The 241,899-nt window shown below is 41.8% G+C and overlaps 2 protein-coding genes, 2 long non-coding RNA genes and 2 other non-coding genes across 16 annotated transcripts; 2 read left to right on the top strand and 4 right to left on the bottom strand.

Annotated features, from left to right (window-relative positions):
* Nucleotides 1-6,812: 6,812 nt before the first annotated feature.
* On the bottom strand, nt 6,813-6,919 carry LOC132653247 (U6 spliceosomal RNA). Its single transcript, XR_009591029.1, has one exon. It is a non-coding gene; the product is annotated as a U6 spliceosomal RNA (small nuclear RNA).
* Nucleotides 6,920-12,068: 5,149 nt separating this feature from the next.
* On the top strand, nt 12,069-35,481 carry Paqr3 (progestin and adipoQ receptor family member 3). 7 transcript variants are annotated; one of them, XM_021650056.2, is made up of 7 exons: nt 12,069-12,427; nt 15,313-15,475; nt 20,386-20,541; nt 21,681-21,878; nt 23,574-23,664; nt 27,408-27,556; nt 35,352-35,481. In XM_021650056.2, exons 1-6 carry the CDS (start codon nt 12,243-12,245, stop codon nt 27,548-27,550), a joined length of 936 nt encoding a protein of 311 aa, XP_021505731.1. In that variant the 5' UTR covers nt 12,069-12,242; the 3' UTR covers nt 27,551-27,556; nt 35,352-35,481. The 7 variants fall into 7 exon arrangements, with proteins under 7 accessions (XP_021505731.1, XP_060236966.1, XP_021505732.1 ...); XM_060380983.1 differs by lacking the exon at nt 35,352-35,481 and adding an exon at nt 30,100-31,702; XM_021650057.2 differs by lacking the exon at nt 35,352-35,481 and adding an exon at nt 30,085-31,702.
* On the bottom strand, nt 31,537-128,354 carry Bmp2k (BMP2 inducible kinase). 2 transcript variants are annotated; one of them, XM_021650053.2, is made up of 16 exons: nt 128,045-128,354; nt 95,610-95,728; nt 92,756-92,861; nt 86,290-86,432; nt 84,723-84,844; nt 82,528-82,609; nt 77,926-78,058; nt 70,841-70,944; nt 69,284-69,363; nt 67,085-67,245; nt 64,059-64,285; nt 62,360-62,458; nt 61,298-61,476; nt 57,877-58,034; nt 51,453-51,563; nt 31,537-36,767 (listed from the first exon to the last, which is right to left on the bottom strand). In XM_021650053.2, the coding sequence occupies exons 1-16, from the start codon at nt 128,214-128,216 to the stop codon at nt 35,377-35,379; spliced, it is 3,387 nt and encodes a 1,128-aa protein (XP_021505728.1). In that variant the 5' UTR covers nt 128,217-128,354; the 3' UTR covers nt 31,537-35,376. The 2 variants fall into 2 exon arrangements, with proteins under 2 accessions (XP_021505728.1, XP_021505730.1); XM_021650055.2 differs by lacking the exon at nt 51,453-51,563.
* Nucleotides 128,355-128,582: 228 nt separating this feature from the next.
* Nucleotides 128,583-224,189, top strand: LOC132653199 (uncharacterized). 4 transcript variants are annotated; one of them, XR_009590964.1, is made up of 6 exons: nt 128,583-128,775; nt 141,734-141,880; nt 152,269-152,527; nt 154,639-154,735; nt 217,116-217,222; nt 222,475-224,189. It is a non-coding gene; the product is annotated as an uncharacterized LOC132653199 (long non-coding RNA). The 4 variants fall into 4 exon arrangements; XR_009590966.1 differs by lacking the exon at nt 222,475-224,189 and adding an exon at nt 218,713-218,818; XR_009590967.1 differs by lacking the exons at nt 217,116-217,222; nt 222,475-224,189 and adding an exon at nt 181,919-183,950.
* On the bottom strand, nt 135,163-136,608 carry LOC132653200 (uncharacterized). The gene is made up of 3 exons (XR_009590968.1): nt 136,538-136,608; nt 135,816-135,834; nt 135,163-135,331 (listed from the first exon to the last, which is right to left on the bottom strand). It is a non-coding gene; the product is annotated as an uncharacterized LOC132653200 (long non-coding RNA).
* LOC132653370 (U2 spliceosomal RNA) lies at nt 213,254-213,442 on the bottom strand. The gene has a single exon (XR_009591131.1). It is a non-coding gene; the product is annotated as a U2 spliceosomal RNA (small nuclear RNA).
* Nucleotides 224,190-241,899: the final 17,710 nt, after the last annotated feature.

Raw genomic sequence — 241,899 nt, 5'->3', positions numbered from 1 at the left:
AGCAACTTGTTGAATATTTGACATCACTGACTTTATTTAACTTCATCTTTCCCGTCTCTTAGATCGGAGAGATCTCATCAGACTTGAACAAATTTATCAATGAGCCTTGGGAGTTTATACGTCAGGAAATCAAAGATGCCGCAGAAGAAGGAATTGAACACTCTCAATGCCCTTTCTACAGTGGATACTTGGTGTATGTTCTCATTTAAGACCCGTGACAAGTCACTAGGCTGCTTAGAATGATTGCTCATTTAGCAAATAATAAAAGCAAAGCCTCACTCATCACCAGTAAAAGTGGTAATTCTCACACTTATCTGGGCACAGAACACATGCTTCCTCCATGATACTAGAAAGCCCTGTTAAATACTGGCTATGAGTTTAAAATGAAGATAGATTTGGGGCTGGAATCTACCAAGTCCCACAATAGGGAAGAAGCATGTAGATTAAAAAGAAAACAAAGTCTCCCTCTTAAGCCCAGGCTGGCCTGGAACTCACAGGAATCCTCCCGTCCTTCCAAATTCTGGCATTACAGAATAAGTCAACACATCTGGTTTAGAGGGGAAAATGTTTTTAACACCCTGTGGTTACTCCGTGTAGACTCCTGATTATCAAACTGTGTTTATCATTTGTGAGGGAATTTAACATTGAAAGTTCAGCCATTTGGAGGTTAAATATCATTGGACAGGTACGATGAATCAGACCTCCCTGTTGCTCTGAAAGCATTTCAGAATAAAAGGCTCGACTCTCAGAAGGATGAAAGAGCTTAACATAGGCTTTACTGTTTCCTGCTCTGTAGTATGTGTCAGTGTAAAGTGTCCACAGATGATGGGCTGTGACCTGTAAGATGAAACAAAATATTAGGACACAGAGTAAGTCTCAACAAGTACAGGGGATCAAAATAATTCCTGTGTCCTGCCTGATCATGAAAACCTTAGAACACACACAAAGTCATGGAGATTAAGTAGCACACTACTGAATGACAAATGGTTCCCTGAAAAATTTAAGGGTTGTTTTCGGTTGGTGATTATCACAGTAACAGAAATCAAACTAAGACAAACAGGATGACTTCAAGAGTGAGGAAGAAGTGATGGCCCATGCCTGCAATCCCAGCCCTCAGGAGCCTGGGGCAAGGGCAGCAGTTTGAGGGCAGCCTGGGTTAACATAACACAGCACTCTAGTGGGAAATAAAATGTAACAAAAGAAGAACGAGCAGAGTAGCATCATTGTACAACACAGCTATAATACAGAACAGCTCAAAAGCTGATCAGTGGAGCGGTGAGGGGTGGGGATCCGCAATTCCAGCACTCGGTAGGCTGAAGGAGGAAGATCATGAGTTCTGAAAGACCCTCAGCTCTGTAGCAAAATTCCTTTCACAAGTAACAAGCAATAATAATAACTTTTAAAAATAGGTCAAAACAGTAACGAAGCCACGTAACACAGAATAGACTAATTTGGGAGCATCCTCAAGACTGGAAGGAAACCAACTGTCTTCCTTTCTTCTTTTATACTTGTACCTGTGCTTATATTGTGAATAATTTATGAATCTTTACAAATTGGTATGAGGAACAATTCCCTTGGTTAAAAATAATCTTGGTATCCTCTGTATTTAATAAAGATGACATGTGTATGGATGTGCTATTTGCCTATCTAACTTGACCCTCGAAACTACAACCTGTGATGTATCCCTCCCTGTCTTCACCCTCTTATTCAAACACTAGCCATACAGAATAAAGACAGCAGATTAAAAAATTAAGAATATATTATGAAAGATAAAAATGTAACTTTGTATAATAAAAATAGGTTAAAGGAATTTGTGACCACAAAATCAGCTCTACCGAAAACAAATGAATGAATATTTCAGATTGAAGGGAAATATGAACCCATGCACGAAAGGGTGAAAAGAAAATACTGAGCACCAACAACATGACGGGATCAATAAACACTTTTCCAATAACTTGTAATATTAATGATATCAAACCTCCAATCAGAAAACGCACACTAGTAAAATCAGGGACCATATATTACTGCCTTCAAAAAATGTATGTCACTGCAAAAGATAGATACAACCTTAGGATGACAGGATGGAAAAATGCATTCCTGGCAAATAGGCCTAAAATCAGGCAGGTGTCACTGTTCTAATATCTAACAAAATAGACTTCAAACCAAAACTAATGAGAAAAGATAAAAGTAGTCACTTCATACAGATTAAGGAAACAGTCCATCAAGAGGATGTTACAATTCTAAACATGCACGCCCTGAACACATCTGATAAAACAAATACTATTAGATGGAAAGACAAAGATTAGCCCTAGCACAGAAGCACTACATGACTTCAATACCAACTCTTACCCATTGACAGCTCTTCCCAAGGGGAAATTTTTAAAAAGAAAATGTGGCAACTAAGTGAGAACAAACGGATTTAACAGACACCTGCGGAACACTCCATTGAACTGCTGCGGAGTCCACGTTTCTCTCAACATCCCATGGAACTGTCTCCAGAGCAGATCAGAACGCAGAGTAAGTCTCAACAGGAAATTGAAACAATTCCTTGTCTCCTATCTGATCCCAATGACATAAGACTGAAAACCAAGAGTACAAAAATTTTAGAGCAAGCACAAAGACAGGGACATTAAGTAACACATATGGAATGACGAATGGGTCCTTAAACAATTCAAAAATAAAACAAAATAATCCGAGAAGAAAATGAAAACATAGCACATCAAAACATATGGGCTACAATCAAAGACCCAAAAGGAAAGCTCATACCACTAAGAGCCTACAGAATGATCTCAAAAAGATAACTTAAATTATGTACCTTAGGGTCCAGAAGTACAAGCCAAACTCCAAATCATCAGTACAAAGAAAGAAATCATTACAATCAAGGGGGAAAATAATGAACTGGAAAGATGAACAAGCCAAGTGTGGTAATGCACATCTTTAATTCCAGCACTTGGGAGGCAGAGGAAAGTGAATCTCTGTGAGTTCAAGGCCAGCCTGGTTTACACGGAGAGCTTCGGTACAGCCAGAGTTATGTAGAGAGACCCAGTCTGAAAAGAAAAAGACGTACAGAGAGAGACAGAAACAGACAGAAAATAGACAAATACTTACTCAAACTAACAAAAAGAGAGAGAGAGAAGGCCCAAATTATTAAGTTAGGGATGGAAAGGTAGCCATTAATACCATACCAGTGATATTAAAAAAATCATGTCTGACATAAAAAAACAGATATTCCATTGAACTGGAAAATTTTAGAGAATTGAACAGATGTTTAAGCACATATGACCTACCAAAATTAAACCAGACTTAGAAAATTAATTAAAACATATTTATAATGAACAGTGGGGTGGAAGATATAATGAAAAATTATCTCATCTATAAACAGGCTCAGATGTATTCACTGGAGAATTTTTACCAGACCTTTAAAGAAGAGGTAACACCAATACTCCTCAAACTCTCCATGAATATTAAGGGATGGAACTCCATCAACTCTTTTTACAAAGCTAGAATTACCTGATCCCAAAACCAGATAAAGACCCAATAAATAATAAAAATTACGGACCGGATTTCCCAATCAACTTAAATGCAAAGATTCTCAGCAAAATACTTACGTAGAAAATTCAAGAAAATATCAAGAATATTCACCATGATCAAGCTGGCATTATTCCAGAGATGTAGCATTATTCCAATATATGTACATTAATACATATTATAACATGTGTTATAATGACATGTGTTCTCCAGCATCAAAATCACATGGTCATCTCAATGGACAGAAATATTTTTTATAAAATCCAACATGACACATATTAAAAACCCTGAAATTTTTAAATAGAAAAAAAAACATATCTTAACATTAGAAAAGGCTATATATGACAAACTACTGTCAACAGTATGTAAAACGGAGAAAATGTCAAAGCATTTCCACTAAAATCAAGAGCAAGACAAGGTTACTCAACTTTCTCCATTTTTATCCAATACAGTACATGAAGTCTTAGCTAGCACAATAAGATAAGAGAAGGAAATAAAAGGGATATAAATAGGAAAGTAATAAGCCAAAGTATCTTTTTGTAGATGATGTGATTCTATACATAACCCATCACCAAACTCTTACAGCTGGTAAACACTCTCGGCAAAACACCAGGATACAAAACCAACACAAAAACCATTAGCCCTTCCGGACGCCAATGACAAATGAAAAAGAAATTGAAGGGGCAAGGGACTCCCACTTTCAACAGTCTAAAAAATACCTTGGAATAAACCTAACCAAGGATATAAAAGACTTCTATAGCGAACACTTTAAAAGCTGAAGAAATAAATTGTGGAAGATTCTAGAAGGTGGAAAGACCTCTCATGCTTATATACTGGGGGGGGGGAGAAAAACACAATATTGTGAAGATGATCATATACAGTAATATACAGATTCACTGCAGACCAAGTCAAATATACAGTGATGTTCCTCACAAAATTAAAAAAAAAAAATGACCTTAAATTTTACATGAAAGCACAAAAGGTCACAGACAGTCAGAGCAAAGCCGAACAAAAGCATACTTCTGGAAGCATCCCCATTCCTAATTTAAGTTATACTACAAAGACAAAAATAATGAAAACAGCATCATATTAGCACAAAATTAGACATACAGACCAATAGAATAGAACAGGGGACCCGAATATAAGGCCATACAATTACAAACACCAGATATTTGACAAAGACACCAAAAATACACGTTGGAGAATAACAATACCTTCAACAAATAGTGTTGGAAAAACTAGCTGTCTCTATGTAGAGAATGAAACTAAGCCTTTACGTCTCCTCCTGCACAAAACTCAACACCAACTGGATCTGAGAACCGTATCATGAGACCCGAAACTCAGAAATAAGAAAAAAACAACTGGAGAGTACACTTCAAAACAGAGAAATAGGTACGGACTTTTTGGCTAGGACCCTAATTACACAGGAAATAAGGTCAATAATCAATAAATGAAATGTCATAAATTGAAAAGGGTTTTTTAGACTCCATCCTTTTCTCTCAGGCACCAACATTCCCTGGAAATGCAATGACCACATCATCCAGGGAACCAGTTAGGGAACCATCACTCTCTGTCATGTCCTCCAATTATAATTACTCAGACTTAGAGCAGACCACCTGCTGGGGCCTCTCCTTCTTCCCTGCCCCCATTCTCAGGGACTCAGGTAAACCCAACTTCTCTCCCATCTGTGGATTCTCACACCCTTCACCCCCTCATCCCACCCCTCCACCAACTCCAACTCATCCCCCACCCCCTACTCCACCCCACCCCAACTCCAACTCACTCTTTACCCCTTTAACCCCCTACTCCTGGCAAAAAACCTCCATTGCTTCTTGTCAGCTCCCAATACCTAGAAATAAGTTCTACCATGGACCCCTAGTGGCCAAACAGCAGAATCTGTGCTATGCAAACCATAGCTACCCACATTTTTCTAAGATCCAGAGAAGGCAACAGAAACCACTAGATAAAAATAAACAGATAGATAGATAGATAGATAGATAGATAGATAGATAGATAGATAAAGATGTCAAGAACTAGAATTACTACCATCTCAAAACTAGATATCTAGATGCCAGTATAAAAACACAATACCTAATATCCAAGACAGTACATTTCTAAGAGACTAAACAACCCTACAACAGTAGGCCCTAAGAAAGGCAATGATAGCTGAAGCACAAGACAGGGACTTCAAAATGGTTATTTTGAATTCAACAAAGCACATTAAAGAAGACGTGACTAAACCAATCAATGAAATCTATGAAAACACAAAATGTGCCATGAAATAAGAAAAGTACAATAGATGAAAATGGAAATGGAATCAATAAAGAAAATCCAAACTGAGGTAAAACTGAAAGAGAAAAAATTAGGAACTTAGACAGGAACCTCAGAGGCAGGCCTCCCGGAATACAATAAATGGAAGGTAGATTCTCAGGCACTGAAGACGAGATAGAAGAAATAGATATCTTGGTCAAAGAAAATGATACATTCCAAACGCTCCAGGGACAAAACATCCAAGAAATCTGGGACACAGTGAAAACACACACACACACACACACACACACACACACACACACACCAAATCTATGAACAGGCATAGCGCAAGGAGAAGAAACCCAGGTCAGGAGCACAGAAAATATTTTCAACAAAATCATAGAAAAAAAATTTTCCTAACCTAAAGAAAGAGGTGCCTATCAAAGTGCAAAAAAGTGAGCAGAACCCCAAAAAGGTTGAACCAGAAGAGAATTCCCTAAAACATAATAATCGGAACAATAAACGTAGGGAACAAGGCGGTAAGACCCTATCGCTGAAAACGCCGCACACTCTGTTTGCGGAACATCGCGGGATGGATCTGGCCTAGCTTACAGAGTGCAACGCGGGCTGCTGGCAGTAAAGTCATCCATGGGATTCCCTACAGCCTACAACACTGACTTTTATGGCACCACCTGCCCCAGTATCCCCCAGGCAATGCTTCTCTTGCTTCTGTGGTCTCGTTGAATAGTTCTATTTCCATTTATTTACTTACTGTTTATTATTTCTTATTCATAGATCTTCACATTAAACTTTAGATAATGGTTGTTGCTTTATCTATCTTTTCATATGTATCGATGTACTTCATAGATGGCTTTGTGGTATGATGTGCGTGTGTGTGTGTGTGTGTGCAATAGATGTACATTTTCACATGGTTAGTGCATGCATTTGTATGTGTGTACATATGTGCATGCATATATATGGATGTGCACATGAAGGCCAGAGGTTGATGTTGGGTGCTTTCTAGCCACCTTTTAAAAAAGATGGAATACATCATGAATTTGTGTGTAAGCCTTGCTCAGGGGCCATGCTAATCTTCCCTGTATCATTCCAATTTCAGTATATGAACTGCTGAAACAAGGTCCACCTTAGTTTTTGAGGCAGGGTCTCTACTGAACTCTAAGAATATCAATTGAGGTAGACCTGGTAGCCAGTGAGCTCCAGGGATCCTCCTATCTCTTTCTCCACAGAGTAGGCAATGAGCTCCAGGGCTCAGCCTATCTCTGCACCCACCAGAGACAGGGTTATAAAAGCATATCACCCCAGTCAGTTTTATGTGCTTCGATCCAAACTCAGGTCCTCGTGCATTTCAGAGAATTCCCCAGATCCTTTGTAATGATGCTCATAGCCAACATCAGGCCTTTTAAAGTGTCTTGTACTAAAATCACTTGATTTATAAGTTAAATGGATTAACTAGAACTGAACGAGTGTGTTATTAAAATCAATCCAGAAGTCACCTGCAATAGACTCCACGGGTCCATTATTGGAAATCAAGCTTGATCTCATTTTTAGCTCTTCACTCTAGAGTCCTGCAAATGGCTCCTTCAACAGGATGATCTCACAGTCTCTCTCTACTGGTGATTCGAATATTAGCCCACATAGCCTCTTCCCAGGTCAAATTTTCAAGAAGGATTCTGATTGGTCAAGTCAGTAATCATTGTTCCTCTACAGGAATTTGTGTAAGGACATTAAATGGACACTAACTGATTTCCCTTGGGACAGCAATGAGAACAAGGTAGTGTCATGTGAAATCAGAAAGAAGCCAGACACAAGTTCCCTCCTTGAGGCATCTGTGCGAGTGGGTTCTCAGGCTCAGCATCCTACTGGGGAACGAGAATTCCTGCATTAGCTTTCAGCAGAGATCAAGTGTAAGCACACAATAAGTTCCCAAATGTTATTTTTAATTCCATCCCTTAAATGTTAAGTCTCTCTTTTTTTTTCCTTTATTTTTTTTAAATTATAATATAGTTACATCATTTCTCCATTTGCTTTCCTCCCTCCAAAGCTTCCCATATATCCCTCCTGGCTTCCTTTCAAATCTATGTCCCCCATTTTATTAATTGTTGTCAACTGCATGTATGTATACACACATGTTTCTAGAGGTGATTTGCTCAGTTTGGATAATGTTAGTCACACATATGTTTTCGAGGCTGACACTTTGATATTGGATAACCAATTGGTGTGCCTGGGAAGGCCTATTTCTCCTTCTTTCAGCATTCTTTAGTTGCCTGTAGTTCTTCCTGTAGGGTTGAGGCCTCTTGGCTTTCCCCTGTTCGGGTCTATTGCTGTTGCTCCTTTTCAGTTCATGTTTAGGCACTCATGTTGGTTACACTTCCAGCTATGACACGCAAGAACCACAGCAACAACTAGTATGGTAGGAACACGATAATGGTGCAGTAATGGCACACACACCGTGGTGAGAACAGCTCTCTACTTGGACATAAGACCCACTTAGCAGGAAGGAAATCATGTCTGGTACTAGAAACCTAGCCCGCTACTCGGGGCCAGTGGGGTCATGGATCTTGGAGGAGAATCCACAACCACTTTCTTTAAGTGGCATTTAAGTCCATTTAGAATATGTTTACATTCTTATGTTGCTACAAAGCAGGGCTCTCACCTCACAGGGCATATGAGACTCTTAATTCTTGAAAGAAATATGAGTGACCACAACCCAGGAACACAGAGTTGGGCTACCACAAAATGTGGAAATGGGTTTCATGAATTTTTGTAGTTACAGGACAAAATAAAGTCATAAACCCAGGCTTTTGTTCTTTTCAAACACATCAGTTGGAACATCAGGTAGGCAGATGACAGCAAAGTGGAGAGAGTCTGCTGTAGGGTCACAGGTGCTATCTGGTGACATCTGTAGCACTGGGCTTGTTGGAAACCAGTGGTCTGCTGTTAGCACATTCCAGAGGGTTTCAGATGGTCGTCACAAGGGCGTGAGATCAGACATGGATGTAAGAATGAAAAGCTAGAGATAACACTAAAGATAGTCAAGATAGTTTGGCTTTGTTGGCATTCCAACTCTCTTCCAGTCAATCTGCCTTATAGAATCTTTGTGGGGGAGAGGGGTGCAAATTCATGTGTGTGCTGGTACCCGGTACTCATATAGGCCAGAGGTCAACCTAGAATTTCATTCCTCAGGCACTGTTCATATCTATCTATCTATCTATCTATCTATCTATCTATCTATCTATCTATCTATCTATCTATCTACTTACTTACTTACTTACTTTGTTTAGAGACAGTTCTCTCATTGGGCTAGAACTCATGAAGAGGGCTACACTGTCTGGCAGGAAAGCCCCAGAAAATCTGTTTGCCTCCACCATCCCAGCATATCAGCACACCCAATTAAACAAACAAACAAACAAACAAAAACCCTGAGTTCTGGGGATCAAACTCAGGTGCTGTGAACTGAGCACCCCTGCTTCCCAATCTTGCAGAATCTCATAGGCATGCCTGTTTTCTGAGAACTTTGGTTCACTCTTCTCTGTTGATTCTTTCCTTGAATTCTGCATGTCACTAATGTCTGTTGCACGTTACGCCTGGCCCTTGTCCTGCAATGCCACTTGAGTTCATACATTCATTCTCGTGACATGAAGGTATCACTGTTAAGTTAGTAATCTGTACAGGATGCGCGTAAGTTGAGCAGGACTTCAAACTCAGGCAAGATGGCTTCCAAGCACCAGGTTTTAACAATATCCCATAATGCCTTTCAAACATGAGTTAACATCACTAACATTCTGATAATAATTAATAAATGTGAATGGCCATTAAATGCTGTTGGGGCTTCAAACACAACACCCCAAGGTATGGTGCCTTGACATGCGGTACTTTGAGAAGGTACTCTGAAACAAGGTCTGTCCTGCCCTTTTTTTCTCTCTCTGCAGTTCCCACTTGGGTCACAGAAATTAAAATGTCTACTCAACGAGATAGGTAATCCAAATGAGAATTTCTCTCTCTCATTGGCCATAAAACTACAAGGTCTTTTTTTTTTTTTTTTTTTTTTTTTTACCTTCCTCCGATTTTCTTTGGGAAGTCATAATAAATGAATTTTTTGACCTACATACTTGAGAGTAGGTAGGTCAAAAGGCCCTCATTCCCGAGCATTCCCTTCAAGTCCATGGATCTTGAAGTCAAGAAGAATTAGAGGATTTGCTACCTTCCTGCTTCAGTTTATTCCTCTAAGATCCTGCTCTTGTTTTCCAATGCCATTTCTATGTAATTCTTCCCTCCTCATATCAGACTTAACATAAAGGCACACATTTCCACAGCTCACCAAATCCAGATTTCTCTGACAGCTGTCACCTAACACTTCGTTTAAGATACACTTATGCTTTTGTCTTTAAAATCTTTCTTTCCTTAAATACAAGTTATCAGCAAGGAACTTTGGCAATGGCTGAGAAAACGGTGTCTTTTGTTTTTGTTTTTTTTTTTTTCTTTCACAATATGAAACAATGAGCTAAAAGTATATATTCATATTTTTTCCATAGTCTGTCCTAATTGTTACAAATTACGACTGTCTGAATCACGGCTTTTGCCAGGAATGAAGCTGTAATTTTTCCCTCACAGTGATGCTCTAGCTGTGCCCCACAGGGCTGTGATATATTCTGTCTCTACTATGCAGTTAAACAGGCTTTCCCATTTTCACTGTGATCCCGTGCTCCCACAGTTTTTTGTATGCTGCTTCAGAGCAGGCACTGGAATGTCCGATTACCTGTGAAGTCTGCTATGGCCAGTGAACAAATGGGCATCGTGAGTAGAACAGGATGAGCTCTTCGTTTCCTGAGTCAATCACATTCAAATTTAGTTTATATTTTTCCAGTTCATCAGGTTCTTCTGTCTTTCCAAACACTGCTAAGAACTGGCTGTGGTTTAGAACTCACTGAGTATACAAACCACACTGCAGGGCAGAAGCCATGCCCAACAGTAGACGGCAACACAAAATGAACCCTGTGGCATTTTTGGAGACTTTTTGGTCTCATATTGCTTTGTTTGGGCATTTTTAAAAAAATCCTACTGGTCTTTTGCTTGAAAATTATGATTTCCGGTTTTGTGTTTTTATGGGCTTTGTGTCTGTGTGTTTCTTGTGCTTTTACTTTGTTTTCTGTTTATTTTGTTTTATTGGGTTTTTTTTTCTTAGTTGCCTGTTTGTTTTCTATACAAAGAAAGAAAGTATGGAGTTCAAAGGGTGAGGAGGTAGGGAGAAGATGGAGGATGTGATTAGAGTACCTTGCATAAAAATGATTTTCAGTTTTAAAAAGTAGCATTATTATTCTACAAAAGAAATAAATCAGAGTTGGATAGTTTCGACTAAAATGAAATGATTGGTGATACCCAGAAGGAATTGCCCATTGATAAACTTCTCCATCAATAAAATATTTATAGTCCTTCAAATATATGTATTTAAATTTGCATGGTCTTACCTCAACCCAAAAATAATTACCAAAGGTGACTCGCACTCAGTAATGACTGACTAAATTTCTTACCTCTTTCAAACGTACGTGAAAAACAAGCTTCAAGTTTAACCTTGCCATTATAAAACAATGCCTCGGTTTATATGTCTGTATCAGTGTTTGTGATACGGGTAGATATTTATATGCATTGCTATGAGATAAGTCTTGTTCTAAATACGACCTTACATTTTTAATAAAGATAATATACAATAAAACAATGTACCTAGGGGAAAACAAAACAAAACAAAAAAAGAACACCCCAAGGGTCCCTTCCGTGTGCATCTCCCCAATAATACACCATCCGGCAGTAAGTTAGCTCGAGTTATTTTCTACACTGTCTTCTTCATATTCAAAATGTAGAAAATATTAATTCCAATGAAAAACAAGAAAGGAGATCTACTTGGATTCATCCTACTTCTAATTTTCACCTGCAGCTAAGGGACGCTGGGAGAGTCCGGTTGGCCTAGGGGCTGGCCGGCTAGGAGGGCGGGGCGAGGGGCGGGGCGGGGGCGGGGCGGATAGGAAGGCGGGGCTAGGAACGGCCGGCTAGAGGGTTGGAGCTGTGGGGAAGGACATCTAGAAGGGTGGAGCTAGAAGTTGACTGACTGGCGAAGGCGGAACTAGAGGCAGCTCAGCAGGGAAAAGGGCGGGGCCGAAGGCTGGTCCCTCCGGTTAAGGCAGAAGGAAGGGCGGGCCGGCGGGGCGAGGGGCGGGACGATGGTGCCTTGTAGGGGCAGGGCGGGGGCGGAGCCTCCCGGCGCGCTGACGTCAGAGCAGGCTGCGACGCCCGCGGCCGGCTGGAGCCGAGGCGGCGGAGGTGTGTAGCGGAGCCTGGCCTGGGCAGACGCGGGCCGCAGCACCAGGCTCAGCGGCGGCGGCTCCGGGGCGGGGGCGCCAGCGCGAGGCCCCCTCCCCGGGGAGGCGGGGCCGGGCCGGCGCCGGGGAATCATGCATCAGAAGCTGCTGAAGAGTGCCCACTACATCGAGCTGGGCAGCTACCAGTACTGGCCGGTCCTGGTGCCCCGCGGCATCCGCCTCTACACCTACGAACAGATCCCGGTGTCCCTCAAAGACAACCCGTACATCACCGACGGCTACCGGGCCTACCTGCCGTCCAGGCTGTGTATCAAAAGGTACAGTGGCTGCTCCTCGCGGCGCATCTCTCCTCCAAAGCTTTTTGTCTGGTCTCCCCGCCTTTCTCCGCCTTTTTTGTGTGTGTACATCACTCCGTCACCTCTGGGCCCTTGAATCTTTCTGCTGCCCTGTCTCCCCTCCGCGGGTCCTTAATCCACTAGATAACAATGATAGCAACAGTGGTTGACTTTTCCCGTGGCCCTTTGCTGTTTACAAAGCGCTTTTAAGTCCTTTATTCCATTTGGCATTCACTGGGAATATGGGTTGGAATCTCCCCCACTGACAATGGCCGAACCTTATTTGCCTTGTGTATACCTGAGCTTTATTTCTAGGGCACTACTGTGGGAATTCAGACACGTTGGCTAGCTGAATGCCCGTATAATAGCAGACAAGCACACATAGCTGTGCATATGTGTGTGGGAAGCCCTGATTCCTTCAATCGTCTCGCAGATACGCATGGAGCCTCTGCTAGGTGGTAGGCACCTTATGAGATCCTGCAGACGGCAGGCATGGCCCTTGTTCCCATGAAGCTACTAAGGTCTAGCCTGAGAGGCAGACACTAAAGGGATAATTACGCTATTACATAATAGTCACTGTGGAAAATGCTGTGTAGGAAAAACCCTGTAGCAAAGAAAGATGAAAGTGGGTAGCTGGTCTCCAACAGAACACCTTGGGAGCCTCTGTACAAAGTGGATTTCTCTGTTTTGATCTTTAAAATCAGAGTCCCAAAAGCCTCTGTTAAAAAAAAAAAAAAGAAAAGAAAAAGAAAAAATTTAAAAATGCCTTTAGTTTTCAGAGTAGTCTTCTGTCAGAACATACTGTATGTACTAAAGTCATCACTCTGGCAGAAGTAAGATTCAGCAGGCCAGGTCACTGGAGTGGTAGACTCTGCTTGCTGAATGTGGGCTGCTGAATTGTTCAAGCAGCAACCACCTGTCTGTGTATTGATCTTTCCAGCATGGTCTTTCCCCATCCTCTTTCTTTTTGTACTGCCTTGAAAGCATTTTTGCAACACTGAGTAGATGGCCAAGTAGATGTCACAATGGGAGTTTTAATTGCTGCTTCATTTCCCCAGGGCTTCCTGTACATAATTAAACAAGGAATCAGAGCTAGGCCCTGCTGTGGGACAGAAGTGGGCAGGCCAGAAGTGAAGTGCTATAAAGATTGTATGCCCACCTAGCAGTAGCCCTCTGCATTCTGATGTCTTGAGTCCAAATCTCAGGGAGCTGAAAGCAGGATATAAAACGTTAGATCTTGAGTTGTTAAGTCAGGCACAAGTTAACAAGCCAGCCTCTTGACAGCTTCAGAAATTTGAGAAAGAGTTGACCTGTTGATTTTGAAAATAAACAGAATATGTGACTGCCTAGCTTTTCTGACAATAAAGAGTTTATCCTTTATTGGGGATATTCTTCCTACAATGTTGATCTTAACCAGGCTTGGCCTTTGCCCTCTCTTCTTTTAACCTTAAAGCGTCTCCGGGACAGATTTTTCATGTGAAGAGAGGTTTTAGATGCCCCTTCTGTTCCTGGGAAGGAACATGGACAGAGTGTTTGGTTAATCAGGATGAACTGGGTTTCATACAGTGAAAACTTCTGAAGCAATAGGCGGAATGTAGTGGTGATTGCCAAAACAGTCCTATAATTAGATGCTTCTAGAGCATTCTTTTAGTTCCTCCTCCAGCTACAGATAGGCTTTGTATTTGATGATAAGTAAGGTAAAGTCTGTGTTTCCAGATACAGGATATACTTATTCTTAATCATCTAAACTTCACTGTGCTTTGCCCCCATAAAAATAAGGATGTTAGACCCATGGGGACTGGTGCAAACGGCTAGTTGTGTGCTATTCAGAACTTCTGATTCAGAGCCTGAGAAGATTGTTCAGTGCTTAAGAGTTTTGGCTACACTCCCGGAGGACTTGCCTTTGATTCCAGCACCCACATGGCAGCTCACAACCATCTATAACTCCAGTGCCAGGGGGCTCTGATGCCCTCAGGCTCCTGCAGGTACTGGGCACACATGTGGTACACATACATACAGACTAAACACCCACGGACATGAAATAAGAATGATTAAATCTTACCACTCCCCCAAAACAAAACTGATTCATTGACAGCCAAGGTCTTAGCTTAACAAAAGGTTCAATTTTGTTAGAGACATGCAAGAGTATTTAAATCTTCAGTCATGGTAAAAATAAAGAACCGTTTCCCAAAGTTTCGAAAGAGTTGGAAAGCAAGCAGCGGCATCTAATGCAACTCCTTTTCTTTATAGATGAAGAAGCTGATTCCTGCTCAGGACAATTAAGTCTCCACTAGCTTGTGCTGCCAAGGCATTTTAGGAGGACAAATAGTACACAGAGTAATCTCCTATTGCTCCTAAAAGGAGTAAACGCATGCCACCTGAAACTGAAACTGGTTTCAGAACTTGTGTAGCAGAATTGCTCTGTCATGCCTGCCTGTCTTCAGGACCTTTCCAGCAGCTTAATTTGTGTGTATTTCGCTTCTAGATGCAGTGACCTTTGTATGTACATTTTAACAAGTGTTAAAAAGTATTTTTCATGTGTGCCTCAGCTTGCGCTGAGCAGTGTCTCAGGAAACTGCTGCAGACAGTTTTCTAGTTGATACCCAGTGTTCGTACACTTCATTTCTTTCATTTCTGTAGAAAGTGAGGGATCCGAGCAAGGACTCCACTTTAACAAGTGATGCAATAAGAGGAAAGAAGTGGTTGAATACCAAAAGCTGCAACACCCAGGATTAGTGCAAATTGGAGGAAATCACGGAAATACCAAATCATACACCCAACCTTAGAATGGCAGACAGGACTGAAGCTAAGCACCCACAGCCCTAACCTTGGAATGCATCTGAACTGCATGTTTGTTTACTTTGTAGTTTGTTTATTTTATCCAATGAGACGGTGAACATCTGGAGTCATTTGCTGGGTTTCTTTCTCTTCTTCACCCTGGGAATATACGACATGACATCCGTGCTGCCCTCGGCCAGTGCATCCAGAGAAGATTTTGTAATTTGCTCCATTTGTCTTTTCTGCTTCCAGGTGAGTCGTTTCCCAAACAGCATTTGGGGTGAGGAGAACTTTTGTCTGGTGTGCTTGGCAGGTGATCTCACTTCAGACCCACCACTTTGGAAAACTCTCCAGAGGGTTCATGGGACAGCTTATTTGCTTTCATAGCATAAGCCCCACAAAAGCTGTTGCTCTTATATATTTGGAAGTTGTTCTTGCAGCATATTTGAAATCCACTATGTTTCAAAGATGGTGGGAACTATGTTCATGCTCTTGCTCTCTCTCTCTTGCCCCACCCCCATTTGGGGCAGAGCCTCATTGTGCAGCCTGACATTGAACTTGAACTTTCTCTGCCTCCCTCCTCACAACATGCCAAGATTATAGGCATGTACCACCATGCCTTGCTTTTTTATCTTATAGACATCTTGGCTGTAAGATTAACACTAGGCTATGAGTCTGATTGTACTCTTATTATCTGACTAAAGTGTCTACTTAAAACCTGTTTGGGGGAAAAAAAAGCCTATTTGAAAGACTACTTCTTTTTCCTATTTAAAGTCTATATGTGCCTTGTATTTGCTATTTTCACACTGCCTTTCTCTTGCTGTCCTATCTTGCTCGTGTTGATCTTTTTGTTCTGATGCTTCAATGCCACTTTCCTTAGATCACTTTGCAGTCACTTTGGTTTCAAAACTTATTGTGTTTCTATTTATCTTTAACTTTTGTATTTATTAGTTATACTACACTTGTGTTCTTTTCTAAGGATCTCTAGAGTTAACATTTAATAATTTTCAAACAGATCATTTATGCATTTTTATTGAAAATAACTTGTTTGTGCAATATATTCTAATCACCAGTTCCCATCCCTCATCTCCTCCCAGATCCTTCCTGCCTCTCCACTCAAACTCCATGCCTTCTCTCTCTTTCTTTCTCTCTTTAGAAAACAGGCAAATAAACAAAGAAACCAAAGGAGAACCAAACAAAAAGGGATAAAAAAAGAAGCACTTGAAGCACATACACACGGAGAGCCACACACTCACGGAAAACCCGTAACACACAAAATCAGAAACCATAATTTATAAGCAAAACTCAAGTCAGGTGAAAATTGCCCAAACAAATAATTAAGATGAAAAAATTTTTCCAAAGATACCATTGAGTTAATTTTGTGCTGGCTCTCTACTGCTGGGCACAGGGGCTGCCTTCAGGTGTGGTTCCTATACTCAGAGTGACTCCCCTAGAGAAAACTAATTTTTCCTTTGAGAATGGCTTTCAATTGGAAATGGCTTCTGGGAGGGGTGGGAACTCATGCCTATGCCTACTTCCCCTCCTCAGAGCTGGGACCCCATCTGGCTTAGGCGTGTGCAGGCCGTATGCATGCTGACACAGTATCTATGAGTTCATTTGTGCATCAGTCCTGTTGTGTCTGGAAGACACTCTCTCCTTGGTGTCCTCTATTCCTCCGGCTCCTATACTGTTTCTACCTCCTCTTCTGCAGAGTTCTCGGAATCGTGAGGGGAGGATTTAGTAGAGAAGTCCCATTTAGAACTGGGTATTCCAAGGTCTCTCACTCTCACAGTTGTCCTAGCTGTGAGTTTCTGTGTTTGTTCCCATCTACTACAGGAGGAAGCTTCTCTGATGATGGCCGAGCACAACACTGATCTATGACTATAGTAGACTGTCATTTGGAGTCATTGCATTGCTACATTCTTTGAACAGAACAGTGGTGTTTGGTTTTTAGCCCCTAGATTCATAGCCTTTCTAGTCCCAGGTTCTTGCCCTCCCAGGCAGTGTCAGGCATGGGTTCCATCTCATGGAGAGGGACTTAAATACAATCAGATAGTGGTTGTCTATTCCCATATCATTTGAGCACCATGGCACCAGCATATCACGAAGGCAGGTCACCACTGGAGATTGAAGTGTTCAAACGGATCGTTTTAAAGAAGGAAATAAATAGGCAATTAGTCCTTTGACATTTTGATAATTAAATATATATATATATATATGTATATATATATATATATATACTGAATACAGAACAATGTGAAAGTGAAAAGAAAAGGCTAGTGTCACATTTCCTCCTGACAGACACAGGCCAATGCTCTGCACTTGAACCTGTTCTGCCATTTGGAGAGGTGAAACTAAATTCACTGCATAGATGTTTTTATTGAATCTTGTATTTCAGAACCTTGTTGTCTTGCTCAAAACTTTGGTACTAAATGACTAAAAAACATATTAAAAACATCTCAGGTTTTCTTTTCAGTAATGTCAACTTTAATAACAGATACTTACTTATTGCCCCTATAAACTTCCAGGCCTTGTGCAGCAGTAATATGGAAGGCTGAATAGAAAAAGCATGCAATAAGATCCAGTCATGTTTGTATGAGGGCAGAAAATTAAATCAGGGCATTTAAACAGGAAAATCTGTGTAAAAGAACAGACAACTTAGTGCTTTCTGGACAAAGAGGTTTTCCTCTTTCCATTTGAATCCTGGGGTAATAGAGGAGTTAATAAAAGCAGGGCCCAGACCGTGGCATACTTTGCTGTCTTGCCAATGTGCTGACGTTCATAGGATGTACAGTGTAATTACCTTCCCACTTTGATAGTGAAACACGCCATACATTGCTTTGTACAGGATCTGAAACATTCAAATATGCCAGAATTTGTGATCTTGCAGGGAACTCTTAACAAGAGCACACAGCTCTTCAAACAGAACACACAAGCTACAGGTTTACCGTTTAAGACGTGGGATGCTTTATTGGCATAATTTTCTTTTCCTTTTGATAATGATAGTTTTTCTCCCTCATAGCCTCTTTTCCCAATGAGGTAAAGTTCATGTTGGAATTCAAGCAGATAAAAGTTTATGAAGGAAAGGAAAGTCAGTTGAAATCCCACCCCCATGGGTAGCCACATCTGACAGTGTTCGTATAGACACTGTATATACATGTGTATACACAGCCATGAGGCTGCCTCATGGCTCCCTCTCTGCCTGTCCTTTGGCTGCATCCAAGCCGAGATGGTCTCTGCTGCCCACTTGGCCACTGCGTCTTGCATTATTCTCTGTGACGGTAAGGTCCTTCCGCGGTGAGAAGTTATACCAGGTGCTCTCCGGGTTTATGGCATGTCAGCACAGGGGTAAGCAGCGAGTACAGCCAGGCTGGCACGTGTAATTGAGCCACCCTGTAAGGGCTTAATAGTCAAAAAGCCACAGGCCAATAAGGATTTGTGACAGCAGATAAACTAAAATCTGTGGTTAAGTGTGGTATTACTAAACCCAGACAGTGAGTCTCTGCAGGCTAGTCAGGCTGGTTTAATGAACAACCATTTGTCTACTTTTCTCTTGGCAACTAGCTGCTCAGAACACATCTGTCAGCCAGGCCGACTTCATCATACTTAGTGTCCCATTCTCTCCTCTCCCCTTGTCATTGACTTGATGAGCTCAGCAGTGCTCCCCAGGGCTTGGTTTGGATCCTCTCAGCTTGTCTGGTATACGCCTCTGTGAAGGTGTTCTTCACAGTGTCAGAAGTTTTGTACCTGGACTACAGTGCCAGAGCTCAAGCACCTTCTTGTGTCATTGCTTTAATTATGGCATGGATAAATCTGCACTCAATTCTTTAGCAGTTTCATATTTGTAATTATATGACTTGTCCTTATGGACCCCCTTTCCCCCCAAAAAAATCGACAGACATCTTTTATTCCCTGACGAATGCTTGCTGAACACTGAGGTACTGTTCAAGTGTCAGTCCCTCTCTGATGCTTTTCCCCCTGTCAGGTACCTCTGCAGATAAATCACACGCACCCACTCAGCCAATGCTTGCTTTCCTTTGTTTTGTATGGTCTACACTGACTTCCCCTGTAGAGCTTGTTATAGCAGTGTTTCTCAAAAAAAAAAAAAAAAACAAACAAAAACAACAACAACAAAAACGTGGAGTACAAGTTTCATCTTTATATCCCCTTCCATTGCATGACACGCAGCAGATAGTTGATGGTCAGAGAGACTTCTGTTCTGCTTTCCAATTCCTCAAAGCAACTGTCTTCATCATTAGCTTTGCTGTCCATTTGGGAAACATACACATTTTATTTTCTTGGCTAGAATGAAGCCATATTTCCTTAAAACTTAGAAGTAAACTGTAGTCTTTAAGTTAAAAAAAAAAATGGTAGCCAAGCGTTATGGCATATACCTTTAAAAGGCAGGCGATTTCTATGATCTGAAGAAAAACCAGAGTCTTGGCACACACCTTTCAACCCAGCACCTGGGACACAGAGGCAGAGGGATCTCTGAGTTCGAATCCAGGCTGGGTTATGCAGTGAGTCCCAGACCAATCAGGGCTGTATCTTGGGACCTTGTCTCACAACAATGACAAGAAAGTGCATTGTAGACCAGAATTACAATAAGTCAGTTTGGTTAATTTAAAGTATTTATGATGTGTTTGTAAATTTGTGGAACACAGGTCTTTGGAACACATATGCTACAGGGGCATGTATCATGTCACCTCTAAGGCACAGATTGAGGGACAGGGGCATGTATAGTTTTGCAGTTCTATAGCCTTTGATCCCTTGTAAGGCGTGGGTGTTAGCATAATGACCAGTATGAAAGTAAACTCATTCTTGAATGAGAGTAAACTTGGGAGGTATTATGAAAATATTTGAATGTTAAAATATTTGCATTGTATTATTTTTCACATTTTTTTTTTTGCTCTTTACTTACAGTTTTATATTTTAAAATAACTTGTAAGTTTTTGGTGACTGTGGTCCCCATTCTCCTGACGAACTCATGAAGCTTCTAGCAGTGACAGTCTGTCCTATGACAGAGATGCACAGCTAGATTTCAAAGTGAAGTGTCCCTGACTTCAGAGCCTGGCGTCTGGGCCATCCCTCTGAACAACAGTCATGTGCTCTGACTCCTGCTTGTCTCACTTTGTTCTTAAGGTCTGTTCTTCATTTTGTAGGTCTGCATGCTTTGCTCAGTGGGCTATCATCTTTTTTCCTGTCATCGGTCAGAAAAAACTTGCCGAAGATGGATGGCCTTGGATTATGCAGGCATTTCTATTGGAATACTGGGCTGCTATGTCTCGGGAGTATTTTATGCATTTTATTGTAATAATGTAAGCGCTTCGAAGTTTCACACGCTATCTTTTATACAGGATTTGGGGGTTCTTGCAGTGGTGTAAATCTGTGAATACACAGTTTGCTTACAAATCAACAGAAGAGTCTTATGTGGGCACAAACTTGATTTTCAAAAGATTCCTGTGAGCTCTAATATCTATTATGGGCCTGTAGTTATTTTGTTAATTTTCTGGTGGTGTTCATTTTCTGGTGTGTGGCGTTACAACGCACAGAATGCAGCAGCATGTGTCTGTAATCTTGTAACTCAGGACGGGAGGCCCAGTATCTCAATTTCCAGGCCAGGCCGAGATAGACAGTAAAACCTTATCTCCAAAAAAAAAAAAAAAATTAAAATTAAAAAAGGAGTTCCACCAACCTTGCCCTCCTGTTATACTGTGACTTTTATTTTCTTTTTCTCATCGTACCTCTTTTTCAGAGCGCAGACTATGCTTCTCTCCCAGGAGCAGCCTAACTGCTTGGACTTTTCTGTAACACTTTTCCCGGAGGACAGAGTGTGTCCTGCCCACGCCTCCCTCCCTGGGTCGTGGGTTGGCTCAAATGCAGTTCTGCCCTGGTCTAGGGGGAGCCTGACTGCAGCACAGGGGTCAATTAGGGTTCTTAAGCAGGGTCCTGGTTTCTACACAGTGAGAGAGAAAATGATTAGGCTGTCTGGTTTATAAAACTAGTTTGTACAAGTCTTCCAGAGGACCTGGCTGAGTTCCACCACCCCCGTGTCAGCTCATGGCACTTTGTAACACTAGTTCGAGGGAACCTCTATCCTTGTCTGGCACATGGGGCACATACATGCTGGCAAAACATGTGTTGTGACTTAGTCCCAGCATTATCATCACATTAGCATCGTGTTCACAGTCTGAACTCAGGCACCATAGGCAGCCTTATTGCTTCAACATTTTGCCTGTGCCTAGCTTAGAACAGGAACTCAGAAATGCCTGTGTGGGCCTTGACCAGCTCACTTTCAATTTTGGTTTGTCATCCCAAGAAACATTTCAAAAACTTAACATTTGTCTGGAACACTCTTTAAAAGGGGTGGGGGTCTTGTTTAAACATTAAGGCCAAGTAAGTAGAGCCTGTAATGTTCAATGCAGAAGCCCAGATCACTGCTTTCCTTTCCTTCTAGTATTGGCGTCAAGTGTATTTGATTACCGTGCTTGCAATGATCCTCGCAGTGTTCTTCGCGCAGATTCATCCCAGTTACCTCACTCAGCAGTGGCAGAGGCTCCGCCCTATCATATTCTGTTCTGTTTCGGGCTATGGAGTGATCCCTACCCTCCACTGGGTTTGGCTCAATGGAGGAATCAGCGCCCCTATTGTACAGGTGGGTTGGGCATGGTCAGTATTTTTCGGTATGTTTTCGTCCTTCATTTTTATTCCTTGGTTTAAGTGGTATAATCAGGCCACATGGGTAGCTCGAAATCGTTTGGGAGCATGCTTTTAGTTGCATATTGAAGCAGAGTTTCTGCAGCTATATAAATAAGCATAATAATAATAAAAATCACTAGTTAGTCTCTACTGACTACTGATGAATCACTATATGGAATAACACCATTCTCTTTCTGTCACACGTGTATGTATTATGTATACACATGTCATCTATGGGAAGGTCCTCTGAGGTTGCAGTTCCGTCTTCAGGACTAGTGATAATGCCATAGACAGCAGGTCGGAGAAGAGGGAGCAGCTGATTGCTTTTGAGGGTGAGGGATGAGGAAGTGAGGAGGACTTTATGGCTGGACATGTCGAGTTGGAGATATATAAGGAATGTAAATAAAGACACAGAGTTTGAATGGAGGCCAGTGTTGGAGGCGGGTATAAATATTTGACAGCAGTATCATATTGGTACCCGGAAGTGTATGTTCAGCCCACCAAGAGGAATACATGGAGAAGTAAAGGAAGGGCTATTGGCTCTGTTGGTTCAGATCTGTGGAGACAGGTGATGTGCAAGGGGAAGAATTCCAAAAGGGCTCCACCCTCCTACCGATCACAGAGGCACATTTCTGTGTTCATAGAAATTCTTATAAAAAGGCCCAACTGGGCACTAGAGAAAAAGATTGAAAATGTCGAATGTAAGTAAGTGTTCCAGGAAGGCTGGTGTAAGTCTCCATTGTCACAGTGTCTGGACTTCAGCGGAGATGGTTGTCGCTTTCAGGAGACTTAGTTGACTAGATGTGGAACGGCCTGCCAGTGGGCTTATGTCACTGAGTGAGGAAGACACTTGGTAAAGCAGTGGCAGATTGAAATGGGTGGCCTGCTAATTCAGAGGGGAGTAGTGCTCTCTTCAGAACACCAGGAGGTAACAAAACTGCAAGGCTGTCCTGCTGCATGTGAAGACACCATGTTTCTGGTAATTGTGGCGCCCAAGAATAATGCCATGAGAAGCTGCTCCCTATGATCTAATTCTAACTAGAAATGAACAACTTGCAGCCAGTAGAGAGTGATTAATTTTAGAGGTGGAAAATTATACTGAGCTTGTAATGATTAAAAAAAAAAAAAAGAACAAGAACTTTTGAGCTGATAGATTTTAGGAAAGTTTGAATACTCCTATATTCACAAGACTTAAAATAGAAAACTTGCATATAAAGACAGTGGTTCTTAAAAACAGAATTCTAATATAATCACCAGTCATTCTAGTGAGGAAGCAAAAGGGAGTCTTGGAAGAAATCTACTAGAAAGCTCTCTTTATTTTTTAAAGATTTATTTATTTATTATGTATACAGTGTTCTATCTGCATGTATGCCTGCAGGCCAGAAGAGTATATCAGATCTCATTATAGATGATTGTGAGCCACCATGTGGTTGCTGGGAATTGAACTCAGGACCTTTGGAAGAGCAGACAATGCTCTTAACCTCTGAGCTATCTCTCCAGCCCCCGAAAGCTCTCATTTTTAAAGATGGGAAGAGATGCCCCTCTGAAAGATAAGGTTTCTGAAAGGGTAAGCCTAACAGGCGTTTGAAGGTGTGTTGTAGAATGGTGAGTAGCACTGGGGACATCTAAGGAAACGCACTTTGTTTTCCAGGACTTTGCGCCCCGAGTCATTGTGATGTACGTGATTGCTCTTCTTGCTTTCCTGTTCTACATTTCCAAAGTTCCGGAACGCTACTTTCCAGGTAGGTCCTTGTTTGACACGGTTTTATAGCTCTCTTCTGAAAACACATTTGCAGGAACTGCCCTTAAGAATCAAAATTTAGATTGTTTCTCAGATTCTGGAATGACTCTCCCATTTCTAAGAAATATCTGTAAGTTTGCATTTCAGGGGCACTTCCTACCACCCTGACCTGGGTTGACACTTGTTCAGTTATGAGCTTGTGACAGTGCTTATCAGGCTCTAAGGACCGGTGACTCCTAGCCCCCGTTCTTTTAACATGAGGCACTGCCGTTAGCGACCATGTTCTTCTGTCCCTGTTTGTTCTTGTGGAGTAAATGTCGTTTGCAGAGATATATAAAGCAGGAAATGCGGAAAGCAGAGATACAAGGGCAGTTAAAAGAGAACAGGTTGAGAGTCACTTTTCTACATGTACATTGGGGTTTTATTTGTGATTTCAAGTTACCTGAAGGAAACCACTCTGGATTAAAAAAAAAAAAAAAAAACAAAAACAAAAAACAAAAAAAAACACAGTCAAAATGTTTGTTATAGTGTCTTGTTACATTTTCATCTCTTCTGTATCTGATTGGTAAATTATTTTCGGTAGTCACCTAGGGAAGGTAGTATGTAGAACTGAGTACCATCTCCAGTGTCAGGCATCCACTGAGGGCTCTAGCCTCACACCAATTCTATGCAGTAGCTCAAGGCAACCAGTCTGGCTTTGGGCTTCCCAGCACCACTGCTCTGGTGAAAATTCTGCATGGCCCTCAGCCCCACAGGAGGGTGGGTCTCCCTTCTTCAGTTCAGCACTGGGAGCTCTGGTGAAGACCACCTGGAAGACACTCGCGGTGGTGAACCAGCTTCTGCAAAGCATGCTCTTTTACCCAGCATTCTTGGAGTTAGACTACCTCCGTAAAGGCCACAGGAGCCATGTACTGGCCCCATATGCTCAGCAAGTTGTGCCTCTGCGTCTGGTCTGGAACAAAGCTGTTACACTGTCTCTCCTGTGGTTCCCAGGAGGATTCGTTGACATTGTTAACACAGAACAGCAGCAGGATCCAGGTGGGCAGTGAGCCCTCAGTGAATGACGTCCCTCAACCTCAGTTGTGGGAGTGAAGACTGAGGTTTAAAGAGAGGAAAGCATGCTGAGCTCCAGCGAAGCTTTAGCTAAGAGTAACATCCAAAGAACCTACAACAGTGAGACTGAAATTTGGAAGACTGGATCAAGGAGCAATTTCAACCAAAGCTACAAATCCACCCCTCTTTCCTGGGTTAAAAGTCACTTCCACAGTACTTACTCAGGGGAAAAGGCAGTTTTTCAAGGACAGGACATGTCCACTGCACTGTGGATATGCTGAGTTCTGACTTCCCAACACATGGGGAAATTGACATTTGTTGTGGGAAGGGAGGGGGCCTGTGCTCACGGTTTCCCCTATGAGAAAGAACCACCTGCATGATGGATTAGAAATGCCTTAGGACCAGTCTTCACATGCTCTGGAGAAGGAGAGCATCCAGGGACGAGCCTGGGCACTCCTCTGTGCACTTTTTCCTCATCACTGAGCCTTCAGTATAAATGGAATGCAGTGAGAGCCTGAGTGTGTACACATGAGGACATAACCAGGACATGGCCCCCTACTGAAAAGCCACCCTTTTGGTATACCTTTGTATCACTTTATTAGTAATTCTTTTTAAGGTTCTAGAGCAAGAGGTATGTATGGCTCTGTGGCAGAACCCTTACCTAGAATGCACAGGCTCAGTTTATTCCTGAGCACTGCGAAACAAATGAAAAATAATTACATGCGCATAGGATTCAATTTCTTTATTGCATACAAGTACAAATATTCTATACAATGTAAGAATGGCCATGTGGCTTTAGCCTTACCATTTTAAATCAGCTGGCAAGAACTGTCTCTTCTAACACTTGGAAAAGACCAAACATCACATAGCTTTTCTCCACAGTGAGCTCAACATGAAATATGGCCATGGAGCTCTGCGGCAGAGTGCGGGACCATCAGAGCAGCGGACATGGGCACCGGGAAAGCTGAGGTCTTAGAAAAGGTCGTATCTCATGTTTAGTGTGTATCTTCTCCCGTGAAGGAGAAACACAGGCAATGTAGACCATAATAGTGGGAAAGAAATTTAAAACTACAACGCTCCAGGTAAAGCAGGCACTCGCAACCTTCCTAACGCTGCAACCCTTTTACACAGTTTGCATTTCAGGGGCATTCCTACCACCCTGACCTGGGTTGACACTTGTTCAATTATGAGCTTATGACAGTGCTCATCAGGCTCCAAGGACCGGTGACTCCTAGCCCCCGTTCTTTTAACATGAGGCACTGCCGTTAGCGACCATGTTCTTCTGTCCCTGTTTGTTCTTGTAGAGTAAATGTCGTTTGCAGGGATACATAAAGCAGGAAATGCGGAAAGCAGAGATACAAGGGCAGTTAAAAGAGAACGGGTTCCTCATGCTCTGGTGACCCCCAACCATACAATTATTTTTGTTGCTACTTCATGACTGTAATTATGCTACTGATAAGAATCACAATGTAAAGATCCATGTTTTTCAATGGTCTTCAGCAACCTCCGTGAGAGGGTCATTTGATACCCAAAGCAGATGTGACCCATAGGTGGAGAACTGCTGGGCTAAAGCATACCCTTTTATCACAGTGTTTGGGAGGCAGATCTGTGAGTTCACACCTACCCCAATGTACACAGTTCCAGGCCAGCTAGGGCTACATAGTGAGACCAGGTCTTCAAAAACAAATGTGTATCACAGTGGATCCATGGATCAGCAGCCTGTCCATCAGGAGAACGGAGCAGATCCTGGACCATTTGTTATAAGATAGCAATTTTTATATCTTGTTTTAAAAAAATGAATCTTCAGGTTTCATTGGGAGTCAAGAGTTCATGGCACCAGAGGCAGGCTCAGAGCCACCAAGGAAGAATCCTGTTGACTCATACTTTGTTCTGAATTAAACTTCTCACTAAAACAAAGTGAGCTTAGAGGATATTTATACCATGCCACCATAGCACGACTATAGGGAAGGGCTGAGCGTTGTTCCAGTTCTGGGTTTTGTTGACTGAGAAACATGAGGAAGCCCCTTGTCCTGATGACTAAGCAGAGCCTCGCCCCTGTGTAGGAGCAGCTGCAGGTTCACCTCCAGCCAACCAGTCCACCGGCTCTGGCAGAGTCATCCCTAAACCATGCTCTGGGCTGGAACACTGGTGTCTCTTGTCTTTCATACAATATTTTCCCCCCATTCTGCCAAGTGTGTTGAGACATGGAAGACAAAAGATCAAATTCCACCGTGTGTGTGTGCTTGCAGGTGTGCACTCACGGTTAGGGGGGGCATGCCACAGGGCACAACGGCAGTCAGAGGACAAGTCTCAAGGATCAGTTTCCCCTCTGCAGTGTCCCTCTTTTTATGTACCCTGCGGATTGGAGGGGTAGTGGGTCCATCAGACTTGATGGCAGGTGCCTTTACCTGCTGAGGTATTTCATTGGCCCCTACAAGTTACCTTAAAAAGAAATAAAGTGGGGGTCTAAAGTCATACTACCCAAACACTCCCGATCTCATCTGTAAACAGTTGGTGACAGCATTTCTGAAATTAACTTGCATAGTTAAGGAATAAAACAGGAGTCTATCCTCTTAAGAAAAATCTTTGGATCTGAATTAATCTATAGTCAATCTGGCCAGCAGTGGAAGTGTATTTTTCTTTTACTACTGAAATCATACCATCAGCCTTTCTCTCAATTTTCTTGTCCAGGACAATTGAACTACCTCGGATCCAGCCACCAGATCTGGCATATCCTCGCAGTGGTGATGCTGTACTGGTGGCACCAGTCCACGGTGTACGTCATGCGGTACCGACACAGCAAGCCTTGCCCTGACTATGTTTCCCACCTGTGAATCCAGGTACGGCCCCTGGTGAATCCAGTCATTAAGCAATACACAGTGGGGGATCTTAGACCCCATTGTTTCTGAAGTTCCCAGTTTTCTTCCTTTTTCTCTTTGTTTAATGGACCATCATGCTTGATAAAATGGAAAGATGCACTTGAATCTGTAGTGAGAACTGTGTGACCCTTGCACCTCAGACACGCCTGTGCAGACAGTGAAAGTCAGATGTGAGAGGCAGGGAGTCTTGAGTAGCAGCGAACTCTATGTAAGACCAACTCTTTTTTCTTAGGAAAGACTCCTGTCCATTAAACATGGAGGCACCCTGGAGCTGACTGTAATAGGAGACATTCTCATTAAATGATCGAAATTAAGTGCATCTCCAAGGCAAGGGTTCTCCCCTGTGCTGCTCCAGGATAGCCAGTGCCACCTTCTGTGCAGTCTGTGAGAAACCTTCACCCCAGTTATCTCCCTAAGAACATTTGGATTTTTGTTTTAGTTTTTAGTTTCCTAACAACAACAACAAAAAATAATTCCTCAGTTGAGAAAGGTATTGAGAAGAGGAAATAAAGATGCACTGCTGTTTTTAAAAGCAATATTAGACTGGCAACGAGGGATACGACTGAGCCACACAAAGTCTGACAGCCAAATTATCAGCTACCTAATTTTACTCCAGATATTTACTTCCGTATTCTAATTGGATTCTTCACCCTGAATTTTGATCCCAGTTTTCCCAAAGAACTCTCATCTCTAACTCCATAGTCCTAAGTCTCATGATGATGAGTTCAAAACTATATGGGTGCTACTTTCAAGGCCATGCCATCTGGGTGACCGTGTCTTGACCATTAAGTGAACCTTAAGCCTTAGATTGCAGATGTCTTATCCACTGGAGAGATTATTCACCTCTGCGCCTGCTTATACTTGTACTGACATTTCATTGACAACTTCAGAGCATATATAAGTGCCATGTACAGTTTGGAGCTGAAGCGTCTAGTTTATACTTACTAGATCTCACTGCCCTGTGAGGGAGTGCACCTCTTATCTTTTGGTCTTTCTAAATGCATAAATTAAATCATTCGCAGCACTCATGAAAACTTCTGTTGTCCACCAAATATAAAGCGTCACCCAAGTTTCTTAATAAGTTGACAAGCTGTTTTAAATACCTGGCATATTTTCAGAAAAAAAAAAAAAGGATAATATATCATAAAAATTTTCTTGGCATTGATGTTTGTTCCCTAAATGTACTTTCTATATTCAGTATTAGGAAAGTTGATATGTATGCCTCAGCTTATACCTCTGCAGAGGTTTCTTTCTAGTGTAGTGGTTTTAAAAGTTAAATTTCCCATGCTGGTATGTTAGCAAGATTTTTCCCCCAGTGGGCTCTGGAAAGGCCACCATTTCATAACCGTTGTTATGATGGAACACTATTTGAAAGTGGCTGTTATAACTTAAGACACAAATTCTATTCATATGCTCAATTTTAGATGATCTGGACATAACAAAAGTACCATATATTTTTCAGAAAATGTCCTTTATAGGCCTATATTGTTCTTGAATGCACATTTTGTCATTTTGGACAGAAGAAATAGTAATAATGAAATTCCAATAATTTTAAGCTAAATGTGGAGCCATTTTTAATATGAACTCTTCTCAAAAAAATACCGAGTCTTTTATTTTTTTATTTTTATTTTTTCTTTTCAGACAGGGTCCCACTCTGTAGCACTGGAACTTGCTATGTAGACCAGTCTGGCCTTGTACTCAGAGAGATCTACCTGCCTCTTCCTTCTGAATGCTGGGATTAAAGGTGTGTGCCACCACACCCAGCCCTATGTCTTACTTTAATTCTTGAAATGTCTGGTTTCTTTTTGTACATGAATTCTGTAACAACTGCTGTATGTAAAACAAACATAAAAAGAACATACTTTGTTTTCAAACAACTATTCTTTGAGGTTAAGACCTAGGTCTGACCGTAGGCAAAGTTATTCCACGTTCTCTGAAATGTTCAATATTGTAAAACTACTGTTCTCATATTTTATCTTTATAATGTATTTATCATAAAGGAATGACTGTGGATTGCTGTCAACTATAAACACTTCTGTATGTCAGCGTTTATTGACCCATCTACTGTGTGCATAACACTACTGATAAAAATTTTAGTTATATTAAAGAATATTTGACAACTGCATAAAATCTGAGCTTTGTAATAATGTATATTTTATCAGTTTAGGTTGAAAATTGTATTTCCAGCTACAGTAGTTAAAAAGAACTAGTCTTTTACCTGTATACAAACTAAAACACTTTAAAAGTACATTTTTAAACTATCTGTGACTTTTAAATTATATCATCTTTCTCTATAAAGCCATTTTCAAACAGCAAGACATCACTCATCTCTGTGGATTATAGGAAGTGCAGTTCAGTAGCTGCATGGCAGAGTGTGCATATGTAAATAAATGGGGTTTGCTAAATGTGTGCTGCTTGTCATTCTTTGTGATACATTACAGCTTGAAACCATCTTAGAGTCAAAGACTGAGTCAGGGACTCTCTCACAGCGTATGATCCCACAGGACAGAGTATCCATTTGGAAGACTGTGCTTGAAGAGTACCCCCTGGAGCTGCACCCTGCCCTGTATGGCATGCCAAGGGACACGGCCTGCACTTCTGGATTCCTGCCAGTTTCTGAGAGGTCCACATCCACCCCAAGAGTATCATTTCTAACTCCACCATACCAGTGGGAAGCAGCTCGGCTGTTAGGGGAGGGGCAGACGGGTCTTACGCATTGTCACAGTAACTGTTTACAGTGAAAGTTAGCCCTGTGGCTGGTGAGAAAATGACCTAGAACTGAAACTTACCCTTTACATTCGTTTTCTGAAAGGAGAGAAATAACAGTAGGGCCCTCTTGAGGAGACTGTGCTTCTATACCCTTGCACGGCTTTTGTGAACAGCCACCAAGGCCCTCTTCCTGCTCTTCCAGTGTGTCATCAAGCTGCTGCCTGGCGTGCAGGTAATCTCAGTTGTGCCGGGCCTATGTGCTTTCACACCCAAGAGTTCTCAATGACTGGCTCTTTGACCACCCCACCCCACCCCCATGCCACCGGAGGGAGGAGCAGCCTTGCCAGGCCACAGAGGAAGACATTGTAGCCAGTACTGAAGAGACCTGATAAGCTAGGATCAGATGGAAGGGGAGGAGGACCTCCCTCATTAGTGGACTTAGAGAGGGGCAGGGGGATGAGGGAGGGAGGGTGGGACTGGAGGGAATGAAGGAGGGGGCTACAGCTGGAATACAAAGTAAATAAACTGTAATTAATATAAAAAATAATAAAAATTTAATTTAAAAAAAAGTTCTCCAAGGTCAGGCTTCAGTGTGTTGGCTGTGCTACATGCGATGCTTGAGCCAACCTTTCTTAGGAAGGAATTATTCAAAATAAATAGCTCACATATTATTACATGCTCCTCCTTGGAGAGATTACCTATAACCGCATCTGAACAGTGACTGCTTAGCACTGCTGACTGCTCCAAAGCACATCGACTAATACTAGACAAGATACTCTGGACTGCGGAATATTGCATTCCCATTAACACTGCAACTCCGTCACCAAAGTTAGCTCATCAGTCTAATACAAAGGCCATCTCTTTAATATGCAAATGCTTCTTTGGAAGTAAAATACTTCATCAAATATTTTTAATGCTAACAGTCTTTTAAAAGTGAAAAAAGTTACAAAATAAAAATTACTTGCCAATTCAAAAGGCATGCTAAGATCTTATGTTCTGACCTTACAATCACTGTATTGGTAAATTTATGACAATTGTGCTATGAAGTGTTCTTGCTGTACAGAAATTAGGCCAAGTGCATTTTCTTAAATCCTAAACCATGAACTCTTTGAGAACAAAATACATAACCGAGACGGAATCTATGTTGAGAATGAAAGAACTGAATAGAAATTTATAATGAAACTTTTAATGTTACAAAATAAACAAACAAACAAAAACTCCAGAAGCACTGATTATAAAGAATAAGCAATCCATTTGGGATTTATTGCATTTAAAGAAGGCAGATTATTAAAACAGTAGGTGTGATAAATACAGTAAGAAAATAACTTTAACTCTCAAACAAAACAGTGAACAGAATTCAAGACTAAGCAATGTAAAGGCAATAGGGTAATAAAATTAGTGCTTAACCGGGTACAGAGAAAGCAACTGAATTCTATTTAAGTTTCCCAGCTACATTTGAGGACTTAGGTTACTTTAGCAAGTATGATTTATAACAATTAGAAACATAACTAAAGATATAAATCCGGTTTATTTAAAGATTAAAGTTATTTGCTTAGTGGTACATAAAAGGCTTCAGAAAATTCAAGTTTAACAAAAACTGGAGTGTAATCAAAGAAAGTGCACTTAAAGCTGTTTGCCAGCAATTAAAAGAGAGCTTCCAGGCTGGAGGTGTAGCTCAGCGCTAAAGCGCCTGCCTAGCATGCACAAGCCTGGGTTCAGTTCCCAGCACTGCAAAAGAAAAGTCAAGTGGCTACTACATCTACTGGATGACTTTTCAGTCACAAAAACAAAAACAAAAAAACCCATAGTAATAAAGTCAGTTTTCCTGAAAGTAGCACTGTGAATTTTATAATTAAAAAAAAAAAAAAAAAAAAACTAAACCAGATCCAACCCTCCATATTTTCAGATACTTATTCCTTTTAGTGGCTTTTGTAAACCTTCACTAGGAGTGAATTCTCTCAAAAAAAAATTTTTTTTTCAAAAGATTGCCTTTTTAAATTCACATTAATTCCATAATAGAGAGCTGTGATGTGCATGTCTTTTTATCTTAGTAGAAAACATTACCGAGTATAAAGATTTCCAACAGTCATTTGTTACTCTCACAGCAGACACGTCATCTTCTCACAGTAGACTGTCAACTCAACAACTGGACCTAAATTAATGACTAGTTTTGCTAAAAATAAAAAAGGAAAAACTGACGAAGTTCACTAGACATCCTACATATAATAAACAAATGTACCCAAACTCCCCGTAACACATGCACCTTCTAGCAATGCCTAAGGGAAGTGCCCAAACCTAGAGAACCCATGGGGAGACTGCCTGGAACACCAGCACAGGAGAGTGGGCTCCACCATAGCACTTCCCACCAGCATGATGAGAACAATAGTCAGTCCCTGTTAAACAAGAAACAGGCTAGGACTGCAAGGTGCGCACATCTGAGAGCCAAGTGATTTCCTAACCACGCCCAAGGAAACACATCCCAGGGGGAGGAGCATCTTTGCTTAATATTCTAGTCAGTTACATTTCACCCAGCTTACAAAGGACCTTTTCTCCAACTACACACTAAGCAACTTGTGTGCCTCAGTAGATACATTCTTCAATACCATGAAAGATGATCTTAAAATCTAACATTTACTGAAGTGATGAAAGCAAATGGCCCACTTTTAAGAAAAGATTCAAAGTTAACAAGCAGTATTAAAGCTTCTAGGTAAGAACTTTGGCCTCAGACTCCTGCTATGTTCCTAACGTGACTTCCCTTTGATGTTCAAGTCTAACAGGTTTAGTTAGGACTACTTTGCATACTTAGAAGCACAGGGCACACCCAAATGACATTCTTTAAACCAGAACTGGGCCATCCTGTGACAGAGCCAGTCCTTCAGTCAGTGCTGGGTGTGCAGTAAGTGCATGGTAGCCTAATTCTCGTAGGGAATCAGGTACCTAAGGCTCAGCTTGATGGAGTGGAGTGACAGTGGCTGTGGAGACTGACATTTAAGTGGCGTCTCCTGTCTTGAGAAAGTGCCTCTAACATCAACAGGAAGGAGGTGCCCCAATTAAATGATCTGTCCAATGAGCTGGTCTCAAACAAGGAGCGGCACCTGGGTGGGCTATAGGAGACAATGTAAACATTTGATGCTGTGGCAGAGCCGCTTCCTAAATTTATGGAGCATAAGCCGAAGGGGCTGTCAGTGAATCACTTCAAATTATTCAGTGCAGTGAAAGGCAAGTGAAACTATGATTTCATAGTCGCATCTCAGGAGACCACATCAGTTCATAGTCCCTTTAAAAGGAGAGCATTACTGAATCTGTTCTGCGGTTTAAAGGATCTACTGCTGTTTGCATTAGCAATGTTAATCAACCTGAGAACCGGGAGAAAAGGTGCTAACATAGTCTCCGGCCTTGGGCGCAAGGACAGTAAGTGCAGCGCAGCTCTGGGTGGTGACGTGATGGGGCTGCTCCCTGTCCACTTCTCACCTGAATGAGATCACTGAGAGGAGAGAAGCAATAAAAAATAACAATAATAAAAAAAAAAAAAAAGAAAGACTGTGGCTTAGTTATATATTTTGCTTCTTTCCAAGTTCTGAACTGTGAAAGTAGGCAAATAATTTATCCTATCAGGACACTAAAATTAAGAGCTTTTAATGAGATTATTTATAAGATACACTAATTGGGGGCAAAGATAGTTAAAATATAGCAATCAAGGAAAGTAACGGTAAAAAAGTTTCCATCCCTTTTTGTAAATAGCTGTTAATCTAGAAACTTCTAATGCTTATCTGTAAAGACAGTTGATCATAACTTAGGACAGACATAGGAGGCACAGATAGTGCATTCACATTAACTGATGTAGAACTGCTATCATTAAACACAACCTCTACAAAATTTCAAGTTTCTCATTATGACTGGTGATATTTTTTTTTAAAGGCAATTTGGTAGCTTGGTATGATGCAATCAGCTAGCAGAATTAAACCTAGTCCCATGATCTAATTCTTGTAGCCACTGAAGGTCTGGCTGTCAGTGCAGAGGGGCTGACAGCGTGCGTCCCTAAGACTCAGTGTCACTGCTGGAGCACTGGAGTCCCACTGTCCCCACCTCTGAAGCTGAAGGAAGGAACTGCTCATTGTGACCTGGGAGTGCTGGATGAGGGCGGGTGTGTAACAGAGTACATTAGTAAATGCAACATGATTTTACACTGTAAACATCTGAACATTTTAAACTTTCAGCTACTGTTTTTTTTTTAAATTAAATTTCTATATAACGTGTCCTCCCACTTTTTACCAATATGCTTCATTAGGGATATAGAGATAAAGGTTTTGGCAAAAACCATTCAAAAACAAAGTAATTCGAAAGTACCAAATGCTGTTTTTCTTTCTGAAATATCATTCTTTTACATTTTTCAAATGCCAGATATTTCTCTTTATATTTTTGTTCTAGGCTTCTATTAAGCATTCCACGTTTTAAAATTTTAATTTTTGATAGATTAAAAACTGCATATATATTATCATATACATGTTTTGATCTATATACCATAGAAGGGCTAAACTGAGTTAGTATATACATTATTTCGTATACTTATCATTACAAAGTCCATATTAATGGCACTTGTTTTTAAAAACGCAACAGTTTTAGGCACCATAGTCACTCTGGCTCTACCTTACAGAGAAAAGTATGTAATGAAGAGCACACCCAGACTGTCTCCTAGGTGGAAAAATTCAGTCAGCCTGGCTTCAAATGCTGGATCTGGGGGTACACACATAGGTGACCTTTTGATATGTGAAGTGATAAGCTTTCTGCCCCTCAGCAGCTACATACAAACTTTCCCAGGAAGCCCCGCATTTGCACCTCTGAGCTGTCAGTAGCAAAAGCCCTTGGAGCTTTCGATTTAGGCCCCCTCTTGCTTGAAGAAGGCATCAACTTACTACCCTGTACAGATGCTCGCATTTGGTTTAAAAATCACCTATCCTGATTAGCCGTGAGAATGAATGATATAAACAACTATACAAATAATGTTTTCTTCCAGATTCATAAAACTATTCATCCTTTTTTAAAACAGGAGTTATTGCTGAGTCTGCCTGAAGCTATGGTTTAGAAGGAAATGGAGCAGCACCGAAAGGGTCTAATTCGACCGGCTGGGATTGTTGTGGAGAGATGCTTTGCACCACGAGTTCTGTAAAGGGCACGGCACCAAAGTCGTCCATTCTCAAGGCATCTGCACTGTGGAATGACCCGTGTACTGAATTCTGTCTTGGCCTCCCAGGCAAAATGGTATTGTGATCAACACAGATGTCGCCTAGGCTCTGGTGGGACTGGTGCCACAAGTCCGGAGGGTGGAAAGGTTTGGCGCCGAAGGGGTCCAGCAGACTCTCCTCAGCTTGCAGGACACCGGTCCTGTCTTTGCCATCCGTCAGTGCAACGCTGATGTTCTCCTTGGAGTCTGAAATGGTTAGAAACTCGTTGCTGCTTTGCGAGTCCCTGCGGCCCACCTTTTTGTGTCTGCGGGCCCTCTCAGGGGTGCGGTAGGGAGGCTTCAGAGGCTTCTTAGTGCTGGTGGGTGTGCCGTGATGGCGCTTCCCGTTGCTTTTGGACATGTCTTGCTTTGTGCGTCTCTGGCGAGAGGAAAGTTTCTGCAAGCTGCGCTGCTTGACTTTTTGCTGCTGACTCCCTGTTATTTCCTCAAAGGGCACAAGCCCAAAAACATCCTCCTTGCTCTCACTTTTACTCGCTGATGGAGAAAATGGCTGGAAGGGAGTGGAGCCAAATATATCTACACTTCTAGGCCGTGCGGGCAGAGAGCAGGCGTCCGACCCGGCGGCGGGCCAGTCCTGTACACTCACCTTCCTGTTGAAGGGTGCCTTTGTGAATACATCAAAGTCCTCCTGCTCTGAAAATGTCTGCTGGGGCAGGTTCTTGCCATTCCCTCTGTGCTGCAGCTGTGGCGCGCGCACTGCAAAGAAGGGCACAGCCCCGAACACATCAAACTCCTGAGTCAGGGCATCGCCTGGTGAATGGGCGGGGGTGAGGAGCGCTGGGTCTCGGGCTGGGCTCTGCCCACCACCAGGTTTGTCTCTGGGCAGGGAGCTCACGTCTCTGCCCTTGGCCTTGGCCTGCTCATACTCTGAGTCGGAGCTGTGCTTGTCCTCCTCGTCCTCGTCTTCGGAGTCCATGAGCAGAGGCCTGTGACCCAGGTTCTCTGGCTCGGTGTCATCATCATTAAAGTCCCCATGTTCTCCCTGAACGTCGTCATCCTCTTGTTCTTCTTCACTGCTCTTCGGAGAAGGCGGATCTGATTCAAAATCGCTTTCCGAATCATCACGTGCCTTCTGCGCTTGACCCCTAACTACTGGAGTCTCAGAGGTTTGCTTTCCCGCTCGTTGATCTTTACATGCCGGACTGGCACTTCCATTTTTAATAGGGTTTTCAGTGATATTTTTTTTATTTGGAGAATGTTCAGTTTTCTTTTCAGGAGAACCTAGAAATTCAAGGAAAAGTCATTACAGTATTCTAGTATTTCAGCATCTAATTCTACTGAATGCATAACATTCCGTATTCTTTACACTAGGTCCCTTCCAGGATGGAGTGGTTACTTCTCTGACCTTGTCCTCAGCAGGGGGTCAGGTCCTGTGATGCAAACAGACTTTCTTATCTCTGCACACGTGGCACAAACCCTCAAGACAAAGAAACTGTATTCATAGCACTGTAGCAGGACCCTTGATAGGACAAGGCCATTCATGGTCCTCCAAGCAAGTTTCTCTACTCAGCAAGCTTCAACTCTCAGTTTTCGCTTTCCTCGGTATCTGACTGCCCAACTCACATGTTTTGTTGTGGTTTACATTCGCACTTTGCTTTTTGAGAATTGGCATTTTAAGTTAGTATGGATGTGTCTCACAGACTGCTCAAAGCTAAGGACCAGCTGTGACACATACTGAGACTGCACCACGTGCCATCTGGAGCTGGCACATCTTTACCCAAGAAGCCATAGTTCACCTGAAAATATGGTACCTTCCTAATACACTGGCCTATTGAACTGGATGTTTCCAGAGGCGAGAATTATCTTGTATTGATCCAAATACACATACTTATCTCTTCCCCCATGCCCTTATGAATACAAGAAACAATTACTGGAAGTACAATAGGTAGCCATGAGAACTAAGTAGCTTATGGTAGAGGAACTATCAATTTTCATCACGCAAACAGTGGCCTCGTAGTTATTTCCTTCTCCCTAACGTCCACAGTCATGTTATTCCAGCTCTGTAAGGCATGTTCTTCCACCACCATCTCCCTAAATATGTATATCCCCAGTTCTATCATGGGCTGCTTCTCCATCCAACAGCCACACGGGTTCTAAACTGCTGTGTTCACCAGGAATTCCAGTTGACATCTATCTCTTTAACTCACATCTTAATCTTAAATTCCAGTCTAACATCTCCAATGCTTATCTCCTGAGAATATACATCCTACCAGTACTTGAAAGGCAGCATCTGAAGGTGTTTTAGCACAGAATTCAATCACTTGCCTTTTCTTACTACATTTAACAACAAAGATGCATTAATGAACAAATGTCTGCCTTCAGGAGTTTGTACTAATAGTGTTAGGACTCAAAAACTTCTAATGTGCTTGAAAACCACAGTAGGGAGAACAGATGTATAAACCTCCTACTAGCAGTCAGTAAAGGCCTCCCTATGGAGAAGACAGGACTGAACCATGAGAAGCTAGTCGTGCAAAGGATAAGCTGTTTGCTGCTCCAGATTTAAAAAAAGAAAAAAAAAGCACTGTATCTTGAGGCAGTGAAGATGGGAAGTGTGACTGAAGCATGCTGAGAAAGGGAGCCATCATCCTGCCCAGAACCCAGGTGAAAAGCTGCACATTAGCACGTGTTTTGTAGACTTAGTGCTGGAGAGACAAGGGGGGTACCCTGGTACTCACTGGCAAGCCAGCCTAACCTACTACCTGAGTTCTAGGATAGTGAGAGACCATGCCAAGAAGAGAGATGAGAGGAGGAGCGGGGAGAAAGAGGGAAGGAAGAAAGGGTGTGAGGGAGGGAGGGGGCAGGTAGGACTAACAGGAAAGTTCAGTGGGTAAGAGTACATATCACTAGGACTGAAAACCTGAGCTTAGTCCCTAGGATCCTCATGGTGGAAGGAAAGAACTAATTTCCCCAGCTGTCCTCTGACCTTCACAGGTGGGCCATGGTAAGGGTGTGCATAATGCTCTTGCAATAACTGAACAAAGTAATTGTTTCTGAAGGTGGATAGTGACACTCGTGTGTTGTCTTCCCCAGCAGGTAGAAAAATGAGGGACTGAAAAGAAAACATGAGCTGGATGGTACTACTATGGAAAGAAGGAATTAGGAAATGATCAAAGTATCTTTTTGATGTACTTGTGAGGCAGCTGTGAAGTGCTTTCATATGAAGCTTAGTTTTAGCTGAAGGAAACAGATTTGGAAGCTATCACGTTGTGATACGAGCCCACAGGGTCATCACCTACTAGAATAAATGCTGAAAGCTGAGGCTGGGGGCACAGAGCCAGGAGTCAGCCAAGGAAAAGAAGTGGCCTGCAAGGCCAGCTGAAAGTACCAGCCACAGAGCAGCAAAACCAGGTGGGCACACTGCAGGGAAGCAAGACAACAGGAGGGATTCCATGGAGTGTCAGACACCGGAACCACACAGTGCAGCCCTAAGAAAAGGGACCGAATGGCCCTCAGGGCCTACCCATCTCTTACAGTTTATTGACACTGTTGACTTTAGTAGTGAGGCAAGGCGAAGAGTGGCTGGGAAAGAAAAATACAGAGAATTCCATCAGGCTATACTTTAACAGACATATATTCTGCCCAGTCCTTAAAATGAGCTAAAAGCTTCAGTGTTGAATCCAAACAAGCCAAAAGCAGTTAGATGCAGGTTCTCATGTGGGCTGTTCTTCCATACAGCATTCCTCTGACATAAACAAACAAACAAATAAATAAATCCTTTAAAGTAGTGGTAGACTTTCATGGATTTTTGTTGAAAAGAAAATATATATGGTTCCAGAGAACTTAGTCACCCCTCACTCAAGAACATTTTTTCTAAGACACTTAAGCCACTCACAGATGGCCATGCATGTACCATGTACACTGCTCAGACACCTGGAGGATCGTCCGATTAATCCTATAACAAAAATGAAATGAGTCGTGTGGTCTCAGTCAACTAAGCCTATGAAAAGATGCACCTGGCATTGTGCCTTCACTCTTCCTCGTCTGCAGTATGCTACACACATAAAAACTGATTTTATGATACCTAGAATGCCCCAAATTTGCTTCTCTTGGTGTTCATGTAATGTAACATATCAACCTATATAAACAAATTAGGAGACAAGTACTTGGGTAAAAGCTACACAGCAGCTCCTCTGAGAGACTCCATGTCCGGGGAACTTGAGTTTATCCCTGGCAGAGTAACTCACAGCACAGCAGATTCTCCCTATGGTGAGTGCTCTCCAGTGCACCTTTCTGCCATCTCCCATCTCCAGTCCTCCTCACAGAGATGGCTGTTCCCGTCCCACAGTGGCTACATTCCATCTGGAAGGTACCCGATGCTCTCTCCTTTCCCTTCTGACTGCCCTTCCTCAGCTGCTTACATCGTGTCAACAGAAACACACCTGTCTTCGTGAAAAGAGCAATAAGAAGCTATTTTCGTAACTATGGATTTAAATATGTTGTTTGTGTTTTACTTACCATTCTCACAGGTCTTTTCAATGCAAACATAACCCACCCACGGTTTCTTGTGAAAGCATGCTAAGATGATGCGTGTGTAGCCTTACTACCATTAATATCAGTATCTGGGCAGTTTCTAGTTTTTCTACATTTACAACAGAAGAACCAAGATTTGTGTATGTGTTCCTTGAGGGAGCAAAAAAAAGGGAAAAGCCACTTCTTTCAGGTGCCATTTTAATCCACTTATAATTTCCTTCCAATGTATACCTAACAAAGAGCTAAGAGAAGCACCCCATCAGGATGACAACTACTTTATTTACTCTTTCCTCACAAATGGCATGATAACAGATTTCACTTCGTTCGCCTTGTTAAGAAAGGGCACGAGGAAAAAGGAGACATGGTGTAGCTGTCAAGAGCACTGTCTGCTCTTCCAAAGGACCTGGGTTCAATTCCCACCACCTAGATGGAGACTCACAAGTTGAAGAATGTCATGTCCTATTCCAGCATCCTTGATTACTGAATACATGTGCACCAGACACTCATGTAGCCCAAAGACCCATACACAATAAAAAAGAGATCTTAATGGAGGAAGGGTACCAGCAGTGCCTTTCGCTGAATGAACTCTTTGTCATCATCTGCAACAAGAAGAAAATTAGAGTACTTCCCCACCATCCTCTACCACCTTCTACTAACTTGTAGGCTCCATGGCTGAATCTAAGTGAGAGGGAACCTGTGAAGAAGCAAGACAGAAAGAAGCAACTCTTGGCTTAACAAACACCAACAACAAACAACGCAGGTCTACTTGAGAACTGATCAAAAACAAGCAAACGAGCAAAAGTATATCCACCCACCCAGGGTGCATTTGTAATCCTAGAAACTACATCTCATCATTAAATATCTGTACGTGAGAACAAAATGTAACAAGTAGGAAAGACATGCTTTCAAAATGAGCAGAAAAAGCCATACTCTACCACGCATGCCAACTCTGGACCTGGCTTGTGAAGATGGGGATTTTACTACAGTCTCTTTCCTTCACAAAAACCAAAGCAACAATAAAGTGTTTCTCAAAATCCCTTTACATCCTCTGTTCTCAGAATCTGCACACATTTTTTAAATGGTTCTCCATTCCCCCAGTGCCTGCTCCTTTGTAAGCTGAGTCAAGATCATTAATGAGACTGTCTGTAAACACATAAAGGACAACAGCAGTGTCCATGTTACCAAGGCAACACAAGCTCACGAAGTCAGATCTCTAGTGCTACCTGCTGAGGAACAGCAGTGCCAGCTGCAGGTTACAGAAATCCTAGGTTTTACTTTCTACAGCAGCCCAGCCACTCAACCTTTTCTTTACTATGAAATTATTTTAAGATCTGAAATAAGAGATTTTTACAAAAATAAAATTAGTTCGACTACCCCTTGGCTTTGGAGGTGCTGCTACCACCCACAGATACTCAAATCCTGACACTCATGTGTCTTATAAAAAATGGAATATATCCATAGCCTACTACTTCTTCCTGAGTACCTTAAATTATCTCTGTACAGAGAATTAAAACCCCCAATACATCTTGGAACTACAGCCACCATTGTTACTACCATCTCATTGGCGGCTGTTGGAGCTACCACCAAGGCATTAGCCATGAGTCATACTGGGCAGACTGCTCAGACCCTGAATAATCATTTAGCCAATGTAGCTCATGCCTTAGTTGTACATAAAGGAAGTTGTACTAAAAGGAAGCTTGATGGTGTTCAATCAGAGGATTGACCTCTTGCAGGAGCAAATTGATACCCTATGGCAAATCGCTCAACGTGGCTGTCAATGAAAGTATGCTGGACTTAGTGTCACTAGCATACAACATGAGAATTTTTCCTGTGCTGCAAATCTGTCTAAACAATTGTCGAGCTATATTTTAGGTAATTGGACTGGAGAATTCGATACTACGATGGAGCAGCTGAGAGTGGCCATTGTCACAGTAAATTCTACCAGAGTGGACACAGGACTAGCCACAGGATTATCAACATGGATTGCTGCAGCCATGAATCATCTGAAGGAATGGGCGGGCATGGGAGTGCTAGCAGGCCTTCTGGTGTTGGTCTCCTTGGTTTGCCTGTGGTATATATGCAAGATTAGAGTCTCACAACAGTGTGATGCAGCCATGATCATTCAGGCCTTTACAGCCATTGAAGCAGGACATTCTCCCCAAGCATGGTTGGATACCATAAAAAGCTATAATGATACACTCAGGATGCAAGGCTAAGCACTGCACTTAGGGTCAGCCGCTTTCGACCCAGAGAAGAGCATGTCTGATTGCATGCGGGTTGATGCCCCAGGTCCCGCCTCTGAGAAAAAGGTATCGGACGGGTCTGATGCTCTTTGGGGGGATGACACCTAAATGAACATCTGTACAAAGTCCCAATTTATTTCTAATATCAGAGATCAGACCTCTACTCTTGCCTGATGCATCTAAAACAAAAAGGGAGAACTGTAGAGAGCTGCGGAATGCTATGCCTTAAAGATGGAGCTGGTTTCCGCCTTCCACCTTCCCGATGGTGAGTGCTCTCTGTCAAGAACAACTCCACATTTGGCTAAGGCCGAGGATCTGGCTTGCTTCCATGTATGTGGACCTATCTACATTGCCCACGTGGCACGCTGGGGTTGGCTACCCAGAGGCTATTTAAGCTGTGGGCTGGCTTTCCCCAGGGTCCGAGGATTGTTCAAGGTTCCTGAATAAACTGCATTGGAAAAAAAAAAAAAAAAAAAAAAAGATGGAATCTCACGCATCCCAGGTTGGTTTCAACTTGCTCTACAGCCAAGGATGACCTTAAACTTCTGATTCTTTAGCCTTCATATTTCAAGTGTTGAAATTACAGGCATGTGCCACCAGGCTAGTGACAATGTCTTAAACAGAAGGACTCTAACTGGGTAAACAGAAGGATTGTTATTGGGTACACAGAGGTTTAAATTAAGCATTTCTGTCAAGCTGAGAAGCCTGTGTCGGCTCAAAGACCTTGCTGACTATGACATAAAGTCTGCTGGATTTTCTGTTATTTTGCTTATCTCTTTCGTGTCCCCAACTGTCTTGGCAATTTGATCACCAATAAACCATTCTTTCTACCCAAAAAAAAAAAAAAAAACCCAATACAGTGTCATGCTACACACATTGTTGTTTGTTTAGTGTGTAATACGAGTGTGCCCAGAACAGGTGCATCTTCTTTTAGTACTTTTAGTCCAATGGCAGAGAGCCAGACACATCTTAGAGCTTTTAGCCCTAGCCATAGGCACAAAAACAGCCCCCACCCCTAAATGACACTTCAAGCTCGCTAAAACTGTGTGACATACAGTACCTTAGTTATAAATAATATAGTTACAACTACATAATGACTTCTGGCTAAAATTTGCCCTCAACATACATGAACCATTTCTTTGCCTAAATGCATTCATCAAATTAAAAAAGAAAAGAAAAAGAGAGAAAAACTGAGATGCTGAAATAAATATGGAATCAGGAAAATGACTCAGATATTTCTATTATTTGCTTCTGGGAACAGATTGCTTCTTCCCAGTTGTTAGATTAAACAATACATATTTGATTTATTATGAAATTTAATCAGGATAATCTCACTGCTAAAGTTAATTTCCCAAGAGTATAGCCCAAATATGCTGCTGTGAATTTTCAGTATCTCCTGTCATTGTAATCTCCTGAGATTTGTACTGTTAATGTGAAAACAGCTGTTTTGGGGGTGGGTGCAGGAAGTGTTAACACTCACAGTATGTCCTAGATTCATCACAGCACGGACACCCTTACAGCATGGATCTTCTCTCTGCCACAAGAGTAACCAACGTAGCAGGCGGATTTGGTCTCACAGGCCGAGCCGGTGAGCTTACTTGGGCCTAACTTTCTCTGACACAGCAGAGCGGTGGTGAGAAGTGCCTACTCACTAGCCATTCTTTATCCCTGTTTCCTGCCCTCGAACCACAAGCTGAAGCACTCGGGCTTTTCAATCAGTGACAGTAAAGCAACATAACATAACATGTAGAGGTTTAATAAGCAAATGGCAGGGGGAAATCTGTATGAGCAGCTGATATTTATTAATAAAATCAGCAAAACAATCATTTGAGAGCTATTATTTCAAATACTGTCTCCCAAATAAGAAAATAAGTAAAACATATTAAGTTGTTTTGAGTTCAAAATAAGTCGAAACATATTAAATAGACTTATAGTGAAAAAATTCAAAATAGTAAATAACATTAATATATTCCACATTTAGGTAAAAAACACATGAATAAATTTTTTAATTAGCTCAGATCCCAAGTAGGAAAGTCGTTCCTACTTTTAAAAAAGAACATTTTCAGAAGTTCAACAATGGATTCAAAGATGAATCCTTGGCCTTTAGTACCAGGTCAAACCACCAGCTTCCATTAGTGTCCAAGACTTCAGGGATTCCCTAAGTACTAATGCTCCAGAGTCCAGACCATTTCAAAACTGGAGGCTTTGCCCTGAAGGGCCCTACTTCAGAAGCACTTGGACCAGAGTGGGCTCTGGACACAATCCACATACTGATCCCCCTGTCAGAATAAGAGCATGTCATCATTGTGTCAAGCTGGGTTTGAATCTCAGAAACAGTGCAAGTTCACTCAGAACAAAAGCCTGAGAATGTGCTGACTATCTAGCAATGCAGATTTGGGTAAGTTAGTAAGAACAGCAATGGTCATAAGTTTTGAAGTGTTAAAGCTCTTATCTAGTTTATGAAAGTATCCTGCATGGAAACTGTAGTTTAGAGTAGCATAAAACATGTTAGATCCAGGAAAATAGCACTGAGCGGAAGTCAAGAGAATAAGCACATACACAAACTCCTGACAAGAACCTTTGCTCACTTCACACACCTCATACTCAACACTGCAAAATGCAGCTGCTGTCAGGGACGGAATGTGTCAATTACTCATGACCTCAGCAACATAAGGAGCATTTACTAAAGAAATGGAACAACTATCTAGTGTCTGCATTAAAAATGTACAACATAAGTCCTCTTCATCAGTAGAAGGCACAAAATGAAAGTGCCCTGTGACAACTTACCACTTAGAGCTTTTCACTGTCCAGTGATTTATTTTTACCTGTAAAAGGACAGCATCAGTCTCACACCTTTTCTTAGGGATTAAAGTGAAGATGCACAGAGACTGTGGACAGCAGTCACAGCAGGCACTTGCAGGTTTCAGTAAAGGGTGACTATTACCGTTCCTGACTAAACACAAACTTTGTGTGTCACCACACAAAGTTCAGTGTGACCTCACACTTGCGACAGTACTCTGAGAGAAAGGTTCAAGAAAGCAGTATTGCGAGCAGCCAATGCAGTGCCATCAGCTCTCCATGTTGTAACCACTCATGGGTACCCACAACACTAGAATGACAGTCCACAAGAGTTGCCATTATCTTTGCTAGAGATTTCTTTTTCCTTTTCCATCTTAACCACATCTTCAAAACTTTCCATGTCAACGGGCCATCGTGCCTTCTTATCCGACTATCACTCAAATTTCAGTTCTGGGCTTTCTCTTACATCTCTACACACTATTTTGTAACCATGCTCCATAACTTCAACTATATCCTGAAATCTTCCAATAGCAAGGGATTTCTAGAGATTTAGTTCAATCTCTCTTTACACACGAGGAAGAAATTTGATAACCAAAGTTCAGAGCCACGTATAATAAAGCCACAGTGATTTCTCCTGCAGCAGACACCACCTTCGAACTCTGCCTGTAAATTATAAAATCAAACAACCAGTGGTGTAGAGTCCCCAGGCAAAGTTCAGTATAGCCTACCAATGCACTACTAAGTACAACCAGAAGCTGGCCTGCTTCCTCTCTGCCCCCTATGAGTACATGCCAGAGCAGAGTAAAGTTAGACCACCATATTGGTCCTTGTTACTGTTTCAACAAGGTGTTTGAGGACAGTACTGGATTTCAAAGATTATCACCTGAGCAACCTGTGAGACACTGTGCTCCTCTATCATTCTGAAATCTCCATGCTTTTTCTGTCATTAGATCTGACAGTGAGTGACAGAAGCAAGAATTGCTGGGGAAGGGGGCATACTGAAAACAAGCTTAGCTCACCAAACAGATGCAAGAACAGAAATTCACCAAAAGAATGTAAGAACACAAAAGACAATTCCTAGGTGTTCAGTTTTCAAAGATACAGTCTTACACAATCTAAATGAGAATTCCAATACCAAATCCAAATTTGAAGGTGACATCCAACACAGAATTAATTTGGCTAGATTACCATACAGCTATTACAGTATTCTCTTAAATACTTCATTTAAAAAATGAGGTCTTGGTTAATATGTCACTATTTTAAATAAATCCTGCAAGTATAGCTTGAATTCATAAACTATACCAAAGAGCCACACTGCTGAGTAAGTCCCCTCCTCAGGGAGAGAAGTATGTTTGCCACATTCTATCTACACTGCAACTCTTCTCATTGGGTTTCCGCTCAAAGGGCAAACAGTTGGCACACTTTTAATCATGTAAGAAGCTTCCAGTGTCAAGGAAATTTTGTTTCAATGCTCTTTTCTTTACTATCAGATTATAGAGGATAAATGGCTTGAACTGCTATTGTAATTACATGCCGTCTGTCGTCTCATCGTTCAGGGAAGGAGAGCTTTAAGGCATACTGTGAATTGGTAGCATACTGCCTGCCATCATTTCCCAGCAATTTATCATGTTAGGCCTCAGGATTAGTGGATTAGGAAAAGGTTTTATCAGAATCTGCACTACTGCTCTGAAGACAGGCCAGGCAGAGAGACCAAATGCAAGAGGAGAACCATGCAATCTGTGAGCACTGTTTCTAAACACAAGAGGCCATCAAACCGGCCGCTTCATAACGTGACTCATGGTACAGGGTGTCTTTTGTTTTGTTTAGAACTGGTTACCACTATTTGTGCTACTGTTTATCACCAGTTCAGCATTAGAACTGGTTTCCAGCTTACGAATTATGTGACTTAAACCCTCTGACCAGCACCCTCTGAGGTGTTTCCATAGAACATACAAGAGAATTGAATATATGATAATTAATATTGCTAACATCTTGAACAGAAAAAACTCCTGACCCTCAAGAATCATAAACTGACTCTAAAGGAACTACCTACCTCACTACCTTACAAGACAGACCAACCTTCAGACCCAAGTTTTATTAAACTTGGACCCAATTAAGAATGAACTGCAAAGCAAGAAATCTAAAACTTCAATGACTTAATATGGCCATTTGTGAAAAACCTTCAAATATAATTTCAGAATTTCAATAACCTTTTTATATGTTCCAGAAGTTGTGTCTGATTAACAGGACAATCTGCACTATAATTAACTCACAGAGTCACATTTCCTATGTTTTAAAACCTGCTGGGAACAATGTCCTGGAAGAAGAAAAAGAACCAGAAAGTTAGTATTATGCCTAAGGGTTTTGTTTGCTTCTCAGATAGGGCCTTGCTATGTGGCCTGTACAAGCCTTCAATTTAGAATGCCCTGCTTTAGCTTCCTGGATGCTGAGATCACAGAATGTGCCACCAGGCTCTGATACATGGACTGATGCTGTAATTTGATCACTGTCTCACTGGATGCAGAGAGCATGTTTGATACTGACAGGAGAATCATAAATTGTGAGGAAAATAAATGGCAGAATTTTGACTGTAAGAAGATGTCCTGATTTGTTAAGGGCAATTTTAATATTAATAATATTAATGTATTATTATTATTTATAATTTACATATGAGAAAAACAATTTTATGCAAATAAACAATGTTTGACAATAATATGGTCCGTTCACTGTGTAAACAATTTTAATAATGTTATATATAAGCACATCTGAGCTAAATCTCCATCATCATATCCTAGCTTACTTACTTTCCCTTTTTCCTCTAAAGATAGAACTCTCCTTGCCAAGGCTCACAGCCAGTCACAGTGGTGCACCCCTGTCACTCACCACTCAGGAAGCTGAAGCACAGGAGGAGGATGGGTGGTGCTACCATCAAAATCCTGTCTTCCTCCATCCAAAGAAAGAGGGTCTGTTATTTCATTATTGTATTACCATTTACTCTAAGGGAATCTTCAACTTTTTTTTTTTTTTTAATACAGTCTCGACAGACATGGTAATGTATACTCCCTTAATCCTAAGACTCTGGAGGCAGATCTTTGAGAGTTCCAGGATGGCCTGGGTTACATAACAAGACCATGTCTTAAACACCAGCTAATTAATCAATTCAAGTATCTGGAATTTTAACCTTCAATCAAAATACATTAGAATGTGTGAGAAACTAGAAACATTTTAAGTGAGTGACAGCATCTGAAAATGTATATGCTAAAATAGCAGCGCTTAAAAAGAAATTTGTAAGGCAAGTACTTGTACTTTAAGCACGTCAGTGTGGGGCCTGCAAAACATCTTAGCAGGAAAAGGGCACTTGTGACTGGGCCTGACAATCTGAGTTCAGTTCCCGGAATGCTCACAGTAGAAAGAAGGGAGCAGCTCGCACAGGTATCCTCTGACCTCCATTATGAGTGGCCCTCACCATCACATACACAAAATAAAAATACATCTAAAAGGAGCACTGTATGACAGATGAGCTTCAGCAACAGACCACAAGCCTAGAATGTGCAAGGCTCTGGGCTCCAATCCCAACACTGATGGGAAAAGTACAAAGCCTTGTGTATAAGCCTTGCTTGAGAGGCTACACAAATGAGTACAGAGGAAGATTGTAACCTAATCAATGAATAAAAAGAACAGATAAAGTCAACGATCACTCTAGGAAATTATACAGCTGACCTGCCTCAAAGTCTGAGCAAGTCAAATGGAGGAAACATACACTAGAAAGTAAAAAAGGAAAGTACAAAAGGAACACCTATAAGATTTTAGACAGATGATTCGGGCGCGTCAGGAAAAGCATCAGTAATGCCCAGTGTCTTACATGAAATGGGCAAAAACTTCTCGGGGTGGAAGACACAATTTCAAAATTTACATGCATATATGAAACAGCATCATATGTACCAACAAAATGAAGTATGTCCTTGAGTACATGTATCAACAACATGAAGAATGTACTTAAAAACTTATCCCTAAGAAAATCTGAAGCCCAGCTGGCTTCCCAGATGGAAGTCTTTTAAGGGAAGACCTGTGGCTCAGACACTAAGCCCTGTAGGACACAGCACCCCTAGCATGCTTCTAAGGCTAAAATAAAATATGAAAATGACACAGAAGGAACCGAAGCCAACATTATAGCCTTTAAAAGGCAAAAATCTTTTGAAAAACTGAACCAGCAATATTTTTTAAGCTAAAGTACTTTATGGTAGAGCTATAGCTGAGGAGTCCCAGGTTGGCAGCTGCTTCAAACCTCTGTCCTCCCCACTTTCCATGCTGTTCCTCACTCAGTCCTCTGTATGAAGTTAGACAACTCTGCCAGCCTAGGAAATACTCCATCTCATAAGCAGAATTCTTTCTGTCCTTCAAGTTCTACCACCTACTACTACCTACTGTGAGAAAGTGACAGACTGGCATTCATTTGCTGACATTCTTAAACTGAAGGACAAACAAACTCATAACAAAAATATGCAAAACTACAAAGCATCCCCAGAAATGAAAATACACCGCATCCAAGAAATATGCTGGCACTTGCAATTAGAAATAATAGGCAACAGGAAATTTCTAAGATGCAAATGGACAGCATCATTGCAAATATTTCAAACTAAAAGATCAATCCACAGTACACAATATACTTTTACATTTACAAAAAAAAAAAAAGACACAAGAAAATACATATTTCAGGCTAAAAAGACGTACTAGGTCTCCAGGGTAATGAAAAATTAAAGTAAAAATCTACAACAGGATAAAATATCTTGAAGACTCGTAGTTAAGATGCTAAACGTGTCTAAGGAGAAAAGGGGGCAGGGTCAGAGGCCACACAGATCAGTTATCACATGGCTTCATTCTTCTCAACAACCAGAGAAGGCAGAACAAGTGAAACAGAACCTCTAAACTCCAATAGAAACCCTAGCCCCCGAGAAGCTTAGACACGAGGATCTTAAGTGTGAAGGCAGCTTGGGCTACATACTGAGACCACATACCCACCTAAATAAAATAAAATAAAATAAAATAAAAATCACAGAAAAAAAATATGCAACTTGGAATTATTTTTTTCACCCAAATATCAACTGAGAGTCAGTTTAGGCAATCAACTGCAGCAGGTTTTCTGAGGCAGTGAGGGAGAAGGGAGCAGAGAGAGGGAGGAGGAGAAAGAAGAGGAAGAGAAGGGAAGGAGAGGAGGAGGGAACAGAGAGAGAGGAGGAGAAGGAGCAGGAGGAAGGGGAAGAGGCAGAGGAGGGGAAGAAGGGAGCAGAGAGAGAGGGGGAAGGGAGGGAAGGGGAGGGGAGGGGGGAAGGGAGGGGAGGGGAGGGAAGGGGGAAGGGAGGGGAGGGGAGGGAAGGGGGGAAGGGAGGGGAGGGGAGGGGAGGGGAGGGGAGGGGAGGGGAAAACAAGTGTGAGTGCTGAAAAGAGCTGTCAGTTGAGATGCTCTCCATTCCTGACTTTCAGGCTCACTCTCCCAGGATTCCTCAGAAACAGTTCACATGGGTATGTGCAAACCTAGAAAGGGTAATGGACTCCAGCTGAAGGGAAAAACAACAACAACAGCAGCACTGAAACTGCTTTCTACATCAGTATCTCAAGTCCTAAGAATTCTGAAGAGTGATGAGCATTTCTGAAATACAATTAAAGAAAAATAACACATTTTTGACTTGTGTTAGCAGTATGAGGGACCACACAGGTCAGCTGAGTAGACACGCCATCAGCTAACTGCTTCTGCTATGGACATTACGTCATCCATGAAGTTAACAATGAAAGAGGAGCAAGCAAAAATGTGAAGAAAGAGACTGTCTTCAAAGACAGCAAAGGATGGAATATGGAATGTGACAGCAACTGGAAACAATCTTGCTATGTGTTCTGTATTACAAAATTACTTTGAGATTAATAATAACAATTTTACATAGTGGATAGCATTAACTTCTGAACCTAAATCAAAAGAATGAACATGAGAAAAGCAGTAAGTGGTATGTCAAATACACAATCATTAAGACAATGATAAGAAAGCATGTATACGCTAGCAAAACATTAGATTTTTAAGCAAAAGCTAAGTATAAAACTATTTTAAATATACTTTAAATATAGGAGATATTTTCATGTATGATTTTTTAAAAATAAATAGAACCCAGTAACTGGTGAAAATAATTAGGTTTCCACGGTGGGAATCAGCATTTCCCCACACTGGCAAACATACGGCACTGTAGGTCAAACATTCGGAGGACCATGATGGCTAATCATTAACACACCTTTCTTTTTTCTACTTTCTGTACCTAATGTCCATTTCTTACTTCTTTAAATTAATGATTTTGCTGCTTTTTTTTTTCTTGTGTGTTTCAAGGACAGCGATGCCACACATGGAACTTGCCTGAGTGAGAAATGAAAGGGACAGAACCAAAAGGGTCTTCCGGAGGGTGGTTATGCGGCGCAGAGAGTGGGTCTACATTCTTATCTGAGGGTGCGCTCTCCTCGAGCCTGTCTGCAAAAAATAAGACCAAACAGAACAAAAATAACATAAAATATAAAGACGGTTTTAAATGAAAAGTGTATACAGTATAAATCAAAGTAAAAACTAAAGCAATAGTCTTTTTGAAAACTATCAATCACAACCCTGTTCTTATAAGAACTGAGGCACTGTCCTAAGGTGAGTATGTAGTTATTGCTACAAAAGCAAGTTACAGATATTAATCAGTGCTAGGTTACATTAAACACAATTTACTTAATAAATTAATTTGGTTCACTTAATACCAGCTATCTATATTTTGTGACATACTCAACTTCAGTTTTAACTGCTTTTTACAAAGGCATATTTAGCAGACTTCCACCAAAAAAAATAAAACTATAGAAAAAAGTATTGTAGATGGTTATTCATTAATAAAATTGGTAAATTCAATCTCTCAATAGTCAGAAAAAGAATTCATTCCATTTCACATCATTCACTTCTCCTAACGATCTGTACCATCAACACAAACACACAGTCACCCCACAAATAAATTGTATTTATTCATTCAGCAAACATTTGAGTATTTAGCATACACCAAGCACATAGCACTGTTTAAAGCAACTGGAATGAAGGAGCAAACAAGATAAAGATGACCTATCTTCGTGTAGCTTATATGAAAAACAAACAAGTAATAGACAGTAAAAAATGTATACAGTAAGTTTGAAAACTAATACACTATAGAAGAAAATGTAGTGTGGAGAAAAAAACATAACGGATGAGCTGTGACAAACTGTCAGTCAACTAGTTACAGAGTACAGAAACCTACCATTGGTAGCTGAGGATGAAGACAGAAGGAAGAACATCACAGACCACAGCTGTGTTTGAGAAAGAACCTCCACTCTCTGGCCATAGCTATATTCCCTATGCTTAAGCTGTCTTCACTGGGGTTCTTACATACCAACCAGAACTTTCTGATTTTTTTTTGTACAATGTCTCTTTCCTGATTTTTAGCTATCAATTATATTCTTGAAACATATGACGAAAGAGATTTTAGGCATTTCCAGTAGACCTCCTTCCATAGTCATTAAAAAAAAAAATCAAATCCATATTCATGCTAGCTTGTTTCCAAGAATTCTTTTGATGAGTAAATTATGTTGTGCTCAATTAAACTTTAAGGGACTAGAGGATAGGTAGGGAGAAAGAATCCAACCAGAACTGAAATTTCTGACAATGAATATACTGGACATTTTTTCCGTACTCTACTGTTAAAGCACCTATTAAAGAGCTAGTTCCATAATGTTTTCCTGGATAAACAAAAATGACCACTTATGGGGAGGGTTCCAGTTTATTGTGGTGGGAAGCAACAAAGACACAGGAAGGACTCGAAGGGCTCCTAAGACCCTCTCAGGGTAACTATAAACCAGATATTATACATTCTGTCAAGGTCTCCCTAGACATCCTCAGCCTTCTAGACATCCTCTAGATCTGTCATGTTAAGACTAGAAACAAGCTGGGTGCAGTGGTGCAAGCATGTAATTCCAGCACTCAGGAGGCAGAGGCAGGTGGATCTCTGTGAGTTTGAGCCAGCCTGTTCTATAGAGTGAGGTCCAGGACAGCCGAGGCTAAACAAAGAACCCCCCCACACACACACACACACATAAACACACAAAGACTAGAAACAAAGTGCAAAAGAAAAAAGAAAAAGCGAGGCTAACCCATGTGACAGCCACAAAAGCAGTATCTGAGATGAGCAATTCCAAAATATCAAGACAGAGTATACATAAGGGCTTAAGTCTGAATTAGGAACAGCCTCCTTAAACATCTGCATCTTGCCAGGAGTCTCACATGGAGCTAGTACTCCCCCTAGTCCACAGACAGAATGAATCAAAATCTCCAAGTGTAAACTTGGGAACCTCTCTTTTAATGTATTCTCCAAATTTACAAAACACTATCATATCCATGGCTCCCCAGACTACAAAAGTGTAAAATCACCACTACATTTTGTGAATCCTTTTGCATTTGGTGTATTATTCTCAACCATCAAGCCAACTGTGGTAAACACATAAACAGCACTCCATCGGGGAGTAAGCTAATTGTTATACCGAGGTCTCCCTGAGGAAAGATACAGGAGATACAGGAGATGTTGTATAAAAAAACACATTTACTCAATTATTTTCAAACACAAGCCAGCATATTTATAACAAAATGACCACGTTCTATTATTCCACAAAACACAGAATCGATTTTTAAGGAAATATTTTTTTAAACCACTTAAGATGTCTAAAATTCACATAATCTGGATCTCAGAACACAGAACACAAAATACACATTAATTTATTATACAATCAATTACATGGAAATAAAAACAAAATGCTTAATGTGGAGCTGCACTTTAAAGACCTGGTGGTCACCCCTGGCCTGTGGTAAATACCAGTTTCAAGTGAATGGTTTTCTCTTAATTAGAACAGAGCCTGAATTTAACATAAGAAATTTGCCTCATCCTGCTTTACAAAAGAATTGTGCTGGAAAGTAAAGAGAGATTATTTTCAAAATGTTTAATTGAGATAAATAATGAAAAAAAACCGTAGGATTTTAAAATTCCAAAAACAAAATACTTTCCGTAACATCACCACGTAATTGCTATACTCTAAAAGCATTTTAAGTGTGTAGACTGAATGGATAATGGCCTCAGACAAAGACTAACGGTTAATAAATAAGGCTCTAAAAGTTAGTGTTCACGCATACCAGCCATCAGTGTCAGTCGAATGCGCATGAAAAAGTGTTACTCTGCATTAAAGACCCTGTGCCAGGTCGGAATGAGCAAAGGGTGCTGCCAAGACATTACCATAGACTCATTAGAGACCCTGACATTTATCACTGTTTTATTGCGTCTTCAAAAATACACGATATACTCAGTAAAATTGCAAAACAACCAATCTTTGGGTTTCTGGTACTCCTTTTAGTAATTTTGACGAAATTTTAAACAAAAGAGGAAATCTATTTGTCCACCAATGAACCTTCCATTGTTCTTCATTAAAAGTTATAAGTATATAGCTATCTAACCAAATGCAGGTTGAGATTTCCCCAAACATGTGGTATTCCAATTACTGTTTAACACATTAAATATCATGACCTCTAGACTTACATACTAAATCTGGACACAAAAGACAATGAGACACAAACTTAATTAAAAAAAAATGACTAGGACAAACTTTATTACTAATACTTAATCTTGGTTTAATGTATTGATATTAAGAAAGAACCAGAAAAGATTCTGAGGCATAAATTACATTCATTTACACTGAAAGTTATAGCAACAATCATTTATTTTATGTGTGAAATGACTTTTACAGGTAATCAGTTATTTTCTTAACGATCACTATAAAATATTATCAATTACTAATATTTTAGTTTTAGTATCTCAAAAATGTTGCTATTACTTTAAAATTGCTTCCTTTATGAAGCACACAAGTAATGCATGTTTTTAGACAACATTATCTTTTTCTTATTGAACACATAACCACATGTTACTTTAACAGGAAAATGCTGAATGGGCAATGCAGCTCTGACTGTGGCCACTCTGCAACAGTTTATCACTTCTCAGAGGGACAGTGTGTTCTCAAGAGCCACAGGAAGAGAGATGCCCGGTCTCCCCCAAGAAAGCATTTCATTAGCCAAACATGTGTGCTTTTACAAACTGCTCTGGAAAACTGTTAATAAGTATGTGTGTCAAGAGAGAAATGTACAAGTAAACTAGGTGGTATTTCACAAGTATCAACAATCTATTTCTTCATTTTGGAAAACGCCTTTGGGGACAGAAGAACCAAGCAATACTGAACAGCTATCGACTCTCACCAAGCCCTTGCCTATCAGAATGATTTAAACTCTACCATACAAACCAAAGGTAAGATACACTATTGCTATTCTAAAGAGATATCAAAGATGACTATTACAGCTAAGGAAGACTATAAAAGGAACCGTTTCTGAAGTACATTATCAATTTATAAATATTCCCAAAAAGCGCCATTCCATCCAATACACTCAATGTTAAGAAAACAGAATGCCTTTCACCTGCTTCCCCACTGTCCTCTGCCTATCAGGGGGCAGTGTTGTGTGCCCTTGACTCTGATTTGTTTCATTTACCAAGAAACCTGGTGATTTAAGTATAATTTCAAAATGCCAGCTATGTATCTCAAGATGAGGGTGATGACTCTCGTTCCTTGCCTTGAGACAATTACTCCATTTAGCGCCCCTAACAGGCAGCTCCGTGTATGCCAGTTTAGAATCACCAGGGGATGAGACTGACGGTCTCACTGAGCTGCCATCCCAGGGATTAAAACTTGAGTTTTCTGAGGCTACATGCTTGGGTGAATGAGGAAGCCCCATGGTAGTGACACCACTGCTCGGGGCCATCTGGGTGGTTTGCGAATGACAGTGGCCACTCCCAGTCCAGGCTCCTGGCCTTCATGTGAGACCTGACATCCTCTACAATGCACTGGGATGCAGTCTCAGTGGCCTTTAAAGCAGATACACAAGTGCATCTGCGAGTCACTGGTGTTTCCTATCTTCAAACTTGAAAACAGTTATTCCAAAATTGTAAAAGGCAAAATTACACATGCAGCCAAGTCCACATACAGTTCCCACCGATACCAGACAAACAGCACGTTTTAGAAGACACAAAATAATAAAATCCTTTACCTAGCTCTTGACTTTTTGAGAAAAAAAAAAAAAAATGGTTTTAACTGAAAGTATTTATTTAGCAGACCCTTGTCAGAGTGCATCAAAGCTGACACCTCCTGCTTCTGAACTACCCCGGTGTAGCTGCAGCAACGTGAGGAGAGAATCCAGACCCCAGTGTGGACAGGCACGCATGGCGGCCACCTGTCAGTGACCAGCAGGCAGAGAAGGGAGGCTCCAGACAAGACAACTAGAAAAACCGTATTTTTTCATTTGTGGGTTCATCTGAGAGACTCTTCCTCAAATGATAAGGTGACAGGGCCCAGAGATGACTATTAACTTCAGCCCTCCACAGGCATGCACACACATGTACATGCGTGTGCATGCACACACTAAAAAACTAAAATAATCTTATAAATTATAATTCCTTAGCTACCTTCTATATCTCCCTTTCCTACTCTGCAAACGAGACCATTTACATCCTCTTTTTAAAACCATGCATCTGGAGCTACTTAACATAAACTCCAGGAAAAACACCAAACAAAAATTTTGTGATTTAAACACATTTTTTAATATGAGGTAAGATAGATTTTTATCAAAGTTAACAAATATATATCAGGGGCTTAAAATTCATTTTTATATTTACATTTAATCACCAATATGCAAAACACAAATTTAGATGGCAAACATGAATGCCTTACAGGAATCCCTTACATGAATGCAGGTGATCTGTGAGTTTTACATAAAATACACACTAATTGAGACAAAGCATTTTATTTACTAAATATGTTCATAAAGCTAGCTAGCTAAATAAAATAGAAATTAGAAGCTGAGAGTTATTTACTAGGCCATTCTCTTCCTATGCAAAACAGAGAAATACCAAGTACATGTGTATACACACACACACATACATGTGCATATATATACATACACATACTATATACAAACATATACACATACATATACAAGCCTCAGAAACTAGAAAATCTTCCATATTTTCCATAAAATGAGCTTCTTGCTCTTATTCTGCAAACCTCCTCAAAAAAACCCACGTTGTTCGAAAAAAGATCACTTCTAAAACACACGTGGCAAGGCTTGGCATATATATTAGGTAGTTTGAGAAAAGGTAACGATTCCAGGTAAAAATATTGAGATATCAGATTTAAAGTGGAAAAAGATTTAACTTTGGCCGCATCAGAGCAACAAAGCAGCCCCTTCCCATCGCCACTCATTCAAAGGGCATGACAAAACATTAACGTAATGTAGCCCCTGTTTTCTCTGGGCTTGTTCAAGGGTGTCTCAGACCCACAAGACCTTCTCCTAAGTGTGCACGAGCTGCAGAGTGACTAGTAAGGCAAGGTACTGATGATGTCTTCTCTACCTGAACATTAATTTTCCATGTTTTCAAGATGTTATGAATTGCACATCCATAGGCAAGGAGATTTTAAGGGTTAAGATATCAGCAATCTTGAGTTTATTAGCTACTATCACGCAACTAATTTCTAGCATATGACACAACACAGCTTAATAGTATATGAAAAAAAGTGGCCTGAATTTTTCTCTCAAATGTACAAAAAGAATTTTTTACACCACCTCATACAGTCTTTGGCCTTGAACTATATAGAGCTGTTACTTTACTGTGAAGCAAAATAAGCCTTCAAGTGTCCCTTACTTGATCTTAGAAGGTCAAATTCTCTGTCCAACAGCTCCTCTTCTGTTAATTTGGAAAAATTGTCTTCTCCAAAAGGATTCCACCCTGACATGTCAGGAGGGTGACTGATGGACTTCTGATTTGTAAAATTTGCAACTGCCTCTTTCTCAGCAACTGACCTAATTGAAAGAGGAAAGAGAATGAATGAATGACAAGGATGACATTGCAATTAAGAAGGCTTTTCAGTGCCCCACTTTACACTTCAAGAGCTCTTGGGATAAGACCTGGAGTGAAGACGGCAGATTGAGAGTCCAGGCTGGACAGACCAGGCCCACAATATGGACATCTGCACAGTCATGGTGTGAACAGCACACCAGTGTGCTCCTTCCTCAGCTAGCCCCACTGCATTCTAGTCCACAGGAGAGGAACACAGCATAAACTTTTGGGGCTACTGAAGAGAGTAAATAATTCAATATATGTAAAACAAAACAAACAAAAAACAGGCAGTTGCTAAATATTAGTTTTTATTCTCAAAGTTAACAAACCCTAAAGTGATGATCAATAACCATTTCACTCTAAAACCACAATAATTTTCCTTTTGAAAATTATACTCTCTGTGTGGTGGTTTGAATAGGGATGGCCCCCACAGAATCATGTGTTTGAATGCTTGGCCCATAGGGAAGGGAACTATTAGGAGGCGTGGCCTTGTTGGAGTAGGTGTGGCTTTGTTGAAGTAAGTGTGTCACTGTGGGGCAGGCTTTGAGGTCTCCTATGCTCAAGCTACATCCAGTGTGCCACACAGTATCCTGCTGCCTGAGGATCAAGATGCAGAACTCTCAGCTCCTTCTCCAGCACCATGTCTGCCTGGACACTGTCATGCTTCCCAACATGATAATCATGGACTGAAACTCTGAAACTGAAGGCCAGCCCCAATTAAATGTTTGCCTTTACAAGAGTTGCTGTGGACTTGGTGTCTCTTCACAGTAATAAAACCCTGATTAAGACACCCTACCTGAACTAACAAAAACAGATGACCTGCTAGTGTTGCTTTATAAACAGGCAAAGTTAAATGAGAGTTATTTTGTACACATATACTCCATCACCCATGGTGGCGAAGGTATCTATGGTCCTGGGCTTGAGTCCACTGCTTCTATGGAATTTATCTAATAGGCCTGGTAGTTTTTCAGATAAAATACAAGGATATCAACCCAAGAGTGCCTAGGTACCTCCATCAACCCAACCAGAAGGCACAACACAAAAATGAGGCAGCAAAACAAAGTTATCAGGTTTCTTTCACAATGTGGGTCCAAGAGATTGATAGTGGGCAAAGACTCACCCATGGAATATCTTAACTGTGTAAGCCTTGGCTCATCTCTAAGTGTCATTCCCAACACATGGGTTGTAAAAATGAAAACGGGGGGCAAAGGGCGTCCTTTTAATTCTTAAATCCAGGCCTACTTGGCATATTTCAGCCAAAATAAGAATGTTTAAGTAATTAGTGAAGGCTAGAGCACACAAAAAGGAAAATAAAGAGTAGTTTGTCTACAACTGCATAGACTTACTCAGTCAATAAAATGTGGGTATGGCCAAGTCATAAATCTACCTTCATGTGGCAGAATCCCATTTCTATTTCAAAATGTTTAGGACTTGCAGAGTCCTTAAAACACACAGCAGATGGGAAAACTTAAGGAGCGCTTTTCACACTGTCTGGCTTCCTATCTGAATCATTCTCCTCCTGTTCCTGGGATGAATTCAGAGATTGTTCTTGGCACACTAGTAACAGAGTGTCACCTTAACCCACAACTTAAAAACACGTTAAGTTAAGGCCCGGGATACGGCACCTCCTAGTGCACTAGGCTGGGATAACGGAGTTAAACTGTTTACACTTCTCCCCCAAAACAATGAAGCCTAAGCCCTAATTTTCTTACTTAATTTTCTTACTGTAGTCACAATTACTTTGCCACATTGTGTTTCTTTAAATGGCATTTGATTTAAATGACTATAAATAATTAAGAGTATTTTGAACAAATTAAGGAGACAATAATTTTCACTATTAAAAACAGCACAGGGATACTGGAGAGACAGCAGTGACAAAGAGCACTTCCTACTCTTGCAGAGAATCTGGTTTCAGTTCCTAGACCCCTCACGATGGCTTACACCATCTGTGACTCCACTTCTGGGGTACTGGTGCTCTCTTTTGGCCTTACTGTGCACAAGGTACCCACATGGTGAACACACATACATGCACACAAAACACTCATCGATGATAATTTTCTTCTTTGTATTATTTAACTTTAAGATATTGATGAGAGCTGGACACAGTGACACATGCCTTTAATCCCAGCTCTCGGGAGGCTAAGGCAGGTAGAGCTCTGAGTCTGAGGCCGGCCTCGTCTACCAGCAAGTTCCAGAACAGCCCAGGCTACACAGTGAGAGCTGATATCACAACGATGACAGACACTGAAGAGGCTGACACACTGATCACTAATTTTTAGGGCTACTGACTTACGTATCCTTTACACTTCTGAAAGCTCACCAGCTTCTGGAAGTACAAGCGTGCACAGACAGAGTTGAGTACTGACCACTGACCATGGAAACCGGGATGAAAGGGTCCGTGCTACTGTTGCAGAGTATGACTACCTAAATTTTGATTATTTGCTGTTCTAATTTTCCTTCCTGTTTCTTGGGCAGTGTCTTTGTATGCCTGTGTCCTTGTGCATGCTGGTGTATACACGAGGAGGAAAGGGGACCCGCCCCAGTGTTACTCCCCACAGACTGCCCACTGGTTCTTGCTACTGGGCCTCTTATGGCCTGATGCCTGTCAACAGGCTGTTGGTTGGCTGGGGATCCTTCTGTCACTGGCTACACGGCTGAGATCACGGTGCTGTGCCATCAAGCCTTGGTTTTTAAATAGAACCTGGAGCTCAAATTTAGGTCTTCATGCGTGTGTGAAAAACACTTTACCAAGCTACCTACAAACCCTTTAACACTGACTCTTAATTCCAAGATCTGAAAATATTTACTAACGTCCAAATGTGAGAAACTTTGTGCCAAAGTTATTCAATTTATTGTAATGATTACCCACTGAAAGTACCCCTACAATAATTCTAACCAATATATCTGGACAGTTTGCTGTGTATGTTATACTTCACACATTTGTCCCAGTGTAAACTAAACCAAATTATACAAACATGAATAGTTGAGCTAACTAAAAGGTAGTAGGAGCACATAAGTAGAAACAGTTAACATGTCACAAGGATCATTTATTTTCAACTACTAAAGTTGCTTTCTAAGATTTTGCTATTATGTGCACACCAATAAAATTCTCAGCCTAAGTGTCCTTAGATGTGACTAAACTTTGTATGCAAATAGTAACTGGCAGAATTGCCAGATGGTAGTGGAAAGCAAGAAGTCCCTTTGCACTCTCTAAGAAAACACTTGCCTGTTGGCACTGTAAGAGGAGTCCACTATGGTTCCAACCTGAGCTGAAAGTGATGAGGAAAGTAAGGCTGGTGAGAACTCTTGAGGGGAGGTGAGATACTCAGGTGATGCCTGCTGTTGAGGCTGCTGGTGGTGAGCGAGCATCTGCTGCTGCAAGAAAGCCTGCTGATACTGCTGCATCTGAAACGAGAGAGACAACACACAGGCATGTCTCACTTTTACTCCACAGATACTCGCTGAATGAAAGAGGTACATGACCAACGGTTACAAGCACTCTTATAAACAGTGTCATCAGTTACAATGTGCCACATTCAGATACAAGAGTTTAATTGCAGACTGCTTGAGAATACATGTCTGCCTTCAAAAAACAGTGTCAATTAAGTAACTTTTTAGCTTGTGTGCATGTGTGTGTATAGAGGAGTGTCAAGGGCGCAAGGACACATGGAGGCCAAGACCAGCACCAGATGTTTCCAGCAACCTAAAACTTGGTTTTAGAGACAGACTCTCTCACTGGGCCTGGAGTGCATCGATTCGGCTAGAATGGCTCACAAATGGGCTTCAAGATCTGGGATGCTAGTGGAGCATGTGCTGTGGCTTTCTGCTTCTAATTGGGGCCTGAGGATCTGAGCTCAGGTCCTCCTGCTGACATGGTAACAATGTTAACTGAGCACCACTCCAGGTTCCCTGAGTTTGCATGGTGTGGACAGGGCTCCACATCTGGTGTCTTTCCTTATGTTTTGAGACACAGTCTCTCCATGCACCTGGAGCTCACTGATTTGCCTAGGTTAGCTGGTCAGCAAACCCCAGAGGTTTTCCATTTCTGCCTCCTCTCCTCACTGCTGGGATTACAGGTGCAAGTTAACAAGTCCAGATTTTTAGTGTGGGTGCTGAAGATTAAACATCTGTCCTCGTGCATGTATGACAAGCTCTTGATGGACTGACTCATCTCCCCAGGCCCCAATCTGATTTTTGAATCATGAATTCTAAACGCCATTGTGCACTGTAAATCCCAACTTAGTAATACAGACCTGTAGAGAAAGGCTAGATATTACACAGCCCTTACCATGGTAGGATATTGTGATGCAGGAGGCTGTGGCTGATACACGGAATGCATTAAAAACTGTTGTTGAAGAATCTGCTGCTGTTGCATTGCATGTTGATACTATGAGTAGGGAAAAAAAAAAAAAAAACAACAAAAACAGAAATCAATACTCTGGTGGTATGAATGAGAATGTCTCCCACAGGCTCATATGTTTGAATGTTGTTCCCTAGTTAATGGCACTATTTGGGCAAAATTAGGACGAGTGCCTTGTTGAAGGTATGTCATTAGCAGGTGAGCGTTGAGGTTTCAAAAGCCCATGCCAGGTCCGGCCTCACTCTCTCTTCGAGCAACGTGGCGGATCAGATGTGAGCTCTTAGCTACTATTCCAGCACATGCATGTCTGCCTGCTGCCATGTTCCCTACCTTGGTGACCATGGACTAACCCTCTGACACTGTACGTAAGCCCCCAGTTAAATGCTTTACTTTGTAAGTTGTCTTGGGATGGTGTCCCCCCATAGCATAGAACAGTGTGACAAAGACATACCTTTCAATGTCAGAGTTCTTTATTTTTATTTATTTCTATTTTGTGCATGGGTGTTTTGACTGCATGTCTGTCTGTGTACATGTATCATGTGCATGCAGGGCCCACAGAATCCAAAAGAGAACACTAGATTCCCTGGAACTGGAGTTATTGGTGGTTGTGAACCATCAGTGGCTGCTAGGAATCGAACCTGGGTCCTCTGTAAAAGCAAGTATTGCTCTTAACCACTGGGCCATTTCTCCATCCTGAATTCTGTTTTTTTGTTTGTTTTTTGTTTGTTTGTTTGTTTTTAAAAAGTATTGATTTTATCAGAACAATGATTAAGAAAATCAAATCTTAAAAACAATATAAAACTATATTCTCAGACTGTAAATTTCTGTTAATCAAAATTAGTTTTAAAACACAGAATTTAACTAAAACTGTAACAGGATAAAAGCTAAAACGCAATCATCACCTTTTTCTAGTTGACGAAGATACCCTTCAGTGATCTCTGACTCATTGCAAGTAAAGCTCCAGGTTCCTCACTCCCCTGTGTTCTCCAGCATCTCACTCACCACCCTCACTTGTCTCCATCAGCCAACCATAGAGGAAGCAACACACTGAAGTGTCATGTGCAGAGTTAGCTCAAACATACCTCAAACAGTGACAGAATGCAAGTGCTTCCAGTATTTCCATTTAGAAAGGTTCAGTGAGGCCAGAATTTTGCAGGTTTTTATAAAGCAAAGGACAGAGCAATGCGTCCTTTTTGCCTCTGTGCCATCACAGTCAAAACAATGATATAGGGCTGCAGAAATGACTCAGTTCCTAGGCTCACAGCCAAAAGTTAAATAATAAGTAAAATATTTTACTTTTGAAAACACAACACTTTTTCCACATTAGCACTGATATAGACACAAAATATAACAAATATTAACTCTAGTGCTTATTTCTGAATACCAAGTGAACACTTTCGCTTCATAAAGCCATGATGCAACCTATTTAACAGAGCATCTCTTCACTTAGCATCAAATGTCAATTGAGAACATATTCTTCAGTGACCAGGAAATTGAGGGAAATGAATATAGTTCAAGTTAAGATATGCCTAGTATAAGTCTATGACACAAAAGTGAATGCAATGGTATTCAACTGCTGTGTGAATTACACGCCACTACTTCCCTTTCTAAAGCATAAAAATACTACCTGCTGCAAATAAGCATTTTGAAGCAGTTGCTGTTGCTGCTGCTGCTGCTGCTGCTGCTGCTGCTGTTGCTGCTGCTGCTGCTGGTGAGGATGATGATGCAAATGAAGTTGCTGTAATCTCCAATCTCCCTGCTGTAACTGCTGGAGGACTCTATGCTGCTGTGGTGGTTGCTGAGAGGGACCTTGACCCATTAAGATGTCAGACCCATTTCCAGGTCTCAATGTTCCTATATTTCCAAAAACATTAATACACAAGTAATTTTAATAGGACAGCAATATTTCAAGTTATTTACTCAAGACATCGTTTTGTTTTTATAATAGACCTTTGTGTATACATTACAGAGTCTAAACCAAGTATTTACTGTAATTGTAAATGCTCATGAAATGTCAATTTATCATCTACAACACTGACTAGGAAGTCAGTCTAGCCAAACCAGTGAGCTCCAGATTCAATGAGAAAACCTGCCTCAAAAAACATGTATAGAGTTAAATGGAGAAAGGTGAGTGGGCGAAAGCACTTCTGTGGAGCATTGGTCCCAGCAACCAGGTAAACAATCAGGATGTAGCTGAGCAGCAGGGGACTGCGGGGGAGTCAGAAGGATCGCTGGGGCCCACTGGCTACCAGCCTAGCTCCAGCTTTAGCAAGAAACCTGCCTGAGAAGAAGGCAATGGAGAGAACAGAGTAGGATGGCCAACACCCTTCTCTGGCTTCTGCATGCATGCACACAGTGTAGGTACCTGCCTGCGTGCGTGTGTGCGCACGCGCGCGCGCGCGCACACACACACACACACACACACCACTAAAAAGAAAAAGTCAACTGAGAAAGATAACCGATATTGTTCTCTGGTCTCCCGAGGCATGTACACATGGATGTGTTCATCTAAATACATATATAAACATATAGCTAGGTAAACAGATGAGAAGTACAGCTACCACTGGTGTAGCTATAGCAGTCCTTGGAATACAGCCGAAGAGTTCTTTCACAGAGACACTTGCACACAGTTTGTTGTTATGCAATTCACAATAGCCAGGGTATGGAAACAGCCTAGATGTCTATTAACATACAAGCCAAAGAAAAGCAGTAGTACACACACAATGGCATTTTGCTCAACTGTAAAGAAGAACTGAACTAGGGCATTTTAAAAAATGGATGGAACTGGAGATGAGACTAATGAAAACAAGCCAACTCAGACTAAGAAAGACATCTTTCGTATGCAGACTCCAGACAGACAGACGGAGAGACAGACAGAGAGACACAGACACACACACTCACTCACAGATTTAAAAGTAAAAAGGGATTAGGGAGGAGGAAGAAGCCTAACAAGAAGGAGAGATAAGAGAGGATAGCAATGCATGTGACATAAAAGTATGAGGAGTGAGTGTTCGGAGGGAGGAAGAGGGCCATTAGGAAGATAAGGAGGGAAGGGTCGTGAGAGGGTTAGCATCTATTTCGTATGTATACAAGAATGTTATAATTTAAATCCATTACTCTGCATGCAAGTTGTTAAAATAAATAAAAACACTGGGTGAAAACATTATCTATAGAGAAAATTATCCGACCAAGCATTTGGGAAGCATCACTATCAAGTGATGCGAGGACAAGAGTAAAGGAGACTGACGCTGGCCAAAGCTGTGTGTTCCTAGAGTCTCTGGGCAGCAATGTGACTGTTCACAAATTTTAAAGGAATACGCTTCTTTTGTGTTAGGTGTTTGAGTTTGTCTGTGAGTACGTGCATGCGGCTGTCCTTGGACATCAGAGGATGGTGTCAGATCTCACGACATTGGTGTTACAGGCAGTTCTGAGCTGCTTCATATTTGTGCTGAGAGCCAAATGAGGATTCATTGGAAGAGCAGCAGATACTTTTAGGCAATGAGCTACCTCTCCAGCACCCAAATATGCTTACTATACTCCTCAGACAAATGCACTTGCATGGAAACCAAGAACTGACTGTTCAGCTGCTCACTGCCACACTACTAACAACAGCAAATACTGAGATAATCCAAGTGGTCATAAAACTGATGGTATACTCATGACATGGTGTAAATTAAAAATTATACAGCAGATCTATACGGACATAAGTTTTCAAGAACATCGTAAGGATTGAAAAAGTAAGTAGCAAAGAAACATGTCTGAGTCTATTTGTGGCAATGACAAATTGTTTATATGAATTAAATATGGCTCTATTAATAGTATTAATTTTTACTATGTTCTAGTTACCAAATTGATTGTTTATACTAAAAAGGCTAAGGGGGTGCACACCACACTGCTATTTACCTGAAAACAGGACATTTTTACATTTCTACATCAATATTTCTGTAGCAGATGAACATTTTATTCATCTCTAAAGAAGACAGAAGTAATTAAAAAGTAAAATACATACATGAAAAAGCTGGAATTTTTCAAATCTAAGCTGAGAGTGGGTGTGCTAAAACAGGAACTACAGCCCCTGACATCAGGGGCAAGTCTGGCACTCACAGCTAGACCAGCTAACCAACTGAGTTACAGCATGTGAACCAGACAAGGCCTGTGGTACATGCAACAGGACACAAAACCACTGGGTGACTGTGTCTCAAGAGACAAGAACATCAACACCATCAAACCACGGAAGTGGCCCGGCATCCTGTACCCTGCCTGTGGCTGACTGCTACTTCTTTACGTCTTTTGAGACAAGTTTCTCACTAAGTTAGACTGGCTGGCCAGCAGCCCGAAGACCACCTTGTCTGTATCCCCAACTTCCAGCCCCCCACCCCACCATGGCGCCCCTCCCTACCTCTACCCTGACACGGGGTAACAGGTGTGCACTGCCAGCTGTGCACTGCCATGCCCATCTGTTAGACCGTGTGCTGGGTCTACACTCAGGTCCTCATGCTTGCCTAGCATGCACTTGCTGACTGAGCCGTCTGTCCAGCCTACTTCTTAAAGCACCGTGTTCTGTGCCTCACAATATTAAATCCACTTACACTCTTACGGAAGCAGACCATATCGGGTGTCTCCCTACCATGAAAGACCAGAACTGCAAATTACCTTTGGGTTTGTGGTTACTGAATTCACCAGGAGCAGGGACTTTGACGGGCGTTGCTGAACTCTGAATGGTCAGCACATTGGAGGTGGCAGCAGTAGAATTGGCCTTTGGTCTTTGTCTCGGTGCAATTGAGGTTTCAGTTGGTCCAATGGTATCTGTTATTCTATAATAGAAAAAGCATACTTCATCCCAAATAATGAGATTATTTCCATTCATTCTATAAAATACAGATGCATTTAATTATTACAGATGACCACATTAGTCCTCTGGCTTCCTTCTAAGCACCCACCTCAGAATACATGTTTAATAAAGCTAGTAAAGTAGAACATACAGCCAGCCATAGTGCTTGAACTGTGCCCTACTGTTCTTAGTCAGCCTTCAAAGCTGGGAAGAACAGGAATACCACCCCAGAGGTTAAAGGGACAGCAGATGACTGAGAATACAAACAGAAATCTTCTCACTCGTTTTTGACAAAAATCAAAATCCAGTTCTTTAAAAAGACACAAGAAATAGTCCCCGTCACTTGGACTTAAGAAAAAGAAAAGGCTGTCTCCTACAGCAGGCAAAACCAAGGACACCAGTGCTTGCCAAGTAAGGCTGGCTGCTCACATCTGACCTTTGCTTTCCTGGGACACTAAATGAGAACTACAAAATGTCTGACTGGGACCCAGCGTAAGCCCCAAATGCACACAGTAGAGTGGTAAACACAATTTTGATTGCAGTATGATTAGCAGACACAGCTGAGTTTTCAAAACATCAACAAAAATAGGTAAATTTATTTTTAATATTTACGTATGAATGCAATGTGTCTAAATCAAATCCAACCCCAACTCCCTCCCCTCCAATTTCCTCCTTATTCCCTCAAAACTTTTTCCTCACAACTCCATGTGCTATCTATCTATCTATCTATCTATCTATCTATCTATCTATCTATCTATCTTCATACCCATTCAGTCCATTTGGTGCTGCCAGTAAGTGCATGGGTGTGGGACCAATACAATCTTAAAGTTACATATTTTTTCAACTCTGCTTTCTATAAAGTCAGTATAAATTTTCAAAACTCTGTCCCATTGTATTTCTTTAATGATTTCACTGAATTTCAGCTGACTTAACACCCACAATTGTACATGCATGATTTATCAAGCCCACAAGCACACAGCTACTACAGCCACAGTGCACGCCCACCGCTCCTTTGTAAGACCTACATGTACCACTAGAGGGAGTGCTCCTAACAATGATCTTTCCAAAGAGAGAAAAAAAAAAAAAAATGCATGGCAAGATTTCAGAAACTTAGGACTGGTTACCCAACTGAACTCAGCAGGGCACAAAATGGAAGACATGAAAGAAGGGGGACAGTGTGAGGGCGACAAGATGGTAATGGAGGGTGCAGAAGATCAATACATAAACATGTATAAAGTTATCAAAAAAAAAAAAAACCAAAAAACCTTTAAGGCAAAATTTTCCCAGAAAACTACATATAAACATATTGCAGGCATGCTGTCTCCTAAAAATAACCAGGGCAGATGATCAGACACTAGCAGTGGTATGGCTCACGCCCTCTAAAGCTATAATGAAGACAGTAAGATCACTTATGCAAATAGGCAACCACAGCTCATTATAGTGAGGATAAAGCTGTCCACAGAGCTGGATGTACTCTTAATTGCTGAATCATCTCTCCAGCCCAGATTTGAGGTCTCAATCCACATAACAGAAGCAAACTTATCAATGGAGTAAATAGATGAAAAAATAAGGTTTCAAAGTTACATTCTAGTTACATATACATAAATTCTACAAACTACACATGCTGATGGCCTGTGACAATTTTTTTTTCTTAGATGTAAAAAACAGGCTTAACAGCTATTAGCTCAAATGTCAAGTTTCCTGGATTAGGATGAGCAGTCAGTGATAAAAACAATGACGACACACACAGAGAGGGCCCAGTACAACACCAACAGCTAAACATTCTCATCTTCAGTGCTGAGTGAGCAGTCCAGAGGCGAGTGCCATCAAGCTCCGCGTGCAGTACCTTTGGACCTTTATTTTACAGTCACTGTCTAAGCTACGGCATCATAGTCTGAACAGCACAGCATGTTGGGTAAGTGAAGATAACAATTTAGCAAATAGGATTTGCTGTAGTTATAGCGAGAACTGTCGCGTTCTCCTTCACAAAGCTCCTTTCAGCATCGGCGCATGCGGCCCACCTGGCTTTCATCTGGCTTTTCCTAGCAGCCGCTTCACTAGCAGTCATCGGTTCAGGAAGAGTGGAGGGAAGAGAAGAATTCTTGGGGAAAAAAACAAAACATTTTGTCATTTAGTTTTTAATTTGAGTTGTAGTGACTTTTATACTATGGATGGACTATTAACTCTATTATTCAATTACACTCCCCAGATTTAATTTGCAAATATCACTTTACACAGATGTCATCTTAATACTGATGTTTCACAGAAATCTTTAGAAGATGATCATAGATAGCATCATTGTATACACAATTCTTTTGGGTAAATCTTGTGTAAAAAGAAAAAGATTATAACTTGTTTGTAAATCAACAATATTTTATACTTCAGAAAATAACCAGGATAACAATCACTTTGTTTCTAAATAGTACAGACAATTAAGATGACATGGTAAAGTCTAGAAAATGGAAACAGAAGATTGTGCATCTCTTTACCCAGGCTGGGCACTGTAAGCAGGAGCTGAACAGAAAGCTGAAGCCAGGTGAACATCACACAAAGCTCCTAACGAAAGCCTTAGAACATCAACAGAGAATTGCTACATGAGACAGTGAGGGCTGTAAAAAGGAAAAGGTACCACAGATCTTCCTTTGTCTACGAAGGTGAGTCAAGTTATATGAAGAACAAGTCAGACCAGAATAATCTCTACAGTGTTCAGGATGGATGAAAATCGATGATCATTCATTAAAATTAGCAGAAATGTGTGTATAGTTCAACATAGTGTGTAGGCAGTGACCAGAAGTCAAAGCCTTTGAGCCAGGCAAAGCAGCACACACCTTTATCCCAGTACTCTGAGAGGCAAAGGCAGGATCTGTGACTTGGTGGCCAGCCTGGTCTACATAGTTTCAAAACAGCCAGAGATGTTTACACAGTCTCTGTCTGAAAGAAAAAAAAGGTGGGGGGGAGGTTAGGAGGAAAAGGGAAAAAGAAGAAAGAGGAGGGGGAAGAAGAGGAAGAAGAAAGCCTTTGAGTAAAATCAGTCATCCCCAAATGAGCACTGTAGTTGGCACAACACTGGGCTACTGGGCTACACATTAGCTATAATCATTATAATTACTGTCCTAATTTTACAGCGGGAGGACAAGAGGATTAGCCAACATAAACATATAAAATCAGTTTCTGATAAAAGGTATAACTGAAAGGCTGGCATTGGTGGCTCATGCCTTTAACCCCAGTACTTGGAGGTCGAGGCAGGTGGATCTCTGTGAGTTCGAGGCCAGACTGGTCTACAAAGCAAGTCCAGAAAAATCAGAGCTACACAAAGAAAGCCTGTCTGGAAAAAAATAACTGAAGTTAGGTCTCTCCCTTTACAATGTATCTACACACCAAAGAGTTCCAAGTTTTTTCATTTAACACTGTTCTTAGTGTCTTTCTCAGTAATGTTTGACCATACCTCTTGGTTTAAAAAAAAAAAAAAACCTGCATCACACTATCAAGACCACTTGTCATGAAACTTGTCATGAAAAATATGCACACACATAACTAAAGTGGATTTGAAAGACTTACACACTTGAAAAACTACTTACATTGATGTTGGAGACTGGACAATTCTTTTTGGCGAATTTGAATGCAAAGTAGGATACCTGAAATATGTCAGGTCTGCGCTCTGGGTCTGGTTCAAGCATGAAGCCTGTAATAACAGATCAAAACGTCGAGATGTTTGACTGAAGACAAACACTGCACAGAGGCACATCACAGGATGGGCAGTCAGTCTGATCTAAGATCCATGATTTCTAGCTGACGCTGGTAATGCTCAGAGGTAACGGCAGAAACTTTTTCTAGAAATGAACTTAACCATGAGCCCGCTACAGAGGAAAGTCACAGAACATCTTTGTGCTGGACACTGGATGGAAAGCAGATATATTATATTCTTGAAAAGGTGACAAAACCAAAAGCGAATTAACAACACAAAATCTGTGAACTTAGAGAATAACTAATTATTCAAGAAAGCTGTAGGGTCACAGTGAGGAGGTGGAGGGTCCCCTAAACCATTTCCTCTATGGTAATTTTGTTACCTAAAATGCATTTATTTTAAAATTGTCCTAATCACTGAGAAAGTCTAGGTCTGCTCATAATAACCTGGCCGAGCAGCAGAGGATGGGTACCACAGATTTCACAACGCACACCTTTCTGACATACAACATAGACCACAGCTTAGTTTCAATATTCTTCTCATCATCTCAGTCAGGAGTCTGCACTACTGCAGTTTAAAAATGTACATTAACACATTTACACCAACCTTACAAGAATGCATGAAGTCCCTGAGATATTCTAACCAAGAATGACAATTAACTACCATTTATCTATTCTTGAGTGGCTTATATTTCAAACTTCACAAAGTTGAAATTTATATTCAATTATGTACCTAAAAAAACTAATTGTTCCATGCCAGTTCTACAGCAATGCCCTTAAAGTACTTCTAATGCTTAAATTATGTTAAGTGTGTTTGAAATTAAAATTTACGTTAGTTACTCTCAGGCTTACTAGTAAAACAGTAACAGCACCAAGACAAAGCTACAGGTCAAAACGGACTAAACTCCATTCTAAACCTAGTGCTTGAACAAGGAATGAAAAAGTGACACCAAGAAAAAAGTTAGCATGGACCAGAAAATTATGAGTTTGATTTAAAAGTACAAAAATTATCCATGTAATATATAAAAAGTTTATTCCTTATAGTTTTAGTACCACTAGTAGACTAAGTAACTAAAAACATCTCATTCAATCCTCACAACAGAAAATATCTGAGACACCTACAAGGTATGTTTATCTCCTAAAATAAATACTAAAAATATCAAATGCTTAAAAAGCAGCAGTACAAAAGTTAATTTAACAAAGTAAAATGAAGTTTGACCTACTCCTAACAGTATTTACCCAGATTATTTAATGACAATCAAATTACAGGAAACCTATCAAGTTCACACGCAAAAATATTTTGTACTCTAATAGTACATTTGTCTTTTAAACGTGATTCTAAAAGCAACTAATAAAAACATTTATAGTGGAAGGGTAAGGTATTATCAAGAATATGAGAAATCAGGAGTAATGAAAAGGTAAAGGACAAGACAATAAAGAAACTAGGTATGATCTCATTGTAAATGTAGGCTCCAAATTTGTCAACAGAGTAACATGTTGTGTGGATTACAACATCTGTAACAGAGTAACAAAGAAGAAAATCAGCTCTTCTGATACAAAAGCAGAGAAAATTGCCTTGAAATTTAAAGATGGCTTCCTCCGTGACCAGCACCCTTATAGGAATTGCAGGGAGTGACAATGGGTCACATCTGACACAGTCCTCCAAGAGATAGTGACATAATTTCTAAATGCAGTGCAGCCAAGAAAGTTCTGCAGAGCAAAAAGCTCTACAGTAAAAGAATATGCTTCCTCAGAGACACTTCTTCCTCTAAGAAATACTTACTAAGTTTCCTCAAAGAATAAACAACCTTACCTCAGGTTTGTGATACCTGTGTTTCTTATTAGTTGAAAAGCCGCAAGCAGAAAGGGGAGGAGGAGAGGTGGAGGAAGGGAGGAAGCAGAGAACTGGATGTTCTACTAGGTCAGGCAATTAATTCTCTCTGAAGCATTTCACAGCCTTCAGATCAACATTATACACATATCCTGAGGGGATTTTCATGGAGTGCTATTATGACACCTGCATTTGATACCTGGTCATGATATTATGTGTGAGGTTCTCAACGATGACATCTAACCCATGTTCAAAGTCTCATTTTAGAACATCTGGGGTTTTGAAAGTTCAGATTCAATATTCTTCTCACTCTGCATTAAGGCTGGCAGTCTTACCTGATGAGCCTCTGTGCCCATCTCTCTGACTTCTTGCTGCTGTTTTAATTTGTGTATTGGTGTTTTTGTGTATGGTGAAAAAATGTGTCAAGGCACGTGTGTAGTAAGAGCCCTCCTTCCACACACAAATGTGCTCCTGGGATCAAACTCGGGTGGTTAGGCTTCACACCAAGTATGATTTGCACTGAGCCATCTCACCAGCCCCTCACTTGATTTTAAACTCCAAATAATAGGAGGTGACTATAATCATTACTAAAATCCAAAGGCAGAAAAGAGTCATGTTTTTATCTCTAGATGTTTGTAATTGAAAATTATTCCATTTTAGCCACTAAAATAAAAGAAAATAAAAATCCAATCATTAAGAATTTAATTTCAATAGTACATAATCTTGAAATAGTTTCAATGCACTCCCTGGGTTTCGTACAGTGTCATCTAATCTAACACATGCTTTAATCCAGTTCAATGCTGAGACTTGACTAATACAGAGGACATCTTCAGTTCCCAAATAGCTTCTTTCTAAACTGTCTTCGCAACTCCTAGTCCGTGAGAACTGAAGGACACGCTCTATAAGAGACATGCTTTCTGGGGAAAGACTAAATCAAAATACAAACAAGTGCCCTAGAAGTCAATGACAGGCACTCTCTAACTGCCCTGGGGGAATCCAACACTAACGGGAGCTTCAAGGAAATCCTATCTTAGGTTTGGATTATTTTCAAAAATATATCAAAGTGTCTGAGGGATTTTTTCCAAAAAACTATGTAAGAGAACGGGTTAGATCATAGACAAAACAAGACTAGCCCTGTTTCCACTTCTCATTCTGAAAGCATTCCCTCCCCCTCACAGCAACAGCATCGCGTGTTTAAGAGGAATGAAATGACGATGCTGCTGCTTTGAAGAAAAGTCTACAGGAAAGACAGTAAGACTAATAAAAGCAGCTTTCTCAGCAACACAGTCACAATTCTTTCTTCTGGATCACTCACTGATAACCAAGAGTACACCCAAACACCTACATAACCACAAAACTGCACAGCTTTAGCAAACTGTTCATAGCTATTAACTCATGGCTGATGAATTCAAACGTTCTGAGTGACATCAAATGGATGCAAACAGTACTACAATTAACTGTGTAAATGTGCATTGTTGAATAAATAAAATTTAGCACTAAAAAGTATGAAATTCAAAATCCGTGAGCACAGACATGTAACACTCATGTTTTCTGAATGAAGGACTTGCAATGTAGAACTCTAACTGTACTTTACAAGCACAGATAACTAAATGTGACGATGAGAAGCACACAAGACTACATGTGAAAGATTTACACAGAATTCAGAGAATTCAAACTGGTTTTTAGCATTACATTGTAAATAAGGATGTTGTGGTTTTTCAAAATCTACACTTCATTACAGCATTTTAAAAATAAGGTCTATAAAGCTTTTGACAAGGAGGTAGACTCCTGGGAGTTAAAACTTGATCTGCATGTCTGTGGGGATGTGAGCACGCACATGTGAAGGTCAGGACAACTTTCGGGAGTCAGTTCTTGCCTTCCATGGTGTCATCTGCACAGGGAACTCTGGCAGCACCTAACTGGCTTGCAAATACTTTCACCCACTGAGCAATCTCGTTAGCTCCCATTTTTAAAACTTAAGGGTTTTATAATTCCAAATTTTCTTGAAGTTTTAGTTTATTCAACCCTTTTCATTTTTGGCATAGTCAAATTGATACCAGAAACTAAAACCTTCACATTATGGTCAGATAAAGAAGCATATGCTACACAGCAAACTAGCAATTAATTAAACTCTAATTGGGCCTAAAATTATCAACAGTATTATGCTTACCAAGCACTATACAAACACATTCCCACACACATATGGGGCCACACATAAACACAGAGAAATTCAACACTACTTGGGAATAAAATAACATTTCAGTACATAAGCTGCCCAGTCTCCACACAGTATTGGGCAGTAAGAACACTCTGAGAGGCTTTAAGACTTTTCAAGATCCCTAGTAAAACTGTACAGTCAATTATTACTGAGACGCTATACTCAGCAACAAAAGTTAACAGCTACAATGATTTATAAAAATGTCACAGTAAAACATTAAAACTCAATTATCCAGAGAACATAGCAACCAAATTCTACGCTCTAATCTTTGAGTATTACAATTAATAGGATTATTTCATACTTCTATTGTTCTGAATTTTTTGAGAACATTATACAGGATTGAGAAGGTTAAGAGTTTAATGTTTATTCAAATATACATGGATTTATGTCTGCTCATTAAAAAGAAATCATTCTACAAAATAGTACACTAAAAGAGCACTCCTGTCGAAAAAGTACATCCGGAGCAATGTCATTGCAAGGACACACCTACTCATGGTACCTACGATGATGACACAGACTGCCCTGACAGTGCGGCACCTCCAGCTTAACTAGAGGCTGGCACAGATCAGAAAGCCCACACAAACAATGCTGGCAGGTGCTTAACAGTGAAAATTGGCATCAAGGACCCACGCCATGACACAGGTACCAGTGCATATGAAGAGCTGCACAGAGCAGAGATGGAGCTCGCTGTAGAGAGCAAGTAGAGTCCTGAAGAACTATGTATCCCAGTACATCCACGAGTGCTGATGTCCCACAACTCTGAATCCAGCTGCAGCATTAAAGTCCCCACACAAGGACCTCAATACCTCAGCCCCATGAAGGTGGCAAAGCTGTCCCCAGGTGAGGCTCAGAGGGATGGCAAAGCCTTCCTCAGGGCAGAGTGTGAATACTGATGGTGTGTCCAGAAATGTCTATGTAGCTTTTTCTCACCACCCCTAGACCCATGTTTATGGCATGAAGACTGCTCCTACTGAGGTTAGCCAAGCCTCCCTTTGTTCAAGTGTATACAGTAAACACAAGAGAGCCCAGACCACTGGATCCCAGCTTTTCTGTATGTATGTCTGGCTTCTGCATTGCCGCCTCACTCCTCCTAAGGGCTCGAGGATAAGTCATGCAAGAACGCAGCACACAAGCACACCGACTTAAGCACACCAACTCTCATAATTAAGCATCCACACAAGCAGAATGGCAGCCAAACTTTAGCGGTTTCTTTTCCCCACCCCATTATTCTGGTTGCCCTTGCCTAGAAAAGGCATTCTGTAGGACACAAGGTACTCTGTATGTCAAGATGATATAATTCTTCAATTTCCAGTATCTGTGAGTAAATCTGTATCACAGAAATTCTGTGCTTTAATACTCCAACCAAGGACTATGCATGGAAATAACTTATGACCCCTGCACAGATGTAGCCCATGGCAGTTCAATATCTAAGTGGATTCCATAGTAATAGGAACAGGGACTGTCTCCGACATGAACTGATTGGCCTGCTCTTTAATTACCTCCCCCTGAGGGGAAAGCAGCATTACCAGGCCACAGAAGACAATGCAGCCACTCCTGATGAGATCTGATTGACTAGGATCAGAAGGAAGGAAAAGAAGACCTCCCATATCAGTGGACTTGGGGAGGGGCATGCATGCAGAGGGTGGAGGAAGGGAGGGATTGGGACAGGAGGAGGAAGGGAACCAGAGGGGGGATACAAAGTGAATAAAAATTAAAAAAAAAAAGTGTGCAAGTCACACTAGATCATATATGTCCCTTTTTCTCCTGAACAACATGACCAATATGTTACTGTGGAATCCTTCTCCTTGATTTACACAGGGCCCATACATTAAGAAAGTCGGACACTTCTCAAACACATATCCAGTATTACTTTCAGTTGATCATTTATGCCGGTTGCTGACTTAGGAGGATTGGTGGGAGCAGTGCTAGTGCTGACCAAAGAACCCAGAGCCGTGTGCTGTTGGGCAAGCATTCTACCACTAAGCAATCTCCCCCCAGCCCCTTGGCTGGACCTGGACCTCTTCACTGCACTCTTCTGCACCTGCCTTCCCGGTGAATTACAGGTATTTGCTGCAACACCTAAGCCATGTGGGCAGACTTAAAACGTAAAGTTACTCATCACTGGGTTATCTTTTATAGTAGGGTTGATTGCCTAAATTTCCTACATTCTCGACTTGTGATTAAATTCATGCCTATTTTTTTCAGTGTATATTTTATTTTTACATTTAAGTATTTTATTTATGTGAAGTTTTAATAGACAAATAAAGACTGTTCTATCTTTGTTCACAAACAGCTACAAAATTTATCTCTTTCCATGTATTCGCTTCACTAAGTTTAAATGCTATCTTTATCAATACTCTGTTCTGTGCCACAGAGGCTAGAAGAGTGCTGAAAATGCAGAAAACAAACCTGAAATGCTGAAGACACTGTAGTCAAGCTGAGTAGCTGGTTCAACCCTGCAGCGACCTAACTTAGCTAAGGGCTGCCCCCTCCACTCAAAGATCTTTTGTGAAGTTTTACAATGTACATGTACAAAACCTTAAATTACAGTATCTTTTTAAAAGGAAGCAAAGGCCTTTAAAAAGGCTGGAAGGAAATCTAGTTTTTTATTAACTACAATGAATTTGGCTTCAAAGATACAAAAACTGAACAATTAAATGCTGTCAAAAGTGTCCCAGGTAATTCTGATTGCCTTAATTATGTAATTGCTGCCATGTGTTACTAAATTTTATCTAGGAAGTTAAAAATATCCTTGTATTCATTGGTAATTAGATTGCTTTCTGCTCTACAGAGGCAATATAACCATTTTAAAATATTTTTACTATAGTTTACGAAATTAAAAAGTCTAGATTTAAGAAAGAATATAAATAGTAGGCTCTAAAGTCCTGTGTCTTAATAAAAACATTTAATATACCTTCCCAAGTACTTACGAATCAAACAATGTATGTTCTGAGAGTAGCGAGAAGTGTCTGGGATGGTGAAGCTGCCATCACAGATAGCAACCTGACTCTCACCAAAAGGAAGCGTGAAGAAACAAAGTTTATATAGTAAACATCCCAGGGCCTGTAAAAAAAAAAATGACAGAGGAACACCATCAGGGCTTAGCAACCAACCACAGAACATAGAGTAGTCCAGACCAAGGCTGGAAATGGAGCTAACTGGTAGAGTACTTGCTTAAACATGCAAGGCCTCAGCACCAATAGCAAGAAAACCAAAAGCTAAACACGCTATTTAAAACAAACAACCCAAATGCTCCTATTTTAGATCAAATTATTACTTAAGTTAACATAGTTAATGTTTTAGAAAGCCTTCAGTTCAATGTTCCTCTGTTGCATCTGTGATCATTTAGGTAAGCTGCCCTGTATCACGGGTAACTAAAATCAAACCTGGCTGATTCCTTGTGGAGAAAATAATATCCACTTGGTACTGTCCTCATAAACACTGCCACTGTGACACAGATACATCCGAGAAGATGTCTCCGTCAGATGCCTACAGGCAGTTTACGGAGGCAGCTTCATAATTGGTGATTGATGTGTGTAGGTCCTAAGTGACATAAGAAAGCAGCTGAGCAAGCCCTGGGTAGAGAGCCAGTAAGCAGCATTCCTCCCCTGTCCCCCAGTGGTCTCTGTTTAATTCCTGCTTCCAGGTTCCTGCTCTGGCTTCCCTTGGTGATGGAGATGTAAGCGGTAAACAGAAACAGACCGTTTCCTCCGCTAGTTGCTTTTTGGTCATGGTATCTATCACAGGAGTACTAACCCCAATTAAAGGAAACATGAGGCTATTTTTAACAATTTTTCTTGAAACTCACTATACATCATGTTTTAGGTCCTAAGATTCACAATTTGAGTAGGCTGTCGATCAAAGTTAAGACAACCAACACTGGCTATTATTTCATAACATAAATATTAATTCATTGATCAGCAAGATGCGTGAAGGTAAATGCCAGCGAGTCCAGGACTCACGTGGTAGAAAGGGAAGAGACAACTTGAAATTGCTCTTCAGCCTCCACACATACACAAAGGCAAAAATATAAGCTAAGCACAGTGAAAAAATTAACTCTTTGGGACTGGAGAAAGAGCCCAACAATTAACATGTGCTGCTCTTGCAGAGGACCCGAGTTCAGTTCCCAGCAGCCAGGCCAGGAGCTAACCCCCGCCTAGGACTGCAGCTGCTCCAGGAGGTCTGGGGCCTCCTCTGACCTCCACAGGCACCAGCACACACACTGCATACAAACACAAATGTACATAAATAAAAATAAAAACATTTTTTTAAAAGTTAATTATGGGGCTAGAGATGTGGCTCAACAGTTGAGAGCACTATCTGCTCTTCCAAAGGTCCTGAGTTCAATTCCCAGCACCCACATGGTGGCTCACAACCATCTATAATGAGATCTGATGCCTTCTGGCATGCAGGTGTACATGCAGTAAAGCACTCATATACATAAAATAAACATTTTTTAAAAGTTAATTATGTGTCCGTATATGGTCCTGTAATATTTTCTGTACATTGTGCTAATCTGTAGCATCAAAAGAAAAATGCTCTCTCTGCTTATTTTGCATGACTTTCTATAAACAAACCTCATTGCATCAATACATCACTTTACTGACATGAAGGTAACATTCTCAAGTACAATTTTTCTCTAGAAAAGTAGCATAGGACATTTCCAGCTAATCTGCCACAGTTCAAACCTGCGACACATTTTTTAAAGAGGAAAAGAATATATATTTTATATATTTTGGTTTACAAAATTATCTCTTTGTCAAAAGATAGCACTTCAAGCTACAAGGGTAAGGGGCACTTCCAACTCTAAATAAATTATCCAGCAGTGAGTAGGCAGCACATCTGCATTACGGCTGATGCTGGCTAATTAGCCAATAAGCTCTTTGCTGTTACATTTTCCCCATATATCCACTTCACCATCCATAACTAACAAGTGTTTTTATAATGTCTACGAAGACTATAATACACAGAAAGCTTTAAGTACAATATTAATTTTAAAAGAATATTCCAACTATAACATTCTTGTAGTGAAGAAATTTCCAAGGTCTATAATTTCAATACAATTACTTGAAAATCCTATAGGTTATTATATGATTGCTGAAATGGTAAAGACACTACCTAGAAATACCCAATTGATATGGTTAAAAAGGTAATGATGGCTGCTTTTCTATGAGGAAGATAATATAACAAACTGAACATGAGACTCCCATTCAACTGCTGTAAAAATACTATTGACGCCGTAAAATTCGCATTAAATGACATCTTTCTACCATCCAGATGACCTTCAAAACAAATATGACCTGCATTTCAGCCAGTTTATCCTGTCAATCAAATCTTTGTCATTTTCCTTGGTTTAGATTAAATATGGGAGTCCACACATAATCTGGCAATGCCAGCTCACTTAAAAGGAGACTGAGGACGTAGTTCAGGAGTACAGTGCTTCCTAGTACATGACCCTTCCCCCAAAAAAACAATGGTGGAAGAAAAAAGGGTGAAATATGTTGCATTGCACTATATAACCACAGTAAGTTGTCTTGTTTCACACCACAGTATTCTCATCTTTAGTCACTGAGTCAATGATAATTTTGTAGAAACACGAGGGATCAAGTCAGCTGGTTTTGAAGGCCATCAGCATGTCAAATTCTCTTCACAAAAGTTAATGTAGGATTTCTACTCAGCATCCTAGAAGTCTGGGTAAAAATAACGTACAAGGGAAACTCTCAAGGGAAAAAAACTGTTGTGCCAAAATAAAAAATGTTTTGTAACTACTTCACCTGAACACTGTAATTCTTTTCATTGGTGTATTTTCTTGAAACAGAACCAGCAAATACAATTCTTGACCAAACTGAACGGACTCACACCTAAACTGTAGTGTTTCTCTGTTCCATCTGTGCTAAGTGTGACAAGCATAAGACAGTCGTTATGGACATGGAAACAGACACTACATTGATTTTTTTTTAAATCTTTGGAGTAACTATTTATACATTTACTAAATCTTATCTTAGAGGTGACAAATGAGAAAGATCCTCTGCATTAAGATATTAGATAGCATTTGTGTGCTTCAAGAAAAAAATTGAACACCCATTGGTTTCAAAGCAGTAACGAAGCTGACTTGTGCAGCTTCTGTGTTGCTGAACTATTGCAGGTAGTATGGAACTGAAAGCAATCACAAAATTAGGCCAGAAAAGATCTCTACAATCATTTCTTGTAATCATTTTGCTTTATAAAGATCCAACTCACTTTGCTTCCTATATTACACATAATCATCAACTTTTCTGTAAGTTATCAAATCAACCCAATGCTAATGCCAAAGATGGGAAATTTAATTTGAATCATAGAGACTGGCATAATATCAAAATAAGTAAAACAAATTTACTTCCAATTTGGTTTAATCTTACATAGTTTCAAACTCAACTACCTTAAGAATCACTGACGAGAGAGAGAGAGAGAGAGAGAGAGAGAGAGAGAGAGAGAGAGAAGAAAGAAAGAAAGAAAGAAAGAAAGAAAGAAAGAAAGAAAGAAAGAGTGAGTGAGTGAGTGAGTTACAATAAGCAGGTGAGAAGATTCCAAAGACCTGACTGCCTGGCAAAACTGTTTGTCTCTGGGGTTTTCTGTCTTCCCAAGCCGGAGGGAACAGGCTAGGGGAAGCAGCAAGGAGCCAGTTGCTGGCTTGCACACATTACACGTGTGGAGCTGGCAAGGTAACTCGGGCAGGCAGGCCCTCACTGCCTGGAGTCCTGAGTGGGACTCTGCGCCCCACATGTTGTCAAGGGAAATCAACCTCTAAAAGTTGTTCTCTGACCTCCCCTCACATGATATGTGGCCTTATACACAATACGTAATTTTCCAATTGAAAAATCAAAACTATCTAATTTTTTCGTAAGTTCTAGATTTCAAAAATTGTATTCTTCTCTTGACAATATGCTCATGCAAATGCAGCTACCAGTGACTGTTTAATGCATTTGGATTTGAAGATAGTTTCTTAGGCTATTAAATACAATGGAAAATGTTTCCTACTTACAAGTTTGAAAGAAACGTGAGATTCTAAAAGTTTTTCTATAAATTAACACTATTTACTGGTATAAAATTGAATCCAGATAAATATATACTAAATAAGGAATAGTTAATGATTATATTATTATTATAAGGTTTAGAGTTAGAAAAAAGTTACTTGTGTTAGCTTCCATTTTAAAAAGATCATGAAGTATTCCAAAAAGTTATGCTGTAATTGCTTAACAGTTACATCCAGATTTTCTATATCACCACCAGCTGAAATTCAAAACTAAAAAGGTGAATATTCACCTATAATCCAAGTCCTAAAAGTGACTGTGTTGGTAGCTACATTACATACCTATGCACCCTTCTTCAATGTGGGCAGCCCGTCCCCTGACTTAGGAGATTAAACCCCCGCATTCTCCCGAGTAAGAAGCTCCTTTCTGCACAGAAGGGATGCCTCTGGGGAGGCGAGAGCGAAGGAGGCACATCTCGATTCACTCAATCGGTTACAATGAGGTTCAGCCTTTGAGTCTTACCCAGATGTCAGCCTTGGTGGTAATGGGTTTCCCTCCATAAAGGTTGATCATTTCCGGGGCTCTGTATGACAGAGTCGTGTATCTAGCAACGTGAATTAAACAAAGGAGACACAGTCAAAAACAAAAAGACAAGGTAAGAGAAGCTTCTCTACCAGATATAACATAAAAGGCTTCTGGATGCAGAAACATAGAAATAATACTGTGCTAAAAGTCTATCAAGAATTAAATGCAACCAAGTATCTATAGCAATTTTCATTTAGCAACTATAACAGTATTTATATAAAAGCTGAATTCTCTTTATTAATAAAAGCATAAATGAGAACCTACTGGAAATAATTTCTGTTGATTTAAATGAAATAATTCACTTAAACTACAATAGCCTCTTTATCAAAATATTTCCATGTACTAAAAGTAAAACTACACTCTCAAAATTTTACTTTATCTCTTTTACTCTAAGGAGTTTGGTTAATAGATATGAGCGCTGCACAGAGTAGTAAATGTTTTAAGTTTTTATAATTTTCGTTACTGTAATTCAATGATACACATTCTGTACTTCTAACATCAACACCAACCTAAGTTCTTTGGAATTAAAATACACTATAAATCAATTTCCACTAATTTTAAAAAAAATCTAGTTTAGGAACAGAAATATTTAATCAAATAGTGCTCAAATCTCATAGTAGAAATTATAGGAGTATGAATGGACAACCTCTATCACAGCAAAATTCTTTTTTAGTGTTTATACACTTTATCTTACAAGAAGAATCTTAAATCACAACATCCTAACATCTTCTCCCAAATTACACTCACTGGTGAGACAGTCTGAAGGTACTCGTGCAGAGGAACCAGAATATAAACTACATGATCACAGAACTGTTATCCTTATATCTCAGCACCAGAAACAGAGTTCGCCCTGAATGAGCACTTGTCATCTCAGGGTTAGACCATCAACTCTTAAATGTGATATGAGCTTACCTCACCATATTCCAATCATCATAAAAACTAAACTGAGCCTTGCTTATATCCCACAATGCAACAAATTAAACACCTAGCAGATGAGAGACACCTGACATTTGAAGCAGCCATGTTTTAATAACATGGATCCCAAGAGGCCAGCAGACAATGCTTCCACTTTTGTGATCTCCAGGGCATTTACGTTCACAGAATCCAAGACAGTCTTTTTCAACACTGTTTTCTTAGTAGAAATGCACAGTCTATGCTATATGCTACTATTATATATGGTCTAGGTAACTGCACTATACAAGTGGGTCAGACACCGGCTCTCTGAACAGCTCCTCATCCTAACTGAGACTGTGATGAAAGGACACTGAAGAGCAGGCCCTATTCTGACAGATTGCTGTCCCTGTGTCATTTCAGAAACTGCTCTAAGACAGTTTGTTCTAATTTCTAAAACTAAAACAACAGAAGAGTTAGGTTCTTACAAATACTCTAACAACCACAGAAAATACAGGATGAAGAAGCACAAAGTATATGTGATATTTTTCCAGAAAGCTTTGCAATATAACCCTGAAAGCAACAGTGACTCCATAGAGTCTTAGTACTTACATTTTTCATATAGTTTTCAGTATATATAATACACACACTCTTAACATCAGCTAACATGTTACAAGCAATTTACATTTTCAAAGCACCCACTGTCCCATAGCAAAAAAGACTAAGACTATGCTAAACTCAAAAGTCACTGAAGGAAATGGAGAGGTGACTCGGTGGTTAAGAACATTCCTTGCTCTTGCAGAAGATCAGGGTTCAGTTCCCAGAACCAACTGGTGGTAGACAACCATCTATAACTCCAGTTCCAGGGGATCAAATGCCCTCTTCTGACCTCCACAGTACTATACACATGCAGTGGACTTACATACACACAGGCAAAACATTCATACTCGTGGCAAAATAAATCTTCTAAATCACTTAGAATTCCCTCATTGGCCCTATTAGCCACTGTAGCTTATTTCACACATTTCATTATTAATCTGCTTATCACACAAAAAAAAAATTCATGCATGGTATTCATCAACTGTCTATTCAGACTATTTATTCACATATTAATCATTTTCATTTTGAAGCAATCTACAAATGGAATAATGTAAAATTTGTATTAATGCAGCTAACTAGCTATAGTCTCAAGTTAATCAAAATGCCTATGAGACAAAAGTGCAATAAAAATAAGAACTTACTTTTTAATTTCTTCTTCTACGACATTAACTCCATCTTTTTGAGGATTAAGAAATTTATTAGTGGCACTGCCAAAGTCACAAAGTACATAATTTCCAGCATCATTTAGCAAAATATTTTCTACCTTAAGAAAAGAAAATCAATGATTACTATTTTCAAAACAAAAGATGTCTTCTTTTTAACCTGTTGGGGTCAGGTGCCTGGTACACATATATGTACACACTCACCCATGTATCTACACACATTCATGCACACAAACACACAGACAGAGGCAGATGAAGCGGAGCAGGGGTGGCACAGTGCTCATGACCCCACGACTCCGGAGGCAGAGAGGCCAGAGGCCAGAAGGGCTTGTAAAAATGCTCAACACTAATCTCCTAGATGCCCTCCATGAGAGCCAACAAGTGTCAGTCAAAATTCTGAGTGTATCTCCATTACTCTCCATCCCTAAGACTTCAGAGAAGAAGCAATGGAAAACATTTAAAATAGACTTCTAGTTAACTTCTTTGGTTGAGCATTCACATGCAAAATGCTTGAAACCAGATGTGTTGCTGGTTTGGAATTATTTTTTATATTGGTGGCAAGATTCAAGAATAAGACTAAAATTCACTCACATTTTATATACACCTTACACATAAAGTCTAACAATAATTTTATACAATATCCTATCTGAAGCACGTGGCCAGGTGCAGAATTTTACACTCATGACTCCACCATATCAAATCTCAAGAAATGTAAGAAGGCATTTTCAAATGCAGATTTCCTGATTCAAGATGCTCAGCCTACAGCACCATTTTTATTTGAAAACCCTATAGTGAAAAATACAAATTTAAAATTATACTTTAACTTGGAAATCGGAGTTAAAACAGCTAAAATAAAATGTGAGTACTTCGATGTCTTGAATACTCTAATCTGGGTACAGAGAGAGCTCCATCTGCTGCTTACTAGTGTGTACATAACTGGACAATTTGTTTAACCACTCCCTGCTCTGGTTATCTTCCCTAGAAAACAGAGGAGACAATAGTTACTTCAGGAAACAGTTATTAAAAGACAGGTTAAAACTCAGAACACAGTCTGGAATGTGTTAAGGACCAAATAAATTATTATTATTTTGGCAATGTCTTTTTTCCTATACTTATTTACATTACTAAAATGCTAACTTTATTAGTTTATTTTAGCTTTCATGATTATCAATAACTTATATTCTAAATGACACTTTATTTTGTTTATCATAAGATGTAAAATTATATTTAATCAGTCAAAATAGTCACTCCCTTCTTTATTTACTGAACCATTAGTTAGCCTCTGCTATGTGCCCTGCACTGTTCAAGAGCATGCACATATCTCACACACACACACACACACACACACACACACACACACACAAAGAAAAAAGCCAACACCAAAAGCCTAGCGAACCTCGTAGTCTAGTGAGAAAGGTCAGAAAACAAACACTAGGCATAACACATAAGCAAATGATACAGGATCTTTGGTAGGGGGCAGAAGCAAGGAGAGAAAGAAAAAGCATTTTAAATTCTAGGTGTAGAACACAGTGTCCCCAGTTCTTACCTTCAGATCCCGGTGGATTATCGGAGTCTTACATTGATGCAACCTTGCGACAGCTTCGCAGGCATCACAGAAGATCTGTAGGACCTCTGACTCGGTGAAGCCTGTCTGCAGCTTCTTATTCATCTGATTCACTACCTGCCCAGCTAAACAAGAAGCAGCTCTGAGGACACACTCTGAATAAAGTCCACCAGAAAGACCATACCTGGAAACCCTTTCCAGCCTAGCCATGATTCTCCCAACTCTCCCGAAGATTCTTACACATACCACACTGATTCAGTGACAGACCTACATCTTACATCCCTGAGATCAGAACCCTAAAAAAGACAGTCTCTTGCTAATACTATTTACCAGTGTTTTAACATTTAGCCACTTCATAAATGGAAGTTTTTCTATGGTTAATGATGTATCTACTTGAAGCAAACGTCATTCAACACTGCTTTATATCGGGTGAAGTGTGATGAACAAAAATAAGGTTTCTACTGTCACAGAAATATAATATATAGTGTTTCAAGGTAAAAAATAAGGACAAAAAGATATGACTATCATTTCTAACATTACATAGTAAGAATATAGAGAACTTGCATAGAAAACCTGAATTTAGTTTGGGGATAAGATGGGATGAGAGAAGAACATATCAATTTAGGCTTATCTAAGTGACATTCATGTTAAAACAGAAGAATAATTACAAAATGGCAGGGTTAAGATTTCGGAGAACATGTGGGTAATAATGAGTTTTGTGTACAAACATATCCTATTTAGGAAGGAAGTTAATAACAAATAACTTTTAAAGGGCTAGTGCTGATATTGCCAAGGAAGTACAGAAAAACGATGTGACTGATATAAGTCAGACACTGATAGCTACATTTCGTATTTTTAGCTTAAAAGCAAAAGAGAACTGTTGATCTGACATTTTAAATATCACCTTGATTATAGGATGAAGCGATCTAATGAGTTAAACCAGTAACTTTACTTTATGAAAGAAAAGAATCAGTACTCTTACCCAGCTGTAGACCACATATGCTACTGACCTGCCAGACAAGCTCTGTCACCTGGTGCAACAGCGGCATGACTGTGACACAGTAACAAACTCTTTTCTTTTCTGGTTAGATCTGAGGCCTGTTCCGCAGGAGGGAATTTATGGCTATTACTGCCAGACTGAACTCAAACTTATGATCCTCCTCACCTCATCCTCTTCAGATATCCAGCCAGCATGTGCTGCCACAACGACCATGTTCTTGGAACTATAAACCTAGTCAAAGGTCCATGGCTGGAGAGATCACACAGACTGTGGAGGGTGCTACCCCTGCGTGCTACTAAGTGGACATGTTATTAAACTGCTCTCTAAACATTTATGTTTATACCCACAGATAGTGCTCATCTCAATTTTGGTCAGAGAAGCTTCTTTTCTTTCAATGGCAGTAGTTAATGCAGAGTCTCATAACTATCAAAGCTTTCAGAACATGTCCCAGTTGAGTGATCTGTCCTGTCACCCCACCCCTCTCTTACACACACACACATTTACACCCAAGTAAGAAGGTGTAGCCAGCACTTGCTACTTTGTGGGCTCTTCTTTCTTCCACCCTTTCAACCCCTAACACTAGATATGACAGAAAAAAAGATAGAGGGGAAAAAAAAAAGAGCCCTGAATTAAGTCAGGGGTCAGAAAGGGGGTGACGTTATCATTAGACTACTTCCTGCTGATTAGGAGCATGGAGTTCCTTGGGGCGAATCTGATCTTCACCATCAAGATATCTAAATTATTTTTGTTGTTTCCTCTCTGTCACATGACTACATAACAAACCACAACCAACAACAAGCAACAGCCCTCCCTGCATCCCCAGCACCACCTCACAGGGCCCTAGCATTTTATATACCCTCTGAGAAGTCCCCATCCAAATGTCACACAACCACAGAAACTATGTGCAGCTGGCAAAAATCACACCTCTGCTAGAGCACGAGGCCAATCAGTCAGCTGCTTTGAAGCAGCCTCATATCCCCACACCTGGGATTAAAACAAAACCTATTTTTATAATATTTCTGTGTTGTTTTAAGAAACCAAAACTCCAAAGTTGTCACTACAAGGAGCTTCACTGGAAAGAGAGGGAGAGCGCTTAGGTGCTTTCGCAGGCATCTGCTCCTTCTATCTCCAAGAAAAACCACCCCAAGGAGAGGCTACCAGAGCCAACAAGCCCATGAAAGATATGGAGTAAAACTAACCCAAGTAGTCACAGCTACCAAAGAGACAAGTGATCAAGCTCTGACAAAACCAGCACTGCCACCCTGGCAGTCTCCGCCCACAAATGCCAACCATGCACAAGCAATAATAAGCAAGGGCTGCTTTATGCTATCAAATTCTCAAGTGTTTTGTTATTAAGCAAAAGCTAGTGCAGATACAATTTAAAGGAACTAATAGAAAGCATTTTCTAAAACAAACTTAGAAAGTCACACACTGTCATAATTTATTTATAAGTTATTCATAAAACAATAAAAATATAGTCAAGTAACCATACTGATGTCCTGAAGAAGACTGAACCATACTGAAGACTGAAGAAACACATTATCTCTTTAAGTCAGTGGTTTTCAACCTAATGCTGTGACCCTTTAATACAGGTCCCCATGTAGTGGTGACCCCCTATCACAAAATTATTTTCGTTGCTACTTCATAACTGTAACTTTGCTATTACAAATTATTATGTAAATCTCTGATATGCAGGATATCTGATATGTGACCCCTGTGAAAGGGTCATTCAACACCCAAAGGGTCACAACTCACAGGTTGAGAACCATTGCTTTTGAGTGTAAACTAGCCAGTTTGGTTTGGTTAAGTAGTACCAAAACATTAATGTATAAACAAAAGGCAATTTGCACAGCACAGAAGATGGCTGTAGCACTGAGAACAGAGAAGCACGGAGTGAGTCATGTACAGGCTACATACCACGGGCTATTTTCCACTGAGTCTTATCCCTATACAACCAGTGTGCTTGAACTGCGTATATGACACAAATGACCTCCATAGCAGTAGGAAGGGGAGAGAAGTCATTCTCCCATTCTCTGCTCCTCCAAAGCATTTCTCTGTCATGGGAGAAAAAGACTGTATCTATTTGGTTCACATGAAAAAAGGGACTCCACTCAGGCCTCGGATTCATCCTCTTAAGATAAAATTGCCAATCCAGACGGCACACTGTGAACTGTGATACAGAAACTTCCCAGACAAGAGAGAACAGAGCAACAAAGCGGAAGAATCTGGGAAAACTAGAATAAAGGAAGAAATATAGTAAATAATTTTGTTAATTAAAAAGATTTTCACTTAAAGCAAGAGCAACATAGTAAAAATATATGGGAAAATAAAAAAGAATTACTAAAAATAATATAGCAAAAACTAATAATAATAATACAGCAAAAGTACAAAATTCTATCGAAAACTTAAAATATACACTTAAGGAAGCTTCCAACAAAAGCAGAAATTAAAAGGAAAAAAATGAAAAGATAATCAGACAACCAATTACCACATGAAGACAAGCATTCATTTTAAACCAAACCACGAGCATACAAGAGAAAAGGTTGGGTGTCCTACAAAAGGACTATATTAAGTATACATACCATAAGATTTCAAAACAACAGAGAAAAATGGGTAGCTGCCTGTTAGGGTCTATGCAGAAAATGAGTCACACAAAAAATTTAACCATCACACTACAAGACAGAAAAATGGAACCATGCCATCATCATTCTGCATCAGTGTTGCTTGTGTTTACTAACCAGATTAACAGTCCAACGTAGCACAGAATAAAGACCTATTAGTCTATGCCCCGACACACACACCCCTTTGACCTCAGAAGCTAAGCCGTATCGAAGCTGGTCAGTACTTAAAAGAGAAAATCAAGACATGCTTACCAACTCAAGATCTCAAAAATGTCTCCACCCACAAATTTATTCTCAAAAGTTAAGGAAAAATTAACTTAGTCCTTGGAGATGTAGCTCAGAGGTATGCAGAGGCCCGAGCTCAATCCCCAACACCTAAGGAGAGGGAGCGGGACTAGAAGTGGGAGCCCAAGATAGAAGGAAATAAAGAACGCCCAAGTAATAGCTAAATTCTGTTTAAAATTAAACAGGTGAATAGAAGTCTCTCCAAAGAGTGTTTCTGATAAAGGGAAAAAAATGAAACTCACATAAATATTATGTTTAAGTTTCCCACATAAAGACTTGAATTTCTACTGAGGAAGATGGGCTAAATTAATAATATACCTTAGGAAATTAGGCAAGTAAAAATTCCAAGAAAATGTAATTACACACTACTACCTGTCACCTCTCAATAATAAACAAAATACTAAAAAAAACACTGACTTAGTTCAAAAGCAAAGCATGTACAACACTGGGGCTAAACCCGATCTTGCCTTGAGGCAGTGACACAAAACCAGAAAGCGCACTGGCAAGTTTTCTTATGGAGACTGCTCCTACCAGGATCCGTGCTACCCTAGCTTCCCGAGTTCCTTCTTTCACGCTTCCCCATGCCCACCAAGAATACCAGCTCCCATTTACAAAGCAACACATGAACCCGTGGGAGAACCTGAGTAGCAGCATCTCGTGTATCTTCAGGTGGCTGAGTCTCGGGAGAAAGGGGTCAAGAGGGTCCTCGGTCAGCCCACAGCTTAACAGAACTCTCGGACTTTTGTTGTTTTCCTACTCGAGTTCCTGTGGTTTTCGGTTTGGTGTTTTTGGTTTGGGGGTTGGGTTGGGTTAGGTGAAAGAGTGTATGTTGCACTGCCTGGCCTAGGACTCTATATAGACCAGGCTGGCCTCAAACTCACTGTGATTCACCTGCCTCTGCCTCCCTAGTGCGAGGATGAAAGACATGTGCCACCATGCCACACACATAAATTACTTTCTTTCTTCTTTTTTTTTTTTTAAAAGATTTATTTTTATTTTATGACTGTTTTGACTTCAGGTATATATGTGCACCACATGTGTACCTGGTGCCTATGAAGGCCCCAAGAGAGTGTTAGAGCCCCGAAACTGGAGTTACAGGTAGTTGTGAGCTACCACATAGGTGCTGGGTCCTCTGCAAATACAATTAGTGCTGTTAACCACTCTCTGGCCCCTACATAAATCACTTTTTTTGATTTAAAAATCCCTGTAAAACAAACCTTGCTGATTCAAACATCAGATAAATATTTCTTTTAAAAAAAAAAAGTGACACTATGTAGGAAACGGACTAAGTGCCCTCCTCCTCACACAATAAGAAGTTGAGAAGTCAGGGAGAGTTTTAATCTGTTATTACTATTAAGGCATGCAGTGTAAGTAAGCCTTTATTTTAAATAGCATGTTAGATCTAAATAAATGTTGTTTCCTATTTTCTGGCACAAATGAATTAAAAAACATAAAGATTATGTTTTAAAATGCAGGTTCTATATGGGGCTGTTAAGACAGATCAGTGGTTAGGAGCCCTGGCTGCTTTTCCAAAGGACCCAGGTTAAATTCTCAGCACGCACACATGACAGCTCACAACCGTAACTTCAGCTCCAGAAAATTCAACACCCTCACACAAATATACACAGACTAAACATTAATGCACATGAAATAAAAATAAATAGATCACTTTTACAAAGTGTTGAAGGGCAGCCTGGGCTATATGAAATCCTGTCTCAAAAAGAGAAAACTAGGTGGTGACTGAGGAGACAACTCAGTGGGTAATGTGCTTCCATCCAAGTGTAAGGACCTCAGCTAGATCCCTGCAGCACGCGTAAAAACGTAGGTGTGGCACAAACAGGCAGGTCCTTAGGGCTCACTGCCAGCAAGCCTAGCCTACACGATGAGCTCTAGATCCAACTGAGACACCATTTCAAAATATGACACTGGGTAAGCAATACGGCTGAGGGGGTAAAAGACACTTGCTACCAAGCCTAAAGCCTTAAGTTTGATCCCCAGGACCCATGAGATGGAAGAAGAGAGCAACTCTCCTAAATGATCCTGTGACCCACACTTGCACACTATTGTTTGTGTGTGCCCTCACTCACAAACTCAAGCACACATATGCACATAAATAAATATAATCTAATCGAAAATATCATATCTGCATAACACCTAGATATTCACACTAAGAAAACTAGCATGTGCTGCCTAAATGTGATCCATTTAGAATGCTTATAAAATTATAAAATACATCCTATAACACTAATTCTTGATTGGATTACAAAAGAATTACACAAGAAATTTAACTTCACTTGCTTAGGTTTCTTATTTTGAACCCAATTATCACTTTAATTCTCCATTTGCAGGCTCCTGTCATAACTATAAATTATGATTAGTTCTTAAATAAGTTTTAACAGCATCTATAATTAACTCATTAAAGCTGAATCTGCAATAGAGCATTAAAACAAGGCAGTAGCTGCCTTGGGAGAAACCTTGTACCTCATGCCCCATGAAAAGGGGAGTTCTTTTTAGTATGCTACAAATGAAGACAGATGCTTACCTCGACAATATTCCATTAAGATAAGCACTTCCCATACATTATCACTAATTGAATTGACAGCACAGTCCAAATAACCAACAATATTTTTGTGGCCAGATAGTTCTTTCTGTGAAAAAGAAAATAAAATCTTTAAAACTGGAAAATATCAACCTTAAACTTCTATGAGTAAAGGTTAGAAGCCTAAATTGGTATATTTAATAAATTTCTAAAAGTAAGAATAAGATATGAGAATATAGTATTTCAGTCAGTGATTTTTATGGCTTCCTCAAAAATTCAATGCACATGTGACAGCCATTATCTAAGATAATCAAGCAATGATCATTTCTTTGTAAGTTCAACCAGCAAAGTGATAAAAGCAATAGTCTACCAAGAAGTGGCAACATGGTTCAGCCAGTAAAGACACTTACCACCACACCCGAGGACCTGAGTTCAATCCCCAGAACCAACATGGTAGAAGGAGAAATCTAAGCCCTTAAGTTGCTCTGACCTCTACTCATGCTGCCCCAACACACACACACATGAAACAAATATAATTTAAGAAATAATCTACCAACATAAGTATAAAATACATTTCTCTGAAATTCAAGAATAAAGTTAGAACTCTAATAATATTTACCTTAAAAAATAAAGGAATTAAGCTTTAATGTTATAAACTACTTTCATATGATTTTCCTAAAGATATTACAACTTATGCAGAACTCTTCCATAGATTCATGGATAAATGTATTTTTCAATAAATCTAAAACAGGAACAATACTTGTGAAAATACTTGTGAAAAAAAACCTCATACATTAAGACAACACTAGTGATGTGTTCAAGGAAATAACAAAATGGAAAATCTGAAAACTTTTCCTTCTAGTACAAAATCGTCATCAGCACACAGTGAGGCTACAAACAGGGCTGAGGACCACTTGGTGGTAAGTGCTGCTTAGCATGTGTGAAGATTCAAGAGTACGTACGGGGAGGGAAGATTATTTTAAACTACTATTCACAACTACTCTCATTAATAATATACCCAGTTTCAACTGCACAAAGTAGTTTGTGGTCAGAACTACCACAAGCAAAACCTGTTCAGTCATACAGTGGACGGTGGGTGGCCAAACAGAAGTCGAAGACTGCCACTGCAAAGGCATAATCTCCTTACAATGCCCTGTTCAAAACGAAGACTCTGCTGCTGCTGCTGCTGCTGCTGCTGCTGCTGCTGCTGCTGCTGCTGCTGCTGCTATTACCTCACTTGTTTCAGAAGTATCTAATTCTACTGAGAGAAAGATTATGGCACAGCTGTACATTATCCGGGCTCAAGTTACAGAACTCAATCTAGGCTTTGCCATTATCTTTAAGTAATTCTTTTTAACCTTTTTGCTAATATCCTTATCTTTTAAGATGTCTCAAAAACTAAGCAACTCTATAAACTAGCTAAAGGATCGAAACAACTGGAATTCAAAAACTCAGATCATACAAATATACCTATTCTTAAGTGTTGATAAAGATGCTGGTATAAAGTAAGAAATCCCACTTAGCAGTGAGATCATGGGATTGGCATTGACTAAAGCTGTTGGTGATGCTTACTGGGACAAACATACAGTGGCTACACAGCAATCTGGCTGCTCCTCAAAACTTTAAAAAAGAAACTAGACACGTCAGCAAAGAAGAGTAACCACTCAAGCACATATGCACAGCAGCAGCTAGAAACGCCTCAACTACCTATCTGCTTTTCTACGTGAATAAACTGTGGTGTTGACAGAGCATCATTTGGTGACAGGAAATTCAGTGCTGGTGAACACAATGTTTATGAACCTCAAAGGCACTGAGGTCAGTAAAAAGAAAATCCACTGCACAACCCCAGTTACAGGAAATATTTAGAACCAAAGTCCAAAATCACAGAAAGGAGCTTGACAAAGGAAAAATAAATGAATGAGCAGTAAAGTGGGCTGGGCATTTTTTTTTCTTTCTTCTTTTTAGGGATGACAAAAAGGTTTTGAAACTACACAGAGGTAGTGATTATATCATGTTTTGAACATGCTAACTAAATCAGGTAATTTTCTATTACCTGAAGTCAAACTTAAGAAAAATATGCATGGCATGCAGGTATGCACAGATAAAAACTGACATGGAAAGGGGAAGAGAAGTGAGAAGCAGAGGGCCCAGAAAGCACTAACTACTGAATGGAAAAGTTTTACTTTAAGATCATGCTGTAGTGTTTACTCAGTCACTGATGCTTACTGGACTATTACATGTTTTTAGTATCTAAATAGTAGTTAGTATGAGCTTCCCTTAATGAAGGACGAATAGCCCTACACTGCAAACTTCACAGGAAAACCAGGCAAGTACAGGACTGTTAAAATGAAACACACAACAAACGGTTGTTTGTGGGTATGAACACAAGGTGAATGCAGAAAGTATAGACGGCAAATAGTCACCACATTCAGGATGCAAGCCTCTTTCTGCATGAGAGTCACAGTCGGGCAAGAAATTGGAAAAAGGCTACATAGTTATCTGGAAGACTGTGTTTCTTAAAGTATCCGGTAGGTAAACTTGGTGTTCATTATGTAATTCTGTAGAGTTTTCCATCCTCCAAACATCCCAGAATTACAATGCATGTGAGAAAAAAAGGAGGGTGCACTGCCTGCTGAGCTTGCAATGGGAAGACAAGCAAAGGGCTACAGCTGCACTTACTCTCAGGTGTGGCCAGATGCAGTGAACTACCAATTCCCACACAACGGTTTAAGTGAACGACCATTCAGGTTTTTCAAGTGTGTACAAAATGATACATAACTTCCCTAAAAATCTATGAATGCTGTAGTATAAAACCAAAAGGAGGCATTTTTCTAAAACAAAACTGTCTCTCACTTACCATAATTGTGATTTCCCTTTTACAAATGTTGAGGTCGGGTGTATTATTGACATACATTCGCTTCAGTGCACATCGGACCCCACCATGAGTCCGCACCAGGAAAACAGTGGAGAATCCACCTACAAGAGGAAGCACCAGTTATTTAAACAACCAGACACTACCATCAAATTATAGACTATCATTTTGCTGGGCACAGCGGTGCACACCTTTAATCCCAGCACTTGGGAGGCAGAGGCAAGAGGCCTTCTGTCAGTTCAGTTCAAGGCTAGACTGGCCTACAAAGTAAGTTTTGGGATATACAGAGATACATAGTGAGAGAAAACAAAAACAATTAATTAAAATCACATGCACCATCATTCTGGAGCTAAAAAACAGAGGATACGAGTCAAGGACTATATTCAAGACAGACAAAAATAAGTATGCAGCCTACTGAGTTAGAGGCAATTGCTGGCTTCCTTCAATCAGGAGCAGCACTTACAGAGGCACAGGCTTCTCAAATGTATCTGCTTCTCTTTCAAGAGGCAATACATTAAAACCCACTTCTCCACAGAAACACCTGTAAGGCAGTATACACAATACTCTCATGTAACTAGCTTGATGATACTAATTATCACCCACCCATGTCGACAACAGGCACAGCTACTATTTAACACTCAATATAGCTAAGAAGGGACAGTTGGCCCCTCCTCTGATTGCAGGCATGAAGCTTAGATAACCTAAGCCTATCAAGGGATCTCACTTTGCTTATCAGAAAATGACTTTAGGACGGGTTAAAGCTTATCAGTAGACTAGACAGTAAGGTAAAATCTACTGGATGGCAGTGAATGATTTCCTGCCCAAGAAAGTGCCGGATGAAGTCCCCACTCTTCTTTCCTGGCTGTGTAAGATGACTCTTAGACATGATGTAAATAATCTGTGGCCATGGTAATCATTAAGAAAATGGCTCAGAACACTGACAGGTAGGCTACTGAATTAGCCAACCTCCTTTCAGAGCTCAGAGAGATGGTCAATGCCCTCCTTACCTACACCAGTTACTGAGGCTTTCTCTTTACTGCCTCTGAGAAGGCACTTCATTTGAAGTATATACTTAGGTAGTGCTATTAGAAGTCAATCATTTTTGTCAAATCTAAGATAAGGATCTCACAATAAATTTTTAGGACTCACTTTTGGTATGGAAGAGTCTAACATGTTTTTGTCAAAGGCATATCTATTTTGTTAATACTATAAAGGCATGGTTGTTAAATCAGTCCTATCATTGGAAAATATGAGACAAGGGTATTGTGAGACACATTAAAAAATGCACACGAAGAGAATTAGCAAGTGATACAGATCTGACAGAGGAAAGGAAGGTAAGTGTACACTGACTTATTGTATTGTAAATATATGTAAGTGTACTGTAAATATAACAATGAAAGTGACAGCCATCTTCACTAACCCGGGTTCCTTCCCTTCTTAGCGACACACTCCAAAGAGCAACCGTACTTTTTCAAAGCTCTTATATGACACAATCACACAGGACACCTAACTGAGATGTCACCTCCACCTCCCCACCTCTCTATATATTCGTACACACAATCATATGAATGATCTGTTAGGTGATTGATTCTACCTAAGTTTTACAAGCTGTCATACAAATACATGAGGAACCAGGCAGTAAGCAGCACCCCTCCATGGCCTCTGCATCAGCTCCTGCCTCCAAGGTTCCTGTTTGGTTTGTTTTAAATGGTACTCCTGTTCATGTAGGAGCCAGCTCTTCACTGGTAATAAAAAGGCCCCTGGCAAAAATCCCATACCTACCACAATGAGAACAGAGGCTGGGTTAAAAAGAAAATTGAGTTACAATGGCAGAGTCTGACACACCGAGGTGACAAATAAGAGAGCTTGGAGTTGATTTTGAGATATCCAAGATGAACAGGTAAGAGGCGAACATGGTTCTGGGCCACTGACAGGCGGCCACTTGGCCACCACAAAGCCCTCGAGGAACATAACCTAAGGCACAAGTATCTGTGCTGGCTGGTTTTATGTCAAATTGACATAAGGGGGAGCCTCGATTGAAAAAATACCTCCATAAGATGAGGCTGCAGTCATTTTCTTAATTAGTGATTGATGGGGAGTGCCCAGCCAAATGTGGGTGGAGCTATCCTTGGGCTGGTGGTCCTGATTTCTATAAGAAAGCAGGCTGCACCAGTCGTGAGGAACCTGGCAGTAAGCAGCACTCCTCCATGGCCTCTGCATCAGCTCCTGTCTCCAAGGGGTCCTACTTCGTTTGAGTTCCTGTCCTGATTTCCTTCAGTGATGGACTGTGATATGAAAACGTTAACTAAGTTAACCCTTTCCTCCCCAAGCTGCTTTTGGTCATGGTGTTTCATCACCATAGTAACCCCAACTAAGAGTGTTCTTTCTTATATTCTGATTTCTAATGCAGCCACCTGAAACACATAACATTCTAAGTAAAGACCACTTCTAACAAGAAGCTTCTTCCAGACAAGGAGCTAAATATGAGGTAACCAAGAGAACAGCAGCTGTGTCCCGGTGGCTGTGAGAGAGGCAGCTCTCCACCATGGGGGAACTACTTGTCTAGTTTGTGGCTATGAGAGCAAAGCAACGTGTAATTCCCAGCCTGAGGTACAAGGCTGAAGTCTTAACGCTGCCCAGTTGACTTAAGAACAGAAAGTCAAGGTCAGTAACAACAAAGCCGGGGTCAGAGAAGGACAAAGGCAGCTTCAGGCACAGTAGCTGGACAGGGAGCACATAAACAAGGCCCGGTCACATCCCTGACTGGGCTAAGGGGAGATGCACAGAGCATATGGCCTTCCTTTGGTTCAGCCCATGTTAACCCAGGGAACTAACTAATCCCAGGAGAGCCTGCCTCCACCTGTGTCCAGTTTTCCTACAAAAACCCTAAACAGAGCAGTTCAATGGCATTGTTCTCTCCTGCAAACGCTTCCGACTCTCAGGAGTCTCTCTCTTTTCCCTAGCTTCTCACTATTACTCAATTTCTTTGTTCTGTAAACCTTGAAGCTTGCTTCCACTATACCCATTCTCACAAGAGTTTGCATTTTAAATTTTCATTGGCATAAGACAACACAGAGCCACTATCTCAGGATGACCTCTGGTGACCTCTGAGTATCCAGCATCTTAAGACCCTGGTTCAGGGGTGGAGAGATGGCTCAGCGGTTAGGAGCAATGGCTACTCTTCCAGAGGTCCTGAGTTCAGTGCCTAGCATCCACGTGGTGGCTCACAACCATCTATAATGAGATCTGGTGCCCTCTTCTGACCTGCAGGTGTACATGCAGACAGAACACTGTATATATAGTAAGTAGATAAATCTTAAAAAAAAAAAAAAAAAAAGGGTTCAAGCAAAACTGGGCAAAGGGTCCTGCCACGCTGAAAAGCCCTGCATCATGGTGTACGTACAGGTTACCTTCTTTCCACCATCACCATTAACAGACTTACATGGCAACTGCAGCACCACACCAGCACCTATCTAGCCACCCCACACGACTTAACCAATAGTTCCACTGTGTGGCATGCCATGCACAGATCATGATTTAATCCTTCCCATAACAAAAGCCATGCACAGTGACTTGCCATCTCTGATTATGTTGTACTAAATACCCTCACTGCTGTACCCCAAATAAAGATTGTGCCTGGGGTTCTGTTTGTTTCTTGGTACTGGGGAGTGAAATGCAACACTCTTAAGGCTGGTACTTTGGCTTTACAGAACAGATTCCCAAGCTAAGTCAATAAAAGGAAAAGAGACTTCAAATTCAACGCTCTCAATTACATACTAAAAGGCTGCGGAAACTTCTAGCTGCAAGCTAAGAGCCAGATTTCTTTCACCTTCAGGAGACCTCCACAGCACTGCAAGTGTTGCCAATTTGACAGGAGATGTCCCTCAATTTGTTACTTCTCTCTGCATGCCACCAGCCCTGAAAGGAGGCATGTTTACCTCAGTGTGTTGGCCCCTGCCGTGGCTCATCTGTATGTCCTTGGTGTCTCTTTCTAGGAGTTTCTCTTTCCTTTCAATCAGTAGGGGGCATTACAGAACTTCTCCTCTACATTAAGAACAAAATATTTTCTCCCACTTGCCTGTTCTACTTGTTCCACAAACTGTGTTTGCAACTGAAAAGGTTCATGTACTATTTCTATGAACATAGAGGGACAGCAGGAGAGCACGGGTGTCTGTCTGCATCACGTAACTGAGGAAGGAAGAATATCACTTTTCCTTCAGAGGCACTGCAATGTAACATGTTATGAGTTGTGTGGTTTGCTGACATAACAATAACTTCCTGGGTACAGTGGGAGAGCTGCGCTGAATTTAGCACCCAGAGGATGCTTGCATATCATGTTGAAACATTAGGTAGATTTAAACTTGCTTAATTATTGGTTGATGGCAGCATCTTAAAAAATATCATTTCTGGATTTAAAAAGATGTGTTTCAACAATATTTGGTACAAAAATTTCACTCAGTCCTAACATGATGAACCAATAGTTAGCATAAGCCTCACAATATTACCCTCATGTAAACAAACACAGACTATCTTCTGGTGACTACTGGCTTGATTACAAATTATTAAACTAAAATGAGTCATGGAAAACCCTAAAATTTGGAAGTCAGTACAACATGTCAAAAACATGCAATACAGAATTGTCATGTACTTACAAATACTGATGTGTTCATACAATTAGACTTCCTTGTTTACTGCATGAGTATTTTTAATTCTCACCACTTCCTGTCTGTACCACACAGCATAGTTGGTACTATTTATTAATACAGCATTTCACTGAGTATTAAACAAGGGGCAGGGTGCATGCAAAATGAAAAAGAACTGATCGATAACCTTTGAATTACTCAAGGTGCTCCATCTACCCACAAAGCAAAAGAGGGGATTTTCTTGACTCCCTTGTTAAAACTAACACGTACTAATTTCTTTGACAACTCTACCTATAAGTAAAAATGTTCTAAAAAAAAGTCCTCATTTAAAGTTACCCACATGTTGTAAAAGAAATATGGTAAAATGCCTTTGAAGTTGGTTACGTTTAGATGGTGGGCATGAGGCTACTCCCTGTTACACCTTCCAGCTTCTCTATATGCTTTGAAGTTTCTCCTACTGAGCTACATCTGTGGCCCTTGCATTTGGAGGCAGCATTTCATTATGTAGTCGAAGCTGGCCACCATCTCCTAAGTGCGGGAATTACTGGTATAAAAATTCCAACCGATTCTAACAATTCTAAGGCTCTAGGCTTGCTCCATCCCTCTACCTTGAGCTGGGGAATCAGTGGCCTCTCTTCCTTCCTAAGTGTTTCTGTTTCCTTTCTTGCCACCCAATCACACCACTGCCACTGAGAAGTAACTTTTCGTAAGACAGACACTACTGCTGATTACACACTCGAGACCTTCCCAAAGGGGCCATAAGTCTCCTGCGACAAAAAATGTTTATGGTAGCCTAGAAACCTTCAGCTTTCAGCATCCCAGCACATGAAACACAAATGTTTATCAAAGACTTGGCCATAGGTGATGACTCCCATGAAATGGATCCTTGCGGGGGAAGGGGGGAGAGGATAACATCACATGTGGTCGTTTGACTTCCCTGTACACTTTCCCAGAAAAACAGACGGAAGAGTCAACTATCAACTCCCTCGCCAAAGAAAACGATGTGAGCCCATGCTTGTAATCCCAGCACTCAGAGAGGCAGAAGCAGATGGATCACTGTGAGTTCAAGGCCAGCCAGGTCTAGAAAGTGAGTCCAGGACAGCCAAGGCTACACAGAGAGACCCTATCAAGGGGAGGGGAGGGGAGGGGAGAGGTGAGGAGGGGAGGGGAGGGGAGGGGAGAGGTGAGGAGGGGAGGGGAGGGGAGGGGAGGGGGGCTCTGTTTAAGCTAAGCAGGAAAGGCACTTATGTGTGTCTAGGCAGACTGAGGCACAGAGAAGTTCTTCCCATTGACTATTTATCTCTGCTACAAGAGCCCGAGGTTAAGTCAGCAAATCTAATGCTTTCCCCTAAAAGTGAGGCCCTTTCTAACAAGGAATGATTACTATCTTACATTCTTGCCAAAGGAACTGTTACCAGTAAGTGCAATGAATCAGAATTGAGGGGAAGGCATATTTTATTTCATTCCTGTGACACATACAGTGTTTAACTTATTTCCACTTTATAGATGAGAAACAGACCAAACACTGAGAAAGGAGGCAGGCAGCTAATCTAACAAGATAGAGCGAGGTCTTTCATTTCCCCTATAAATCTCATGGTCTAATGACTTTATAGCCAACAACTACCCATATAGTTATACAGATACAAATATAACAATATATATATATATAATTACCAATAGAAGGTTCTAGAAATAACAGAATTGAGGAACAAAAGGCAAATGAAGAAGCCAAGAAAGAACAATGCCCTCCCCAAATTTTTAAGAATTTTTTACTTAATAAGCACAATACCTTATGTATAAAAGACGAAGCATGCTTAAACTGGACTATGTAAAGTCTTTGAAAAAGAAAAGAGTCTTAGCCAGGTGTGCCTATAACCCCAACAACTTGAAAAATAAAGGCAGGAGGACCAGTAGTTTTAGATCATCCTCAGTGACAGAATCAGTTTAAGGCCTGCTGGGCCACAGGAAACCCTACCTCAAACATAGACAGAAATGTCCCCATGCAACAGGGTACCCTGAAAAATGAGTATGTACAATGAACAACTTCCAACTAAAATAATATTTATACAAATGTTTTTAAGCTATAATACTTCAGACAGCAATCAGATTTTTTATTAATCTCTCTAAAACTTTATAAACAGGGACCCTTTCTTCCATCAGCTTGCCCTGGATCCTTTTCCCAGGGCACATAGCAGGCAGTTGACCTTGGCCACTTCCACTCCCTATAACTTCAATGTGCTGGCCCATTTAGTCCCCATTCTGTGTACTGCAGGCATCTGAGTCCACAGCCCTTACAAATGGGACTAACGCAAATTCACCCACCACAGTGTTTACTTGGGTAATATTTGAGATCACTCTTCTCTAATGGATTCTGTACTTGTAAAAACAAGGTCTGCTGAGTACCACCTTTACTATAACACTACCGATGCCAATCATCTTGCCTACACTCAAATCATCTGTGGAGTGAATAACTTAATATTAATCAATGGATTTTGCTGGGAAGTAGTTCTATTTAATCTGAGTCCTCATTCCTTGATATTGACTATTTCCTAATGGCGTATACAAAGTATAACAAATACAAGTCCATTCACATAAACCATGTTTAACTATAACAAGTTGTATTAACAGCCTTCCAGTTCCTTCCTAGAAAAACTACTTTCAATTTGACAGTTAATTACAAGTTATCATTTCAAGTACTGGTATTTCATCCTGGAAGCAAAAATATTCTCTATGGTCAAAATGAAGGAGTTAGCATACTTTGTGGAAAATTTTCAACACTAGGCCACATAATATGCTTTCACATAATTATCACAATTAATTCTTATACCCTATTTTCAGTATTCACTTCACTTCTCTGCTTTATGAAAATGAAGACTAGAAACCATCTTATTCCAATCACTACAAAATTGTAGTTAGATAGTAAGAATAAGCTCCATCTATAAGACAAGTAGCATGGCTGCAGCCAGCAATGTTTATTATGTATTTCAAAATACAATGTTAAACTGGAGGACTTAAAGACAGAGAGAGATGTCAAATAAGTTGATGGATTTAGTAAGTTCACACTGTATACATATAAAAATATCACACTGTACCAAATAAAGTTACACAAATAAGTTTTAAAAAGCTAAGCCAGACGTAGTGGCACACACCAGTAATTTCACAATCAGGAGGTGGCAGCCAGCATGGACTACATAAGGAGATGCTGTCTCAAAATACAAGGGATTGAAGGGATAATACTCAACAGTACAATAGGTTCTAGGCTCAATCCCCAATACTATAAATAAAAGCATAAAAATCTTAAAAGAGAAGTCATAAAATAAACACTGAAAATTTCAGCAAGTTCTCCAAGATCATAACCATCAATAGAACTAGAATTTAAATACCAAGGTTACATAAAAAGTAGAGCTTCTGGCTATTACAATAAAGCTGCTACAAACATGGTTGAGCAAATGTCCTTATTGTGTACTTGAGCCTCTTTTGGATATATGCCTAGGAGTGGTATGGCTGGATCTTGAGGAAGCGCTATTCCTAGTTGTCTGAGCAAGTGCCAGATTGATTTCCAGAGTGGTTGTACAAGTTTACATTCCCACCAGCAGTGGAGGAGGGTTCCCCTTTCTCCACAACCTCTCCAGCATGTGTTGTCACTTGAGTTTTTCATCTTGGCCATTCTGATGGGTGTAAGGGGAAATCTCAGGGTTGTTTTGATTTGCATTTCCCTGATGGCTAATGAGATTGAGCATTTCTTTAAGTGTTTCTCTGCCATTCGATATTCCTCTATCGATAATTCTCTGTTTAGCTCTGTTCCCCATTTTTTAATTGTATTACTTGATTTGTTGCTTTTCAGCTTCTTTAGTTCTTTATTTATACTCGATATTAGCCCTCTGTCAGATAAAGGGTTGGTGAAGATTCTTTCCCAATCCGTAGGCATTCGTTTTGTTTTGATGACGGTGTCCTTTGCTTTACAGAAGCTTTTCAGTTTCATGAGGTCCCATTTATTGATTGTTGCTCTTACAGCCTGTGTTGATGATGTTCTGTTCAGGAAGTTCTCTCCTGTACCAATGAGTTCTAGGGTCTTCCCTACTTTTTCTTCTAACCAATTTAATGTGTCTGGTTTTATGTTGAGGTCTTTGATCCACTTGGACTTTAGTTTTGTGCTAGGTGATAAGTATGGATCTATTTGCATTTTTCTACATGTAGATATCCAGTTAGACCAGCACCATTTGTTGAAGATGCTTTTTTTCCAGAGCTGGAAACAACCCAGATGTCCCTCAACTGAAGAATGGATACAGAAATTGTGGTACATCTACACAATGGAATATTACTTAGCAATGAAAAATAAGGAAATCATGAAATTTGCAGGTAAATGGTGGGAACTGGAAGGGATCATCCTGAGTGAGCTGTCCCAGAAGCAGAAAAACACACACGGTATAAACTCACTCATATAGACATATAATATAGGATAAACCTACTAAAATCTGTACATCTAAAGAAACTAATCAAGAGGAAGGACCCTGACTAAAATGCTCCATCCCCATCCCGAAAGGCAAAGAGGATGGATATCAGAAGAAGAAGAAAACAGGAAACAAGTTAGGAACCTGCCACAGAGGGCCTCTGAAAGGCTCTGCCCTGCAGACTATCAAAGCAGATGCTGAGACTTATGGCCAACTGTTGGGCAGAGTGCATGGAATCTTATGAAAGAAGTGGGAAATAGTAAGATCTGGAGAGGACAAGAACTCCACAAGGAGAGCAACAGAACCAGAAAATTTGAACACAGGGGTCTTCCCAAAGGCTCATACTCCAACCAAGTACCATGCATGGAGATAGCCTAGAACCCCTGCACAGGTGTAGCCCATGACAGTTCAGTGTCCAAGTGGGTTACATAGTAATGGGAAGAGGGACTGCCTCTGACATAATCTGATTGGCCTGCTCTTTGATCATCTCCCCATGAGGGGGGAGCAGCCTTACCAGGCCACAGAAGATGACAACGCAGCCACTCCGGATGAGATCTGATAAACTAAGATCAGAAGGAAGGAGAGGGGGACCTCCCCTATCAGTGGACTTGGGGAGGGGCATGCCTGAAGAAGGGGGAGGAAAGGTGGGGTTGGGAGGGGAGGAAGGAGGGGTTTATGGGGGAATACAAAGTGAAGAAAGTGTAATTAATAAAAGTTAAAAAAAAAAGTAGAGCTTACATTTCTTATTTCACATCAGCATGCAGCCAAGGGATAAGCAAGTAAGTATAAGGATGAAGGGTGTGTATCTTTGTTTCAAGGGATACATTCTTACCCTCTCAACAAATGAAGTCCTCAAACAGTTGATTTTATTCTCTCTCTCAAATTTAAATGCCTGTGCAATTCTGGCTCGCTTGAGTGTCCATTAACTTCCGTGTTTGTGATTCCTTTAGAGGTGGGGGCATTCTTGGTATGCTTTCAGTCTTTTAGGCCTTTATACTCTCCCTTCAAAATACAGTGTGAGTTCCTTTTCCAGAGATCCTCACTGCCCTAGTCAAAACTACTGTCACCTTTATCAAAGTGACATCATAGTCTCCGGGAGGTTTCCAGCTTCTAATCGTATGCTCATTTGATCTTCCACACATTGGCCATATTAAAAGCTGGTCCCAGTCATGTCAACTCTATATCCATAACCTTCCTGTGGCTTCCTACTTCACTGAAGTCAGAAAAATGTGAGAAAGGGTTTTACCTTCTCCATGACAGAAGACTGCACTATCTGACTCTGCCTGTGTTCTCTGGCCCCTACCCCCATGTCAGGGCCTTTCCATTTCCTTTGTTCTACCTGGAATGCACTCGCCTAAGATTGTAAAGGCCTCTTTTCTCCCTTCCTTCCCATCTTTACTCAGTCACCTTCTACCTTCCCCAGGCATTTAATTTTAATTTAATATTTTTTAAATCTCCACAATATATTCTCAAACACAATTTTCCAAGGAACCATCAATCCCTGCTTTAATTTTTTTTTTCCTGCTGGGGACTTATTGCTGTCTTGTATGAAGTATTTACTTTACTTGCCTTGTGCTCAATCTCTGTGCACAAGGCTCACGAGTAATTCAATGATCTGCCTGTGGTTCGCTCTGTTCCACCCACTGTGTCGCTGGCTTGGCACTTATGAGCATGTAGTATGGATGTGTTGAATGGTGTTCTAGTGTAGGTAGTCTAGAAATCTGAAAAACAAAGAAGACTACAAACAGATCAGAAGCAACGATTTACAGTGCACAAAGCTGGCGGAATAGGAAGTGTTCACCGGCAGTGGTGATGTGGAATGCACATGGCTTGTCTTCCCCTAGCCTCAGCAGCTGCTTGTCTTCTGAGGTAAAATAGGGCTTTCTGTTTTGCATGCTCATTAAGTGCAAGTGCTGTTTTCTGCACACTGCTTGAGCGCCTTCTTCATCACCATCTTGCTCACTGCTGCCCGCCTTAGAGTGATAAGGATATGCACTACGTGTATGCAAGTCTAGCACTTGGGAGGCAGAAGCAAGAGGACCACTCCCAATTCAAGGCCAGCTTGGTCTATACAGCAAATGCCAGGCCAGCCAAGGCTACACAGTTGAGACCCTGTCTCAAAAAGCAAAAGAAAAGAATAAAAATAAAAGCACTGACTTACAAAGCCTTAAGCCTTACCATCTTATTTATAAAATAAAGATTAATAAGCTGTGAAAATAACATCATGTTCTCTCAGGAGGAGACAAGAGTAATGAATTAAGAGCATTCTAAGAATTTCACATTTGTCTGAAGTCTTGTACTGTAGTTTCTGTTAACTAACTAGTAGTGAAACAAGAAAAGCATAGGACAAGAAACCAAAACAAAGCAAGGAAAGACTAAAATGACAGTTAGCAAGCACCATTTGAGAAGACTAATAGGATGGAGGATAGAATCAGGAAACAAACTGGGAAGTTACTTCAGTGTTAAGAGAAAATTCTTAAAATAATAGTTAAAGACCCTGAGGAGGAGTGAGTAAGACGGCCAGTATCTATTTCATAATGAAGACTTATTGCTACCTATGACACTGACATGAGCACACACATACACCATACACAGCGTGACAGTCTAACTTGGGGACTTCCCAGAGAATAGGCAGAGGACGATGTCCAGTCTTACTCGGAAGTGGGCCTCCCTTTCCACCAGGAGGTCAGCCAGCGTGCTGAGAACTTCAAGCTCTTTCACATTTAAGTCTGGTGTCACAGCTGACCTGTACAGGCCTGATGTCTGTGAACTGACCCATCATATGGAGAATTGATGGACGAATAAGCAGACAGGTAAAACATCAGTACAAGGTAAAGAAAGATCAGTTAATTAGCACTACAAAACGTATACATCCATCCTAAAATATTTTTTACTCCCCTTAAAAGAAATCCTGGAATTCTTTGTAGAAAAGGTTTTGAAATTATATACTAAAGTTTTATAATATATTCACCCTCCAAAGCCTTATATGAAAAATAGTTTGGCATTTATTACCTTTTGATATTTCTTGAACAAAAATAATGTCATTCAATCTGAAGTTCACTACTATAGTGGGTAAACTTACCATTTTTATTTTAAATGTTTAATCTATAACAAAAGTACTATTTTTACTAGGCAAAAAATAGCTATTTCAAAGTTTTCCTTCTTGTATTATTGTTTTCTGTAGGACTGGGGACTGATGTGATGGCTTCATGTGTGCTTTTATAAAGAGCTTTTAGCCAATGCGCTAAAAATGCCCAGTCCTGCCTCAGAACTGTACTGTGTAGTTTAAGCCATTCCAATTTAAAACATTAACATGAGGTGATTCCAGGATGCAAAATTCACTTAGAATACCTGGAAACTGAGCTAATCTGACATTAAATAACTTCTACACACTACATTCCACTCCCTGTTTCTTGAGATAGTTAAATACGCGTGATAGACTAAGGTTAACAAACAGAAAGCACTACAATGTGTGCTGACCGTACATGAAGAGGCCAGGGTCTGTGGGTATTTCACATTCACCCCAATAAAGATAAACTTTTTTTTTAATGTAGAAGAAGACACAAAGTACAACCAACAGGATATGTTAACTCCCTTTTTACCACTCTCCTGGCCCTAACATGCCAAAGCTTATTCTGGCACTGACACAGTCTCAATTGTACCAAGTAAACACAGCACCTCCTGTAATTACTTCATAAAAGGGTACCAAGAAAAACCTCCACGAGAGGCAAGGTATCAGGAGAGTCACTTTCTGTTAAACTGCAGGGCCTGACACCAAAACCGTGGCTCAGAAAACACACACATACTTACCAATTCTGTGTTCACCTACAGAAAAGCACATGCTAGTGTTTCAAACACGCTTACCTCCATGTTACTAAACACAATCAAGGCTTTCAGACTGAAGGAGCAGTGTGCACACTTCTTCCCTTTCAAAGAAAGCCCCTCTGGATGGTGGTTTATCAGATCTGTCAGGAAGAGGCAAACACATCCCACATACCAAATCCCTGTGCGTAATTTAATAGCTCAGACTAAATGCATCCTCTACCCACTGGTGAGGAAAAAACAGCCTATATTATCACTGCTTTCCAACAACACGGACAAAAAAGCTAGCAGACAAAAGAAGGACTTCGTTTAACCTGGGTTAACAAGAAAAGTCTGCCAATACCCAAGTCGTCTAGGAACTCTGCTAAGAAAAAGTTCTTTTAGTACACACTTGGCTAGCATATTTGTGGCTCACCAGTTTGATCAAAGCACATCAGCAGGGTAGAGTTAGTCACAGCCTATGACAGCCACATTAGGCCAACGTGCACCCTTACAAACAATTTGTGCACGTCTGAAGAAACGCCAGTCACTGTGGCTGGTGAGAGGGCTCAGCTGGCTTCCTACAAAGGAACAGAGTTGTCGCTGGCACCTACATGGGGCCACAACAGCCAGTAACTCCAGCTCCAGGGACTCCAATGGCCTCTTCTGGCTTCCACATGTGTGCATACACACATACACATATGAACGAATAAATGAATAATTGCATGAATGAATGAATGTTTTAGAGTTTGTTAAACTGCTAAATGTTCTTTTTAAAATGCCAGTCATGCTGAGATAGACTCTGTATATTAAACACATACACACTCAACATTAAAATCAACATCAAAATCTCTACCAATAAAAAAAGTAGTTATACATAAATTAGGACACTGGAGCAGAGACACAAAACAGGATGACAAAAGAAACATTCTTTATATAATCGTGATGGTTATAAATGTCTACAGACACTATGCAAATCAGCTGCTACTAAAATATTTGAGCAGGATTTTAAATCATGAATTTATATGAATCAGAGTTACCCAGTTGATGAAATAGAGGCCCATGAATTTGAAGGAGGATGGGGAGGGATATGTGGGAGGGTTTGGAGAGAGGAAAGAGAAGGGAGAAATGTAATTAAAATACAATCTCAAAATAAATGTTAGCTACACTTACTTTTTACATACAATTAATTTATATATAAATTTGAATATGTAACCAACTGTTTTATCTAAATTCCAGTCCCATGTATTTATCCCCATCTTTAAAGTATCTATTCAACCACTTTCAAAGTTTACCAAATGTGTACAAAGCTCTGGGATCCAGCCCCACCAAAGAAGGAAAAAGAAAAAAGAAGAAAAAAAAACAAAGGATGATGGGTTATAGGGTTATAGTTTCTCAAAGGCACCCACAAGTATATGCACTTTTCCTCTGCATCCGTGCACCAAACTTCTAGTTTCTCACCAGTCTCTTATTGGCTGTAGGTATCTGCTGGGAGTAACCAACCATGTCCTGATTGGATTTAAGACCCATTCCACAAGCTAAAACCCAACTGTGGCACTATTAATGGGCCAAGAACCTGTAGCTAGATAGATGATGGGCACTAGGGGAGAATCTGCTATCATTATTCTGCTAAAGTGACAGAATGTTCGACTCCTAGTAACTTACTATTCTATCTATAGATCACTGTATTGCTCAAATCTGCAAAGAAGCTGCTTCTCCCAGAAGGCAATTAGCAGAAAGCTACAACAGGTCCATATGCAGAGAACGAGAGGCTGCAGAGTGCTCAGCCCTAAATGGTGCATCTGTCTAATACCCTCCAGCACAAGGCTAGGGATCGCTGTGGGAGAGGGGGCAGGAAGACCATAAGAGCTAAAGTATTGGATGATTTAGGAAATACTGTTTTCTAGATGCAAAGGGGCAGCTGCACTGTGAACTCACTGAAGATGTGATAGCATCAACAAGACTGCCCAGGCTCACGCCAGACAAAATTACAGTATGGACAGGGAAGGTAAGCCAGAGGGCCCATTCCTACCTGATGACCTTCTAGCATCTGATAGATGCTGGGAGAGGCAGTCAATAATGGTGTGATCCTGGTAGACTGACCATCCTCCCAGGCAGGCCCAACACCCAAGAACACTTAAGTAAGTAATGAACTTAATGGGGAAATTGGGGGGATCACAATGAACGGGAAAGTTCATTAGAAGTTTCTACCAAATGTTCCAATAAAAAACAATAATATTATCACTGACATTTTTTATCTGTGTGAGCACAGTACATAGAGACATTTAGGTTTTCAGATAAGACTAGGGTACAGCTGGGAGGTACAACCTTTACCTAACATGTATATGCTGGGTTTGATTCCCAGCACCTCCAAAATAAAATAAAATTTTAGACAGAACCAAGTGTCACAAACAGAGAGTACTTTGTCTTCAAAGCATTCAGTACTCAAGCATAAATTCTCACTCAGCTTAGACACGGTTCTTCATGATGTGTGGCTAGTTTACAGAAGGTATTTTACCCTAAAATTCATCACATACAATTTTGGATAATAAAATTATCACAGTGAAATTCTGTGAAGGTCTCTGGGTAAGAGAACTCACTGTTACTTCCCCAAAACATCTCAAGTGGTATGCTTCAGGGCTGCCTGCTGACAGTTGCCCCTGGGAAAAAACGTTGTAAGTTTTTCTAAAAGCAATTTCTTTCCACAACCAAACCACTTTTTATGCTTTAGAAAGCAATCAAGAAAGGAAATAAAGCAAGTCATTTTCAGCACTGCCAAAGGTTTCTATGGCTAACCACATTTATAAACTATTCCCGTAACCTGTGAGGTGGCATATGCCTTTAATGGCAGCACCTGGACAGAAGGAGGAAGTGGGTCTCTGAATCTGTGGCCACTGTGGTCTACACAGCAAGTTCCCAGCCAGCTGGGGTTACACAATTAGACTATCTCAAAGAGAAAAAAGAAAGAAAGGGAGAACATTTCCTTAGTTGGTGGATAAGAACAGAAATCTCAACTTGTCGCTACCTGCTTTCATCCATCCATTTCTTTAGAGACAGGACCCCGTGAGCCGAGCCCAGCTTTAAACCTGCCATGCAGTTGCAGCTAACCCTGAACTCCTGTTCCTTTTACCGTCAACCCCCAAGTGCTGGCATTACAGGCTTTCACCACCACAGTGAGCATCTGCTTTCACAATGACTTCATTTTGGTAAAATCCATTAACTTTGCTTTTTCACTCTTTTGTATTCTTTTTAGTATGTGCTTACATGAACCTAACGGTACCATCGCACACTTGCTGCGTTTTAACTCTTATGTGTGTTTCGGCACACGTAAATGAAATAGCCTATCGCAAACTGGCAAATAAAGTGTGATTTCAAGTATATGAACCTGCTATCATAGTCAAATTCAGACAGAAAGGTGGACGGAGTCTGAATTTGAAGAGGACAGGAAGGGAATGTCTGGCAAAGAAAATAAAGCTGACAATTTACAATTATTCCCATAACCTCAAGGGTCCTTACTGGGCCTTCGTCTCTGCCCCTAAGGAGCCCACACGATGAAGCTGAGACTGTGAGGCTCAGGCTGGGTTGCCAGAAGACACTCCATTCTCCTTTGTCTCCTTCCACTAAATTTATACAATTTCTTTTAACATGCACACTTTCTGACTTAAGTATGTTTTTCTCTACCAACATGATTTCCCCCTTGATTTGGGGAAACCAGTACATTAAAAACATCCAGACAAGGCATTTCTAAATAGGGATTGTCATTTTATCTTTGATTCTTAGGACTTAATCTAAGACTACATAACCAAAAAGGGGCAAATTATTATCTTTCAAAAACCAACCAACATGATGTTTGAGCTGATCAAAGTTAATTCACTTATAACATAAGCATATGTGACTAAGCTTATGGAGTTGCGGGACCTAACCAAAGAAAACTTCCAGAGCAACCTGAGCAAAAGTGTGAGACCCTGATACTACCATCCACCCACACTTCAGGGTCGGGGGAAGGGGAGAAAGAAAGAGATTGCCCCCAGAAAAGTATGCTCTACCCTGTCGATGTCAATCCACTCATGCATAGTTTTCATGTAACGTCAAACTCCCAACACTGAGGAAATACCTGGAATTCCTAATAAACCTACAGTCTTGCCCTAAATACAGAATTAATATACCTGAGACTTAAGACCTAGACGAGCCTGAAGGGTGTTTGAGTTGCTAGGAGTTGCTGGGTTTGGTTATCACATCTCTGATCCAGCAAGCAGGAGGAGTAGGCAGGCAGATCTGTGAGTTCCAGGTAAGCCAGGGCTACACAGTGAGACCCTTCCTATCTACTAATGATTCATGACACTACAAAGCAGAGACTCCACTGCTCAGAGGTAAGGCTCACACTCATGGACATATAGGACAATGTGGCCTGTGATACCAGAAGCACTGGCATGACCTCAGCACTTGCTAGGAATGCAGGCCCTCAGCCCCACTCAGGAGCTGCAGTGTAACAAACCCAAGGTCGTTTATACAGCCATGAGTTTCAGAAGCACAGCTGTCAAAGGCTACAGTTCTTAAAATGTAACACAGCTACACCAGGCCAGCTACTTGGACAGAACCCCCACACACACAACTCCCATTCACAAAGCTTGAATGGAGCATATATTTTGACTTAGCCCTATTCTGAGATAAAACTTTTTCTCTGTTTATCTGTATTTTCTTTCCTACAGTGGAACAGTCATTTTTAGAATTAATGGACTGAGCAGGTCACTATCCATTACTGTAACAAAATACCTAAAATTATTAATTAAAAGAAAGGTTTCTTTTGTCCCGCACCCGTTTAAGAACATAATTTAAAAAAAGAGAGAGAAAAGGAAAAAAAAACTATTAAAATCCTCTAAAAAGAAAACCAGATACAAGTAACTATAAACGCTAAACAAGCAGTATCCTGCAAAGTTAAGGAGTCCATACAACCAACAATGCACAATAGGTCAGCCCTAAACAACACACACCTAACACAATGTAAGCCATATACAATTTTACATTTTCTGACAGCTACAGTAAAAAGATTAGTAACATTAATTTTAATAATACATTTCATTTGACATAATATATACAAATAATTTTGTTTCAACATGTAACCATTATTAGAAAACTATTAGGCGCTATACCTAATAGTTGAATTGAATTGAATAGCTGAGTTGAATTCCTAGCACTAACATCTTTAGGTAGGTAGGTAGGTAGGTAGGTAGGTAGATAGATAGATAGATAGATAGATAGATAGATAAAGAGACAGACAGAAATATTGTGTCTTTTAGATTTTAACATTAAAGCTTTAAAATCCTTTGTTTTATGTACACCATATATATTTGACCAAACTAGGCAGCAGACACCTGCAGCTACTCGCTCCTAACCTGGGAAGGTTTTGCCACACATAGAGTATAGAACAAGAGGTTCTTACTAGTGCTACATCTGCACATGTAAATCTGTAAACATATAAAGAAAGTTCAGTTTCACATACATGTAGGTAAAGACTATTTTAATAGTCTTTTCAGAAAACTATGTCTATTTTATTCTTTACAACTCAGGCAAAACATGAAAATTTGTTTCTTAAAGATCAGTCGCAACGTGGCATCTGAAACTGTATCATTAATTTTTTTGTATTGTTACATTTAATATCCATGTGCTAACCATACCCTTTGTAAATCACTTACTAGAAAATACCAGCTCAGAGTTATACAGCTGTTCTGTTACACATTTTTTTTTTAATTTCATTTGTTAACATCACCTGTCTCCTCAGCCATTACACTAATGAGGCTGTCAACCTTATAATGGCAGACACACATATTCCAAAATTATAATTGTCTATTGAAAGTTCAAATTCCTACATTAATAACTAACCTGTCAGTTGTTTTCAAGGAATGACATTCACCCCAGCATCTGAGAAAATTGGTTGCCAGATACCCAAATCTAAGTGAATAATCAGTTTGTCAGCCATTCCTTCAAACAAAAATGATACTCCACAAAGCAGGATTTCAAATGCTTTTTCTCAATCATTCCCCAGGTATCATTACACGGCATTTCTCATGCCTTCTAATGATATGAAACACATAAATAGCCAGTAAGGTAATTTTAAAAAAGCTCAAAATCACAAGTGATTAAGAACATACAAAAACCATGAAATGTCATTAGGATATGCTAACAGCAAGCACAGAACATGGATGAATATTGAAGAGACAAAAATGCTGAAAATCTGGGACTGTAAAACAGTACAAGTACAAACACTAGGAAAAACAGAATGGCAGTACCTCCAAAAAATAGGCACAGAATTCTCATATGATCTAGCAATTCTAGTTCTGCACATCTAACAAAAAATAGTAAAAACAGGGATTCAAGTATCTGACACGTGTGTGTGTGTGTGTGTGTGTGTGTGTGCGCGCGTGCGCGTGCACACGTATCCAGCAATTGTAGCCTGAGGTAGAAACAACTCAAATGTCCATGAGCAGGTGAATAGATACCCAATTGTGATATAAATACATGGTGGAGCGAACAGCATCAGTCTTTAAAAGCATGGGGAGCTGGTTTTGATGGGCCCATGTCAGTGATCTCAGCACTCCCTTTAAAAAATAAAATAAAAGAATGAAATTCTGATGCGAACTAGTACAGGGAAAAAATCTTGAAGATACTATGTTAAGAAAGGCAGGCACAAATGACAATCGCTGTCTGTTTCTACTTCTGGGAAGTGCCAAGATGAGTCAAATCCTAGAAACAGCTAGTGGTTATCAGGAGCTGAAAGGAGAGCCAGGAGTTCCCATTTAAGAGGAGCGCTGCTCATCTTCATCTCTTCCCTTTCGTTCCCAGCGCTAGCGTAGGTGCTTCCTACTGCTCTGCTGGGTTCAGCTGAGGAAACTGGAGCAGTTCTACACTACTTACCATAAAGATCACGACTACATTATTTCATTTAGGACAGAACTTCTCTAACCTGGGACAACAGATAAAGTCAAGGAAGCTGGGTGTGGTGGCGTGAATGAGAAATGTCCCCCAAAGGCTGAACCCTTGGTCCTTAGCTGGTTTGAAAAGCTTATGGAATTTCTAGGACATGGACCCTGGTTGGAAGAAGCACATCAGTGGGGATAAGGGAGCCGGAGCCGGTTGAGAGTTTATAGCCTCACCCTTCTCTCTCCCCCCCTCTCTCTCTCTCCTTTTCCCTCCTTCCCTCCCTCCCTCCGTGTGTGTGTGTGTGTGTGTGTGTGTGTGTGTGTGTTCATGCGCAGGCTCTTTCATCTTCTACCCTCCCCAACCCCCGTTTCCTAAGAAAGCAGAGATGTGATGGTCTCTCCGCTTCCTGCTCTGTCTACAATGCCTTCCCTACAATACCATTGTGGACCTCTAGCCCACTGGAATTATGGGTCAAAGTACCACAGGACATTATCACAGCAATAAAAGAAAAGCAACTGATACTCTGAAAAGCTTTAAACTTTTCAAATTAATCAGTCTTGTCTCAAAAGCTGTAACACCTAATTTGATGATCTTCAAAAAGAATAAACAAGTTTTAATTCTGAAACTCAAGACAAAAATGATTAGGAACATTGCACCCCATACTCCTCAGGCATTAATACTCTAGCTGTCTCCCAGATACCGAAGTCCTCGAGTCCACTCACATCAGCTCTCAAGTTCTTGTCTTTATCCTTTATGTGCAGGAGGAGCCTATGAGAGGATGTGCTGGGCTAAGGCCGTCGTCAGACCTGAGGTCTACTCTCTAATCAACAGCATGAGTGTGGCTCTAGGCTCCACCACTTCACTTAACTTACTTCACAGTTAAAAACAAGGGAACCTGAATTAAATAATCAGCTCAAATTATGAAAAATTTGACGAAGCACCAGCAATTTGTTTAGTTGCTATTTGTTTATTTTTTAATTTTTATTTTTTATATTAATTAGTTTATTCACTTTGTATCCCAGCTGTAGCCCCTCCCTCATTTCCTCCCAATCCCACCCTTCCTCCCTCATCTCCTCCCATGGCAGCTCAGTATCCAAGTGGGTTCCCTAATAAGGGGAACAGGGACTGTCTCTGACATGGACTCAGTGTCTGGCTCTTTGATCATCTTCTCTTGATGGGGGAGCAGCCTTACCAGGCCACAGAGGAAGACAATGCAGCCAGTCCTGATGAGACCTGATAGGCTATGTTCAGATGGAAGGGGAGGAGGACCTTCCCCTATAAGTGGACTTGGAGAGAGGCATGGGAGCACTAGCATTTTTTAAAAACTGTTATTCCAACAATACTAATTCCATTTAACAGAATATTAAGAATATTTCCAAAAGGAGGCTAGCTCTAGTTTTCCAAAAGAAAAAAAAAATCAACAGCCATGACTTCACATCAGTCACACTGGCTCTAAATTTTGAATATGAAACACACCCAACTGGGTAAGCCTCCTTGCACTCAGTTTCCCCCTGTTGGCAGCATTTGGAGAGGTGGTGGACCTCTTGGCAGGAGGGACGGGCCTGTGAAGGTGTACTTTCAAAAGTTACCACTGGTCTTTGGTCTCCCCTTATCTCTCTGGCTCCTGTCCACCATGACAGGAGCTACTCTGTGCAGCAGGAGCTCTTTGCCAAGCGGCGCTGTCTCAATGTTGTCCCAGAAGCAATGGTATCAGAGAAACGGACTACACTCCTCTGGAGCCACAGGCTAAAATAAGTCTTCCCTTAAGCTGTCTTCATGGGCCTTTTGTCACAGCAACATTACCTTTTTGAAATGTCTGCAGCATTTAAAAGAACACAAGTGCTGGGATGCAAACTTAAATTGTTCAAGTACAGATAAAGTTTCTTGTTCTAGACATTCAAGAGAGATTAGTAAAAATCTAATTTAAAAAAAATTCATAAATGTGCTTCCTACATTTTCTTTGGATAAAACCAGCACAAACACATAATAAAAGAAATAAAATCCAGGAGCTGGAGAGATGGTTCAGCAGTCAAGAACACTAATTGCTGTCCTGGGGTCCCAGCAACCACAGGTGGCTCTTAGGATCTGATTCCCTTCTCAAATATGCATGAAAAGAGAATACTCACATACACAAAATACACGAATAAATAAATCTTAACAAAAAGAAATAAAATCCAAATTTGTGAGGGGTTTTTTACTTTTCTATTTGTTTTTTTTTTGTTTGTTTGTTTTGTTTTTTTTGTTTTTTTTTTTTAAGACAGGAGCTCACAATCAAATTCTGAGCAATACTCCTGCTTCAGCCTCGAGTAAAGGCTCCCATGAGGCACCATGTCTGCACTGCTTGCACAGATTCTAAAATCACCATTTAAGTAAGATGAAAAGTGTTCTAATATGAATAAGAAGTAGCTGGAAGTCACTGAGGACTGCCTGAGTCACGGCTCTGACAGCATCCATGGGTTAGCCCGCTGGATCATAGTCACATGGTTCAGTGAATTCTTGGGAGGTGATAGTCTAGGAGCTGAGCCTGCCCCCGAGGAGGAAATGAGCACTGGGACTGTGCTCAGAAAGCTGTATGTGGCCACAGGGCCTTCTGTGAGATGAGCAGCTCTGCCTCCCCAGGTCCAGAAAAAAAGCTGGGGGCCACAGGTTGTCTGACAGCTGTCGGAACCCTGAGCCCCAATCTCCTCTCCCCTTACACTCTTCCCATCAAGACTCAGCACAAAAATAAAACCATCGCACTGCCTCTGCTAGACCAGAAATAAAAACCACTCATCTGGGTTGAGGGTCTGATGCTTCTCATTTGCAATATATAGACAGTATTTTGACAAAAAGTTGTTTTTTTTTTTTTTTTTTTTAAATGCCAAACACTTAGCACTTCGTTTGGCTATCTGTGAGGATTTGAATTGGGCTGGATGGACGAATTAACTATCACACTGTACTAATAAGATTAAAAACTTACTCCACTCAATTAGCTGCCTTATAAATTTGTTACTAATCACAGAAGACACCATCAAATGGCTATGTACCGCTGAATATATGTATTTACCATAATTCTGATAAACATTCAAAGTACACACTCTCCAGGTTACAAATCACTACCATCACTTTTCCTGCACAAAGGAAGGGACACTGACATTCAGTAGCAGAGAGAGTCTATTATGCAGGCCACACAATGCTAGTGACCTCCTAGAGGATTCAGGAGTGAAATATTTCACTATTTTGTTTAACAATTTTAGTATGAATAAACTAATGATCGGTATCTTAATGAATGGTAAATCTAGGCTACTGACAATCTCATTCACAAGAAATCAGTTAAGTGTGTAAAAAGTCCAAGCCAGTCTTAACAATGGCCTAGCCAACACGGCCTGCGGGAAACAAGTAACTGTAGCATTTAGGCAAGAAACGGGTGTGCCAGAACTCTTTCAGAAATCAGAGAACGGAAGAATGTCAAGATAATGATAATGTACCATGAACAAAACTTTATGAAACACAGTTGCTCTGCTCTGACCTTGTGCCAAGATTATATCCTAATCTAAGAGCAAAGTCAGGATCTACACAGAAGGTAAGCAAGTCCGGTGCAGCCTGCTAGAAGAGAGCTGGAAATGTTTCTTCTCCCTGATGTTCTACCCTCTCAGCCGCCAGTCTCCTAAGGCTCGGTACTACACACCCACAACTGACCAGTCTCCAAAAGAGTTCTTGAGTAAGAAGAGTTATACAGCACCCAGTCAGGACAGCCAGCTCCTTCTGTACCACAATAATAACTTTCTTTAGTGGAGTGACGCCAGTCAAGGGAATGCCAGCAAGAACATTTTGAAAGTCACACCTGATAAAAGCCTAGAAAATAAATATTAACTTCACATGTAAACAGGAAAAAAAAAACCCAAACCTTCAAAAAACAATCCCATGCTGTGTTTTTGTCCGTCTAGATAATACTATACCTACACTATTATTGTTATCAAATATCTTATTTCAGTTCCTTCTTATTTTATTCTCCACCAACAGACATAAAAACAGGGCTGGGGCTCAATGGGAGCGTGCCTACCCTGTGTAGAAAAGCGGAGAAAGGGGCGGGGGAACAAACAGCAGCTGTAACACGGCAGCTATGGACTGACGTGTCAAGCATGATTGTGTCAGCTCGCAGGAACCTTCAGGCCTTCTGCCACTTTTTAAGTGAATACTCAGTCTTTTACAAATACACTGAATACCTGCTGTGAGCACAACACTGTGAGAGGTAAAAGATGATTGCAAGCCAAACCTTAAATGGGCTAACTTTTAAAATAAAGAAAAATGTTATTGGAACAGAACAAAACTGAGTACGTGTTAGCTATATGAGAGACAGCTGCCACATGCCAAAGGTTGCAGAGGGATTTCAGAAGGAAACGAAAGATTTGTAAATGTAACTATTTTAAATGCCTCCTACAATACCCAATTTCAACAAGGGAGCAGGGGACACAATGACAGATATCTACACTGTAGGCAAATGTAACAATATAAGTAAAAACACAAAGCAGAAATGTACTGGTCTTACCTGCCAGTTACATCAGACATGACTTGTACGCCCCTGCTGCATGAGAACCTGTCACAACTGCAGGCACGCAGCACACGCGACAGGTACTCAAACCAAACTTTACTGCTGAGCATTAGAGAGAAATGTAAAGGAGTCTTCAGTAGTCATGGCTCCCTGCCTAGTAAAATAAAGCAAATGTCCACACTAAGGAGATGGGTGTCCTCATTTGTTTATACATACGGAATCAGATTTTGGCTAAATATTTTTTTGGCTAAATATTTGATATTGCAGAACACAGAGTATTTTCAATGTCTTTCAGATGATTGATATTTTCACTTTGTAATCGACAGTGCTGACAACACTGCCTCACATAATACTCAGTGCAAAATGGCAAACTTAAATTTAAAGCCATTTCAGAAATTGTCAGAAAGTCTGTCCAGACCCAAGCCAAAATTCATTAAACATTTTTTACAAAATTCAGACCAACAATTCAAATAATAATTTTTAAACATTCTAATCTAATCTAACACACTCCAAACAGAAACTAATTTGATAAGAGAAATGACAATGGGAAAATATTAAATCTTTGCTTTTCTCTAATTAAAAAAGAATTGTGTTTCTAGAAAAGCAGAAAACTGTGTTCAGTAAAAGCAATGCAACTTCAAGTCTCTGATGGAGCCATGATGTTTCAGGCAGCATTTGCTGGTCGAACAGCATGCGCTACGCAGGGCGGGTGCCCTCTCAGGACTGAAACGGCAGCGGGGACTCCCACTGCAGCAGAGGCAAGCTGGCAGAGCCCCTCAGATTCACTACACTCTTGAGGTTCCATTCATTTTTGGTCTTTGGTCATTCAGAAGATTTTTACTATTGCCAAAAATTTTCACACACATACACCTACACACACAGAGAGAGAGAAAGAGAGAAACACACACACACAGTTATATAACCCATGCAGTGGGGACCTATGGTTTAAGCAGCTGGAGTGTAAACAAAAAACTCATTTCTCATAGTTACAGTGACTAAGTGGCCTAAGATAAGGAGGCCGGCAGAGGCAGTGCAGTAACCGACAGGATAAATGTGGGGCCTGCTCTGGGAGCAAGTAAATTATCACAATTCTAGAATCAGCTCTCACTAAACACTCAACACTAAACATAAAGCTAAGCTCTGCCCATACTTACTGACCTCTGCCATGCAATGCACTGCTGGATACTAGCACACATTTCCTTTTCAATCTTCAAATACAGCAAATCCATGCTTGAGGAGAGGAAATATTTCCTAAGAGTTTAACTTAACACAGAAAAAAATAATAATTACTGGATGAGTACTAGAGGACAAGAGCCAAGGATACAGGGTGCTACAGAATTAGCCTCCTACTCGTTACTCACAGGTACATCATAAAACTATCTCACAGGTGCACAGAAGGGACCTTTCTCTGTGCTCCTTTCCCATGCTCTCCTTTCTAAAAGCCACATCTGTAGAACAAACAAAAAGATGTCACTAGAGTCAGGTGACTATAAGGGGACCCCATGGCTATTCTTTAACTTACAGAGATTAAGTGAAATGGCACTTTGAATTAACTTGCCTTCACAAAAGTGGAAAATTCACGGTCCCCTGGCCCAAGTAAAAGATTTTGATGGTCCAATAAAGAACCCTTCATTGGTACTTTTCAACTTGGAAATTAGGTCTTTAATTCTATTAAAAACATGTGATTTGAAACAGAAACCAAAGCTTTGTGAGCTCCTTCAGTGAGTAAATAGCACTTGCCTTGAAGACTGAAGTTCAATTCCACAGAAGAGAAAGCCAGTTCCCAAACGTTGCCCCTCTAACCTCTGCACAGGTGCTATGACATGCACCAGCACTCTCACGTCTACATTAATAATAAATAAAATAAAATACAGCTTATTTCTAAAGTCAACATCATTATAGTTGAATGACCACGTAAGAAGAATTCAGCAACCTGTAAATACAACAGCAATTAAGGAGTCTCTCTAACCGGGTGGTGGTGATGGTGCAAGCCTTTGATTTCAGCACTTGGGGGAAAAAGGCAGTCAAATCTCTGAATTCAAGGCTAGCCTGGTCTACAGAGTGAGTTCCAGGACAGCCAAAGCTACACAAAGACACCTTGTCTCAAAAAAAAAAAAAAAGACAGTGAGTATGTGTGTGTTTCTAGTCCCCCAAAGTTTACTACCTCCTAGCGGAGGAAGAGCCCAGTAATAATTAACTACCTCAGTGTTTCTAAGTGCTAATATAATTACATTTCAAAACAAAAGACTGAGTGTGACACAACAGAAAGAAGCAAATGGCCACAAGTACCCATAGGCAGGAAGAAGCTAGCATAACCATTAGTTAGGGAGCAGGGATTACACAGAGTACAGTTACAGGCAAACCCAGGAGTGAGTCACAGACTAACAGGAAGTGGAGTACACTGAGGCTAGAGCAGAGTCCAGGGGCAAAACTGCACGGATGGGCTGAGGAGCACGAACAGCTGTGAATGCCAGGACAAGAAATGGATCAAGTAAGCCCAACTCCAGTTCCCTCCTTGCAACAGCCCTGGTTGCCAGGCATCAATGCACACCTGTGTCTAACCCTGTCTCGTCTGCTCCACTTGTTCTAAATCCATAGCTCTAAGGAGTGGATCCAGATGCTGCAGCAATGGTAACGGGCCTTGGCCAAACATAAGAACTGAGATGAGAGAAGCAGCCTCAAAGTCTTAATCAAGTTCTCCAAATAATTCTGGTGCATTGAAACGTTTTAAGGCAAGGTGTTGGCAAGATGGCTCAGCAGGTAAGGGAGCCCTTGCCAAGCCTGACGCCCTGGTTCCAACCTGGAGCCAAGATGGTAGGAGAGAGCTGAGTTCTACAAGCTGTTCTCTGGCCTCCACATGTGCACTGTGGCACAGGCATGTGCACTCAGAAAGTAAGTCAGTGAAAAAAACTGCTTTTAAAAATGTTTTTGGTTTGGAAGGAAGGGAAGGATTGGGAGGGGAGGAGGGAGGGAACTAGAAGGGGGATACAAAGTAAATAAAGTGTAATTAAAAATAAAATAAAATAAAAAATTATTAAAAGGATGCTTTTGGTTTTGACCAATGTTCTACAGAGTTCACCCATAAGCCCTTTCTGTCTCCGGATGCCCAGCCTCTCCTCAGGCTTCTTTTAACAGCCAGACCCTATCCCTAGGCCCAGGCAGTACCAGCCTCAGACCACATACCCAAGTTCCACTAGGCATGTCCTCTCACGCACATCAACTCACCAAATCTGAAACTGTTCCGTAGCCTCCCAATACCTCGCCCGTATCTGCCCTGTACTTAGCTTAGCAAATGCTACCTCCACCCAGGAGCTAGCTGCATTAGCAAGTCATGTTGACCCTTCTCAGCCTCTGCACAACCCTCCAAGGCCCTTGCATTTGAACACTGAACATTCTAATCTCCACTTTCATTGTCATTTTTAATCATTGTAATTTACATATTCTCAACCATTCTCTATCTAGCAATCGACGTAATCAAAGGAAAATCAGAGTGCACCAGTTTACATTGCTCAGTATCTTCCTACTACATTTCGGATAAAACCCAAACTCAGCTTGACATGCAGAGACTGGTACCCTCCTTAACATCACCTTGGAGCCCTATTCAACATGACCCATCATCACGGCCCGAGTGAGCCTCTTCAGCCTGGGCCATTGCTGTGGCCGCTGCTCTGAGCACTTTTCAGCTCCTGAAAGCCTTCTTTCACACAGGGGCTGCTCCCTCCTGGCCTAGCTTCACGTCTCACCTATTCATCACGTCCAGCCGTTTGCTTCTGCTAAAATGCTGAAAGGCTCTTCTCAGTTCCCTAAACTCCATTATTCTGAGACCATAAGCTTTCTCTCCACTTTTAACCACATTAACCAAGGGATTTTTGATTGTTTAACGACTGTCTTCCATGTTACACTACCAAACTAGAGAAAGGCTGGGCTGCATTCATTAGATGAGGAATGCTTAGTACAATGACCTGGAATGCAACAACGGTTGAGATTTCTGTGAAATTCTCCCCTACATCCCTCCTGTCCTCTCTTGGGAACATTAACTTAAGTCACTGAGTAGTCAAAGATGATTTCTTCAGGTAAGATATTTAACATCATCATTTCCTGCAAAATTAGTGTACCATTCCTATAAAACTCCGTTCCTATAAAACTAACAGTGAGGGGAAGTTAACATTCAATCTAGACAAATTTGCTCACTCCAAGCAGTTAATGTTGAGAAATTACTAAATTGCATTTACAGATTCTGAATTTCCCGCCTCCAATCACTGACAAGCATAAACCCCATATCCATGTCAGCAGATCTCTCACGCTCAGTGTCTTTCCCACACAGTCCAGGTATAACCTTGAGATTAATTATCTCAGCACATCATCAGTGTTCAACCACTGTCATCCCCTTTAAGGCCATTCTGCACATGAAATATGTAGGCGGAAAAAATAACCACAATCAAGAACCAACTTGAGCATACTGTGCCACAGGCTTATAATCCCAGCACTTTAGGAGGTTCGAGCAAGTTTTGAGGCTGAGCTACTCAGCAAGTTTTGAGGCCAGCCAGGGCTACATAAGGTCCTGTTTCAAAAAACAAAACTGAACAAACACGAATTCTAACTGCTTTCAAATTCCCTACACTAGCATTAAAACCCTTCTTTCACATGAACAGATGACAAGGTAGTCCTACCTTTTAATAAAAGCCTAAAGGCTGCACTGAATCACTTGTGCTTGTCAAATGGATGCTGTTTCAGGCTAACACTGGCATGTGACCCAGCCTCATTTTAAAGCTCAAAGTCAGGACAGAACCAGTTCAACTCCAGAAACTGAATCATTTCTGAGAAAACACAAGGAAATACCTTACTATGGTATCAGTCCTCCAAACTTTCAATAGAAACTAAAGGGGGTGGTGGGTTACAAGCATTTCATGAATATACATGCTTGACGTACGTGGAAGACAATACAAAATGTTTCACAGAGGAAACTACATCAACAGTTTAATACATACAAACATGCAGCCCTAATGCTTTGATTGTAACTAAAGTACACAAATCCATGAACACATGTGTATGACAATAGTTGATCATCATTTCAGCATTCTACACCACTTTGTCACTTTGTCAACTTGCTAAAATATACTTTAATCCCCCATTCACTCTTCTTGGCACTCCGATGGTCACTTACAGTGGACACAGAGGTGAAAACTGAATCTCTTTACTTGCACGTTCTTATTTTAGCTCTCATATTGTAAGTGTTCTTCCCGGGAGAGTGTAGTATGATCTTTTTCTCATTTGCTTTTTATTGTCTGTAAAATGGTTCCCAAGCACACTACAACCTAGAGTTCACAAGTGCACGAGGCTATGATTCTCCTACAAAGAAAATGTGTTAGATCATCTTCATTGTGACCTGAGTTAGAGGTAATGATGTGCTAATGAATTACTAATTCACATTAAATACGGTGTCTTTAAACACAAGCACACACAGGACAAGGCACACATATAAATCAGTTGACAACGTTGTGACCCAGGGCTTACTGCCATCTAACCCTCCACTTCCCCTTGAAGCAGTGATGCAGTATCTGCTAAGCCAGTGTTCATTCTGACTTCAGGAACTCAGCTAACTACACAGAGTAAGACGGAGACAAGGGGTCACTCTGAATGGAAGTCTTCATACACACTCACCTCAAATGACAAGCAAATCTGTCACTTACTGATTAACCACATTTAAATGTGAACCAGACTTGTGCTTAAACTTGCAGACTCACTGAAAGTAACAAAAGTATTATTCCAATTATGTGCTCTAGAAAGGGAAGAACTGCACACAGGAAGGAAGCCGAGTCGGCCCTGGCTTCCAGAGATTTAAACCTGGTCCCAAGCGTCAGAGTGAAATCACAGGAAACTCCCTCCTTCACAAGGATGTCTTCAACCTTTGTTCCACCTAGCACTTGGTCACTCATTAAAACCAAACAGGTAAGTAAATAAGTAGGTATTTCGGATTTTTTGGTGTTTTTGTATTGTTTTATTTTTGAGTCGGGGTCTTTGTAGTCCTGCTGTCTTGGAACTACTTATGTAAACCAGGCTGGCCTTGAACCCAGAGATCTACTTGCCTGGGATTAAAGAACACCACCGTCATGGCCCCCAATTAATGAAATAAATTTTAATGAGGCAGAAATCAAAAGGTAAAGTGCTTGTCAAGCAATCATCAGGACCTAAATTCAGAACCCCGATTTCCATGTAAAAGCTAAGCACTGTGGCCTTCTTCTGTAACCCCTATGCTGGCAGGAAAAAAAAAAAAGTGGATTCTTGGAGCTCGTGGGCTAGCGAGCCTAGGTAAATGTATGAGCTCAGGGTTCAACGTCTTAAAATGGTGAAAAGCAATGAGGAAGACACTTAACACCGTTCCACAAACAAGTGTACACATACATGCACCCACAGACACACAAACAGGTACACACGGAGAACAAACATGAACGCTTAAAGCAAAGGCCAGTGGGAGCCATTCACGTTACTAACAACCTGTGTGCCATCCCAGCACTGGAAGGCTGAAGCAAGAGAATGGGAAATTCAAGGTTTGCCTAACAGGACTCTGTCTCAAAGTTTTAAAAGGTAAAAAGTCTGGAGTGGCCTGCCACCAATCTCTACTACCACATACACACACACAAACACTATAGCAGGGATGTCAGTATTTTGTGACTGAGTGTGCAGTAAGATAGGGCTAGGTTGAAATTCGCAGTCTACTGGTGAAATGTTGGTACTTTCTTAATACTAACTAAAAGTCTTAACTGAAATTCAGTGAGGAGGGTATCACTGTTCAAGCTACACATCAGTGAAGGACTGAACAGCCGAAAGCACACTGAGTTAACAGCCACCAATGCTCAACACCTACAGCCCAGCTTAACCAACACCTGAAAATTCCTATGGAATCAAGAGCCAGCCAAGTTTGCAATGTAACAGATGTATCAAAACCACTCACAGTCTTCTGAAAATCTGGCGATCCTTCCCTCCACTTCACCAAGGCTCCGAAAGGGTGGTTAATCCGAGCACTGGCTTGCAAAACCATGACACACACCCTTATTTTACAGACAGAATCCCTCAGCTTTTTCTCACACTGGTTTCCTATTGTTCCTGGAATTTGAAGACTACAAGTGGAATCTGTCTTGTGTTTCTAAACCATGTCAACAGCTTAACTAGCAAATCATAATATCAAGACTTCTCCCTACAGTTTTTTAATCCCTACACAAATAAAACTATTCCTTAACCTTATTTTAAAGTGTCATGTATTTATCAACAAGAAATACTTCTTATGGATTTTTTTTCCAACTCAGAAAGCATTTTCTAAAAGCCAATTACACCAGAAATACAAAACTAAAGTCAAACATGTTTTTCACATGGACATTTTAACACGGAGTAAACTTTTTCTTTTTTATCTAGACTTTTACCTGCTGTCATAACATCTCTCAGACAATAAAAGAGCCACCGAAAACCTCACAAGAGAAAGTTAAACTGTTCCACTTCGCCTTTCAATGTAATAACAAAGTGACACACTGGGAGGACGAAAACAGGACCTTGTCCCGGGAAAAAGATTCTAAGCAACAAAGATAAACGCACTTCAAGTTTACTCCCCCACCCCACCCCCAAGCAACCACTTCACTGAATTTGGAGACCGTGCCAACCAACACACACACACACATCATCTGCACACATACAGCCATATACACAGGGGTTTGGGAGTCCCGCTGTTTGGGGTTTCAGCAGAAACAAACCCCAGCGAGGTCCACTGCCCAGCGTGTCGCGGAGACTTGGACCCGGGAGCAACGCAGGACGCCCGCCAGAGCCACAGCTGGCAAAGCAGTGTCCCAGCACGGCTCCATCTGACCCTCTAATGAGTCACGGGTCCAATCACGACACCACATCACTTACTGGGACGTCTTGTGTTTCTCTCCTCGCGCCAGGGAAGAAAGAACAGCAAACGATTTGAAACTCCTAAGCAGGCAACCGTGCCCGCACCGCGGCCGCCGGCGGCCCCGAGCCCCAGCCTCTCTTAGCCGCCGCCGCCACACCCCGGCCTCCCTCACCTGCCTCCCGCCGCGCCCGTACCTTCGGCCAGCGACTCCTCCAGGGTGACCTGGTAGCGGCCGACGGCGAACACCCGGACCCCCATGGACGAGCCCGCGAAGCCGCCGCTGAGCCCGGCGCCCGCGGCCCCGCCAGCCGCCGCCCCGCCGCCGCCGCTGCCCTCCGACTTGGGCATCCGAGAGAACTTCTTCATGGTCCCGCCGGCGCGCTGGAGGGCACCGGGAGGGCACGGGGGCGCGCGCGAGGGCGAGAGCCGGGACCCGCGGAGCGCGGGGCGCGGCCGACCGTCCGTGCGTCCGCGAGGGGTCGCCGCCCTTCGCGCGCGCGAGCCGGCCAGCGAGCGAGCGAGGGAGCGAGCGTCGGTGCGCAGCGGCTCGCCGCGCCTCACATTCCGCGCGTCCCGAGCGCGCAGCCCCGGCCGCCCGCTGCAGCTGCCCGGCGCCCGCAGAGCGCGGCGGGGAGGGCGGGGCCGGGGCGGGGCCGGGGCGGGGCCTGGCGCGCGGGGCGCGGGCCGCCCGGGAAGAGGGAGGGGCCGGCCGAGGTGGGCGTGGCGCCGGGCCTCGCGGCCTGCGCACCCTGGAGACCGCAGCGCGTCCGCGCCGGGCTCGGGGCGACGCCGCCCGCCTCTCGCGGCTTTTGGGGGGCGCGGCGCCGGTGCCGACCGCTCGCAGAGCCTGGCGCCGCGCGCAGGCGCGCCGTCCGCGCCGCCGGAAGTGACGGTTCCGGCCCGTGTCACGTGGAGGAGGACCGGGGTAACATCATGGTGGGGGCTGGGGATGGGAGTGGAGTCCGGGGTCCGGGTTATTAACAGGAGGTGGTCCCAGCCCGGGTGGGCGGGGCTGCCCGGGTCAGGACTGTGTGCGTCGCTCTGGGGTCCCTCAACGTCTCCAACAACCTGACCCTCTCTCGGAAACTGCGGGCCTCGGGTCTCAGCCAGCTTTCCGGACTCGGTCCCAAGAGAATCGGTTTTCCGGGCGCCCCGGAGCGTGGGCGAAGGAGGAGCGCGAAGCTCGCAGGTTCCCATGGGCGATTTGCAGAGACCAGGTGTCCTCGCACAGTACCGGATGTTTGCTCTCGGAAGTGTTCTGCGGTTTAAAAATTACTTAGGAGAGCTTTAAAAGCCCTCTGTGTGTTCAGAACAGGTATTAAGATCTGTTGTTTTTTTTTTTTTAAAGATCATTAATCCTTATTGGCTGGGAAAACAATCCAATCGCCCAAGGTCACGCAGCTGGCTTGTAGCCTGGAGCATCAAAATTCTTAGCTGTTCGCTTTGGGCCATTCTGAAAAAGTAGGTGAGGGTCAGCTCCTTACAGTAAGGCAGATTTAGGACTGTTTGGAAACAGGGGCAGCAATTTCTGGTCCCACCCTAACAAAAAGATTTGCCTAGAATGCCTGATTGCTTCACTTTTCAGAAATTTAAAAAGGAGTCTCGTGTCTGCGGGATGGGCACGGGAATGTGGGTAGAATGTATTTGGGAATGGAAAGGAAGGCAAAATGTAGAAAGTGTGCAAAGAGAAAAGGGATTTTTCGCTCCAGCCCACTTTTCTGGTGGTGGTTTTATTTTGTGGAGATAAAGTCACATGTAGCCTGGGTTGGCCTGGAACTCATTACGTACCTGAGCTAACCTTGAACATGGGATCTTTCTGTCTTCGCCACTGTGCCCACAGATAGTGGGATTGTGAGCATGCATCGCTACCAGGTCTAGTTTGACCTGCTTTGTAGAAAGCAGGTGCGGTAGCCCAAGTCAGATCGTAGCTGAAGCAGGAGAACCATGAATTCGAGACCAGCTTGGAGTGCATGGCAAGTTCTTTTTATTTAAAGTAGTAATAATAGTAATTGTGTTGAAAGGTTCCAATTTCTTAAAAGTCTAGGTTTTTTTCCACCCCTGATGTAGTTTTCTCAAAATATAGGCCTGATAATGTTTCCCAGTTCCAGTGCCCACCTGTGAAAGTAGATGACCGTGATACTCCATCCGTAGTTCTTTCTCTTTTTAATGAGATACAGGCAGAGGCATTAGGAAATGTGATGAAGCAAAAGTCTGTCAGCTGATAACCCTCTGTTCGTTCTTCCCCTCTGCTGTTGAGAGAGAAGCTGTTTCTCCAGCACTCAGACAGTGCTCCAGATTTAGGCATTTCTGCCGCACAACCCACGAAACTGACATTCTTCATCCAAAGGCCTGACCTTTAAAGTGCATTCCAGCTCAGTGGAAGTCGGATTATATGTCAGATGATTGATATGTTGTGGCACTTGGGAGTTTCCATTTAGAAATGAGCTGGCCATCTTCCTTACTGTGAGGAGGCGCAGGAGTCACATTCCTCCAACAGTTAGTTGTGTTTTTCAAGCAGAATAATGGAGAAATTGAGTCACTTAGTGCGATTCAAAACTGGATTCAGCTTAACAAGCAGTTTGGGCCTCATACAACTTAACCTCATCAGAACACTAGAATAAATGTCTATAATCATAATGCCATCATTGCTTTGGTAAACAAAATCACTTCGTTGAGCCCACATATCCTACTTGGGATTTTGAAAGCTAATGTTTAGGACCCTGCCGAAAACTGAACACTACCAAGACATCCACTGAGCTGTGAGCAAATATGCATAGAAGCCTCACAGCCTGAGATCAGTGTCTGGAGCCCCCATGATACAAACCCAGCCCCTTTTAAGTTGTCTTCTGACTGTGCATACATACATGCTCGTTACATAAATGTTTGACAATATCTTGTAATTAAAGGTGGTGGAGCCATTGAGATGGCTCAGCAGGTCAAGGCATTTACAGCATAAGATAAAAATAGATAAGTTTAAGATACAGAGGTACTCTGGAAAAAATGACACAGTGGCGCATTTGACCAGAAATGCATTTCTGCAGTACAGTTTCACCTATATCCTGACCTGTTTATGGCTCTAGTTGGCCGATTGAGCCTGGGAGGACGGGGCCTAAAAATGAGGCAGGCTAAAGTCTCGTGGAATAGACAACTTTATTCAGAGCATCAGACAATTTATACTCTGAGGATTAAGCATAGTCCCGTGAGTAAAGTGTACAATCACAAGGACAAACAACACATGGGAAAAACACATTTTTTCCATAGAAGCACATGAATAGCAACAGCTGAAGTAGACTGTCCAGTACACCTTGGAGGAGCACAAAAACACATTCCATGAACAATTCTGTGTTTTGAAGAAACTGAGGTCCCAAGACTTATTTTCTTGGAGTTTTCTCACAAGCACTCAGAATTTTCCTCATGACTCCATTCTTAGACTGTGTTCCAACAGTGACTGTGTTATTTGGGGAGAGGGGTTAATTTTTTTTAAAATATTGTTTTATGTGTATGGATGCTTTGCCTACATATATGTTTGTACAGCATGTACATGCCTAGTACCCAGGTGTGGGCTGAGAACTGAACCCTGTTCCTGTGGGAGACTGTTCTTAATCACTGAGCCATCTCTCCTGTCCCCTTTCCATGCTCTTAAGAACAATTTTAAAGAGTCAACAACTTCAACATCAGGATCTGTATTTTGGTCCCCACGTGCCTGCTTGGGAAGGGTTAGGAAAGTTCTGCCACCACGTATACACACCTTTTACTTACTCTGATGGCAGGCATATCATCCTTCATAGGGAGGCATGTGTCCTAGACCGGAACTGCAGGCACATGCTGCCCTTTGGTAGTGTAGCTTCCCTCCTGTGGCCAAGGTAGTGCACTGGTAAAGGAACAGCAATTCTAAAGTGATTTGTGTTTGTTAGCTCAGTCAGTCTCCCTGACAAGCTAGAAGGGAGATTCTCTCCTTGTGCCTATTATGCAGATGAGAACACTGACATGCAAGATTAGGCCACAGGCCTCAGGTCCTTGTGACCTGTAACAGACTTCAAATTCAGATCGTTATGACTACGCACTAGCCCTTAACCATATGCAGACTCTGAAAACACAAAATACACAACATGATGACCACAGTTTTCGACAATAAGGTACCTCCTATTCTTTGGCTACACCCCCAACACAAGTGTCCTGCCAGAGCTCAGGGAACCCTGCCATAATGAGTGAGATTACCTTTAGTCTTTTGTTAGCTAGGTATTTATTTAACAAATACTTGTTGCACATCTTCAGTGGCTGAATATGTTGAATAATCTAAATCCCGGTTTCAGAGATCCCATTCTTAGGATACAAGTATGCATAGAACCATGTAATGAAGATTGGCAGATTGGCCTCTGTTATCATTGTGCAAGATGACTGATACACACTTAGAATACTAACACTCAGGGCTCTGAGGCAGGAGGACAGGAAAGAAGAGGGGGGGTAGAGAGGGAGAAAGCTTAAAAGCAACTAAGCTCTTCCCGTGGGAAAAATTTGAATTTGTCCCATAGTGCTGAATCTACACACTCATGGCACTCAGGTAGATATACACCCTAATCTACTCAAGTGACTGACAACCAGATTCAGCTTTTGCTTCAGTCTTTTGTCAAAATCCACACTTTCTTTTAGCTTCTGTCCACTGTTCTGTAACTGTGGATATGAAGCCTTTGTTAGGTGGTATGCAAACTGATCTACAGTGAGATCCCTATAGTGTGGCAAGAGTCACAGGGGTGGCCAGGTGTTCTAGCTCAGTGTCTAGAACCTAAGTGTCATGTGCAGGACCTGTGGATTCAATATCCAGCACCAATTAAAAAAAAAAAAAAAAAGACTGGGGTGGGGTGGGAGAGATGTATTTCAGCCTGCCTCCTGACGGGTGAGACTCCGTCCCTAGAGAGGTGAACAGTATGCCTGAGGATGACATTCAAGGTTGGCCTCTATATTCTCTACACACATGAACACATGGGTCCATGTATGCATTCACACATGCTCAGAAGAGAACACACATTATCTACATAAGAAGGAAATTTTATTCTGATTCTGGAGTGAAAAACAGAAGGATGTAAAAATCAGGACAGACCGCTGCAAGCAATATAATCTGCAAGATAAAAATAAGTGAGAAACTTGAAGTAAAACTAAAAGAATGCCTGGGGAAGTGATGAAAACCTGCTTCCACAGATCTGAACTAGCTAATTTACCTCTGTCTAAAGCATCTTACCTTTGTCACCCAATTTGTTCTTGTGTTTCCCCTGATGCTAAGCATTCATTTTCCCCCTTGTAACCATCTATTTGACACACTCAGCATTCTAACCTGACATGCCTTCAAGTAATGTTTCAGTTCTCCCACTTCATAATATAGCGTTTCTTAGAATTACCACTTGTCAGCATATGAAGCCTAGCATGTGTTTCTTAATTGGATAGTGCATATAAGCCTGTAAGTCTTAACTGTCAAGTAAAATATAATTCATGGTTTCTTTCTCCTACCCCTCCCTCCCTTCCTCTCTCCCTCTTTTCTGCCTTCCTCCTCCTTTCTCACTGTCTCTCTTTGCCACATCATGGTGCCTGAATTTTAAAATGCCGCCATGACAGCTCCCCTGTCCCCACTCAAAGACACTGTCTTGCAGTAGGCATCTTGGTTCTCTTACCGTTCTGTCCCATCCTCTGAGAGGTTCCACGAGAGAGCTGAGTTTAGATGTCCCAGGTCAGGCTGACACAGGCCCAGATGATTATTCTCTGCATCTAACCAGTCTCTATGGCAGTGTTGTCTGCTATAAAAAGGAGCTTTTTGATGAGAGGTGAGAGCTGTGCATGCCCCTGGGTACAGGGGTAAGTGTTTGGAATACAGTTAGGAAGTAATATTGATTTGTAATTCTGCAGTAGTAGGTTCGTCTGGAGGGTCTGTGACCTCTCCAACCATGGATACTTGGCTAGATTCACAATACCAGGCATGAATTCTCTCCTATTACGTAGTCTTAAACCCAATGAAATAACTGTTGGTAACACCCAAATAAGTGCCACTGTTGTACCCTGAAGTGTGTGGTGTCTTCAGCAAGTGAGTCCGATCTTCAAGTTCCAGTAAGGAACTAAGAGCAATGTCTGTAACCTATACTACCACCCCCATCCACTCAAAAGGAGTTCTCTCTGGCCTGGCAGTGGTATTTTGTTAGAAAGTCTGTGGTTCCTAGGAGGAATATTATCACATGTGATGTAACCCCACATATATAACTGTATGTATATACGTAGATGTGTGTTTTAAGTAAGTTTTGTTTGTTTTGTTCTGTTGGTTTTTGAGACAGGGTTTCTCTGTATAGCTCTGGATCTTCCTGGAAATTCGCTTTGTAGATCAGACTGGCCTCAAACTCAGAGATGTACTTGCCTCTGCCTCCTGAGGGCTGGGATTAAGGGTGTGGACCACAACCACGAGGCCATGGGTTTTAAAATAATGTGTCTGTGTGGCTTTTTCAGCACCCTCGGTGTTATTTCTCTCTCCTCTGCCTCTTCTCAGTTAAGTCCCCCCTCCCCTACCCCCCCATGAGGTTACAGGTTATAGACTCAAATCTAAAGAGTACACCCTAGCAGCCACAAATAAGCGAGAGCATGTGGTGGTTGTCTTTCTGGATCTGACTTACCTCACTCAGTACAGCAGTACAGTATTCTTCACCTCCGAATTCCTAACAGCATGTTTGCCTGCGTAAGACCTGCATAATATTCAGCTGACCCACCAGCATGGATGGGAAATTTTCACAACGGCCCTCCCTTCTGTGAAGAGCTATAAGCCACCAGTGGCCACTTAGAAAGGAGGACCCACTTTTTCCAGGGACTGGCTCCTGCCAGGTTATCTAGCCCCAAGTGGGTGAACCACTGGGCTGATAAACAATAATTATGAAAGAGGTCATAAAGTCAAGAGGGAGTGGAAGGTACACGGGGAGGTGGAAGGAGAAGGGAGGGATGGAAATGATATAAATACAATGTACTCATGTATGAAGCTCTCAAAAACTAAAATACAAACAAAAAAACCATGAATGCCATTTAGTCTTTTGTATTTGGGACTCAGAAAAAATGAAACACATGCATTAGGGAGACAGTTAGTACGGAGCAGAGTGTAGATAAAGATTAACTTCATTATTGTTGGTTAAAGGCACAAAGGCGTTCCAACTATAGATGTTTCCTCAGAAACCCTTATGAAGTATAACTAGAAATTGTGTAAACATGGTTTTACAACAAAGCTAAAGGATCTAGCACAGGTGGTCCTGCAGAGACTGACGCACCAGTGGAGGACCATGCATGGGGAGGATATAGACTACCTGCTAGATGTGGCCTATTGGCAGCTCAGTCTCCATGTGGATCTCCAAGTGAGGGGAGCAGGGGCTGCCTCTATCAGGAACTCAGTTGACTGCTCTTTGATCACTCGCCGCTGGTGATGCGGTCTTGCCAGGCCACGGAGGAAGAGGATCCAGGCAGTCCTGATGAGACCCAACAAGCTATGAGCAGGTGACAATGGTGGAGAACTCCCTCTTTCAGTGGATTAGGGAAAGGGGATGGGGAAAAGAGAGAGGGAGGGCAGGACTGGGGAGAGTTGAGGGAGAGGCTTCAATAGGGATATATAATGAAAAAATTGTGAAGAAAAAATAAAAATTACTTTTTTTAAAAAGTGAGTTTTGTCATTTGTTTTCATTCTGGTGAAATCAGATACCACCTAAGTAAGCCTATTCTAAGCTGAAATGTATGTTACCTTTATTTACCCACTTCTAACCTTAGGCTGTGTGTAAATTTTTTGTTACTGAACTTCTTCAATTACGTCACTTGCATGTTGCATTCAAGATAATCACTCTATAACGGCTCAGGAAGAACAGGGTGTGGTGGTAGCTCAGTGCTTGGGACACTGAAGGCTGAGGACTGCCCCCAATTCAGGGCCAGCTGGGGTAACATAGTAAGCTCTGTACCAACCTGGACTACACGTGAGACCCTGTAAAAACAAATAGTAAATATATTTAAACAATGTTTAGTCTTTACACTCCAATACCACATCTATTCCCATGCCCTCTCTTATCTGCTAACAGCAGCGGACCTGCTTCTCTGGATAGATAACAAAGGTGTTTGCCCTAACATCTGCTGCTTGATGTTGGCTGAGAAACCAGGGGTGAGTCGGAGCCTCAGAAGATACAAGGGCAATCTTGCACTCTTCAGTAACTTCACTTTGGCAAGGGAAGGGAATTGTATAACTGAAGAAATCTATACATGGTTCACGTTTTATTAAAATTCTTTGTATTTTTAGGCAAGCATAATGTTATCTGTTGAGTTCCCATGCTGGCCCCATGTGATAGTAAGTATGTTTACTGTGATCTTAGAACTTATGAATTTAATATAGACATGGATGTGTATTTGGGCAGTATGTTAAAAGTGCTCATATTGTATCACAGATGCCTCATTCAAACTTTCACACTTGAACTAACACACTTGATATCTGAAAAATTCTCTAATGATACATTTAAATCAAAATAAGAAAAGTAATACCAAAATTTGTACTGAAGAAGATTCCTCGATTATAAATTTGACTTGCTTGAACTTTTAACTTTTACGGCTAGGAGTAGTTTTAAAAAGACAACTTTTCCACTTTATTCTCTTCCTCCTCCTCCATTTTCTCCTCCTCTTTGTCCTCCTCCTCTCACCTTGAGGACTGAATCCAGTTCCATTCCGGCTCAACTCATGGTCTATCGCTAAGCTGCAGCCTTGGCTAAAAACAAAAACAAAACCAAAACAAACTTTGAACTTTTTCATGTGACATCAAACAGGTGATTAAGACATTGGAAAAGTGAAACTACAGTCACCATTTTTATTTTCTTGTCATCAATCCCTGCTTTTGGTAAAAGTCACAGCTCCAAGAACAAAGAGTAACACACACAGGGGTTGTCCTGTGTAAGTTGCTCAATTAACTAAACTCGTGCTCATCGCAGAGCCATGTACACACACGCGGTGCTGTAGTAACCAATGTGGGAAACAGAGGGAAGTGTGACACCCACACCTGCTGGCATGGGCTCTCCAGCGTCAGCATCAAGTCTCTTCCCGGTGTGCACCCCATGTCTTCCCACCGTCTCGGTCTCTGACCCACACATTCCCTCTTCTCACCGATGTTGCCTTCTTGCTTGGGATACATGCTCTAAGCCCTTCTGTAACCGTATATCTCCAATAACGAGAGTTCTTACCTTAGCAACATGAAAATGAATATAGTGAGTACCCTGCAGAAAAGGGAAATTAATTGGAGCATATAACTTACCTGCGATTTGGATACAAAATAAATGCTTGTAAGCCAAATTTAACTTAACTTAAAAAATTTCAATTTAACTTAAAAAATTTATTAATGAGGATTAGAGACATGGCTCAGTGGCAGGACACTCGTGTAGTCTATTCAAGGTTCTAGGGTTCGGTGTTTGACACGGAAGAAGCCAAAGGAATTACGAAAACAAACACATTTTCTTGTTTTCAAAGTTCATTTTAAATTCCTCATCTGGCAGCAAGTGGAGCAGAGTACACCCATCATCCCAGCTACCTGGGAGGCTGAGTTCAGAGGCCCACATGGCTCAGTGGCTGGAGACCAGTATAGGCAACACAGCAGGACTCCTCAAGAGAAAAGAAGTCTTCATCAGAATGAGACATCACTCTGAGGTCCTGCTGTGGTCCCAAATAATCAAGAAAAACAGGAAGACCGTGTTGATGTCCATGGCCCTTGTTGAAGGCCATTGGATGTCCCTGGTCCATGTTGATATCTGAGAGTCAGACTGCCACTAAGGACCTTGTGTATGTCCATGGCCCAAACTGCCACAGGAAACCATGCTGGGGGCCATGGCACGTGCTAACACCAGAGGCGGGGTTAATGTCTGTGGTCTGTGCTGTTGCCATATACCATTTGGAAGTTCATGATTCATGCTCCCGCTGACTATAAAGGACGAGGAAGCTTCTTCTGCAGTGGCATTAATGACTGCAAACCCAAGGTTGAGAAAGAAAGACATAGAAGGCTTCTGTGATACCCCCCACACACATGCAAAGTAACAACCTAGACAGAAAGCCATCAAAGGGAATCTTATAAAGTAGAGCAGGGCATGGTGGCACATGCCTTTAATCCCAGCACTGGGAAGGCAGAGGCTCCTAGGAGGACCTCTGTGAGTTTGAAGCTAACCTGGTCTACAGAGCAAGTCTAGGACAACCAGGGCTACACAGAGAAACCCTGTCTCAAAAAAAAAAAAAAAAAAAAAAAAAAAAAACAAAACAAAACAAAACAAAAAAGGCATGCTGAAGTATGGCTCTCCACAATAGATGGCTGCTGGTGGGAGTGGAAGTGGGGAAGGACTCACTTTTTGTAAGGGACTGGCTGTTGGGAGTTTGAACATGTTCCGGTGATTATATGAACAACATAACTGGACTTGTTTTTTGGTGTTTTTTGTTTGCTTGTTTGTTTGTTTATTGAGGGGAGAGGGCACAACAGTAGGGAGAGGGGCCTGGGAGAAGTGGGAAGTGAGCATTGCATTATGTGAAATTCCCAAATAATCAATAAAAATATGATGTTAAAATGAAAAAAGTAATAGGAAGGATCCATCACAAGCAATGCCAGCAGAGTATCCATTAATACTTCATGTTGTCATTTCTCTATTCAAAAAAGCAGTGCTGATCACTAATTCCATCTGTCATATTACTAACAATTTACAAGCATATTCTAATTATGTGCTGGTAATATTTTAAATTCTGGAACTGCTGTTTTAAGAATAATGCAAAAAGTATGATTTAGTTGCTCCCGTAGAAGTATTTTATCTCACCATCCCATTAGCATACATACAGTGAGTGTAACAGAAAGGGCTTTGCTTCATTAGCTAGTAATGAGGGGTAAATATGCTTATAATAATACTTTCAAGAAACTATGCTATTATTTGTAAGACACACCCACAAGTCTCCACGACAGTTCTTGAATGTGTAAAGCTCTTTTGTGTGTGTGTGTGTGTGAATGAAACACAGAAGAATATAGCTTGGTGACTTTACTCACTGTCAAAGAACCATGGAGACTGACAATTTCATATAAATAATATCCTCTCAGGCAAAAGCGTGTTGCCAAATAAAGGCAATGGCATCGGTTAACCTGTCTCAACTGTGATGAGTAGCAGCTACTTTTGTGGGCTATTTGAACAATGCACTTCAACTACAGAAACAGCTCCCAATGATACTATTGTTTTGCTTGATTTGTTGGACATGTTAATATGTGGGGTTTGTAAAAAACTAGAAATTCTGTGAGAGCAAAAAATAAGGACATTTTCCAGCAAAGCATCTACACCAAGTATCCATATGCCAAATTTACATTTTTGAATTCTAGCATCAAGATTGTCTTCTATAAGCCACCCAGAACTTTTCCAATTCATATTCAATTTAGGATCCATCAGTCAACCGACAGTCACTAAGCCAGCAGCTCTGTGTGTGACTCCGAAAGGGATAAAATGATTAAATAAATTAAATAAATTAAATTAAATAAATTAAATAAAATGTTCCTTCCTTATTAAGGAGTTACAAGCTGAAGAAAAACCGGATGCAGTCACACCGCACACGAGGCAGAACACTGAGTGCTTCAGCAGAGGCAGGAAGGGCTCTGGGAGCAGAGCAGGAGAGACTGGGGGTTATGAAGGTTCTTAGCAGCACTCCGAGAGGTGGCCTGGGGGAAGGTGGTGGAGAAGAGCTGTGATCCCAACAGTTGCTGCCTACCATATGGCCACAAACTCCCCCAGACCTACCATCTGACCCTCCCTAATCTTGCCGGGAGGGTTGAGACAGGATTTATTTGATGTCCTGGAACTTTCCGTGTAGACCGGCTGGCCTCAAATTCAGAGATCTGCCCGCCTCTGCCTCCCAGGTGCTGGGATTATGGGTGTGCACCGCCATGACCACACCACCTGGCTGCTTTCCCCTTCTTCGTAGCTCTCATAACACATCTTACATTCGTCATAATTATTTGCCTGCCCCCACTAAGCTGTGCTCTGACATTTTTGTTCATCGAACTACATATTTTGATACAAAGAAATCCCTGATCACTGGGATTAGGACTTGAATTTGATCCCCTACCCCGCATTTAGAAAAAAAAAAAAAAAAAAAAAAAGTGGGGCAGGCAGGCAGAAGACGCCCAAAGGTCCGCCTCGTGGTTGCCCAAAGCGGGAGCCACTTTGTTGAGGAAGAGCAAGTATGTGGTGGAGAGAAGAAAGAGAAAGAGAGACAGAACTGGAGAGGCCAGGGTGGAGAAGAATAGCCTCATGTGAATAACCTGCCCTGCTATCTGAAGCCGAGGCGACGTTCCATGCTGCCACTGAGGGTCATGTCCGGGCACATGGTCATGCAGCAGCAGGGGTCAGTGTCAACGTCCATGGCTCATATTACCACCAAAAGCCATGTGGATATCCCTGGTCTGGGCTGCACCAGAGACCACGTCGATGTCCGAAGGCTGTGCAGAGCTGGCCCCACCCTGCACTGACTTCAATACTCAGGAGAGTTGGCCCCGCCCCAACGGCTCGCTGCAGCACTTGAGAGAGTGGTTCCTGAACCTCACCTGGGCAGCACAGTAGAGTTGGCCCTGGTGACGGGCTCGGGAAAGCCAGCCTTGAGGGTATGAGCACAGGAGAGCTGGCCCCGATCCTTACCAGCTGGGGCAGTGGGTGAGCTAGCTGGGGCAGGGCGTTGGCCCTGGCAGTGTGGGTGTGGGAGAGCTGGCAGCTTGACCATCTCCACTACCACGCAGGCCCAGATCCAGGGCTTCGAGTTGGTCCACCCCAACATCTATGAACTGCTGGAGTATGTGAAAGAGCCAGTCCTGCAGATGCAAAGCTACACGCTCTCCATGACCCAGGGCAATAACAGGATAACAGGCAATAACAGAAGAGTCCTGGTAAGGATCCAGTACTGATAACAGAAGCCAGGAGCCTCAAACCAGACCAATGACTCACTGCAAGTAAAGATGCGTGGACAAGGGTATACTGCGTGACACACCACGACGTACTACAGTTTCCATGACCGGATTTTTTGTTGTTGTTGTTTGTTTTTTCTTTTGGGGGAGGAGGTTGTGAGGATGGAGGAGATGAGTGGGATTGGGCTGCATGATGTGAAATTCACAAAGAATCAATAAAAAGTTTTTGAGAGGGAGAGAGAAAGAGAGAGGAGGAAAGAGAGAGAAAGAGGGGGGGCTGGTGAGAGATCCTGCCTAAGGAAAAAAAAAAAGGAAAAAGGTGAATGAGGATGTTTGAGAAGCAACACAGGAGATTGTCTTCAGGCTTCTACGTGGACACAGACTGAGGTAAATGCAGGGTGGAGCAGGAGGATAGCTGAAGGAATACCGTTGAACACAGCGCTGACTTATTTCTAATGCTGACCAGTTGTTCTGTTGCGTGAATAAGGGTCACGTGTCCAAAGTGATTTTAATGTAATCAAAGACAGTGACTATGTTACGAGACCTGGCAGACCTTTTCTCTACTGTGAAGCACGTGACTGATGACCCCCACAGGTCACATGATCCCACAGGCAGCTATCTGTACTCCCAGCTCTCTGCCCATTGTCTGCCTCCCTCTTTCTTATCCAGGAATTGGGTTTTGAAACTAAGCAAGAGTTGAGAGTATAGCTCAGTGGTAGATTACTTCGCTAGCATGTATGAGGTCCCAGATTCAATCCTGAGCACAGGGGGAAAATTAATAATTAATAATGTGTGCTGTTTTTATCCCCTTAACTTGGTTGCTTACTGAATACAACTGATTTCAGCACATCGGCATATTAAGTCATTGGGGTTGGAAGTAACAGGTGTTGTTCGTATATAGAAATATCTAATTGATAGCTCATATTTTTTTCCACAGGTATTCCTGGAGGATCACCAGTTGTAACAGATGTTATGGACAGGGAAATTGGGGCACATGGAAAATATTGCAGATGCAGCTTCAGAATAGCTTCAAATCAGCATTCTTGATAAACACTGCAACCGGAGCTGAACTCCTGCCATTAAAGTAAGTGAATACTATGGACTAAATTTTGCTACTGAGTGGGCAGATTTTCTCAGCTTAAAAGTAAAATCAATTGTTATTCTATTGCTATTTAATATCACTATTCACTGGCTCGAGAACATTTCAAATGAGAAAGTGTGAAACAAATAATTGCAGAAATCAAAGCCCAAGGCAGAAGACTCCAAAGCCACCACAGGGCTTTCTTCCTTCAGTGAAATAAATGTGTGAAATTCCCACTGTAAACTGAACATTGCTATGCACTGCAGGCCAAAAAAGAAAATTAAGGCAAGATCTTTGATTTGAAATAGATTTCATTTTTACGGATTGGCAGCCATGGCATTGGTTTTGATATTTCCTATATGGTAGCTCTTTCAGGAGATTATCTAATCAGACACTGACCTAGAAATTTTTGGATGAAAAAAAAAATCTGATAAAATAAGTAACAACTCCCAATAGACCATTCCCATTGGCTGGAGTGAATTAAGTATGAGACTGAGGTTTAAAGGGAAAGTCTTTAACCTAGCACCCTCAGATCCTCTGTGAAATGAACCCCAAAATACTAGAGATTTTGACCCTTCTAGTGTTAGAAAACTTGAGCTTGGGGGAGGGGGAAGGAGTAAGTTCAGCTTTCTAGTTAGAGGCTAGTCTTCTGCTCTCAAGTTCAAGTTTAGCCTGATATTTAAGTTCAAAGTCAGCCAGCCTGAGACCCTCCCACAGCCCTCTTAAGTAGCTGCTGGCCAGGATGTCTTATCAATGGAGCCTCTCACTCCTTCCGGAATGCAAGGTCTGGAGCAGGAATAAGAACTGGGGAACAGCTAGAACTTCTGGTAACAGACAGAGCTGCTGGGCAGAAATCCAATGTGTGGAATTAGCAGGCAGTTCTGTAAAGAATAAAAACTGAGGGGCTGCAGAAAGTAGCTGGTGGAGGAAGGGGTTACCAGGCAGGAGACCTGTGGTTCATCCTCTTGGCATCACAAAAGACAGGAACAGAGAGAGAAAGTCTCAGTCTCACCCTCCAGGCTTGCCACAGCTCAGTGAAGGATCTAGCTAGGCAGTGAAAGCAAGGGGTAGGCTCTGGATGGTCTTCAACACTATCAACTTTCTTCTAGAGTGAGGGAAAAGAGGCAATGCTTCCAGACCCCCAGTTAATGAAGAAAACAGCTTGAAAACTACAGATCTCCACGAATTTTCAGGAACCAAATGCAGTTTTGTGTCTTCCACACAAGCTCAATCAAGCAAAGAAGCTGATAGCTGAGGCTCCTGAGATCCCACCATAACAGACAGCATTTTGATCTACAGAGTAGAAGGGCCCTCTGTATCCACAGTCACCTCAGAGCTACAATTCTATTTGCTGTTTCTCTAAGTAGAAAAAAAAACTGTTTTAAACCTTGTCTTTTTGATCAACAGAATCTTCCAGTTGTGAATACAGAGGGGTGTGGAAAGGCTCGTCATATCCTTCAGTCTTTATTCTAATTCCAGGGTATATGGTCCTGAGCAAGCTCAAGAGAACTTGACCAGGTCTCTGTGGGTTGTGAACTTGTCACCCTCCCTGAAGAAATTTCAATTCTATACTGACTTGGAGTCTCTGGCAGTAAAGAGGTTCAGTAATGGAAAATCCTTTCAAATGCAGAGAGTCTGGGAAAATGTCAAATGAATGATAGTCCTTTTAAGTCTTTGTTATTATACACATTTTGTCTGAATTAGCATGCTCTCATTTCGCATCTGTATTTAATGGCCATCAATCAAAGTGGATGGAGCCTTGTAAGAGTTACGTATTCATGGTTACCATTTAAACAAGTCTGCCGCCAGGTGCGGTAGAGCTGGCCTGCAATCCCAGCACTCTGGGGGGCAGAGGCAGGCTGATCACTGTTATTTGGAGGACAGCCTGGTCTACAAAGCAAGCCCAGGACAGCCAAGGCAACACAGAGAAACCCTGTCTCGAAAAAGAGAAAGAAAGAAAAAGAAACAAAGAAAGAAAGAAACAAAGAATGAAGAAAAGAAAGAAGTCCTCAACTGTTTATTTCTGAAACAAGAAAGGATGTACATTCTTCATGTTATGATGAACATTACAAAATGAGAAATTCATTTTTTTAAATAATCAACTTTTTGCTACATGCTTGCAGTTCAAATTAACTGGAAGGAGGAGTCTCTGTTTAGGTATTCATTTGCCTTGGATTGCTGAGCTGGCTGGACTAGACACTCTTTAACTAATATAATGAGACTGTGGTTTTCTTTGCTACTTTCTTTCCTATGTTACCAGTGATGATTACCTCATATCTTTTGCTTTATGTAAACAGTTCTAAGAGCTGTTAATCGACAACCATGCAGATTTTTAAGCCAGACACTACCTCTAAACTTCCCTATTTATTAAAAGAAGGGTGAACTTGATGATTTCCCCCTCCCAACCTTAGCCTTTCAGGATTTTGTAACTTTAGCTTTTAAATGCTGACTCTAATAGAAAATATTTTTAGAAGCAAAGTCCTAGGAAGTCTTTGATAAAACCAAGATGATGACATTTATGTTCTCTATTTGAGTTCCCTAGCGTTTCTTGTCTGTTTCTAGTATGGATCTTTACCATTATGTCCCCAATATGTCTCTCCCAAAAGAAAGGAACAAGGACAGTAACCTCAGCTTTGCTCCTTAGTAGCTCTATGACTTGGAGTAATTTATCCTCTAGGCCTAATGTACCTCCCTACAAAATATGTATGGTCACAGCACATTCCCAACACAGTTATTGAGAAGATTAAATACAATATTGATCATATAAAGCACTCAGCACATTAAAGATTAGCAGAAAGGTTGCTATTGATTTTGTCACACAGAGCCATTAAATTAAAAAAAATACAATATCTTCCATGAGAATCATTTAATAAGAGAAATGACATGGTACATCCATGGAAGGGGATATGATCAATCCGTGGGGACTTCTCTGGGAATTTACCATTTTAATGAAAAACTACTATACTGTTCTTATTGTCCATGCTTTACAATAAATATAGTACTTTATCTTGAAATGTCACTTGCAGACTCAGTTCAGTGAATTTTCCATATTCATTTTGTATCAGAATTTAGCCCACATTACTCTCTTTCCCTCAGAGCCCAGCTATCTTTCCTAGCATTGTAGCTCACTAGTCTTTACAGTGAGTGGTGATGGCTTGATGTATTTATCTTTTCAAAACCATGTTTGTATCCTTACTGTGTGGTGTGAGGTGGGGAGGGGTCTTATCTAAACACATAATATTAGTGGTGAGAATTACAGAACAATTTGTGACTCTGAGGGGAAATTGGTGGCAAGTGCCCCTTTCAGTATCTTGAATGCCTACCTGCTTTCATGTATGGCTTGGCTTAGGTACAAAGATCTTCAATAGATGGGTCACAATTTCCCCAGAAGCATGTACAACCCGCACTCAACATGAAGTAAACAAGTCAGGCATTGGAAGACTTTGTTGATCGTGCTTATAGGTATTCTGACTAAAGCCTGCTTCATCAAGCAAGGAATACCTCTTTCACAGTACATCCTTGATCTGTCAGGCCCTGAAAGAAAAAGAAACTTGAGGGCGATTCTTGGAAGGGTTAACACGAAGAAGCATATTGTGTCCCAAAAGTTGGCCTTGGGATATCAACAATGAACTAAGACAAGAATGACTTCCACGGCAAATGTTTCAAGGGCAGGAGAGGGCATAGTGTGCACTTTAGTACAATACTGGTGAATTCGGGGCTGGCCTCTCAAAATGAGGTTGAATGCCTACCGGCTTGGGAAATCTGTCCACCTCTCCAAGCTTTGGTTTCCTGAAAACTGAGTCAAGAATAGCACATCCCTCACGGACTTGGTAGGAGGACTCCTGAGTTAACCCAATGTGAAACGCTTCCATACAGTGCCTGCCCGTGGGAGCAGTTGGCCAAACGTGGCTCTGGTGTCGTTGTGTGGACTGTAACAGGATACACCTACCCTTCTGCTAGCTAGCTTCACTGACCACGCATACTAGGTATCTTCGCTGTTTTAGTCAGAATGCACTCTGAGATGGCAGAATATGCAAACTCAAGTCGAGATCAGTACAAATGCCAGGCATATCTTGGAGTTCCCCTTTCAGTAGCTTCCACGGAAATCTCCCAGTATTTACTAAACCTTATTTTACTTCCTCAAATCACCTCTCACTTCTCTTTTGTTGCTAATGTTGGCCCTGTCTCACTAGGCTTGTTTTTAAGACAGAATTTTTTTTTTTTTTTTTTTTTTTTTAGTGTGGGGGATTGTGATTGATAATCACATCCTTTAGCCTTCTTTAGCCATGAGCAAACATGACTTGAGTCATCTAGTGAGAAACATCTCAATTCACATCGTTTCTAAAGAGTACCGCGTGGCTGGTCGGTCTCAAGATTGTTAGGTTTCATAGTTACATTCAATTTTCAGTTTATCCACATAAAAAAAAGACTGGGTAGATAACAGAAAATTACAGACTTCAAAATTGTGGCTAATCCACACAGCAGAGTGAAGCCAAGTTTCTCTGTGTACTTAGGGATGATGCCAAGCGTGTTAAATGAATTTAGCCCCTCCCTGAATCATCTCCTTTTTATGGATACTTGGTATATTCTGTCTTCTATAAAATACTAAAAAAGATAGCAATTTCAACGCTTCCAATAAGACTTGTGGCTACGGAATTCCACTAAGGCACAAATTGCAAGGCTGGCTCTGTCATTTGCCTGGGCTTCTCTCAGGCTGCCTACAGAGTAAAGCCATGATACCTAATACTTTCCAGAGAAGACAGCCCAGACACACAGGATGCTTCCCTTTGCTATAGCCAGTCTCAGCACACAGCGGTGCAGAGTGGCATGTCCGAGGTAACCTTGTCAGAAGCAGCACCCCAAGATGGCTCCTTCACAGTTACTCTAGCTCCCCACTCATTTCATCCTACGGGGAGTCGTACAGGCCAAATGTGTTCTCCCTCTGAGTGTTTCGAGAAAGCTCTTCAATTCAACTATTAATACCCTGAAGACTGATCTTACAGAACTCTTGTTGAGAAATATTACCCCATACTAGGCAATTTTAAGAAATCATTTCACTCTCTTGGCTTTTTGAGACAGGGTTTCTCTGTGTAGCCTTGGCTGTCCTGGACTTGCTTTGTAGACCAGGCTGGCCTCGAACTCATAGCAATCCGCCTGCCTCTCCTGCCCTGAGCACTGGGACTATAGGGATGTGCCACCATACCCAGCTAAGAAATAATTTTTAATTAAAAGAATGGTTATTGCCCAAACCTGTTCTTTTCCTTTATATTAAAAAGCATCTTCCCATGAAAGATGCATCTACTTATATTAAAAAGTAGACCTCATGAGATCATAAGTCAGATGGTTACAAAGAACTTCTTGGCTCTGAACTGAGGGAATAGGATATTGTAGAATTACATACAGGAGAATGCTAGAAGGGGACACGTGAGTAAATAAACAAACATTGCCGCTTATATAGCTCATTGTCCCAACTCTGAAGGAGTTTGCACATGCATTGGAAGCATGATTTACCCATAAATTCTCACTATTTGACATAGTATGTATTTTTATTCTAATAGGAGTAAAAGGAAAGGCATCTGGGGGAATATGATGAGAAACTTTGCTATTGCTTGAATCCGTTAAAGATGCCTAGGATGTTAAAACTCAGAATGGAAATCCTTGAACAAGATGGGTCAAGTCGAACTTGGTCATAGAGATGAATCGCTTAAGTCAGCTGTTCAGTTCGTTCTTTTCTTCTTTTTCATTTTTCGTCATATTTATAGTCTGTCTCCTAGTCCACATTAATTCTGTGGCAGGCTTTAAACTGTGCTTTAAAAGTAACATTGATTTTTTTCTAGTTCCATTCATTTACCTGCAAATTTCATAATGTCATTTTTTTAACAACTGCGTATTATTCCATTGTGTAAATGTACACTTTTTTTTTTTTAATCCATTCTTCGGTTGAGGGAAATCTAAGTTGTTCCCAGTTTCTGGCTATTATGAATAGAGCAGCAATGAACATGGCTGAGCAACTGCCCCTGAGGTAGAATGAAGGGTCCTTTGGGTATATGGCTAAGACTGGTATAGCTGGATCTTGAGGTACGTTGATTTCTGTCTTCTTGACGAACTGCCATGATGATTTCAATAATGGCTATACGAGTTTTCTTAACATGATTTGTGAGAGTATAATTCAATTCAAGTTTTCTGAAAGGCCAAGTGTTCCAGAAACCTTAATAATTATTTTAGAATTCCAATGTAAATATTTCTTTTTTAAAAGACCTAAAGAAGAGATACACATTTACTTACAAGCATTTATTTTAGCATCATTTTTATAAGAAAACACCGGGAAAAAATGTATACAGTGACTATAAGACTGGTTTAGTAGAATAAAGGTTTAGTAGAATAAAGGAAAACAAGTCACATATATTATTGAAGTAAAAACAAACAAACAAACAAACAAATAAATAACAGGCTAGATAGATGGCACCGGATGCCCTTTCACGGGACTCAGGTTTAACTCCAGCACCCACATGGTGGCTCCCAAAAGTCTGTAACTCCAGTCCCGGGGATTCAATGCCTTCTTCTGACTTTTATAGACAAGAAACATGCACCTGGTACACAGACATACATGCAGGCAAACATTATACATATTTACATGTAAAGGAAATATTTTTTTAATTAAAAAGTGAACTAGCACATGTAATTTTAGCTTGGTTTATTTAGATGCATCTATCTAATTCATGCATATAAAACTCCAACAAACCTGCAAGAGAACAATCATGGTTGTATTTGAAATCCAGGCTTTAGAGGTAGTTCTACTGTGTTCATGGGGGTTTGGTTCTCACATTTTCCTAATGAACATGTTTCTCCATGCCTTAAAGACAATAACAACAAGCATTCTTTGATTTTATTGAATAATCTTCAAGTATTTGTTTACTTATGTGACTGAAAACAAAACCACAGAAGTTTTTATTGATTCTTAACAAAATTTGCTGTTGATTGAGAGCACCGAGTCCTGACCACTAGACCACCAGGGACGCTGCTTTGTTGATTGAATACACAGAGTGAAGTGGGTTTCTGTTATAATAGGAGTGTAATTATAGGTTTTAATTTCACCACTTCCTCTAAAATCAGTAGATTCTGATGGGAGGTCTATTTCATATCTCTTTCTTAAAAGAGCGCGCATATATTATTCCTGCTAACATAGGAAATATTTTTCCAGAACTAAAAAAGCTAGCCATGTAATGTCCTTTTCTAATAGGAGTACGTAAAGTAAATTAGCACCCAGTGTGATGGCATACGCTTTTATCCCAGTGCTCAGGAAAGGAGAGGCAGGTGGATCTTTTTGATGTGTATGGAGTTCCAGGCTAGCCAAGGGCGGCATAGAGAAACTCTGTCTCCAAAAAAAGTACGCGATAAGTTAGCGTCTAAATTATTTATGTGATTTATATAATATGGTTCAATTCTATTTATGGAGAACATGGTTTTTGAGAGCTGCCTTTCAAAGGTTACTGGCTCCTTCCCAGGGCCATCCTTGTGAAAGATGCTTCCGTGTGCCTCAATGTGGGATAAGACTCACCAGAGGAGCAGAAACAAGCTGGTTCCTGTAGAGTTTTGTGCTATACGTTTCACTGCTTGTTGGTCTTGTGGCTAACATTGCCAGAGCAGAAGGGAAATTCCACTATCTGCGCCCAAAACCACCTGTCTATCCTAAGCCTGGAAAACTAAAACCAGCATCGATTTATATCTTGCCAGCCAAGAGGAGCAGGCAACTCAGGATAAACAGAGTTGTTTTTTGTGACCAGTGACATCTTCTATGTGCTTTCAAGTTACCTAATCTCTTTCTCTCTTTCTCTCTCTCTCTCTCTCTCTCTCTCTCTCTCTCTGTGTGTGTGTGTGTGTGTGTGTGTGTGTGTGTGTGTGTGTGTGTGTGACTGTGTCTTTTGGGGGTAAAGATGCGAGAACCCAAGGTCAACTCCCAACTTCCAGTGTCCCCTAGGCAGTGCCCACCGTGTTTTTTAAGCTTTGAGACGGGGTCATCTCTCCTCGGGTATTTCACGTGGCCAGCAGCCTCCAGGTCTCTCTGCCTTGGATTACATGTGCCTGCCCCTTGCCCAGCTTTCCATGGAGCTCAGATCAAACCGAGTTCCCCAGGCTTGCGCAGCGTCCTACTGTTGTTTCTTGTTGCTTGACAAAATACCCTAGCAAAAGTGGCTTAGGCGATAACGAGTTTGTTTTCGCTCACAATCCAAGGCTACAGTCCATCATTGAGGGGAAGTCAAGGTGACAGGAACTTGAGGAAGCTCGCTACATTCGTGAGCAGAGAGAGAATTAATGCGTGCACGGGTAGAGCGATTGGCTCTCTTCACTCATACACGGTCTAGGGACCAAATGCAGGGGATGGTGCTACCACCATAGGCAGGCCTTCCCATCTCAATGAACGTAATTGCCTCTGTTACTTTCTTATTGGGGTGAAGACATCATGACCAAGACAACCTATAGAAAAAAAAAAAAGAGTTTATTGGGACTTGCAGTTGACAGTCACGACTCCATGACAATCATGGCAGGGAGCATGGTAGCAGGCAGGAAGGCAAGCATGGCACTGGAGCAGTGGCTGAGAGCTTACATCTTTATTCATAAGTTCAGAGCAGAGAGAGAGAGAGAGAGAGAGAGAGAGAGAGAGAGAGAGTGGAGAGAGAGAGAGAGCCCATGCACGCTAACTGGGAAGGGCGTGGGCATTTGAAACTTCAAAGCCCAACACCCAGTGACACACCTCCTCGAACAACTGCTAATTCTTCCTGAAGAGTTCCATCAACCAGGGACGAGGCATTCAAGTTTATGAGCCAATGGAGACCATCTTCATTCAAACCACCACAATAATCAAGTCAGTCCTCCACAGACAGGTCCATGAACCGACCTGGTTAGACAATCCCTCACAGACTCTTTTCAGGGGATTTAAGAGTGCACCAGTGTAACAGTACCAACGGTCATATGTGGCAAGCGCTTGACGGACCAAGCTGTCTACCCAGCCCTCTTTTCCCTCTTTGGATTCGTTCAGCCCCCATTTTGAACCACTACTGCTCCGACTGGTTAGCATTTAAACAAATACTGTCTCTAAGGGAGCTACAGAACTGATTTTCTTCTAATGAAAGGCTCACAGAAGTTGTATGCAATCAAAACGTAAACAAAATTATCTCCTTGGAAAGAGAGTATTTTCAACAACAGGTGGCAGAGCAGATTGCAATACAGGAAAATTAATATTCATTAGAAAAAGGGGTAGTCTCACCGCTGGCTGAAAGGCAAGCAGAAACCTTGTGAATGGATACAAAATGTCTATATTCCCACGCCTGCTACAAGGCTGCAAGAGCTTTTAGCTTTATATTAAAACCTGTTAAAAGTTATGAAACCATCAAATTTTAATGTGATTTTAATGAAACCCCACCCCCATTTTCATTGAGAAAAATAAACGAGTAACTGTAACAAATGTTGATCTATGCTGGGAAATGTTTGAAGAAAGTGAATGAGCTAAATTTTCTTCTTCTTCTTCTTTTTTTTTTTTTTTTAAATCTTGCATGTTTTAAACTCTGTATTTCCAAACTTTCCCCAAATGCTAATTGTCCTTGGCAGATTCACTTGTATTTGAAGACATTTTCATTTTCGTTTCTCTTCTTTGTAATATGAATCTGAGACAGGAAAGGCAAAGTCAATATTTAAAGTGGCAGAGAGAGCATTTGGCTTTGTGTCACACACAGTTACTGTTTATGCCGCTGCTTGTACTCAGCATACATCCCCATTAATAATGTATTTTATTTCTAGTTCACGAAAACAAGATTAATTTTTTTTCTTTGCCAAAAATCCTTGATTACTGCAGGCTAATGCCTTGTCAGAATTTGAGCTTTCCAGTTAATCATGGTTAACTGAAGAGATGTGATCTTTTCAGTACCAAATTGAGCAGTTCAAATGCTTCGACTAATTCCTTAAAGATAACGCTTTGAACCACCCACTGGGGCATGTGGTGAAGGCTCTCTCTCCTGATGGAAGGTTATACTTGCAATTTGTCAGGATAATTGATGATGATATTTATCTCATAGTGCCTGACCCCTTCTTGATGTGACCATCACTTTTTGATAAACCTTAAAATTATTAAGGAGACCTGGAGAAGCAAGAGATTTCATAAGGAGCAAGTATTTCTTTTTTTCTTTTCTTTTCTTTTCTTTACTTTTCTTTTCTTTTTTCTTTCTTTGTTTTTCCAGAAGATTCTAAACTTCTCCTCTTCCTGTATCACTTTTCATGCCTCACAGTCCATGGGATTCTGCCAAATTTACTGGAAACAGCTAGTATCAGAAAGAAAAAAGAAAACACAAAAGACCTCATCTGAAGTTACTTAGGCTTCTTATTTGTTTTGTTTTCAGATTCTGAGACATCATCGCCATGCACAGTCCAAGCTTACCTCAAACTCACAATCCTTCTACATTTCCTGCCACATCTACAGCTCCTGCCACATTTCCTTCATTTGCCATGGGAACATTTTCACAGTTTTTTTTTTTTTGAGTTCTCAGTGAATTTAGAAATATATTTTCATGTAAAACATATGTGAAAATATATTAGGTAACCAGGACACTGAAGATAATTGCTTTTGATGATTGAAGCCCCAGGTCAGAATCTCTAATTGTAAGTATTTTTGGAACGGTATTTGCATTCCTGAGTGGGTAAATATCTTTCAACCCTGTGCAGATCTACATTTAGAAAAAGTTAAAGCATGTGGATTAGTAAGATGGTTCATCAAAAAAGGCACCTGCGCTCAAGCCTGAAGACCTAAACTCAATACCAGGACCCACATGGTAGAAGAAGAAAATCATCTCCTTCAAGTTGTTTTATAATTTCCACTCTTATGCCATGACATGTAGATAACACACACACACACACACACACACACACACACAACCATGCATATTAAACACACAATTTTTTTAAATTGTGCATTTTAAACACGCGAATTTTTAAAAAGAATCACTACACATTTGGCACTTAAAGTTATTTATTAATTATTATTTTGTGTGGCCACACGTATGGAGGTCAGGAGACAACTTTGTGGAGTCAGTTCCTTGCTTATACCTTTATGGGGATTCCAGGACTCAGACTCAAGTCACAGACATGTTTGGCAAGTGCCTTTAACCCACTGAGCCCCCTTGCTGGCCATGACACATTTTACAAATAAACAGATCTCCAATGCATATAGCCATGTGTCACCAATGTCACATCATTAAGACTTCTCTGTGAATTTTTCCTCTTGCTTGAATTAGTTCAATTATACTATAACATAATCTATTCCTTCTCCTAGTCTAAATAACTAAAATTATTTTACCTGAAATACATGTATCCATTTATGGATGTGAGAAATAGTTTCTAAGCATATGCTCATTTCAGGTGCCTCTGGAGGAGACTGGACAAAAGCTAGGCCATCTCTAATGTGAAAACATTGATGCATTTCCATCAGGATGGCAGATATGGGTGACTTAGCTCAAAGAGAATAGGTTTGGGAAAGCCTGGGAAATGGTGTGAGCACAGACGCAGTACTGTCTGGAACTAAGAGAAGAGGGAAAGGCCATAATGTCAAACTTGGCCCAGAGTCTGTGATCAGAGCTCAAAAGAGATCACTAGGTTCACTAGGTTTTTCTTCTTATCAATATTTGCCAGAATAACATTGTGGTGCTTTGGGGAAAAAAAAAAAAAAAAAAAAAAAAAAGGTCCTTGTAGGCTCTTAAGTGGCTACTCTGGCAAGGGATCACATCCAAAGATCTAGGTTTATGTTATCCGGCCGGAAGGCAGACATACCCTGGATTACAGTATGATTTGTTTGGAATACAGACATGCCCTTAGTACACAACTTTGATGCCAAACAATGAAGGTAAGGTTAGTTAGTAGAAGAAAGAAACTATGCTTGAAAGTGACATCTAATTGAGGGGCAGACAAAGCAAAGACTTGACAGAATGAGCCAGAGATAGGATATGCCCAACTCTGAAGAGGACAGGAAAGAGAAGCTACTTAAGAGCAGTAGAGTAGAGACAGTAGGTAGGATACAGTAGAGAGAGTAGACAATAGAGTACAGTAGAGAGATCAGTAGAGAAGACAGTAGAATAGAACTGAGTTCAGTACAGAACAGTCCAGGCAGTTCAGTGTAGGTCATCAGACATAGTTGAGGCCAGAGAATAAGAAGGAGCCAGAACTTTAGAACAAATTGCCAGAGTTAGTTTGAGCCAAGCAAGTCAGTGAGAAGTCAAGAGAATATAGATTGAATCAATCAGCTTGGTGAGAAGTTTGAGCCAGAACAACTGAGTTGAACCAACCAGCCACAGGTCAGAAAGAACCAGAAAAGGGCCAGTTATTCTGCAGTAAGCTTTGAGATAGCCATTGCATCTGGCAAATAAAATCTTCATTTACATCTGGCACCCAATGTGGCTGAAAGGAAACCTCAAATGTCTCAGAGGCTGAAAACATTCTAGGCGTAGGTTAGCAGGTAGAGGCTGGAAGCTGAAGCCTACAAAGTCCAGGCTCGCAGAAGATTAGATTGTACAAAGGCTAGAAGCTTCCAGGCCTAGGGATAGTCAGATAGAAATGTTCTGGGCTCAGCCCAAGTCACTTTGTATTCATAAAGCATGGGTACAGCTCTCATCTCATCCCCTCATCTGAGAAAATAAAAATGTCATTTACAGTGTAGGATTAATGCAATATGTGTGGAGTTATCAGAGAAAGTTATCGCTTTCTCTTCCTGTTGCCTGCAGATCAAGATGTAGAACTCTCAGCTCTCTCTCCAGCACCATGTCTGCCTTCAGCTGCCATGCTTATCACCATGATGATAGTGCACTAAGCCTCTGAACTGTAAGTGAGCCCCAATTAAATATTTTCCTTTATAAGAGCTACTGTGGTCATGGTGTTTCTCCACAGCAACAGAAACCCTAACTAAGACAGATATCAAATTACTGAAATCTGAAGTCACTGAAAGTCATGTGGTCCAATGAGTTAAAAAAGGTTAATGAAGGGAAGGTATCTGGATATGAAGCAAAGATCATTACAGAAAATACAGCCCTACCTCCTAAGGCTGGCCTTGAATTCAGGACCCTCCTGGCTCTTTGTCCAGTGGCAGGATTGAAGGCATTTACAACCATGTTAAAATTAAGTGTGGCCGTGACTCGACTTGGGATAGTTTATATCAGGAGGAATGAACTGACTCTACCAATAACAAGGAAAAGGGAGATGGATGTGCTCAATGTCATAGGAGGCCCAGTTTTAGGACACCCTTGACACCATCTCTGCTGTGGTCTATGTGCTTGTGTCTCCCCAAATTCATATATTGATATGTCAACCTTCAAGGCAATGGTATTTGGCAAAAGGGCCTTGGGGAAGTGAGCAGGTCATGAGGGGAGAACCCTCATGGGTGGGGTTTGCACCCTTAGAATGGCATTCAAGGGATGTTGTTCATGCTTGCCATAATTTGAAGACACAGGAAAGGCACCATCTATGAGAAATGGAGATCTCTCGAGACCCTGAGTTCACCCTCGGGCTGCACATCCCAGCCTCCATAACTGTGAGAAATGAATCTCGGTGGTGTATACATCATCTGGCTTATAGCATTTTGTTATTGCAGCTTGAGATAAGCACCAATTTGTATAACCTGTGAGTATGTAGCACCACTCTGACTGCTGTGGTAGAGCTTATCAGCCTGATAGGAAGTATTAATGATCCCAGTCTATCCAGCACTGATCAGATCACCCAAAGAGCTTTTTCAGTGTCCTGCTTAAGTTTATAGATCTCTGGGAACCATTCAGGAAAAAGCCACCAAAATTATACAGAATCAAAGCCGTGTCATATGATGCCTAGCTAAAAACAAACAAACAAACAAACAAACTGGGTTTACTATAGCTTGAGAAAAACAGACCTCAGGAGAAGCAATATTTTACCCATTCTAACCTAGGCTGTACAGCATGGATAGATTCCATAAATGTCTGGAAGACTGCTCTTAGGCAGTCGCCAAAACAAACTACTCTGTGGAGGCTAGAAAAATAAGGAGAGCTTTTTCCCAGGACACATTAGGGGTGACATGTTGAAGCACACAGGCAATGGCCTCCACAGAAGCTAAATTAGATAGCTTCAATCAGAAGGGGAAAGAATATAAAACAAGAGAATTTGTGTCTTATAGCCACCAGGGTAGAGGGTAGGTCAAGGCCAAGTCCACTTCTAGCCTCAGAAGACAATGCTTTCGGCGGCTGAAACATCAAGGGCACCACGGTGGCAAGGGCACCATGCCATGTGTGATGGCATGAGCTTGAAATCCCAGCTCTTGGGTAAAAGCAAGAGGATCAGGAGATCGTGGGCCACCTCAGATACACGAGAGTGAGAGGCCAGTCTGGGTCACACAAAACTTCATCTCAAGAAAACAACCTAAGTCAATAAACCAAGGGACATAGGAATCCTGTTTATTTGGTGAAAACTTTTAAGAATATAGATTTTTGTGACCTCATTCACTTTATCTAAAAATATCTACATTGGTACTTGATCTTAGCCAAAAGGCCACTTAGTGATCTATATATAGATATGTAACATGTTTGTTATTATAAAAATTCAAAAAGTACAGAAGCATAAAAAATAGGGCTGAAATGTCCCTGAGGGTTGGAACATTTGTCTGTGTGTGAGAGGCCTTAGGTTTGACCCCCTAGTACCGTAGTATAAATGCATAAACAAAATAATAACAATGAAAAGAAATTATTTCTTTATTGCTTTGCTAACATTTATTTCTCAACAATAAGAAACACCTTTTATCCTCCTGCTCTATCAAAGCTGGCACCTTTGACAATACTGTTTTTATTAATATTTGAGGGCTGACGACAAATGGGATCGTGCTGGTTATTTTTATGTCAACTTGACACAAGCTAGAGTTATTTTAGAGGACGGAACCTCAGTTGAGAAAATGTCCCCGCCAGATAGGCGTGTGGGCAAGCTTGTGGTTCACTTTCTTGATTGATGGTTGACATGGTAGGGCCAAGCTCACTGCGGCCAGTGCCATTCCTGGTGCTCTAAGAAAACAGGCGGAGCAAGCCAGGAAGTCCTACTCTTTCACGGCCTCTGCTTCAGTTCTTCCTGCCTTGAGTTCCTGCCCTGTCTTCCCTTGATGATGGACTGTGATATGGAGATGTAAGCAAAACAAACCCTTTCCTCTCCAAAATGTTGGTCATGGTGTTTTAGTAGAGCATAGAAACACTAAGACAGATATGTTGTTACTTATCCATGTTCAGTGCCAATGGGTGGAATGGAAAGTCAGGTGCCCCGGTCAAACTGTTAGTTTTGTTACTATATAACTGTAGTAAAAGTGGCCTGGGCCCCAGTTGCACTTGGCCAGGATAGCTCATATTTGGGAAAAAGTTACTGGGAGCATTGATGGCTACAGTTTCCTTCATACAAGGGTCCCCCTGCCACATAAATGTAAGAGTGCTGGGAAGAGGCATGGCATCTGTTGGGTTGTGAGTCTAATACAAACAGCCACTGAGAAAATACCTCTGAGCTGTATTCACTTCTACAAAACTATCTGATAGTCTGACATGCTTATTCCCCCACCCGAAATCGGTACTCCTTTAGTGTCTGTCCTTACTGGCAATCGGAAGTTAGAGGGGAAAGCCCCCCTCCCCGTATTACCGGAGAGTATATATACAAAGACTGGAATGACAGGGGTCAGGAGGTTAGCAATGTCTAGGGAAATTTCTCAAAGGAAACAAAAGGAATTGGAACAACTGTTTCCACCATTCTTTGGAGTGTCCGTATTTATTTAGGATTTATTCTTGCAGATGTTTTTCCTTCTTTGCAAAGTATGTCAACTTCTTACGTTTTTTTTTTTTTCATACAAAAATAAGAATAATAAAAAAAACATGTTGCACGTGTTTGTGATGCTAGGGATAAAACTCAGGTTCAGACACACAGGTGTTTCACAGTACATTTGGAATGCACACGCACACACACACACACACTTAGGGCTTTGGGCATACCAGGTGAGCATTCTCCCACTGACCTACATGAAGCCTGGGCTAACTTATTCTTTTTAAGGATTCTTAGAATTCAGTGAATTGACTGGCCCTAGTAACTGACATTTATGTTCTTGATACTTTTGTTTTACTGTTAAAAATAACCACGAAATGGGTACCACCTTTGTCTGAAGAGAGACACAGTGGGGTGCTTATTGCTGAACGTATTTAAACCTAGGCTAGGAAGGGACACTACAAGATAGAAGCCGCAGCTGATTGTGCGGCTTGCACCGGGATGTAGAACTCAGGCGCGAAGGGAGGGTGTGGCTGAAGCCCTCCCAGCCTGGACAAGGAAGAGCTGGCCCGCCCCACACATCTGTGCAAGTCGCTAACAAATTTCTCACGACCAGACCCTCTCCAACCAGACCCTCTCCGCTTCACATCTGGGTTGCCTTACTGACTCAGCAGGGTACTTCCTGGCTGAAGTTTCCAAGAAGCCTCGGGGAAGAAATGACATCAGCTCGTGACCTTTGAACTTGAAGTCTCAACTGTTTTACTGTTCTCTGAGGCGGTTTTCACAGCACATCTGCTGGCCAGGCAGTTAAGATAAGGAGAAGTCCAGCGGACTGTTTAAGGCCAATCAGCAGCAGCCCGTTTAGTTTCCAGAGGACCAGAGGATGGATGTGTGAAGTTTATGATCTCTGGGTGAACATTTCCTCTGTTTCTTAGTGGCCCCACATTGATGGCTTCGAAAAGGTTAACTAGTAAGCCTTTCCAGAACGATATTTTTTTATAGCGGTTGAATACTGAAGGCTGCTGATCCGGGTGCTAAATGACTGGGGTCTGCTGTTTCTGAAAGAAAAATCTGTGATAGCTAAATACTTTAGTTTAGAAATAATTTTGTATTTACAGGAAACCTACCTGAACAGAGTACCCATACACTCTGCCTAGATTTTTGTTCGTACTCACTTCAGTGAGAAAACTGTTTTGATTGGAAAAATCTGGATATTTTGTGAATATAGCTCTTTAAATGCTATAAAGTCTAAATTGACATAAAATACTTCTGATAAGAGTTGAAGATCTAAATTGCAAGTACCGTAAATGTGCAAATATGGCAGGATTTGAATTCTTTACATTAGAAAGAACACAAAGAGTTTTATTAATAATTTTGTGCTGATTATAGACCTAAGTAATATTATCATTGACATATTCAGTCAGTGGGAACCAGGAATATTTCTAGTCAACCCAAATCCAAAATCTGACATGCTCTAAAATCTCACATTTTTATGCACTGACATGGCATGGGTCTGATGTTTCCATATGCATAAACTTTGTTATACCATATTGGCAAACCAAAATCTGACTCCTTGTGTCCAGCATTTCATATGAAGGATAACCAACCTGTACTAACATTGACTTCCTCAAGATATTACCAATTTAGTTACTAAAAAAACTTAAGCCATATGCAAGGCTGTGTTACATTGCCTATTGGACATTACTGCCCAAGATAATCAATTATAAAATTTAGGCAAAACTGAAATATCTCAGTAAAGTACCAGGATATAAAACTAACAAACAGTATGCAAACCTATGTTTTCACATGCACAAAACCCTTATATTTTATGCTTCTTTTAAAGTTTATTTAAGACAGATTAAAAAAAAAAAAGCATAAACTGGATGTGGTGGTGCTTGCCTTTAATCCCAGCACTGGGGGAGGCAGAGGCAGGCAGATCTCTGTGAGTTCAAGGCCAGCCTGGTCTACAAAGTGAGTCCAGGACAACCAAGGCTACACAGAGAAACCCTGTCTCAAATTACAATATAAAAATAGACTTCACACACATGCACACATATCTAATCTCAAAGCTGGGTGTGGTAGCTGGGTGTGGTTGTGTGCCCCTATAATCTTAGAACTCACTGGTTGCTGGAGGCCAGCTGGAGGCTGCATGTGCATAGGAAAGAAAGAAAGAAAGAAAGAAAGAAAGAAAGAAAGAAAGAAAGAAAGAAAGAGAGAGAAAAGAAAGAAAGAGAAAGAGAGAGAAAGAAAGAAAAAAAGAAAGAAAAAGAAAGAAAGAAAGAAAGAAAGAAAGAAAGAAAGAAAGAAAGAAAGAAAGAAAGAAAGAAAGAAAGAAAGAAAGAAAGAAAGAAACACAACAGTCCTTGCAAGATGGCTTAGTAGGTAAAGACATCTGGTATCAACCCTTTTCAGTTATATGGAAAGAGAGAACAGACCCTCAAATTTTGTTCTTTGGCTTCCAGTTGAACATCAGACTATGGTCACAAACACAAAATAAGTTAAAATGTAGCAAAACATGTACGTGGGCCAGGCAGTGGTAGCGAACACCTGTAATCTCAGCACTCAGGAGGCAAGGGCAGATCTCTGAGTTGGAGGCCAGACTAGTCTACAGAGTGAGTTCTAGGACAGCCAAGACTACACAGAGAAACCCTGTCTTGAAAAAAGTAAAATCAAATAAAATAATTATGTGAAACACAAAGAAGACTGGAAGGAGCGTAAACAAATACATTTTTTTAAATTGCAAAATTATCAAGACGAGTTATTGGTTCCTCATCTAATTCATTTTAATGAAATCCCCAAATCCTGAAAAAGTACCTTCCTCCCCACCTCCAGGAATTAAAATAGTTGATGTAAAATAAGTTTGTAGGAAAATATGAACGTACCAGTATGTTCTGGAAAATATAACACAGAGCCAGAAGAAGGGCCTAGCTAGTATTACCTTTTAAAATACACAGCAAGATCTGCTCAGTGCTAACACACAACCAGACAGAAGTAGATCTGAACCCCATGGGACCTTAGCTGAGGTCTCAGAGAGAAGGAGGCCTAACTAGATACATGTGTCCTGTATGTGATGATGGTGGACTTTCAAATGCCTGAGACAAATATCAACGCTATAACAAATAGTGTCAAAACATCTAGGTGGCCATTTTGACAGTGACGAAATGACATTCATTTCTCATATAGTATATAAGAAGAGCAAACCAGGTACATTTCTAAACACTAGAGGAAAAGGGAGAGAAAAGAAAGACAGAGACAAAGACACAATAAGTTCTAAGCCAGTGGTTTCCAACCTTCCTGATGTTCTGACCTTTTAATGCAGTTCCTCATGTTGTGGTGACTCCCAATCATAAAATTATTTTTTTCCTTACTACTTCATAACTGTAATTTTGCTACTGTTACAAATTGTATATAAATATTTTTGGAGACAGAGGGTTGCCGACCCACAGGTTGAGAACTGCTGCTCTAGGTAAATCAGAGATAAAAATGTAAATACAACCAAAGAACACAAGTACTGGAAGAAACATGAGTTGGTTCAACTCTAATGCCATTGTAGGAAAAAGCCTCTTTGTGTCATTCAAAACCCAGATGCAAAAACGTACAGGCACTCTTCCAGGACTGAGGACCCTTCTATACATTAATTCTTCTTGGCCAATTGTGCTGCCTTATCTACTTGGTCCAGCACGGCTCATGCTAATATTCTCATTCCAGGCTGCAAGAGGGAACTTCTCTTTAACAACATCACTCAGAAATTATTATCTCGAGCAGTCTGTGTGGGAAGTTATGTCAGCAGTTCCGGGACCATACCTCTGCCTGTGTTGACTCTGCATAGAGAGAGTCACCACATTCGGGCTTCTGCCGGCTCCTTGGTCCACAGCTGGCACAGCTGGCAGGGAAACCCCAAGCAGGGCAAGGTGTGGCTAGAAGCCTCCCGGCTTCATTTTGTCCAGTCTGTTGAGAAAACAGCAAAGGCTTGGTGAGGAAAGCAGGAGGAAGTCAGAGCAAGTCACTTGGGAGTTCATGCACTTACAGAATCTGGTTAAGCTAAGGGGCCAGGGGCCGGGCAGATGGCTGGGTTCGGGACCCACACAAAAATCTGGGCATGGCAGTTTGTATCTCTAATGCTGGTGCTGGGGAGGTGGAGAAAAGCAAACCCCAGAGACTCACTCACTGGCCAGTCTAATTGCCTAAATGGTGAGCAGGAGCCAATGAGAAAAACTCTTTCTCTCAAAAAAAAAAAAAAAAAAAAAAAAAAATATATATATATATATATATATATATGGCTGGTGAGGAACCACACCTAAAGCTGAATTTAGCTTCCATATGCACACGCAAGTACGCACACAAGATGTATGCATACACACCAAAGAACCAGATTAATGTAAGTGTAAACTCTTCTGTTTCACTCGGGAGAAGTTACGTGACTTCAGAGCCTCGGTTTACCATCTCTAAAATGGGGACTGTATTGTGGGCCTCATGGGGAGTGCTCCAAGAATGCCAAGAGCTGGCTCCAGGCACACAGTATGACTCTGCAAATGTAAGCCATTAGATAGTGTCGCATTTGAAATGCCACCAACCACCATATCAGGGTGAATCAGATGAGTCACAGCTCTTGGGCACAGCCGTGCCTCAGTTTCCTGAGAAAGCAGGGCCTATTCACAGGAAGCTTCGGAACTGCTGGTGAGGGCCTGGAGAGGTGACCCAGCAAGTAAGGACACTTGCTGCTAAGCCTGACTACCTAAGTTTGATCTCCCCACACTGACTTCTGCAAGTTGCCTCAGCGTGGCATGCGTACCCCGCCCTCACAAACATAATAAATAAATAAACACATTTAAGGAAACCTTGCTAAGGAATAACATTAAGTGCTTGGCCAGCTCCTCTAGATCCTACACCTAGGGGTACAAAATGATGAGCTTCAAAACAGCATCATAAAGTCTAGTCTTTTCACTTTCTCATCGGAATCTAAGCAGCCCATACCACTGACACCCCGATAACCTGGAAGTTGTTTCCTGAGACTCACTTGGTAATATTATCATCTGAAGTCCTAGGGTAAAAACAAAGGGGCAATTCAAGGGGACCAGAAAGTAAGACTTGCACCGAGGGGACACTGAGGCACAGGTGTGAGCAGTGCTTAAGAAACCTCAGGTGCTAAAGCTCTGTGCTTATGGAGTGAGGACAGTAGCTACACTTTAAAATTATTTTATATTTAGGTGTATGTGTGTGTGTGTGCGTGCATTTTTCAGGAGAGATATGTTGGAGGTCAGAGGACAACTTGCAGCAGTCATTTCTGTCCTTCTACCACGTGGATCCTGGGGATCAAACCCAGGTCACCAGGCTTGGTGGCAGGTGCCTTTACTGCCTGAGCCATCTCACCGGCCCACCGGCTTGCTTTTTAGGTAATGTTGTATGTTAGCCATAATTTTGACGGTATTTACTTGCAGGCTCGCTAGGCTACCTCTTGATCTTGCCCACAGGGATAGAAACACATAGGCCTCTTTAGAGGCCAGCATCCCAGATGAGCTGGCCTGGGGACTGGGTGACAGCTGGCATCTGCTCTGAGACACTGTGTAGCTTGAAGAGTCCCATCCTTCTGTTCAAGTCGACAACAACGTTGGGCGACTCCCGCCCTGGACCTCAGCCTTTTCAACTGTGGGTCACAACCTCAAAGGGCCTTAGGCAGTTTTTCCTGTGTGTGTGTGGAGGGCTGGGGTTAAAACTTGGGTAATGGTAGAATCTAGTAAACATTCAGAACCAACAATTAATTAAAAAGCAAATGAAAAATGAAAAAAAAAAAAAAAGAAATTGTACATCTCACTCCCTAGCTCACTTCTCATTGGCTAGTATTTAGTCAACTGAAAATATTCAACTAAAAATAAGGCTATAAAATGCAGTGCCTGGGCTACAAGTATACAAGCCACATGGTTCCCTTGATAACTTTTCTCACAATGGTGGGAGGAGGGCAAGAGCATTGGTCTTCAGAGCCACTTCTAAGAGGTTTCTAATCCCATTCAGGAAGCTCTTACCCCATCCCGTGGCCTGATGACTGCCCCAAGGAGGGCATACCACAGCATTGGGAATAAGGTTTCAATATATGATAGCTAACAACGTTTCTTTTTCAACTAGAAGAGTCACCAGCAGTTGTTTCTAAACCTATTGAGTTCTTCTTAGGATAGCCCCTAGTAGTGGAAGGAAAGCACAGCAGATGAAAACAACAGTATAAAAATCCGTGTGCTAAAGATAAGGGCAGAGAGGGAGGCGGTGTGCATTCTAAGGGCCTAGCTGCTGCAGACTTCACCATTCCAAGCTCATCTGCTCCTTATTTGTTTCACTTGTAGCACTGATTTGAGTATTACGCCTTTTTAAATGTGTTTGTCTACTTTAGTACTATTAAAACCCCTAATAGACAGTCGGGTATATCATTAAGTTTTATTTTCCACAGTTCTTAACCAAATCTTGGCTTTTCAATAGACTCTAATATGCGTTTGTTGCTTCAGTTAATGTGAGTGTGTGCGTGTGTGTGTGATCTTCAACTATTTTTGACGACTGTGCATATCATTCAATCCCTATCCTATAACACCCCACCGCTATTAAATGTGCTAAGTGAAATAATTATAAATTCTCAGGGCTCTACCAGAAACTGGGGCTCATGAAGGAATGCCCTGATCTGGGCAGAACCTGCTGGGCAAGTGAATGGCCTCCAAGACTTCTGAAGAACCAGCGTTCACCCTCCCCTGCCCTCCCGCCCTCCCGCCCTCCCGCCCTCCCGCCCTCCCGCCCTCCCGGGGAGCAGAAGCTGCAAGTACTGACTTGTAGGCCCCAGAGGGACTGGAAGAAAAGGGCCACAGTTCAGCTTCTGTGTGCTTAAGCCAGGAATTCCTCTAAAACTTGGCTGTTTGCCTTTTCACTTTCCTGATTACTGGGGATCTTGGGGCTCCAAACCGTCGTGGGAGCAGAAGGATCAAGACAGTACCCAGAATTCCTCTCATTGCCTAGTTCACACAGCAGTGCTCACCCCGCAAGTTTGTAGAGAACTCAGGGTTACATGGTTACGTTCATATTCTTTCTCTCCTACTCTCTCTCCATTTCTCCCTCCTTCCCTCCGTGTGTGTGTGTGTGTGTGTGTGTGTGTGTGAGCGAGAGAGAGAGAGAGAGAGAGAGAGAGAGAGAGAGAGAAACGGAGGAAGAGGAAGAGAGTGTGTTGTTTATTCGTTATTATTCTTTAGTGAGGTTTCAGCTGGCAGCTCACCCTACTGTTTGTTCTTTCTGAAAAGCAGTTTTGCTTCATTAAAATGTGGTGAAAGGAACACCACATTTAATTGAATGAAAACTGTAAATGGGCACATTAAGTGGGTTGCTGCCTCAGAGAATGACAATGAAGAGAGACTACGAAGAACACTGAGCTTCCTCTGGCTCCCTGCTACCCTGTCTGGTGTTCTGCAGGAAGACCCACATCCACATCCCCAGGAACCCAGGGTGTTCGGAGCTCAAGCCCCCTCCAGACTCAAGGAACCAAAATCACAGTTTAGCAAGAGCCTTGGTGACTCTTCTCCCAGAAAGGCTCGAAAAGCCACAGACGCGATCTGGGCAGACTGGACTCATAAAAGACTTCAAAAGGCCTTGCACTTTGCCCTCGGGAACCTATTAACATCTCCCTTTTCCCTTCCCTATCTTTTCCTTCCCTTCCCTCCTCTCCTCTCTTCTCTTCTCTCCTCCTTTCTCTCCCTTTCTACTGTGTTTCTAGTCATTCTTATGGAACATTAAGGGTTGCTTCAAACTGAGCTCAGCAATTGTCCCAGATCAATGTTGAGATATCTAGAAATGTCTAACCCAATTAAAAAAATATAAATACATTATATATGCATATATACATATATACGACTATAGGAAGAAAAATAATTTGCTCTATCTTATAAATTATAAAATTGGGGCTTATAGAAGTTAGGTGATGCATCTAATCTGTGACTGGCAACCACTCCAACTCCCCTCCCCCATCACACTCTTCAGTTTTCATTGCAGTGTTCAGTAACTGCCAAGGAAAAAAAGGAAGAAATGGAAAGCCTGAGTGAGAAGTTCAGTTCCACCCTGGAAATGACTGAAGGGGAATCTGGGCTGTTCCAGAAAAGAGCAGAAGATAAAGGAGGATCCTCCCTGAGGCAAGGGTCTTGTAAACAGAGGATTCTGTTATCTTTGGCAATTCTGCCTGTCACTTCATTTTGTTCAACTTCCTACACCTCACGTAGAAGGAGGGAGACTCAAAAGGGTGGAGACAAAGAGAAGAAAGGGGTGGCACCAGGATGGGAGTAAGCAGAATACGACAGTTGTAGGTTCTGACCCCAGACTTCAAAAGGAGAACGTAGACTGTAGTTTCTGTTAGCTATACATATAGTTTCTATATGCTATAGACTATGTTACTATAGACTGATCACTACATTTACTAATTTTTTAAAATTCAAAGCCAAGAAAGAATTGAGATAATATGTGAAAAACTGCATATTGAGCCAGGAATGGTGGCTCATAACTGTAATTCCAGGAATTGGGAGCATGAGGCAGAAGAATTGCTGAGAGTTTGACACCAGCCTGAACTACATACAGAGTTATAGTCCCACTAAGAGACTCTGACTCAAAAAAATCAAAACCAAACTAAAACAGAACAAAACCCATGTGTACTATCACCTACATGTATCTGTAGTCCTTCTCTTTCTCCCATTCAGTTTTTCACTAAAGCAGTTTGGACATTCTTTTATCCCTAAACATTATCATGGTCTTCCAAGAACGAAATCACTCTTTATAAAACTACCAAACCATTCTCATATCTGGGAAATAAGACACTGATATACCATCTAGTTTACTGGTCATATTCAAATGTCCCTAGTTGACCTCTCTGTTCAAGCTGGTTTTATTGGGTTTTGTTTATTTTTTGTTTTTTTGAGACAGGGCTTCTCTGTGTAGCCTTGGCTGTCCTGGACTTGCTTTGTAGACCAGGCTGGGCTCAAACTCACAGTGATCACCTGCCTCTTGCTTGTGAGTGCTGCTGGGATTAAAGGCCTGCACCACCATGCCCAGCATTTTCTTTATTGAGCAAGTGTCATGTGTTTGGTAATAAATATCTTAATTTTATTTCAATCTAAACTAAAGCATTGATTCCCTCTGCATCCTCCAACTCCGACTCCTGCTTCTCATCACTTCTCATCTTGTAGAATATATCACAGTCTAGACTTCATGGGTTGTTTTTTATTTTTATAATTTGTTCCAGATTTATATTTGTTTAAAACTGAAGCCACTACACATAGCTTTTGGTAGGAGTTGCTATCATGTGATAGGCTTTTTGGAATTAAATGTTGCATTTTAAGCCTCTCACTAGGCTAGTGAAATGATCTGGTACCAGGTTGGGCAAATTAAATCTTGGCACCAGTCAAATCCCGCCCACCTAATTCCACAAGTGATGCTTATTGGAGCTCAGCCATGCTTGTTCATTTACATATTTTAGGGTTACTTTCTGTCTCCTGCTATGAAGGCACATTTGTGTAGGTGTAACAGAAACCACATGGTCTGTGAAGCTTAGAATATTTACTATTCAGCTTGTCAGAAGACAAAATTACAGCTTTACACATCTTGGTTTTTAACTGTAATCCTGGAACCTGGCAATGCTTCATTCTATAAAATAGAACGAGTGTTTAATGAACCAACCAATGGTGCTTAGCTTCCTAGGTGGAAACACATGATGGAAAAGCAGAGAGACACTGAAGAGTGGATTGGCAGTCTCAGCCTTCCTTTCCTCTGTCACCTACTAGAAGGAACTTTCTTATCTTACCAGTTTCTCGGGCTCTCACCTCCTGCCTCATTCATTTACTTCAGATAACTGAGATGTGGCTTGAGGCATGAGAAGTCAGCTTGAAGGACTCCATTTTGTTTGCTCTGGATCTACGGCAGGAGCTCAGGCCAAACCAAAGCCCTCCTACAGTTTTATTTAACAACCTTTTATAGAGCAGATTTTCTGACCCCTAACCAGGAGCAAAAGACAAAAATATCCCTTTCTGCTTTGGCCTTTAGTTAAGGGATCATAGAGGCCAATATGGTAGGCAGTAGGAAGGGCTGCTCTTATCAAGACCACTTCTCTTGATTTTCAATTCTCTTCCATTTACCAATTTCTCTCATGGCTTTACCTTCTCCACTTGGATTTAATCCAAACACTTAGACATGAACTTCAAGGAAAGGCTCTTTACAACCTGCTCTACCCTGTCCTTTGGACTATAATATTAATGCCATATATTCTAGGGAAAATACAACCTGCAAACAACCAAAACAAGAGCAGAAACTCAAGTGGCATATTTATATTTGGGTTATCATTTGAGGAAAAGAAGGGAACCAGCCAGAGCGTATGGGAAGAATAAAAACAGAGAACAGTGATATATACATATAAAATGTCATAATGAAACTCATTTGTATGCTAACCTTAAAATTAATGCATAAATAAATAAAATGTAGGTTATTAATGAAGAAAGCAGGAGATGAGCAGTGGTAATTGACAGTTGTCACAAGGACTCCAGGTCAACCTGGTCCAAATAGTTTGAACCCACACTTTGGAAATCACTGCTTCAGTGAAAGTAAATACTTGCCTTTGATCCCTCTATGTCTTACCACAAGTCTGAACTCGTTCATCTTTCTCCAAAAGTTGGGCATGTGGGCTGTGGTGATGAACACCTGGAATCTTAGCCCTTGGCAGACTGAGGAGGCAAGGTTGTAAATTCAAAGCCAGTCTAGATGACTACCAAGGTTCAGGGTAGCTTTAGCTACAGGGAGAGACTCATTTTTCATAGATGGGTAGATAGATCAATGATAGATAGATAGATAGATAGATAGATAGATAGATGTAGTGTATGCAGATGTGACTTGATGAACTGCTTTGGAGCCCTTCTTCCTGTCTTCCTATCTCATATTTGTGACATGCTCACTGTAGCCTGAGCTTGTAGGAATGTGCACACATGCCCATTATCATGGATCATAGCACATTATTGCAAAATGTCTCCCTTTGGAGGCCATTGGATTCCTAGAAGTCAAGACCGGCCCTGGCTGTCTTTGTCCTTATGATATGGTACCTTGCACATAATAAGCTCGGGATGAGCATGTGCTTCAATAGCCATAACAGTTATCTAAAATAGGTTTTAGATTTCAGAAGCTATACATAAATATTATCTCATTATACATGTTGCTAACTTAGGTGAGCTCTTTCTTTTACATTTGTTACATGATGTTTTTATTCCTAAAGAGGATTCGGTATTAAAAGATACCATGCACAGAGTGGAGAAAGCCTTAAACTATGAGAACTACTAGATTATATACATCTGTCAAAGTTAAGAGCACCTACAAATGCAACAAGAAAAAGACAAGTTACCACATTGAAAACAAACAAAATGTTTAAAGAGGTCATCCGCCAAACAGGATCTCCAGAGGGCCAACAAAGACATTAACAGGTACCCAAGCTCGGTCATGAGGGAAAACCAAACTAAAGCCACAGTGAGAGATCACTACACACCCACTAGTGTGAGACCTGCTGAGGACAAGGAGCAATAGGAATCCTTGCACGTTCCTTGTGGAGTGTAAATTAGCAGTTTCATTTTAGATAATACGGGCAATGTCTACATATTCTAAACATACGCCATTCTCTAGCCCAACCATCCCTTTCCTGGAGATGGTTTAAGAAATGTGAAACACCAGCTGTGGCAGCACAGACCTATCATCCCAGCATTCAGAACAGGGAGCCAGTGTAGGAAGATCACTACATTTGTGGCTGGCCTGGACTATATAGCAGGACTATTTCTCAAAATGAGTAAACGAAAAATTTCAAAGGTATGAAAAAGGCAACAGAACCATTCAACTACAAAACTAAACATGATCTCAAAGCCCAGGACACATGTTTCGAACATTCATAAACTAGAAAACTATACCATAATGAAAAGAGTAAACTTCTGATATCCATAGCCCACAGATGACTCTCAGGGACATAACATTGATTAAAAGCAGTGAGAAGCCCAGTGTGGTAGCACACACCTTTGCCACAGCACATTAACACCAGAGATTAAAGTCTAATGTCTGTGTGTCAAGGCCAGTTGAATTCCAGGCCTGCCAAGCTTATATGGTGAGACCCTGTCTAAAAAATAAATCAGAAATGAATACACATTTTATTATTACATTTATATGAATTTCAAGATGTATAAAACTAATTTGTGACAATAACAGTCAGCATATCAGTTACCTTTAGGGGAGGGCTAGCTGGGAGGGGCTTGAAATAAATCTTTGAGGGTAGTGTCAAATAGAACATCAATAGAAAGCAAACAAATACAATTCAGCATTTGTTTAGCCTTTATAATGTAAGTATCCTCTAGCCAGGCATGGGGGGGATGGACACACACCTTTAATCCCAGCATTCAGGAGGCTGAGTAAGGCAGATCTTATGAGCTCAAAGCCAGCCTGATCTACAGGAGTGATGCCATGATAGCCAGAGTCACATAGTGAGATGCTGTCTCCTAATAAATAAAAGTTGATAAAAAAAAATAAGTGACCCTCCCTCTCAGGAGGTTATCACCAGTATGAAATTCACCGACTTTTGCATTCATTTCCACGGATGAAAACTGTGAATGTGCTGTAGATCTGGAGACAATTAGTACACAAGCCAAGGACCAATTAGGTACAGTTCTTTGATGGAGAAGATGCCTGGAATAGTCTCTCCTGATAGAGTCACAAGTTGCTCCTTCATCCTTTGCCTATTCCAGCCTCTTTAGCATCACTTCTGCTCCACCAAGACATTTGGCAAAATAAGTGCTAGGAGGCACCCAACCACAGGCACACAGCTCTGGCTTTGTATCCTCTCAGATAAACATAATCTGAACAATAGGACATTGTCTGACGAGTAGGAGGACTGCTTAGTCCAATTTTCTTTTCTGACTGGTTACTGGCTTCATAAGGTTTATTTCTCCCTTAGCATTTTCTTCTTTTTCTGAGCAGATTCCACTAACTTTTGATGTTCCCTCCCATGTGACTTTACACAGAGGGTCCAAAGGTACCCCAGGGCAAGGAAACTTTTCTGAAAGTCTCTTTTCTGTAGCCAAGGGTGAGAAGGCTTGGAGGGCTTCTGGATTCTGTGTGTCCTTTAAGCTGGACTCAAGGGACCAGTTTTTCTCTTTGAGAATTGCTATATTCTTTCATTGTAGTGCTCATAAATATGTTACAATGTTTCCTTGATGCTTTTGTTGGAGTTGGAATGTGTTTAGGGTCTCATTTATTGTCTTCATCTTTTTTTCTGTTGTTACAACAGAGTTCCTGAAACTGGGTAAGTTACAAAGAAGAGAGTTTGGGGCTCACGGTTTCAGAGGTGGTGAGGTTAAGGTGGAGCAATGGTATCTGCTAGCGAGGGCCTGGATCTGCCTCAAGTTGGGGTAGAAATCAACAGTGCACACACGTGATACTGAAGAAAGATGGGGGCTTGGGCGTGCAGTACAGTTCTGTGTACTGAACTACTGGCCTTGTGCATGCTAGTCAGGGCTTTATCCTAAAGCTACACACACAGCCCCTGGCTCTATTTATAACAGCCTGCTGTTACCCTGTTAATCCATTCCAAGGAAATGAATCTAGTGTCATGAGAATGTTCATAATCCCTCTTAATCTAATCACCCTATAAAGGCCCTAACACTTAACACTACTAATTGGGTGCCAGGCCCCAGTATGAGCTTGGGCCAGGGCAAATCATATCCAAAGCATAGCACATAACTGCTTAAATCTTAAATTATATAATAATTGCATTTTTCATTTACAATCATTTCCACCATCTTTGCTCATTTTAACTCTGTTTTGATCACTGTTATTATTGGACTTTTATTCTCTTCGAGTCTCTTTCTCAGCCTCATTTATTAGTTCCTTCAATTGATATTTTGTTATGTGTTTACTCTAGACACTCACCGGTCTAGATCTGGGGGATATATTCAAGAACAGGACCAGGTTCCTGGCTTCATGGTCGGGTAGTCTAATTGAAAAATGGAAGATAGAAACATATAAGACATAGAAATTAGATCCCATGGAAAGCACCGCATGGACTGGCAGTACCGATGGATGATGTGTATCTGCAGTACATAGCAGATGATTTGTGAATGGTTAGCACTGTGGTCCATTGTGGTCTCTCCCAGAAGATAAAGCTGCTTTGGATTCTCTGCCTTTCTTCTCAGGTCTTTCAGGGTAATTGTGAATTTCTTCTTGTCTTCCACACTTCTTACCTGTTTCTCAGATCAACTACCCTTCACCCCCACCCTTCCCACGATGCGGTTTCCCAGTTTCCCAGTCCTACATGGCTCTGGACTCTTTCCTGCCTGTCTCATGTTCTTTCATAATCACTTCCAGGAGTTTCTTGAAACAGCTTAGCCCATTCATAAAGAATTTATATCAGTGCTTAAGATATATCTTTAATGTTATTCGTATGTGTTGAAAATAGCTAATTTAGAAATAATTTGTGTATGAATCAGAGAGGTATCAAACAGGCTTCCTATACCTCTGTGTACAGCATAAAAGGGTCTGAGGCTCTTCCGATCCTTCTGCCCTGAACATGCAGCCTACACTTGCCCAAATATCAATTCAATTTTACTTTTGCCTTCATATATAACCACTGTGGTGGCTATTCAAATAGAGCCAGTGAAGTGGTCACCAAGCCTGATGACCTGATTTTGATCCCTGAGACCTACATAATGGGAGGAGAGAACCAATTCCTACAAGTTGTCCTCTGACCCCCTCATGTGTGACATGGTATACATGTGTGTACATATGCATACAAACACACATAAAATAAACTAAAATGTACCCTATAAACATATATGCCCCATATATCTAAAACCCACTTTATGCTGAACAGTACACATTAAAATCTGGAATGGAAATTACTCAGAAACAAATCCGCATCCGTTTTCCATGTGACTCAAATTTTGAGCAAACTCCAGACCACCTGTTGTTTATCCCTCTCCATCCGGGATGCCACCTTCATTTCTGGGTTTCCTCCAGAGAACTCAGAGCAGGGATTTGCACATAGTCTTCCGTTAAATAAGTAAAACCAACAATGGAGTGGGTCCTAAGATTTTGATTAAACTCCACGCAAAGACTCAATTTCCAGGTTTCTGAATGAGGCCTCTGGGACCATCTGCTGTGCGTGGCCTGTGCCAGCAATCAGCATAATACCTGAGCGGTAATTACTGCTGAACGCTTCGCTGGAGGAGAAGGGAAGGGCCAGCTCTGGTAATCAAACATGCACAAATGCTTCGGAATAATTCGGTTCCGTCGCAAACAGCATTTGGAATCAATGTCAGCTTTTTAGACACTTTCGTTTTCACAATATGAGGTAGTTTTTATTAGAACAGTAAACACAAAACCGATTATCTGCACAGATTCAAAGGCCTACCGAAGGAGAACTCTACACTCTAATTAAGAACAAAGCACCTAATTGCATGAGATTGACCTTCAGAATAACCCCTTTGTTTTTGTTTCGTCTTAAAATGCTGAACAAGGGGATCGCAGAGAGTGGGGGCCCGCGGAGGAGCCGTTTGAGGCCGTAATTAATGGATCGGGTCTGGTAACTAACTGCTTCTGAGCCACACAGGTTAAGCCGGAAGGACGGCAATAGTGCTGTAATTAAGACGCTCAGCTGTTGGTTTTGCCGGCTCCTAGCTGCATTCTGTCTGTCTGCCAAGGCGTGAGGGGGAAGCTCTGTCTACATTTTGGCTTCTCTCCTGCCTCCCCGCCTTCTGATGCCAGCTTCCGGCTTAGCTTCGCCCAGACCCGGTGACGCATCGCATCTAGAGTCATCATCTGGAAACTTAAAAGAGAAGGGAGAATCTCTCGCTCCACTTCAAACCTTCTGGATCAGAACTGGCACTTTAGGGAGGTCACATGTCAATAGACGACACTGAGCTCTGGCCTAGCACTGAAAAACCTTGGCTCTCCAATTTACCTGGGGGTGAGGGGGTAGGGGAGGGGGTCATGATCATCGGTTAGTATGTGGGAATGAAAATCCCTGGCCCCTGACAGAGATTTCAACTAGGTGAGTCGGGATGGGGCCTCAGAATCTGGTTTTTCTTGTCTGTTTGCCGTTGGCCTGGTTCTGAAGCCAGGCTCAGTCCTGACCTTGGCTTTCTACACCGTTTGGTTTTAGCCCAGTTTAACCAACCTGGGGTGTTGTGCCTCAGTCTCTGCTGTGAGAATGGCTTGCGGTGCTGGCTTCAGTAAGATTTTGCGTAAGACTAAGGAAATACCAGTTGTTCACGTTTTGATGCTGCAGATGGAACTTCTAGGGATGATTAGGAGATGACACCATTGTTTGCTTGGTTCTCAACAGTCTCTCCCCTTTAGCCCAGAGACCTTCTCCTGAACTCAGATGTGGAGCCTTTTCATCAGAAGCCTCGGAACCAGTCCCTTCCCAGTTCAGCACAGGGATTTTCGTGGAGGCTATCAGGTAGCCCACAAAACCAACAATACATGTGTAGAGCAGAGCCTACAGATAGCTGGAAATTAGGACAGGTGTGTAAGTCTGTGTGGCAGTGAGCTCTCAATAGTTTCATCTGGAAGCTGCCACTGGGATGGACCCCCAGCTCTTCTCAATCTTTCCGCTACTGTTCTGAAGAGCCAAATCCCTCAGTAAAGTCACTGGAGCTGGCATGGCTAGCAGAGCTGGTCACCTTCAGTTATGATCTTCACAAATTCCATCTAGTGGAATGGATACTTTTTCAGTGTGAGTGAATGCGCTCCACTAGATGGCTGGCAGCCAACGCGCTGGTCAATGTCCACCGAGCTATGGATGGGTGGAATCTTCCCACCCAACGGTGCACTTCTGTATCATCTCAGGCCTCACTAGCAATAAGTGCCTTGTGAGCACAGAACAGTACCCAGCACATGGCAGGTTCTCTGTAAATGCTGAGTGAATGGAGGCGCAACTGTGGCAGGTAGGGCTTGACTGCTCATGGGCAGCCTTTGGAGTCAGAGCCCAACACCTATTTCCAAGTTGTCTTAACCTCGAGTGGGGACTTCTGTGCTTAGATCTCCTCATTGCAGATTCCATCTCATACAGCATACTTAGAATACTGTCTGCTTTTGGCTATGATTTTATCTATTGTGGCATAACAAATCATTCTAAAACTTAGCTATTAAGTCAAAATCTTATTTATTTGCTCATAATTCAACTTGAACAGAGATAAGGAAAAACAAGGTCTCTGCTTTCTAAGCCTAATGCTAGAGTGTCCATGAAAACTTCCTAGCGCACATGTCAGCTACATTAGCAAAGATGGCTCAGATGGCCAAAGGCTGCTTGCAAGAGCTTACCTGACGCTGAACATCTGTGGCCTTACTTTTCGTGTTAAAGTATCCTGTTACCTGGAGTCTTAGGTCCATGAGGCCTCCAGGGTGGCTAGGATGGCTTCCTTCCTTTTTCCTTTCTTTCTTTCTTTCTTTCTTTCTTTCTTTCTTTCTTTCTTTCTTTCTTCCTTCCTTCCTTCCTTCCTTCCTTCCTTCCTTCCTTTCTTTTCTTTCTTTCCTTCTTTCTTTTGTGATTTTTCAAGACAGGATTTCTATGCCTAGCCTTGGCTGTCCTGGAACTCATAGAGATCCACCTGCCTCTGCCTCCTGAGTGCTGGCACTAAAGGCATGCACCACAACTGCCTGGCTTGACTGCTTCCTTTCAACATAGCCTCTTGTGTGACCTCTTCATGAATCTCTGAGCTGTACTCTATACCATCTGGCTACTCCACATTCCCAGAGAGAAAGCTTTGAACTTTTCTCATTTTGTTGTTGTTGTTTGATTTTGTTTTGAACCCAGGGCTCTAGCGTGTTTGGTAAACACTCTACCACTGAGCTACGTTGGTGGTCTTAGATCAACTTAAAGTTTCGTTCCTGCTGAGATAAAGATTAAGCTGTGTTCTACTTGCTTCTTGATGTCAGCACACATGGCCTTGTGGGTCAGGTGATTCTCTGCTGTGTACTGTATGCAGTGTATGGTAACATCCCAGATTCTACCTGATGGCATCATGAAAATTGCTTTAGCAGCCCCTCCAACATCCCCCATTGTTTCCAAAGATTGTCAATGTTCTCAGGGTAGGGTGGGGAAGTCTTCCTTGGTTGAGGACCACCACTGGGTCAGAGCAAGTAATAGATTCAGCTCAGATTCAAGGGAGAGAATGGGCTAACTCCCAAGAAAAATGACTCACTGGAGACCTGTGAAGGTCAGTATCATCAGACCTGTGTTTCTTACCCTTCCCGTCTAAGGACTCCTGTTCATGAGCTTTTCTCACATGAGGAGCCATCTCTGGCTTTTCCTAACGGCCCCTCTTTTGAACCACCTGTCTGAGAGTCCCCCTTTGCCGTTGGCAGTGCTCCGCAGCTCTCATGCCTCTTTCCTGGCTTCCTCTTCTGTATCATCCTTGTGACCTGTCAGTTTTTTCCACTCAGGCATGTCACTGAGCTGTTCTTAGTGCTCATATCACAGCACATGACCAGGCTCTGGGGACATGATAAGGCTCCTCTGGCAGCCCCTGCACTCTGCCTGAACACATGCTGTCTTTCTAAAAGGTTCTAACCTTATCACCTCCTCCCTTCCTCTCCATTTTTTTCCCCTTCTCTTAGAGATTCAGTTCTTGGGCCCCTCTTCTAGGAAACTTTCCAGGAAGGCCACTTTCCAATTTGATATAACGGTTTCTTGAGGGAGGAGACCATTTCATTTCATCTCATCTCCATGTTCCCACGGCAGTGTCTACTGTGTGAAAGAGCAATAGAGAAATGTTTCAAAGCAGACTTTAAAACTTGAGGAGAAACTGATAAGAACAGGAGTGAGTCACGATACGACCTAGACGGCAGATTGTAGAGGAAGAGCCTCTGGGCCGGGGTTGCTAGCTAAGAAGCTGCACCCTGGAGTTGAGTGAGGCTTGGGGAGTGGTGGTGATGTGTGGTTAGATTTTGGGGGTCAAGGTAAGGGCACCGTGTTTCAGATGGTGAGATGAGGAGCCTCTAGAGGAGTTTCAGAGGAGAGAAATGACTGACATTGACTGCTGTTCTTGGGACTGTCTGTTTCCACAGTCACAAGGCTGGCGGGGAAGAAGCAGCTGGAGTAGTCAGGAAGCTAATGCAGCATGGAAGATGGCAACCTTTTCTGGCAAAGCCAATGGGACAAATAGGAGTTGAGGTCAGGGGGATCACCCCAAGGCTCGAGAACAACAATGGGAGGGCTATGTTCTGACAGAGAGATGCTTCCTGGGTAAGGAAATGAAAAGCTTAATATTGCTGTGGTAAGTTTGAGACTCTTGTTGCATATTCAGTTAGTTGTGTCCTAGACAGTTGAGTAGATGAGTATAAACTGCAGGGGAGCTACATAAACTAGACATATGAATATGGAAGTGATTAGTTCCATCACATAAGCTGAAGCAAATTTTTGTGATTAAGGCTTATAACTGAATACAATGGGTAAATGCAACAGAAGTTTATTTCTCACTGTTCAACAGTCTGAGAAAATTCCAAGTCATTAGCAAACTGTGACTGGGTTTTTCATTTTGGAGAGAGTTGGGGAGAAAAACCTGATATAAACAGTTCAATGGAAAGTGATAAGAGAAAGAAATAAAATTGGATATTGTGTGTGAACAGTCCGTTTAAGGGCTTCTAGTTACAAAAGAAGATTCAAGAGCTCGGGTGGTAGCTTGAGGAAGAGGTAGGTTTGAGGCATTTCTGTTGGTAGTTATTTATTTACCACTCTGGGAATCTACCCAGAGCCCCAGGCATGCTCAGGAAGTTCTGTGGTGCTGAGCTATAGCCTCAGCCCCTGGGACTAATTTTTAAAGTTTTTTTTTAATAGAAAAAAATTGGAATATTTTAATGTTAATAGAGAGAGAGGGGAAAAGATGGGGGATGCAGGGAGGTGGGGGGGTTTCAAGAGCCTATTTTGAGTATGTAGAGGAAATGCCAAACAGTGAGAGGCTTTAGGTAGGAGCGGGGTGGCTTCTTATCCTTTATGGCGGCGGACTAGCTGATTATGCTGCACAGACACAGGTAGGGTGAGTATCAATTTAAGTTTGCCTCAGACTGAGGATTTTTTGGATCACAGAACTGTCAGTGTCCCCTGTGGGACAATTCTAATTACAAGGAATGGCTGGACACCCTAGAGAGAACAAAATGCACAAAAGATGTCTTAGTTGTTGCTTTAAGCACTGCCAGATTAAAAACAATCCAGAATTTCTCAATGAATTCTCCACAATACGGAGCATTTACACAGTCTGAACCTCAGTGTTGTGCAATGTGTTGGAAATTGCAACGTGTAAAGTGTAGATCTTAGGTTGGAAGTGCAACTCAATACCACTGAGTGTGTGATGTGTGTGGTCTCCAGGACTTCCCTTCCTCATACAACCAACCAACCAGACAAACAAGTGAACACAATCAAGCTGGAGTTCTTGCTCTAAAAAGAGAGGTATGAACACAACTACATACAAGACAAGCTATGTGTGATATGATGTATGTAAGCCATCTAAGTCATATTCCACATTGTTCAGGATATGCCATCTATAGATAACATTTAGTAAGAGCAGCAAGAAGCAGTCCCTGAAGGGTTACTGTCCCACAGCACCAACACGTCAGTTATCTTTTTCCATCATTACAACAACCCGTTTTAGGTGCCGTGGTTGTTATCTCCACTTCACAATTGAGGGGGAGGGGGAATTTCAGTGGGTTTTCTTTAGCTCACACAGGGATTGGTAGAAAAGTCCTTGAACCTGGGTTGATTCCATAGTCTAAGCATTCAGACTCCTAGATATTGCTACAATGGACGGGAATAAATGAGTAATGCAAACGGGTACAATACAGGGTTAGAAGAAAGGTTTAGGATAAGTTTTGGTTGAGACATCCAAAGAAGACTTTAGAAGGAAAGGAAACATCATCAAATGGAGCCTGAAGGTGGTGACAATGTCACTAAGCAGAGGAGAGGGAGCAGGTTAGGTACAAGATCCATTAAACCAATGTTTCTCAACCTGTGGGTCATGGCTCCATTGGGGGTCCAAATGACCCTTTTATAGGGGTCACCTAAGACCACCTGCATATCATTTATACTATGATTCATAACAGTAGAAAAATTACAGTTATGAAGTAGCAATGAAGGCAATTTTATGGTTGGGGGTCACCACAACATGAGGAACTGTATTAAGGGGTCACAGCATTCGGGAGGTTGAGAACCACTGCATTAAACTAACTCTTGGTCTCTTTCCTTTCTCCTTTTGGATTGCCAGGTCAGCTTGGCTTTCCTTCCTTTGCCTTTGTATCAGTTCTGGGAGCTGAAAGTCCTGATTCTAGCAGATCCATGTATTTGGCCTTTGCTGAGGGCCTCCTGGCAGATGACAGGAAATCAGAGTGAGAAGGGAAGACAAAGAGACTAAGGAAGTGCTGGTCTTGTTCTGTCATAACAACCTATGTCATGGGAACTGATTATATACTCCCATGAGGACAATTCAAATTCTGTCCAGAACAGTGTCCCCAGTAACCCTATCTGCTGCTCTAGGATTTATCCCTTAAGAACTCTACCACCTCTTACTACATTATAACAAGGACCAAACTTCCATTGCATGGATCCTTGTGGGACACAAGCAAACCATCCTGAAACACAGGCAATGTCCAGGAAAGATGTTTAGTGTTTTAGGATGGAATCACAAAGGGACAATTGACTTTCTTGCATGCTGATTTTTCTCTAGATCCCTAATATGGACAGTAGAATCCTACCAGTCTTCAGTGAAATGAATGAATGAACTTATGACTTAAACATTTCACTTTAATGAATAACAAATGTTCAGAAAAGTTCATAAACAGCAAGTATCTTTGTTCAGTGAACACCTCTGTCTGTCTGACATTCTTCAGATTAAGAAATACAGTGTTCCAGCACCCCAGGAGCTCTCTCATGCTGAATCCAGGTTTGTTGTTGGCAGGGCTGTGAATTGAACCAGGGCTTTGTGCCTGCTAAGCGAATGCTCTGCCACTGAGCTACATTCCTATTTCTATCTGTTGGGGTGCTATGTATACAAATGCTAATTACTGGTCCCCAAGATCTGGTTGCAGTCCAGATCAGTATATTCTGGAGTACACAGGGCAATGTTATGTGAACTTTACCACCCAGTTGATTGGTTAATAAGGTTGCTGACAGCCAATTACTGGGCAGCATAGTGACAGGCAGAAGTTCTGTTTGGGCTTGGGGTCAGAGGTAGAGACCACAAGGCCAGCAGCAGCAGGAGGAGGAGGCAGCAAGAACAGAGGAAGATAGAAGATGGAGAGAAAGGATATGGTTTGATGGAGGTGATCCAGCACAAACAGGACTCGTATTGGCCAGTAACTTGGGGAATTCATCTGGGAGGTATAGCCAGACTAGTGTACCTGCCCAGGTATTGTTCTTAAGCCTTGTTCAAATAAATCAATAGGTTTCTGTTTCAATTATTGAGGAACTAGGTGGTCACAGTAGAGCCCTATAGATTTAATAAATATTCTACAACACTGTTATGCTGTGTTCTAATCAATGCCACCAGTCCTTGTCAAGTCGATGCCTAACTTCTCTAATGAAGAATGAATTCTATTTTTTGAACATCATGCAAGCAAAATCCTACATTCTGTTCTTTGTATCTAGATTCTTTTGTTTAGTATAGTATTTGTGAGTTTCATCAGTATTATCAGATATAGCTGAGGGCTTTATGTTCTGACTCACGTATTTCAACATTCCTTTAAAATCTTCTTTGTAATGTCAGTGGTGCATGCCTTTAATCCCAGCACTTAAGAGGCAGAGACAGGTGGATCTCTTAGAGTCCAAGGGCAGCCTTGTCTAATCATGTTCCAGGTCAAATAGGGCTACATAGTGAGACCCTGCCTCAGTGAAAAACAAAGCAGAACACCCGAATAAAAATATGTTCTGTTAAAATACTTTCACTATGTGTGTGTGGTTTTTTGTTTGTTTGTTTTGTTTTGTTTTCCTGTAGTTCACTTTGGGCATTGGGTAGAAAATCAGAGCTTCACAGGTACTTCAGCAAGCATTACTATTAAGCTACAGCACAGGCCTATTTTACTGTTGATACAAACATGTGTTTCCAATTTGGAGAAATTAATAACAGTGTTATATGGATGAACATTCTCTTCCTCCTCCTCCTCCACCTCCTCCTTTTCCCTCACCCCTCCCCTCCTCCTCCCCCTTCCCCTCCTTCTTTTCCTCCTATCCTTAGGATCTTTCTGTGTGATGTAATCTAGCTTGGAACTCATGAACTTTCTGCCTCAGAGTCTCAAGTACTGACATTAGAGTCATGTGCCATCATGTCGAGCAACATGAACATTGTCGGCCATGCTTTCTATCACTTTCTTCTAGGCATAAAGCTGTACATACATTTAAAGATATGCAAGACTTTATTCTCTTCCTTTTAGTGAATTTCTGTCCTAACACCTTGCTGGCCCTTCAGTGCCATCTCACACTTACAGATGAGCTTATTGCACCAAAGCAGCCACTTGTTAGTGATCTTGCTTATTGAGGGGTCCTGAACCTTTCGATGTGTGGCTTCCCAATGTAGACTGTTGAGATGACGGTCAGTTACCACACGTGGGCAATTCAGTGAAGATCAAGTGAAAGCAGACCTGAACTCTTCCTGGGTAGCCCTGCTCCAAAGCTGTAAACACAGCCAGTTCTCACTGCTGCTCTTTCCCCTTACAAAGTTCTTGTAGATGATAGGTACTGGCCAAGAGGGCTTTGTTGATCACTGTGCAGAACATGGTTTGATTCTTGCTTTGGTTCACTTTTTGAAGATTATTTGTGTGTGTGTGTGTGTGTGTGTGTGTGTGTGTAAAATACCATGTGTGTTAGTACCCATGCAGGCCAGAGTTACAGGTGCTTGTGAGCCACCCAAAGTGAGGGCTTGGAATTGAACTCAAGTCCTCTGGAAAAGCAAATGCTTTTAAGCCCTGAGACATCTCTTTGGCTCCCATTTTTGTTTTGCTTTTGAGGCAAGATCTCGATTTATATAGGCCAAGCTAGCCCGAAATTTGTGAAACCTTCAGGTTGGCCTCCTGGGTGCTAGGATTGCAGCATTCATCTATACTTTTTCCTAGGACATAATTCTGTTCTACTTGGTAGGTTAGCCATAAGCCAGGCAAAATGTTGAACATTTTGAAGTGAGGCTAGTGTGCAAAGTTAATATTTCAATTCACTTCTTTCTTTTCTTTGTTTGTGTTTCTTTCTTCCTCTTTCAGTGGAAAGAATCAGTGTTGAAAAACTTTTACTCAAGCTTGGACCCCTTGGCTCTGAGACTCTAATTTTATGAAATCTAAATCCACATCGGATATTTTTAGTAGGTATTTCACAACCAAATTGAGACGTGCTATGCGTATAAAGGATGCAGCGAAAATGTCTTAAAAGAGTTCAGGATGGGACGAGCTGGTGATGCGGCTCATCAATGAAGAGAATTCACAGTCTTGCGGAGGACCTGCGTTCAGTTTCCAGTGCCCACGCTGGGTGGCACACAACTGCCTATGAATTCCAGCCCCAGGGGGATCTGGTGCCCTCTCCTGGCCTCTGCGAGCACCTGCACACACATGCCGTATGCTCACACAAGCACACACACATACAGGTATATAAAAATAATGAAAATGATTTATTTTATTGAAAGAAAGCCAGGTAAGAATGTGTAATACATGCATTGCACGTCCTTGTGTACATGGCTGTGGTCAGGAAAGAGGATGAATGTGTTAGAGGAGAATGAGAGTAAGTTGTTGGGCCGAGTCTAACCAGATGCAGCTAAGCTCTGTCACTTAAATAGAAACTGTTAGCCAACTGTTTTACCAAACTGTTGGTTTCCCCTTATGTAAATTGGAGATACGGATACTGTGGGATGCCCTGCCAAGATTGATTGGGTCCTGTTTACCCTTTTTGCTCTCCTATGTTATCGGCTTTGCTGTCCCCTACCTGTTGCTCCCTGTGGGTCAGCCTTGATGCAGCTGCTGCTGCATGAGGGCAGAGAGAGTGATTACAGTGCACAGGATGAGAGCCCAGGAAAATGGTAGAAAGCTTTAATGTATAATTCACACCCAGGACACCCCTGGGACATCCAGCTCGAGCAGAAACTTCATCTGGAAACCAGCTCCCCTGCATCTGCTTTTCCACTTCTTCCCTTTGAGTCTAAGACTCAGCGTCTGACGACTGGTGGGAAATAACTGCCTCCGCCAAGTTTTCAGAGATTCAGTGAAAAGTGCCTGCGACTGGCATCTCCTCACCTGCTCTTACCTACGTGCCGTCCAATGGGGTTGCACTGCACCACCAGGGAGACGAGAGTTGCCAATTATTTTCTATTCTTGGACAGTGCATTTATGCTAAGACATAAATATGCCAAATCCACCCCCGCCCCCCGCATCTCTTCTTTCTCTCGCACCTTTTCATCACCTTAGAAGTAAGAATGCAGGAAGAGCTTGTTGGTGAGTTTGTAGGACATTAGGCGACAGTGAAGGTGCTGATGAGCAGCTGCTGGTGCCTGTTTCTGGGAACTCTTTCTGAGCATGGTGTTTGGCAGACGACAGGGATCATTAAATGCATTGATGGTACCACTTCGAAGGAGTGTTAATGGCTTCACAGCTAAACAGGACTTTCAGTTAAAGCTTAGTTCGTTGACTCAAATAGGGAACCCAAGTGCACACACACGTCTTCTCACTGTATAAGGAATATAAATGCAAATGCACTGTATAAAGAATATATTTTTTATACGTTCAGTTAATTCTTTGGTTTTTGTGTGTGTGTGTTTTGTAAATTTTGTTTGTTTGTTTTTAAAATGCAATTTGGCTATATAATTCAGACTAACCTCAAACTCTGATCCTCCTGCCTTAGCCTTTGGAGAGTTGTATCTTTATAGGTATCTGCTTCCATTCCAGGAATTCACTCATTTTCCTTCATTTAAATCATATTTATTTTTAACCGCTGCATAAAAACGAACATTTTACATATCAATGGCATAAAATGTGACATTTTCATATGGTTGTACATTGTGTAATATAAATCAGGTTAAATACTTTTCTTCAGCGTTAATCATTTCTTGTGGAACTTTCATTGCTTTCCTGAAACACTATCAGGTTAATTAACACAGGCTGGTCTTGAACTCACAAGTCTCCTGGCTCAGCTTCCTCTTGCTGGGGTGACAGCATTGTGCCACCACATAGAACATTGAGATTTTTGAAATGTACTGCTTTGGACAAATTTTGATTAATACTAATTATTACTATTTCTGAAATTGTTATATGGCAGACATGAGACTAAGATGACCACTGATACTCTTTCACTTAATCCCAGTTTAAATATTACCTCTTTCATGAAGATTGGCCTGGTCTCCTTCAATCCCTTCATTAAGGCTTTTACTCCTGATTGAACTTTTTATTTGCCATTTGTGTTTATGGATCACTCTCCAATCCTTTCCCCAAATAGATTGTTTATTCGAATATCAAGCGTCTTTTTCTGTCCTGCATTTTGCTATAGCCATTTAATACCATAACCATAGTCCCTTGAAAAGTGGCACACAGAAAACACACAATATATATTTATCAAATCACAAAATGAATGAAAAACAGCATAGATGAAACCTCTAAATTTCCCCAAAGACTAAAAGGTTAAAATTACAAAGCTGGTATGGCAGGTGGCAAAATCTTTATGCAATATTGTCTTTGCTTTATGTGGGCTGTAGAAGGAACACATAGCTCACCTATAAAGAAATCACTCCCCACTCAACAAACATTTGCTAAGCTTTGCTAAGCCCGGCCTTAAGCACCAGGAACACAGAAGCAGACAATACAAACACAAACCAGCCAGCGTGGAGGGGTTCTGTCTAGACTTGACTGCAGAAGACAGACATCCTAGGTATAAATGAGTACGCACTTTAAAAAAGATGCACAGAGATAGAAATGGTAGCAATGTCGACTACCAAGTCCAGGGAGTCAAGGGAGGTTTCCGAGGCTTGTTCTCTGAAGGAAGCCTGCTCCAGGCCAGGGGAATACAATACAAAAGTTGTCAGGGTAAGAACAGGAAGGGCCGGCGATAAACAGAATAGCCTTGAAGTTTTTTTTTTTTTTTTTTAATAAAAGTAACCATTGAGTACAGCCAAGAATGCTGAGTCTTCACAGAGTCCATTGATGGTATGAGGCGGGAGTGAAGGGAATGCAAGAGTCACACTCACAAAGACTCTGACATAGCATTTTGACTGTGGAGGCTGCAAAACTGGACTCAGTGCCACAAGAGAAGAGCATCAAGTTCCCCATTCTTTTTTTATCTGTTTATGGTTATATTTTTTGAGACCAGATCTTGATGTGGAAATTTTGTTGGTTTTGAGAGGGCAATTCTCCGGTCTCACCCTCCTGAAGGCTGGGAGAACTCTTCAGTTCTTTATTTTTTCTTCATATTTTTCTTTAGTGAGCATGTGTGTATGTGTGTGTGGGGGGGTGCTTGGTGGATAGGGGGAGGTGTCTGTGCCATCACACACATGTGGAGGTCATGGAACACTTTGTTGGAGTCAGTGCTCTCCTAACACAGAGGTCCCAAGGACTGAGTTTAGGTTGTCAGGCTTGATGTCAGACTTTATTTCCTGCTAAGCCATCACGCTGGCCCTCTCTTCTTAGTTGCACTATTTTTTTTTAAGTAGCTATCACATTTCCTATGGATATATGCATACACATATATTACATAAACCCATAAAATATCACCTTCTTGGCTTTTTCTCATCCATCTAATATCCCGCTCTTCTCCTTCATTAGTTTTTTTTTTTTTTTTGGTATGTGTGTGTCCTTTCAAAATTGTCTCATACAAGTAAATAAGTAATTGTCTTGCCAACCTTTTCCTGTACAGGATAGCATTCTTTCCACACCACTGCATACTTAACAACTAATCTTTGAAACATTTCCACACCAACTCCTAAGCACTTCCTCGTGTTCTGACAGCTGCCTGGTGTTCATATGGATGCATCATAATTGATTTAACTAGTGTCTTATTGGCACATTTCTGGAATATGTCCAGTCTTTGGTAAATGAATATCTATAGACATGTTATCTTGTAATGGTGTGAATATATTTATAGTTTTCAAAGTTATTATCAAATTTCTTTCAATAGGGTTTTATGAAATTATTCCCAAGGGATTATATGTGTGTGTGTGTATGTGTATGTATGTATATATCCAGAAAATTAAAAAAAGAGAAATTTGAATCACTGTTTTAGTAACCATATTACTATTCTTATTCATTTTCCAAAAATATGCTGGCTAAAACTAAAACCTATGTCTTTAAAACTTTCCATGTCTAGGTTTTAGACATGGAAAGCTGCATTGTGTGTTTGGAACAAATCTAGATGTGATATTTTTGAGTCCTGCAGCTTATGGGATCTGAGAAGCCTTCTTTCAGGAAAGTAAAATAAAATTGAAGAAATAAAAATTGGCAGTATAGAAGCTTGGAAGCGCCCCATATGAGCGAGGCATCCTATAATGCAAGCTTCATTAGCCTCGTGGCAAGCCTGCTCTGTGGAGGGCTCACATATACACCTGTGGGGGAGAGCAATTACTTGTCCTTATCTATTAGAACCATCTTTAAACACCGTGGGCTGCTGTCCCTAGCTATGTGTTCATGAGATATAGGTCCGTAGTCTCTATTGCTGGCAGCTGCTGAAGGTGGTAATATTACTTATATTTGCATATCTCCCCAAATGGGCTCATTCTGTTTATGTAACATCCTTCATCTTAGAAACTACAAATACCTTATAGAGACTTCTTGTCCATTAGCAATATGAGCATGATATGGAAGAAATTGTATCATAAAGATAAATTCACGGGAAGAATCCAAGGGACCTCTGCCAATCTCATTAATTTGGTAATATGCATAAACATTCCAGCTGGTGAGCGTGTGGGGTGGGAAATGACTTTCGTACATGAAGCTGGAAGAAAATAAGCTGCTGGATTTCCTTTAACGATCTGCAGTCGGCAGCTGCTGGTTTGTCTGCTCAGAGGTTTTGCTGCCATCCTGCAGAGAGTCACTGCATGGTTGCTTTGGGAAGAGAAGACAGCCAGCTGGGTGGAGGCAGAGGAGAGACAGCGGCTGAGAAGAGAGGAGAGAAGACAGATTCAGATCCAGGGTAGAGATGACGCACCTTATCAATTTAACACCAGTTTAAAAAAAAATCGAAAATCAAGTCCAGAAGACTATAGAGAGCATAGAATAGACATTAAAACTATAGCTTGCCTGCCAAGCAGCATTAGGGTTTTAGTAGAGCTGACTGCATTTAACACAGAAAGACTCACATGTGATATTTAAGATATAAAGGCATTATCCAATTAAGTGAGCTTTCCAAGGGGCCCATATCCAGCCACCTGCAACAGAAACTTCAGAGGAACTATAACTTTAAGTCATGATGGATTTTAGCCAAATCTGTTTCATGAGTTGAACTTTACCTCTAAGTGTTCAAAGGTCCATGGTTGGGTTATGGTGTCTGTGGAGAAAAAATCTGCTGAGTGCTTGAAAGGGACTTTCTGTTTTGTTTCTTTCGTTTTGTTTCCATCTTTTCTCTCTCTCTCTCTCTCTCTCTCTCTCTCTCTCTCTCTTCCTTATGGATGACATAGCAAGTTAAGAGGAGAAAGTCTGGTGTCTACTACATCTAAGACCACCAATTCACAGCCACAAACTGTCATGCAAGAGGTATCACCATTTGCCCTTTCTTGTTTTGCTATCTCAATAAATGTGCCTCATGAATACCAATGGTTGCATTAAAATTTATCTCTGTCTCGTGATATCTCACCAGCTGGTGGCAAGTGAAGCTCCTTAGCCTAACTCTGACAATCCGCATTACTACAGAGCGCTGGGTGTGTAGATTACCGCTTCACCTGTGATTGGAGGTCTTTACAAATGAATCTAGTCCAGTTTTCGGTTCAGCTGCAAGCCACCTCTGAGACAAGGGAACAGTAGTGCTATATGCTTCAAGTAAAGGATGCTGACACTACAGGAGAACCACCAAGTGTGGATGTCTCAGCAAGTTGCTTTGCCATTACCTACCAGGGTAGCAGCGTCCTGTGTTGAGAGATGCTATGGGAACCTTGACCATTGGTTAAACAGGTCAGCTCTCGAGTCCTGTGCCAGCTTGTATGGATGAAGTCATTTGGCACGACTCTGTAGTTGCTGGGCAGATTTCCCAGGGCCCGTATGACACAGAGGTGCTTCCTTGCACATCAGCAAAAGAAGCACATGTGTAGATGAGGGTGTGGGAAATGGAGAAGGGGAAGAGAGTGAGAATGTATAACTCTCTATTCTAAAATTGACCCTTTCCTTTCTCCTTCCTTCCTTCCTTCCTTCCCTCCCTCCCTCCTTCCTTCCTTCCTTCCTTCCTTCCTTCCTTCCTTCCTTCCTTCCTTTCTTTCTTCCTTTCTTTCTTTCTTTCATACATATATGCTTTTGGGCATGCAAACCACAGTGCATCAGTGGTGGTCAGAGGACAACTCATGCAGTCTGTTCTCTCCTTCCACCTTGACATAGTTTCGGGGGACTGGACTCAGGTTGCCAGGGCTGGGCAGTGAGTGTCTGTACTGGCTGAGTCACCTTGACAGCTGGAAATCTGGACCTGACTATTTCACAGATTTTCATGGTTTCTGTTTCTGAATGCTGATCATGATTGTTAATACTCAAGGAGTCAAATGTTTTCATTTCAAAGTGTTTGTCTTTATTTCTGTGGTTGACAGCTTTACTTGTTTTAAATTTCAACTTAAAGGGGTAATTAACATTTTAGTTGATATTTTCCAGGGGCGTGTGTGTGTGTGTGTGTGTGTATCATTAGCTTACATGATACATTATCAGAAATTGATTAGTTCCACAGTGGCTGTCTTTAGACTGGAGAGCTCAGGAGACTGGCAATTTCTTAGTCTAAGAAGCAGGAAGACCCAGTTAAATAAATAAATAAATAAATAAATAAATAAATAAATAAATGGCTTCAAACAAAGCCCCTTGGGATGATATCTGCTTAAAAGATGAAGAATCTAAAGTCTGTACAAAAAAACAATGGCAACGGGCAAAAACAACAACAATAAAACACTTTTTTTTTGAGGCAGAGTTTCTTGGTGTAGCCCTGGCTGTCCTGGAATTCACTCTGTAGACCTGGTTGGCTTCAAACTCAGAGATCCGCCTGCCTCCTGAGTGCTGGGACTCAAGGCGTTAGCCACCACCGCCTGGCTGACAAAGCAAAATTGAACAGTTCAAGACAAGCTAAGCAGGGCTGGAGGGGTGGCTCAGAGGGGAAAAAGCCTTGCTGCTGACCCTGATCACTGGGCTTTGGTGCCCAGGATTTGATTTCTGCAAGTTGCCCTCTGATCTGCACACACGTGTGTGGATTGTGTACACCTGCCCCTCCCCCTCCACACACACTGAATACATAGATGGAATAAAGACAATTAAAAAGGAGAGTCTGGTAACATATTAAAAGGGTCTTCTGCTACTGTGGTTTCGAGCATCCAACCCCTCCGAGGGTGCGGGCCACAGTAACGGCAGGTTTTCCTCACCCAATTCACTTCCCACCTGCCCGTCCACCTTGGAAACACTCTCACAGACACACCCGAAATGTGTTTTGCTAACTTTCTAGACATCTTGCAATCCACTTACATTGACAACTACAATTATCACCACGTGATTGACTGCAGAACTGATTGCGCTAGCAAAAGACTGGTGACAGCCTCAATACCACGTGCAGGGGTCTGATTAGGAAAATAACTGTACAATCATTTCATGGATCGTGATCTCTCTGTATACTTGAGGAGCATTAGATGACGGATCTAGTGGATGAAGATTATGGGTGCGAACATTTTGCTATTTTGTCTTTTTATTGCTCATTGTCCTCCATTGGCAGTGATTTAGGGAACTTTTCACCATTTGTTTACACCCCAATAAATAGAAATACAGATTCTCATTTCTCTTTTCACTTTGTTAAAGAACATGGTAGTGTATTTATTACTTTGTCCCTTATTTCACTCACCATGTATTGGATACTCTTAGAATATATAATCTGTTCACTCGGCTGGTCTTTATGTCCTGCAATTGTGCTTTAAAGTTTGCTTCATGTAAGCTTTACACATTTCATGTGTTTATTCTAAAATAGTATATAATTTTTGTTGCTTTTGTTTTCTCTTCCAGTCTGTCTGTCTGTCTGTCTGTCTCTCTCTCTCTCATTCGCTCTTTGTGTGTATTCACATACAGTTGCCTGAGTGCCACAATGCTCATGTGGTGTCAGAAGACAACCTTTGAGTATGAGTCCCAGCCTTTCCCTCTTTGGTGTGACAGGGTCTCTTTGTTCTCTCTCCCTCGTGCATTTAGCCAGACTAGCTGCCCATGACTATTCTCCTGTCTTCCTCTCCCATCCCTACAGGAGTCATGTTATTTCAGATTCTCATTCAGAAAAAAATCTTAGCACAGAGGTTGAACGCAAGGGTGTTGCTGGACTGTAGCTCAATGCAAACTGAAAAATAATGCACAGAACTGTTCTCTCGTGAGCTGTCCATATCTTCCAGGGACTCTGTTAGTTGAACTGTGGTCTGTTTTCCTTTGGTACTCACAGCCCATTAGACCTCACCCTTTGGGGGAAGCCAGAGGACAAAGCTTCCCATACAACTAGTTTGGTGCTAGCTCAGCATCTGGGAGCCTATCTATCAGCAAGATCTTTCTGCACAGTCATCCAGACTGCTTACTATTGTGAGGACATACAATTTGATGCAATATAATTACAGAGGAAGCTATCCCTGTATTACCTGTAGGCAGTCATAACTGCCCAGAGGGACAAATATAATCAGGTTACTATAGAGTGCTTATTGCATGAAGCAGTAAGTGGACGGCCTTTAAATAGGACAATCTTACATAGTTATTTTCATATATATATGTGTGTGTGTGTGTATTCAAAAGGTTATTCAACCTAAACCCAAATATTGTGACCAAGTATCACTCTCTTTATAAAAAGCTTCACATTGTCACAATAGTCTACAAAACTATTATGTATTATAGCAGAAATGTTTTTTTCAAAGTCATATCTCCATTATCCAGGGGGGAAATTACAAGGTTTGTGGCTCTTTTCAAGCCGAGTTTCTCTCTCAATGCCCATTTTCCAGTTATTTCAGGTTTTCCTGGCAGCCCACAGAGGAGATGTGGAGATAGTGAGGTTTGGATCACAAACGTGGTTACAAAATTATAGATGAGAAATTCATCAACTCCAACCTCCTCATCTCGAAGCCCAGGAAGGGGGTTGCGGAATGACTTCTCTAGTTCTGCCCAGTGGCTTCCAGGATCTGGGGCCTTGCTTCCTCCTCTATCACCTCTTGACACACGTTGGGAACAAATGAGAACACGCTCTCGGTAATTATTACGGACAAAGATGAAATGTCAGACAAGGTATGTGACCAGGTTTGTGCAGCAAACGCTTTGCCCAGGGAGCCACCTCAGCAGCTCTAGGCTGATTTTTAATTTGCACCACGCCTGTTCTTTTTGTATGTCCTATTTGTTTCTTGCTTGAGTAGCCGTTCTGTTGAGTAAAACCTCATTTTACCCTTCATATCCACTTCAGCATTCATTTCTTTGATTTCATCCCATAGGTAGAGATTTTATTTTATCTCTTCGTTTCTATTGGCACATGTTATGGTTGTATCTTACAAGAGCCCTTGCCATCTGGCTCTCTCCTCTTCAAATTATTCTCCATGCTACCTCACAATCATTTTCGCAAATCATAGATATTGCCTTGTTGTTATCTTGTTTGAAACTTTGTTCCAACTTCTTAATTAATTACACTTTATTCACTTTGTATCCCCCCTGTGGTTCCCTCCCTCCTCCCATCCCAATCCCTCCCTTCCTCCACCCTCTGCATGCATGCCCCTCCCCAAGTCCATCGATAGGGGAGGTCTTCTTTGCCTTCCTTCTGACCCTAGTCAATTAGGTCTCATCAGGAGTGGCTGCAGTGTCTTCTTCTGTCTTCTTTTCATCCACAGTTCCAGTCAACACACTATTTGCAGCATCAGATCCTATAAACACAAAAATCCTTGTGATCTTTCTACTTGTTAAGGCATTGTATTCCGACCGCTGTGTTGCACATTCAGTTTCCTCCATCTAAAATACTGTCCTCTGCTCACTTTTCCCATATGTTGTCCACTATTATTCTGATTTGTTTGTCCTTCAAGATCCAGCACGCATCGGCCAATGAGATGGCTAAAGTGGCTGAAGGCACTTGTCTCCAAGCTCAGTGACCTGAGTGTGATCTTGGGTTCCATGTGATGGAAGGAGAGGACCAACTCTCACAAGTTGGTCTCTAGCCTCCATAAATGTGCCATAGCACCCGTGTGCTTCTCCCATTAATAAATAAATGTAAATTCTTGTTTGTTTTAGTTTTTTTGAGAGAGGGTTTCTCTGTATAGCCCTGGCTGTCCTGGACTCTCTTTGTAGAGTAAGCTGGCCTCGAACTCACAGAGATCTGCCTGCCTCTGCCTCCCCGAGTGCTGGGATTACAAGTGTGCAATGCCATGCCCAGCTAATAAATGTAAATTTTAAAAAATATTCAATATACAGGGGCTAGATGTATAGTTCAGTGGCAGAGAACTTGCATATACACAAGTTCTGGGCTCAATCTCCAGCACTGAATAATAATAATAATAATAATAATAATAATAATAATAATAAAATCCAGTGTAAGAATCAACCCATACAGGCAGAGTTTATTTTTTTTGGTCTCTATGTTATGTCGTCGATATACATCTATTATTATATGGCACACAAATTAAGAACATTTAAACATTCCTTATTTATATATTATCATGGTATTTATCCTTGTCTTAATGCCCAACACAATGCCTGATTGAAAATCAAAACAAAATAAAGAAACCTAGAGACAGATTTGTTTCATGGGCAAATGCAATCTGTTAGATTTACAAGTTCCTGAAAATAGCACGACTTGGTGCGAGCTGCTCAGAATAGAGTCATTGCATATACTGTAAAACATAAATGTTTTGGATTTATAGAATTTTAATAACCATAATTTAAAATGGTTATCCTTTCATCAAATCATCTGTTTGTTTCCTCACTGTAAAATCACCATACACAATTCTCACCACATGACATAATAGTCTCAGAATAGCATGCAGATCAGAGAAGACATCTGGCATTTAATAGAGGCTCCATGTATCTTCATGGCCATTAGTTAACAGCTGCGTATCTTCGCTCTTAATCAAGTGCAGTTCATTACCCACTTATTAAGGTGTTCTGGACTTCTGGGCTTTAAGGACATAAATAGAAAATGTTATCATGCATGCACTTATAGATCAGATATGTGAGATCAAACACATTGTTTAATAATTAAATGAGGACATTTAGCATATTGGAACAATAGCCTAGGGACCAGCTGATGTTTGTGTCAGAACTTCTCATAGAGTCTCTGCTAAAATAAGCCCCAGAGAGAAGGAATGTGTCCCCTAGATGCTCATCTCCTATAAAGATAAAATGTCTTTGATTAGCACCTACAGTTTTCATTTTACTCCTAAAGATATCTTCTAAAGGTTTCTTCCTTTCTTCAATCTGTCCTTCCTCTCTCCTTCCCTACCTCCTTTTCTTCCTTCCTTCCTTAGTTCTGGGAATAAAACCTAGAGCATTTCATGTATTATTTATATTCCTTGAATTCTTAAACCACGCTCTTCTCCATGCTGCACAGGGCAGGCCTTTCCCAGCTGGCAAAGACTACACCCTACAAAAGGCAATTATCAGCTCTGGACAAGCTAAAGACCAAACTAAAATCCCACATTTAAGATTAAAACACAAACATGCTTCTATAACGTAACTGAGTTTTTAAAGAAACCACAACTTCCCTTACACTCTAGTCTCTTTCTGCCTTCTGTCTCTTTCTGCCGACTCAGAACCATAACAGCCACATAGCTGTGGCTAAGATACCCTATAAAACTACTTAAAGGAAAACACACTTGTCTTGGCTCATAGTTTTAGAGTGTCAAGTCTAAGGCAGCTCGGACTCATAAACTTGGGCAGAAGAACACCAATCAGCAGGAGCATGGCCTGGAAGAAGGATTTGCTCTGTGGGAGCCAGGAAGCTGAGAGCAAGGAAGCAGGTGAGGATCAATACAACTTTTAACGTTACACCTCAGTGATTCACCTCATTTAGTTTGGGCCCACCATCTCAAGTTTCTGGAATATCCTTAAGCAGTGAGAGACTAGGAGTTAGAGAGACTCCTGGTAGGCAAACTGATCAGGAGAGGGGCCAAGACTACTGTAGAGAAGATGGTGAGCTTCCAAGATGGCTGGCTTCTTCATTACCCTCCCGACTGGAGACATAAAGCCTGGCAACTTAAAACAGAGGCTCTGAGGGTTTTCTCCTGCTCATAGGACCCCTGCTAATGTACTGGCTAAACAAAGTCATGGCCAGATCAGGACATGCTTACACAATGTGTAGCAATCAGCCACCCTGTTTTTCTGCAAATGGAAAATCCTTAAATTAAGGGAAGAAGAAACTTCAGAGACTGAAAACGAACAAACAACAACAAAAACAGAACACAAAAATAAGAGGAGAGATTGGATTTTCAGCTTCCTATGTCTTCCCTCTGCAAAACAGATGGTCTTTTATTCTCCGGGTGCCTACTGCATGTGTGTGATCCCTCACCCCCAGGAAAAGATCTCTTCAACAGCTCATTCTCATTCTAATTCTGTCTGCTGTATTCAAGATTTTGTGATGGCTAAAATTATGCTTTAATTTTAAATTATTGTACGTAAGAGAGTTATAAAACAAAACAAAACAAAACACCTGTAACTCAGAAGCCCTACTTGCCCAAGGACAGACAACTTCTAGAATGCTTGGGGCTGTTCACATGAGACAGCACAGCATGTGCTTTTGCTACTGCAATCAAACTTGGTTGCTCCAACTGCACAGCATTTGTGCTTGATTACATATAGGCAGGATGTACGCTTGCCCCTGATTGGACAAAGATGTGAAGCACCTTTTTAAGCTTCCTACTGTAATGTGACACCATACTCTGGGAATCCGGGTATAAACCTGGCCATGTGTGTGTACCTGGCCAGTGTCCATAATCCTGGTCAGTACTTAATAAAACTTGCTTCAAATTTCGCTCAAAAAAAATGTGGTAGTGGTCTTATTCTCACCTGGTGGGATTGGCATTCTCTGCAGAGTACTCACCCAAATTCTAAGTTGAGACAAGAAAAGTGTGGTCTTCTGTAATGTTACACTGTGCAGGGGCCAGGAAAGTAAGGTTTCCAGTCTCCCTATGGACTGTATTTATGATTTAAAGTTTTATTTTGATGCTAAAAGAGCCTCAGTTCAAACACTTTTACTTTTTGAGGCGAAACCTAACAAGGATAAAAATGCAAGTTCTAATTTTATGAAATCTACTAACTTATAAACTGGTAAAGATAATTAAGACATAAAAGTTAATGGTCAGTTAGCTTGTAATGATCAAATTATTTAATGTATTCAGAACTATACTTGCAGTCATGCTAAGGACTAATGTAATTAATTATAAGAATAAGGTTTTCTTAGACTCCTCTACATGTTTTCAAGGTTAAGCCTAAAACAAATAACCAAAAACAAGTAAAACATTTAAAATCAGGTACACTTAATAGATGATGACTCTCAAAACTCTTCAGTGGTCTGTTGAATATGGAATTTAAACGTTAAATGGAAAAACCTTCCTGTGATAGATGGGAATGCCAGCTCCTGGAGGCAACCCTAAGGTCTCCAGAGAAGACAGATGGGGCACAGACCTGGATTGCAGTGACACTACCCACTGGGGAAAACTGCCCCATGTATCACCCGTTGCCAGGCCCCTGCACAAACTGTGAACCCTGTAGGGTTGATTGCCCTATTCTACCTAAGTCAAAGGAGGCCAATTTTTCCAAATCTCTAATCCGTAGAAAAATCTCTCAGGCCTTCTAGGTTCTGTCCTGTGGAGCAGCTGAAGATGCAATGCTGTCTCGTTTAACAGTTAAGGACCTACGACCTCTGCCCCCACCGCCCAAGCAAATCAAGAACACAGGCATGTACTAGGTAGCTCTGTCATTTTAGCAGATTCAGAGGCCATTTGGTTTATACTTCCTGCTGTAATTTATCCTTCTCAGATCTCTGAGGAGACTGACCACCAACTGTAGCTTTGTCAGTCTGTCAGTGACAGGCAGCCCTTCTCCCGCCAAGGCTGCAGCTGCCTGCTCAATGCATGTCGTATATGGAAATCAGGCCTTGATTTTCTAAAGCTATTAGGACCCTGGATGACAAAAGCAAACTCACGGGCTGGTCCGCCTTAAGAACAGGCTTCCTATTAAAGGATAAATAGGTTTCAATTGTAACTTTTCACTGTTCCTTCATTTGAAGGAACTTGCTTTGTAATGACCGCTCTCACTAATCAATTGCCTATGTCTCATGGCACATGGTTAGATTTAAAAATAAAAAGGTTTTAAGTTTCTATAAGTTCTGAGGGTCTAAGAAAGTGTTCTAATGGGTTCAAGGTCTAAGGATGTGAGAGTGCAAATTCTGAGGGCCTAAAAAATACTTTGAGGTATGTAAAAGCAAAAACAAAAGAAAGCAAAAAATATATATAAATGCAAGTTGTAAAGATATAAGAAAGTGATTTGAAACATATGAAGAATGATAAATGTTTCAGCTTCCTTCCCTTTTCCTTGCCATACTAAGATTACAAAGGTTTAGACTTTTAACACTGCTCAGAGGAGTTCAGATAAGCTGGTAACGCACTGGTTACTATTATCAGTCACAAGCTCAAGATTTTAAATGTCCTTTGGCTGTCGTCTAAGTATAGAACTAAAGATGCTTCTCATAATGCTGAAAACATCTCTGTCCCAGCTGTTCGATACCATTCAGGAATTAGCTGCAGATTACAAGCTGCCCCAAAAGTGATCTAAACCATGCTAGCCCCAGGTAGTCCTATAAAACTTGAAAGCCATGGATTTGCCTGAAGCTGGTGTGAACCAGTCCAGCTGATTTGATTGCTTTCTGTTTCTTCAGCTTGGTCAGTGAACCAGATGCTTTTGGTGAATGCCTTATTCCCCAAATTCCCTCCCAAACTTTGGCGAGCATTCCAGCCTTCCTGGGTCCTGACAGTGAGGTCCTAATTTCAGCAGGAAGTAGTTACAGAAGCTAGTATATTGCCCCTTATCCTCAAAAAAAAAGCTGAAATGTTAGGTTCAAAAGAAACTCTCTGGCAAAGGAAACAAAATGGCTACCTCCAGTGCCTGTTGCCATACCAGGAAAGGTACCTATTATAACCTATATCAAAGGCAGATTCATTAGCCGAACTAGTTTTTTACAATATGATAGCCCACTCCAGTTGTTCTGTGTAGAACAAGAAGGTCATATATGTGGCTTTTAGAGAAAATCGTTGTTTCTATGCAGACTACTTGGGAATCATTAGAGATGATTTGGCTGTAACAAAAAAAAAAAAAATGCAATAAAGGAAGACCTCACTTCAAAGAAATGGCTGATTTTCATTCTCATTTTTCAGCTCCTCCTGGATAGTAACTCTGATGTCAGGCATCAAGGACCTTTGACACATCTGTTTCTGTTGGTTACCGTTGGCCCTTGCATCATTAATGCCTTGACTAGATACATAAATTCCCATCTGGGTGCCACTAAGCTGAGGGTTATTAGAACAGGTTATAAAACAGGTACCTACCACAGAGTCAAGGAGTTAACTCAGGATACATGTCAAGGGGCGAAATGTGAGGGAAAAGTTATGCTTTAATTTTAAATCACTGTGCCTAAGAGATCTATAAACAAAAATCCTCTAACCCCTGAACCCCACTTGTGGAAGGACAGATAACTTCCTGGAATGCTTGGGGAAGGCCATGTAACGTGGCAGACCTTGTATTTTCGTTTCTGTAAACAAGCTTGGTTGCTCCAGCTGCACCGGATGTGTTCTTGATCACACCAAGGCAGGAAGTATGTCAGCGTGTGTACTTGCCCCTGACTGGACGAAGGCAGGAAACACGTGGCCTTGTGGGGTTTGCCTTTATAAGCCCCTGTCTAATGTAATTCAGCACCATACTCTGGGAATCCAGGGTATGAATCTGGCCAGTATTTAATAAAGCTTGCTTCAAATTTGCCTCAAAAATCGTGGTAGCGGTCTTAAGTCTCACCCAGTGGGATTGACAATCTCTCTGCTGCTATCTGTCTGGCTCGGGATATTTCCTGCCTTTTAATTATTAAACCGGCAGAATTAAAGGAACCTAATCAAAACCCTTGCATGTACTCTTGCACCATGAATTGGGGTCCAAGCATTAAACACACGAGCTTGTAGGAGGACATTCAATATGAACTGCAGTACGCTGCTGCTCACTTCCAAAGCTGAGCACCTTTCCAGGCGCTGCGGTTTCCGGAGCTGCCTGCAGGGACTCAGGTTTGCCCAGGCTTTCTTTTCAGATAGGAATAGCAACCTAAATGACCTTGCAACTCTCAAAGTCTGAAACCCTGCACACACAGCTCGAGCAGAAAACAGGTGGGCCCCTTTGGCCCTCGGCTGCTTTAGCCTCACAGTGCCTGGGTGGCTGAGCCCAGGAAAGTAGCTTCCTTGTAGACCCGTAGTGTAGGGTGTGCTGGACCACCTCTCCTCTCTGGGCAAAGGCTTTTACAGATAAAACCTTCACTCCCTTGATGCTGTTAGGGCCCGAGAATCACTGAGGAAAGACCCCAGACTCAAGTAGTATGCAAAAGTAAGGAGCGTTTATTCTGCAGAAATTTACCAGCACGCGGAGACCATTTTTCCTTAGAATGGGGCCACGAAGTGTGTACGCAGGCTCAATTTAAAGGCAACGAAGGGGATTTCCAGAAGGAGTGAGGTAACCTTTCATTTGATTGGTTAGTAGTGAGAAAGCGGGGGGGGGGGGGGATTTAGTATTGGCTAAACATTTAGGAACTTTCCAGAGTTGCTAAGGCCTTTTCCTCAGGTTTGCTGAATTATTGTACTTAGCTCAAGCCTATGTGTTAACCTTTAAGCTGACTGGCTGTCTGCTGGTTTCAAAAACTTTTCTATGCTCCGAAAAACAGAAACTCGGGCCTAGTTAGGCAAAGTTGAAAATGAAGCCTGTCATGGAGTCCGATTAGCCAAAGAGATGGGGCCTTTCGGGGTTCTCTCGGGGGCTTTGGAGTTATTCAGCCTCTCAATGTTACCGTGGAGGGCTGTGTCCAGCTAATTTCTGAATGTTCTTGAAGTCTTTCCTATTTCAAAAAACAAAGGTTTGGAAAAAAAAAATGCTGTCAATATCCTTAATGATCACACCGTTTTTGAACACAGTTTTTAAACACATTTCTTTTCTGATCAAATGGCATGCTTTTTTAAATCTTTCGGTTTCCAGTTCTCACAGTCAACCTGTCTAAAAGCAGCCAACAGTATTCACACACAGCAGGAGTGCTAACCAGTCAAAATTACTTACAAATTCATCTTCGTGAAGAATCTCAGGACATGGACAAATTATGAATAAATTATTGACCAAGATATGACAAGAATGACCGCTGGTCTATGTTCTCCTGAGTCTCATTTCAACACAAAAGCTCCTGAGTGCAGATTTTACACATTGCTATTGCCTTTCCGGCCCTCCACACTCAAAACATTGTTATGTTCTAGTTACATTGACCTCACTTCTCTGGTACCAGCTTTTTTTCAGCTAGATTTTTTTTTTTTTTTTTTTTTTTTTTTTTTGTAGCAGTGACCAAAATACCATGCAGAAATAACTTAAGGGACAAAAGATTTGTTTTGGCTACTTTCAGAGCCATTATTTGCTTCCATCATGGTGGCTAGTACATATAGAGCAGGCTGTTCATCTCACAGCATATAGGAAGCAGAAAGTGACAATGGAGGGACCTGGGACATGATACCAGTAGCCTAGAGATCTACTTCCTTCAGGCAGTCACCACTTCCCAAAACAGCATTACCAGCTGGAGACCAAGAATCCAACACGGAGAGTGTGGAGACATCTTAGTTTCAAACCATCAGGGTGTGCAGTAAATATTTGTTAAATGAAGAAATAAATGAGCAACTGCTTGTCCTGTTCGGCTTCTCTGGCTTTCGTATCTCAGAAAGAAAGAAGCTGCATGACTCAAGTGTTACACAAGTTACAAGAGGCTATTGTTTCAGGCTGAGCTCCTCCAACAGGCGCTAATGGATCTCTCTAAAAATGAAAATGGACTCAGTCACACTACACAATCTCGTTGTCCAGCTGGAGTGAAGCTACCTAGCTGGCCATCTGAGACAGCAGGATAGGAGAACCCTAACAGCTGAATTTCACAAACAGGCCAATTTCTACCAACAGGGTAGTGAAGTCCCTCTGCTTCCCTGCTCTCCCAAGATGGTGACCTGAAGTAGCACCATGTCAGCTAAACAGCTGTGGCCCTATTGTTCTGTCCTCCCATTTGTGCTTTACAACCTCAGTATTGAAAATAATTCATTTTCTGCTCCTTTGTTTCTGCTTTCTTTAGCGTCCCTTTGTCCATAAAACCGACTTTGTCTGCTCAACCCCTGGGAACACTTACTCTATTTTATAGGACAAAGTGTTGCCCAATTCCAGAATTGAAAATAAAGTCAGCTGAGGTCATTAAACTGAATTGTTGTAGTTTGGGCCTTTGACACAAGTATTGAGGACGCTCAGAAATCAGCTGTCCTCAATCATGGCTCCTTTGAGTTTAGATTAAATTGCTCTTCTTCACCCTGCTGTTCCTGCTTTTCTTCCTCCTTTAGTCTATTTTCCTCCAATTTCACATCCTTCTCCTCTTTTTCCTTTTTCTTCCTGTCTTCCTTTCCCTCCCCTCTTTTCTTCTTTCCCCTCCTCTCCTTTCTCTTATTCATCTCGTCTTTCTCTCCTTCCCATCTTCTTCCTCCTTTTCTTATCCTTTCTGTCTTCTTCCCCCTCTTCTCTCTTCCGATTTCCTAATCCTCCTCTTTTGTCCTCATCTTTCTTCTGCTTTCTCCTGTAACTGAGACTCCTGTGTGTCCTCCATGTGTGACAACAGCAGCTGTCTGCTCTGAGATTTGCCCTTCTTTAGAGTCCTCAGAGAAAGTCTTATCTCCACACCAGTATTTTAATGTAAAGCAGAACGTTAGACTTGGCCAGACTTACATGCTACTGCTGTGTCTGGAGTAGAGATAGAATATGGGGATTGGCAGAAAGGGGAGTAGTGGTTTTTCCAGAGGAATGGGTGCTGGGCAGATGAAAACAACACATGTCTGCCATAAATATTTTCCTAGAATTTTTATTAAGGAGTAAAGAGAGGCTGCTTTATTAGTAGGAAGCCACTTCCTGCCCCTTGAATGGGAAGTTCTAGGATAGAGCTTAAATAGTTATCTTGTTAGCTGTTTGATTCATAAACCTGTGGAAGATGGTCTTGACTTTATTCTTTGAGGCAAAGGTCTGAGTTAAGTCAAAGACAGTAATAAAGAAACCCACCCTCAACCTGATACATCTGTCTGGTCAACAGAGCAGAGGACGGCAGAACAAGATCGTGTTTATTCTGGCCTCTGGCCAGGTGGGAATTCTGGGATTTTGTTTGCAGCTAGACTGCTTCAACCTAGCAGAGGAAGCAAGCCATCCAGCAACTATCAGGGGCTGCAGAGTCCCTTCTCCTAGAGGCAGGGAAAGCGTCAGGCGGTACATTTGGGTGCCTGTGCCTACAGGAAGGTCCAGTGCCTTAACGTATCTGTGTGCAGTGAGGGCCTTCAGAGCATTTATTGACTTGTCTCTTTGTTTTAAATCCTTCTTTAAACGAAGCAAGAGTCAGAATTTAATGGAACAAAACCAACCATCCCTGTTGCTTCCATAAGGTGCATTAGTTTTATACCCCTTCGCATGAGTGTGGGGTGCCCCTTCAAGTGAGCATGGGGCGGCTGAGAGTGCTGTAGGTTCTGTGGAGGAAGAAGGGAAGAAAACGTGGTGAGCGTACTTTTAGGATTACAGAAACATGGTATCAAGACTCCGACGCTGCTGGGAAACAAACCGGAAATCATTAAAGTGGCTACCTTTCTTGACAACTGTTTTATCATTTCACAGACTAGGTTTTAAGGAAAGGGAATAGTGAAATTGTCCCTTAAAGTGAGTTGCAAGTACATATGGTTAATCAGGAGTTACTGAAGTTATAAATACATATGATTAATTAAGAAAACACTTCAGAAAATGAAAACAGCCTCACATCCCGTTTCCTGACATCCTCTTCTGACTTTGTGAAGTTTCCTCTCATTATTTTTCAGTGTGTTTATTTCAAAGGAAGTTTCTTTACGGGAGAGAGACAAGAGCTTTTACCTACACATTCACACACACACACACACACACATACTGAATTAGAAATGTGTTTCTTCCACATTATTATTCCTTATCTTAGGTCCGTGGCCTATGACCTATGTGGATTCTGGAAGCATTTTCGAGAAGTCATGAAGAGAGAAAGCATTACTGGTAGTGAGGAAGCAGATAGTGACCACCATCATCAGTGAGCACTGGCCAGGTGGTTGTGAGGTATCACTGTGCCTAACCTGTGGACACACAGGCTGCTCACATGTCTTTAATTCTTTTTATAATTTTGTTTGCATGTATGTGTGTCTATGTAAGCTTAAGTACATATGGGCTCATGTAAGAATGTGTGTGTGTGTGTGTGTGTGTGTGTGTGTGAGAGAGAGAGAGAGAGAGAGAGAGAGCATACATGTCTCTGTGTGTGTGTGTGTGTGTGAGAGAGAGAGAGAGAGAGAGAGAGCATACATGTCTGTGTGTGTGTGTGCATGTATGCAGAGGTCTGATGTTGACTTTGGAAGTCTTTTTTGATTGCTCTTCACTTTATTTCACTGAGGCAAGATATCTCACCAAACCAAGGGCTTGGCAGTTCCAGCAGAATCAACCAACCAGCTTGCCCTGAGGGGCCCTGCATGGATTTTATGTGCCTGGTGTGAAAAACCTAGCCCTCCCACTTGAAGCAAGTGCATTACCCCCAGCCACATCCTCTGCCTACCTATGACATGGTCTTCCTGTGGAGCCTAAGCTTGTCCACACTATGGGCCCAGGCTGGCTCCAAGCTCCAGATCTTTCTGCTTTGTCTCACCAATGTTGAAATTATAGGTGTGAGCCACTGTAAAGTACTGTGCAAAAGCCCTGTATGTGTGCATGAGTCTGTATACACACATGTGCAGTCTTGTAGGCAGAACACTCTTACTCTTGTTCCCATTCATGGAAATTTAAAAATTCATCTTGGGCCTAAAATTTCCAAGTGAACTACTTAGACAAGAGATGGTTCCATGTCTTCAAAACTCAAAATAATGGTGTGTTGTAATGTGATTGACAGTCTCTATGGGAACTATGCCATGTGTCATATGATCCTTAAACAGCTTGTGGAGTTTATGTGGAGTTTATGGACTTTGTGCATTGCAGGCTGAGTGGTTCCAACTGATAATGGCTGCTTATCAACAGGAAAACCAACACATTTGACCACAGTCCAGAGTGTGGAAGCGGCTGCTCACAGATAATCTATTTCTAGCTCTTAAGGAAGCAACATCATTACTAACTGGTTACAGTGCAGGTATTTAGTGGCCTTGGAGGTTAAACACGAAAGTGCGGCCAGGAAGCTGACCCTGAAAAATCCGTATCTTTCAAAAGTTAGGATGGTGTTCCGCAGACACAGTCCTCACTCCCAGGCGATCTGAAATGGCTATAATGGCTGCTTCTTTAAACACTTACTGTGGCCTTGGAGTGGTGGCTTAGTGGTTAAGAGTGCTTGTTACTCAATCCTGAGGACCAGAGGTAAGATAACTAGCACCCGTGTGACACACACACACTCTCTTTCTCTCTCTCTCACACACACAAACACATTCTTTAAAAATCACTTTGACCAGTTCATGTGTCAACATTCATATATTCTTACTTCTTTTGCTTCTTCTAATTTTTTAAGAAAGAGGTAGACTCCCTTCTGGTCTATTTTAGTGCATTTTCTGAAGTTCCATAAGATCCCTCAGCTTATCACATTCCCAACAGAGGCACTTCGAGGCAAGAAAGTCTTGGGGTTTTGTTTGTTTTTGTTTTGGTGATCCCAACTGTACATTAGATCAAATTTTAAATAGATAAACATTTTTTTTAAGAACAAAAGAGAAAATGTCCTGAAGTATCACAGACAGGAAAGGTATGCTCCATGACTTGTTTGTGTGCTTCTATTTATTCTGCACATACTGGGTGAGATACTATATTGTCCGCGCCCATTTCTATAGCTCATCTTGGGGGTAGTGTTCATGTAGTTATCATCCTTAAAAGCTTTGGAAGCCATCGAGCATGACATTTTAATGAATGCCAAAGGTTATTTTAAATGTTTTATTGGGGGTAGGGTGTGGCAAGGCATAACTGAAACTCCTGGTCTTACAGGGCCCTTTTGCCTCAGCCTCTGTGTGAGTGGGACTATAGGCGCCCATACCTGCCCCTAGCTTGAAAACAGAGTTTTTGAATGGTCGACTTTAGGAGACAAAAAAGCTGTTTTTCCCCCCATAAAATGTAATGGTTGCTAGGAGGAGAGGGTTGCTCATGGCGCAAGAACAAAAGAGGCTAAGGAGCCAATTCAATCTAATCCAACAGTGTTTCCTCTGTGTTGTTTTGGTTTGTTTGTGTTATTTGTTTGTTTGTTTGGTGGTGGCAGTGCTAGGTCATATGGATGCAAAACATGAGGTCTACCGCTCAGCTCCATCCTTAACCAGGTCCTCCTGTTTGATCCTGGATAATATATTCCTGTGGGTCGTGCTGCTAGGGAGAAAGAAGGAAGCAGAGGAAGGAGGGAAAGCAGGAGGGAAAGTGTTAGGTGGGGAGCATGAGAGTCACGGCCAAGATTGGGGTCCATTATAAAAGAAAGGAGAGAAGCAGAGAACAGAGTAAATCTATGAGAGATGAGGATTGCAGACAGAGACCTGGCAGGCAGAATAACTCCCCATGGATAGGAACCTTCAGCCGCCTGCAGAAGTTGGATTTGAATGGTGTAAAAAAAATAAGGAAGCATACTATTGATCAATTCATCGGCTTGTGTGTATCACCGATACATAGTATTCATTTGCCTTTTGGACATTGGGTAATCATAAGAGGTCTCACAGGCATGGATTGACCATAAGAGTTGTTAGAAGTACATGCCTCTTCATTTCTCCTCAAAAACCGTAAAAACAAAACAGGGATTCCCATGACTTTTCTGAAGGCAACAAAGAAATAGTGTTATCGTCCAGTAAATACACACACACACACACACACACACACACACACACTCGCCCCTTCCTGACCATAATCGAACCACATAGCCATTCTTGAGTCTATTGCTGAGAGGGACATGACATTATATAGACCACTCCTTGAAACTAGAATCGGCTTTTCTCAGGCTCATGACTAGATGGGAGGAAAGGAGAAAAAGAAACAAGAAAACTACTTTGTCCAATAAGCAATCAACAACATGCACTGTATTTAAAGTTTGTAAATTTATTTAGTACAATATCCTAATAGTGAATTTGACATTGAACCTTTCCATCTTTCCATTAAAACAGTTGCATCTTTAGAGACTGTGGTCATTTTCCTAACTAGAGGAGAATGCCTCTGAAAGCAAAGAAGTCAAGTACACAGGCTTCTATTTTCTATACAGTTTAGCACCAGAAGAAATTTCAAGTTAGCACCAAAATTTTCATTTTTTTTTCTCCTGACAACAACATGCCATATTCACTGCCAGAGAGACAACAGCAATCAGTGCACTCTGTCGCAAGAAACTGATGTCAGAGAGGATCAGTCACCATCATGCAGAGCTTTGATCCTCTCTCTGATCCCTTCCCCCACATAGAAGTTGGCCTTCAGCATTGTGCCTGTGTATACTTGCCAACTTTCTGCATCATGACACAAAGACATTGCTGGTTAGATCAATGTGGCCTGAAGAAAGGCAAGCATGAAGCCAGCCAGGCTTCCATGAAATGCACGCTGTTTGCAGAATGGCTGGGCTGTTTTGAAAGTTCTGTTATGAAAGGCTAGCAGAGAGTCAACAGCGCACAGTTGCTCAAATCTGTGCTGTGGGTTCATTGCCACGACTCATCACTTCCCTACTCAGGAGAATTGCAGTTAAATTGCATTTTTAACTACGTCCCCAAGGGAGTGTTGAGTAAGATGAAAAACATGCCGGGTCACCAATAAATCATTTCTGGAAAACGGGGCATTTCAGGAAAATTAAACAAAGCATAGAAAAGCCTTAGCTTGCAGTTTGTTGTTACAGAATTTGAGTGATGGCTTTCCCCCATGCTCAGACCAATACTAAGCAGGAAGCTCTGAACAGGAAAAAGAAATTATGTCCATAGTACAGAAGAGAACAGACAGTGATATAATCATTGTCTTTTTTTTTTTTTTTTTTTTTAAACAAAACCATGGTGGCTAGTTCTTTAACCCTTTCCACCAGACCTGATAATTGGTACAAGTTCTACAATGACCACCAGGTATTTTCAAAAATCCCACAAGGATGGAATACAGGTCTTCAAAGGTATTCCAAAACTCAGCTACTTCCAAAAATAGTTACCTTCCCTTGTGCCCTGGCTACAACGTGCAGGTAAATTGCTCTCTCTGGGATCTTTGCAGACGATAAGGCACATGGATAAAACAGTATGCATAGCTCCTTCAGCTGATGTTTGGGAATATTCTCAAGGGGTTGAAAAAGAACGCTTTTCCTATGGGTCCTTGGGGTTTTAGGTTGGCAAATTGTGTTGTGATCCTTCTGCTTTTGTTTGGGACACAAACCTAACACCCCGTTGTCTACTAATTGCCACTGTCCTACCATCCCACAACAATGTCAGCCCAAATTCATTAGCTGAGCTCATCTCTGGCTGCCTCCATAGCAACCAACTGAGGATGTGATAGGACTTTCCCCATGAGCCCACGATGAACAAAAGCACATTGTCGTTTCTTTCATTTTTAGCATTTGTCTACCCCAAGAGGACCTGGATAGAATTCAGAAAACGTTAGGTCTGTTTCTTTAGATGCCCTGCTGACACCATCTTACTTCGGAGATTGACTCCTGTGAGTCACCTCTAATAAATCACTGTTTTCTCAACTTCTATCTTAATTCTTTAGGAATTTTATATCACGTATTTTTGTCATATTGACCCCCCCAGCTTCTTCCGTCTCCACCCTCTCTCCTCTAACCTCTCTACCCTTCATCTTTTGAGTTCTCTCCCCATCCCTGACCAGTTTGTATTGTTCAGCTACTCGTGGGAGAGAGGCCTGCCTTGCAGTGTGGTCCACCTCCCTGGAGTCATGTCATTAGAGAGAGGTCACTCTCCCTCTCCCAGAAGCTAATAGCTCTTCAGCTAGGGATGGGATTTCCTTCCCCTCTGACTACCTGTCTACTTCCACACTGGAACTGTGTTTGGCTAGAGCCCGCGTGAGTCTTGTGTATGCTGTCACAGCCCCTGAGAGCTCATGTCTAACTCCCCTGTTGCATCTGGGAAACACTGTTTCCCGAGGTCCCCCTCTGCCTATAGCTCTCACAATACTCCCACCTTGGGGTAGGGGTAGGGGAACGATATGGACCTCCCGTTTAGGGCTGAGCACTCCACACAGTCTTACTCTTTTCACATCGACCTGCTGTGGATCTCTGTCAATTGCCACCGGCTGCAAGAAGAAGCTTCTCTGATGAGCGTTGAGAGATGCGCTGATCTGTGGACGCAGCAATGAGTCACGAGGAGCCATTTTAACACTCGGTCCATTAAACAGAATAACAGTATTCACTTTTCTCCCATGGCCCATGATCTCCCTAGCCACAGCTTCCTGGCTCTGTCAATAGTGGCAGGAATGGGTTCCATCTCACGAAGAGGGTCGAAGGTCCAATCAGAAACTATTTGGTTGCAAGTACATTTTTAAATCAGATGGGGATTTAGTGAACATAGAAATAGGTGACTAAGTAGTCTAGTTAATACAAAGATTTAAGAATAATTAAAAACTTCAAAGTCTCCTTGGGACGTTAATCAGTACCGGAAGGGAAGTGTACAGCACCGACTGCCATCACCTTCTGTGAACCCTTCCAGCTCTTGGAAGCTATGACTCGTGAGCATACAGGTCCTGGTTGTGCACCGTGGTGATGGGGGAATCAGTTTGCGCTGACTAGGAGGCACAGGGCTATGTGTGAAGTAACAGATGAGCATGATTCTCCGCTGCTGCATAACAGGCCTTGCGCAAGAGGCTCTAAAGGACTGGTTCTTGGTTTCTGGTAATCCAACACTCTCCAATCACTGTTTTCAGACAGATCACTCCACAGCAGTGTATTTCACAGCAGCTTATTTTGTGTGTGGAGAGGGGAATCCATTGCCTCTGTGCCTTGTTGGAATGGAAGTTATTCTTCCTGTCATTCTTCACCTGTCTCCGTGTTTAAGCATGTACATGCTCGACTTTATAGAGGACTCCGAGCATGATCGTTTTCCTTGCGTTATACAGAAGTCACATATTAGAAAAGAAAGCCACAGCACTACTTCCCAGGAATACTACAAACCATACCACAAGAGAATGACTGAAGGACTTCACTGCTGTTCACCATTTGTCTTGTGTTGGTTAGGCTCATCCTCTTTCCTCCCGAGCTTCAGGCTCTTGTCTAGCTAGATCCAAACCACGGGATGTATTATTTGCTGCAACAGAGAAAGTGTGCATCCTTACTCCTGTCAATTTCACACTGCCCTGCATCCATGTGAGTGTGTGTGTGTGTGGTATATGTGGTGTGGAAGCCATACAAGGACATTTTGTGTCTTCCTCAGTCATTCTGCACTCCTTTTACTGAACTGGGAGATTTGCTGAACAGCATGCTTTATACAGAATCTCTCACTGAAACCCAGAGACAACTCTACGAGGCAAATGCTGTTGTTATTCAGCATTTCTGGCTACCAAAAAAAAAAAAAAAAAAAAAAAGCATGCAGCGAATAACTGATACAGGGGGGACTAGAACCTGGGCAGTCTCTCAGCTGCTGTTTTCCATCCCCTCCTTAACTCCCACACAGATAACAAATGGGGTATTTGGGCAGAGAAGCCTGGCACAGGACAGAGCCCAGCTGCACAGAAGGACCCTGCCTGACCCTGATTTTCTCCGGGTTCTTTCACTGGTACGAAGCTTTCTTCATTTCCTTTGTGCTCAAATTAGCTTCTGATTATTTTACCCACACAAACTGCCAGAAACAGCCCAGATTGCACTCATTACGGGTTGTCATGTCTCCTGTTGGTTGTTTACAAAGAAGGGCCCGGGCTTGGCCTCAGCTGCTTTTAGGTGAAGTCATCTCGGGAAAAGTCAAGAAGTAGGGCTTTAAAATTTTTCAATACCTAGCTATGTAATTCAAAAGAATAGAAAAGACTAAAGTGTAGATTCGATTGCAAGTCTCGTGTTGGCTGTGTGTGCATGACTGTGTGTGTGTGTGTCAGGTACATGTGTATGCATGTGTTTGCATGTGTGGGGTCCAGAGGTCAGTCCTGGGTATTTTTCAAATCATCAATTGCTTTTCACCTTATTTTTAAGACAGCGCTTCTCGCTGACCCTGGAGCTCACCCATTCAGCTCCACCGGCTGTCTTCAGAGGCCCCAGGGATCTTTGCCTCAGCCTCCCCAGCCCGGGGGTTTACATGTGTGTGCTGCTGCTTCTCGGCTTTTCACATGGGTGCTGGGGCTCCAAACTTAGGTCTTTACACTTGCATGGCCCTACTTTGCCGACACAGCCGTGTTCCCAGACCTTTAAACGGCGGCTTTTGAATGGCTGGTCTCCGATAAACGTCTCAGGCAGTCTAAAAAGTGACACGGCAGTCTCGACAAAAGTCTTTCTGAGGAGAGAACCACAGCAAGCCAGAGCTGGAAGTCGGCTTGTAGCTGCAGGGGTGCCAGGCAGAAGCACTGTTAGACACGAAGAACCTCATCTGATGAAAAGAAGCAACAAAGCGAAAGTCTCTGCGCAGTGGGAAGGCGACAGATTTGTTAGGTCCTAGTGTTTGGCTGTGAGTTCTGAGCAACAGAAACAGGAAGGAAGTGGCTCTGTGCTGCCTCTGGCTTCTTAGGGAACCTCAAGATGGGCCACAGGTAGGTAAGCCCAGCCTTCTCCCTGCCTCACATTCTCCTTGCGGAATCTTGAGCCACACTAGCGTTTTCTTAAAAGAAGATTTCTAGCACCCAGTGGTGAAAAATGAACCCCACTCCAACAGAAGGTTCTGGGTGGCCGGGGCCTATCTGAGCCCGTCTGGGAGCACCTGAAGCACAAAAGGGAACAAACTCTGCAGGAACCTAGTCACTGAGAGCAGCCAGTGAAAGGATTGGGAGTGTTTTCATATGAGAAGTGATAACAGACGAGAAGGGCAAGAAGTGATACAGAGATAGATAGAGAGACATAGTAGGGAGAGGAAAAGGGGAAGGAGGGGGAGAGGAGGGAGGAGAAGATAGAAATCTTTCCTCCTCTGTTATGACAACTGAGCTATTTTTGTTCATATCTATTTTGTATTTGTGGCTTCCTGCAGGAAAGATGTCAGATGACTATGATGAAATAGTCCTGTGCTCTATGTGGTATATGTGTGTGTGTGTGTGTGTGTGTTTGTGTGTGTGCTCTATATGGCATATGTGTATGTGTATATATGTGTATACATGTATGTATGTATGTTTGTACATGTGAGTATGTGTATACATGGGTGTATATGTGTGTATGTGTGTACATGTGTTTGTATATGTGTATATGTATGTGTGTATGTGTGTGTTCCTGTGTGTGTGAGAGAGACTTATAACTGTCATAGCTCTATCATGTCATGCAGCTGTGTCTGTGTTTGAGGTTTAATTCTTCAGCTCTGCTGAAGTGATGTTCCTACTTCTCCTGATTCAGCAGTAAGTACTTAGAATTATAAGGAGCAGGATTAGCTCACAAACAAAACAGCCCATCCCTGCCTAATAACACAGCTTAGAGATAATAAGAGCAAGGCACTCTGGGAAGGCCACGCCCCTCCAGAAGTCTTAGGACATCTAAATTGGGAGTTGGTGATCTTGTAAACAAATTCAAATTACCTTCCAGCAAAACCCCAAACTACTTGTTGGAGATGGTTTTTGGCTAGAAGATGTGAATCCAGATCAAAATCAAAAGCCACATGAATACTAAAATAGCCAAAACAGAGACACAGTCATTACAGGAAACTTACGAAGCTTCAAAGGAGGTTTAAAAAAGAAAAAGCTGCAGCCAGAGGAGCTGGTGGCATTGCCCGTCTGTACTGGAAATGTCGACATCCTCTAGAGGGGAAGAGGAAGGAGTTAGAGGTGCCGGACAAGCAGCTGGACAATGACAAAACAGGAAACAGGACTGCTGATGACAGCGAACTGCAAACCAGGAAGAGGGAAGCATCAAAGCCACGAGCCACAGAAGACAGTAGGCAGGACAAAGGGGAAGCAGTAGGGGCTTAGACTCAGCCACAGACCACATGCATCCTCTAGTGGGTAGCTAGGTCTCCATTTTTTTCTGTTGAAATGACACAGAAAGGGGCTTAGTCCTGCTGTGATCACTCCAGGGATCACTCATTGTACAGTGCATGGGTTCAAACGCTGCTTTAAAGGGCAGCCATCCAAACGTGAGAGAATACTCTTTTTGGTATCTCAACATGGTGCTGGTGAGTGGTTACAGGTAACATTTAGTGTATTCGTTCCCAGTACTTTGCAGAAAATATAATTTAATCCCAAGATTAAAGGGCCAAGACAGAATGGTTGTAAGAAATGAATTTAGCAGTCTTCCTCCAGAGCACATGCTCTAAGCATACCACTCCATCTGGCCTAAGAAGCCCCAAAGAGCTGTGAGATAGATGTATGGTGTTCTGAGCAGTCTTCCAGCTCATTTCTACTCACATATGCTCCACTCACCAGAACCCCTGTCACCTTTCCTCACCAACCTTTGCAGGGGAGAGATAGCAACTAAATGCTCGGAATTAAGGATCAACCCAAGAATTGGAAAGCAGTCCAAGGAACACTGAGTGAAGCAGGTGAGAACTAACAGATGACCCCCTAAGGAAGTTTTACTAAACATCTCAGAAAGTCAGAACTGAAATCCTTTGACTAGCTAAAGAGTGACCAACAGGCTATTATTTAAGAGTATAGCAAAGTTTTGGGGGAAACTACCTTACCACTAATCAAATACAACTATTACTGCTTTTATTAACAGCTTGGTATAGTCAAGTGATATCTTTCATTCACTGTGATAAATATCATGGCCAAAAGCAATTTGGGGGAAAGAGTTTATTTGGCTTACTCTTCCGAATTGCAGTCCATTATTGAGAGAAGTCAGGGTAGGAATTGGGAGGCACAGGTTGAAGCAGAGCTCACTGAGGAACACTGCTCGCTGGCTGGCTCTATGTACTTTCTCATACAACTCAGGGCCTCCAGCCCATGGTTGGCACTGCCCAAAGTGTCCTGGGGCACTCCCTATCAACCATGAATCAAGAGAAGGCCTCACTGATTTCCCTACAGGTAGATCTGACGAAGCATGTTCTCATCTGAGGCCCCCTCCTTCCAGATGACTCTGCGTCGAGCTGAACAAACAACAAAACAAAAGTTACCCAGCACAAGTGATAGAAGGTCATAATACACGTGTCAAATTTCTTTAAATCTTATTTTGCCCAGGAATTATACAGAAGTTTGTGAACTGAACATAATTCTGAACTGAACATAAGTTTGTGTCACTAAGATGTAGGTTCTTCTTCTTTTTCAATCCGGATGTCACACCAAGTACTCTGCCACAGAGATGGCCTTTGTTTTTCTTATTTGCCTGCCATCTTGGTGCTGTGGAATGCAGAAGATATGTCTTAAGCATCCAGGACCTATTTGGAGGCTCCTCAGCTCTTTCATAACTTCACTGTCTAGCCCTGACCCTTGGGAACAGTAGCTCAGAGTGACTTAGGATCTGAAGATGCCAAATTCTCAATGCAGAGAAAAGCCTACAAGTGTTCATGGATAAGATCTAGTTAAGGTACAAAGGAGCACATCGTGACGTAAGAAATAAACTTTAATGCACATTGTGTGGCCACACAAGGGAGGGACATTCCTTTTTTTTATTTTATTTTTTTAGGAAAATCCAGAAATGCCTTAATAGCTTTATGCTATTGTTCATGCCAAAATGCCTTCTGAAACAAGATCGTTGAGGGCTGAGCATCTGTCACCTTAGTCCCATGTAAAACCAAGGTGTCTAGATGGCTATCCTTGGGTTTGAATTAAACTAATTCAGGTTCACTTGAACATATGTTGCATTTGAACTATTAGGGTTCAGATATACTGACACACTCTTAGGTTATACTGCACACGATGCTACATTTTAGAAAATAAAATGATATCAATACTTAAAATAGCAAACAAAAACTCACCCAGCATATATTTTTGTATTAAGTCAGATACTATTATATGCTATTATAATGGTAATATTTTTATTTTTGTTCAGTGCTTGGAATTGAACCCAGGAGCCCAGCACATGATTACCATGTACCCTACCACTGAGCCACACCCAGGCCATACGTATCTATTTACATAGTACACATTCTTTCTGAGGGAGAGTACGCCGTTCCAGGAGCTACTGCAATAACAGGCCAATTCATGTAGTATACAGAGCACTCCTGTTTTACCTCCTATTTCCCAAAATCAACTTATTATATTATCTTTGGACAGAGGACATATCAGATAGTAAACTGGTAAAAACAGGCACTATTTCTGTTTTTAGGCAAATCACAGAGAAGTGACTCCAGCTCACAGCTTCTTCTTCTTTTTTTTTCTCCTTTTGTTTTTTTAATTTTGATTTAATTTTTAAAAGACAGAGTCTCTCCATGTAGCCCTGGAAATTGCTATGTAGACCAGACTGTCCTGGAGCTCACAGAGATCCTCCAGCCTCTATCTCCCAAATGCTGGGATTAATGCATGCACCACCACACCTGCCTTTACCAGATTCTTAAAAGTCAAAGGAACAGCTAAAATATTCAAAAGAAAAATGAAATAATTGCTCTTGAGGACATTCTGCCCATTAATTTGCCTCCCTGTTTTCCTGAACGTTTTGGACAGAAGGGAATCCTAGCTCCCTTCCCATCCACTCTCTTCCCCATCTCTAACAAAACTCCCGAGTGAAGCTGGGCACAGTGTCAAGATGTGGTGAGATAATGGGTGGGGTGTGATCAGGCCCCAGAGGCCATCCCAGGTGTGGCTCACGTTGTTGGATTGTCTCTCTCCAGCCTCTTTCTATCTGAGAAAACAAACAAACCCCAAACACAAACTTCTTGCTTCTAACTCCGGAGACCTGTAGTTTACATTTTCTTTTAACGTGCAACACAACTCTGTCCCAAGTCCCACCCCCGGGGGGTGTAAGGGATTTCAGAGTCCAAACACTCTGGACGATGGCTGGAAGTCAGGAGCTTAGCTGGAAGCAACAGGCTTAGTTGTTATCTTTCAGTTCTCTCAAAAACTCCGAAGATGTTTGTTTAATCTTCTATTTTTAGCTTTGAGACAGTTGATTTTTTGTTAAAACAGACAAGAGTAGGGAAAAAAAAAAGACCCAAGATTTCTTCAGTTCCCAGATTCTGTCATTCTGTCTCTCTCTTCCTTTTTTTTTTCTGTCTTCCCCCTCTCTCTCTACACACAGACCCCCCCCAACACACACAGAGACAGAGAAAGAGAGAAAAAGATAGAGATAGAGAGAGGCCTCCCTCTTCCTTAAGTAATCAACAATGGTATATCTTTCTGCTCAGAATATCTACTTTTTCACATATCCGTTTTCTGCTTTGAGTTCACAGTGTTCAATCTTGTTTGATTCTCCTGATATGTTCATGAAGTAAGCAAGAAAATATAAGTATTTCCATTTCTTCTAAGTAGAAACTGGGTTTCCATCCTCATTACATCACTTTGAGGTATATGGGACTATTATTATCCCTAATGCACATAAATGGGAATCGTGGAATACACACATCATCTGGTCCAATGCCTTGAATACAAGCTGGCTTTCAACGCAGACTTGTGGGCTGGGTGGCCGGGTGCCAGGGCCAGTAAGTGAGTAAGGAGAATGGAAGTTAAAGGAGGTATCAGAGTCACAACGTTGGAATTAAAATTAGGGTTCGCTCGTTCCTATTTCAATTCCTTCTCTATTACACCACCTTGCCTCTCCCTAGAACTTCAGTCTCCAATTTGCTGAGTTGTCCGTGTGGGTGTGCTGTTGGTGAAAGGCCCTTTTCAGAGGGTCAGCCACAGTGAACTTCAGCTGATGTCCTAGCACAGCACTGCACGGATTACAAAAAGGATTGCTTTCGCTGGCAGCTCTCCCAGCCCTCACACACGAGCTCTGTGCCAACAGCCATTGTCTCTGACAAGTGACTATGCTGGCAGCATAGGATCCCCTCAAACAGCCTTTCACCCAGCCAGTCAGCATGCAGTTCTGCCCCTCGCTTTAGTTCACACCCTCCCAGGGCGAGAGTGTTGGTTTCACTCAGAAGAAGGTTTCAGCAGGCTTTGTGCCATGGTCACTGTCGTGGTTTCACAACAGCTTAAACGTTCCAACTACGGAACATAAGACTGGACCATGACCGCTAACAGAATAGTTCTCCGAGAGAGCTGAGAAATGAGGAGGCACCAGAAAGGCCTGGAACTGTCACCCGGCACCACTTTAAAGGATGACTAAAGTGAACAGGATTTTTGTTGTTGTTGTTGTTGTTGTTGTTTTACTGACTGCTGAGATAAACATTAAAATCCATCCAAGTTGGGAGGATTTAGGGCAGTTCAGGTCCCCTTGTGGGCAGAAAACTGCTGGACAAGATTCTAAGCCTACTGTTTACTAGATGTGTGACTGCAGAGAAAATAATTATCTTCCTTGAACCTCAATTTTTTTATTGGTGTATATTAGCAGTACAAAATAGTGGTTTCATTACAACATTTTCATAGGTGTGTGTGTGCGTATTCCTTTTTACTCTTTCCACTAACCACATTTGCCTTTTCCATTTACTGGTCCCACTGTCTCTTAATAGTCTCTCTCTATGTCTCCCTCTCTCTGTTTCTATCAGTTCCTCTCTCCTTTCTTCTTCAGTGATACATATCAGAAAGCTTGCCACTTGTAGTTCTGATTCTGGCTTATTTCTGTTATCTTCAGTTTTATGGTTCTCTCTATCCATTTTCCTAAAAACAGCATGATTTCATTTTCCTTAATAACTGAATAATAACCCATCATATGTGTCTATGATACATACACACACAGAGACAGATAGACAGACAGACCATGGTGGAGGGGAAGGCATACATATGCTATGTTTGCTTCATCCATCCATTTGTGAACAATTAAGCTGATTCCATAATTAGGCACCAACGAAAGACCCGAGAGAGAAGAGGAGAAGAGAGAGAAAGGGGGTCTTAGTGAACCAATCAATGACCGGCAATGAGCTGAACAGACAACTTCTTTTTGAGTAAGGAGATACAATAACCAATACATACATGAGAAAAATTTGTAGAATCCTTAGTCATCACAGAAATGGAAATCAAAATACCTTGAGAACCTATCTCACCCAGTCAAAGTGGTGACCATCTAGAAACTAAAGACCATGAATAATAATGAGGGTTGAAGAGAAAGGAACCCCTACATACTGTTGGTGGGAGAGCAAATTTGTGCATCCATGTTGAAATTGTTATGGAGATTCCTTGAAACCCCAAAGCCTGGAATTTCCATATGATTCTGGATCTGTCCACTGCTGTGCATCTATTGCCCTCAGAATTGAGACACAGGATGTTTGCGGGCTGCTCATGAAAACTTAGAGAGCAAAGAACGGATGAAAGTTACAAGACTACAAGCACACAGGGGACCCAAGGGCAGCTAGACACCTCCTTGAGAAGACTGCCCTAATGATGATTCTTGAAAGCTGACCCTGGAGTTCCCTGATCAACTCATAGGCAGTTCTACTGGAGAATCCCCTGTCTCTTAGCTATTGTTTTCTGCTCATGTAAACTTGGGGAGGAACCCTGGAAATCTTGTAACTTTTTGAGTCTTATAACTACAGTATCCCTTCCTTGTTCAAGCTTCCTTTAGCTAAGGAGGGTCTTTGTCCTTCTAGATAAGGCTCAGGATTCCTTATTCTCCCCCCCCCCCCACCGCCCCCATGAAAATGTCGTTGGGATTTTGGCAGGGCTTACATGGAATATATAGATAGATATGTTTACCAGTATAGCTATTTCTCAGTATTAATTCTGCCAGCCCTAATGTGTAAAAGAACTGTCTAACTTCTAGCATCCTTTTCATAAATGTTTTATAGCATTCATTATAGAAGTCTTTCACATCTTTGGTTAGGTTTATTTTGAAGTATTTAGGGGAGAGGAAGCTATTTCAAATGGATTATTTTCCTACTATAGTATCTTTTTTTTTCTCTTCTCCTTTTCTCTATTTTTTGAACAGGATCTCAAGTAGCATGAGGTGTGGTTTGAACATCTGAACTTGGGGTTGGCTGAACTCTTGATCTTCCATCTTCCCTTCACCTGTCATTCCCCACGCTGAGACTGTAGGTAGGTATATGTCACCACACTTGGCTCCCAATCTTTTCCTTTCTTTCTTTCCTTTCTTTCTTTCTTTCTTTCTTTCTTTCTTTCTTTCTTTCTTTCTTTCTTCCTTCCTTCCTTCCTTCCTTCCTTCCTTCCTTTCTTTCTTTCATTTCTTTCTTGTTTTTTTTTTAATCAGATTTGTTTTTGGTGTGTAGAAAACTAGTAATTTTTGTATGTTTGTTTGTGTTCTGCTACCTTGATGAAAATGTTTATTAGATACAAAAATCTTCTATTGGAGTCTTTAGGATCCTTTCAACAAAGAATAGAGACATGCAAATAGGGATAATATGACTTATTTATTTACTTATTTATTTTTTGGTCTGGGCCTGTTGGTATGCTTCCCCCTTCCTTGTAGTTCTGGGTGTGATTTTAAGTGCTACACTGAACAAAAGTGGTAATAGTCAACAGCCTTGCTTTTGTTTGATTTTAGAGGCAATACTTTCAGCTTTTTCCCATTCAGTATAAAGCTGGCTACAGGTCTGTTGTATGTGCCATTTATTATGCTGTTTATGAACCTCAACCACCATTTTCTTCAAATATTTGATCATGAGGACTTGTTGAGTTTTGTTAAGGATTTATTTTTTCTGCACTGACTGGAGGGATTATATGATTTTTGTCCTTTATTCTATTATGTGCTGTGTTCCATTTATTGATTTGCATAAGTTGAGCCAAACTTGCATGCCTGGAATTAGATCCAACTTGATAACAGTGTGTGATCTTTTTAAATGTGTTATTGAAGTCAGTTTACAAGTATTTTATTGTATATTTTTGCATCTAAGTTCATCAAGAAAATTGGTCTATACTTTGTTGTTGTGTCCTTACCCAGTTTTAGTATTAGGAAAATACTGGCTTTGTAAATGAACTGAAAGCATTCATTCCTGTTCTACTTTGTGGCATAGTTTGAGGAGCTATTACATTAATTCTTTAAATATCTGGCAGAACTCAGCTTTGAATCCCTCTGGTCTTAAGGTTTTTATTTTTGGAAGCCATTTTATTGGTTCTTCAGTTCCATTGTTTTTAATTGATCTAGTTAGAGATTTTTAAAATATCTTCTTGATTCAACTGTAGTCACATATCTCTAGAAATGTATTCATTTATTCTAGATTTTCCAACTCATTTCCATATCATTTTCAAAAATACTCGCTAACGTATTTCAGGGCGTCTGTGGTAATATCTTCTTTATTTCATGTCTAATGTTATTAGACTGGGTTTTCTTTCTTTCCTTTTGGTTAATTTGGCCAAGGACATGTTAAACTTGGTTATCCTTTCAACGAACCATTATTTTATTTTATTGATCCTTTGTATTGTTCTTTTAGCTTCTATTTCCTTAGTTTCATTTATGATCTGTATTATTTCTTATTTTCTTGTTTTGCTAAAATATTGAGGGCATTGCTAATTTTATGTACATGAATTTTTTTTTCTTTTGCATGTATATATGTGCCTGTGGAAGCCAGACGGGGTGTCAGATCACCCAGAACTGGAGGTATAGACATTTTGGGTGCTGACAACTGAGCCAGAGAGAAGAAAAAGCTCTTACCCACCGAGCCATCTCTCCACCTCCTCACTGTTCCTCTCTCGACTTCTATGAAGTCAGTACATTTTTAATTCCACATTTGAGTGAGATCATACAGTGGTTGTCTTTCTGCACCTGGCTTATTTCACTTAACACAATGACCCCTAGTTCCGTTCATGTGATTACAACGGCAAGCAACATCATTTTATGTCTGGGTAGCTGTCCATTATGTGCATGTAACCACATTTTCTTTAGTCATTCGTTGGTTGATGGACATTTAGCTTGTTTCAATTTCTTGGCTACCATGAACAAGTGCTGCACGAACAAGGAAGTCAAGATGACTTATCTATCTATCTATCTATCTATCTATCTATCTATCTATCTATCTATCTATCTATTTTAGACAGGGTTTCTCTGTGTAGCACTGGTTGTCCTGGATTCCCATTGTAGACCAGGCTGGCCTTGAACTCACAGAGACCAGCCTGCCTCTGCTTCAGCCTCCCTGATTGCTGGGATCACAGGCCTGCACCACTGCTCCTGGCTGAGTCAAGATGATTTTTGAACTTTCATGTCTATTGCCTAGTATATACAGTACTGATATTGCGGGGTTATGTAACACTTCTATTTTTTTTTTTAAGGGAGCGTTCGTATTTTTTTTTTGTAGTAGCTATAGTAATTTTCATTTCTACACACAACAAGAAATCCTCCTGTCACCCATCCTTTCCAGCACTTGCTATCTTTTATTCAGCAAGTATTTTTGTCATTTTTTTTCCCAGAGCTGAGGACTGAACCCAGGGCCTTGCGCTTGCTAGGCAAACACTCTACCACTGAGCTAAATCCCCAACCCCTCAGTGAGTATTTTTGTAATGTGTGCCAGGCTCTGTCTAGATGCTGAGGCTCCATCAATTAACAGAACAGACAGAAGCCCTTCCTGGAGGCTGAGGGTTGCAGGTCAGCATTGGGATAGTTGCGTCAGGTGCGATGGGTCCTCTGTTCAGTCTCCAGGACTAAACACAAATTCTGTCTGTCAACAAGGGGAGACCTAAAATAAACCCAAAGCACAGTTTGCTGGTGAATGCTAAGCAAGACAGAGAAAAAATGAGGTAGAAAGGGAGTTAAAGAATCAGGGTCAGAGACCACCGTGTCAAGGATAGCTCATAGGAAGATGAACCTAGAGGAGATCCATGCAGAGCTGCGGAAGTGGAATACACAGAGCTCCTGGGAAGTTCTAGAATTCATGGCAAGAAAGAGCCTGGCATGGTCATAGAACATCAAAGAAAGCCAACCTGATTAGAGAGCAGATAACCGAGGGGAAGGGTAAAGAAGTGGGAAGGGACAGACTTTGTACCATTCTAGGAAGCTGGTTTTGCCGTAAGTGAAATGGAAGCCTTTATGGGATGGGCTAGAGAAGCGACATGATCTGACTTATATTTTAGTAGGAACATTCCAGTTACTGTGCTGTGCAACTGGCTGTAAAGCAATGAGACCAGTAAGAGATTGTTGCAACCACCTAATGAAACATGATGCGAATATTTGCTGCTGTGTTTGATGTGGTAGAGAAGAGTCAAAAGAACTCCAAGTTTTAGGCGTGAGAAAGTAAAGGGATGCTATTCTAATTAATGTAGGTGCAAAAGATATAGAAAGAACAGATGTGGGACAGATACATCGATTGGTGTTAGACACACTAATGAAATACTATGCCAGCCAGTTGGATATTGGATTAAAAAAAAAAAGAAAGAAAGAAAGAAAAGAAAAGGACATGACTGCTGCTAAGTATGATGGAGGAGAATGTTTATTGTAGATAAAAGGAAAGGCATAGCCAGAGGCAGAGACATCTGGGAGAGTCCAGAGTGAACATGACCCTGGGCCAGGCCGTGTGAGGACAGCAGGGAGGGGAGAAGGGAGAGGAGCCGCTGAACAAGAAGGGCAGCCTGGGCCATGAGACTGGCCAAGAGAGTGGCATGGCTAAAATGACTGAGTTATATAGGTAAGGACAGCTAGGGGAAGGGCAGCCCTTCCCCTAGGGTGGAGAAGTTTAGGGTAGGGGGTAGGGCATGCTAGCCATACTGTATAACAGGTAGAGACTGAAGGATGCTGGGTGAATCTGGTGGCCAACATCTGCTTTTATGTGTCGATGAACACCTGAATTAGCCATTTGTCCTAGGTTTGAGGCCTAACAGATATCCAGTCAAGATACAGAGGTACAGAGGACAGGGAATATACCTAAGCTGGAAATATAAACTAGGCATCACCAACCTATGCATGGTGATAAAGAGAGAGAGAGAGAGAGAGAGAGAGAGAGAGAGAGAGAGAGAGAGAGAGAGAACGGAGGCAGGCAGGAAGCCAGCCATGGCGTGAGTTTGTGGAAGGTCTCTCCTGGCTTCTGCAGGTTTCCCAGTGGAGTGAGAGGCGAGGCTATCCAGAGAGAGTCCCCCTGTGAGGCTTAGCAAAGTGGTAAGAGTGATTCTCCAATGCAGTACCAGAGCCCCAGCGTTCTCTTCCAAGGTTCCCAGAGCCCATTCTCCAAGCATCCCGTGCTTGTCTAACACGCCCGCTCTCACTTTTCCTCACATGCATCCTGTGGTATGATGAGCCTACAAAATAGTCTTGTCTACAGAGGGCATTCTAGTTTCACGTCTTGGAAACCCTGAGTCTTGAAGCCATTTGATATCAGAATGCCAGGAAAGGTGCAGCAGGAGCAGCTGAGCTTATCCCGTTCAAAACCTGCAAGCAAGCTGTGGCTGTGGGAGAGGGGGCCCCTGAAGGCACCTCCAGAGAAGGGGGGGGGCAAGAGAATCGGGAGCTGGAAGAACCAGAGGAGAAAGGCCACAGGGAGTGCTGTGCGCTTTCTGACTCACCCCAGTCATCATTCAGGACGGTCTACTGGGTGCCCAACCTTGGGATATGTTCAGCTTAGGTTTATCTGTCCATAACCTTAGAAAGGTTAACTAGAACCCTGACTCATAATCCCACTTATTATGTTGGTATTGTTATTCTACATTATTCTACATGCATGGGTGTTTTGCCATCATGTATGTCTGTGCATGGCCATGGAGGTCAGAAAAAGGTATTGGATCCCCGGAAGTGGAATTACAGATAGTTATGGGCTGCCATGTGGGTGCTGGGAAACAAACCTGGGTCCTCTGGAGGGGCAGTCAGTGTTTTTAACCATCTCTCCAGGCCCTGTAATCCCATTGATTGATATGAATCCTAAGGAAATGATTTTAGTTGTGTCAAGATGTTTGCTCATGACAGTATTACTCAAAACTTAAAAAAAAGCTAATCTAAGTGCCCCAAATGGGAAAAGGTTAAATAAATTGGCATATATCTATAAAATAAAATAGTATGCATCCATTAAAATGATTTTACATAATACTTAATTTACATGGGGAAATGACTTTATAAAATAAAATAAAAGTAAAGTTCTATACAAAATGCTTCCAACTGTACTTTCCCATGCTTCGAGGACAAAGACTATAAAGAAATATACGTAACGGTTGTGTCAGTGGTAGACTTAAAATATTCCCGATGCACATAGTTTGTTTTTCTTTTCCACCAGAGACATTTTTATAATTGCATTTATTTTTTTACTGGTATTGTTAGATGAAGGTTAAAACGAAGAATTCCTGAGTTATCCCCAGTTTATCCTGAGAGCTCTCTGTCTTACTATTTGGCTCTAACGTTTGGTACCTTTTTTTCCTAGAACAAAGGGTCAAACTGAGGTGACTGTGCAAAACGCGTCCTGGTGCTGAGTAGGAGCTGAGCTGGCAGGAAGCTCCTGAGCTTCTGGCCATAGGAATGCTTTCCCTGGAGCCCAGGGGCTGCTCCTCAGACAGGGGCTTCACCCACCGGAGCTGGCAGCCTGCCCCGCTCTTCACTAGACACCTAGAGCATCCGTGCGCCTTGGGGGTTTATTCATTCACATCCCTGAATTCTTTGCAGCTGACTCATTTCCTGTTTAAATCTCTTCCACATACCACTCCCCTCTCAGCACTCCCAGACACCTCTGGCCCAGGACCGAATGAAGCACTTTCTACAATGCAGGGGATATTCTTCACGAAGATGACATGTTAGTCTGTCATGAAAAAAAAAAAAAAAAAAAGGCACTCTGATTGCAACGTCCAGCTTGGGCACCTGATCAGGCAGCAGGGAAGAGTCAAAGCAGACCATCCTCATGCCCCAGCTGGATCAGCGCCTTGGGCCGTTTTCTGCGCTGCTAAACAGACCCCAGTTTTTGTTTGGAAGGCTGGATTTACCATTCTTCTGTTTCTTCAAGATGACGAAAGCACACAGGCCTCCCCGGCCCTTGGCAAGTGACGGAGTGACTTCATGTTGTTACTCAGCATTTTGCCTCTTCCAGAAACGCTGGCTCCACACATCACAACCAGTTCCTGACGCCTGAAGATTCCCCTGGGTGTGCCCAGAGTCAGAGCAGCCTCAGCAACAGAGAACTGGGAATGGACCTAGTGAGAACAAGAAACAGGCTTTACAGCTCCGGCCAGCTTGAAGCAAGCCTTGTCAACAACCGAGGCTCCTGTCAGTGCTCAGAGCCTTCCTCTGCCCAGGCTGCAATCCTCTGACTCATCCCGAACACCTCAAATGCAGACTCATGAAGCCTAACGCACCTGACCTGTGTCTTGTAACACCTACCTTTGCTTATTTCATCTCACTGTTTTCCCCTGTTTTGTTCTTTATGTGTGTCTCCTTACTAGCTGCCAGTATTCCGGAAGATAAGAATGATTCTTATATAGATCACACCCGTGTCTTTTTAGCCTTGACTTGCATGGACTTGAATCTCAGTCCGAGGAATAGAATAGATACGAGAATGCTAGGTACTGTGCAACTCCTGCTCTCCCCAGGTTTGTAAGAATGGCCGAAGTCCCAGGGTTGTTATGGCCTCGAGGAATTCCATCCTTTGTTGACCTTGGTGTCTGTCATTAAATGACACTGCACTCATCTCAATGGTTCATATACTACTGCCGAAAAGACACTGAGAATGCGACCTTTATTAAACGAAGAAAACCTAACTAAATTTTTGAAAGAAAATAAATACCCGTGAACAAGCACGCAGAAGGACTGAAGGGGACAGTGTGAGACAATTACACTAGTGTAAGCTTGTGCTCCCAGCACTGGGGAGACTGATGTGACAGCGTTGTGAGTTCAAAGCCAGCCTGGGCCACATAGTAAACCTCTCTATAAATACATAAATGAATAAATGGAGCGATAATGTAGATGCCGGGTTATCTGGAACTATCTTTTCTTTCCTTCTTTCCCCCTTTTTACATTTCTTCTTCTTTTTTTCCTTTTTCTAGGAGAGTCTCTTGCCATGCTACCTAAGCTCGTCTTGATTTCCTAGACTCAAATATTCTGACAGCTCAGCTTCCCAAGTAGAAAAAGATGTATGCCACCACACCCAGCCAGTGCTAAATCTTCCCACTCACAGTGACTCAGGAGTAAAGCTGTGGACTATAGGAGACAGGTGGAGGAGCCTCATTGTTTGGCTTGGTTGGTCTAACTGGTGCTAGGAGAAGAGGATCAAGTAGAAACTGGTGGGCCTGACACGCAGGTGAGCCTGGCACAGAGATGTTGTCCACTGGCTATGAGGAGAGGGAGCTGTGAAGGGCTGGCTCGGCCTCCATCGGGAGAAATCCAAGCAAAGACAGAAGCTGAGAGAGAGAGTAGGTCAGTCAGTGGTGACAGAACTCTAGCCCTCAGGAGAGAACGAAGTCCAGCATTCCTCTTAGAAGAAAAGAAAGGCTGAGAAGAGAAAGGCCGCAGGATGAAAGAAAGTCAGAGACACACACCTCAGAACCCAGGCTGCTCTCCTTGCTTCGTTCTATTTGTCTATGAAACAGTGATCATGAGGAGCTAAGAGCATGACAGGGAGGATTAGAATGAAAGGTTATGTGTTACTTCATGTCATGAAACAAATACCCTATAAATTATAGGTGATGTTATATGGTATATGACCTAAACATGATAATGAAACCTATAGTAAAACATTTTTATATAGATTAGTGATGATATATAAAATGACATGTAGTTATACATTCTGCATTAATATATTATGCAATATATATCATATATATATGCGGTAATATATAATGCAAAATATTAATATTATAATGTTAGAATTAATATTCATAATTTAATTACATAATCTTAAGTCTACCACGTGGCATTACGTGTGTTAGTATAATCTTTTTATTAATTTTTTGAGAATTTCATATATGTAGAGGATGTATTTTTATCATATTCACCCGCACTCTTTCTAGGTTCACCCTTAACCTCACTACCCCTTTCCCAATTTCATGTCCTCTTTCTTAAAAAAATAACCCACCAACTTCAATTTTCACCCCCCCTCCCCCGTCTACTCACAGGTACGGTGTCATCTGCTAGCACACAGTCTTTCTACCAGAGGCCACATTCCTAAATGAAACTGACTCTCTCTCCCCGTGAGACGCCATCAACTGTCAATAGCTCCTCTGCGGTAGGAACTCAGAGGTCTCTGCTGCTCCATGCTGGCTTGATTGTGTGCGGAGAACTACAGCTACTATGAGTTCATGAGTGGACTTGCCATTTTCAGAAGACAGGGCTGGCTGTAATGTGGATAGAGGTACAAATTTTTAGACGTTCATGGGACAGAGATGATTTAGTGAATAAAGGTGCCTGTTACAAACCTGAGCATCTGAGATTCTCAGAACCCACATGGTAGGAGAGAAGCAACTCCCACAAGTTGCTCTCTGACCTCTGCAGGAGCACCAAGGTGAGGGTTAGGGTGTGAGGTCCATGGTATGTTTGTCTACTATACATAAGATATTGAGTTCCATCACAACACTGGAAGAGGAGGGGAGGGAGGAGGGGGAGGAGGAGCAGAGAGAGACAGGAGGGGAAGGAGCAGGAGGAGGGAAAAGGGGGAACAGAGAGAAAGAAGAGGGGAAGGAGGAGGGGAAGAAGAGGGAACAGAGAGAAAAAGGAAGAGAAAGGAGCAGGAGGAAGGAAAGGAGGGGAAGGGGAGGAGGGAGCAGAGAGAGGGGGGAGGAGAAAGAACAGGAGGAGAAGGGAAGGAGGGGAGGAGGGAACAGAGAGAGAGAGGAGGAGAAGGAGCAGGAGGAAGGGGAGCAGGCAGAGGAGGGGAAGGAAGGAGCAGAGAGAGAGAGGAGGGGAAGGAGTAGGAGGAGGGGGAGGGGGAGACTTCCAGATGAGGAACAGATAAAATCATCACCAGAAGTGAGGAGTCCAAGAAAAGGGTGAAGGAGGAGTTGGGCTGAGGTCTGAGGAAACAGCTGAGAATCCTGTAGGGAGATAGCACACTAACAAATAATTTTGGATTCTCTTAGTACCTCTTAGGGCCTGTGACACCAGGGCCAGTCAAAACTGAGCTCTTTTTGTCTGGGGCAAAAGGCAATACTTTGGATGAGTCATGGGTATCTGATCTGCTGTTGGCTTCTTGTATCCTTGGAACAAGGAAGGGACGGCAGAGACAAGATTTGTCAGGTCCTGGTGACAAATCCAGAGAGGATGAGTTTATATCAGGAAATTGACTATATAAAAGTTTTTGGATGAATGGTCAATGTTTGCTTAGAAGTGCAGTTATGGCCCCAAACTGTTCAATCCTGCAGGAGACTACAGAGCTTCAGAACTGAATATTAAGTTTCTTTAAGAGGTAAAGCTAATAACATCCCTTGCCAAATAAAAAAGCAAGTGAGCAATATATGGAAGTGCAAGGCTTTAAATAAAACACAGCATTTCCACTCCCCTTATCACCAGTGAGGTAGGATTTTCTGAGCTAATGAGGCAGCCCACTGCATGAACAGTTCAGTTGTTTACTGGACTGGTAGCTGCTTATTGGGTAGGCTCCCTTTCTTCTTTCTCCTCTCCCTTCCTTCCCTCCTCCTCATCCCCCACCCTCTCATTTATAAAAGTGTTGTATGTAGCAAGGATCTTGAGTCTGTCAGTTATTCCGTTCTCCCATCTTGTTCTCTTCACTTTATGACATGCTTTCGTGTGAACATTTTAATTTTATTTTTCTTCTCTACCATTCCATTCTTTAATGTCCTTCAAAAACAAGACAGGAGAGATGAAAGAGTCAAAATCATAGTGATGAATATGGAAACAAGGTATAGCTGAGACTACAGGGATCTATGAATAGTTGGCAGATCAAAGACTGACAGAAGGGCCTATTCCAGTTTGTGGCTTCAAATTCTTCCAAGTTCTGAGCACGCTCCAGGACAGCAAGCATTCTGTCTCTATCTTTCCCATGTCTTCTCTAACAGCGTGAACTTTGAAAGTGTGTTTGGCCTGCTTGTGGTGAATTCAGTTGTCATACTTGTAAACTGTGGCTTGTAAGTGTAGGTACAGGATTGCTGCTGTGTTCTACTGGCTTGTGAACAATATGTCATTCGTTCTCATGTTCTACCAGTTTTTAGCGCCTAGAAGAAAACTATCAATAGATTCTTCCAGCTTAGGTATGAAAACTAGACTAGAGAAGAGGGGAAAGTCAAACCAAGAACCTTGAGAATGTTTGTCAGAAGATCCACATGGTTGAGAGCTCTGACCAGGCCTGCAGATGTACCAGGTGCCCCAGGAAGATGTCCTGAGCTATATGTCTTTAGTATAAATGTTTAAAAATGACTGAAAGCAACCACTGGGGAGAACAAAGAGAAACTGACATGACCTTTGCATAATATCACACTTTAAGTACTTAAAATATATTTCCTGCCACGCCTCGGAACGTCTTATGAGTTAAGGCCCAGAAGAATTCAGCACCAACAGATGCAAATTACAAACTGAGAAGACACGTGAGGCCCAGGTAAAGGCCACAAGGTTTGTTTCTGCCCTCAGCAGGTACATCTGATACTGTGGCGTAGAGAGAGGGAAGCAGCAGTTCCAGCCACGCTAGTTCCTAGGGTTTACAGGAAGAGCTCAGCTGAAACTGAACCCTGCAGATCGGAACATGAACACCTGTGCAGTCATCCTGAACTTGGCCTTGGAGGGAGCACTCCTGTCTTTGTTTCTCATTGTGTTCTTACTTGTATCATACAACTCAGTTCTTCATTTTTCATATCAAACATTACTTAGGACGTCGGCAATACAGTGGCTACCAAAGATTAAAAACATGTAATCAATAGTAACTTAATCCAAATTCTTGCTCTGCTACAGCTTATCTAAAGGTGAGGAATGTTCTTAGCTTACATAAGGTTTGAGGGCCTTTTATTCTGGACAGGTTGTCTTCCAAAGAGGGAAGATTGTAAAAAGATTGCACTACGTTTGCCAAACTTGCCAGTCAATCCGTTTTGCCATCTTGGGGGCAGCGGGAGCTGTGAACAGAAGAGGCAGGCTGTGGTGCAAATAGAAAAAAGCGTGAGGCTGGGGGAATGGCTCAGTTTGTCGAGGGCTTGCCTTGCAGGTGTGAGAATTTGAGTTCAGCCCCCCAAACCCACATAAAAGCTGGAGGCGATAATGTGCACGTGTAACCCCAACACTGTGGAAGCAGAGCCAGGTGGATGCCTGGGCTCACTGCTCGGCTGGTCTAGCCTAACTGGTAAACTCCAGGCCCCTGAGAGAACCTGTCTCAAAAAAGTTGTATAGTGCTCCTGAAAGCAACAATTGAGATTGTCCTCTGGTTCTTACATGTACACACACACACACACACACACACACACACACACACAAATCCTAAAATGACAAAGAAAGGCCATAGAGAAGCAAGGACAGAGTCATCTATGAATGAGATTTCAAACACTTCAAACCTTTAACCTACACTATCTATTGCGGAGCAGACACCGTTATCTATGCTTGATGAACATGGAGACCTAGGTCTAAAGTCATGATCTGTGTCAACATAAAGGTGACAAATATCAGCAGCTACAACTTCTGTGAGTGACACTTGTTTAAAGTTTTATCGAACAATTAAATACATTGGGACAATGTACAAATAATTAATGCACTTGGATGAATTTTTTTCAAGTTGCATGTATACACCCAGTCTTGGCTCAAAATTAAAAAAAAAAGAAAAGAAGGGGCTGGAGAGATGGCTCAGTGGTTAAGAGCATTGTCTGCTCTTCCAAAAGACGTGGGTTCAATCCCCAGCACCCACGTGGCAGCTCACAACTGTCTGTAATGCCAGTTTCAAGGGACCTGACACCTTCACACTGATGCACATAAAAGAAAATTAAATAAATTTTAGTTGAGTATAATTATCATCATAAGAAGGCATTGGTCTTAAATGTTCAGTTATACAGGTTTTGACAGCTTTACACATTCATAAATCACCAACCAAAACAGGATACAGACCATTTTTGTCAGGGCCAGAATCATGTTGTGTAACTTTTGTATCATGCATCTAGCTTTTTTTTTTTTTTTTGATAGTTGGCATAATGGAGATTTATTGATATTACTGCATTTACTACTAATTTGATTTTTTTATTCCCAGGTGGTAATGACATATGATATATTCTCCCTTTGATATTCATTTAGGCTGTTTCCATCTTAGGGTTGTTCTGAATAGAGATGCCGTGAACATTTTTATATGAAGGACTGTGTGAGTGTGCGTTTTAGTCATGCCTGGCTAAATAGCTAGGATGGGAACTGCTGGGTCAGAGGGTATATTTATTGCTATGAGGAGCTGCCAAACAATTCTCTGAAGGGTTGAGCTATTTTACATTTCTGCCATCAGTCTTGCTTCTATACTCCCAAAGGAAAAATTTTCACAAAGACGAACTCTGATGATATCTTGGTAAAGAATATTTAGCACAATGTCTAGGGTGGGAAAGATTTCTGTGGGAATCCTCTGAACAGAGTTAGAAACAGCAGAGAGAAGAGAGAGGGTTGGCACTCACCAAATAGAGTTTAGTAGGAAGCCAGCCCAAGGGGACCACGTGGGCAGTGAGCTCCATAGCTACCAATCAAGGCTGTGTTCTCTGCTCATGGCATTCTCTCCACATGCCAAGCCCTCTGTCCATGATCCAAGAAATCTGGGTAACTTATTATTCCTGCTCAAGTTGTGCTTCATTGAAATTCTTTCTGGAGTGTCCCTTTCGGTCACAAGTTCCCTTCCTTGTCCATTAGCCAGGACAGTGGAGCTCAGCACAGCCTTTTAATCCCTGTTGCGAACTTAACTTTGGGTTCCTGCTATTAAAACTGGCCAACCAGACCAGCTTGGGTAGCGTTCCCTGGCTGCTACAAGTCGAGAACAACTCATTCTTTATCTGTTGGCCTCTTCCCCTAGACTACTCTTAGCCAGGCTTTTTGGTTTACTCTATTGTGTTCAGTAGAGGGAGAGGGCTTTGGCACTGCTGTGAGATTATTTCATTTGAGACAAGGCCTTATTCTCTAAAGCTTTTCAAAAAGGTGATCGTGGCAGAAGACAGAAAGAATGGGGAGTAGCACCAAATGAATTAATCTTAGCTTTCTTCAGTCATAGCTGACCCTGGTGTGTCTTCTATTTGATTCAAATCCATTAGGAAATGAATGTGAATGGCCAGGGTCCTTACTCCCCTAACCATACAGTCTGCCCATGGTCACATGTTACACACTCTTAGCTGAATACCCACAGCTTTTTTAAAGCTGTGTCTTAAAAAAGACTCTTCTCTCTGTCTTCCGATGTTGGAAAAAGAAAGCGCCCCTGTTGTCTAGCTTGCCATCAAATGTAGGAGGAGCCGGTTCTGTGGTCAGATCTAAGTCAGACATCTGTGTAAATTACAAGAGGCAAGTTCCTCAGAGGTGAGAGGTCAATGATGTGGACAAGGCTGTCAGGTGGAAGGAAATGACAGACGTCCCTCGTAGAACACAAGTACCAGGTTTTCAGTCTGCCTGGAACATTTCCTGGTGCTACTCAGCACCGCGGTGCTCTAGATGTGCTTGTCATCACCTTTCAGATGAGGTCATTGAGCCAGCATTACTTCTCGCAACCAAAATTCCCGTCTGACTTGAGTGTCATTTAAGCCCTTCTCAGTTTATGAGTACATATTCACTTGTGTGTGTGTATAATATCTTAATGCCTGGACTCTAAGTCACATAGGTTCAAGACTGTGTTGTTCATTACATGTAGGTTTTCATTTATGTTGTTACACATATTATATACAGGTTTTCAAAAGTTATTATTAGGCCAGTAAATGAATGTCTGGTTGAACTTCAGACACTGTTGTTTAAAAATCTCAGTTCAGAGATGATACATGGTCCACCAGAGCCATTGGCCTACAAGGAAATCTTTGCTAAGTTTTCTGGGACAGAGGCAAACATTTCTTCCATGGCCTGAGACAGTTGGAGCAGAAGCTGAGTAGAGAAACTGAGTAGACAAAGCCAGAGTTCAGAGATGAAGAAAACCCACAGCCTAGCAGTGTATTCTGAAGCCCGAATGTCTAAAGTTCACATTGTCATCGAGTTTCCAGGCATACAGGCCAAGAAATTCCACCTCTATTTGCGTCTTTATCACCCAGAGAGACCTCCACATGTTAAAATTAAAATATCAATTAAAACCGTCTACAAGAATGTATCACACTCAATAGTATTCCCATACTCCTTCTGGGGAGCAAGAAACCAGTGAAGGTCCAGCGATTCCCTGGGGAATTTACTGCAGGTATCGTGAGACTGGCTGCTGCAAAACTAAACTAGAGCAGCAGGAGAGGTGACCTGATGGCCAAAAGCAATGGGTTCTGCTGCAGAGGACCCAGGTTTGGTTCCTAGCATCCACACAGTAGCTCACTGTCATCTGCATCTCTAGCTGCAAGAGACCTAATGCCTTTTGGTCTTGTTTTTTTTTAATATGGGTACCAGGCATGCATGTACACACAGTCAGAACACTTACATGCACAAAGCCAAACCAAACCAACAAAGCCACTAGACTTCCCAGTTGGTTACCAGGACTTGTTTCATCCCTGCCTGGGCTTCCCCTAGCTCTGCTCTCCTTCATGTCACAGTAGACACCTCCTGTCATCAGTAGGACAGATAAACTTGCACTATTGGGGTGTCACACCGGGACATCGAGCAGGTTTTCCAGAACTTTCCCCAAAAGCTTCTGTTTGTTGTGTTTTATTTTATTTATGTTGAGGGTTGAACTTGGGGCTTTAGGTATAGTGGGTCTAATGCAGAACTGTGTTAGCCTGTTGTTCATTATTATACCAAATACCTGAGTCAGGCTAGTTTTTAAAAGGCTTATTTAGTTCACAGAGTCTTGGAGCATTGTGCCAGATTCAGCTTGGCTCTGTGAAGGTTGTTGGCAGCACGGTGGGAGTGGGAGGAAGAGAGAACACAGCCAGTCAGGACACTGAAGAGTGATTCAAGGGGCCTGGCTTTCTCTCAAAACAACTTTGTCTCTGGAGAACTCGGAGTCCCATGATGGGACCTCACTGACCTAGGACCTTCCGTTAGGTCCTGTTAAGATCTAAACAACCTTGCAACATGGTCACAGTGAATTCTAAGCCTCCGACCTGTGAACTCTTTGGGAACTCACTCAAGCCATATCCAAGGCTCAGGGAATTTGGTGTTTTAGATGGCATTAATACTGTTCAAATTCCCTCCAACTGTCTGAGTTCACCGTCTCAGCCTCTGTCAAGTGTCACTGCAAGTATACCCTCAAAACTTAATTATAAAATTAATTATAAAAAACTTAATTATATAAAACTAGAAAAATATAATTTCTAGCTGTTACCTTGTCTAAAATAATATCACTGTCCCTAAGTTAGGCCTAAGTAATCACTCACTTTTCTGATAGCTGTCCTCACAGAGACAAGCTCAAAAAAAAAAAAAATAACACCTTCTACAGGATATTGTGAAAGGCAAAAGAATGTCTTATACAGGATAATTTAGTTGGCAGCAATGTTTTCAGCCAAGATTTTTTTTTAGACTTTTATTTAAAAGTTTAAAACATTTTCTGTCATTCAACAAATAGTGATTTTTAGCTTGTGCCTTGGCTAGTGTCACCAGCCTTTACTTTCTGTTTGCCAAAATGATAAATGTCCATACTTCCCAGGAGCCAAAAGTTCCTAATTGGATAATGCCTGCCCAATAGTTGATAAGAATGCAACCAATAGTATAATTTAGCTGTGTGCATGTAACTGGTACTTGTAAGAATTTAGACAGGTTATTAGGTTGTATTGATTCTTCTTAGTAGACCACATCTTTTAAAACAGGAAAGTAACTAGACAATAGATATTAACTAATTCCTTTCATACATGAAATTCCATGAGTCATGATTCCAATACTTACACCATGTTGGTACAAAGATGTGGGAATACACACACACACACACACAAAAAAAAAATCCATGTGGTCATTTTAAAGATATTCCTGGAAAATTATATCAAAAGAATCAAAGTTTCTATAGTATGCAGAAAAAAAAAAAAAACCTGCAAACCTAAACTTTTACCCTAAGCAAGCCACTTCTCTGTTGGTCTCTAGGTATATAAAAAGAAGTATTTAGTAATGGCTAAGGAAGTGTCCAAACATAAACTTCGGTCATTAAAACAGAGCCCTTGCTGAGTGAGTTCCTGGTCAGTTTGGTGTGCATGACCATACTGACAGAACCCAAACCCAGCTTGTCTCTTACAAAGATGTTTGTGGTTGACCATGGCAGCTTGAAAAAGTTGAACTGGGAGGAAAGGAGAGCAAAGATACTGATGTTTTCCATTGTTCCTACATTCACAAGTACATACTTAGGATCAGGTCCTTCTACAAATGCTGAGAGCATGATGTAACTGGAAGAAATCAGACTCCCCTTTCACAGAGCTTATTTTTCCAGAAGGGAAGATACATCGTAGACACATCAAAAGGAGGTCTTGAGTTTTATGTAGGAGATAGAGCAAGACAAGAGACAGGAAGTTCTTGAAGTTGTTTTTTCATGGAGGACAGCTATGGATAATGGAGCATCGGAAGAGAACCACGACAGGAGCGTGGAAGTAAAGCAATTTCAGGCTTGGGAGGGCAAGCGCAAAGTCCCTGGGGTGGAACGGAATCTGCTTCGGGAGCAGCGTGGAAACCTGTGCAGCTGGAGCACGGGGAACAGACAAGAGCCACGGTAGAGGAATCACCGTTGCCAGGGCGTTGGGCGCGCTGCTTTCTTGGACGTGAGTGCCTCAGACCCTCATTTATGGATCTTCTGCTTTTGAAGCGTCATGAGGGCGATGCACAACTCTGCCGTTCCCACGCTGCTCCCCCTCCCTTAACAGCATGATTGCCCAAGATCAGACAGGTGGTCTGAGAGGGAAACCAAGGCAGCGTAGCTGGGGTGATGGAGCCCTTAGAGAGCCAGTGGGTACAGCAAGAACGGACTCTTGGGAGGCAGGTTTCATTGAGCAGCATTTTAATTGAGGGAAACAGGCTATTTAAAAACATTTGGGGAGTGGGTAGAGGCTTTCAGGATGAGTGTACATCGTTGAGGGGAGCTAAATTTTCTCGGAATGCCTTATTTGCATGAAGAGGAATCCCAGGTGCTTGCTGGACATGAGCTTAGAAGGAGAGAGGAAGTTTAACCTGGCCTCAACTATGTGACCCCCCTCTGGTGTGGGCAAAGGTGGGGAGGGGGCAGGCACCAGATTGTGTGTACTGGGACATGCAGGCCTGGGGCAGGGGATGAAGTGGCCGCCACTCCTACGGATCCTGAGAAGAGATTTCCCTGGTTAGACACAACTCAACCCTACTGCTTCTCCGGATTGGCTCTTCTGAGTTCTAAGGTACCCGGTCCCACATAGCTCCACGTAATTGTAGCAGCTATTCGGCTTAGGTGCGGGGTCTGACACTCACTGTCACCAAAAGCGCCAGGTGTTCCCTGGGGGGGAATAGAATATCTTCAGTCGTCAGCAGAGTTTAACTTACTTCCAAGCAGTCCCTCTGGTCCCAGCCTTTTTTCCTGGTGTCCCATTAACTGCCTGTGATGGACACGGGGCAGGTACTCGGCTCCCACTCAGTGCTGGTGGTTTCTCTCACCTTGACACAAGCGTAGGCTTATCTGGGGAGACGGAATCTTAGTTAAGAAATTACTGCCTTAAAACTGGACTAAGGGAAGGCCTGTGGGGCATTTTCTTAATGATTGCTGTGGAAAGGCCCACCCTCTGAGGGCAGTGCCCCCCTGGGCAGGGGGTTCTGCTAGGTATATGAAAGCAGGCTGAGCAAACCATGAGGAGCAAGTCTCGCCGGTCTGCCTCGTCTTCCCTTCATGGCGGCTGTGAGCTATGGGGTAAAATATCCTCCCCCACCCCCACACACATACAAACTGCTCTTGATCGTGGTGTTTTATCACAGCACTAGGAACCCTAACTAAGAACACTCAGCCTGCCTCATGGGAAGGCCTGGTATCGCAGAGACTGGAATACTTTTTCTTTCTCATTTTGACTAGTACAGGAAAACATTACACTGTACACATTTCTCGGTGTTTGAGTCACACAGGATGATCAAAGAAAGAGGGTCACTCAAGGATGAATTAAGGCCTTGCCGGTGGCAGTGAGATCCAGACTCTGCCAGCTGAATGTCGAACAGCTGCCCCCAAAGCATATCTATTTATTGTTACACAGAAGTTGTTTTTTTTGGGGGTGGGTAAAATGAGTTCCTCATACCAAAGCCCCCAGTCTAATCTGTTTCCTGAAGGACTTTAGTCCTTCTTGTGTACTGTTTTCAATACTCAACAATACAAGACATTCCAGGTGTGCTGGCACCGTTTTGTCAATGACACGACCAAAGGCTGTAAGGCTCCTTCAGAAAAACAACTCTATAGATCAGAGAAAACAACCGCTGTTCTCCCTATGGTTCCCTCAAGGTCAAAGTAGTTCTAGAAAACAACCATTTGTCCTGATGTCTACACTAGAAATAATGATTCCACTAAAATTCCACTGTGTGCATCAATGAGGTGTAATACAGTGTTTTAATAATACATGTATATACTGTACGGTGTTTAAATTGGGTTGAGCATACAGTCTCATAGTGAAACCCAATGACTCATCCTGAGACAATGATCATTTCTTGATGGCAAAATCAAAGTCCTTTCTTCTTGCTTCTCAACATGTAGAGAGTGTTGCTGTGATTTGCTGTGTCCTATCCTCCAAAAACATAACAGAACCTTAAATTGCATCACATTTTAATTTCCTGTGCATGTATGTGCATCTGTGTGGTGTATGTGTGTCAGAGGACTACAGTGGGAGTTGGCTCCCTCCTTCTACCACGTGAGTCCTGGGAATGGAACTCAGATCCTCAGGCTTGGGACCAGGTGCCTTTATCGGTAGTCTGTGTGCTCGCAGCCATTCTCACAGAGGTGAGGTGCTCGCACCACGTGGCTTGGATTTGTATTTCTCTGATGACCATTTTGTCACATGTGTGTGGCTGTTTTATTTTTTTTTCCGGGTTATCTATTTAAATGTATTATCCCTTTTAAAAGTGCTTTCTTGGCTTGTTGCTGTTGAGGTTTTTGACAATTTATATATTCTAGAGATCAGTCTGTGTTTTACACCACTTACAGTGACAACTTAAGTGGGGGACGGTTTAGTTTGGCGCAGCCTGGGAGGCTCTGGTCCAGGGCCAGCAGGCTCCATTGCTTCTGAGCTATTTTGAGGCAGCACACCACGGTGGGAGGGTAGGAAAAGGCCAAGCTGCTGTGCTGGCTGTGGCACAGCTCAAGGCATTTGGAAGAGAGGTTCTCAGTTGATAAAACACTCCCAGGAGAAATGTCTGTGCTGCGTTTTCTTGTTTGATGGTTGATGTGGGTGGAGCCCTGGGCTGTCGGTCCTGGGTTCTGTAAGAAAGCAGACTGAGTAAGCCATGGGAAGCAAGCCAGCAAGCAGCACCCCTCCCCGGCCTCTGCATCAGCTCCTAATTCCAGGTTCCTGCCCTGTTTCTGCCTTAGCTTCCCTCAGTGGACCATGATCCAGGATATGTAAATCAAATGAACACTTTCCTCAACAACCTGCTACAAGCTTGCAGTGTGTAGTCCTGGCAGTCCTAGAACTCACTCTGCAGACCAGGCTGGCCTCGAACTCAGATATCTGCCTCCCTCTGCCTCCTGAGTGCCGGGATTAAAGGCTTGAACCAACACCCGACTGGTCATGGTGTTTTATCATAGCAGTAGAAATCCAAACTAAGACAGTTAGTCACCTGATAGATTCTAGGAAGAAAAGAGAGGCAAGAAAGCGACTGAGGAAAGGTGTAAATTTCCCAGTGACCCATTTCATCACGCTCATCCAGCCTGTCAATGATACTGTCACATTATGAAATCGCCAGGGACTCATCCACCAACTGCCTTACACGTGGCAGGCTTCAGCTGATGAGTGAATCCATCAGCTGGGGACCAAACCTTTAACACGTCAGGAGTCTTTTAGGGGGGACTTTATAAGTGAACCATAAATATTGTGTTCCTGCCCCCCTGAGTCTCATGGCCATCTCGTCATGCAAACTGCATTTAGTTCATCTTTAAAAGTCTTCTGAAGGAGGGTGTCACTATGCATTGGTAGCTGGCCTGAAATATAAGCCAGGGCAGCGTCACACTTACCGCAATCCTTCTGCTTCACTCTTCGAAGAGATTACAGGGTGTACCACAATGCAGAGAAAGAGGCCACATAGTATACAGACCTGCAAGATGGCTCACAGGGTAAAGGGGACCACTTGAATTTGATCCCTAGTACCCACATAGTAAAGGATAAGTAACTCCTGCACATTGGCTTCCAATTTTCACACATGTACATGTCTGTGCACATGAAAACACACACACACACACTTAAAAATATGTCCCCATTTTCTAAGCAGTTCTAACGTTGTTCAAAAATTCAAAATCTTCTCGGAACCTAAAGGCAAACTTGCAGCTCTGAGCTCACACAAAAACACCCACACTCACAAAAACATTGTATCTGTAAGTTCTGAAACTAGAAAGTAGGCCCAGGAGGGAAGGAAGTAACCTTCAGAGAAGTGAAATTAGAGAGGGCTACAGAATGTGGAATGCATGTTCTAAGAAAGCAGAAGTGGGAACTGACTGGGGAATGAAGGACCAGTTGGAGGCAAGAAGAGACACAGAAAAAGGCTATGGGAGAGGGGAATGAGGGAGATCAAAGTATAATGACACACGTGTGTGAAAAATGCCATGATGAAGCTAATTATTTTGTCGCTTGACAAAAAAAATAACTTCAAAAATAAAATTTTGTAAAGGACCAAAAAATAAAACATTAAAAAGGAAGTTATTATATACTTCCAAAATTGAGAAGGTTTAGAAGAACCATTTCTATTCTAAGAGGACAGAAGAGGGCATAGAAGGGAAAAGTAAGAAAAAAAATAAGACCAAGACCCAGCAGGGCAAACATTAAATCCTATATTCTATATCCAGCAACCCAGAGTGTATGTGGTGTATGATAGGAGCTCCAAAGGGCTTGGGCAGCCCCACCCCTATGTCCTTGCTGGCTGCAGCCCACACAGCCCCTCTCCTGGGATGGCTCTGCAGCTTTCCTCTAGAGACGTTTAACATTCCTGGCATATCCAGTTTCTGAGGACCTATTACGTCTACAGTCTACAGCGCCTCTCTCACAGCTTCATTCAGAAGATCTCTTCAGGGGTTCTGACGCTCCAGACTGCCTGGCCTCCTAGACTCTCCTTTGAAATCTGACTGGAAACCTCCATGACCACGTAATAATTAATAATAACCATTCTTCCTCCCCATACTTTTCACCTTCTTCCTTTCTCTTTTACTTTTAAAAGTTCTGTGTATAAGTATTTTCTTTACATGTATGTCTGTGTACCACATGCCGGCCTCCTGCCTGCATAGGCCAGATGTCCTAGAGCTGGTATAGATGGCTGTGAGCCACCATGTGGGTGCAGGCAGCCCAACCCAGGTCCTCTGAAAGATCAACAGAGATCTTCACCACTGAACCATCCATCTCTCTAGCCCCCTCCATATTTTAATATTGATGACAGCAACTATACCGTAATATTTATGCATCCATTTTATTCGACAGCTTCATACTTACATACAACAAATTTTAGTCTTTTTCACCCACAGTTCCCTCTCTCATCCCCCCTTCCACCTCCTGATGAAACCCTTGTTCCCCTTTTTTATCCATGGCTGTGAAATTCCTGCTTTCTCTTTTCTGATCACATGGGCCATGCCAAGGTCTTCCATTGGTTCAAACAGTAGCTGGGGCTCTGGGACCATGTCTGCCCTGGCCACTGAGTGTCTAGATCGTGATGAGATAATCGTGATGAGAAAATCCTGGGAAAAAGACTTCCTAGGTGGCTCTCTATGGGCAGGTGCCTCAGCAGCCCTTGCTTCATTCCACTGCGATTACTTTCCTACCCTCACGTTATCATGGATGACGTCTGTCTAATGCGTGAGCTGCCCTCCAGGCATCTTGTTGTCCAGGTATATAATTCTTGGATGCTTGGCTTCCTTCATGGTGCCTATCTTTTCATCAGGCATGCCTACTTCCTTAGCACTACCTTTAGAAAGGTCCTTTTTATTTTCTAACCAAGCCGCAAGTTTTTCAGATCTTTCCACACTGCTTTTTATTCTCAACTCTTACTGTAAACCTGGCTTTGAAAGCAGGTAGTAATTTTCCTGCTACAAAATATATTGGCTACCTTGAAATTTCCTTTCCCAAATTAATTAGCAGCCCTGGCTTGGAAGCCTTCACCTCTGCTATGCCCATCAACTTCATGGATTCAGCATCCACACAAACCACTCAAATTCCGGGACTTGTGTTAAGGACCGTTTTTTAATCTGCCTTAGTCAGTGTGTCTCACTCAGGCCTGTTTCTGATGCTGAGATTTATTATCCCATTTGCAGCCATGGCCTGTCATTTCTATGATGTCACCAAACAAGTCCACCTCCACCTTTTCATCCTCTCTCCTGCTTCACATCATCTGTCCTGCTTTACTCACTAATTCTCTTTGGCATTCCTGCTTCCTGTCTTGTTTTATATGCCACCGATTCCCGGTACCCTAGACATGACTTTCAAGAAACCATGGAGATTAATAGAGTGGTAGGAAGGTAGTAAATAGTAGTTAATAATTAGCTGGGTCATTTCTGCCTTTTCTTTTCATTGTTATTTTTATTTATAAATGATGCCAGATATTGAATATAGCCCACCCCTACAGAATGTAGACAGGCACTCGAACCCTGAGCTCCACCATTAAACTCTCTCCTTTCCTTTTTGCTACTCTGTTCTCCTCTCCTCTCATTTAGTTTCTTTCCTCATGTTTGCAAGTGACTCTGTACTTTCGGAGGATGGCAGAAGGAAACACAAGGCTCATTTCCTACTCAGCGCTGCCTGCCCTCAGCGGCATCATGGCTCCTGCCTCTCCATTTCCTTCTCTGTCTCTCCGTGACTTCCTGGAGCATCAGCACAGAGAATTTACCTTTCTAAAGTACTTCTTTCCTCAGAAGCCTCCATTTCGTCCTGTAACTCCTCTCCCTAGTGACTTCAGAAGGTTATACTTCTTAAGTTATGAAGATTGCTAAAATAATCCTTCTGTCTTAGCATTGGGAGTTTTCCAAAACAGGCTGAGAAGAGGACCCAGGCAAGGACCCCAGGAAACACTGGACCAGGACGAGCAGAATTGACAAAAAGAAGGATGGCGACACAGGGTACGGTGTGGGCATATTTCAACCATGAGACCTGGACATCATCTTCCTGGAAGGCTTTGGGAGTCAGGAGAATGCCTCAGGGTTGTCCATGGCCTTCTCCCATCTTGCACCGGTTGGAGGTTGCCTCTGGGACATCACCTCCAGGCATTTGCATTCTGTCCTCGGTGGTGGGGTTAGGGTGGAGGCAACACAGATCTCATGGGCAGATAGGCTGCAGCCCTGTCAAGCACTTGCATCGAGAGTAGTCAGCGTGTGGAGTGTTGAGTGTCGTTGTGGTCTGGATCCGAAGTGTTCCCCATGCCTGGGTTGAAGGTAAGGTTTCTAGTACAGGTCGTGTTCAGAAGTTCTGCTCTCAGGGAGCAATCGGATGTTCAGGGCTCTTCCTGTTGGCTCCCCACTCCAAAGGGCTTCCTGGAAGGTAGAAGACTGTGAAAGGAGAGGCAGGGGTAGAGGATGTAGGTTGTTGTGGGCGTGTCTCTGAGGGCTATTGAGTCCCCGCCCCCTTTGTGTTTCTAGTCTCTGTTTGAGGGCTTCCTTGAGGCATCAGCTAACTTCCACCACTCCTTTCCAGAAAGCGCCGGCCTACCAGCATGGACAGAGCACACTGAGACTGAGTGAAAACAGCCCTTTACACTGTGATGTTCCTGTCAGGCACCAGGCATTGTGTCGCAGCGGAAAGAGCGTTTGACCGACACGAATGTCAAGAGGCCCCGGGTGGAGCCATGTAACCCAGGCATTCCCCACACACACACCTGGCTTTGCTGTAACGCGTAGCCATCCCTGTTCCAGCTGGCTGTCGTTATTCAGAGACAAGGGTTTTATTTCCTCCTGTTCAGGAGAACTGAGACACTAAGATTACGTGACTTCACAAAAATTACCCAGCTCAGGAATTTCTGAAACTTTAGGACTCAAAATCGGTGTGTTTTCTAGTGCAGCCCAAGCCGGGGGGGGGGGGAGGGGGGCAGACGTTATTAGCAATGTCTTGGGGAAGAAGAGATGTCTTCAGAGTAGAAGGTGGCTGTTTTGGAGCAAGAGAGAATTTTCTCATATCAGAAGCATTTCCACAATGGTTGCCTGATTGCTTCTAGTGACCCTCCTTTTTTTTTTCTTTATAAACATTTTATTTCATTAAAAAATGTTTTTTTGGGGGGGGAACTGGAAGGATGTTTCCATGGTTAAGAGCACTTGCCACTCTTGTAGAGGAAGCAGGTCTACACCGAGCACATGGCGCACCAAGAGCCTGTAAATTTAGTTTGGGGTTCTGATGCCCTCTTCTGGTGTCTATGGGTACTGCACACACTTGCAGATAAATACATGCAGGTGAAACACCCACATATATACAAAATCTTTAAAGAGATTTTGACTTGTTGTTGTGACTGTGGGTGTATGTGTGTGTGTGTGTTTGGGTGTGTGTGTGTGCGCCATGGCATGTGAAGGTCAGAGGACAACTTTCAGGAGTTGGCTCTCTCCCGCCCTGTTGAGGCAGGTTCTCTTGTTTCTGCTCCCTGCATATTCCAAGCGAGCTTGGCCACAGACTTCCGGAAGATTCTCCTGTCTCCCACCTCAGTGTAGGAGTAC

The sequence above is a fragment of the Meriones unguiculatus genome, chromosome 3, assembly GCF_030254825.1.
Source record: "Meriones unguiculatus strain TT.TT164.6M chromosome 3, Bangor_MerUng_6.1, whole genome shotgun sequence".
NCBI lineage: Eukaryota > Metazoa > Chordata > Mammalia > Rodentia > Muridae > Meriones > Meriones unguiculatus.
The sequence above is the reverse complement of the archived record's forward strand: the minus strand, read 5'-3'. Positions and strand labels throughout refer to the sequence as shown.

Excerpts from the sequence above, each read along its gene's own strand:
- Paqr3 (XM_021650056.2), top strand. The coding sequence starts at position 12,243 with ATGCATCAGAAGCTGCTGAAGAGTGCCCACTACATCGAGCTGGGCAGC. Across the intron at positions 15,476-20,385 it reads TTTGTCTTTTCTGCTTCCAG|GTCTGCATGCTTTGCTCAGT; the intron begins GTGAGTCGTTTC and ends TTCATTTTGTAG. Across the intron at positions 20,542-21,680 it reads ATGCATTTTATTGTAATAAT|TATTGGCGTCAAGTGTATTT; the intron begins GTAAGCGCTTCG and ends CTTTCCTTCTAG.
- Bmp2k (XM_021650053.2), bottom strand. The coding sequence starts at position 128,216 with ATGAAGAAGTTCTCTCGGATGCCCAAGTCGGAGGGCAGCGGCGGCGGC. Across the intron at positions 82,610-84,722 it reads GTAGAAGAAGAAATTAAAAA|ATACACGACTCTGTCATACA; the intron begins GTAAGTTCTTAT and ends TCACGTTGCTAG. Across the intron at positions 67,246-69,283 it reads AAAAGCCAGATGAAAGCCAG|AATAACAGATACCATTGGAC; the intron begins GTGGGCCGCATG and ends TTTCTATTATAG.